Source organism: Podarcis erhardii (genome assembly GCF_964252035.2).
Source record: "Podarcis erhardii genome assembly, chromosome: 12".
In the NCBI taxonomy this organism is placed as follows: domain Eukaryota; kingdom Metazoa; phylum Chordata; class Lepidosauria; order Squamata; family Lacertidae; genus Podarcis; species Podarcis erhardii.
The window spans coordinates 49,035,941-49,301,615 of NC_138513.1; the positions used below are offsets into that span (position 1 = coordinate 49,035,941).

A 265,675-nucleotide genomic window follows, 5' to 3' on the forward strand; every position below is an offset into this window, starting at 1 on the left:
GTGGAAGCAGGAATTTAAAACAGAATTCCCCCCTCTTCAAGCTGGCGTAGTTTTCAGCATAGTGCCAAGCTGCATTCTGCCACTGTGGAACTGAGACGAGTAATATACAAGTCTGAGGTGACACAAATCATGGCTTTCCATCAGTATTTTTCCAGATCAAAAGCCACATCCTTTATTGAAGACTCAGACTGTACATTTAGTAGAGTGGCACAGTTATTTTAAACAACCGTCCCTCCCTCGTTGTATTTAATGTTGTGTAAGGAGATTTGCATGGTACAGATTATGTAAAACAGAGATTATGTAACAAAAGTGCTTCTGTAAATCTGTTCCCTGCAGAGGCTTGCAATGGGTGAGAATGTTTCCTTGAGCGCAGTGTGACAAACCCAGTATGTATACAGTTGGGAGGTCAGATTAATGAGCAATATAAACTGTGTCCAAATAAGGAAGATTTAACTTCAGTGCTTTGCTAAAGTGCCAAACATTCCAGGGTGTGGAAGATGCCAGTTTGGTTTGGCCTAGCTATATCTGCAAGACTGTGTTTAGCTGGTATAGCTGAAAAATGGCCCTACCCATTAGATACTGCTTGTTTTCTTAATTAGACCGAGTGCCAGCATTTACCTGACGGGTGTTAGCCACGTGGCCATTTGCAGGTGTAGCATGCCCAGTCTCCTAGCCAACAGGAGATCGGTAGCGCACTGTAACTTTCTCATTTTCCTTTTCCTCTCTCATAAGCAAATTTCCTCTGTCTCTTCAATGTTTTGCTTTAGCCCTAGTGTATAGTGTATTATTAGGGACGTGGGTGGCGTTGTGGTCTAAATCACTGAGCCTCTTGGGCTTGCCAGTCAGAAGGTCGGCGGTTCAAATCCCCGTGATGGGTTGAACTTCTGTTGCTGTGTCCCAGCTCCTGCCAACCTAGCAGTTCAAAAGCATACCAGTGCAAGTAATTAAATAGGTACTGCTGCAGCACTCTGGCTTCCATTACGGTGTTCTGTTGTGCCAGAAGCAGTTTAGTCATGCTGTCCACATGACCCGGAAAGCTGTCTGTGGACGAACGCCGGCTCCCATGGCCTGAATTGAGGTGAGTGCTGCATCCCATAGTCACCTTTAACTGGACTTAACCGTCCAGGGGGTTGTATAGTTTTTATTATTATTATTATTATTATTATTATTATTATTATTATTAATAATAATACTAAGTCTCTCTCAGGGCCACGTTTACGTGTTATTTCATGGCAGGACCACATTGCTACACTAACCCCATAGAAACATTTGTGTTACAATTTTATCTCTTGCCAGTTTTAATCAGTGTTTTCTCTTAAGCTGATTTGTGGTTGTGCTCATGTTCCTGCACCATACGTCTCTATTTCTTAGCCCACCCCCACCCCCCAAATTTTTTTTCTCTTCTGTACTACAATAGGTTTTGAGTGTACTCCTGGATGCTGCCCTGAACCTGGGTTTCCAGGTTTTGGTGGTGGCCAGGAGTGTGTTTGTACCATTATGTCTCGTGCACCAACAGCACCCTTGAGGTGTTGGATCTGGCCACAGAGATGCATGCCTTTGTTACATCCTGATTGGACTAGTGATACAAGCTCCACATGGGGCGGTCTTTGAAAAATGTTCAGAGGCTTCAGAGGTTCCAAAATGCTGCAGTCACACCCCTGACTGGCAGGGCTTGGCAATGTATCAATACATCATCCAAAACCAGTTTGTAGACCACATCGTGAGAACCGTTTCAAAATAATTGAGCTGGCAATGTCTTGCGAAGCACAGCCTTTAAAAAATCCAGGGGGCAGTGTAATTGTGAGCCTCTGGTGGCTAGCTGGCTGGCTGCCTTCCCTTTTGGCTCCCTTTCCCCTCTGATGGCAGAACAGTTCCACATCCAGCCTTGGTGCCTCCCAATAACTGTGGTATCTCTATCCAGTGCAGGAATCGTAGCTGGCTGCTTCTTCCATCTCCATCTCTCTGTCCAGGGAGGAGCGGAAGGAGTTCGCTCTCTAAATGCAAGGGCTTGCCTTCCTTTGAGAGGAGGAATCCACTGCGCAGATAGCACATACCTATTAAGCTCCTTGACTGCTCCTTCGCCCAATCTATATCCCCCCACCCTACATAGTTCCATGTTTCAGACATCATGATATATCACTAAATCACAATGTTTAGCTGGTGATATATCATGTTGTTGAAAACAGATATCACTCAACCCTGATTATGTCCTATAACACCCTATATGGCTTGGGCTCGCATATCCTGGGTGTTAAAATTTTTGGATGAGCACCTTCTTGGATGCGGTCCATCAAAATGGGAGGCATGGTTGGTGGTGACATGAGAGAGAGCCTTTTCTGTGGAATTTCCTCCCATGAGAGGTTAGACTGGCTCCCTTTTTGCTGTCCTTCTACCAGCAGGCTAAGGCTTTCCTATTCAAGTTACAGGTAGGTAGCCGTGTTAGTCTGCCGTAGTCAAAACAAAATAAAAAAATTCCAGATCTGAAGGAAGTGTGCATTCACACGAAAGCTCATACCAATAACAAACTTAGTTGGTCTCTAAGGTGCTACTGGAAGGAATTTTTTTATTTTGCTTTCCTATTCAGACAGGCCTTTGAAAACAATGCTGGCCACTGGGCTGCTGCCAGGGCAAACTGCACTTTAATGCTAGTTTTAAATGCATTTCGGTGTGTTTTAACTACTCCTTTTAACTAGTTTGTTTTTATTACTTTGTATTTTATAATTATGTGTTTGAATGTTGAATCCCAGTGTGGGAAAAATTTACCTCTACATCACCTGTTCTTGCCCAAGTGAGGGAACACTGTTAAATAAAGCATGGAACCAGGAGAAAAATAGCAAGCTTAGTGGTCCAGGGACCAAGTTTATTAACGAACCATCAATTAGGAAGGACTGTCCAGAAGAGATAGGTAAAAGGTAAAGGCAAAGGACCCCTGGACGGTTAATTCCAGTCAAAATCAACTATGGGGTTCAGCGTTCATCTCCGCTTTCAGGTTGAGGGAGCCAGCATTTGTCTGCAGACAGCTTTCTGGGTCATGTGGCCAGCATGACTAAACCGCTTCTGGTGCAACAGGACACCGTGACGGAAGCCAGAGTGCATGGAAATGCTGTTTACCTTCCCACTGCTGTGGTTCCTATTGATCTGCTCTCATTGGTATGCTTTCAGAATTCAACTGGAGCTAACCATCCAGGGGTCTTTTACTTTTTTTTAACCTTTATATATAACACTGCACATAAAGAGCCATAAAACATCTTAAACATCATCCTACATGCATCAATAAAGGTTACAATTCATGGGATGTATACATTCATGGCTCCATATTGCTATCAACTTCCCACATTTACATTGGGGTGCCCCAAGCCATTTGTTCTCAACTATCACACTTTAACCTAGTTGCCTTGGCAACTAGACCTTCATTGAGATTGGAAGAGGGTCTCCCATCTCCTCTTTCTAGGCCTCAGATAGCTTCAAGGAGAAATGCTGGTTGTCACCCAGATGCTAATCCAACAAATAACTTTTAGCAAAGCATCATTTGCCCCTCCAGGGTCAGATAAGGCAAGAAGGCTGGTATGCAATGTTTACACAGAAATACACAGTATAGGAGGAAGGCACGAAGGTTGCAAATGCAGGCACACAGGAATCATTCATTGATGCATTCTATCTAAAAGGTTAAATGCAATAAATATTGAAACCATTAAGCAATATCAAAATCTAGATCTAAGGCCGGATTGAATATATCATCACCAGTTTGGGAGAAAGGCATAATAACATATAAATGCATAATAACAAACGTGTTAAATGACTCAGGACTGCAGATTCATCAGGTATTTAAGCTGGACCATTTCACTCCTCCTGACCTTTGATATGTTCTATCTATAGAAAATGGTTCTATTTAAGCACATAAAGCTTATTAAGATAAACCAATCATAAAGATGTTTCTGTGTTAATGAAGGGATAACTAAGCAGTGTTGCACCTGGAGAAAATTATGCTAGCTAAACCTGCTTCTAGCCAAGGTGACAAACTCTGGTTTGGAGCTAACCAAGACCATTGTCAGAACCAAAAGTCACAGGTGCATTCACATAATGAGAATTAATAGAGCATGAACATGTAGGATGTTCCTGATATCTTGTCTATACCTGGTTTTACATCTGCACTGAGTCCACAGGCTTTCCCTAGCACTAAAATTTATTAAAACTGGTTCTTGATGCAATGCAAATAAAATAAAAGAGATGGTGGGTCTTATCCCCTTGCCTGTGAATCTTTGTAAATGCAGTACATAGTAATTAGAGTGATAGCTGTAATTATGTTGTCAAGTATGCATTTTTCCCTTAGCAGCAATGGAATTGATATAATAGAAGCTGTATTTTACAACATGAGGTGGGCACAGATTCTGTTTTGAGACACACCCAAGTGCATAGGGGTCATTCTGTTGCTCGTGTTGGGAAGCCTTTCCCATTGAAATGAGGGTCAGACGTGCATATTTCCCCACCCAACCCCCACTCCTGATTTTAGTTGAATGGAAATCTCACTATTTTTTCATTTTGTAATGTTTTTATGCATTACAGAGCCTTTCAGAAAAACTGTTACAATTCCTCCTAAGTTCCTGCACAATTCATGCTTCTATATATTTTGGAACGTGATTTTTCTGTCTGTCCTTTTTATCTTTTTTTCTTTTTTGTTCTCTATACGTTGGAATGCCTCTCAAGGTATTGGCACCAAACTTGACATAAAGTTGGGGGGGGGGGGCGTTCTTCATTGATGTTTGGACATCAGTCACCATTTTGAATCTTGCCTGTTAAAATATTGTCATGAAACTTGACATAAGGATTCCCAAGGTGGGCAACAATCTTCATTGCTTATTGAACACTTGGCGCCATTTTGAATCAAGATGATAGACCAAAACATAACTTTGTTGCTTGTGATTTTTTTTTTTTGCACAGGTTTGGCCACTTCATGAGATATTGTTGCCAAATTTCCTTCCTAAATTCACCATCTGCAAGTAGGGTGGCGAATATTTGGGTGGGCCTTTTTGCTCAAATCCTATAGAAAATGGGTTAAGACACTGATAAATGTTTGGTTAGAGATCTACCCCATCCTCTATCCCAAAATATAGTTAATATAGCTCAATTATGGAATGAATATTAAAACATGTTTATGTCTGTAATATAGATGTTCTCTTTGGTTTTAGTCTAGTCCTAGGCAACAAGATTGGTTCCCAACAAGCATGAGATCTCTAGATGTGGAAATATGGTTTGGTGTAATGTTCATAGCGTGTATGCATTTCTTAGTTAGTAATTTTAGTTTGTATTGTATGTAAACAGAACAGTGCTTTATGCTGGGTCCCAAAATATAGTCCAGCTAGTTGAGTATTGTATTCACTGATTACAATACTCTCTAGCACTTCCTAGTACTACCTGTGAATTCCAGGGATTGAGGCCAGTGTGTGCTCTACCACATCTTTGCAAACTGGGAGCTCTGCTGAAAGGCAGTACATCCATCATTTAAATTAACAAGTAAGATGCCACTGGGCTACAGTGCCCTTGAAAGTAGTTTGTAAACTAAAGTTAGTACAAAATATAGCAGCTAGATTACTAACTGAGCCAGGACGTATAGAATGCACCTCATCAATTTTAAAACTACACTGTCTCCTCATTTGTTTCTTAGTCCAAATTTTGGTCTTAACCTTAAAATTCCTAAATGTCTTGGGAATAGATTACCTTAAGAGTAGAACCCATGAGTGGCTCTACAATTTCTAGACTAATTCCAGGAAGCCTGGAAGTCATGCCCTCTGACCTGGAAGTATTGTCCTCTGTTCAAAGTGTGTATGGATGCCAAGCTATTGTACTCAAAGCAGGTTTTAGCTCCAAACGCTGTTCGAATTGTGGCTCCCATTACATTCTGAACTTTCTGTAGTATGTTTTCAGGAGTGAAGATTGAGACCTAATTCCAAAACCTGGCTGCGTTAACTACTTTAAAAATGTGGATTACTACATTGCTTTAAAAAAGAGGGTGGGTGGATTTGGCAATGTGGAATGATAAAGGCTGGTCACACACAAGCCTCTTTCACTGTCATATGAACATGGGATGCAGACTGTATTCAAGTCTTTAATGGAAAATGCATGACAGACTCATCAGCTGTGCTGATAAGAAGCATGCTTTGTTCACAAGATGCTGAATGTGGTCTAATCCCTGTCTCTCTGTTTCCTTTCTTTGCTCATTGCCCTGCATTTACAGTAACCTATTGAGAGCCTTGGAACTAGTTTAAAGGTCTCATGGGCAGTGCAGTGCTCCATGCTGTGGATGCTGCTGTGTTAGAACAAATCTTCCTTGGTCTTAGCGTTGTGGGTGGAATAATAAGCACATTAAACAACTGCAAGTGGAGGAACGGAGAGCATTTAGCCTAATGGCAAGAACATTGAAAGGGATAGGCTGAGAACTAGGAAGATGTATTGTTTGTGTTTTGCCTTCAGGACTTGACTGTTGCAATATGCACTCTTGCAGAACGAAACTTCCTGCCTCTTGATGAGGGGAACACAGAGCATCAGTGCTCCAGCATCTGTGTTGGCTCTCTGCAGCATTCAAGGCAGCATCATTCAAATCTCTGAAGCTCTAAGGAGTTGGCAGAACCACAAGCAACTGGGTTTGTGCCCTGGAAAGGCCCCAACTAGGGTGCCCAAGATATTTTAAACTTTAAATCCCTTCTTTTGAATTGATGCAAGGATCCTACCATAAACAATTATGTGGTTTGTATTTTGTCCCCCTGGGTGAGAGCCCATGCTAGCTAGCCCTAGAACAATTCTTCTGTACAGCTTCCTTGCCTGATAATCTGGATCACTAAGGCAGAGCTGGAGAGCATGGGCTATAGTGCAGGAAAATTGGTTTGGAATCCTCTTCTTCCAGCTTCCAGTTTAAGTAAAAAATAGCTACCGTATTTTTTGCTCTATAAGACTCACTTTTCCCCTCCTAAAAAGTAAGGGGAAATGTGTGTGCATCTTATTGAGCGAATGCAGGCTGCATAGCTCTCCCAGGAGCCAGAACAGCAAGAGGGATCACTGCTTTCCTTGCGCAGCAATCCCTCTTGCTGTTCTGGCTTCTGGGATTCAGAATATTTTTTTTCTTGTTTCCCTCCTCCAAAAACGAGGTGCGTCTTATGGTCTGGTGCGTCTTATAGAGCGAAAAATACGGCATTTCAATTAGAAATGTTTCCCAAAAACATGTTCTTTGAGCAAATACTCACTTTTTCTAAGCATTGTAGCTTAGATAGGAAGACCGTGTTGAGTGTCTTGGGAGATTATTCAGACAGGAGTGAACTGGAGAGCTTAGAAATCACAAGTGATCAGTGCTGAAGGATGCAGTTTTATTGCCCTGTATATATGCTTGTGCTTCTCTATGACTAAGCAAAAACAAAATACATTATATGCAAGAAGCGCATAATTGCATGATTTTTATAGGTACAGGATTGCCATCAGTTTGGATTGTCTTAGTGGAAATTTTTTTATTTATTATTATAATTCCTAGTAGTAGTAGTAGTACAGCATAAGGCACATGACCTTGCCTTAAATATATAGTTACGGGTAGGTAGCCATGTTGGTCTGCTGTAGTCGAAACAAAATAAAATAAATAAAATAAAATAAAATAATAAAAAATTCTTTCCAGTAACACCTTAAAGGTAAAGGTAAAGATACCCCTGCCCGTACGGGCCAGTCTTGACAGACTCTAGGGTTGTGCGCTCATCTCACTCTAGAGGCCGAGAGCCAGCGCTGTCCGGAGACACTTCCGGGTCACATGGCCAGCGTGACGAAGCTGCTCTGGCGAACGGCACCAGAGCAGCACACGGAAACGCCGTTTACCTTCCCACTATAAAGCGGTACCTATTTATCTACTTGCACTTTGACGTGCTTTCAAACTGCTAGGTGGGCAGGAGCTGGGACCGAACGATGGGAGCTCACCCCGCCACGGGGATTCGAACCGCCGACCATGCGATCGGCAAGTCCTAGGCGCTGAGGTTTTACCCACAGCGCCACCCGCGTCCTGCAGTTACACCTTAGAGACCAACTAAGTTAGTTATTGGTATGAACACACAAGCTCATACCAATAACTAACTAACTTAGTCTCTAAAGTGCTACTGCAAGGAATTTTTTAAAAAAAATTTTAAAAAATTATTTTGTTTTGACTTCAATATATGGTTGCACAGCACCCCAGTCTCCAAGCTGTGTGGGATTCCAAGGGTTCCAAGTACTTGCCCAGGGTCCGCGTTTGCTTTTGGAAATAAGGCACAGCAGAGACTGTGGTGTCTTTATGATATATGTTTTATTCACACATATATACAACTTGAGCGTACAGTGGAGGGGCTCACATTGCTGCAGCCTTGGATTCAAATAGTTGGCCCATATTGTGCTTGTCTGGCACCCAGGAATTAGAAAGGGTGTCCAGGAATTAGAAGCAGGGTCCAGGCTCCCCACAGACTTGTAACGATATCATTTGCCCTTCTACCTGTTATTTGTCAAGCTTTCTATGATTTTTATCTTTTTCCTGCAAGGGCAAAAGCATTGCCTGTCAGAACTTTGAAGCTGCAAAGGGGCTTGTGATTTCATAACTGGCGTTCCGGAATAAATACTCTAGAAAAACCTCTTGAGATGAGCATTTTCTCTTTGGCCCTGAAAGAAGTATTGAGCAAGTATGGCTAATGCTGGGGATAATATACAGTGCTAAGAGCAAGAGGGGGAAAACATACTATAGAACACACAATCACACCAGGGCTTTCCCCCTTTCTCTCATGGAAGGGGGGGGGGGGAGGAAACACAAATAGAACATGAATGGGACAAAGTCTTTGAAGTCCTCTACTCAGGCTTTTCTGATTCCTTAAGAAACATCAAAGAAATCTTTCCACTGCCACCCCACTTAACCTTTTGGGGATTGTGACCCCACAGCTAGTACTCATTGTCTTGTGGCTTTTCAGCTGATGCTTTCAGCTCCGTTGTTCTACTTCAAAAGGTCAGAGAATCAGAGAGAATATCAAGAGACATATCAGTGTATTTGAGGGCAGTTTTCTTTTTTCTTTTGGTTTCTCCTTTGTGTACTATAAAGGGTAATCCTTGAGGACTTAGATGAAAAGCTGAAGGACAGTCCATGCTTATTCTTGTGGTATTGTAGGGAAAAAATATCTGTGATATTTAGGCAAGCATATAAGCTAAATTGTGTGCATGTTTACATGAACTGAATTCTGACATTGTAAATTTAGTTACTTTACAAGTACAGGCAGTGACCATATTAGGCATGTCCAGTTGATCTCTGGTCACTGATGTGTGGGTCCTTTTGGATCTGGAAGAGGGTGGAATGGGGTTAGGCACACTTATACGCGGGGACTGGGAATGGAACCCGTCTATATTGTTTTTCTTTCGAAAAGGAACCTCCCAAGTCTACTTCAGAAATGATCCATAGTAATCAGATTAATTTGTTCTACATCTGCTGAATATCTGAAAATTGGTCTGAGCTGTAGGTTGGGCCTTGGCGTGTGTTGGTAACTTAATTGCCAGATGCCAGAACCCAGTGAGCTGTGTGGTGTTCCTCAAAGTTACATGCCAGTTTTAGTTGATAATCTGTTAATTGTGTTTGCAAACCTTAATTGGTTTAATTAAAACTAGTTGAGCTTTTTGAATGTCTGTGGTAACCTTGGGAAAGGAGCAGGGGAGAGAATATGTCAGTCCTGCTCCATATAAGGTAAAAGGTACCCCTGCTCATACGGGCCAGTCGTGTCTGACTCTGGGGTTGCGTGCCCATCTCGCTTAAGAGGCCGGGGGCCAGTGCTGTCCGGAGACACTTCCGGGTCATGTGGCCAGCATGACGAAGCTGCTCCGGCGAACTGGCACCAGTGCAGCACACGGAAACGCCGTTTACCTTCCCGCTATAAAGCGGTACCTATTTATCTACTTGCACTTAAGAGTGCTTTCGAACTGCTAGGTGGGCTGGAGCTGGGACCGAACGACGGGAGCTCACCCCGCCGCGGGGATTCAAACTGCCAACCATACGATTGGCAAGTCCTAGGTGCTGAGGTTTTACCCACAGCGCCACCCGCGTCCCTTGACTCCATATAAACTCATCCCTAAATTCTCATATTTTTCAGTAGTGGTTCTTTTGTGCCAGATTCAAAACTTGGAAGCTTTGATGGTTCTGCTATGGGTATGGAATGTATCACAACAGTGGTATGAATATGTAGTCCCTGCTCTCTGTGATCTTTTGTAGCTATCTGGTGTACCTGAACTATTCAGTTAAAGTATATTATTGGTAGTTCTTAAATATATATATTTTAGCTTTATTTTAGTAAATAAAGTGGAGGAATTTGCTGCACCATTGTCTATACTAGTGTTAGAAGCTCAGATATATAAGCTACATGCCAGATGACTCCTTCAACCAGGTTGCAGTCACCAAAACAGAATGTCTAGTACTCTTTACAATACCAAGTTCACATTTTATTAGAGCTATTTGATGTGATCAGAATTTGGGCTTATCTCATTTAATATTATTACTCTTCTTCTGTCTGTATTTAATATTCACATGGTAGATAGATTGCATGAGTTGACTGCCATAAGCACACCTCAGCAGCATTGTTGCAATGAACCAAGTGAGGGAATTCATGGGGCCAAATATCTGGACAGCTGGTTCACATGGTTAGTTCACCACAAGCATGAACAGGTGAAATGAATCTTCATAAATTGATCACGAAGCTTTATTTATGCATAAGTGAATTAGGCCTAATCCCTAACAAGTCACATAGTCAATGAGTATCAGATCTAGTGGTAGCCACTAGTGGTTGCAAAGTTAAGCAATTTGAACATCACCAGGATTGTCTATTTTAATATGTAAATAATAATACACAGCATTTATATGTGCTTTTGGTGCTTAACATATGCTAGATTAGTAATCCTAACAACATGCTGTGAGATGTCAGAATTCTTATCCCCTGTTGGAGATGGACAGTGAGACTGAGAGGATACTGATTTCTTGTAGGTTAGGGGTGGGAATCCTGTATATTTCCAGATGTTGTTGGACTACAACTCCCATCTCTCAGACCTTTCAAAACAAGCAATCAGCCAAGGCTGGCAATATTTCTTTGTGCTCTGTGCTGCTGTCCAGGGTCCTGATTGCTTCGCTATCTCATCATTTCAAAGCCCCTGTGCTGACCCAGAAGAAATAGACTTAATTGGGTGGGAAGCAGCCATTGACACAATTTTTGTGTGTGCAAGTCAGCTGTTGCATCAGTTGTGTGTGAAGGCACAGCATGGTGGTCCATTCTAGGAGAAACAACAATGCGAGTGCAACGGTCCCTTATAGGCCCTCTAGCCACTTAAAAGTGAATTGTGAGTTGTCTTTGTTTACAGCAGACATGTTTCCCTTAAACTGAAGCTGAAGCAAACTGTGTTTCGTTTCTTCCCACTTTTATTCATTTTTGCATGTCTGCTGATTGCCTTAGATATTACCTATTCACAATTTTTTTTTAGCTTAGCTTGGTAAATATGAATACCTTTTCTTTCTGGAAGAGTGAGAAATGCATTATGCTCAATCATAGCCCCATTGCTTTAGGTCAAAAATGTATTCACCATCTGCTATGTAATAACATAGAGCAGTACTTTTAATCTCTGTTATTTAAATAGGTCTAATAGAACAGGCTATTTTGACAGGAGCAGATTGTCACATAGGTAATCAAGATGCCTCTGCTGTAATTCCCTCTCCTCTGCAACAGTTAGAACCATGTTTTCCTCTTATTTATTGATTACACTTGTCAATACAGTGGTACCTCGCAAGACGAATGCCTCATAAGACGAAAAACTCGCAAAACGAAAGAGTTTTTCGTTTTTTGAGTTGCTTCGCAAGACGGATTTCCCTATGGGCTTGCTTCGCAAGACGAAAACGTATTGCAAGTTTGTTTCCTTTTTCTTAAAACCGTGCATTCACTTCGAGGAGCAACTCATAGCACGCGGTGTGGTAGCTTTTTTTTGAGGTTTTTGAAGACTTGGTGATTTTTGAAGCTTTTCCAAAGTCCGTGCTTTGCAAGACGAAAAAATCGCAAGACGAAAAAACTCGCGGAACGAATTAATTTCGTCTTGCGAGGCACCACTGTATCCTTCCAGGATACAACTCCTCCTAAGACTGCTTCTAACAAAAGGAGCAGGAAAGCACTTGCAGCCGAGAGTCAATGATGTGAGAGTTCAGAACTTAACTGGTTAAGTGTTCTGAGGTGTGCGTCACTTTCTGACGTCAGCCTTAGAAGTTAAGGAGGAGCTTGTTCCTGTACTTTCTGTTCTCTCTGTGTGTTTGAGAAGAGAGAGACATGTTTTACCATGGCTGCAAGCAGTGATGGACAGTTTTTCTGAGAAATGTTCCAATAAAGAGCTGTAAATAGACGAACCTGTCTGTGTATGCTTGCATGGAGAAAAGGAGAAAAAGACTGCTTTACACCGCTGTATGCTACTCTGCTAAGCCGTGGCTAAAGAGACAGCAGAATTTGTTGCGCAGCACGGAAGGAAGTGTGCTGGACGCTGTAAACTACTGATTGGGATCGTAAAGCTATCAGAGGCCACGGCTCAACGATTGAGCTCCAAAGATCGTTATCTCTCAGAGGTTATGGAGGTCAGTCAACGCTCGTAAAGCTGTTGGCTTTGAGCCACTGGAATGCTTTGAAGTCGGCACGGAAGCTAGCCGGAGGTTGGAAGCTGCATTCCGTGAGTCTAGCCTGATGCCGGAAAGCAGAGGGAGTTTTTGCCTGCTTCTGAGAGGCAAGAGAGCTGCTGAGAGACAGAGCTAAACGCTGAGAGCAGCTGAAATCGTTCCTCCACGGAAGGGAGAGCCGGAGCAGCTGGGCCGTTTCTCCACGGACAGGAGCCGGAATCAGCTGGTACTGAGTGAGTACAGCTTGTGGGGCACCTTGGGAGAACGGGAGAAGATGGCAGAGAGCCAGGACATTCCGGTGGAAAAGCTCACTTTAAAAAGTTGGGCAACTTGGAGCAAAAGAATAAGGGGTTGGTTCCTAGTTCCTGGGCTTTGGGAAGCAAGCCAGTGGGAGCCAAAAGCAACACCCCTTAGCTGGCAAGCAGCTGGAGCAGCTGGAGCAGGCGTTGCAGGCTGTGGGGCTGAAGATAGCCAGCAGAAAATGCGACAAGAGCTGGATATGCTCAGAGCATGCGTTCATGCATTGCTGAAACCCCACTTGGAGGGAGTAAAGTCAGCAAGGGCTGCCTGGGATGTGCTGAAGGGCTTGTGTGAAGCTTCAGCAGAAGGCCAGAGCCCTGGAGACGCTGGACTGGCAGGCCCATTTCCCGATGTATCGGCCTCTAGGAGCGCTGGTGAGCAGATCGGGGGGGCGAAGAGTTCCAAAGGCAAGTTTAAGAAACTTTCCACAGGAAGTGCTGGAGCGGAGAGGAGCTTCAGAGGGAGCTTCAGAAGGGGCGAGGCTGGTGGGAGGCGCCGTTCCAGGAGATGGAAGGCCAGGCCAGCTGGGAGGAGCCCCGGGCAGTGTTTTTCCACTGGAGTTCAACGTCTGCGTCGCAGTTGCCCCCACCGGAGCACACAGGCACGGCAGGATGTTGTCAAGGACACTTCACATGGGAGCCAGCCGGGTTTCCATGGCAACCAGCCTGCAAAGGCAGGCAGGTGTGGGATTGAGTCCGGCGGACGTGGTAAACAACAGGAAGAGTCTTATCAAGTCACTGCTAGCATGGCTTTGTTTGAGAACAGCTGTGTGGAAAATTCCGAGCTGAGTCTTGTCATTGACTCTGCAGCTAACCGCAACATGGTTCCAGAGACCCCTGCAGTCGAGATGTGGAATTGCACGGCAGTTCCAAAAGGACAGACTGTTAAGTTTGCAAATGGACAAAGAACTAAAATTTCTAAGTTTGCTAATGTTTATCTTTCTGTTTTGCAGGAACAGATGGATTTTTGTGTTGTCCCAGAGGTGCACCACTGTTTGTTATCTGTGCCTTATTTGTTGAAAAAAGGGTTTCAGGTTTGTTTCCAGGATGATGTCTGCACAATCTCCAAAGGGGAGAGGGTACTTGCCAAGGTTAAGAAGGGGCAGAATGATCTTTTCATTCTTAAAACGTCTCTTGGGGGTGAGGGGAAGGTTGAGAGAGCACAGGCGCAGCGTGCTACAGTTCCCACTCATGTTCAATGTGTTTGCGCATGGCATCAGAGGACCATTCATAGTCCTGTAGAGGATTTGCAGGTTTTACCCGAGGTTACCAAAGGATGTAAAATTAGAAATTGTAAAAGTGCCGTTAATTGCGCCACTTGCAAGCAGGCGAAGGTGAGAGGATGCAGTTACCCAAAGGTGGAACGGGTAACCACTAAACCTTTTGAGCTGGTACACATAGATCTGTTCAATCCTGTCAAGGAACAGAGTCTAGGGGGGCCCAGGTATCTGCTAACGATTCAGGATGATTTTTCGCAGAACACCTGGACTCATGGTCTCAAATCCAGGGAGGATGCAGCACAGCTGATCAGGAGCTGGGTTGAGGAGGTAGAACAGAGGTTCTCCACCAAGGTGAAGGCAATCGTCAGTGACAGAAATGCTAGGTACACTGGTTCTGCTTTGCAGCAGTTCTTTCACAAGAGAGAAATACGTTACATAGTTACTTCACCCAATAAGAGGGGGGTGGCAGAGCTGAGAAGTGAAGCTCTGGTTAAGGCTGCACAGGTGATGCTGACAGAAGCTAGGTTACCTCCAAAGTTTTGGCTGGAGGCAGTCCGATGTGTGTGTTTCACCTGGAATCGTGTCTACAACTCACTGGTAGGTGACACACCGTACTCTTTGTTGAATGGCAGAAAACCCCAGGTTCACTTTCTGCGCAAGTTTGGATCTCTTGCGGTTGTCCCTGTGCCTAAGGCTTTGCAAGGGCCAGATGGAGCCAAAGTCCAGAAAATGATCTTCTGTGGGTATGAGCCAGAAGCTCGTGCATGGAGGTTTGCTTACCCGTCAGGTGATCAGAGTAAGGTGCTGATCAGTAAACACGCTAAGTTCTTTGAGCAGGATGAAAGGCCAAAGATTTCTGCACAGCGTGATGTTCTTTCAGAATGTCTCTCTGATCCAGAGGACAGTTCTGTTGAGGAGGAAGGAGAGGCTGAGTCTGCTGATGACGATCAGGTCACTGACCAAGGTCAGGAGCAGGATGGGGCGTCTCCACGAGTTGTTAGAAAAGGACAGCCCAAGAGTGAGCCTAGTTCTCCTGTAAGTGTAATGGAGAGGATTCAAAGACGCTTTAAGTCAGAGGGGGAATCCCGTGATGCAGAGGACACATCTGCTGGTGACAGTGAGCCAGAGGAAACACCAGAGTTTGTGCCCAGGCGATCCAGTCGCACAACCAAGGGTATTCCACCTGAGAGGTACCAGGCCACAGGTGCGTGGGTAAGTTTCGCACAGTGCGATTCTGAGAGTTGTGAGGTGATTCCACAGATGCCTAACAGGTACTCCAAGGGAGGGCACAAGGCATTGGGGAAGGGATTGGTCTCACAGGGTGTTGCTGAAGATGTTACACAGGTCTTGTCAGAAAGCAACGCAAGAGGGGGTGTGAGAGTTCAGAACTTAACTGGTTAAGTGTTCTGAGGTGTGCGTCACTTTCTGACGTCAGCCTTAGAAGTTAAGGAGGAGCTTGTTCCTGTACTTTCTGTTCTCTCTGTGTGTTTGAGAAGAGAGAGACATGTTTTACCATGGCTGCAAGCAGTGATGGACAGTTTTTCTGAGAAATGTTCCAATAAAGAGCTGTAAATAGACGAACCTGTCTGTGTATGCTTGCATGGAGAAAAGGAGAAAAAGACTGCTTTACACCGCTGTATGCTACTCTGCTAAGCCGTGGCTAAAGAGACAGCAGAATTTGTTGCGCAGCACGGAAGGAAGTGTGCTGGACGCTGTAAACGACTGATTGGGATCGTAAAGCTATCAGAGGCCACGGCTCAACGATTGAGCTCCAAAGATCGTTATCTCTCAGAAATGAGCCTTTCCCAGCCGACATATTCTTCCTTGCAGAGATCCCCAAGTCATTTTGGACTCCCCCTTCCGGAGAACCAGCCTCTGCAACTGGAAGAACCTTGGGGGGGGGGGTGAGGATTTGCAAGGTTGAGTCAGCATGTCTAGGAGGGATGAAGCACCCAGCCCCTGCAAACCCCATTGTGCCATTTACCTTAGCTCTCACTTTGCTTCTAGTTATCCTAAATATATTCATTTGTGAACTGAAGCCATCTTTTCTGTTAAAACTTCTTGTAGATACAGTTGTTAAATGCTGTGTATAACTCGCAGGTTCTGCTTTAAATGATGAACAATGTCCTCTTTTCCCTTTCTTTTCAGTATTCAGAGGCCAAAAAGCAGTGCTGGTACTTTGAAGGGGTGTATCCTACATATTATATGTAAGTGGTCCGCCTTTTCTCTCTGTGTTCATCTGTGGATGTGTGTGTCTGTGTGTTTACAATGTTGGGAGATAGATTTAAGCCATGGGTAGGCAAACTAAGGCCTGGGGGCTGGATCTGGCCCAATCGCCTTCAAATCCAGCCCACGGATGGTCCGGGAATCAACATGTTTTTACATGAGTAAAATGTGTCCTTTTATTTAAAATGCGTCTCTGGGTTATTTGTGGGGCCTGCCTGGTGTTTTTACAAGAATTGAATGTGTGCTTTTATTTAAAATGCATCTCTTCGGGGCATAGGAAGTCGTTCAATTTCCCCCCCTCAAAATATAGTCTGGCCCCCCACAAGGTCTGAGGGACAGTGGACTAGCCCCCTGCTGAAAAAGTTTGCTGACCCCTGTTAAGCTCTTTATATCAGCACTTATTCTAGAGCAGTCATTCCCAATTAGCTAATTACTGAGGACCCCCTATTTTTCAAAAGCCAAACCACAGACCCCTTACTTTTGATATTTTTGATAACTGTATGGTAGTTACCTGTTCAAAGCAATTTTTTGAAGAAAATGTGGGGTGGCCCCTAAGAAGCAAAGGTGTACTAAAAAAACCCCAGCCAGACCATAAAATTTGTGATATTACCACAAATTGCCTATCCCCAGCCAGGAGGAAAACACTGTCTCCATTGCTCCATACAACTAAATAATAAAAAAGCAATTGCGTCCCTAACTTGCAAGTGTTCCATATGCAGAAGACTTTTTATATGAGAGTGTTCAAACATGCTATTTCTTACCTGTAATCTGAGATGGTACATAGACTGAGTAGAAAACAGCTGGGATTTCATCATGTTGATAGTAGTAGTAGTAGTGGTAATAGTAATAGTAGTAATTTTTTTTTTTTATTTAGTCCTCCTGTGCCCAAATTTCATCCCTGGCTTAAAGAGATTAATTAGTTTTTATTCTTGCTGATTACCCAATTGGAACAACCAATTTTTGAATTTATTAGGATTCTGCCATACATCTGTTTCCTCCCATCCCAAAATGTAGCCACAAAAAGCAAGAAAATAACATCTGCACAGGCTGCCCTTTGCACTAAATGGGCCTGGGCAATGTATTGTAAGTAAGTATGCCATCCATAAACTAGGTCAAATCCGTCAAGATCCAAAATAGTTGGATTTTTCAGCTCCACCCAGCACAAACACGCTGCCTCATAATACATTTTCAAATCTGGAAGAGCAAACCCTCTTCTACTCTTTGCATCAATTAGAATTTTACATTTAATCTGGTGCTTTTTCCCTTGCCAGATGAATCAGTTATAGCCTTTCTCCATTGCTGGAAGCAATCAGTACCACCTATCACAGGTAACGCTTAAAACAAAAATATCATCTTTGATAAAATATTCATTTTGATTGCCAATATTCTTCCAGGCAGCAAAAGCTTCATCCAGTTCCATAATTCAGTATTATTTTACTGTAATTATCGTGAAATAACTTCTCATTTCTAGGCACCAGCCAAAGTCCCAAATATTTGACTTTCTTTTCTGCTTTAAATCCAGAAATCTTTTCCAAATTTTATTTTGCCTACTTCCCCAGATTTTTAATTATCATTTTGGTATTTTCTTTATTGATGTACAAACCAGGCAGGCTGCCAAACACTTTTGGGCCTCCAGGACCTTGGGAACACTTTCAAGAGGAGACCTGGTCTTGTTCTGTTGTGTTAGCATCTAATCTATAAACATTGGGTGAATGAGCTGTCATAATGAAGATTTCCCTCTCGCTTTTGTGCTTCTGTTATGTCTAACCAGTGACATATTGAGATCTGATATTCTCCAACTCATTCACCACATTGTATGCTTGGTCATTGTTCAAAGCCTGTTACTGTATACAAAGAGAAATGAGGTGTTCTTAACATGTTTTTTTTCCTGCAAGTACATGTGGGAGAGGGAGACATCCCAAGCCTCTGTAGTCCTAATACATCTTTTCTTGGCTTTGTATTATTTGATTTATGTTCATGCTCGAATAGTATCTGCAGGTTTCTTTGTGTTGCTTTCTGAGAACTTTATGAGTATTCCATGAACAGATGCTTTTTAAACTAGCCTAGTGTCAGGGACTCTGGGGCTTGAACTGGCATCTTATGAACAGGCTGTTGGAGGGGGATTTCCAGCCGGTGGCAGAGGACAGAGTGACTCCAGGAGACATAGGTGTAATAACCCAAACTAAAACGAAGACTTTATTACTAAACAATAAACACAAACTCTGGTGGGTGTTGTTCCTGCAGGCAGGCTACAAAACTCAGCTTTTTTCCTTTATAGCAACGGGCAGCTGCAGCCAACTTCTTAAAGGTATACACACATGTTTCTGTGCCAAATGTCCTCTAACACAGGCTGGGATCCAGTCTAGTGTGGCACTGTATCCTAAGGCTTCAGAGTTCACATCAGGAACAGAAGGAGTTCCTGTGGTTGAAAGAAAATACTAAACTTCTGGATTGAACATAGCCTGATTGCATACAGAACCAGATCTTTGTGCGCATTTGTTTGTTTATTTTCTGGAATAATATCCCTGCAATGTTCACACAATAATATGGTTTAATCATTGCTGAAACATTCATTGTTCTCCATCTGTTCCAGTTATTTGTAGGACTAGAAAGTCTTAATGCCATTCCACAAATTGTGTGGCAGCGCACCAGCGTTCACAATGAAGAATTTGCTCATGGCAAGGAGCTGCAGCCAATGTTGGCTTTCAAATTTGTGTACCTGTATGATACATGTCTTTCTAAACGTGCTTCTTTTGTACCATATATGCTTAGACTGTGAAGCAGGCCTCTGCATCAGACTTTAAGTGATGTAAATTGGTCTTGCAAAACACTTCCTAACAACAGGTCAAACCTTAATTCTTAGCACTCTCTTCCCACAAATTAAAATACATTTGAACTCACTACTAAAGTTGCTCTTGAACATTGTAGTAGAAAGGTAGGATAGAAATGTGAAAAATAAAGTACTAATTCAAAGAAATATTTTATTTCAGATATAACTTTTGGATTTCATTTCCAGCTCAGCATTATTTTGTTTTTCTCCTGAGTCCTCAGGATGACACCACTTCAGTGCTGCACAGATTTCCTTTTCACTTACCTTGTTTTCTTTCCTGTTTCTTTGATTTCCCTCCAGAGAAAGTGTTGCTTATGTTAATCTCTTCTTTTACTGCATTTGATTCATGGACATTTCCTAGCTGCCTTCAATCCTGTTAAAAGGCAGGATATGTTAAACAACCAGCATTGAAGTTTCTTTTTACTTTGACTCCTGGTCAAGAGCTTTGTGAAAATGGGTCCAGTGATCTGCGAGCCATGACTGAGTTCAGCCATCTTTAAATTGTGTGGATTTCCAGTTTTATTTGCTGTTTGGCAGTATATCAAATTAAATAAGGTTTTTCATGCAGGCATTTTGTGACTAGCTGGTATAGTCATTTATAGTACAGTCCGTTAAAATACGTTGCAATATACAACTGAATTTTTGCATATTATTAACATTGATCTGATTTTGTAAATATTTCCATTAGTTGTTGTTTCTGGTGTTTTTAACCTTTCAGAGTCTATACCTTTTCATTTTTCTTTTGGTTGACCTGTATTTGCATACAAGTATCTGCTTGATGTTGCACTCGTGTGTGAGAACCACCCCAGAGTCACCTCCTGTTTTAGAAACTACGTATAGGAAATGAATTCAAAGCTGTGGGTGTATTTCTTTTTATCTCCTAGAGAATCCCAAGTGGAACACCATGAATATGATTGAAATAAAAATCAGTTGCATCCAGAGCTGAGGACTTCTCTGTATTAGTGACTACAATTGTAGGGCATTAGCAATGTTGGCTTCTTTACAGGCGCAAATTAGCATTGCTCTCGAGTCTCAAGGGAGCATCCCAGCCCAGCTGTGTCTTGTGCAACCATAGCAACACAGTACAGCTACGGTACAGCCTCCAGACGTATAATGTCACAAATGACATTCTTAGATCTCTCTGCATTGGAATTGTTGCATCTTCCACGTCTGTTCTTCAGCTAATGTGTTGACAGCTAAAACCATGAGGCTTGACAGAATCTTAGCCCACTGAGGTTTTCCTTTCCTGTCGGTGCCTTATTCTGCCAGGCTGCTTCTTTGCAATCTCCAAATGTCCTCTTCTTTTTATTCTTATGCAGATGCCGCTCCTATGAAGATTGCTGTGGTTCAAGATGCTGCATAAGGACTTTGTCTATCCAGCGACTATGGTATTTTTGGTAAGGCAGTGATAACTACTGATATGTTTAGGGTTGCATCTTCTAATTGGATTCTCTAAGGCATGGGTAGGCAACCTAAGGCCCGGGGTAGGCAGATCTGGCCCAATCGCCTTCTAAATCCAGCCCACAGACGGTCTGGGAATCAGCGTGTTTTTACATGAGTAGAATGTGTCCTTTTATTTAAAATGCATCTCTGGGTTATTTGTGGGCACAGGAATTCATTCCCCCCCCCCAAAAAAAAATATTGTTTGGCTCCCCACAAGGTTTGAGGGACAGTGGACCGGCCCCCAGCTGAAAAAGTTTGCTGACTCCTGCTCTAAGGCTATATCTACACTACAAATTTATATCAGTTTTAATTTGAATGTAACAATAATTGGGTTCCCCTTGAGAATCCTGGGAACTGAGGTTCAGGGCAATTGTGGTGGGTCTCTCTGCTGGAGATCCTCAGCAATTACTTTTATCTATAAGCTGCCTTGTGTCCCTGTCAGGGGGAAAGCAAGGTATAAACTAACTAACTAACTAATTAACTACTACTACCACTACTGCTAGTAATAATAATAACACTTGATGAGGGAAAGTATCATAGAATGAATAGACTGATTTATTATTTGAACATATCATGCACAGGGATGTTTTTGCCAGTAGGGAAGGCAGTTACAGCTAGACAGGAAATAATTAATCTTTTCCTCCCCAGCTGTGGCTCCACACCACCCATTACCTAAAGTAGGTGATCTAAGGTTTCTTTCAGACCCATGTGATCTAGGGGTGTTTTTGATGTCAATGATCATCATGGGTGGGGGGAGTTACCTTTCTCTCTCCCCAGGTGTGACCCCCCCCAAAAAAAACACTCCCTATTCTTCAGGTAGCCTTGAAAAAAAGGCTTCTGTTGGCCACAAAATATTTCTGGGCCCAATTCAGGGTGCTCACATCAGTGTTTAATAATAATAATAATAATAAATTTTATTTATATCCCGCCCTCCCCAGCCGAAGCCGGGCTCAGGGCGGCTAACAACACTAAAACAGTACAACATTATAAAAACATTATAAAAATTAATTAAAATCAAAATTGATGGCAACCATAAACTAAAGTTTTGTAAAGATTGCCAAAGGAGGGAGTCAGGCTGCGCCCTGGCCAAAGGCCAGGTGGAACAGCTCTGTCTTGCAGGCCCTGCGGAAAGATGTCAAGATGTTAAAGCCCTACATAGACTGCTTGCTTCCCTACAGACCCTATTGGGTGTCAAGCTTGGCAGAGAGGGACCTCTTTATAGTTCTGCCCCCCAAGAAGTTGCGGGAGGGCCTTCTCTGTGGTAGTCCCTAGGTGGTGGAAGACCCCTCACCACGGAGATGCATCTATCAACTCCACTATACCATTTTCAGTGAATGCCGAAGATGCCCCTCTTTACCCTGACCTTTGACACATGAGAGGTATATTTTTTAGGACCCACCTTCTTTCTGTGATTGTAAGTTGATTTAGTTTGTTTTTAATGCTGTGTTTTCATTGCCATAATCTACCCTGAGACTTTAGGATGAGGGGTGGGTAAATAATAATAATAAGTAATAATAAAAAATAATAAAAAATAATAAAAAACAAAAAACTTAGATCTGCAATTAACTACTGAGTAAACGTTTAGGGTTTTTACAAATTGTGCAAACTCTGGTTAAATTTGTTCCTTCTCTTCTTCCCCTTTGATCAGGTTCCTTCTGATGATGGGAGTTTTGTTCTGTTGTGGGGCGGGGTTTTTTATCCGAAGGCGGATGTATCCTCCTCCGCTGGTTGATGAAACAACATACAACGTGTCGTATACCCGGCCACCTAACCCCTCTGCGGCAGGTCAGAAATTGCATCCTGCTACTAGTTCTGCTATGTGAGACAAGCATTATTGGCCACAGACTACTGTTGTGATCTGAGGATAATATAACCAGACGCTTAGCATGCAAGCATTTATCTAGGCAGACCAGTGAGTAACTTATTCTATAGCCATTGCTGAATGCTGAAAACCAGGAAGCCGCCCGTATGTGTTTGGCCAAGTGATCACTTAAAACCGCATTATACTTTATAATTCTCTCCTGCTGGTTTTTCTCTTTCCCTGTGCCTGCTGCTTCCTGTGGCAGGAAATATGGGAGAGAACAGCAAGTACTGAACTGTTCCTATGTAACAATTAGAACGAATAGAAATTATTAAGTGGCCCCTTATTGCTGGATGACGTTAAATTTGGAAAATGATAGAAATGAATTGCATCAGGAGTAAAGATGTACAAGCTCCCCACCCCATCTTTGGCTTGAGTGATCCAGGTTGGGGGGTTTCAAGAATGCCCTCCAAGTATAGGGCTGGGAAGGTGAATAGCAAGCTTAGTATTTGCACTGGGATAGGGAGGGGGAAGCTCTGTGGGTTTACTGTGGGGGAATATCAAGGGGGTTAGAGAGTGGAGCAAGCAGGGGTGCACCCATTTTTTGTGTGTGTACATATAATACATATGTATTATAGATAAAGAAAGGGATTTATTTGAAGTGAACAAGTTGGTGCCTTGAAAATCATCTGTGACTCCTTTCAAATATTGACAACACAGACCAATGCCCGGCATTACTCTTTTGTGTCTCCCACTTTTAGGAGCCCAGCAGCCAGGGATGGCATACTACACAGACCCAGAAGGAGCTATGATGAACCCCATGGCTATGACTTACCATGTCCAACCTAAGTCCCCACAAGTGAACCCAGTTTACCCTCCTCTCCCTTCTTACTGTAATACCCCACCACCACCATACGAGCAGGCAGTGAAATCCTCCACTTAACCTCTCTTCTCTGCAGTGAACAGTGACTTGGGCAGAAGAGAGCAGGCTTGGGAGCAGCAGAAGACTTGCTAGTGCTCTGTTGACCTTTGCTCTCCTCCTAGTTAGCACTGTTTGGACATTGATGGGTGTGCAGCCCCAGGGGGATTTCTTTTCTGATGTCTTCAAAGCAAGAATGGAAGTTTTTATAGTGCTTTTTATTGGAAGCCTATATTTAAATCCCATACACTTTTAAAAAATGGTCTTTGTGATTTTAAGACATGTATTAACATATTGATGCAGCACAGTATGGTAATAAGCACAAAACAATGTATACCAGCCTAAAAACCTTGGAGTCACTTGTATTTTAAATATGGGAAACCAGGAGCACAGGACAGGAGGTAATAGCAGAAGCAAGTGGTCTTTGTGAGATGAGTGATGTTTATTAATAAAGGAAGCGACTGGATCATGCCGACTCCAAGGAACTATGGTAAGATAAAGTGTGGGAAATGGTTCCAAGGCGGAAAAAGATCCACCCCCCTGCTTCACTTGAACAAACACTGGGTGGAACAGGATTATAGCAGCTCTGCCTGTGGTCCAACCCTGGCATCTTAAATCTGGCTCCCTTTATTTTTTGCTGACAGTTGTTTTTGGGAGGAAAGGAGTGTCTTTCTGCCAAGAACTAAAATTGTGATGTACTGTTGATGGTGTGAATATCATAGCAATTGTGTGGAAGGTAAAAATGTTCAGCGCCAACAATGATAAGCAGAGGTCTAGCAACAAAAGAACTGATTGCCTAGAAAATATTTATTCTCTAAAGAGACTTCATAAAATAAAATGGGAAGTCTTTGAATCAGAGTTTTCCTATTGACTTTGGGCCCCTTTGCATGACATTATTTAGGCGTACACTGAAAATATTCATTGTATGCATCTGAAAATGTGTGACAGATGTGAATGGCACTCAGCAGAGCTCCAGGATTGGTTGCAGTAGCCTGCTGAGTATACACTTGGTGGTTTTGCCTTTCTTTGTGTGATGTGTCAGATGACCCATGGGTAATATTTGGATGTTTAGTATCCTTTATCCGCATTCCTCTGGGGCCTGAGTCTTTCATTTTTAACATGGTAAAGTTGCTTCAAGGTGACTTTTACTCGTTGTTTTTGATGTGGTGACTGATTTATTCAAAATGAACTTCATAGGAGATGTAAGAGTTACCAAATACTAGGGAATGATTGCAGTTTTCCAGGATATGATGAAGAAATGATGTAGAAATTAAGACCACTAGAAAACAACAGATTCATTCCATATCATGGTGAGCTTATTATTATTATTTAAAAAAGAATACTGGAATCTTCCATAGTTTCTGCTTGCGATAAATGTCCTTCATTTGTCTTCCATTGTTATGCCCTTCTGGGTTTGGATTACAAAGATTCCACCTGCACTTGCTTCTCAGTCTCTTGGTATGCTGTAATTGCAGAGCAGATGAGACCTTGCTTAAGGTGGCCAGGTTGCAGATTTCCCCATTGCTTTGTTTCCGCTCCTGAACTGGGAGGCCAGGCAGTGGCTGTTTCTCCCATATGTGTCACCCACTTTTGTTCACTCTCCTCCTTCACCTGCTGTATCAACCAGGCCCCTCAGGCGACACACCAAAGTATCGGGCAGAGACCCCAGGTGTAGGCACTCGCCACAAGAATGAACCCCAGTCTTCAGTTTAAGGGAAAGTGGGAATCAGTATGCAATTATGTTTAAGGGACTTGAGAGGTGGGCTTTTCTCTGTCTTAGAAAAATGTCTTACAGTTATTATTGAATGTGATCATAGAATCGTAGAGTTGGAAGGGACTCCAAGGGTCATCTAGTCCTACCTCCTGCAATGCAGGAACTTTTTGCCCAACATGGGACTCAAATCCACAACCCTGAGATTAAGAGTCTCATACTCTTCTGACTGAGCTATAATGGGCAATATTATGAAAGCAATATTTAAAACAAACTTTGGTTTAATATACTCAGAACCTTGAATGAGTTCTAGTGTTGTGCAGTAATCAAACAAATACATTTTGAAGAAATGTCTCACTGACAATTTCATTTCCCAGAAGGTGGAAGAAGCAACAAGGGGGTCATCTATCTTGGACCTGGTCCTCACCAACAGGGAGGAACTGATCAACAAAGTGGAAGCACTTGGAAACTTGGGAGGAAGTGATTATGTCCCCCTGTGTTTCATGATACAAAGGCAAGGGGAAACTGAGTGTAGTTGGACACACACTCTGGACTTTACGAAGGCCAATTTCGAAAAGCTGAAGGAGCTCCTGGGTTTGATCACATGGTCAGAAATGCTCAAAGAGTCCAAGCAGGATAGGAATTCTTGTCATCCTGAAAAAAAGTGACAAGTGGGGTGCTGCAGGGTTCTGTCCTGGGCCCGTTGTTCAATGTCTTCATAAATGACTTGGATGAAGGAACTGAGGGGATGCTCATCAAATTTCCAGATGACACCAAATTGGGAGGGGTGGCTAATGCCACAGAAGACAGAATTGGGATTCTGAATAACCTTAACAGCTTGGAGAACGGGACCCAAACTAACAAAATGAATTTCAATAGGTTCTGCACTTAGGCAGGAAGTACCAGATGCACAGATATAAGATGGGGACACCTGGCTTACTAGCAGTTCATGTGAAAAGGATCTAGGTGGACCACAAGCTTAACATGAGTCAACAGTGTGATGCAGCAGCAGCAGCCAACCCCCCCCCAACTAGTGCTATTTTCAGATGCATCAACAGAAATGTAGTGTCTAGATCAAGAGAAGTAATGGTACCACTCTATTCTTCTTGGTCAGATCACACCTGAAATACTGTGTCCAGTTCTGGGCACCACAATTTAAGGAGGATGTTGACAAACTGGAAGGTGTGCAGAGAAGGGCAGCCAAGATGATTAAGGGTCTGGAAACCAAGCCTTATGAGGAATGGTTGAAGGAGCTGGGTATGTGTAGGCTGGAAAAGAGAAGGCTGAGAGGAGATATGATAGCCATCTTCATATGTCTTAAGGGCTGTCACGTGGACGATGGAGCAAGCTTGTTTTCTCCTGCTCTGGAGGGTAGGACTCGAACCAATGGCCTCAAGTTACTAGAAATAAGATTCTGACAGTAAGAGCTGTTTGACTGTGGGATGGACTCCTCAGGAGGTTGTGACTCTCCTTCCATGGAGGTTTTTAAGCAGAGGTTGGATGGCCATCTGACATGGATGCTTGAGTTGAGATTCCTGCATTGCAGGGGGGTGGACTAGATGACCCTTTGGATCCATTCCAACTCTCTGGTTCTATGAAATTAAAGACTTTTAACAAATTAGATTCTTAGATGTATACCTAGGCTATTTAAGTGTGTACCTACAAATCTAGAAAGTGTGTGTACTGAACGTGTCATTGCAGACACTTCTACAGGAGCATTCACGAAAAAGGCAGAATTGTCTGACACATGTAATGTGAAATGGCCCTAAGGTTGTAATCTTAAAGACATAAACTAGGATATGGAGAGGTGTTATTGCTTAGTTTTTGTATCTGTTTTTATTATGTATTTTGTGTTCTCATTTTTATGTTCTGAACCGCCCTGTGATCTTTGGTTGAACAGCGGTATACAAATTTAATAAATAATAATAATAAATAACGTGAACTTTGGGTGATTTGCATCAAGGTAAATTTGTTTAGGTGTGTGCAGTAAATACTAAATTCTGGATTTAATCTCTGTTGTTTTGAAATCAGCTTTCAATGTTACTCAGACTGAACTGAAGTAATGTGTAAACTTCACCTTTCATTTGCACATGTGGCCCATGCAGATCACTTGAACACACAATGCACAGCTTCTCAGATCATACCTTTAATTGAAAATGGCTGCTTTATATTACTCCCAACATGTCTTTGATGGATCTAGTAACAGTGCCAATTTTTAAATAAAAGAAAAAGAAAATATGCTGTAAGCATTAAACTAAGTATAGCCAATATTGTGCTCATCAGATGTTGTTCAACAACTCTTCTTAAAAAAAAAAAAGTGCCCCTACTCACAGTGAAGTTGTTGCAGTGAGTGCCACACTTTTAACCAGTGCTTTTCTTCTAGAAAAAAATGGTGCTGGCACTGCGCACCCTTGTGTACCCCCAGAAAAAAGCACTGACTCTCGTAATCCCTTCCCATAACAATTCAGTGTGTCTTGAGAACTGACAATTTGTTTTTTAACCTTGGATAGAACCCACTTTGACCATCACCTCTGATGTTGTACATTGAAATCCAACTTAACACAAAGTAAAAAAAAAACTAAAATGTGGTTTTTCATGTTACTGATAGTGGATCATACTACCTCTTTGAATGAAGCCAGATTGCTGGTCTGGTAAAAGTGTTTGGTACTCAATTGCATAAAAAGAAGTGAAGTTGTGATTAAATGTATGAGTCACTTGTTGACTACTTGCATGTTTCCCCCAAATATTTTCAGTTTTTTAAAAAACAAAAAGCATGGTATTTTAAAAAATGCCCTATAGGTTTGAATATTATACTTCATGTGAACACAAGTCGAAACTGAGCTGGTTCTGAATATCATGTGGATTGCTAGTCATAGGCTGGGCTATGTGGGTGCATAAAAACTTGCTCTTGTGCACAGCCTGCTAATATAAGCAGAGGAACAAGGGAGCAGGGCTGGATTTATGTATAGGCTAAGTAGGCTGGAGCCTAGGGCCTCTAAATCTAGGACCCATCCCCCCAGCCCGCCTGCTCCCCTCTCCCAAAATTGCAAACCCAAGACTTCATGCGAGGGCAGGACAACTTGGGCCCTGCAACTATAAGACTCAGGGCTAACCAGTGGTGCCCAACTTGGAATCTTAGAGATATAAATACAATCCTTCTAGATTGCCCCGGTGCGGGGACCCCCTTTGCACTGTTAATGGAGAAAGCTCACAAATTGTATCCCATCTGGTTTCTGTTGGCAAAACGTGTTGCATTGTTGCAAGAAAGTGTCAAAATTGTATCCCCTTGTACTTGATCATGGTGATAGACCTTTGAAAATCACATAAAATCAATGCCATAACCAATTCTTCCATTTCAATGACATTTTGCTTCAAAAGGAAGGGCGGACTTGGACATCGCCTTCCTCCATAATCCTCTAAGTGAGGTCACTTACTCAACTTGGATACGCCCCCTCCATAATCCTTAGGATATACAGTCAATTACAGAGCACCCCTCCCTTGAGGGGAACAATGAACATCCGTTGATGGGTTTCCTGAGGCCAGGTGTTCCCACAGCCCATCCTTGGGAAGGCCAGAAGGCAAATATATGCATAGATAGTTTTATTGTTTTTTAGCTGGCAGGTACTTAAGGTGTTGGGATGCGGGTGGCGCTGTGGGTTAAACCACAGAGCCCAGGGCTTGCCGATCAGGAGGTTGGCAGTTCAAATCCCCGCAATGGGGTGAGCTCCTGTTGCTCGGTCCCTGCTCCTGCCCACCTAGCAGTTCAAAGGCGGGAAGGTAAACGGCATTTCCGTGCGCTGCTCTAGTTCGCCAAAAGGGGCTTAGTCATGCTGGCCACATGACCCAGAAGCTGTCTGCGGACAAATGTTGACTCCCTAGGCCAGTAAAGCGAGATGAGCGCTGCAACTCCAGAATTGTCCACGATTGGACCTAACGGTCAGGGGTCCCTTTACCTTTACTTAAGGTGTTAGGAACATGATCTGATAACCAGGGCAAGTTGATGAACTTGGGTAACCTCACAACTCCCCTCCATCCTTGTGAGATGATGATGATGTATCAGTGATGTATCATTTCCAGATGGTTCTGGAAATGTATTCTGGGTAGGGAGGGAAGGTCTTCAAAAAGCTTGTAACCCATGTTCGGGGTTCTTACTCTGTGTGGAGACCTGTTGTGCCACAATAAAGATTGTGGTCTACTGACCGCTGTTTTTCTCCTGTATTTGGCTAGAACTTCCTTCTTCTGCCAACCACAGAGACCTGCAGGGACTTTCGCCCTGACAAGCTGGGCTGCTGAGTATCCTCACACCCCAAAAATTTCCATCTCAGAATCTAGAGCCAGCAGGCCCAGAGTCAACAACCAGCTGCACAGCCTTCCTCAGCTCAAGGGTCAGGTCAGTAGTGGTATGTGCTACACATTAATCAGTGGGAGCATGTGAGTGGGAGGCCACATGGAGCAGATAAGAGTACGTAAGCAAGCTCTCCCAAGTCTCTTCCATTCCTTCCCTCCTTGGCTTGAACAGAGCAAGGCAAGCACATGTGACTGGCACTGGCCTCACCCCTCCCAGGCAGAGAAGTCTATCTTTCACACTTCACAGAGCCTGCAGCATGCATTGCAGATTCCCCACAGGCAGAGAGAGGCCTTGAGGATCAGGGAAGGGATCCTCGGAGGGATCCAGAACTACCTATAGATGGCAGGAGGCCAGGCTGCAGGTTGGTAACTGGACCTCATCCTGACTCTGATGTTAATGGGAAGGGGGAGACCAGGCTCCAAGCTAACAATCTTTTGCAGAAAATGGAAGAACTGGAATCTCTGTTTATGCTGCATTTTTGGACCCGTGTGCTAGGTCATTTTCACAAGGGCAGCAAAGCCTTTCAAAAATCACACCTGAGTTCTTGTACAAGTTTGTACAGTTCACTTCTGGATTTTTAAAGGAAAATTAGTGATGATTTTATGAGCTTGAGAAACAAGCAAAAGCCACCTTGCCAAATGTCAACTACAAAACAAGGAGACAAAGAGTGAGGGAACAGCAAAGAAATGACAGAAGCGCACCTGATGCCTCAGATGCTCTTTCTTCAAGAGATAAGTTTAAGATAAAATCCTTTATCCATTATTAAATGCACTTGAAGCCAATTTAAAAGAAGTACTGTGCACAGTGATGTTGCAGAATTGTTTGCCATTCTTGCTAATTTGACAGCATCTAAGCAAGAAATTCAGCAAGGTGTTGAACAGTTAATGGAAGCATACCCAGAAGATATTGACCTGAAACCTATTGATGAACTTTTGCACTTTCACCTGTACGTGACACAAAGCCATAGACCTACAGCAGAGCATTCTCTGTCTCATACAGAACTTTATCAAATTATATATAAGGACAAAATTCATATGGGCTTTCCTAATGTGGAAGCATTAGGAATCTTCCGGCTATTTCTTAGCCTTATGGCCACTAACTGCTCAGGAGAGAGGAGTTTTTCAAGACTCAAAAGAATTAAAAATGAATTAAGGGCCACAATGTCACATTGAAAGTGACAAACTTAGACAAACAAATTTTGATGAAGTTTTGGATGATTTTGCTATGAGGAAGGCTAGGAAAAAAAACATTTTAGCCTTCCTGTATTTGATGGTTGTAGTTTACTTCTTAATATGTATTTTAAAACTGACTTTTTAATGACAACATAAAGTAGATTCTAAAAGTGCCACACTGTCAGGTAATCATGGTCATATTATTTACACGTCCCAGGCAATATAATTTGTAAACTCAAGGTGTATGTTTTTTAAGAATAACATTACAACTTCATTTTCCTAAAAACTAATGCTTATTATACAAAAGGTTTACAAAGTTCAGGTATTGCAAAAGTTTTTCAGTGTTAATTTTATGCATTTTTAAAAATCACCATGGTATTTAACAATAACATCTTATGTCCTTTAGAGGAGAAATTGAGAATTGCAGAATATTAAATTCCCATCATCATCCTTGGCTTCACTGAATTTTGTTTATAACACTCTTCCATTTTCTTCTAGTCGTGAGGGTGGGGGGTTGGGAGGGGCCTCACAAGTGGAGTAGCCTAGGGCTGCTCTTCATCGAAATCCGGCCCTGGCTACAGCTGCAGCAAGAATGCTGATTGCTAAAAATCAGAAAGGGGATAGGACACCCATGAAGGAAGAATGGCAAATCAAATTGTGTGAATATTTGGAATTAGCAAAAATGACAGAAGTAATTAGAAATCAACCAAACCAAAAGTTTAAAAAGGAGTGGGCCTGTTTTAAAGAGTACCTGGAAGAACATTGTTCTCAAACAAAACCTTTAATGTGTTTTGACTAAAGTTTGCAAAGTAAATAACAGATAGATAGATAACATATATTATGCAAGAGAAGTGAAATAAGGAAACCAACACAGTTTAAAAGATAAGGAAGAAGTAAGAAGCCGCAATAAGGTGGAGGGACGTCACGTGTGAAGAAGTATTGATTTATTTTGGTTCACATTCGTGTATAAGTTAACATAATTTGAAGAACGAATGGAAAATGTATATAATTAATCAATGTAAAATCAATAAAGAATAAAAAGAGAGAAATTGTAGCACTGTGAGGGGAAGAGGGTGTCTCCTAACGACTCCCAATAGAGCCAGCTCAAGCGTGAGGCAAGATGAAGCAGCTGCCTCAGGCGGCGGAAATTAAAGAGTTGAGAGTGGAAATGTTCTACCACCCAGTTTTGCCGCCAGGCAGGAAGGAAGCTTCAGAAAGTGGTTCTCCTCCATGAGAAGTGCTTTCTGAAGCTTTCTCATCCATCCTGGCAGGATATCAAGGCTTTGCTAGAGCTTCATGCCTTCTATCATGATGTAGGCAGAGGGGGCGTTTTTGCCTTGGGCACCAAAATGTATTGGGCCACCCCTGACTGTCAGTACCCTTAATAGACTACAGCTCCCATAATTCTTTGGGGGAAGCCATGGCAGTTTAAAGTGCTATCATACTGCTTTAAATGTATGCTGTGGGCTATGACCACATGGGAAGAAGCCGCATGGAAACAGATCCTTAATGGTAATGATTCTGAGCACAATGGTTTTGATGCTAACTAGATTCCCTGGATTCACAGGCAGAACCAAGATCCAGGGGGACCTGAGAGTCCTGAAGGCAGAAAGGGGAGAGATTTATCACCAGTTCTCCATCCTACAGCACTTTAGGCTAACTCTCAAGTAGCCCAGGAGGAATCTATTATCCTCTGGACCAGATTTGAGGGGTAGCACAAGGAACTGTAGGTGGGTGGGGGTATCACTAATGATACCTCCTCTCTCCTGCTTGGCAGAAGCATCACTACGGGAGCAGGTTGAGGGTCCCGGCTATTATCAGCTTTTTTAAAAAAATGAGTGACACTAGTAGGGGTGGGAATCAAAACATCAAAAGGAAACAAAGATCACAGCTAAGGATGAATTACTCAAGCTTTGTGCATCTATTTGGTACAGTGTTCTAATATTTGGAGGCAATTTGGTTAATTATCAGGCTTCAACTGTACATGTTGGAATACTGAAAAGGGTTGGGGAAGTCTCCAAAGAGGGTTTCTGAGCAGGCATTTGAATAGCTTCTGCACATGTTGATACCTTGGTAATTTATCAGTAAAATTAGTTTTGTTACATAATTTAAGATGTGACAGTACGTGGCAAAGGGACTGGATTTCATCAAAAGCTTGCCTTCTGAACAAATGTACTGCATATATATATATATATATATATATATATTTGCTTTCGTAGATTTTCACGGGTACAGGAATGCAGGTTTTGGTGTCCTCGGGTGTCTTCCCGTGTAAAAGTTGGGGTGTCTAGGCGACGTTTCGACGAGGTCTCACTCGTCATCTTCAGGCTGGTGCTTTCGGCTTCTTGTTACTGGAACAGAGCTGGATCTCAGTGTTTGAGTTCCTATAAATACTGTAGAGGGGGTGTGGTGTATAGCCTCCAATGTTCTGGGCAGAGAGGAAGTTCCCAGGCTAGTGTGCCTTTTCTTCTTTTGTTCCTTAATTACTTACGCCCCTATACACGAAGCCAAGCCAGAGCACAACAAAGTACAGTACAGCCATCTTCTCAGGAAAACTCTTCACAAAGTTCAAGAGGTCAAGACACAAAGACTTTAACAACTAATCCACACCTAATGACCCACCTAAGTGGTACTCAGGATATCACTCAAGAAATCACTCAAGATATCTCTCAAGTAATTAAGGAACAAAAGAAGAAAAGGCACACTAGCCTGGGAACTTCCTCTCTGCCCAGAACATTGGAGGCTATACACCACACCCCCTCTACAGTATTTATAGGAACTCAAACACTGAGATCCAGCTCTGTTCCAGTAACAAGAAGCCGAAAGCACCAGCCTGAAGATGACGAGTGAGACCTCGTCGAAACGTCGCCTAGACACCCCAACTTTTACACGGGAAGACACCCGAGGACACCAAAACCTGCATATATATATATATATATATATATATATAATATTATATAATATATCTGTATATAATAATAATAATAATAATAATAATAATAATAATAATAATAATATCTTTATTGTCATTGCCCCCTCTCAGGGACAACGAAATTACTTGGCTGCTCCATCCACCCAGATAGGGCACTCCACTCAAAATCAGAACAACTATAAAAACACTAATTAAAACAATATAATATAATACAGCAAGGAAGATTAGATGACTTTCAAAGTCCAGGTTTCCCATTCAGGGCCGAGATCGCTCTGGAGAAGAAGCTGTTCTTGAGACGGCTCGTTCTTGTCATATAATTGCCATATATATATATATATATATATATATATATATATATATATATATGCTTTCGTAGATTTTCACGGGTACAGGAATGCAGGTTTTGGTGTCCTCGGGTGTCTTCCCGTGTAAAAGTTGGGGTGTCTAGGCGACGTTTCGACGAGGTCTCACTCGTCATCTTCAGGCTGGTGCTTTCGGCTTCTTGTTACTGGAACAGATCTGTGTCAGCCAGATCTGTGTAGGGATTGCAGGGGGGTGCTGGAAATTAGCCCTCCCCACAAAAACTGACACCAGATCCAGAGGCACACAGAACGCCAACACCAATCAACCACACCAGACCCAAACCCAGACCCTCTCCACAGATGAATTACAGACACCATCCAGTAGCCAATCCATGGTGGCACCTCCGGATGCTGCACCCCCCTGCAATCCCTACACAGATCTGGCTGACACAAGCCACAAAACCACAGCTCGCCCCTATACACGAAGCCAAGCCAGAGCACAACTAAGTACAGTACAGCCATCTTCTCAGGAAAACTCTTCACAAAGTTCAAGAGGTCAAGACACAAAGACTTTAACAACTAATCCACACCTAATGACCCACCTAAGTGGTACTCAGGATATCACTCAAGAAATCACTCAAGATATCTCTCAAGTAATTAAGGAACAAAAGAAGAAAAGGCACACTAGCCTGGGAACTTCCTCTCTGCCCAGAACATTGGAGGCTATACACCACACCCCCTCTACAGTATTTATAGGAACTCAAACACTGAGATCCTGCTCTGTTCCAGTAACAAGAAGCCGAAAGCACCAGCCTGAAGATGACGAGTGAGACCTCGTCGAAACGTCGCCTAGACACCCCAACTTTTACACGGGAAGACACCCGAGGACACCAAAACCTGCATATATATATATATATATATATATATATATATATATATATATATATAATTGCTATCTATCTATCTATCTATCTATCTATCTATCTATCTATCTATCTATCTATCTTCTTTCAGGATTGTAAAATGGCTCTTTCTTGCCAAAAACATATATCATATGATGATCTAATAAACAAAGAAAAAATAAGCGCTGTTGTTTTGTTTGGGAATTCATAACGTTCTCTCAGCTGAAATAATTCTGATTGGGTAGTTTCCAGCTGCTTGACATATTGCAGCTGCCTTCCACATTGCAGCTGCCTTCCACATTTTCTTAGTTAAAACAGGAACTAGTTAAGCCTAAATGAATAAACATGTCAGCCTTCTCATTAAACTGGGCTTTCCTGGAGTTACAGAACATTTCCCCTATGATTTCTGCATTGTTTGCAGCAAACACATAGGAACATAGCATGCTACCTTATACTGAGCCTGAGCCTGGGTCCTGCGGAAGAAAATAGATATAGATCACCCATGTGGTATTAATTAATCAAAGACTTGGCTGGATCATAGATCCAAAGAGTGGGGCTAAACATGCTCTCCCATAAGAGAGAGCCTCCAGCAGAGTTTTAAAGTCACACTAGGCTACCAGAGCTGCTCCATTTCTACCCCTCTTAGCATTAAACAACCACACACGTTAGTAAGTTTAAAATTCTTTACTTACAAAATTCCAAAAGGCAGGTTCATGCATGGACGTAGCCAGGATTTTTGTTAGGGGGAGCAGGCCTTTTGTTAGAGGTAGGGGCAGAACCTCAGTTCGCTATGTATTTTTATTGATTTTATTTATTTGGGGGGGCAGCTGTCCCTCCCTTGGTTAAGCCCATGGGCTCATGCATTTATCCATGCAGCAGCTAGTAAACAGGCAGAAATTTTGGGATACAAAAATTTGGTGAAATAGCTCTAAACATATGGTCTGAGCTTGCAGTTCACATGGTGAAAAACAGAATGAACAAAGGAGGAAACTTGACTTCCTTCCTTCCAGGTGAGGGGCGTGACCTAACTGAGTCTAGGAACACAGCTCTGTGGTCTTTTCCCCCTTCATGCATTACCTATGTTTGCTAGTTATATTTGACTGCAATTTCCCACAAGTCCATCCAGCGAAGGGGTCAGCCCCCACAGCCCTTCACTTCATCAAATCTGGCCCTCTTTGAAAAAAAGTGTGGACAGCACTGCTTTAAGGAGTCTCAAAGCAACTAACAATCTCCTTTCCCTTCCTCCCCCACAGCAAACACTCTGTGAGGTGAGTGAGGATGAGAGACTTTAGAGAAGTGTGACTGGCCCAAGGTCACCCAGCAGCTGCATGTAGAAGAGTGGGTATGTGAACCTGGTTCACCAGATTACGAGTCCACCACTCTTAACCACTACACTACACTGACTGGCCGTGGCTGTCCAAGTTTTCTGGCAGGAGTCTCTTACTAGCCCTACCTAGGGGATTGAGTCCAAGATCTTCTGCATGCAAAGCAGGTGATCTGTCCCGAGCCACAGCCTCACCTCCTTACATCAGGGCAAATGGTAGTGAGGGGGAAGATTTGCATTGGAAAAGAGGGGAAAGAGAAATGATTCAGCTCCCTCCTCGTCCTCCAGCGCCATGGACTCAAGTCCAAATCTCTCCTCTTCCTCAGTGACTGCTTGAAAGAAGCTAGGAAAGGGATCCAATCACAGACGGATCTCTAGCCTAGTTTACCTAGATTTTGCCTAGTTTGGCTTTGAGAGGCAAGGAACACTATGACTTCTCTCCCAGGAAGAGAACAAGGATGCTGGAATGGAGAGGCCATTGGCTCTTCCTATGTTCTTATCATCTCTTCTCCTTAGCAATGAAAACGTCTGCAAGTACAAAAATCACATTGAACAAGCGCAACCAAACAGCAGTTGGAATGCTGCTGGGCCCATGGCATTAGGGGTGAGGTCGGGGGGACGATGCCTGCATTCTCCAAACCTGAGGCTTATGGAGCCATAGAGGTTCTCTTAAGGTTTATGGGCAGTTGGCATCAGGGCTTTCAGCTCAATCACCTGCCGGAATGAAAGTGTCACAAAGCGCTGTTATACACTGAAATAAAATTATATGAAGATGATGTACCGTTGGTATTTAACTCCCAGTAAGTTGGCGAATCTGTATAAATTGTATAAATAAAAATAATAAATAACAGTGATCTTGCTTCTCTTCAGTTATCCCTTTATGCTGCATCAGTAACTGTTTACAGCAGCAATAGTGAGGGAGTTAATTTTTCCACTGGAATGGGAGATTCTGACTGCCGAGAGGCAAGCACAGATGGTATCCGAATGCAACCTCCGCACATACCTGGCACTGGTATGATGTGGGGAGGGGGAGTGTACACAACTTTGTCTTTCACAGAACACTTCATTCTAAGGAGCAGAGGCGGATGAAGAACTCCAGGTTCTCTTCTGTCTCTGATTTTTGTTGGTGGGTAGCCAGCACAAATTGCTACTGGCTTTGAGGAGACGGGAAGCCTGTGCTCTGTGCTCAGATCCAACTCTTGGATAGACTCCCCAACACCTGGCATGGAAGACCCCACCTGAGTGTCCCTGTTTTGAAAAATCACCCACGTCAGTATCCTGGTAGGTGGGGGTAGACTCCCACGACATCCTTTGATTCACAGCTATTAAAAAACCAAGAAGGCTTTCTTTGAGCAGAAGCTTTCATTGACATCAATCTACATTTTCCTGCATAATGGGCTGTAAGGTTGCCACCTCTCTAGAGAGGGGCTGTTCTGCTGCACTCTCCCATTATGTGCAAGCAGCTGGGGTAGCTCAGCCAGCAAAGCATGAGACTCTTAATCTCAGGGTTTAATGGTCCAACAAGGTTGTGGCTGGAAACTTCCATGGTTTCATTATTTTCACTAAAAAATCCTTTTGTCTGACATCCTGGGCCCTGTATGGTATTGCAGGCAGCTGACAACCTGCCTAATAACAAACAGTGGTTTGGGGGCCAAAAATTATAAAATGCTGATGGAGGTGAAATCTTCGGCTGTGATGGGAAATATCTCGGAACAAAATATCTTGGAATACTGATAACACCAAAAAATATAAATCTCTACCATGATAACTACGATAAGGCTTGGTCAGAAATTAAAAGAAATATGGAGATATGGAATAGACTGAAATTATCTTTTGGGGGACAGATATTGATAATTAAAATGAATATCCTCCCAAGAATGCTTTTCCTTTTTCAAAATATTCCAATCTTGGGGGGAACAGGCTGCTTAACAACCTGGCAGAAGGACATATCTAAATTCAGTTGGGAAGGTCGGAGACCTAGAATAAAGCACAAATTGCTGATTGACGTTAAAGAGAGGTGAGGATTTGGCCTCAGTAATCTGTGGCTTTACTGTGAGGCAGCCAGTCTTGTCTGGATAAGAGATCGGTGTCTACTTCAAAATACGAACTTGTTTGATCTGGAAGGGCATGACAACTGCTTCGGTTGGCATGCCTACCTCAATTATGACAAGACGAAGGCGTGTAAGGGATTGTTGAATCATATTATTAGAAAAGTGCTATACATGGTCTGGACAAAATATAAGGACTTGATTGTCCAGAGGAGGGCAACCAAAATGGTCAAAGGCCTGGAAACGATGCCTTATGAGGAACGGCTAAGGGAGCTGGGCATGTTTAGCCTGGAGAAGAGGAGGTTAAGGGGTGATATGATAGCCATGTTCAAATATATAAAAGGATGTCACATAGAGGAGGGAGAAAGGTTTTCTGCTGCTCCAGAGAAGCGGACACGGAGCAATGGTTCCAAACTACAAGAAAGAAGATTCCACCTAAACATTAGGAAGAACTTCCTGACAGTAAGAGCTGTTCGACAGTGGAATTTGCTGCCAAGGAGTGTGGTGGAGTCTCCTTCTTTGGAGGTCTTTAAGCAGAGGCTTGACAACCATATGTCAGGAGTGCTCTGATGGTGTTTCCTGCTTGGCAGGGGGTTGGACTCGATGGCCCTTGTGGTCTCTTCCAACTCTATGATTCTATGATTCTATGATTGAACCCCAAACACCATGGTGGATTTCCCCCTTGGAGGCCAACGCAGTAAAGAAAAGAATATGCAGGAGGGCTGGCTCACGTCTAAGTCATTACTAATGGAGGAAGCAACCAATTAAAGTTAAAACAGTATGATGATATGAAAGAACATTTTTCAGGATAGCTACAGTATTTCCAACTAAATGAGACTTTCAAACAAGATAAAAAGAAGGGCTTTGCCAAAGAGCCCTCCAAATTGGAGATTTGTTAAATAATAAAATCAAGATACTTTCAAAAATGTACCAATTCCTCCTTGACTGGGAAGTCAAGGAGGAGGAGGTTAAATCAGTAATGATTAGGTGGGCCCAGGATGTTGGTCACTCTATTCCAATGAGCGATTGGGAAAACCTGTGGAAAACAAATATAATATCAAGGAAAATCTCATGAAGATGCAGTTTAGGTGGTATTTAACACCGTCAAAGCTATCTAAGATGTATAAAAATATTCTGAGTACCTGCTGGCGGTGCGGAGAGTCGGAAGGTAATCTGTATCACATGTGGTGGCTCTGTAAAAAAATTAAAGAATTCTGGAATATCATTTATGATGAATTTTAAAAAATGTTGAAAGTATATTTCCCAAAGAAACCAGAGGCCTTCCTTCTTGGCATCTTAGATAACGAAATACCAAAAGGCCTAAAAAAAATATTTTTGTATGCCAGTGCGGCAGCAAGGACCCTAATTGCAATGAATTGGAAGCAGGACAGGGTTCCTTCTAAAACAGAGTGGTTAAATAAACTTCTAGAATATGTAGAGATGGTTCAGATGACAAACAGATTGAGAGGCAATGCAAATCAATACTTTATTCAGAAATGTGACACGTTTAAAAAATATTTACAGAATTATAACCATGGTGTTGCAACTATGGCAGCGTTTGAATTATCTCTGTATCCGGAGCCCCGTTTGCATACCGAGGCGAACGTAACCCATGTCCGCGCGCCTGCGGGTCATGTTTTGGCGCTTCTGCCCTCATTTTGACAGTCTGCGCATGCGCACATGGCGAAACCAGAAAGTAACAAGCTCCGTTACTTCCGGGTCGCCGCAGAGTGCAACCTGAAAATGCCTAGCCTGAAGCGTATTCATCCCAAGGTATGACTGTATTTTGGTTTTCATTTGGACGCCATTTGAGCTTAGGTCTGAGAGACCACAACAGGGCAGCCTCAAGACAGGGGACCTAAGCTCAAATGCTGTCCAAATGATTTTGCCAAGCAGCTCCGGATAACTGACAAATAAGCTCCTGAAATTCCCTCCAGCCCCCAACCTTGATGCTCGCCACTCACCTTCCTCCCTCCTCATCCACCTCCTTGCCTCCGGGGTCCACCCTTTGAGCCCATCTGGGGAGCCGCTGATGGCTGGCGAAGGGGACTGGCTGGGCGAGCTCAGGGGAGCTCCTTCAGACACCTTTCGAGCCCTTGCAGAGGCCGGCAGCTCCTGAGCAACAAATCCACTTTCTACAGACCAGCTCATTTTTTCTTTCACGCAAAAAGTTTCCAATCTTGACCATGACTTCTCTCTGATTAAACATGTCAGCTTGGACATGCCAATTTCTTATAAAACTGCAGGTTATTGAATTAATCCTGCCAATGTTTTTATCTGTTTACAATTTATCTGTAAATATCCAATAAACTATTTCCATTTTTTTATAAATAAAGTTTGTTATCTTGATTTTCTGGTAAGTTTCACCATTTCTGCATATTCCTGGAAAAGCACTTTTTTGGGATCACGATCTTGTTCGGCACCCCAAAACCAATGCTTTTGGGCTCCATGATCTCATGCAAGTCATGTGACTCATGGGGGAGCATGGACGGCAAGACACGTGTCCCGGTTTGGGGACTCAGCATGTTGGAGGCCATGCTGCCTTGAAAGCAGTATCATACCACTTTAAACAACCCTGGCTTCCTCCAAAGAATTATTAAACCTTTTCTACTGCATCTTTTCAAATAATCTATGTTTTATATAACCCCATTGTCTCCACAATACTTGCTACATTACAAGTCTTATTGAAATCCTGCTTTTTTCCCATCTGCTTACAGTGGTCTCCAAGATAAATTATGAATTTCCCCCATTCTTTGTTAAAGTTTTGGTCTTCTTGGTTCCTGAGCTTCCCAGTCAACTTTGCCATTTGGGCATAATCCAATAGTTTAATTTACCATTCTTCTCTGGTAGGGACTTTATCTTCTTTCCATCTCTGGGCTAATAGCATCCGAGCGGCTGTCATCACATAAATCAAAAGTCTTTTCTGCTCTCTTGGAATATCAGCACCTATAATTCCTAATAAAAAAGCCTCTATTGTTTTTTTAAACAAAAGTTAATTTAAACATTTTTTTTATCTCATTATATATCATTTCCCAGAATGCTTTTATTACCTTACAAGACCACCACATATGATAAAAGGTGCCTTCCTTTTCTTTACATTTCCAACAGATATTTGTAGATGACTTATACATTTTTGCTAACTTACTGGGAGTCAGATACCATCGGTACGTCACTTTCATATAGTTTTCTTTCAGTGTACAATACACTGAAATTGGTTTTTCATAACCTTTCCCAATCTGAAAGTTGGATATTGTGTCCACAAATTGGTGCAGGGATGTTCTAAGTTTACCCCAATATTACTCCCCCCCCAAGCAAACTTCGATTTTCTTTGACCATGTTGTTGTTTTTCATTTCATTCATGAATTGCTTCCCTTGAGGCACCCTGAAGCAATTTACACCATAATAAAAGCATGTATAAAACAGTTATATCTATATCTAGAACAGTTAAACAGCTGCATATATAAAACAGTTTGAAAAACCCATTATATATAGACATGAGCCATTTAAAACAACATCAGTAGGAGATACATGAGAACAATTCACATCCCCTCAGGTGTGCCAGCTTGAATAAAATATTAGGGATGGGGCAGGTAATCCCCGCCCCACATAACTGGTCACATGATGACCACACTGAATGGCAATGCCCATCAACTGGGGGGCAGCCCCCTCAAATATTTTAGTGGGGGTGCAAAGACCCCTCGGCCCCTGAGACCTGCAGTTATAGGGCGGTATATAAATCAACAACAACAGTTGGCTCCTATGCATCTGTTAGGCTTCAGGCAATTGGCTTCCTCTCTCCATGGCAGTAAATAAAAAAGATCAAACGAAAGGAACATCTTACCAGTTAGTCCTTTAATAATCACAGTGAGATAAAAAAGAACACGTCTCCTAGAAATGGCAGTGCTCCATCCCTGTTAATCTACGTCACTCCTACATTTTGTAATCAGAGTTTGTAGCCTCAGGGCTTTCTGTTCTGACACTTTCTGAGCTCTCCATGTCTTTGGGGAAGGGTGGGGTGAATGCTGTCCAGAGACTGTGAATCTGTTAACCCTCTCTCCCCCAGTGTTTCTTCTCCTAGCTGTTCCCCATTCAGTATTTCCCAGTTTCTGCCTTCTGAGCTACGCCCCTCTGCAAACTACTGTTCCAAATCTATACTGTCCTCCTTCTCCTAGGAAGATTCAGGATCAGGAGGAGGGGGTGGCTCCCACCATTCTTCCTCAGAGCAGCCCTTCTCAGCCCTGACAGCATCCAATACAGATACCAACTGTGATTTTAAAAATCTCCATTTGAATGTATTGTTGCTGCACTCAGGAAAAGGTGGTAGAAATTGTTGTGCATTCGCCTTACAGGTCAAAACAGAAGCACTTAGGCTCAAGCAATGTTGTAGCTTAGCAACCACGATGTGCTTAATTATATCCCTTCCCTGTGGCCTGACTATTTTGCAGGATGAGATGTGCAGTGATGGGTCACAAAAAGCAGCAAAGGGAAGCTTCTCAGCTAGTCAGCATTTCGCCTGTGTATAGTTTTTTAAAATATATATATATTTATTAAGTTTTACATAACAAATTCAAATTCAAATAAAACATCCATATCACCATTTAGGATTCATTGAATCCTTCAACTCCCCCCGCCCTTCCATGGTTACTTACCATTATCAATCTATTTTGCCCCAACTGCTTCTCTTATTTTCTTTAAGAAAAATAATCCATTTTTACCATAGTTTTTCATACATTACAAGCATTACTCAAATCCTGCCATAGTTTTTAGTTGTTTACAGTGTTCTCTTAAATACATTATAATTTTTTCCCATTCCTTCTTAAAATTCTTCTCTTCCTGGTTTCTGATTTTCCCAGTCAATTTTGCCATTTCGGCGTAGTCCACCATCATCAACCATATGTCTCTGGTTGGAACTTTATCTTCTTTCCATCTCTGGGCCAATAGTATCCATGCTGCTGTCGTCGCAAACATGAATAATTGTTTCTGCTCCTTTGGAATTTCTGTACCTAGAACACCTAGCAAAAAAGCCTCTGTAACAAACGTTATTTTTCAACTCATTGTACATCATTTCCCATAATGCTTTTGTTATCTTGCACATCCACCACATGTGGTAGAATGTGCCTTCTTTCTCCTTGCATTTCCAACAAACATTTGAGGCAGTTCTATACATCTTTGCTAATTTTCACCTGTGTATAGTAATGTTGTCTGAGGTAAGACAATGTTTCTGTGAAGCTTGACCCACAATTGACCAGAAGCTCCACCTACGGCCCATCATATACCTTGCTGTGCTACAGTGGTGCCTCGCAAGACGAAATTAATCCGTTCCGCGAGTCTCTTTGTCTTGCAGTTTTTTCGTCTGGCGAAGCACGGCTATTAGCGGCTTAGCGGCTATTAACGGCCTAGCGGCTATTAACAGCTTAGCGGCTTTAAGAAAAAGGAAACAAACTCGCAAGACGTTTCGTCTTGCGAAGCAAGCCCATGGGGAAATTTGTCTTGCGGAACAACTCAAAAAACGGAAAACTCTTTCGTCTTGCGCGTTTTTCGTCTTGCGAGGCATTCGTCTTGCGAGGCACCACTGTAATCTGAATGACCAGATGGGCATTAATGCCCTTGCCTTGAGCTATGCTCTTTCAATAATGGCTTCAGCCCTCGCAGAGCCCATCTCATGCCAGTTAACCACATTCTAATCAAGATATCTGGCAGTCCAGGTAACTACAGCCTGCTTGCCAGGTGCCAAAGGTTCATCACAAAGAGGCTTTGTTATTTTGTCTCCACCTCAGCTTCATAGACAGCAGTGCACCCCTTTGGATTTACTGTCAAGCGCATGATAATTAATGCACCTTTGCCAAAGAAGAGGAGAGCCCCTTTAGGGCAAGTATAGCGCTAATAGGAGCTTGCAAACCAGCTGCCAGGGATGTGGCTCTGATTGCTAATGAGACCTGCCACAGTGCAGGTCTCTTTGTCTTGGTTTCGTTCTCCCTTCAGAATTATGATATCCAGCTTCCATTATCAGAGAATCAGGAGAGTAGAGTGGGCCTCATGAGTCACTGTATTCACATATCCCTCCTGAGGCAATAGGCCTCATTAATATTAGCCAATGCCCTCCACGAGAATTAAAGCACGTAATCCATAATTCAGTTGTGGACTGAAAAATGATGTTATTTCCAATAATAAAGCAATGAGAGGAGCTGGCTGTGGGACTTCGATATGGCAAGGGCTGCTGCGGAAAAAAACAGGAAAAATTCCTCTTGGCCATACAGCCATTCATGTCATGCAGTTTCCCATTTTGCCAAGTGTTTAATTATATCTTACAAACTCACTGCCTGTCATTTGTTTTAATGGAGACTCTGGAATCCTGGTGTTTTTCACTCTCTGCCACCACAAATGAAATTGAAAGAGAATATATGCATCTCTCTTGCACACATCCTTAGATGTTAACTTAGCCTGCCTAATAATACACCACATTCTATTACTTTATAATGTAATTGTTTTCTCAGGGTCTAAATCTACAACAAGAAGTGGGGAACTTTTTTCAACTTGAGCTGCATTTTCTAGGGGGGCAGCCTTCTGTAGACCAGGTGCTGTTGGTTGGTTGGTTAGGGCAACAGATCCCTCTCTTACCTTTGCAGTCTTGCTACGTAAAACGCCAAGGGTTCTACGTGGACATCTCACCATGCAGGTACACAAGAGGCATTATTACAATTCAAAGACATATCCAGCCAGACAGAAAAATGGATGGCGGAGGGTGGGGAGGGCAGGACCAGTGAGAGGTGTGGCCTGAGTAGAGTCCCAAGAGCCTGCGGTTTCCCACCCACGATCTGGAAGACTAATATAAGTCCCTGTGTATAGTATCTTATGTGGCTGGAATTATCAAAATGTAGTGTGGCACAGATAAGCATGTAAGCTGTGTGCAACTTCTCAGCCACAACCCATTAACGGGGTGCCTAGCAATTCTCCTGTCTTCCTAACCATTTGTGGAAACATGTTGTCAGGGACGCAGCGAGAGCGCAGGGAGGGGAGGAGATGGAGAGCGAGGGGGAGCAATCCAAGGGCAGCGTAGGAGAAGATGACAGTAGCCCGAGAGATTCCATGAGCCTCTCCAGTGAATCGGAAGATTCACAGAAGGGGGCGCCGATGGCCAGGGCAAGGGGGGCCCCAAGGGGGACACCCCAGAAGCAAGGGGCCAGCGGGGACTCCCAGAGCAGCAGTTGGAAATCAGGACCAGCTTCCCCACCAGAGCGTAGTGGGGGGGAGGAGTCCCAGGTATCAGGGCCAGTGTATTCACCACCAGCGAGAGAAGATGAGTCAGGGTTGGCCACGCCTCCATCGGAGAGCGAGGGAACGGTCAAGAGGAAGGTTGCCGGCTGGGCGCGCGCGCCAAGTTCAAATGTACAGGCGAGCGGCACAGCAGGTAGCCCGGATAGGGAACCAGGTCCTAAAGCCCGCCGGAAGGAGGGGCAAGAATCAGGGGGGTCAGCGTCAGAAGAGTCCAGAAAGGATGAAACCCCAGCGGGCAGGAGGGCCCAGAGGAGGAAGGAGCTAAGGAAGAGGTGGAGCAAGGCTAGAGTCTTAAACTGGTGTGGAAGGGGAGGAGAGTCAGACGGAACTTCGCCAGTCTAGACTCTAAGACGTAGAGTTGCACGCTGCGGCTTTGAAATGGAAACTGAACTTCAATAAAGACTTTTGTACATAACTACAGCCAGGCGTTGGTCCTTTGTGAGCTGGGACATGGATATGCCTGATCTGCCAGCTGGGGCTGTGCATGCATACTAGACCTGGCTAGATATGCTGAATGCCACTGACCAGCTATCTATGGGGAAGCAGAGTGGAAGGCAACAAAATCCAGCTCCCTGTGCCAAACAGCTGGTTAGATTGCTTCAGGTTTGGTTTTCGGTTTCCGCTTGGTGGTGAAGCACATGCAAGAGAGTCCAGCATTCAATCTCCAGGCAGGGCTGAAAAAGGCTCCAGGTAGGGCTGAAGCAGGGGAGAATCACTGACAATCAGTGTCAATATTATTATTATTAATTAAATTTGTATACCAACCCTCATTGTTACATTATATGACCCAATTGGTTCCCTTGGTATAAGGCAATTTTGTATGTTCCTAAAATGATTTCTGAACCACCAAATATATTTTCAAGACCATTCTTTGTTGCAGAAAGTATCACTTAAGGGGAAATTAGGTACTATAACTCAATCAGTTCAAGCAAGACAGATCATGGACTCAATTTTAGTTGGAAAACCCACTGAAAATACAAAGATGTTATTTATTGGACTATGGCCCAATTACAATAGGAAATGAACTCAAATAATCTGGCAATCCTTTTCCTGAAAAACAACAACCCTGAAACTCTATATCTTAAGGGCCAGATTTCTAAATAGGTGTGCAAGGATTCAGCCTATTGCACTTCATTTATGGACAAACAATTTTGCAATCCTATGCACACCTAGGAATGTCCCATTGACCCAAGCGGGACTTATTTATGAGTTGACATATACAAAGATTTGATGCACATTCCTGTGCAAGTGCTTTAAACATATACCTAGAAGGCACCCTTAACTGTAAGCACATTTGTTTTCTATAGGTTACACCTACCTTTACCTTTTTTATGCTACAAAATGGTTTAGAAAACAGCTTAAGCATTTGGGTTTTCCATGAGAAGCCCTGGGAATCATAGTTTTGGGTGAAATCTCTAAGGACAGTCACCCCCCTCTCTCACACACAAAAGTCCCTTAAGTGGGAAGGAGGGCAAACTGAGTTATGACAGCAGGAGTTACATTGATTTATGGTGTAGGTGGTCACAATCCACAAATGTTGATTCAAGAGAATTATCCTGTGTGACTGAAGATTAGCAATTTTAAGATTTATGAACATGCCCTAGTGAATCCCTCCTTCATAGAGAATAAGAGAGTTGGATGGGACCACAAAGGTCCTCTAGTCCAATACGCTGGAATGGGGAGAATTTGCCCAACGTGGGGCTTGAACCCACAACCCTGTGAATAAGGGTCTCATGCTCTACTGACTGTGCTATAAATGAGTGACAAGTATGAAGAAGCTCTAAGGCAAATCATCTGAAGTGAGAGGCTTTTTGTCACAAAAATGAACTGTCTGAATAATTTTCTTATTGGGAACAAGAAAGCCTATTCAATTCAGGGGCCTTATTTCCAGTGCTGACTCGCTTAGGGCCCACTACAAAACACACCAAGTATTTTAAAACAAGTGAATAAATTAAAGTGACAAGCAAAATTGAGCAAAGACAACAGGCTGCAGGTAAAGCCTGGAGGCATTTCCAAAAGGGAGGCTCATCCATTTCAATCTCACCAATAGCAAATACCTTTCACACAAATCACTTAGTGGGAAAAGGCTGCAATTCTGTGCAGGGTTCCTTGGGAGCAAGCCTCACCCAACCCAGTGGGACTTAAAACATGGAGTGGATCAAGTTACACAGCTGTAGTTACAGAAGAATGAAACAAGGCTGCTGTCCCAAATGATAGTGCTGGGATCTCCCACAGTCAACCATAATATGCAACCATATTTTTCGCTCTATAGGACGCACCTGACCATAGGACGCACCTTGTTTTAGAGGGGGAGAACAAGAAAAAAATTTCTCCCCCTCTCTGTGCAGTGCCCCTTCAGTGAAGCGGCAGGAGAAACAGAGCCCCTTCCATTTCTCCTGTCGCTTTGCTGAAGGGGCGCTGCGCAGAGGGGGAGAATTTTTCTCTCTTGTTCTCCCCCTCTAAAACAAGGTGCGTTCAGTCACCTTCAGTGAAGGCAACCCAAAGCCTCTGGAGCGCAGCAGGATTTCCCGCTGTGCTCTGGAGGCTTCAGGCAGCTACCTTGGAAGCCTGGAGAGCGAGAGGGGTCAGTGCTCTCCAGGCTTCAGTGAAGGCAATCTGGGAGTTCCCGCTGCGCTGCAGAGGCTTCGGGTTCCTTTCGGGGAGCAGCGGGAAGGCTGCGCAGCCTTCCCGCTGCTCCCAGAGCTTGTGGGGCTGGTGGTGGGGGAATCCCGGCTTTCTGCCACCCCCAGCCCCGAAGAGCAGGTCGGGGAGCAGCGGAAAGGCTGTGCAGCCTTCCCGCTGCTCCCAGAGCTTGTCGGGGCTGGCAGGGGAAGCCTGGGTTGCCCCCCCAGCACCAGGGACCACACATTCGCTCCGTAAGACACACAGACATTTCCCCTTAGATTTTAAGTGGAAAAAGTGCATCTTATGGAGCGAAAAATACGGTAAATCTCATACGTTGCACTACAATAGCATCATGTTGGAAGTTTCCATGTCTTTGTCAGCCATGAAAGTGGTGATAAGCTCAGTGTGATGATGCCACATAACACTGTAAGAAATCCCAGTGGATGGAGGGGAGCTTGCGCAGTGCTGCCAGTTTTGGTGGCGCTAGTGGCAGATCTATGTCATGTGTAACATGTAGTTTCAACTAATGCTGTCTGTTGTCAGAGCACATAGGCAGGTACGTAAGAAAAAATTGTTCAGAACACATCTGTATTTTGCTAAATTTATTTTTTTTGAAAACAACTTTAACAGCAAAACATTGTGATAACTGACTTTCCCCCTAATCCACGACCCCTTCTTCCAAAACACTCTCATTTATGTTGAGAGGCTGTCCTTTTTCTGTTAGAATAAAGCAGTGCAACAAAACTCAGAACAATTTGATACAACAACCTTTAAACATCCTATCTAGGAAGTGGGGTTCACTTCTCAGCAACGGTGACTGGAAGCTATTCAAGAAGCCAAATTTCTCTCATATAAAAAGTACACCCAGCAATGCAAATTGTCAAAAATTTCTTTTAGAAGATGTGGAAGAGCAAAATGTAAACAAAACAAAGTTGTGACTCAGGGCCTGAGTGACACACTCACTATGTAGCTCTTCAAACAGAGGAACAACAACTAAGCAACCTTTCAGAGGGTGAAGCAACAAAAATGGGACTGTCTATGTCACCTAGCAGGGAGATTGACAGTCTTACTACTAATTAGAACTGGATACCTTGGCCCCTTCTCAGAAACTTCAATAGCAGTAGTAAGCCATTTCATTTCCCAGAGTCCTTCCCTAAACTGTGGGGCTGAACCCAATACTGCTTTTGTGTGGCTCTGCCTAGTTTTGTCAGAAAGCTTTCCATGATGCACAAGAACTGAAGGGATGATGTTCCTCTACAAAATTGGTGGAATTATGTGGGCTACTTAGGGCATGTCTATGGCCCCCTCCCTACATTGAAAGGATCTTGTGTTTCAGAATGCACTCAAGAGAGTTTTCAAATCTGAAAAATCCCATAGAAGTACTTTTGAAAATGTGCATTGTAGACTTATTTCAAGGGTGGGAGGCACAGAAGATGTAATGCTCACCTATTTAATTTGAAGTGAGCTTCACTCTTGGAGGCACAATCCAGCCCCACACATCTTGACAGTAGAGTGTAGTACTTGTTTAATTTTTTCCCATGGAAACCAGTGCAACATTCGTGATTCACTTTAGGTATATTGAAAACCTTAAAAAGTCCCCATGGTGGGCAGGGGGAGATAGATTTGGGGAATAATTTGGCCAGACGTCGGGTAACTGATTTCAACGGCAGAATTTTAATCATACGGTTAACCTCTTCAAGAAAATCAATAGATTTATTTTTTTAAAAGGTTCTTAACTCTGACTGGACCATGCTCTTGATGTCTTGGGGTGGGGTGGAAGGAATGTTCAATGACTTTGAAGAAAAGGGTCAACCAAGCTGTGCATTTGGCTGGGCTTGCCTCCCTCATTCATTCATGGTAGCTAATAGGCAGAGAGAGTGTTCCAAATGTGAGGTCCTGTTTCAGCGGTGGAGAGGTGTGTGCTGTCATTACAGCCATGCACAGAAAAACAAGCAGGACAAGATGTCACTGACCAGTTTTCAGCTTCACAATGAACGGAAAAAACTTTACAGTTACGGACAACACCAAGGAACATGCAAACACACCCAGAAAGACCTGGAAGGACAACTGTGAAAACTGAAAAAGCAAGAGTCCCAATGAACTTAAGCCTGATCACTGCCACAGCTCAAGGCATCTCTTAGAATGAAACATTGAAATGTGGAATTCTCTCGCTCATGCAGCAACGACAAGCGTGGTTCTTTGGAGAACAGGCGAGAAAGAGTTTTTCCTCCAGACTCCCAACGTTGGTTCAGTTTCACTTGAGGCACTAAGCAGTCATGTTGCTTTGGGCATTATCTCCAGTTTCCATTTAGCTGTTCTGCTCCTCTTTGCTTTCTTTCCTTTGAGGGCCGAGTTCAAATGCTGGGAAGCGGGAGTTCTGGGGGTCAATTATGTCGGAGAGGAAGTGGATAGCTCCTGCCATACCTGAAGCGGACAAATCCCAAGTTCAAAAAAGCACAAAGACAGAAAGCCTGGATTCTTTGGCCATGAGAGAGCTGCAAGGGATCCCCTGGAACAGCCTTGCATATTAAATACACATAAAACAGAAGTTACCAGTCCATAAGGGAAGGCAGGATCTGCCTGTTTATTACTTTCACAGTGCCTCCAAAGGGACTGCACCTGGCACGCTTTATGGTTGGCCTCTGAGCACAGCTACCAGGGTATCTGCTACAAGACACACTACTGGCATCTACTCTCAGAAGGCTGCCACAGGGGACGTGAGCTCCAGGAAATGGGGAGGAGACTGGCTTTTAGTGGTGGCAAGGAGAACATTCAGATGGCTGCAGGAGAAAGCCAGAGGATCACACACAGCCAAGCTGTTTCACCAGGACTGATTCAGAAGATACATCTTATATCCTGGAGAGAAAAGCTGTATTTGCATTTGTAAAGCACGTTTGGCTTTGGTGTGTTCCTGTAGCATTAGGGTAAAACCAAACTATCCTAATTTAGCCAAGTATGAAAAACAGGGCATTGAACATACCCCTCAAGTCCCCATTTTTCACAAATGACTGTTGGGTAAGAAAAGTTGGTCATCTTAATGAAATGCAGCACTCTGTATTATAATTTTGTGACATGAAGAACATTTCCATGGATGAAAATGCAGGTTTCTTATGTGTGAAATGCAGTGATAATGTCAGCACAACTTTGGATACTCTTGAATAATTCTGCAGTTCCATGCGTTAACAACAGATGGCAAATGAGTCATTTCTGAAAACAACCTTCAGTGCTGAGCATCAATGGTCTATTTTTGAGTTTCCATGGTAAGATGCCTATGAGAAAGTTAAACACCCAGAGACTATGCATTGCTGAGATCTATAATCCTATCTGCCAAATTCGACCCTCAAACAGATTACAGCATAGAACAAATCAGATCTTCCAGCAATAGTAATTCAGTTGCTCTGGCAACGTATTTCAACAGGAAAAGTGAACAGGGCTGTAGAACTCAAAGGGTGGCCATGAATATTAAGCAGGAACCATGCACATTTCATTAAGCAGGCTTGTTGTGCAGCCCTATACATATCTACTCATGAGTAAGTCCCACAGTGTTCACTGGGCTTTACTCCCATGTAAGCATGTTGAGGACTGCAGACCTGGACCTGGTTCACACATGGACATGTGAGCATGTGGACTCCAGAAGAAGAGATTTCAAACACTTTGCTCTTCCCAGTTCTGCTGCTACACTGAGCTAAACCACAGCTGGGTGTAGCATGTTGTCTGAACTTTGTGGTTCAGCTCATGTATGTGCTCCCTGCAGGGTTTGCCCTATGGATTACTGTTCATGGCTTGTCTGGGAGAGCTAAAGCACAAGCCCAGGTTCAGATGGCACACTAAGCCAAACCCTGACTTAACACAGCGGCAGAACCATTTCCTTTCCTGGAGTCCACAGGCTCATGCGCTCAGACATGGATTGGCTTGGCAAAACATGTGAACCAGGCCAATATCAGCTTAAGTGAATTTACAGTCCAACTAAACCATGTAGCTTTGAATTCAATCATATAACAATTTTATAATATACATGTTACTGAATACAGAATTCAACAATAAAAAATGTCTTGCCTTCAAACAGTGAGTAGGGTCGGTCAGGAATACGACAGCCGTGTGCACCATAATCCAGACACCACTCTGCAAACTGGGGGAAAGGCAGCAAATAGGGATGAAGAAATAATGACTAAAATATTGAAAACCAAAGTAAATAAAGATGTATATCTAATAGATATGAAATACTGTGGTGTGCAAGAAGTCAGCTCAAAGTCAGCTGATTAAGAAATCTAACTTCAGCCCTAATAAAGTTTCTGATGAAATTTCAGGAAATTGCATGTGCAGATTATCCAAAATCCAATCTGCAGTGATTAAGGTTTACAAAGAACTGACCTCTCTCTCTCTCTCATTGGACACAGTGAAATGAAGAGATAGTATCTACTAAGTGGCAATGTAAGCCATGTGCTTACATCAGAAGGGAGAATAGTGCACTCAGCAGCCCTGAGCACAGAATGAATCCCACCAGCAGCCCTTTCCTACGTGAAACTCTCAAGAGAGGGAGAAATAGCTGTTCAGAACCAGTTCAACAAAGACTGATAGCACCTTGAAAAGAAGTAGCTTGTCTTGTAAATAAATGACTGTGCTTAATGTTGAAGCAGCTTCTTGTTCCTTCTTGTCTTGGGAGAAGGAGGAGTGTATGTGGAGTCAAACCGATACAGGAGAGACATGTTTTGTTGCAGCTGGGGCAGGTGAAGGGGTCTGGTTGTGCTGCTGCTGATGCACCAGGGTGCTTTGGATAAAGATGGTAAACAAATCCCTTAGCAACTAATGTATTCACCATCTTTGTTCAAGAGGCTGTGTCACATTGGTAGCAACAACATTTTCACGGTTTTCTACAGAAGTGCTGTCACTGCTCCAACAAAACCCACCTCACTGATGGCTCCTCCACTTAACAGCCACTAGGTCTTGGTCCAGGGATGGGCTCTTTCCATGAATGCCAGCTCAGCAGAGGCCGCCTCAACCCTGGAAGTCAGCTTCACTACCCTATCTCATAACTCTCCCGTAACAGCAAACTCAAGCCTGAATACTTATGTAGCCTGAAGACTTATGTAGGGAGGTATCAGCAAACCAGAGAGTGTGTGTGTGTGTGTGTGTGTGTGTGTGTGTGTGTGTGTGTCAGAATTTTCAGAAATGCAGAACGTCCTTAGAAAATAAAACCCCCCATCTACAATCATAGGTCACTGAGAAGCAAACTCGTTCAGTGGGCATAAAATGCCAAAGTAACTGGGGAAAAGCACGGCTGGAACCCTAAATCGGATGCTCCTGAACTAAGTCATACTCTGGAGCAGGTCCAGTGAAATCAATGGGTTTTTTCTAAGTATAACTAGCGTTGAGTATCACCCAGTATGTGCATCAGAAAATAAAATTAAGGAGTACCTTGCAAGCTCGATAGAGGTACTTTTTATCCTGAGTGAGATGATAGAGGGATAAGAAGGAGTAGCCATTGCCAGCTGTCCCGTGGCAGATGCCATAGCCTTTCCTCAACAATCCTCTCTGCCAAATGACATCACTACATTCTATTGCGTCCTTCAAATATTTATCCTCTTTGAAAACCTGCAGAAATGTGAACACAAGTTTAGCCACAGCAGTGAACTAAAAATACTCACTATTTTTAATGATGGCCTTCTTGGTGGCTGCTCCCAAACTTTGAACCTCCCTCCCTAGAGAAGCTAGACTGGCTCCCTCCTTGTCCTTCAGCCAGCAAATAAAGACCTTTTTGTTTCAGCAGGCTGTTGAGAACTGACTATTTTTAATAAAAGGGCTGGTGCCTGCCATGTTGTTTCTGGGCAAGCAAAAGGATCCTAAGAGCTGCTTAGGGTCAAGCAACACATACTTTTAAATCTGAACAGGTGACACACCACATACTACCATATTTTTCCATGTATTAGACGAGGTTTTTTGACTCAAAAATCATGTCAAAAAACTGAGGTCATCCAGTACACGGATAGTGGCATGGCGGGGGGAGAAGTGGCGTGCCCACCTGCCCACTGGTTGCACAACTTCCCCCGATGCCGCTGTGCATGGGAAATGATATAGGGAGTTTTTCCTGCCCACAGTTGCATGGGGGGAGAAGCTCAACAACTTTGGGCCATCTCCGCTCATTTTCTTAAAATTGAGTCGCTACAAATGGGAGGGGGTGTCCTTATACATCTTATAGACAGAAAAATACGGTAATTTTGAAAGTTCCACAACTTCAAAAGCAGTTTGCCATATGGCATCAGGAAAGTACCTTGTGTTGCTATTAATTTTTTTTTCTCCTTAGAAATCCCCTTGGACTTACAGAACTAAGAATTTTCTTAATGCACGCAGTACAGAAATTCTGTCTTAAGAAGCAGTGTAGACAACATGCAACTCATACTATGTGTTCCTGTTGGAAACCTAACTTTCAATTTTGAAGTAGAGTAGTACCTTGGTTCGCAAACGCCGAAACCCCAGAAGCAAGCATTCCGGTTTTCAGATGTTTTTCGGAATCCAAACATCTGATGTGGCTGTCAGCTATTGTTTCCAGGGCGCCTGCACCAATCAGAAGCTGTGCCTTGGTTTTCGAACTTTTCGGAAGTCAGACTTCCAGAAAGGATTAAGTTTGGCGCTTTTGTATTTGCGATTTATTTTGCGTTTTTGAGGCTTTTTCAGTTAATTTGTTTTTGTGACTGTGTGGAACCCAGTTCAGATACTGAATGATTGTGTGATTGTGGAAATGGATAAAAGGCCCCCATCCAAACAATGACTATAATCAGTGCAGGTAAGAAAATAAATAAATTATTTTTTATCATCTACGATACGGTCTTATTTATTTTATAGTACAGTACATTGATTATTGCTTTCATTTTATGGATCAATGGTCTCATTAGATAGTGAAATTCATGTTAAATTGCTGTTTTAGGGGTTGTTTTTAAAAGTCTGGAACGGATTACAGTGGTACCTCAGGTTAAGAACTTAATTCGTTCCGGAGGTACGTTCTTAATCTGAAACTGTTCTTAACCTGAAGCACCACTTTAGTTAATGGGGCCTCCCGCTGCTGCCGTGTTGCCACCGCGTGATTTCTGTTCTCATCCTGAAGCAAAGTTCTTAACCCGAGGTACTATTTCTGAGTTAATGGAGTCTGTAACCTGAAGCGTATGTAACCTGAGGTACCACTGTTTTGGATTACTTTCTATAGGAAAGCGCACCTTGGCTTTGGAAGAATTTGGTTTTGGAACGGACTTCCGGAACGGATTAAGTTTGAGAACCAAGGTCCCACTGTATGCATTCTTCCATGCCTCATGATTGAGCCAAACAAGGACATACCTTATATGCTTGCATGAGCATATGGATGACTCCTGGGGAACCATGGCACCAATGCACCAGCCTGTCAGTTTCATTACTTAAAGATGATGGATAATTCCCAGATCGAAATTTTTTATGGCGCACATAGTCAATGCTTGGTTTCACCAGTTCTCTCAAAGTCTCTTGATCCACATTGCACACTGGCTAAAATATACAACAAACACACAGTATTTTTTTCAAAATAAAAAGCAGCAATTTTTTTCATATTACTACAAATCCATGCTGATGTGCATTCACATTGATGTATCTGGAAAATAATTTTACCCTTGTTTAACTGGATGCAGTGAAGGTGGGAGACAACTGTGGCTGTTTTATATTTAGAAGTTGGCATCACATGTTACAAGGAGTTGCCAATAGAGAGTAACACTCACTCAGGCATCCTCTTTTTACCCTGCCACTAAGTCTTCTGAAGTGCCCATTTGTGCATGTCCCATACCAAGAGATACATGAGCTTTCCCACTGACAGGGAACTTGTACATCTCACAATGGGAAATGGTTGTTAAAGTTATCGGAGAGAAAGTTGATATGTTGATTAGAGAAAAACTATTGCTGACATTTATTCAAACAATAGTTAGAGAATGCCTTTTGGACTTTTGTGTAAAAAGGAAAATAGATTAATATGAGACATCTGGGTCAAGAAGACTGGGGAAATATCGCCTAACAGAAAGTAGATCAGTTGCATGAAAATATTCTATAGTGAATATTTTGATTAATTTCTTTTATGAAACTGACAAAAAAATGGAAATTCTATTCATTTTTCTTCTCTTATTCTCTCTTCTTTTCTTCTACTTTTTTGTTTTCCTTTGGTGTTTTCTCTTTCTCTGTTTTTGTTTTTATTTAGTTTCTTTTATCTTATTGTATTATGAAAAAACTTCAACACCTTATTTTATTTTTTATTTTAAAAAGATCAACACTGAGACCTCTGCTATTTAACTTGTTCAAAAACAATTGAGAATTAGGGGTGAGCAGTGAAGTTTGCCGATGATGCTAAATTGTTCAGGGTCATTCAAACAAGAAGAGATTGTGAAAACAAGCTCTCCAACCTGAGTGAATGGGTAATAAAATGGCAAGTGCAATTCAACATAAACAATGTAAATAAGTGTAAATTGATGCCTGTTGGCCACTGTGAGAACAGGATCCAGGACTAGATGGGCCACTGGCCTGATCCAGCAGCCGCTTCTTATCTTCTTAAGACAAGTTCCCTTCTCTCACTGTTGCCCTCAGGAGAGTCTCCTTCTCACCCCCACCCCCCTTTTCCAAGCTGGCTCCTATCATTACCTGCATAAGCATATAGTAGATCCCAGACATGCCATGGGCTGCACCAACATATTGTTTTCTGTGCCACTGATACAATAATGGGCACCGTTCTGTCTTTCGTTCCTCTCTGGAAAAGTTTTTACCTGATTCAATGATGGAATCCACGACCTGATGCAGACAGATAGAATAACAGGCATTCCATTATTCTGAGAGAACATCTCACATCTGGCCAGTACACTCTGTAGCCAAAGCCATAAGAGTGGAGTTATGCAAGCCTAAAAATTTCACAAATTTCTTTATGTGACCAGTGGGAGTTGGTCTTGCAATAACCTTTTCAGAGACTACTCTGAACTTCTTGTTCCAGCCAGAAAAATGAAAGAGTGTGGAGAAAGAAATCAGGTGTGGAGAACCTTTGGTCCTCCAAATATTCCTAAACTACAACTCCCATCCTCCCTGGCCACTGGAGGTCCAAAAGTCACCCAAACCTGCAATAAATGCATAGGTTGCAAAGGGTATTCAAGACTTCCTCCAGGTAGAATTTCTGTTACTACATTTCAAAAAGCAATGCTTTGTTGCTAGTGAAAGGGACCCCAGCATGTGGAGCAACTGCATTAGTGGGAGCTGCTTGCAAAAGTGTCAGAGGTGTGTTTTTTCTACTGCTTAAATACTATTACTTCATTAGAGACCAAGCATGCCTTCTCTGCTGTACAACTGAAATGCAGGAGCACTCAGTTATCTTTCAAGAGGGCTTCTGCAATAATGGCTTCCATTAAGTGTGGATATAGGACCACTAGTCATGGATAAGTACAGGCACAAGTACAGACAGCAACCGTTTTAGGTGTGTCCGATATGTTTGTGACTGCAACCATGCACATTGTGCCAAACCCAGAAGTGACCCAAAAATGTCACAAAAAGGTGCGGAATGGAGTGGCCTTATGCGGACCCTGCTGATACACACGTGGGTCCAGAATGTAACCTCCATGCAAATCGAGCACCGCCTGTATAGCACTAAGAAGAAAATGTAGGCTTTTAGAAAAGCATTATGTGGAAAGCCCCAAAGAAGGCAGGAGACAGTTCTGCAAGATTGAAACAACAAATGGGACGTGTATGGAGATAGCTAAATGCAGGCAAAAGGTGGGAACCATTACAAAAGGCACCAAACAAGCAACTCTGTACAAAGCCAATGGCTGGAAAAGAGCGCTTCTCTCTTACCTCCTTGATAGCAGACTGTGGCACGGCCTCGGGTCCAATTTCAGTATTCAGATAAAGCAAGGCATACAAGTAACCAGCTCTTCCATAAAGCAACTCATCTGGAAGGTCAGAATCTGTGGCAAGGACCATTCTCTGGAGCTGCAAAAGTCTGGAATGAGAAAGAATTGGAGGGGAAACTGAAGGGTTCCCAAGTATGGGGAGCTTGTAAATAGGTTGCCACAGTGAATAGGAACTGCCTCCGGGTGATCAGGCAAGTAAGCTTTCTGTACACAGAAAAGACTCTGCTCTCCCTTTTTGCAACTAACATAGCAGGTTGATGTAGGCAGGTGAGCTGGCAAAAACCACTGTGAGCTTGCAAAGCTAACTAAAGCTGAGGTAATTTAGGCTTTTCTAGGTCAAATAATTTGAGAAAGAGGCCAAAATAATTCCACCAGAACACAAGAAGCCATTGGTTCATCTAGTTCAGTAGTGTCTCTCCAATATTTGAAACAGATTTTTTTGTCCAGTCTTATCTGGACTGGTGAAATAAAAAATCAACTGTCTAAGATTCAACGAGGCGTATCAACCTTTAGCCACTCAACATCACACATGCTCCCGACTATTATACTCTCATTCTTTATATACAGTAGTAGCAGCATTTGAAACTCCCTAAGGACTAGGCAAGTTTTGCAACTTGCCATGGTCCAATTGCAACCAGTTTTAGATGTATGGGCATGATGTCTTGCACCTAGGGCCCGTCCCCACTCAGCACGAGTGCTCTCCTCCAATCCCCATCCGCACTCAGGGCGCAAGTGCTCTCCTATCCATTGGCGGTGAGGGCAGTGAGGGCTGCAAGCCCCGCCCCCACTCAGCGCTCCCCACCCGCAGAGGCAAGCCCCATCCTGGCGAGGGCTGGGGAGAGTGAGGCTCGCCCCCATCCAGCAGTCAATACCCTATAGCAGATAAAGACCCCATCACTTTTAACCCACTGTGAAGCTCAAGAAACATCTGAAGTGGTAAGATGATTTAACATGAGCTAAACATACTCGTGTGCGATTCCTGCTGCTTATCCTGAGACAACTCTGTGAACAGCCGCCCCCCCCCCCCGGGAAGTGGCATATTTCCTAATTTTTGCCTTCTCAAATGCTTCACACACATCAGTCAGAGAGCACAACCATATCCTTACAGCCTGCCTTGTCCTCTAACCAGCCAATCTGTGAAATTCTACCTTCATCATAGCTTTTAAGGCTGTTGGGGGGAGGGATGCCATGGTGGAAACCAGTACTACAAACATTATAGAAAGTGTTTTAATGGAGGAGAGGACAGAACCCAGTGGCACCCCATAAGTGAGAGCCCATGGGCCTGAACACCACTTTCTGGACATGGCCCAGAAGGAAGGAGTGGAACCACTGTATAACAGTGCCCCCAGCTCCCTCTAGACGGTCCAGAAGGATGTTATGGTTGATGGTATCAAAGGCCGCTGAGAGACCCAGCAGAACTAGGAAACAGCTCTCACCTTTGTCCCTAGCCCACCGGAGATCATCAACCAGCACGACCAAGGCAGTTTCAGTCCCATGGTGAGGACTGAATCCTGACTGGAAGGGATCTAAATGATCCGCATCTTCCAGGCGTGCCTGGAGTTGTTCCGCAGCCACCCGCTCAATCACTTTGCCCAAGAATGCAAGATTTGAGACTGGGCAATAAAAGGAATTTTAAAAAGAACAAAAGGGGTGGGGGGAGCCAGGAAAGCAAACCCCCGTCATGTAAGTGAAAGGGAATATGCAGAGCTCTGATAAGCACGTCTTACCTTGGCGCTATCTTGCCCCACATGATGGCACTGAAGTAAGATATTTAAGTGCGAACTGTACACTCAAAGTGTGTGTCTCTTCCATCACTTGTGTAGGCCTGTAATATGTGTTAGTTGTTGTGCTAGAAAGTTATATAGGGGGTGTAGGGAGAATCCAGAGCTTGTTTGCAGCGTGGAAAGAAAGGAGAACCTTTTTCTGCCTCCCCACTTCCAGCCACTCTCTGAAGACTGAAGAAGGGGCCCACAAAAGAATATTGATGAGGACGAGACCATATGAAAAATGAAGATAAGGTTTTAGCTGGAGTTCATTCATTTCCAGCTTTGTAATCTTGTAATACAAAAAACAGCAGCGCCTAGGCATCCTAGGCATTCTGTTATTGCACCCATAACCTAGTTTTCAGGCCTCATGTGGCACCTAGATTGTCATCCTGAGCTAACGCTGAGCACTGGAAACAGGTTATTTCCAGGCCGTCAAATGGAATTAATGAACTCCGCCCACCCCCATGCTGTTAAGCAAATTTCAGCCTTCAGTCATCAAGGTAAGAGTAAACCAAGTTAGGAATATGTAGAAATGAAGCCATCTATCTGTCTTTCAAATTAGCAGCACCTATCCCTTAGGCACAGTGTAAACTGCTCCAAATCACTTCCATTTCAAAAGTGGCTTAAGATACACCAACCTAGAAGGGGGAAGGGAGCTGCTCAGAAAAAGGAGAGAGAGATCTCCCCCCCCCCCCCCGCTTTCTGGATGGCAGCCCCTTCCTAGGAAGTAAGCCCAACTGTTTCCAATGACATTTATTTTCAATTAAGCAAACGAGAATCTTAGTCTTAATCTCATTTTTATTCTCTGCTTCCCACTCCACAAAGCAGCCTGGTTGAAACAAAATGTGAAAAAAGAAGCCCTGCCTTTTATTCTCAGCAGGGAAAGAAAGTTCCATTTAAAATGCAAACAGTCATATCAAAAAGCCCTGACGGAGATTAATCTTTCAGAGACTGTGGATTAGGAGGAGAGTGATGCAACTTCTAAATATAAACTGCAGTGCAATGGCTGTAGGCAGGGCAGAGCCCCCAAGAGCTCTGGGTATAGCAAGGGATGCTGGGGAAAAGCGAACAGGTAGGGCCAGGGCAAAGAATGCTAAAAGAAACCACTTGTGTGTTTATAACCTGCCAAAGGTCACTAGAGCCTTGTCCAAAACGGGAGGAGAAAGGCAGAGAAGTATCCCAGAAGCCTCTGGATCAAATGTTATTCTTTCTAGGGATGGAAGTATCAGAGGAAACCAAACCAAAATAAGCAAGACGGATCCTTTCTCATGCTATGGGGGGTGGGGGGTGGGTGGGGTGGAGATGGCATCTTCTTTTTGTAAAGATCCTCCACCTGCTTGCCCAGTAGTAAGTTCTCCTAGCTGCAGGGAACTGACTGAGTCCCTATATATAACCCTAGCATGGCAACTTGCTACTTTGCAGGTGCTTTGCCTTCTGCGAACAAAAGTGACCCTTCTCTCTCCTATACAGCTGCAACTGAAAGTGCAAAAAGATACTTGCCATGAAGGGGTTGAACAATAGTGAGACTGGAGAAACCAGTATAACTTGCATTTCACAGCTGAATTTGGGGAAATCACTTGAAGCATTCGTTTTACCGAGCTATTTCAATTGTTTTTGTTTGATTTGCTCATTGCAAACAGCTAAAAGTCCGTAAATTTCGATAATAAACCCGATTTGCAATGGGGGTGGAATAATTTCAATTGCAACTGTAGATGTATCAGGGGTAGGGATAAACACTATTGGCTGATTCCTCATTTTCACACCAATTCCTGATTTCAGAGACTTCTACTATAGCTAAGACGGGATGCGGGTGGCGCTGTGGGTTAAACCACAGAGCCTAGGACTTGCCAATCAGAAGGTCGGCAGTTTGAATCCCCGTGATGGGGTGAGCTCCCGTTGCTTGGTCCCAGCTCCTCCCAACCAACAGTTCGAAAGCACGTCAAAGTGCAAGTAGATAAATAGGTACTGCTCCAGCGGGAAGGTAAATGGCGTTTCCGTGCGCTGATCTGGTTTGCCACATGACCCAGAAGCTGTAAATAAAGCGAGATAAGCGCCGCAACCCCAGAGTTGGCTACGACTGGACCTAATGGTCAGCAGTCCCTTTACCTTTTACTGCTACTGCTACTAATAATAATAACACTTGATGAGGAAAAGTATCATAGAATGAATAGACTGATTTATTATTTCAGCACCAGGCAAATACCTTTTATTTCCTTTGGCTTTTAAACTTTTAACACCTGGAATGCTTTTATGCTGGTTTGATAGCTACTATGTTAATTCTCTGATTTTACTATATTGCTAGGGTGGCTAACTGGCAGCAGCACATTAAGAGTCTTTCTTTGGAGGCTGAGATATCCATAAGAAAAACCAACTTAATCCTCTCCAGCTCCTTCGTCTGGTCTCCCAAGGAGGGTTTTTGCTCTGCTGTTACTGACCCATTGAAGAATGCTTAGCCTATCTCTAAGCGTTTGTCCCCAGCCCATCGCAGGTACTCACTTGGTCACACATTCCTTGGACTCAGTGTCATTCTTCAGCTTGTGGTACACCACTGCTCCCACTGCCAAGGGTCCAGCATCACCACAGAGGAAAGTAACCCTTCTTCCATTCAGATTGCGTAGGATCCTCTTCACATAATCCAGGGATCGCTGTAGATGACTTTGTTCTTGCGTCACACGGTACAGCTGAAGGTACAAAAGGGCTATCCCTGGAATCACCAGAAAGAAGAAAAATTAAATGGACTTATTCCCTCTCCTTTGCTGACCCATAGAGTCACAATAGTCCTTTAAAAATAAATAAATGATGACAGGACTTTTTATACCTTTTTGAAACCAGGACTCACTTAGCCACCAAGTACAAGATGGGTCTCACTCTCCTTTTTTGCCTTTTCTTTTTTCTTCCCACCCTTCTCTTCTTAAATCAAAGCCCAGAAAAATAAAAAATGATGCTTCTACAGCTCACCTTGAGCACAGCCTGCTACTTGTGGTCTTGATTCACCAGGGAAAGACTAACCTGATTCGACTTATGCTGGCCACTAAACAAACCTTAATTATGGGATGAAATAATACTGCCTAACTCCCATTAAAGACACATGGGATCATCCTGAGCAGTGAGATGCAAGTGCCACTGAATTCAGATAAGTAACTTAAATGAGGTGGGTGTCAGGAGGGAGGGTGCCAACCAGGTCTGACCATTTATTTATTTCTACGTTTTGTATTCTGCCCCTAATCACAGAGTGATATCAGCAAGAGTCACAATTGTTAAAATACTACATGAAAACCATCAGTACAATATATTAGAGAATCAAATAGTGTTCAACTAATACACTTGATCAAATCACAATTCTGTCAATCCCAACTACAAAGGCCGACAACCCCTCAAACCCAGACACAGTGCAGACTGGTCTCCTGGCAAGGGAGATGGATGGCAACCAACCACCACCTGCTCCTCTGACCTGAATTGGTGCTGCACCTGGGCAGACACAGCTGGGTTAGCACAGACCACTGCGCTCATCTGCTCAGGTCTCAGTTTTACACCCAAAGTTGCCTCCCTCATCTACAATCAAATCATGGAAAATATTTTTTTCTGGCCAGACCTGGCATTTCAACCCCCCCCCCCCAATGGTTGGCTGACCATCAACCCCAGATTCTGGAATATAGCAGGTGGAGCAGAAGGAACAAGGGCTTTGATTTAGCTCTTCGCCTCCCCTCCTTGCCTCTCCTCTTCCTCCTCTTCCTTGGTTGAGATACATCATTCCCTTTTTTAGTCAGAGAGTCATTTTTCCTTCCGGTCTACCTTCCAAGAGCCATTTGCCAGTAGTTGGTGGAGCCAGAGGCAAAAGTGGGTAGAGCAACAATGTAAATTTTACAATTATACAGTAGGCTAGCTTCTAGAAATAAGCCCTGCCCCTCCATCCTCCATCTAGAGTCTAGACAAGCAAGAGGCATTATCAGAGTTCAAGCAAGACAGATTCCAGCCAGGCAAAAACACTTTGGATGTGAAGGAGAGCCAGTGAGGGATGTAACCTGGAAAAAGTTCAGGGGGCCAGACACAGATACAGTGAGGGATTTCTGCCCCTGCCCACATGTTTCGCCCCCAGCCTGGTAAGACAGAGTCTAATAGGCAAAATATATTGTATGACATTGTGAACTTTGAATGATTTATATAACAATCTCAATGTCCATCCCTCTTTCTCACCCTTTAAAGATTACAGTGGTACCCTGCTTCTCAAACGCCTTGGTACTCAAACAACTGCAAACCTGGAAGTGTTCTGGTTTGCGAACATTTTTTGGAAGCCGAACGTACTCCATTTTGAGTGCCACACTTCTGTTTTGAGTGTTACGCTGAGGTCTGTCTGTTTTTGCTATTTATTTTGGGTTTTTGTGACTCTTTTTTTGTTTTTTGTTTTTTGTTTTTTGTAACTGTGTGGAACCCAGTTCAGCTACTGATTGATTGTATGACTGAAGTACATTGTTTATTGATTTCATTTTATGGATCAATGGTCTCATTAGTAAAATTCCTGTTAAATTACTGTTTTAGGGCTTGTTTTTAAAAGTCTGGAATGGATTAATCCATTTTGCATTACTTTTTATGGGAAAGCACACCTCGGTTTTGGAATGCTTTGGTTTTGGAATGGACTTCCGGGATGGATTAAGTTTGGGAACCAAGGTACCACTGTACTTCAATAATAATTGTTTTGCATCTTGTATAATAGAAGAAATGCAGCAGAGGTGAATACTGAATCTCGCTGAATTACATTATCTCTGTTGGGGGAAAATGAAAACTTTTTTCTTAGGATTAAATTAGAGGGTTGCATGATATGAGCCTGAGTGTTGGATCTTGACCAGAGGAACGGGTTCAAATCCTCCTCCTGCTATGAAGCTCACTAGAGTAGTCTCCCTCTTATCTTATACAATCTTATAAGATGGTTGTGACTATACATTGGATAAGCATATATGTCACTATGAGCTTCTTCAAGGAAAGGCAGGAAAGAAATGTGTGGAAAAAATAAAACATATACAACTGTTTTTATATTTAACAAACACAAAAACAGTTCTAAAGCTTATTTTTCTGTCGTATTTGAGCATTCCTGAATAAAGCCCAAGCCATTCTCCATGGAACTGATATTACTCATCCATCTGTATTGCTATTTTAAGTGGAAGGTTGATTTGTTTTAATTGCCCTAGTGTGAATTAGCAATTAATTCTGTCAATCCCAGTGTCAGAATTCTGTTCTGCTTCTAAAGAAACAGCAAGTGAGAGGCGGCATTAAAAAAAAACAACCTTTAGTGCCACACAGCTGCCCCCATTTTTAGGTTTTTAAAACAAACCAATCACAAATGTCACCTTTTTGTCATTTCTCCTCCTACAGAACCATCTGCCCAGAACATTCTGAATCCTTCCAAGAGCCATTAAGAAGAAAAGAGGAAAAATACTGAACTCCCATTTCCAGAACTGAATGTGGGCCAATAATCCTCTTTCATATTTAATTCTTCTTAGCAACAAAGCTGGAAGGAACCTGGGGAGCATGTGGTGCAAACATCTATTATAGAATAGGATAATGCATCTATCAGTTGAAGTCCACCTTGATTGCAATATGCCATAAGCACAGAATTGGAATGAAGAAGTATCCACATCTATGTACACTTAGTGCAAATTAACAAATTTTGCACACAGCCAGTACAAATTCACTGACCCCCCCCCAAAAAAGCTGTGTTCTGCAACCTGAATAACTATACAAATTAAGCAAATCTGCATCATCTACTTTACATATTTCATGATGGCTATTTTTACAATTCTGAGTTATTTATTCCAGTTTGTACATCATGGGGAGGAATAATGAGCTATGCAGAGCACCAAAATCCTGGACCACTGTACATCTTATTCAACCACCATCTGGCTCCTGAGATTTTAGTAGCCACATACTCTACCCAGAGAGGGTTTACCTGGCAGGCAAAAACTTTCCTCTATAACCAGGTCTTTGGTCTTTAGCTTTGTGTGTCCTTTTACAAGTGGGAAGCATGTTTGTTTAACATATTTCTTTCTCCTCTTGGTTTTAATGTATCTATATGTGATTTTTTGCCTGTTTGTATGGTTGGCTGTAAGTCACATTGGGTTGCTCTGGGCAAGATAAAGCGACTAGCACATTCAATAAATAAAAAAAATTGTTGCTGCCATATGGACTACAAACTTGCATTTTCAAAAAATAAAAATACGAAAGCAAGAATTAATAGGAGATTGAATTCTATGCCCAATATAGCATTCTGTTCTTTAGATAACAAAATGGTGACATACACACTGCCTAATTAAAAGGCTCAATCCACCAATCATCTCATCCAAATGGGTCAATCCACCAGTTAACCTTTTCAACCCGCCCCCATAAGCATACAAATAATGGTAGAAAGTGTTGGGTAAATTGAAAACTACAAGTGGCACCAGACCAGACCACACACTTCACAGAAGCAGGCCAGGCTATGCTCAAAACGGTAGTAATTGGTGGTGGTGCGTTTTTTTATTTTAAGAATTTGGAAAACAGGATTAATAGTTTTCTTAGGTGACCAAGGAAGCGCTTTCCTGGCCAACTAATTGTTAATGGCTCTAAGTGGGAAAGTAAGCAGGAAGAAACCTGCAGCAAGATGGTCTTCACTTTCTAGCTCCAGAGAGCAACTGGGTGGAAAGTGGGAGTACATGCCAGCCCTATAATGCTGTCAAACATTCTGAATGTGGTTTCATGGAAAAGCAGACTAAAATGATGTGAATATACTTATCAATGGAATATCAATGGAAACGAAGCCTGAACCTAGAACCCAGCACTAGATCACAAAGTAAGCTGTTGTATCTGCGAGGATCTTAACAATTCAACTCCAAAAGTAATTCCATGAACTTTGTCAAGAAGTTTGGGTACCTTACCTGTCCAGCCAGTATATGCAGAGCAGTCATGAGGATCTGCAGTCTTCAGCCCTTCTTCCATTTGCTGCAGCAGATCCTTAATTTTAGTTGTGATCCTTTTACTGAAATAAGGGCAGATCTGTAGGGGGGGGGGGGAGAGATAATTTAAAAACCAACAAAACTCCTAAACAGCTAATTAAGGCTGTTCAACACACGTTTGTGCATAAACAGGGCCACCTCAAGCTATTTTGCTCACCTACAGGAAAATACAACTCTTCCTAGATGCTGAGCATGGTGTGCATGTGTTTCCTCTTTAAGAGTTATCCTGACTGGTGCCTATTTCCCTTCTTCCATTGGGAAAGGACTAACTCCATTCACTTCTCTAGAGCAGTGGGGGCAACCATTTTTGGCCTGAGAGCCTCATTTGCCCTGGCCAACCCTCTGGTAGTTACAGGCCACGCATGGGTGTGGCCACCACCATCTCCATCTCCCACCTCGGATCTGCCTCTACTCCCCACCCATGAAATGATTTGATTGTGGAAGGGCAATTTAATAATTTAAATCCCCATCAGGGTACCAGGCTGGACAGAGGTTTAAGCCTTTCCACCCATCCTAGTGCTGGGTCTACTTTGGTTATGGGGAGGTGAAGAGAGAATGCAGGTCCCCTGAACCAATTGTTTACCTCTCTCCTGCAAAATGAGGAGGCAACGGGGCTGCAGTTGGGAAGACAGAGGAAGGCACAGTTGCCTCCACACAATCATAGGCCATGCTGTCCCAAAGCTGTTAACCATTGCTCTCCCTAAATGTAAGCCAGGTGCCTGTAAAATGCTACTGATGTAGGCAAGTGAGTTGGGTCAGCTGCAGATTAATTAAAATCAAGCAGAAATATTCTGGTTTGTGTGGAGTCAAGTTCTAAAATTTCACCAAATACTAGCTTCATTTGGTTATATATCAGGTTTTAATAGAAGATCATTCAATCAGCAAGAAGAGTAAAGAGTGACTGAAATGAAATTCCATCACAAGACTGGGGAAGCTCACAAAGAACCCATTTTCATTCATACAGAACTAATCATAACTTCACTTGCATAATTATGTCATTAGGGTGGACATTGGCAAGATGTCTAATAAGGAAGTTAGGTATGGAATGATGCAGGAAAATTAAAAGCCTTCTTTTTAACAAAACACAATTAACCAGGTTAATTCACATTGTACAGTTGTCTCAGTCATGAATATGGGCCCACAGATGTTCTAGCCATGAGAAGTTTTACTAGCCAGACTACTGCTATATATTTGTTAAGTCATCTATGGACTCAAGAGACAAAGAACAAACTATGTTCCATTTTGGAAGAGCTTCCCTGATCAAGAAGCCCATTATCAGAAAATGGACTATTCTATGAGCTACACCTAACTTGTTGTTACAGCACATAAAAACAAGCAAATCAACAAACAACAACCCCACCCATAACCCCAAAACCAGTAATTCCATATAACACATTACTGAGAGGACACAAAAAATGAATGCATCAGTTTTAAAAGCCCAGGTTCAAGAGGCATGTGTTCCGCAACCAATAGAATTATTGTCATCATCACAAGCACAACTGATTTATTATTCACCGTCTAAATTTACACTTAAGATAATCAAAACACACACATACATACAAACACACACACAAATAAGACAAGGATAAAACCCCAACAAGTGGACATTTTTGGGAAAGACCCGTTTCTCCAGCTGGGAATGCCTATCAGAACAAATTTATCTTCAACTGTTTCCGGAAACTGCAAGGAAATGGTTCTAGATGCAGTTCTGCAGGGATATTACTGGGGCCATCACCAATGAGTTGCAGGATTCATCCATTTTGACCATCAACAGATAGCCCTGATGACCCCAGAGTGGAGAGTCAGTGTGTCACTGTTGCATGAGGAATCCATGCATAGCCGTGAAGCACCACGGATGCTTTTCAGCCAGTTACTGTTTCTCAGTTCAATCTACCCCACTGGCTTGTATGGATAGGATGGGGTAACCCTAAATAACACCGCCTGAACTTCATAGCGCAAGGATAGTACTGTACACAGACACAATACATAAATAAATACTGCTGGAAACAATACACAAAATTATTGATCTGATCTGCCAATCAATGGCATAAAGATGTTCCACAAGACAGTGAAGAGTTCCTGTTGTGAAAGTTTATAAACTGTTATGCATAAAGTATGATGCCATTTAAACCACACCATGTGATTTACCAAAAAGGTAACTCTAAATATGTTTCCCGTAAATGTGAATTACAAGCAAGTCTCAAGTGGCCACAAAGCAGCCAAACATCACTAAATCATCTGAAGATGCCCTCATTAACTATTCCCACTAACTGGCAGTGCTTGCCATTAAATATCATTAGGCTTCAGTTGGCTCCAGGGAATCAAAGTCTAAAATAAACCTTAATTACATGGAGTGTGCAATGCAACCCACAAACATGACACATACAAACAATTAGTTAGGGTTCATTAATTAATTAGACCTAAGTCTGCGAAGTCCATTCTGTTGCTTGTTTCGGGTTTTTTTTGGGGGGGGGCGGAATCATCAGGGTTTGAAGGCAGCTCTTGATTATGCTCTTCAGTCACCCATCATAACATTGTGACTCAATTTGAGGCTGTCAAAACATTATGATCCTGTGCTGCTCTAGTGATGTGATTAAGTCAAGCAATGGCTTCAGATACAGGGAAGAGCAGCATTTCTCATGCTTATCCAACTATGGGCAGCTGGAGTAAGGCAATGACAGACTGAGTGCCAAGCCAACAACATCTGGGGACCCAAGGTTGAGAAAGGCTGTCATAGGCAATGGCCTCACAGCTGAGCCAAAATGTATGGCACTGTGACAAATGCATTGTGTTCTTTGTGTCTCCTAAGCTCACCAGTAGCATTCAAAATGGAGCATTGATATCTCCTTCAACAAAAACCTGCACACCTCCATGTGGGTGAAAATGCTTGTCATATCCCTTCCAAAACCACTCCAAGCACTGACCTTGAACAGTAACTTCAAGAACCTAGGCAAGGGTGGCTGCAAGTTTCAAGGGAGCCTTTTCCCAAATGACCTCCACTGAGTCCCAGTTGCCTCAACTGGTGCAGTGACAGGTGGCAGCAGCTGCACTGTTTCTTTGCTCCACTATAGTAACACCACATGCAAGAGACAATTTAAATGGCTCAGGAAAGGTGTCAGCACAGTGGTGGGTCCTGCCAAGAGGCCGAGAAGCTGTTAGGGGGGGTTAGTTGTTATTCAAGTATTTAGTTTTCTTTTCTTTTCTTCTGCCACCCCAAAGTTAGTTTCAGATTAAGACCTGCAGAATTTGTCATCCAACCAGGGAGTCCAAGCAGGTACTGCGGTCTGCTTAAAAATCCCAAGGTGGCAGCCATAATCTGGAGGTTTAGAGGCCTTGGTGGCTGGTGTGGCCAGAGGGCTGTGTTTGGGCTGGCAGGATACAGGTTCTGAAAGCCCAGAGTTCTGCCTTCCAGAACTAGAAACAGTTGGCAAGAGTCTTTCTTCTAAAACATTCTTCCTTACTGTAAATGAGGACTAAGGCCCTGTACACACCAGCGTATAAATGGGCACATACACAGCACAGAATTTAATTTGCCCTGTACACTTTTTTGCACACACAAGCACTTTCAGACAAACTGCCTCTCTCTCTCAAGTGTTTCCCAACCACAACGTGGGCAGTGCTTGATGGGATGTATTTGCAGTGTGTTGCTGTCCCTTCCAATTCTATTACTACTTCAAGAACTCAGAGGTTCACTGCAGTGATCTGCACAGGTATTTGTTTACCTGTGCGTGAGACCAGTATTTTTTTAAAAAAAAATATTCTGATACATACCAGACTTGCACAGAACAGCAGGTTTTTAAAATATGTGTGCTGCACCCACTAAGGAGCACTTCACCAATGAAACATGCAATGATGCTTACACAAAGCATAAAGTTAAAGGTTCATCCTTCTCATTATGATCTCATTATGATTATTTTTAATGTTATTCTTAATTTTTATTCTAATATCCTTCTTTATCTTAATTTTCTGTGTGTAATGCAAATGTTACCACTGTTGATTTTAATAAATAATGTTGTAATTTCAAGTTTCAAGGTGTCTTATTTCCAGGGGGACACAGAGTACTTTTTTATTTGGTAGGCCAAATACGGTACGTTTGGGAGCCTCTGTTCTAGAGCACCGCCATGCGGCACTTTTAGCTATTGTTTGGGGAAAAGAATATAGCACCATTGAAAAATTTAGCTGGCTTTGAGCAACTTACACCACCTGAGGTCACTTTCATAACTATTTGGCTATAACCCCATGCTCCAGGGGTTGCTTGCATGGGTGTAGCTGGGGGGGGGGGGGTATCGAAAGTACTCAATTATCTGAAGCTTTCCCCCTCAGCAGAAACGTCCCCCCCCCCATGTCCTATTCAAGGGACAGGTATTTTTACCTATGATTTCCCAAGAAAAGCTGAACTTTGATTTCCTTAAAAAAAGCTCCCCCTCCCCCTTAACAAAAATCCTGGCTCTGCCCATGGTTGCTAAAGCTTTCACCAGTAACCCTGGGGAGGTGCTCCAGACTGAGCTTTCTTTTTAAAAAAAGAAGTCCATCTCAGCCTTCCTAGAAAGGAAGTTATGGGGCAAAATGTGCTGGTAACTTTTTTCTTTGTATAGCGTTTATTTGAATAGTAATTTAGCAACCCTTGTTGCCGTTCACATCACCACCATCTGATTTTGCCTCAAATTGAACGATATTTGTAGAGACCACCACAATTTCATCTTGGTATTAAGACACTGAATTAGAACTAAAAAGACTTTTAAACACTACAGCCAACCAGGCCACGTTTGCCTATGATTTCGCAGATGTAAAACCACATTACCACTTCAGTAGCCACCAAACTATTCCTTACAGCTTCCTTGATGGTTAGCGGCCAGACTGCCGGGTCGTCAGCAATCCTTTCATGCCATCCATGGCCTTAGGAATTTCAGCAGGAATTGGGGGAACCAATTCAACTTTAGCATAGTACCAAAATGTGGCCAGGTGAAGCTTTGAGTAAGTGGTAGCAGCAAAAATGAGCTTGGGCCCTTTGGTGGTGACAGCACCACCAGCTTCTGTGCAGCCTGTGCCATCCTGAGAGTGAATGGCAGCTGGAGGAAGACTGGAAATGAGGAGGAGCGGAAGACTGGAGACAAGGAACAGTGGACAAGCCATGCTGTTAACTTCTAAGTGATTTCTGTGAAATGAGAGTGTGTGCTATCTTGTACATTTTCCTTTCTATTGAGGAATGCTCCCTCTTAGAATCATAGAATTGTAGAGTTGGAAGGACCCTGAGGATCACCTAGTCAAATGCCCTGCAATGCAGGAATCTTTTGCCCAACGTGCGGCTCAAACCCACAACCCTGAGGTTTAAGAGTCTCATGTTCCAGATGCAACTGCATCACTGCATGTGTGTATGTAATATCAATATTGTGTGATCATAGTTTCAGTGATATATACCAGTATTTATAAATACTTATGGTTGCCCACTATTGTTGAGGTTGAGGTTTGTGGTGTCCAGTTAAGAATTGCTATTAAAAATGTGATATTAACAATGTGTCACTGATATGAATTGTGTATTAGTTCATGAGTTTCGAAAAAATGAGTAGAAAGTGCTGCTGCATTGGCCCCCCCCATGGCAATTAGCCATTCTGTTTTAGCACCTGCAGCCCAGGTTCCAGGAGCCATGTGGTGAATAGATTTTCTATCTCAGTCTCTTAGCACTGGTAATCATAGTAGAAAAACCCAACACGTAACACACATTGGGTGCATATATGCTACCTCTCACCATCATACCATGTGTTGAAACGCAACCTAAAACCCAGCACTGTGGGGGAACAGCCTCACTGCCAAACTCTGTCAAGCCAGCAGGAATTGCTTCTGAGCAGACATGTGGAGGGAATCCCACAGCGAGGGAGCAGTTATATTTGCACCCAGCTCCTGAAATACTACAGAATGAATACTATCGCCTTATTACCATATTGTTGCAACCTTTCCCAATTCTACATGTCACCATATTCTTCCTTCCAGTCTCAAATTTAACAAGCCTGTGACAGGGTGGAAACAATTCAGGCTGCGGGCAAGAGCCTCACTTGATAGGATGCTCCTCCATACAAATTTATTATTTTCTATGCATTAAATCAAAGATCTCAATGCTATTCACAGTATACAAATACGGAATAAAAACCACAAAATACAAACAAGAACGAAGCAGAGCAAATCAATAACACCCCCAAGCACATTTAAAAGAAAAACGCAGAAAACCAGCTTCTATTCAGAGACACGGTGGGGCTAGTTTTCTGCGTGAGGCCCCTGCTTTTTCTCAGCCCCGCGAGGCCGGCGGAGGCCCAGCCGAGGCAGCGAGGGCGGAGCAGCCCCCCAAGTCCGCCGCACCGAGCCGGCCTGCTTCTTCACGAGGCCCGAAAGACCCACAAGCTCGGCAGCCTTTCGTAAAACTCCTCCGGACGGAGCGCAGCCACCCCGAAAGCTCCGCCACTTTCCTCAGGGCGACTCTTCGCAACTTCCGTGAGGGAAAAAGGCTTCGAGGCCCAGAGGAGCCGGGGGGGGGGAGGGGGAAGGGAAGCGGGAAGGCGGGAAACAAAGAAATATGCAATAATAATAATAATAATAATAATAATAATAATAATAATAATAATAATAATAATAATAATAATAATAATAATAATAATAGGTTAGGCGGGCCATTATTTTGCTTTCACTCTGGACCCGTCCCTTTATTTACAGGTGGCCCTTTCCCTCGCGTAGCATTCCGGGAAGACGACGTGGCCCCCCGCCCGCCCGCCCCCTCACCTTGCCGTCGGCCTCGAAGAGCGGGGGGTCTCCGTCGCCGGGCGAGGGCGGGCGGGCGCGCTTCCCCTCGGAGCCGCTGGGCGAGGAGGCGGCGGCGGCGGCCCCGTGGGGCTGGAAGTCCGGGAAAGGGTTGGCGAAGGCGCGCTCCTCCATCTCCGCCTCGCCGCCCAGCTGCACCTTCAGCCTCTTGGACATGCCCTCGCCCATGGCGGGCGGGGAGGAGGCGCCAGAGAGGCCGGGGCCGGGGCGGGGGCTCAGCAGGCGGGGCCGAGGCCAGCCGGGCCCGGGGGCTCAGGGCAGGGGCGCCGCCCCATGGCTGCTCCGAGCCGCCGCCGCCGCCTCCTCCTCCTCCTCCCGGCGCGGCTTCCGAAGAGTCCCGTGGAAGGAGGGCGAGGGCCCACGCTCCCCCCCCCCCCGGGATCAGTCCTTCAGGGAAAGGCCGGAGGGCAGCCCCCAAGCCCGCCTTCGCATCTTGCCTCTCTCCCCCCCCCCCGGCGAGAGAGAGAGAGAGGGAGAGAGCGCGATCAGGCCGCCGCCGCCCTTGTCAGGCAGCCCCGAGGCGGCCGAGCCGAGCCTTTTCCGCCGCCGAGGGGCTGGGGGGCTCCAGCGGCATCCTCCTCCTCCTCAGAGCAGGAGCATCAGGACCATCAAGGGGAAGGAGAAGCCGAAGACCAGGCAGGAGACCAGCAGCTCCTTGGGGAGGGGGCGGCGGACCCTCCGGCCCCTCGGAGTCATCGGGAGAGAGGGGCGAGGAGAGGGGGCGCCGGGGGGGCCGCCCCACGCTGAGCACCGCCGCGGCTCCCGGCTGCTCCTCATCCAGATGCCAGCCCCAGCCGCCGCCGCTGCTTTTCAGCTGCCCATCGCACAGCAGCGCGCCTCTCTCCGGCCGGTCCCCCGAACAGGTGCAAGGAAGAGCTGGCGGGAGGAGAAGCGGCCCCCGCTGGCAATGGCCGGCCCTCGCCTGCCCCGCGCTCCCTTTGGGGGCTGTGAGACGGGTTGGCCGCCCCGTGCCGGCGAATGAACGCTCCACTCCGGAGTGACACAGGCTCCGGAGCCTGGCCAGCTGGCTGCATAGACGCCCACATCCCCCCCCCCCCCCCATGTAGCGTGCCAGGCCCACAGCCATCAAACAGGTTCAGTCCAACAACTCGTCCTCCTTAGAAGTTACCTGGCTGCTTTTATCTTTTATTTTCAAGATATAATAATCAATCTCTTGGTTCTTTCTGGATTGAACAACTGCCCTTCAGGTGGCTTTGCTGGTCTGCACCAGAGGCTTGTGGCTTTCACTTGTGCAGTGAATTGATACAAAAGGCTTTTTTCACATTATGTATGAAAAATGTCCAAGGCCAAAATGTATTTTTAATAACTACTTTTGTTTTCTAAAATGTCCATTGTTAAGGTAAATATCACCCTGTGCTTTTCTGAAGTCACTGTTTGCAATCCCCTTCCCCATAAAACCCCACACATAGAAACGTACAACATATAAACTCCGTGTGTCCCTTGTTTTCCTCCTGACTTGTTGCAGGTTATGGGACCTCTGCTGGGCTTTTGATGTCAGAATATTGTTATGAATTTGGGGGGTCAGTTTGGATTATATCCTGTACCCCTTCCAAATCTGTGATCCTGTGGATGGGTCAGTGGCGTAGCGTGGGTTGTCAGCACCCAGGGCAAGGCAAGTAATTTGCGCCCCCTAACCCGTGGATTTGCGCCCCCTAACCCTAACCCCCAGATGTTGCGCCCGGTGCGGCCGGCCCCCCCTGCACCCCCCACGCTACGCCACTGGGATGGGTAGACTTTATAATGGCAAGCTTTCCAAACCAGTCTCTTTGGCTTTGGCTGACTAAGCACCACAATTAGCTTAACCAGAGAAGTCGCTCTGTGCTCTCCCCACTCCCCTAGCTGCTAGGTAGGAGAAGAATAGCCTGAGCTTTGGGTGTGAGCTGAGCTGGAAGTTGAATACACAGAGACATGCTTGCTTTGTGCTAAATTCAAAGCTGGGACTAATGGAGAAGTAATATCTTCTGGGGTGCTAATGCTATGAGCCTCTCCATCCTATGCTTGGCTTGTATATATGTGTAAATAAAACCATATATCCTAAAGCCTCCACTGACTCTCAGAAGGCACTGGCAGCCCTGGAGTATTTCTGCTCAAATTAGAGTTGTGTTTTACAATATGGTTACAAAAGTGTGGTGCCATCCCACTGTGCTCCTTTGGAGAATTGAAGTAGCTTTAAGAGCTATGATTTATTCACATATGTATTATCACCTTTATCCCAGGTGAAGCCCTGGCTTGGAAAGGAAGCTTAGCCTGTATTTTTCCACTGACTGCAGTCTTCCCTTCAATACTCCAAATAATCAAAATCCTACCATTTATTAATTTCTCAGGTTTAGGAGCCCCCCCCCCCAATCTATGACAATATTTTAGATTTTATTCCAGTAGTTTTGTGGTCACAGCAGAAAGCCAGAAAAGCAGAATCTTCAAGTGTGTTTTAGCAGGCTTCAGAAAATGCTGCAAGCATGGAAAGGAATTAATGCTAATGTCTTCCATAGAAGTACTTTTAGCAATGGTGTAATGAATTCACAATGCAATCTACTCAGGATTTAATTCCAAGTAAGTGTATGGCACCGCAACCTTCATTTCATTTTTTAAGAAATAACTTCAAGATGTACAGAGGCACATAGTCATGATCAAATATATTGCTTCATGTTGCCCATGGTGAGCTCCCTTGTGAAGGGGGAGCTCTGGAGATTTGTGGTAATATGTACAGAGCAGCAAAGAAACAGACCATGCTCCTCTGTAAAGCCGGGATGTCATAGAATCATAGAATAGAATCATAGAATCCTAGAGTTGGAAGAGACCACAAGGGCCATCGAGTCCAACCCCCTGCCAAGCAGGAAACACCATCAGAGCACTCCTGACATATGGTTGTCAAGCCTCTGCTTAAAGACCTCCAAAGAAGGAGACTCCACCACACTCCTTGGCAGCAAATTCCACTGTCAAACAGCTCTTACTGTCAGGAAGTTCTCCCTAATGTTTAGGTGGAATCTTTTTTCTTGTAGTTTGGAAATGTCAAATGCGAATGGCTTTGAGGGACAAACCCATCCAGCTGATTCCCAAGAGCCCAAACACTTTTGCTGAAAATAACCATCAGTTTTAAAATGTAGCAGAGATAGTGGCAGTTATTATGTTATAAAAAATAATTCTCCCTGTCCCGTTGCAGGGTGCCACCTTTCCCTATTCTGACTCTCCAGATCCTACGACCAGCTCCAGCACACCAGGTCAGAGTGCCTCCTTGCTGCTCCTGGTTCATGGGGCTCACCCCCTTTGTCCATCCCATGGCCCCAAAGGACTTCTACGTATTGGAAGAGATTGCTTCCCAATTCTGCCAGAATAAATATTCCTATCATTCAAATCTCCACCTTTATCAGGAATCCCCAGACTCACTTGACTACACTGCAAATCCATGTGTGCCTGTTTCTCTTATCTTTACACTGCCACCAGTTCTCAGGATGCTCCAAAATGTCCTAGTCTTGAAGGACAAGAAGGACTCCACCACCAATAAACACAATTCCACAATTCCAGTCATTGAGGCCATGATTGTCATGATGGCCATCTGTCATGTATGAGCCAGTTAAGATTACTGAATTGCAGGGGTTGGACTAGATGGCTTTCAGGGTCCCTTCCAATTCTATGATTTCCCTGTGTCTTATGAGCATAATATATATTTTTATAGGTTTCTGTCTTTCTTTCCAAGACCCTGACTTGGCTTTGTAAAGTCCAGAGAAATTCTTGTGCTATAATTGCCTGTCATAATCAAGAATGATCATTCTGTCAAGAAGCCTGCTGATGTCCGGGAAGTTAATTGCTTTTTTCTGGCATTCCTCTAGACTTGGGAGAGAAGGAGCAGCTGCTGGCCTTATCTCGGCATGCTAATAGGAAATGATAAGCCTGAGTTGCGCTTGCTGAACTTCATGACAGCTTTCTGCCCTTGCTATTTCAGTCAACTTGGGTTTCAAGTTCACCATAATGAGGAATAGCACAAATAATAACAACATCCAATGAGGCTTTTAAATTTTATCATTTTTGCATTTTGTACAACGTTGGAAAAGCTGGCAAGCTGAGGGCAATGAAGCAGCTGGGAAAGATGGCTGGAACTCACTCTGAGTCTGAACATTAGTAAGAAGATATTGGGCTTGCTTAATGACAGCAGTGATAGCAAAGAAGGTTTTTGGCTGGGAGTGGGAAGACTTAAAATGATAAATCATTCTCTGGCACTATCACATCCTCTAAGTCAGTGTTTCCCAACCTTGGGTCTCTAGCTGTTTTCGGACTACAATTCCCATCATTCCTGACACTGGTATTGCTAGTTAGGGATGATGGGAGTTGTATTCCAAAAGCAACTGGAGACCCAAGGTTGGGAAACACTGCTCTAAGTGACATCCCGTAGAGCTTTTCCAGGTGGTTTGGGGTCTTTTGCAATCTTGCCCATCTGCAGATGTTAAGTTACTCTCGGAGAGGCACATTGTTACAGGATGGATGGTGGTTAATGGATTGAGGTTGAATCCTGACAAGACAGTAGTACTTTTCTGGGGGACAGTGGGTCCTGAATGGGGTAACTGTGCCCCTAAAGGGGGTCATTTTGGACTCACAGCTGTCTATGGAGGCACAGGTCAATTCTGTGTCCAGGGCAGCTGTCTATCAGCTCCATCTGGTACATTGGCTGAGACCCTACTTCCCACAGTCTGTCTCACCAGAGTGGTGATCTGCCACTTGGATTACTGCAATATGCTCTATGTGGGGCCACCTTTGAAGGTTACTCAGAAACTACAGCTAATACAGAATGCAGCAGCTAGATTGATGGCTGAGAGCAGCTGTCAGGTCCATATACCACCAGTCCTAAAGTATCTACATTGGATTCCAGTATGTTTCCAAGCATAATTCAAAGTGATCTGAGGACCTTCTGGTTGTGTCCTCACTGCGAGAAGTGACATTACAGGGGACCAGGCAGAGGGCCTTCTTTGAATGCCCTCCTGTCAGATTTCTAACAAACAACTATTTTGACTTTTAGAAGGCATCTCAAGGGAATTTTTTTCATGGTTGATGTTTTATTGTGTTTTATATTTTGTTGTGAGCCACCCAGAGTGGCTGGGGCAACTCAGTCAAATGGGCAGCATATAACTAATAAAATTTTTGTTGTTTATTAAACATTTTGAGGCTCACATTGCTCACATCCATTGCAACACACACATCACACCACCATTCAGCTGTTGCTTCTGATGAGTCTATGGAAGTGTCCTGATCACTCACAGATCCAGAAGTGGTGAATGACTTCCAGTTGTTGCAGCCTGATAATGTGGACAAGATGCTTGGACGAGGAAGGCCTACCACATGTGCACTTGTTCCTCATGGAGTACTTGGTAAATGCTAATAATAATAATAATAATAATAATAATAATAATAATTTATTATTTGTACCCCGCCCATCTGGCTAGGTTTCCCCACTCTGGGCGGCTTCCATAAAAACCAAAAATACACTAAAATATCACAGATTAAAAACTTCCCTGAACAGGGCTGCCTTGAGATGTCTTCTGAATGTCAGGTAGTTATTTATCGCTTTGACATCTGATGGGAGGGCGTTCCACAGGGCAGGCGCCACTACCGAGAAGGCCCTCTGTCTGGTTCCCTGTAGCTTTGCTTCTCGCAATGAGGGAACCACCAGAAGGCCCTCAGAGCTGCACCTCAGCCTCCGGGCAGAACGATGGGGGTGGAGACGCTCCTTCAGGTATACTGGGCTGAGGCCATTTAGGGCTTTAAAGGTCAACACCAGCACTTTGAATTGTGCTCGGAAACGTACTGGGAGCCAATGTAGGTCTTTCAAGACCGGTGTTATGTGGTCTCGGCGGCCGCCCCCAGTCACCAGTCTAGCTGCCGCATTCTGGATTAGTTGTAGTTTCCGAGTCACCTTCAAAGGTAGCCCCACGTAGAGCGCATTGCAGTAGTCCAAGCGGGAGATAACTAGAGCATGCACCACTCTGGCGAGACAGTCCGCGGGCAGGTAGGGTCTCAGCCTGCGTACCAGGTGGAGTTGGTAAACAGCTGCCCTGGATACAGAATTGACCTGTGCCTCCATGGACAGCTGTGAGTCCAAAATGACTCCCAGGCTGCGCACCTGGTCCTTCAGGGGCACAGTTACCCTATTCAGGACCAGGGAGTCCTCCACACCAGCCCGCCCCCTGTCCCCCCAAAACAGTACTTCTGTCTTGTCAGGATTCAACCTCAATCCATTAGCCGCCATCCATCCTCCAACCGCCTCCAGGCACTCACACAGGACCTTCACCGCCTTCACTGGTTCTGATTTGAAAGAGAGGTAGAGCTGGGTATCATCTGCATATTGATGGACACCCAGTCCAAACCCCCTGATGATCTCTCCCAGCGACTTCATATAGATGTTAAAAAGCATGGGGGAGAGGACGGAATCCTGAGGCACCCCACAAGTGAGGGCCCAGGGGTCTGAACACTCATCCCCCACCACCACTCTCTGAACACGGCCCAGGAGGAAGGAGCGAAACCACTGTATAACAGTGCCCCCAGCTCCCAGCCCCTCTAGACGGTCCAGAAGGATGTTATGGTCGATTGTATCAAAGGCCGCTGAGAGATCCAGCAAAACTAGGAGACAACTCTCACCTTTGTCCCCAGCCGCCGGAGATCATCGACCAGAGCGACCAAGGCAGTTTCAGTCCCATGATGAGGCCTGAATCCCAATTGCCCTTTGCTGGATGGATGAAAAGGTGCCGTTAGGGCATGGCGGATGCCCAGTCCCAAAAGATACCGCTCAAACGTGCCTGACGTGAACTGCGGTCCGTTGTCGGAGACAAGGACATCAGGACACCCATGCATTGCAAACAGGCCTCGCAGCACCCGGATGACGGCCTCCGTAGTGGTGGAGGGCATCAGGGCCACCTCCAGCCATTTGGAATAGGCATCCACCACTACCATAAAGGTCCGGCTGTGAAAGGGGCCAGCCAGATCGATGTGCACCCTCGACCAGGGTGTCTTTGGCGTCTCCCAGGTGTGTCCCTTACTTGCCGGTGGTGCAGGCCTCGACTCTTGGCACGCTTGACAGGCGGACACCCAGGCAGTGATGGCATCGTCCATATTAGGCCACCAGACGTAACACCGAGCCAACGCCTTCATTTTGACAATTCCCGGGTGGCCAACGTGCAGAGCCTCCAGGACGCGCTGACGGAGTCCCTGGGGAATCACGACGTGGTCTCCCCACAGCAGACAGCTGCGATGAGCCGAGAGTTCATGTTGTCTGGTTGCGAAGGGCTGGAACTCCGATGCAAAAGGCCCTTGTGGCCACCTCCTCCACACCCAGTTGAGCACCCGGCTGATGGTGCGATCCTGGGCAGACGCGGAGGCCACAGTGGCAGCCAATACAGGCGCTGCCAGAAGATCCTCAATCAGGAGGAGCGATGAAGCTGGAGCCGGGTCTTCCACAAATGCTGGAAGAGGGCAACGGCTGAGGGCGTCGGCATGGCCCATCGATTTCCCCGGGCGATGGACGAGCCGGTAGTGGTAGGCAGCCAGGAAAACAGTCCATCACAGCATGCGTGGCGAGAGGACCGGTGGAGTTGGACGATCACCGGCAAGGAGGCCCAGGAGTGGCTTGTGGTCAGTGATGAGGTCAAAAGTCCTGCCATAGAGGTATTCATGGAACCTCTTCACTCCAGCCACAAGTGCCAGTGCCTCCTTGTCGAGCTGGCTGCAATTCCGTTCCGTCGGAGATAGCGTCCTGGAAAAGTAGGCGAGCGGTGCTTCTCTTCCGTCTGGAAAACGGTGACTAAGGACAGCGCCGATGCCAAAAGGTGAGGCGTCACAGGCAAGGACCAGCGGCCTGGATTCACTGTACTGTACCAGCACACGGTCCGATGAAAGGAGAGCCTTGACCGCGTTGAAGGCCGCCGTCTCCCGATGACCCCAGGCCCAAGGCGTCTTTGTGCTAAGGAGTCGGTGAAGAGGCTCAGCCACTGTGGCTTTGTGGGGCAGGAACATGTTATAAAAGTTCAGCAGCTCCAGGAACGCCTGCAACTCCGTCTTGTTCTTTGGGATGGGGGCCTGCTGGATAGCGCGGATCTTGGATGTGGTCGGGTGGAGGCCGGAGGCGTCGATAAGATAGCCCAGGAAGTCTACCTGTGGAACGGCGATCTGGCACTTCTCCCTCTTTACCTTGAGCCCGGCCTCTTGGAACCTGGTCAGCACGGCACGGAGGCGCTCGAACAGCTGCTGGTGTGAGTCTGCGGACACCAAGACGTCATCAAAATATGGTACCACGCCCGGAAGCCCTTGCAGGAGACGCTCCATAAGGCTTTGGAAGATGCCAGGAACCACACTCACCCTGAACTGCAACCGGCGGCAACGGAATGCCCCTCGGTGGGTGACAATCGTCTGGGCTTCAGCAGTGGCATCATCGACGGGCAGTTGTTGATAGGCTTGGGCAAGGTCCAGCTTAGCGAAGACCTTACCCTCACCCAGGGAATGCAGCAGGTGTTGGACAACAGGAACCGGATAAGCGTGCTGCTGAAGTGCCTTGTTGATCGTGCACTTGTAGTCAGCGCAGATTCGCACCGACCCGTCTGGCTTGACAGGCGTGACGATGGGGGTTTCCCACTTGGCGTGGTCAACCGGCTCCAAAACTCCTTGGGCGATCAGTTTGTCCAGTTGTTCGTCCACCTTAGCCTTGAGAGCAAAGGGAACCCGGCGTGGCTTTAGCTTGATGGGGGCGACTTGTGGATCAAGGCTAAAGGAGATGGGCGTACCTGTATATTGCCCCAAGGTGCCGTCAAAAACCTCTGCAAAGTCTTTGACCAGACCCTCAGTCTCTGCATTAGAGATGCAGTTGATGCCGGTGACTTCCAGGCCGAGGGCATCAAACCAGTCTAGCCCTAGGAGGCTTGGCCGCTGACCTTCGATCACCACCAGTCGGAGCAGGCCCGAAAAATCCTTGAAGGTGATCCGGAACCGGCCAACGCCTACCACGGGAATGTCGTTTCCCTGGTAGTCTCTCAGGTGTACGCGGTGAGAGTCGAGTTGCCTTTTGGACACTCTGGGTAACCAGTCTTTTGATGGTGCTCCAAGACACGATGGACAGGGCAGACCCGGTGTCGATCTCCATGTCACATGGAGCTCATTCAATGAGCACCGTGACGTTCAGCTTGCGTCGCGTAGGCGAGTCGGTTTGGCCAATCGTGGTTCCAGACGGGCAGCGGCAGTTGGTGAGAGCGAAACAACTTTCCTTGGCAGACTGGAGTGAAGACTTGGATTTGCGAGTCGGTGAGGGGGGGGGGTTGTCAGACGGAGCCGATCGGCAGACCTTAGCGATGTGGCCCCTTCTGGAACACTTCCTACAGATGGCGTCTCTGAATCGACACTTGGCACGGGAATGGTTGCCTCCGCAGCCGGCACATTCTGATTGGCCCTTGGACTTCTGTTGGAACTTCCTGCGCTCCCGCTTTGTCTGGTGCACGTCATCGTCTTCACTGGAGGATGCCTCATCACTGCTGGCCTCTTCATGATGCACCGGAACTGGCTCCCTAGCAAGACGCGGGCTGCTGGACTTGCGGATCTCCTGGGCGGAGCGTTCAGCAGCTTCTGAGGCCACAGCCTCCTCAATGGCTTTCTGCAGCGTGAGGTCTGGCTTGGTGAGGAGACACCGTTGCAGATGGATGTCCCGGACCCCGCAGACGATTCGATCCATCAGGGCATCGTCTAAGTCTCGGAACTCGCAGTGCATTGCAGCCTGTCGCAGGGCGGTGGTGTAGTTGTTGATTGACTCCCCCTCTGCCTGGTTCTGGTGGTAGAACGCATGGCGGGCAGCAATCTTAGACGGCTTTGGTGCGTAGTGGTTGCGGAGCTTCTCTTGGATTGTGTCCCACGGTGTTGCCTGGACTGCTTCAGGCGCAACCAATGCTCGGGCCGTCTCAAACACCTCAGGCCTACAGAGGCTGAGGAATAGGCCCCGCTTCCGCTCCTTTGATACTTCTGTCAGCTCGTTGGCTTGGAGGTAGCAGTCGAACCGAGCGAGGTAGGAGTCCCATGATTCAGAGGCTGGCGCAAACGGCGGTAGAGGCACAAGTGAAGCCATGATTCCGATACCGGCGTGAAGGGCGATGGATGGAACACAGTCCTCTAGCCAGAACAGTCAGCTCTGAATTGGTTCTGTCCAGTGATTTCGCTCAGTGATTTCGCTCTGTGATTCAGCTCAGTGATTCAGCTCGGTTCAGAGGCTGGCCGCATCTGGCTGTGCTCTGATGTCCATCCATCCCACCTTCGTAGCCAGTGTTAAGTTGTGGGTTGACATAGCAGACGACACAGCGATTTCTCCAAAGCAGCTCTTTATTTTGTAAGCTGGAATAGAACTGACTAGCAAACAGCTCAGCCGGCCTGCTTTTATAGGCAGCCGGCTGTCAACATTGTAGCAACAACAACCCAGAGTTTCCCGCCTAAAATAACTGACGTGGACTTGAGTGAAAACTATCTACAGACCTGAGTGAAAACTATCTACAGTATCCCCCTGCTGGCCCAGGGTGAAACTTCACTACATAACAGAACTTGTCCCAGCCATTGTGTTGGCTGGGGCCCCACTCCCAGGCAGCCCTGATCCCGCCCCTTAAAAACAAAACACAAACTATACAGAACCAATAAAACAACAACAACAACAAAAAGGAACAGAACAATTATACTAAAATTAATCCCCAACCAAATATCCATCCCACCCACCCCCGACAATGGAAAAAAGGAAAAAAAGAAATAAAAATTTAAATTGCCACTGACTGCTTGAGGACATCTTAAAGCACATTAACCACCTGGAACAGGGAAGCAATGGCAGAACACTTCCCACCCTTCCCAAAAAGTTTGTTCCAAATAAGGGCCTGGGCCACGCTCCCTGGGCCAGCTGGAAAAGGCCCTGGAAGGGAGCAGGCCCTGCAGTCCTCACCCAGCTGATGGTCCGAGGCCTCACTGCAGCAGGAGTCCCTTTGTAGCTGGGAGAGAGGGCCTGGGCCAGTTGGAAAAGGCCCTGGAAGGGAGCAGGCCCTGCAGTCCTCACCCAGCCGATGGTCCCCCTTGAGCGATACCCCCTTGAGCGAGAAGGATGCTCTCAGCTCCATTAAAAGAGGCAGTGACACTAATGCCCATGACAATCTCAATAATAATCAGCTGGTTGCCAACGTTTCCTTCTGGGCAAGACCCGTTGCTATATAAATTCAGACATTTTGGATGAGAAGGTTTCAAGGCGCCTTTCAGTCGGATTTAAAGATTTGGATTTGGTTCTGAAACCTCATTGGTCACCTTAATGCATTACCTACACTGGGAGAGAGTGCAATGCTGTTGATTCTCATGGACTTCTTGGCAGCTTTTGATACTACAGACATTTTATGCTTCTGAATAGGGTGAATAGACTGACAACTGGGGGCTGCTAAGGAAGCCCAGCTTGACCCAAGACCTAGGTCAGCACTGGTTTCTGTTGGATTCAGAAGTTAAACCCAGGGTTAAACCAATCCTCAAGGGTAGTAGCTGCCACCACTTCAGTTTCTGTCCAAGCAGCCTAAGCCAGGAGATTCAGGTTGCATGCCAGACACCTACAAGATGCAAAGCTAAAAGTACCCCTCTCTGCTATTTGAAGCCTCAGGCAAAATAAGCCAAATTACACAGCAGCCAATGTGAACAGAGAAAGACGAGACACTGGTTTATAGAATTGAGGCTTTACTCAAAAGTAAATACACCAACTTGAAGAATATAACTAATAATTAATATAGCAACACAGCATGACAACTTGCTACAAAACATGAATAAAGGAATAAGGAAAATACTGGTTAAGAATTTAAGAACATTTATAAAATAAAAAACAACCCCACAGAAAATATTAAAGCTAACTGTTTAAGTAGCCTAATACATTACCAATACTTGTCCAACTTTCAAGGAGATGTTGCTCAGGTGTCTCATCAGGAAAGCAATACAAACAATGGGGCTGAAAGTGGGATGAAGAAGTGACTTACACCCTTTTGCACAGCAGCTGCCTTGATTCTTTCCTGCCGATCAGAAGATGTTTCATAGAGTTAGAGAGTTGGAAGGGACCCCAAGGGTCATCTAGTCCAACCCCCTGCAATACAGGAATTTATGCTATAACTTTCCAAAACTCTGAGTCTGGAGATGAACCTGTGACTTCCTGGCTGAGAAATGTTTGGCCAATTAGCAGACTAGGCACTAGATCATGCAGGTGCAATGAATTGGCAAAAGCTAGCCGCTAGCAGAAAGAAAGAGAAGCTGCTCTCTCCTGATTTTGGCACTTTAGCTAGAAGTGTAAGCTCCTTACTAAACCAAAGTTTTGAGAACAGGCCTGGTATATACAAGATCTTGACAGAGGCAGTGCATTTAGGTGGTTCTATTCCTACTTGGATAACTGAATTCAGAAGCTGGGGCTGTGGGTCTATTTCTTTGTTTAATTTATTATTTGCTTCCCGTAAAATACCTTTAAGCAATTTAAAAGTAGAAACAGTAAAAATATATTTAAAAATGGAAACACACATATAAATACAATTTAAACCCAGTGTGGGTAAAAACAGGAATAAAAATCTCCACTTAAGAAGTTTTTTGGAAGAGAAAGGGCACCAACAGGCATGGAAAAGATGCTAAAGGCAAAGTGCCTGTGATATGTAATGGCAACAAGCTCATTGGAACTGGGGTTCCAATTCCTGTACTGTACAGAGCAGACCTCTTGATGAGATGATATCTGCAGAGGAAAGTGCTCAGTTACACATATAAGGGATACGACAGTCTTTTCAATCCATGCAATGGCGTCTTTGTCCCCTGTACTTTTATGTAAAGTCCAAGTTTACATGAAGCTGTTCCATTAGGTCGTCCAGAGGTTTGGGGGTCCAGAGTAGTTTAAGATCTGAGAGGCCTTTATTTTAGCTAGTTTGAAGCTGTGTGAGACTTTTGTGAAAATGATACAAAACGGAAGAAAAAACTTAAATAGATCATGCGTTTTCTGGGGGAAACTGCAGCAGACAAAGAGAGAGCCTGTATTCTTCATGCAGTTGAAGTAAAACACAAACCTTTCACATCTTCATTGATTATTGCTAATTACAACAACTGCTCCCCCAGGAGCACCCCTGTGGGCAGAGGTGCATGCCAGCAACCCAGTAATTCTCTCTCTTAAAAACCAATTTATCATAGGCTTGTCCTCTCCAGTGCTTTTCTAAATGGAAAATTTCAGTTTGCCTATACTTCAGAAAGGAACATTCTGGTAACAAGGCCTATTGCTTACTAGAGAAGAAAATACAAATAGATATATTTTTAAAAGATTGAAGTCTTAAAGCACATTCAGCTGCCTAGCCAAATAGTCATGAAGATGCAAATCAGATTTGTTTAGATGATGATGATGATGATGATGATGATGATGATGATTTCTGTCTTACAGTAACTATTTATCAGAATAAGCAATCAGTTCAATACTAAGTTTTGGTTTAATTATTATGGAGCAAAATAAGAGGCACCACTTCCTTCTCAAATCCCTCCTTTTTTCCAATGCAGTTTTTCTGTGCACACTTAGTAAGCAAAGCCCATTGAGATGCTCCCCGGTCATCGTCAACCTTAACCAGGTCTTTACTCTACACAAGGCACTGAATGACCACTCTATGGTACAAGTGGTGCCTGGCTGAGCAAGAGAGATGAGCAAAATGAGTCACAACATCATCCAAAGTGACCTCAGCAAGCATATCAATTTCAAATATTCTGATTATTTTACTGCCCCCACCCCCCACCCTCTGCCCACGCCCATGAACTGTCTGCAAACATAACATTATATAAACATGACTGGCTGGTGGGAAGGACACCCTTTCCTGGAGCCCTATACGTAAGCCCTTCCCTGGCACAGCGCTTTTATTACCTTGGATAGTTTTTTTTAAAAAATAGCATTCAGCTAAAAAATGCACTAGACTAAGGAGATTTATGTTTGAAGCAAAAACTCTCTCTCTCGGTTCTTCATTTGCACACACACTCACACAGCCTGCTGACAGCTTTCTGAAATGCTTTATTCTTACTCTGCAGGTTATTTGGCTTGTATAAATGCTTCAGTCATCCTCAGCTCAGCTCCCAGGCTTGAACAAAGGATTTTAAAACAAACAGCAGAAAATGTGCTGGAAGCTGTTTTGAGTCATCTTCTCATGAAACTGCAGAACTGGAAGGAATCTTGAGGTTGCCTAAGGTCACAAACACTTGGGCTGCAATCCCGTGTACACTTTTTTGAGAGTAATTCTCATTGAAGTCAAGGCGATTGACTTCTTAATAGGTATGTATAGGATTGCACTGTTAAAGCTAAATGCATACAGTGGTACCTCGGGTTAAGTACTTACCGGTAATTCATTCTGGAGGTCCATTCTTAACCTGAAACTATTCTTAACCTGAAGCCCCACTTTAGCTACTGGGGCCTCCTGCTGCCACCGTGCCACCACTGTGCAATATCTGTTCTCATCCTGAAGCAAAGTTCTTAACCCGAGGTACTATTTCTGGGTTAGCGGAGTCTGTAACCTGAAGCGTATGTAACCCGAGGTACCACTGTATTCAGAAAGATTACATAGTACAGCCCATAGTATAGAATGCAGGTACAGGAGTGCCAACTTGAATAAGATATTGGTGGGTCAAGTAAACCCCGCCCTGCATAATTGATCACAAAACATGGCATACACATACCATTTGAATGCTATGCCCATCAACTGGGGGGGGGGGGTTGGTTTCAAATATATTACTGGTGGCTTGAAAGGACCCTGACCCCTAGGAAGTGGCTCCTATGTGCAGATGGGGGAATGACAAGTTTGATCTTTTCCCAAGTAAATGCTCTGCATCTAGAAAGCTAGCATATCACAGGGAAATATGCTAGCTAAGCCTTCTCCCTAATATGGTAAGCACGAGAGATAATTGCAAATGCTGAAACTACATTTTGAAGTGTTACAGTCCTATAATGGCTATACCATATGACATTTCTGAGCATGTACCTGGGCAGTAAGGTCATTAAACATATATGCCCAAGTAATGACAACAGGAAAATAGAAGCCTTTGATCAGGATTATATGGTTTGCACATGCCAAACCCAGAGGGTACCAACCTGTAGAGCCAGGAACATACATGCAGTTTGATCCCGTTCATATCAACTGAGACGTGTACCTTGCTGAGTTTAATACGCCTTCATTCACAGGATGGTAGAAGTGCAGTCTGATCCCACAAATGTTTGCATCTTCCTATGTTCAACAGGGTTTACTTCCAGATTAGTGTAGTTAGGATTGTAGTCTTAATAAGATCAATTCAGATTATATCTGTAAGCAATGGTGCTTATGGGAGGGGGGGGGGGAGAATCTGGCCTGGAGTCATCTTAATGGGCAGTATGTCCGCCATCTCCGCTGGCTTGGTCATGTGCACAGAATGGAAGATGGCAGGATCCCCAAGGATGTGCTCCACAGGAAGCTGGCTTCAGGCACGAGGCCCACTGGCAGACCAACTCTCTGTGTTACAAAGATGTCTGCAAACATGACACGAAGGCTGGTAGCATCAGCCCTTGCCTGGGGACAGTCAGTCAGTCAGGTCATGCATTAATAGCAGTGACCAGAGAAGGAATGACGGCTGGGAGGAGCACAGAGAGAAGAAACACTCATCTTAAGCAGCACAACTGTCTTCATTTGCCCCCGCTGCAATAAAACATCTCTCTTCTGTATTGGTCTTTACAGCAATGGTTTGACTTCATCCTCAAAGGAGCGTTCCTCCACTGATTCCTGAGACAGACTGACGGATGCCAACAACTAATGGGCAGAAATCAGCTGGGGAAGCTTTTCACAGCACTGAGACAAACCTGATCTCATGTTAATGTGTGCGCATTAACGGTACTTCTATTAAAAGTACAGGCTGGTTGAAAATCTGCGCTTCTAAAAAAAGCTTTATTTTGGATAAATGAGATATTAAGTTCTCAGGGATTTATAGTATGCTGCCTCTTGTTTTGCTACATAATAATGAAATCAAAGATTTAGTATTGAACTGGTTGCTTATTCTGATAAATAGCAGTTACTGTAAGACAGAAATGATGTAGTTGGTCAAGGGAGCTGTGGACCCAAAACGGTTAAACATCTTTGGGATAAGCGATACTTTAGAAGAGGGCGATATCCCCAGATCCTGGGGGAGAGAACAGCGTCTCTTTGACTCCAGTGCAATTAGCTCCCCTTCAGAGTAAGCAGGGGGGCATCTCAAGGGCAGGGATACAAGGCTCCAGGGACGTGAATCATCTTAAGGCAAGTGGATCCTTGAGTCTCCCTGCACTTCTGTGGAGCGTACCTTCCTCCACTGCGTGCAACTGGGTGCAAGCCTCCCCTCACCCTCCTCCCCCCCCTCCCAGGGATTGCAGGGCTTTTGAGTAAACCAAACCAGAAGGGCTTGTTTGTTTTTGATATGGATTACATATGATTATCTCTGTGACACCTGATTTGAAAACATTGTGCTAATATTAATTTCTGCACCTTGGTTCAAATTCCAGAAAGCTTTCATAGTATCTGCTTACATCTTTTGACTCTCACCGATAACAAATTTGTGCTTGCTAGACAGGCCTTTAGCCACCAATGTATATCTGATGAGAACCAACTTTCAGAAGACTTAATGACTGATTATGTGGTCTTTGTAGTCTAGAGATGTACCACAGAGATCTACCAAAATCCTTGTAGCACAGCCAGAGTCACACAGTGTCTTCTATATGCCTTCTGAGGCTGCCAGTTCACATGACAGATCTGTTGTAATCTACTTGATCATCAAGAAACATTTATTTTGGAAACCTGCTGGCTTAATAGGGTATTTGTTTTTATGGGCTTTGAACTTAACCTTGCTTGTCAGGATTTTTTTGCTGGAAGCCTCAGGGTAGAGGGATCATAGAAACATCCACTGGAAATAGATTTTGTGTTCAAGACCAGACTGAACTAAATTGCTTGAGTTTATAGGAAGCTAGATTTCTGTGCACAAGCTCTCTTTCTTGCACCTCTACGAATTTGGACTTGGGATAGAGCTTTGAGCAGTTTAACATTTGTAAAAGTCAGATAAAACAGGCAATAGGAAGCACTGACTTTTTTGTTTCCTGGTTCCCATGCCCTTTGTGTGACAACACAGGTTCAGCAAATAGCAAACACACAGGTGCATGTCATTGGCAGCTTAATGAGCCACTCTGACCATTGTTGGAAATCAAGCTGCACAAAACCTTGTGACAGAATACTAACCTAAGGGACGAACTACAGGCCTGGGGGGGGGGGAGGCAGGAGGACAGGGGGGCAGACACTATCAGAATTAGGAATGTGGCAAATGGGAAAGACTTTTAACCCTTGTTCCAATACATTTGCCCCCTTAAAGCTGCTATTTGCTGCAGGTAAAAAGTTGCTATTAGCAAATAGAAACCTCAAGATGGGATTTTGGTGTGGGGTGGGGAAAGGGTTAAATCCCACTTCCCACATGTCTTAGTTCCAATCCTGGATCACTCATACAAGCTGCTTTTAAAAACAACAACCAACAACCCTAGACACATTAAATACAGTTACCCATTTTATTTCACCTGAAGAGTAGCTCTAATAAGATAGTATTGCTAAAGCAATATTCTTTTTTAATATTTTGTTTTCCAGTTTTTAATTTTTATAAGACATTCAATACAAATATCTCATTTGACTTCCCTCCCCCCTTTAATGATTCCTTCAGTTATAATTTTCTTCCTGCTTCTCCTCAACAGACCAGTTTCATTTACTCTATCACTTTTTCCAGTGCTTTTTTTCTGGGGGGATGCAGGGCTACACATACCCCTAAATATTTTGTGAATCTAAGTTTGGCCTCATTGAGGGGCAGTATTTCAATATGAGTAGGAAAATGAGAGTACCCTTAAAATTTTTTAGGGAAAAAAAGCACTGACTCTTTCTTAGTCAATAGTTTTAACTACGAGTTTTAAGATAATCTTGCTAATGAATTTAATTGTTTACAATAACTTTTCAAATAATTTGCATATTTCCCCCATTCTTTGTTAAAAGTTGTTTCTTCTTGGTTTCTGATTCTCCCAGTGAGTTTTGCTATTTCAGCATGGTCCACCAGTTTTATCAGCCACTCTTCCCTGGTTGGAACTGTATCTTCCTTCCATTTCTGGAACAATATTCTATTTTTTTAAAAAATATAATTTTTATTAACCGACCAATCAAATCAAATCAAATCACATCACATCACATAAATTCCGAATTACAAAGCCGAATTTTAAATTTTTGTTGAGGGGACCCATATTTCAAGTTTCAAAGGGGGATTCCGATCATCTTCTTGCTACTGCGTTCATATCCAAATCAGTCCAGATAAAGTTCATAATTCTATCCAGTCTTATCTTGCTGTTTCCACATCTCATCTTGTTCGTACATTTTTTCTTTTTCCTTTATGCTCTCTTCTGATAATCTCCTTAAGCAGATAAACACCAATTATATCCTGTGTGGATTTTTCCGTTCGACCAATCCTCATATCGAGATGGTTTCCATATATCATCACTTTCATAAATAACATCGCTCTTTCCATCATTAATCTCAGGGTCTGTCGTTCTTAAGTCCCACTGAGGAGTCTCACCCACAGTATAAAAACAGCTCTTTCCTCCTCCCAGACTCAAGTCCTCCGACAGAGCTTACCAATATGGTGACGGTATTTTTAACTGCGTCATTCAAGAGCTCTTAAACTTTCCACACTTTTCTTAAAACATGCTTTGGTTAGAAACTTTATCTCCACACAGTCGTAAATCCACAGCTTAAGCCATTAAAGCGGCATTTCTGACTTGTGGGGGGGGGGTTTCTTGTTTAATCACATAGAGGAAAGAAAGGTTTTTTTCCCCTCCCCCATCCAGTCCCTTTGCCATACTGAGTCTTGGCTGTCTTATCAAGATTGATTCTTGTTCTTCCGACTCGTCTTGTTTATCAGAGAACTCTTCAGTTAGCAGTCTTTACTCCCCCTCCTTCCTTGAAATATGTGCATTCGCTTCTTCCTAATTGTTCCTTTTGAAGTTCTTGCAGCTAGCGGCGCGGATCAGAGACGGCGTCCAGGAGTGCCGAAATCCACAGGAGGGCATTATGCCTAGTGCCCCCATCCCCTCAAATTCGGGGGTGGTATAGGGCACAGCAGGCAAGGGCAGCCCCCCCCAATCCTGGGGAGGTAGGGAGGCTATTTACTCCCATCACAGCCTCCTAATTACCCCGTGGGTCGGAGAGATGTTATTGTCAGCCATCTTCCGATGCGCCCCTAGTGGCCCCTTTCTGGAACAATATTCTAAACCAGCATCCTGCAACCTGGTCTCCATCTGAACTACACCTCCCATCAGCTCTGGGTGTTCTGGCTGTGGCTGTTGGGAGTTGTGGTCCGAAACATCTGGAAGCCACCAGGTTGGGGAAGGCTGTTATAAAACCTTGTGGCCTCTTTAAAAATTCAGTCCTTTCCAGGCCACCTTCTAGAAGCCAAAGCCCAGTGGTGCAAAGTGGTTGGAACAATAACACACATTTCATCTTTGTACTAGTTTTGGTACACACAGTCCTTGCCCAGGCAAACAAAATGATATGCAGTAATAAAAAGATACAAATTAAGTAACCGCAGAAAGGAAGTCGAAGGAAATGAAAATTGAAGTTGTAGAGACTTTGTTTTTCATGTTAAAATATTTGTAAATAAAATTCATTACAGAAAAGATCTAGTACTGTTAATAGCTAAAGCAGGAGTGACTGATACACTGCAGCTGAAGAAGGCCTCTGGCATCCCAAAGACTGAGATTCATCCCGGAGGCTCAGCAGGACGTAAGAGATTCTCTGGGGCTACTAGCTCTTTAAAAACTCTACTAACTCTAGGGAGTAGGATTGGCCATCTAGTCCAGAAGGCCAAAGGGTTGTTGAGTGAAAGAAGCCAGAGGAGAAAACATTATCCACTTGGTTGCTGCTGTGGCAACAAGGAGAAGTTAGTTTCATTTGTTCATCTCCCTTCCACCTCATGGTGCAGGCTGCTCCCTTGTCAGCACATATGTATACCATGCAAAAACTTAAAATAATAATAATAATAATAATAATAATAATAATAATAAATATCAACCAGAGCAACAGCGTGGTGATTACTCTGGGGGCATCAGTAGCATAAATGACTACTGGCCCAGTCTCCAACAGTGCTCTTCATTCATACATCTAAATATAAAATAAACAATACATAGGAGGTTTCAAGGCTTTATTTAAGTAAAATGGCCATGCTTCAAAAACACATTACAGTCATGTTTGAAAAGAAGGAATATGATTTAAGACTACATTGTGTATTACATAAAAACAATCATGATAGCTTATGCTGCCTCCATCTTGGAAAGGAGGGTCTAAAAGAAAACTTTATAAAGTGCCTATTTATCTTTGTACAAAGTTCACCTATCAAAGAATTTTCAAAAATAGACCAGTTCTACATAGCAGGGACTTACCCAGAGAGCACATTCACTTCATGAATGCATTTCTAGATTTAATTGGTTTAACAGTCACTCCCTCTTCCCAGAGAACCCTTGGGATTGCAGTTCTGTGCCAGGAAAGCTGGGAAATGCTGGACACCTCACCATTCTTTGGGCTGGGGAGACTCTGCTCCTAATTATTTAACTAAGAAAAAAATGTTACCATTTTTGATGGAATATGTTTTATAATTTGACCTAAGTCAATTTTTTCAAAATTTCTAGTTAGCTCCCATGCGGATCCATTTTCAAGAGTCACAAGGGAAATCAAAGACCAGTCCTTTTTTTCAGGGGGTTCTCAAGGGTACGCAGTCCTGGCACCTCTTTTTGCTGTTAAAAAGTGTGGCACATACTGTAACAACTTCATGGTGAGTACCAGCACTATTTTTCTAGGAAAAAAAGCACTGAGTAATTCCATAAAAGCTTCCGCTTACAAGCCAGTCAGAATATTCCTTTCCCGTTGAACACAATACAATATATTACAGTGAGTGATATCACCATACATCCTCAAAAACAAACAAACAAAAAACTATGGAAAATAATTATGTACATCTTATTTCACTGAATATACAAAGTTTTAAAATCAACACTAAAAACAATTTAGGAATACAAAATGTGGCATTTATTTTTACAACTGTGCTTTCATAAGTGAGTAACTTTACAATGTTCATGTAGACATGTGCCCCAGTAATCCTGCATTACCTCCATGTATTTCAGTGGAATAGTTATTGGTGGTTTGAACCCTATACCTAAAGATACACTACTGAATATAATCTATATTATTCCCTACATAAAGCTGATCGCAACTTCACTGAACTAATACAAATATGGGACTAGTTCCACAGGATCTTTGATACACCCACGCCCCAGTTCGCCTCTTTATCATGAGCAGACAGGACTGGCCCATCCATGAGGCAAGGTGAGGCGACCGGCTTGGGCAGCAGGATCCACCGGGGCAGCAGATTCAGCCTCCAAAAATGCCTCACCCGCTGCCTCTGCAGTGCACTCCTTTTCAACCATCAGGTAAGGTTGATTTGACCTCCCTCCCTCTGTACCCAAAGTAGAGCTTCACTCAGCCCTCATTCCCTGGTGTGTGGGGCACCATTTTGTGGTTCACCTCAGGTGCCAAAATGTTTTGGGCCAGCCCTGTAAGTAGAGACTCTGGATGAGGATGTGGCCCCTATTCTCATAGAGACATGTATGGGGCTTAGATGAGCATCACCATGCAGACACTCACCCAAATCTGCTTCTGTGCCAGGGCTGGCCCCATAAATTTTGCTGCCTGAGGTGAAGGACCAAGGTGTTGCTCCACCCATTCCATGTACAGAAGCTGGCCAGACAAGCAGCTGACCCTTACTTGAACACTGGGGTCAGGAGAGCACCCTCTGCTGCATGAGAGGCCAAAAGGCTAGTCAGTGGCCACATGACAAGCCATATGGCACTGATAGATCTGTCCTCTGAATAACTAACAAATGTTCCATTTTCTCGCCATCTGCTGCCTGAGGTGCCACCTCACTCTGCCTAATGGTAGACCCAGCTCTATTATGTATGCATGTCTCCCTTTTCTCAAAGTGGTGCACAGCTTTGACCTTGTATTGTTCACAGTAAATCAATTCAAGACTCAATGGATGCAGCAAGATGAAAATTAGGTATTTCCTGACTACTAAGATGCTATAAGTGATGATGCACAAAGCATTTCTCATGTGCTTCAAATGGGCCTTGAATGGAAGATATATTGGCCGTTTGTTTACTAGATGATATACTATAATTGCACAATTCTAGATCCAGGGACTGGGGATAGGTAGAAATCTGATTCTAGAAACTTTCAAGATTCATTGTTTGTAGCAAAAACAACACAAAATTAGCCAAACCATGTATCAAATAGGTGTTTGTTTGTTTTTTTAAAAATAGCTGTGTTTCATTCTTTTTTATAGAAACTACCTAGGTGTAAGACATGTATTCATTACATTTCCCTCTACTTTTCTGTGCATAAAGGAAACCGGCTCCGGCAAGGCATCAAAATCCATTTATAGTTTAACATCAGTGGAGACAAGCAATCTATGCATTTTAATGGAGTTTTGCCACCAGTTTTGGATCCCAGATACTGAAAAGACAGAAGGGTTCAGTCTGTCATGTCTTACTCCCGTACAATTCCAACTGAAACGGAACAGTGCTTATCAAACCCTTTATTTGTACTAACATTTAGTTTTGCAAGAGAGTCTTACACACGTTAGCAAATTATGCTGTGTCATAGAGAAATTCTTATTGCTCAAATGGGAAATCCCAAATAGAACTTGTGGGACACAAATTAACGACAAAAAAGTGAAAGTGTATGCGTGCATATATGTAGAATCCAAACTAGATGTGGTATATAATGCAGAAACAGGTATATGAGCAGTCATATTTCACTATGCCATGCATTATCAAAATATTTAAAAGTAAATCTAACAACAACAGCTGAAAGAAATGGGCCTTGTTACTTGAATATGCCTGCAATCCTATGCATGTCTACTCAAAAGTCAGTCCTCTATTGAATTCAATGGGATCTGTTCTCAGGAAAATGAATATAGCATTGAGGCCTATAGCATCCCCCTGGTTATCTGCAGACTGGTCATATTTTAATGCTAAAATATATATTCAGCCAGTCCTTAGATATTAAAAATACTCGTTTTAATGAGAGTTTGTTTTGTCCCAAGAACACCTGGATTCACTATTAAGTACGATCCTATGAAAACAGTGATGAATGTTATTTTATTTAAAACAAGAAAATTAGACATTATCTTTGGTCCTAAGAATTCTATATCCTAGAAAGTCAGGTGCTGGAACAACAACAACAACAAAACCCCCAAAAGCAAAGGAAGTGAAAAATATTGGGGAAATAAAATATGAAATCAGTTTTCAGTAGGAAAAAAAAAATCACAAATTCATGGTGATTTAAGATTATTATAAAACTTTTTAAGTGCTACCCCAACAGTGAAATTTTTATAAAGTTCACAAAAATTTTACTACACATTTTGACAAGAACGAGGAGGTGCAAAAAGAAAAGACAATGCTCACTTGTCCCACCTAAAATATTTTCTCACAGAGAAATGTAAATCATAGAAAAATTAGAGCAATGTTCACAACAGCTGACATTGAAGAGGCAGGTGGCCGTTTTTGTGCTTTTGCCTGCACGGAAGAACTTCTAGGTCTCAAAAATGAAATGCTTGTCAGGAAATGCAATGGGTCTGGCACTGCTGCCGTCACCATATGCGGTGTATCTAAAAACACCTTTGGTGCAGGAATTAATACGAGATTCCAGTGTAGGAATCACTGAACATGACCAGCATATATGTGGTTTTTTTATGCTGCATAATGTTCTGGTGCACACATGGAAGACATCTCAACTACCTGCAAAACTTAACTGCTTTCATTCAACTGGTACAGTTGGTGCATGTGTGCTATGGAAGTTGTGGCTACTTGAGAAAGAAATACTGCTACTAATAATCTTATTATTTATACCCCGTCCACCTGGAAACATGCATGTGGGGCAGTCTAATGTGCAATGTATAGAGTTATGGCAAGCAAGCTATGGTCTCCCGGCCCACCCCCTGGCAATAATTCACATAACATGCATGTGTTATTTATGTTTTAGTACCTGTGTGTTAACAACCCCTCTTGAAGAGGAACTGGTCTCCACACACAACAATTAGATCATTACCAATGTTGTGATTTTTGCCTCAGGCTTGTTGGTATTCCAACTCATTTTGGATGCGCTCACAAGACTGAGTTCTGTACCAACTTTATATAAGAGGTTTGTAATGTAAATCACAAGCGGGAGAAAGGCACTGTATCAATTCATCCTTATTGCAATAAGCAGAGCCTTACTCCCGTGGTGTGGGAGAAAGTGGGGAGTGGCTCCCTTAAATGCCACTGACATAGAAGCCCAAACTAACGTGGGAACAGATGCCAGTCAGCTATTTATACCATGGCACTGGCCCAGGTTCCCTGAAGAATAAATGCTGGTGCAGCTGGGAGGGGGGGTATGGAAGAGCCATTATAGCTCCGAAACCCCAATGAGAGTGGAAGGAGGGGGATGGCACATTGCAAATGAACTGTTGTGAACAATAACTTTGTCCAATAACCTGGACTTTAGTTTAGCATTGAAGAGTAATCTCAAGGCCCAGGGCCTAACCAACTGCTATGCAGAACAAATGTGATTTCTTCATGTATTTACTCATTTTAGGAAATAAATTGACAATTTGATAAAACAGAAGTAATAAGGAATTAAATTATATATCTGGGGTGTGTGTGTGTGTGTGTGTGTGTTTGTGTTCCAGTTCAACAGTGGAATGGTCTACCCTGGGAGGTTGTGGATTCTCCTTCCTTGGAGGTTTTTAAGGAGAGGTTGGGTGACCATCTGTCATGGATGCTTTAGCTGAGATTCCTGCATTGCAGGGGGTTGGACTAGATGACCCCTGGGGTCCCTTCCAACTCTAGAATTATATGATTCTATGATAAATGATTTTAAAGGCTGTGAGTTTAGGTGGATTTTTAAATAGAAAACATGAGATACCTCAGTGGATCTAATCAAATCAGAAGCCAAAGTCAATTTAATTGAAACGCGGCCTGAGGAATTGTATGATGGAATGAAGGCAGGTGGGTCAGAATCAGTACACATTTTTGAACAGCATTACAGTAACGTAAGTTCAAAGAAAATGGCTTGAGTCTGCTTGAGTTCTACTTTTAATAACAGAGAGACAAGTTTAAGCTACTGTACATGAAGTGTTCTCATTTATGGACCGTATTGCATCACAACATGAGCCACGCAAGTTATTTTGCATTGAATGGGTCCTACAAGGGCCAGGTGGCTCAAGAAAAACTATTAATTTCCCTCTCACTTTCAATGCAAACTTGTTGTCATCATATTATATGAGTTTGGGGCTTGATGAGGGATAGCAGAACAATGAAAGCGATCTGTTGAAACACCTTCCATGTGTAACAGGTAAAAGGTAATTTCAATTTCAAAATCAGCTTGGCTGCTGATTTGGGGCTGCACTGCAGAAGGTGGAAATGAATCCACAAGTTTACAAGACTAATAGTACTTTCACATATAATCACTGGATTGGTCTGAAATTCTTGCATTATCAGTGCATTTGTGAGTAGAATTTTAGTGATCAAGTACAGGTGATTAATCCTAAACCCCTGCTTTCCTAATATAACTGCTGTGCATTAACTGGTGTTTTATTCAAGAAAAAAATCATTGTAGGGCTGTAACTGATTCTCTCTCCACCACTCACGCCAGTAAATTAGAACTCAATAGGAACTTCTCCTGCACACACTTCATTTATTAAGGTAAATGGGAGCTTAGTGAAAGTATTAATTCCTACAGGGCTTGTGCAGGAGAATAGTGTGCCCATATTCAGACTACTTCAGCCATATTGCAACCTTTGCATTTCCTCACTGTTTAAATTTATACTAATTGTCTAAATGCCATCAAGGCAGTGAACTGGGAATGTGTTTTGTTTTTAAAAAGCACCCCTCCTCATTTAAAGCTTTTTAGTCAAACCTTTAAAACTCATTTTTTATAACTCTACAGAAAATATTGGAGCCAGAAGACAAGAACCCCCCTCCCAATGCCATCCACGCCTTTGGTGAGCATTTTAGAGACAGTCTAGTGAGTTCCCAACAGTAGTGTTCAGGTGGCAGTGTGTGCTGTAGGCATGTTCTTTTGCTAAGCTGACCGGGGCTGATCACATTCTCTGCAACCTGTTTTATTTTCTGAGAAATATCTTAAGCAGAATCTCCACGTTTTCCCCAAGTGCCTTTTTCTTCTCATTTGTATAAGAAAACCCGGACCAATCTTTAAATCTTATGACAGACAAGCTTAGGAGACAGCGAAATATCTTGTGTCACCTCTCTCCATCTCAAATGATCCATGTGACATGAAGTAGTTCAATATCTGGTCTTCTTGGTCTCACAAAAGCTCTTAAAAATATCACAAATGTTTACAAAATATAGGCTGTAATCCAATATAGTTTGTAAAGAAAATAAATGAATGCAACAACAATTTCTTGCTTGCTGGATGCTGCCTTTTCTTTCCATATCACGTCTTTGATAAAGACAGAAGAAGTCCTAAGCAAACTGGATGAAATCAACTCGCACATACAGAAGGAAAAATGCGCATGTTGGTATGTTGCAGCTGCTCTCATCTGTTTCTATAGCGGCCAGCAACGTCACCTGCATTTCTGGTGCCACAAGAGGTCTCTTTTGGTAGTCATGCCGAGGCTTGAATGTATTCAACTTTTGGTGCTGCTACCCTGAGATATTCTGGATTCTCATCTGCAGGAAGCTTAGAGATGCCATTGGCTTTGTTCTCCTTGGGCAAGAAGTCTTGCTGATAATCAGGATTGTCCAGATTTATTTGGTGGTTGGTTGTCTGATCCCAGTAGGGCAAGCTGTTGAAAACTGTGTTAGCAAACGGAGAGAGGCTTGTGTTGAGATATTCAGGGTTGTCCAGTCCCGTACTGCGGGAATTCTGATGGTTTGAATCAGCCACAGACTTAGGCTCAATAGTAAGAGAGAGATTGTTGTAGACTGGATTTTGCACAACAGAAGCAGGTGGTGTTTTGGTCACTAGCTGGTTCACGTATTCTGAAAATGGTTGCAAGAGAATTAAGATCGGCAAATGCATGACTTAACATTATCTTCAGTCAAATAAGGAAATAATTTCAAAGAACTAGATATGCCCTTCAGTAGGTGAAAGGCGGACAGAACATTCTGGAGCGTAACCAGAGCTAACCATGTTCATATAGGAGCATGAGGGGAAATTAATCCAGGGACAAGAAAACAAAATTTTCCTGTGGGTATTGCAGTTCTCATGACAAAGCATTTTAGGGAACAAAATGATTCTGTGGCCAAATTGTGATTCAACATATGGGACTGACAGGATTGACCTAAATCAGTTTGCATATAACTGAGCTGTGAGCCCTTTGGCTACTCCTAAAATCCTCTCACTTGGAACTTAATAAGATACTTTTAATATGCCTTTTGGGTTTTGTTTAATATGTACAATGTACTCTCATTGCAGCTTTTGGTTCCTTTATTTTATTCACATTAGTTTTTCCCCCTTCCATATAAGCTGTGCACATTTAATATGCCTTTTTAGCATACAACTGTGTGCACATCAAAATTCCCGTTAGGCACATGAACTTATGATGTCAAAGACCAATTCTAGGCATTGTTGGGCAATCAGAAGCAACATGCCTGTAATCGCAGATATATCTACCCCCTGCTTGCTTGCCAATAGGTTTGGTAGGTCTTGTGTTTTTTTGAGTTTTTTTGCCAAGGCTTCTGAGCCTTTATTTCTTTGTTTTTCTTATTTTAATGCAAGTGCCCAGAGAGTCTCCCTCTCGCATCTCAAAGGCAACCTGCTCAGATGCTGTGTGTTGGAACATAACATGTTGATCCAGTGACCAAGATATCTGTGTTACTACTCCTCATAACTGCCTATGCACTGATTTACAGTTCAAAGCAAGAAAATCACAGAACTATTTGGGGAATGGCAAAAAGAGACACAAGAAAAGTTGTGTGAATTTTGTCATGATTCTCCGCATATACAACAGGAAAACAGATGCCCTCTCTAAAGACTAAATCTGCTTGCCTGAGAATTAACACAAAGATTTGGCGATCTCTGTGTACTCACCAGGAGCAGGTAGGAAGCTGTCATCCAGGCTGTCATTCAGGCATGTCTCAGTTGGATCTGAACTATATCGCTGGATAAAGCTGTCTTCTCTCACTGGAAACCCCTGCTGGTTAGGGGAAAGCATTGATTAAAACAAGGTGTGTGGCACACTGCTTCTAATAGCACAACACAGCCATCCCAAATCTAAAGATAAACCTCGATGACCTGTGTTTGTTTTAAGCACTCAATGATATGGAAAAAGCTGTGGAACAGTTTCACAGTTTCTGCCTGTGGCCCTGAATTATTCAGACTTACCCCATTTCTATCAATACAGGTTACAGTTGTAGAATTATTGCTGGTAGCACTCTAAAATAGAAGAAGAGGAAAAAAGTTTCATTGTTTTTGATTTAACAGAAGAAACATACTAGATTACCCGAGTGCATTTCATACTTATAAAAACTGTTTTGAAAACATTAACGTTTATTTTGGCAAAAGAACTGAACCAGGAAAATTGATGCCATAATGCATTTAAAGTGTTACTGCATTTGTTGGTTTTGTTGCTGCTGCTGCTGCTGCAACAACAGACTAGCATGGCTACCATCCTGGACTTTTCTCAATATGGAAGCTTTTTGAAAATAATTCCATACCAATGAACTTAAGAGAGGTGTCCGTGAGTTTGATGGGCTGCTGAAAAATCCCTGGTGTGGAATGAGGTATTCATCTGCATCCACAATGTCCTCCATGTCTTCCTCCTCCATGAGGCTTCGGTAGAATTTTGAGTCTGTTGGGCTCGGTAAGTGCATTCTTTCATCACCCTGTCAGGAGGCAAACCACAATGAGAACTTGTGATTTTGGGTTGCACCATTAATCATAGGTAGACATTTATCATTTCTCCCAACAGCTCATGCAATAAAATACAAATTCAAACTGAGACCAAGAATGGCAAAGTTCTGTATTCATGGCAGCTGCTTCATTATAGCACTAGATCTAGCTAGTCCAGCATCCTATTTCCAAAGTGGAAGTCTTAATGATGATGCTTGTGGGCCTTTGCCCTTGTTCTTCCCCAGGCAGCTCATTGTCAGTGTGCCAACAACAGTCCAGGTGTCTGAAGTTGGGTTGTGTAGAACCCACCTGAGGAAGTTTCACTAGTCTTACTAGACTTCTTTATGCTTCCCTTGAAAGACTTCAGAAATTTTGCCGGAGCTGAAACCTCTAAATTTACACTGAAATTTGGGTTCATGCACAATTTGGTGCTGAGTGAGGACAGTCATAATTTTTGCTACACAACACAGCCCCCTTCAGAGGCAGGGTGCTGCTTAGCACGTCCTTCCATTATTGGAAGAGCTGCAAAAACTGCCTCCCGCCTTCCATTAGCAGAGATCACTGCTAATGGAAAATCACAAAAGCATTCTGTCTGGTTGATGAATAGTTCAAGAGCTAATATGGATTACAAATACATCAAAATCATGTTACCAGATTATATAACTTGTGTTTAATTTACCAACTGAGACACGGAAATTTTTGTTTTTAGCTTTATAGAAAACAGCAACAACTGTTTTGCACCACTTCAGCCACTTTAAAATAAAATAATTTTATTATGCTAAAATAATCTTAACATACATTTCTTTCTTATTGTTTTCCTTAAAAAAGTAGTCACCACATTACTGATGGTCAATACCTGTATAACCAGGTAGCGCTGGGGGTCCCGAGCCATTTTGGAGAATTCTGCTATCAGCTCCCGAAATCTGGGGCGACTCTCTGCATCAATCATCCAACCTTAAGATAGAAACGAGAGAGAGAGAGGGAGGGAGGGAGGAAGGGAGGGAGGAAGGGGACAGAGTTCAAAGTGACACTTGAAAAACCAGGAACATCTGCTAGTAAAAATGTAAACTATAAAAGGAACCAAAAACTTCTGATTCCCTTGCATAATACTGAACACTAAACGCTTGCTAGAATTGGGAAACCACCACTGCTCCTTTAGTCCAAAAAATCCTAGGTCTATAACCTGATATCTGTAACACTGGGGTGTGGGGGTTATTTTGTCTGCAATCTCCATCTGAAAACAGAATCCACAAGCACAATACTGTCATAATTTCTGTTTTTGTTTTTTGGTACGCCTACTTTGTTTATTATCTTGTCTGATTAAGAGTTCTGGAGAACTTAGAGGTCTGCCATACTTTTGTGAACACTTGGGTTGGTTTCAGTAAATGTACTTTCCTGATGTGAATTTAGCTTTAGCTTTGTAATTTACAGCAGATCTGTCATAAATTCAAAATGAAGTATTTAATGCCACCTAGTGGATGATTTTATGTACCTTTTCTGAAACTGAAAAATAACACTTCTACCAGGTTCCTTATATACCGTTTAAGGAGGGAGAAAAGATTCATACTTAAGTAGGATCAGGGGTGCCAACTTGAATAAAATATTGTGGGGGCCCAGGTAAGCCCCGCCCAGCATAATCCATCGCATTACACAGTGCACACACAGCATTTGAATGGAAATACCCATCAACTTTGTGGGGGCCGCTCAAATATTTTATTGTGGGAGCCAAAGCCCCCAAGGCCCCTAGGAGTTGTCTCCTATTAGTGAGATATAACCCCAGAACAATCATTCCTATAAAAACACTTATTTCAATCTCAGTGTGTTACAGAGTAGTGTAAAGGGACCCCTGACCATTAGGTCCAGTCGTGACCGACTCTGGGGTTGCGGCGCTCATCTCGCTTTATTGGCCGAGGGAGCCGGCCTACAGCTTCCGGGTCATGTGGCCACCATGACTAAGCCGCTTGCACTTTGACATGCTTTTGAACTGCTAGGTTGGCAGGAGCAGGGACCGAGCAACGGGAGCTCACCCCGTAATTGCAGGGATTCGAACCGCCGACCTTCTGATCGGCAAGTCCTAGGCTCTGTGGTTTAACCCACAGCGCCACCTGCGTCCCTACAGAGTAGTGTAGTTCTGCTTTATTCAACCTTTTTTTGTGGAGCATTTCGATGCATTTCACAACAGGTCTGGTCTCACAAGCTCCTCACTGATATACAGGTGAAACTCGAAAAATTAGAATATCGTGGAAAAGTTCATTTATTTCAGTAATTTTCTGAGATTGTTAATTTGGGGTTTTCATCAGCTCTATGCCATAATCATCACAATTATAACAAATAAAGGCTTGACATATCTCGCTTTGCATGTCATGAGTCTATCTCATATATTAGTTTCACCCTTTAAGCTGAATTACTGAAATAAATGAACTTTTCCACAATATTCTAATTTTTTGAGTTTCACCTGTATATGGGGCTATTCCACAACACTGCCTTGTGAATTGTAACTGGGGTCATATTTCCCAATGAATGGCAATCTTAAGCATATTGTTTTAAAAAGGTATACTGTAATCGCCTTTCTTACTCAATGAACCATACTATCCATACTAACACATACAAGGAATCAGAATCAGAAGAATCTTTATTTGCATCAGCCACTAGCCACAGCAATAAAATAAAATACGATGTACTGAGACAGAGGTAGAAACTTAACTATACAAAATATGTTTTGGAGGTTTACATCAATAATCAAATAATAGATCTTATTCTAATTGCCCCTGCTAATTTTTTTTTCTTGCGGTTTTTGCTGTCACCTGGGTATCTTGATCTGCTAGAACAATCATGTCCAGCCTCCAGTAGGCGGTGGCTACTATCCAATATAAAAAACTGGCATTGATCTACCACACTATCTCATTGTCGTTTTTCAACTTAAACATATTACATTTGGCTGGGGAAACCCAGTTGGATGGGCAGGGTATAAATAATAAATTATGATGGTGATAAAAATAACAAATTATTACCCCCACACCAGCCCCTTCCCAGGGCCCTTGGTGTGCACAGGAAGCCAACACACTCCAAAATGTCCAATTCTCCCTTTACCGGATGAAGAGCTCCTTGGGGAGGAGAGGCAGCAGCTTACTTTTGAGTAAACGCAGCTAGACTGGAGCTGGAAAGGTGGGGAAAGTTCAGCATCCACGCAGAACTAGGAGGGAGAGGGCATTTTCTTTCCATGGGAACTGGTGGGAGGAGCTTGCAGGGGGCAGAGGCAGCCGCTTTGCGCCTTTCTGGGCCGGCCAGCTGACTGGGTATCAGGCAAAGCCGGCGGCCAAAGAGGAGTGCTTGAGGCAGCATCAGCGCCAGTCAGAGCGCTTGCTGCGGCAGCCTGGTTAAGCGGAGCCTCGACCAGCCGCTGCTGAGTGCGCACTGAGGGCACCCACCAGCCATGAGAGAGGGCAGTGGGCGGAGGCGTGCTGAGGCCTTGGTCATGATCAACGAAAATCCATCATGTGATTGACGTGTTGGACATGCCTTTGCTAGAAGAAATGACACGGTAGCAATGGTTGGGCAATCTGGTATGGATAGAGGGGCAATAACCTTTTTATAAACAGGGCTTTAATTTTCTTTCTTTCTTTTTGTAATCTTTAAATTCTTAATAAATATTATTTAAAAAATAATAATAAACAGGGCAAGCTAGAAGCACATGAGCCACTGACTCAATACTGCCATCTCCACTTGGACATAACTGTTTTTCCAGCAGAATTTTTTGAAATCGACCCTCAGGTACAGATCTTGCATAAGTAGAAAATAATCATACCATGGACAAAATTTCCTTATCGTGGCCAAATCATTCTGTCGCTCAATATCATATAAAGGTAAAGGGACCCCTGACCGTTAGGTCCAGTCGCAGACGACTCTGGGGTTGCGGCGCTCATCTCACTTTACTGGTCGAGGGAGCCGGCATACAGCTTCCGGGTCATGTGGCCAGCAGGACTAAGCCGCTTCTGGCGAACCAGAGCAGCGCACGGAAATGCCGTTTAGCTTCCCGCCAGGGCAGTACCTATTTATCTTCTTGCACTTTGATGTGCTTTCGAACTGCTAGGTTGGCAGGAGCTGGGAGCACCACCCGCATCCCCAATATCCTATAGGCACTGTCTAATTAAATTATTTGCTTTACTGAAGCCCAGTGTTAATAACTGTTGTGCTGATAAAACAGAAAAATTAAACTTTTGGTTGACAATTTTACTCCAAGTGCTCTCATGACAATCTAAGGGTAATAGACCAGTGGGGTTTAAATTTAGCCTAAGCCAATAATTAAATGCCCTACACCAAATTAAATGCCCTACACCAAATCTAATTCAACAGAGAGGAGATTAGCCTCCTAGACCAATGAAGCATTTGGAACACAGGATGGAACAGGAAAAAAAAATGCCTTAGGAACTTAGATTGAACAGCTTCTGTAGATCCAAGGTGAGCGCCTGTCCAAATCTGAGCCCCATATAATAACCGTGCTGGGATTTAGCTTCAAACACTTCAAGTGCTGATGGTATGTGATTGCCACCTTTTGTATGGAAAAGCATGTCAGAATTTTGGTGCTTTGAGACACTTTTTCCTTTGCATATTTCTGATGTGCTCCCCATGACCCTGTTGACTGAAAAGTAAGGCTGAGGTATTTAATGACGTTTACTTGTTTGATCAACTGATTATCCATATACCATCTATGGGCCCTATAGATATGAAAACAGCATGACTTTGTTTTTCTTGTAATTCACAGCCAGCTGTTCTCTTTGTCAGTATCTTGAGAATGCCCTCATCAATCTTTTTAGGCCCACTTTCGTTTGAGACAGAAGTACCGCATCATCTGTGTATAATAATTTAGAGATGGCTTTTGTGGCCAATTTAGGGGCATATTCTGGGAATGTTAAATCTGGACAATATCATTTATATATAAACAGTGCAGGTGCTAGGATACAACCTTGCTTAACTCCCTTTGTGGCTGGTACGAATCCTGTGAGCTGCCCATTTGTAGAGCAACACACTTTCAGCACACTGTTTATATAGACATTTAATCAAGGAATTGACTTACATTTGACCATGATCATGTAGACATCTATTGTACAAATGGGAGGCTGAGGCAACCGCTCTCCTTTCTCCAAGACACAGGAAATTTCACTGGCTGGGATACAATCATATGGTTTTGATCCAAATGTCATCAATTCCCAAACTGTGACACCTGAAATGTCATAGCAAACCAGAATGTTAAAGACTCATCCTATAGGGAAGAATACTCCTAGTTCGCCTGCAGATGTGCAGTTGCTGTCTGGGGGCGTGAAAGGACTGCAGAGAGGACTGCAGGGACTATGACCCTGGGCAGGCAGGCAGCACCGAAAACATCTGCTGTCCCAGCTAGGCCTACACCAGCTGCTGGGGCAGCACTTCGGGGGCAGAATGAGGGCATGGTAAAATTGTTTTAATGGGAATGTGGTTTTTAACTTAGGTGTTTTAAAGGTTGGCGTTGTTTTATTTGAGAGTTGTTTTAATTTGTGCTGGCTGCTTAAATGAGTGAAGGGCGGATCCAAGGGAAGCCCACCCTCGACTCCATTGGTTCCGCCCCCTGCACAGCCCAAGTACCAGCCTGCATCCCCATTCGCCAAAGCAGGGGGCAGGCATAGGATCTGGTTCCTGATAGGCGGAGGGGGCTTATGCCAGGAAGGGCACAGCCAGGCTGAATTAATTTGTTTTCAGGGGAGAGGGAAAGGCCTGCCCTGGGAGTGGGCCCTAGCCAACAGAATTGCTGGGGCACATTCCACTAGGGAGGATGCTCTGAGACACCCAGTCTCAGTAATCACGGGTGGGAGGAGGAGTTGCATGAGGGATGGATCATGTCATTACTAAGCAGGCAAGTTTTGTTGCTCTCTGGTATCAATAAGGGTATCCCACATGACCTTAAAGTGACACTGTAATGCCAGGTCAAGACCACTGCCATTCATGACATGCTGGTGGATGGAGGTTGTGACCTGCCATGCATAACAGAAACTTGACAGGACATGGCAGCTGGGCTTGTTCTTGCTGCTGCTTGTCTGCCAGGTTTCTCTTACACACAGCAACCCAGATCCTATGGTTGGGGATGGGGGTTGCAGTGATTTTTAGGAAGTCACTGGTTTTCATCAGGCACAGGGGCGATAGGGGCAGTAAAGGATTCATATTGATGTACCGACTTCCCAGCTGCACCAAGGATTCCCTGCCAGAGCTGCTTCAGGCCATGGTGGATGTTCTCCTGGAGACACCTAGTTTGGTGATCCTATGTGATTTTAGCATCCATACCAACACAACCTTACAAGGGGTCATTTGGGACTTTGTAGAAAGCATGGCCTCTATAGGGCTGTCCCTGAATAACTCTGGCTGTACTCATAGCCGTGGACAAGCCTTAGATCTGGTGTTTACTTCTATGGATATTGGTTATGTGACATTAAGTTCCAGTGGAACAAAATAAGTGCCACGATTAGATCACTTCCTGATGCAACTAGACTTCTCCACAACCTTTACTCTCTGCATGGAGGTAGGACCAATTTGAATGTTCTGCCCCCAACACTTAGTGGATCCAAATAGCTTCCAGAGAATGGTAGGGGATGTATTATCCCAGGTTGATGCCCTTTTAGCTGATTCCCTGGTGGCCTGCTGGAAGGCGGAGTTAACCAGGGCTATCATATGTCTGGTTCCAAAGCACCCTCATCAATTGCATGGAGCTCAGATGGTTCTGTGGTTTTTCCTGGAGCTGAGGACAATGAAACAATCGCTGAGACAGCTACAGCACCAGGGGCGAAGAATTCATTCCAAATCAGACTGAACATGGGTTAGTGCTCAATGTCCAGTCTACCAAGTGATGGCGAAGAGAACCTTCTCCACTATTGCATCTGTGAAAAACAGTTCTAGAAGACTCTTTCAGGTGGTTCGTCATCTAACGCAACCACCTTCACCACTGGGGCCTGATAAGGACCTGCAATGATGTTGCAGATAAAATTTACAGTGGTACCTTGGGTTACATACACTTCAGGTTACATACGCTTCAGGTTACAGACTCCACTAACCCAGATATGGTACCTCGGGTTAAGAACTTTGCTTCAGGATGACAACAGAAATCGTGCTCCGGTGGCGCAGCGGCAGCAGGAGGCCCCATTAGCTAAAGTGGTGCTTCAGGTTAAGAACAGTTTCAGGTTAAGAACGGACCTCCGGAAAGAATTAAGTACTTAACCCAAGGTACCACTGTATTAAATTCGAAAAGAAGTAGACTCCACTGTGGTAGGAAGAGTGGGAGAGTGCCAGAGATCTGTCTAGTCAAGTTGCATGGGATCAATTTCAACCTGCTGCTTCCACATGGACAGGCTGCTTGGATGAGTGAAACCAACCACCTGTCTCCTTGATCCTTGCCCATCCTGGCTCATAAAAGTGAGCCAGGGAAGGGCTGGGCAATGGGCTCCATGGGGTGGCGAATAATTCTCTCTGTGAGGGAGCCTTTCCGGACTCTACCTGCCTGCCTGCTGTCTCCTCAGAATGGTGCATGTGCTAGTTATCTCCACATCAGAAGCTAGGTGTTTTCAAAGGGGTCCTATCCCTGCATTGTTGTCGATACATGTCAGGGAAGAGTTAGAAGTTTCCAGTTTCTCAGAGGGAGAAAGCATTCCCCCAGGGGGGAAGGAGAGCAGTGAATCTAATAGAAGGGAGCAAGAGGAACAATAGGGAGGGACTGGCTGTTCCCAGGAAAGGCAAGGGTTGAATTCTAGCTCAGAATGGGAGGAGGGGAGATACAGGCCAGCTCTAGCCAGGAGGGTAGGAAAAAGAGGGGGGAAAGCGAAGGGAAAGGCGCGTTCGCCATTTTGAGAGTGGCTGGTCATGGAGAAGCAGAGCTTAGAAGGTATCTGAAAGAAGTGACTCTGAGGAAGAATAGTTAAGAACCGTTTACAAGATTGTTTTGTTAATACGCAATAACAAGTTTTATAAAAGAACAAGAAGCGTTTGTGTGGTGATCTGAAGAGGACAACGACCAGTCCTGACAATACATTAGATACTGTCAGGGAACTGCCATCGGAGCCAGAGGTGGAGGAAAGGCTCCAGAGGGATGCCGGAGAGGGTCCCAGTAGGGAAAGAGGCAGCCCATCCGCTGGGGAAGGAAATCAGCGTAGCACCAGTGGAGAAGGGGGGCAGATGGGGGAATCGGCGAGGCGGTCCCATGACTCCTTGCCAGGGACCAGCGGGGAGAGCACGTGTCCTCCGCTGCCCACACCCTCCCTGCGCAGAAGACTTCCGCGCAGGGAGAGTAGGAGGAGACTGGGCGTCAAAGAGCTTCTTTGCTGGAAGAAGTTCAAGAAATGCCCACTGACGGATTCTGCCAGCGATTGAGTCAGCCACGGGCGAGTGGCTGTCCGGACAGAAAAGGTTCACTCAGGCAACCCAGCCAGGTGTGGCGCCGGTTTACGCACGAGCAACCCCTAGAACCATCACAGATACCCTATACAAGTGATTTGGAGGTTTTTTTGTATGGGAGGTGCAATCCATCATCTGTGCCCCCCCCCCCCGTAGTCTGAAGTGGTACAGCCCAGACACAGCTTTACTGCCTCAGAGGAACAAAGCCTTAACCTGCACTAATCTACACTTCTTTTAAGAAATTGTTTAGCAACTGAAGCGTAAAATTATGATAAACACCTGAGAAAAATCCCTTACTCCCTTTCCTCACATACATATTAGTGAAATGTTTTGTGTGTTCATAATCATAATGTTCAATAACTTTTCCTATTAAATATATTCTTATAAACATCATGGGGGGAAATGAGCTCTTTCAGAAGATCATAAAATCTGCTCAGCTGCCTATCAAGAATCAGCATAGCACTTTTTTCAGACTTACCATAACTCCAAACATCACTTTGGTGGGTGTAAATGCGATGCAGAATAGACTCCAGCGCCATCCATTTAATAGGAACCTAGGAAGATAGCAATGTAATTGCTAAATCTGAATACTAAATAGTAAGCACTGAGAAACAATTGGGATGAGTGTAAGGATGAGTTATATTGAAAAACTGGATGTAAGAAGACAGCCAATTAAACAGAAGAACAGAATGCAATTTGGGCCTGGTAATAATATTTATGTTGCATAAAACTCTTGTTCAGAATATGTAAACTAGAAGTTTGCTACCGATAAAACACTTTCCATTTATAACACATATTATTACCATGCATAGCTGCTTCTATTGAGAAGAGTTTAACAGATGGCTGCTAGCATAGATAGGTAACATAGTAATGCCAGGGCTTTGTTTATCAGTTTAAATTTCAATGCATTTTTGTCATCTAAGATATTGCATATTAGTAAAATGTTCAGAAAAGGGCAAACAACACGATCAAGGGGCTGGAGCAATTCCCCTTTGAGAAATGGTTGCAACATCTGAGACTTTTTAGTTTAGAGAACAGCTGAGTAAGAGGTGACATGCTGTAAGTTTATAAAGCTATGCTTGGCTTGAAGAAAGCGGAGAGGTTTTTGGGTTTTTTTGCTTTCTCCTCTAACACTAGAATTTATGGACATTCAATGGAGCTGATTGTTGGAAGAATCAGGACAGATAAAACAAAGTAATTACTAACTCAGCATGTAGTTCAGCTCAGGAGGCAGTGATAGCCACCCGCTTAGATGGCTCTGAAAGAAAACTGAACAAATTAATGGAGGATAAGGCTATCAATGGCTACTTGCCACAATGGGAGGAATGCTTCTGAATACCAGTTGCTGAAAAGGCAGGAGGGGAGAGGGCTCCTGTGTGTGCCCTTCTCACACGTATCAGGCTGGCCACTGTGAGAACAGAATGCTGGACTAGATGGGCCTGGTCGCTGGATCAGGCTCTTTTTGTTTTCTTATGTGGGCAAGAGATTTCTTCAGGGACTGTATGGGAGTGATTCAAAAACTCTTTTGAGGCAGAAATGCACCAGAATTCTATCAAACAAACCAAGAGGAATGAATTTTTTTAAAATTATCATCATCATCTTTCTTACTTTTCCTCCTTCTGCATGGTATTCCTTTTCTTCTGCACCAAGCAGTTTGGCCAATCCAAAGTCAGTGATCCTCACATGCTGAGGAGTCTTAACCAGGACATTCCGGGCAGCTAAATCACGGTGTACCAAACGACGTTCCTCCAGGTAATTCATTCCCTGCATCCAATAAATAGTTGTAAAAATCTTTTTTAGCGCCCCACACCAATAGCCATGCTATGTAGAATATTAAAGGACTATCGCTCCATACAATAAATGGCCAGTTCCAACGAGATTTCATCATTGTGGGAAATGGTTGCAAAGCTAGAGAAGTGATTAGATGTTTTTAGGCTTATACTGCCTAAGTATATATTGTCACAAAGATCCTTCCAATACCTAGAAAGGTAAGAGTCCACTGCCAGGTTTAGGTGCCAACTTTGAATCTTGTGTTTTACAGCAGTTCCTAACTCTGGATTCTCATGTTTTGGGACTACATAGCCTCCAACGCCTCCATGTCACTGGCCAAAGATGTGCAGTCCAATAACGCCTGGGCAAAGCTGCTCTATCTTCCCTGGTGACCAGACTCACTTGGAACCATTCCAACACTGATTGCGTACAAGTACTAGCTGACACACAATCAGATTGGTGTGCTGCTGACATGAATCAAGTGAATCCATGCAGAATTTGGGATGAGGGAGCATTCTTGTGTGATTCCTTCAGAAGTTTGCATCTCAAACCTTCAGAGTTGCCCCCAGACACTTTTGCTGTACAGTCAAACTGCGGTTCCCAAACGCCGAAAACCCGGAAGTAAGTGTTCCGGTTTCTGAATGTTTATTGGAAGCCGAATGTCCGATGCGTCTTCTGCTTGAGTGCAGGAAGCTCCTGCAGCCAATCAAAAGCCGTGCCTCAGTTGTCAAACATTTCAGAAGCTGAACAGGTTTATGGAACAGATTATGTTCGACTACTGAGGTTTGAGTGTAGATCAGTAAATATACATAGTATTAAATGTTGGATGTATGGGAAACAATCATAGGAATGTTTCTCCATGTGCTGAAATCTACGCAGATACATTCAAACCACTGCTTTCAACAAGTCAACTAAGATATCAACTCATCTTAAATGGTCATAACATCACAAATATGTGTCACCATATTAATCCAAAGGATCTCTATATACAGCCTCTTTCAATTCAGAACTTCACAGAGGAAACAGAGGGATTCAGAGCAGCAGCAGGAGCAAATTTATTTGTCATGTGGGTGGTGGAAAATGCTGCATCTTTGGGCTAAAAACTGTGAAGGCAGAAATCCTCTATTCTCTACAACATTAACAAATAGCAGAATTTATGTTTTCATGCTAAAGTAATAAACTATATTTGTGATATTCTATAGTACTAACAAATACTTCCCTTGTTTTGTAGTTGTCATTGTTGGAACATGACTGTTAATAACTGTAACCAGAACCTTTACACATTATGAAACACTGGCATTCTTATATGCTTGTGAAAATGGAGCCTTTGAAAGAACTACAATCAACTCATTTTTGAAAGAGGCCAACAGAGAAAAAGCCCATTAATGCTTGGGGGGGGGGTGTAACATCCCCCCAAACAGAAATGTGACGATGACACAGTAATAGGAAAATGTTTTTCTCCCAAGTGTCCACCCCCATCCTTTCTCCATTAACCTTGGACCAACATCATAGTATCTACTAAACATTTTCAGATGAACTCCCACAATGTGCTAAGGGCTCCCAATGTTGCCAAACGACTTACCCTAGCAAACTGGCAGAAGGCCACAAGAAAAGCTGTTTTCATGAAATAAATGTAGCTTTAATGAGCTGTTATTCTCAATCAAATCAAATCAACAACCCCAACAAAATCCTATCAAGAGTAACCTCAGTCAAGGACTTAAATAGTTCCAGTTTATTAAATCAGCTATTCCTTCCACAATTGAGTATATGCCTGTATTATGCTATAATATACCATATTTTTCGCCCTATAGGACGCACTCCCCCCCCCCAAATGAAGGGGAAATGCGTGTGCGTCCTATGGGGCGAATGCAGGCTTTTGCTGAAGCCTGGAGAGCAAGAGGGGTCGGTGCGCACTGACCCCTCTCGCTCTCCAGGCTTCAGGAGAGCCGCAGCGCCAGTCCCACAAGGTCGGGGGATAGCGGGGAGGCGGAACACCGCCATCCCGCTGTCTCTCGATGTGGTTTGGAGGCTGACGGCGGGGAGACGTGTGCTTCTCCCCGCTGCCAGCCCCGCAAGCTCCGGGGACAGCTGGGAGGTGCAGCGCGTCCTCCCGCTGTCCCCGGACCTGATCTGCAGGCGGGAGGCGGGGAGAAGAGCGCTTCTCCCCGCTGCCGGCCCCACAAGCGCCTGGGGGGGGGATAAATTCTTTTTCTTTATTTCCCCCCCCAAAAAATGGTGGGTCCTATGGGCCGGTGCGTCCTATGGGGCGAAAAATACGGTAACTGGAATGCCATGTATTAGGTAATATTCTATTTGATCTAATCCTAGAAAAAGAGGTGATTTACAGCATAATTTGATTATATACTAATTTCTAGATTTATAGATAGTAACTGCATCTCTCATAGTACTCTGATATTCTACTTCAAAATCCCCTCCCTTTTTTGTTAGGAAGGTTATGAACTGCCTCTTGAGACACTTTTGTGCTGAGAAAAATTCTATGCTTCAGATAATTAAAGATAACGTCCTTCAGAAAATGTTATTTCAAAGCCATAGGAAGAAATAAAGGAATGAACTCTGTGGAAGAGCACCTTTGGGATCTGGTTTCCTGCCCGTGTGATGGATTTGCTATGATTTCTAGACAAGCAGATTTGGCTTCAAGACTAAGACTACTTACCCAGTGTGTGTTTTAACTTTGGGAAAAAAAATAATAAAACAAATATGCAGCACCAATCCTCATTGTGTGCTAGATAGTTTAAAATTCAGCTGAGTTTTCAGAAAAAAAACTTCCCAAAAATCCAGAATTCCTGGTGGATGTAATCATTCCCTTCTGTCTGCTTCAGCTAGCTCTTTAAAATTTAAATTTAAATTTAAAATATCAGCTAGTTGAGCAGCTAAGGTAAAGGTAAAGGGACCCCTGACCATTAGTCATGGCCAACTCTGGGGTTGCGATGCTCATCTCGCTTTATTGGCCGAGGGAGCCGGCGTACAGCTTCCGGGTCATGTGGCCAGCATGACTAAGCCACTTCTGGCAAACCAGAGCAGCGCACAGAAACACCGTTTACCTTCCCGCCAGAGCAGTACCTATTTATCTACTTGCACTTGGACATGCTTTCAAACTGCTAGGTTGGCAGGAGCTGGGACCGAGCAACGGGAGCTCACCCCATCGCGGGGATTCAAACCGCCGACGTTCTGATCGGCAAGTCCTAGGCTCTGTGGTTTAACCCACAGCGCCACCTGCATCCCAGTTGAGCAGCTAGTTGAACTGAATTCCTTAATTTACCTTTGCAATCTGCACACACCAGTTGAGAAGGTGCTGGGATCCAATGTTATCCTTGTGCTCTCGAACATAGTCAAGAAGGCAGCCATACGGCATAAGCTGCGTGATGAGCTGAACGGTGGAGGTGAGGCAGATTCCCAGCAAACGGCAGACATGGGGGTTGTCAACACTCGCCATGACATAGGCTTCCTGATCAGGAAAAAGAGGAGGAAAAAGAAGCTCATGAAATGATATTGTTAAGTAATTAGGCTGTGTTCATCACGTTTTGTACATGACTCTACATTTTAATAAATATAAATATTGTTATAAAGAATGAGGCGGTAGAACTGCTGCATAAATACGAAGTGCAAGTGGAAAGCCCTACATTTCAGAGTTAAACGTTTCCTGCAGACAGAGGGCTGGAGAAGAACCTTTTTGAGCCTGAGGGTCACATTCTTTATTGGGGAACCTTCTGGGGGCCACATGCCAGTGGGGTCAGGGCCAGGAGAAAAGTGGTCAGAGCAACTGATCTAACTCAGTAGAATACATTCCAGTCATCCAAAAGTCAGAGGTTTCTAATGGCTTCCTGCTGCCCTGGGACTGAGGTTCCCCATCCATGGAACATGGTGAACTAGTCCAAGTCATATGCAGAGTAGAACCAATGAAACCAATGGATTTAAGCTCAATCAGTGCTTTTTTCTCGGGGGAAGCAGGAGTACACATACCCCTAAACATTTTGTGAATCTAAGTTTGGCCTCATTGAAGGGCAGTATTTCAATATGAGTAGGAAAATGGGAGTTTAGGGAAGTTTTTAATATCTGATGTTTTATTGTATTTTTAATATTTTGTTGGAAGCCGCCCAAAGTGGCTGGGGAAACCCAGGCCGATGGGCAGGGTATAAACAATAAATTATTATTATTATTATTAGTAGTAGTAGTAGTAGTTCCCCTAAACATTTTTTTAGAAAAAAAAAAGCACTGAGCTTAACTAACATTGGATAATCATTCTCTGCAGTGCTGGATTACCAAATAGGCAGAGTAGGCACCAGCATATGGGCCCTACACCTTTTAGGAGCCCCACAGCAATGAATCAAGCTTTCTTAGTTCAGTGTTATTCCACTACACAAGGCACCCCCCCCCCCCTGAGATTTTGACTGCCCGGGGGGTGGGGGCCTCCACAGGGTTTAATCCAGCACTCATCCTCTGCATGTGGCAGAGATTATTCACTATGTGGAGTCAGTTTTCAGAAGCTTCTCTTGGCAACTGTAGTATCTGTTGCAGCTCCAACTTTTCCTATGTGGTGGTTGTTGTGGTTGCTGTTATTTAATTCCTTTCTTCCTTGATGGTACACACTACACCCTGAGTTCTGGGGACTGGGAATATAAACATTGGTGTAGCTATGTGTGTAAAATGTACTGTGTGTGTGCGCACGTGTAACACATACTTCTATTAACAGAACTTTGTAAAAAGTTATTTCGAGGAAACTTTAAAGACTTGTGATACTGCCATTTACTGTAGCTGAATCAGAATGGTGAACCAAATTTGCTTCTTCCTCTGCTTCCTGTTATGTCAGATACATGCTGTATTAATTTTTTAGTTAAGTCAATATTCCCCAAACTGTGCTAAAGTCCAACTCACCCTCCTGCAAAAGTTGACCTGAAGTCTACTAAACTGGGAATTTAATTGTATGGGATGTGTGTATATGTTGGCCACACAGAATATGGAGCTGTTCCAGAATTTGACAGAGCCTATTAAATTTGATACCGCCAAGTGAAACAGACGCCAACCCTCAAAGAAAGAATAATGAAGCCATTGTGCAGTCATCTGTTCTTTAAAATGCTTTGAGAAATTACAGCAAAGCTCTTGTTTTTACACTTTATCTTGGAAATCTCTGAGGTACGCCATGACCTGCTGCAAGTATGTGTGGTATTTGATGGTAAATCTCCTGAATTAGCTCTTATCCTCATTACGAGCTGTGGCTGGAGAATGAACTGGATTTTAATACTTGCAGAAAAGTTCGGAAGCAGCAGAACTAATGGAAGATCCTGCTGCTTTATGTAACAGTGGAAAAGGAAAAATGCAAGGAAGGGTGTTATCCCCACTGCCCAACAGGATTGCTGCATGCTAGAACACAACACAGAAAGGGGACTTGTTAGTTGGATTAGAACGTTCCAGAAATGCTCCTACAGTGGCCCATGCAGGTGGGACTTCAGAAGCAACAGCAAAATAAGCACTGTGTGTTTTATCTATGTTTGTATTATTTATTGTATTTATTTGTGGATTACTACAATTGATTTGTCTCATGATGTTAGCCGCTCTGAGCCCACCTCCGGCAGGGGAGGGCGGGATACAAATAAAAATTATTATTATTATTATTATTATTATTATTATTATTATTATTATTATTATTACTAAAACCGACTTACATTTTTCAAAAAAGAACCCAACACCAAATATAAAATCTGGAGAGCACTGAGAAGGACACAGCTGCTCACGACGAGGCCTTGATGCACCCACCAAAAATGCACCCAAGGCGATGGCCCCCTCAGCCACCCCTGTGCCACATCACTGCCTACAAGCATCTATTTACAGATAGGTAGCCGTGTTGGTCTGTCATAGTCAAAACAAAAAAAATTCCTTCCAGTAGCACCTTAAAGACCAACTAAGTCAGTTCTTGGTATGAGCTTTCGTGTGCATGCACACTTCTTCAGATACCTGAAGAAGTGTGCATGCACACGAAAGCTCATCTGAAGAAGTATCTGAAGAAGTATCTGAAGTGTCAGAAGAAGTGTGCATGCACACGAAAGCTCATACCAAGAACTGACTTAGTTGGTCTTTAAGGTGCTACTGGAAGGAATTTGTTTTGTTTTGACTACAAGCATCTATGTATCTATGTCCAGAATTGTTTTGCTGAGCCTTATCTTCTGCAACAGTAGACTATCTGAACCTTTTTCTGCTTCCATGTAGTGATTGGTACCGGGAGCAACTTCCACTACGTGGGTAGCTCACCTGAGATTCCCAGCATCTTCAACTCCCCCAATTCTTCCCACCCCACAATCCTGTAGTCCCTCAGCCTTTCTCATTTTGGCCCCCACCATGGGCCAAATCTCTTCCCGTAGAACAATGGTGGAGCTCTTTGGACATCTCTAGCCATGAACCTCCTTCTCTGCCTGCAACAGTTCTCTTTAGAATAGGGTTGGCATATGTCCAGAATTTCCCGGACATAGTTGGAATATGGCGAACAGAAGCAGTGTCCGGGCAGAAATTGCTGAAATGTCCGGGGAAATCTAGACATAAGGCAAGCCATGTTGGAAGCTCAACAACTTTAGCCCAAAAACTTTTTGAAATATGGCAACCTTACTTTAGAATTACTTCCTAAAAACAGTTGATGGAAAATGTAAAGTGTCTTCCCTCCAAACCCAATTAAGGATGAACATAAATTTATATTTGTCTTCATGCTATAAAATCGCAGTAACCAATATTTCAATGCTTCAAAAGTGTGTGTGGGGGGGGGGGGACTCACGTCAAGAATTTCTTTGTTGGCTTTAGGTGATGTGGCCTCTCTCAATTCCTTAATTGCTACAGGAATTTTAACTCTCTCGCCTTCTGGAATCCAAAGCCCCTGTAAAATAAAAAGGTTAAATTTAGCATAGAGCTAAAGAGCAAAAGTTTGCATGAAAAGTATATGGAGACTTCAACAGGGATGTCAACGCAGAAGCCAACAATGAGCTAGGTAACCCCTCAGAGTTAAGTATATACCACAAAATTTCTAGAAATGATCATAGAATCATACAGCAGGAAGAAACCTCAACCCTCTCATGCTCTGACTGGGGTTTGAATAATGCACTAGTTTGAATTAGGGCCACCATATGTCTGGAATTCCATAGACATAGCTAGGATCCAGCCCTCGTAAACAGCATCTGGGCAGAAATCACTAATCGCTGAAATGTCTGGGAAAATCTGTCAGAAGTATAGATTTTGGTGAATTTCCTAAAAAAATTGCTCAAAACTTCCTCTTTTTGTAGAGATTTTTGCAAAGGCTTTAATTAACATCTTGTTCAAAAGTGGGAAGTGGCAGCAGCAATGACCCAGATCTGATGTAAAACGGCCCCATCTCCTGGCTAGGGAACGGGGAATGTAATATGGGCTTTCAGGCTCCTCCCCCTCTTTAATAATAATAATAATAATAATAATAATAATAATAATAATAATAATAATTTATTTATACCCCACCCATCTGGCTGGGCTTCCCCAGCCACTCTGGGTGGCTTCCAACAAAATATAAAAATACAGTAATGCATCAAACATTAAAAACTTCCCTAAACAGGGCTGCCTTCAGATGTCTTCTAAAAGTGGTAGTTGTTGTTCTCTTTGACATCTGGTGGAAGGGCATTCCACAGGGCAGGTGCCACTACCGAGAAGGCCTTTTTACTTAATGTTAACTAGGTGCAGAATTGAAATCTGTACCACTGTTCTAACCACAATTACAATTACAACCAAAATTAGCTTTTAAACCAAAGTTTAAAGATGGTTTCTAATCCTATTTTCAGTTTCTGGCTTAAAAACTATATTTATGCCAGTGAAAGTTTAATGCTATACTAAGGGAGGGGAAAGAGCAGTGAAGAAGCGTTACTCCTGAGCCAAAAAAGCAAATGTTTTACCAACATACAATGAGAGAACATTCTGATTAATTTGAACCATTCAATCCTTTTCTGACCTTACCTTAAAGACGGTACCAAACGCTCCAGAGCCAAGAACTTTGATTTTTTTAAATTCAGTTTCCTTTAGAATCCTTAGCAGTGCCTGGTTTGGTGCCTCCCCACTGGGAGTCAGGGGTTCAACAAGCTGTCAAATACCAAAAGAATATGGTTTAAAGTGACAGGCTTCCTACTTTTTATATTAAAAACAAAAATAAACCCCAGATAGGATTACCTCCCTTTTTTTTTGAGAAAAACAAAACAGGTGACAAACTTACATTTCACCTGATTTTCCTGAATAACAGAATGTAGTACAAGGCAAGGAACTCACAAGATTGCGAGCCTTGTTTTTAAAGCTCAAGGTAAATCCATCATTACAGTCTCAAGGTCAGGTATGAAATCTCAGTGTCATGGAGAAATGGAGGCTCCAATGTGTTTTGCTCGAATATGAGTGAGGTTCTGTCCAGAATTAACATGGACAACAGGGTCAGAGTATGGCATAATATCATGGCCATGACTGATTGCACAATGGCCTTGAGTAGCATGTGCAGAGTCATATTTACCTAGGAAGAATAGACTATTGTTTGAGTCCTGCTGAAAGAGTGTTATCTCCCCCCACCCCCAATGTGCTTCTTTGAGGGAAGACAGCTGGATTCCATGCAATGAACAGGAAAGAATTGCTTGTTTGCACTGATAATTTGCAAAAGACTCCAAGACCCTGGCATACATTGTTTGTGTCAGTTTTGGGCAGTACATTATAAAACAAGGTGCTGCACCAACCTCTCTTTCTTGCAGCAATCTGCGCAAAGTACGTTTTCTAACAATGCGACGCCTACGAAGGTAAAGGCCAATGCCCAGTGCGATAACGACAAAGCAGAGGATGCCTCCAACAACCCCAGCTGCAATGGAGGGGATCTTAGAACTAGAAGGCAAAAACAGAAGCAATTATCTTTAATCTCATATGAGGGTGAGGAAGGAAACTCACTATCTACTGAGTATCCAGAGCTGAGAACCTTGATTTTAAATGAAGGGGGACAAAATAAAACCAGATCATTCTTCTAGTTCTGCTCCAGGGCAGCTCACCTGCTGCCTTTATCATATATCTTTATGCGCCAGGTGAAAACGTTTCTCTTCAACCAAGCCTTGGGCAGATTAATATTCTACAGCCTTGTAATGTGGTGGGGGATTCTTTTTTGGGGGGGGTTTAATGATTTACTTGTGTTTTTGTTTTAATCTTGTTCTTATGTTGTAAACCACCCTGAGATTTTGTGATGAAGGGTAGTATATAAATTTAATAATAAATAAACATTAATGCAGAGCTGTGACAGCCAGCATGTATGCTTTGTCAGCCTAAATCAACATAAAAATCAATTATTACATATTAGCCTTGATTACCAAACAGAAATAGGAAGAGGAATAAGAAAAAAAATGCAAACTACAGAACAGTCAAAATTATATTAACTTGCTGTGCTTAAACCATACTTTTCCAGGGACTATAATATATACACATTGGAAATCCATGTTGTATATTCAGAGGGTTATTATATTTCTAGTGTTTCAATATTATATTTTAGCCATAAGCAAAACACATTATTACCATTAAATATGGGTGTGTGTATACAGGTTATATTCAGTATAGACATGTAATTAATTAGCAATAGTTAGCAATAGTTACCCATTAGGACAACCTTCAAGCCCTGGTCCTTTGCACCTGTAAAAAAAATCACACACACAAACACAGAGAGATGGAGAAGAGGCAGCAGAATTAATACCTTTACTGCTAGATTCTTCAATGGACATTTCAATTTTTTTGCCCTGCACACATTTTTTAAATATATAAAGACAACAAGCTTGCTAAGGAAATACAGGACCTGGGAAAATGTCAAGATCCTTGAACCAGATGCATTTGTTAAAAGAGTAGGGTACATTGTACTAAAGGAACAGCTTCTAACTCAGTGTTTTAAGCAGACTGGGAAGAGCGCCTGCCAGAACATCATTCAAGTCCATTATTCAAACGGTGCACAGAACCTCCAATTCCCGCCCCCCTCCCAAAGTACAAATTCAATCTCTTAAAAGGCAGTGCCTTATTCAGACTTCAAAAAGACCACACAAAGCATCCTATCACAAAGAAACAACTGTTTGCTGGACTACATGAAAGGAACCAGCAATTTTGCTGTGAGTGGACAAAATGCTCACTTTTAACATTCTTGCTGGTAGAAACGTATTGGTTTAAAATATCTGGGGATAGAACTAACACAAAGGGGTATCTCTCAATTCCAGACCTCAGGCTATTCGGTGCACCCTGTGTAACAGAATAATTTTTTGTTTAAGGGGAAATCTTTAATCTTAATGACCTGACTTATGACGTGCAAGGTGGTTTTATAATGGAGGAGCAAAAAACATGGATTTGCCCACAAAAGGCTAATGCAGTACTGTTTCATGGATAGCAGAGGTGTGGGTATACCAGAGTTTCTCAAGATTTAGAAGCTGTTTATATAAATTAGCTTCTCCTTTAGTCTATATATCACATGTGGGATTTTGTGACAACAGTCCACAGAAGTTGTGCATATTTTAAAGAACCAGAAATATCCCCTTTTAACATTCTTTATCAGTTTTATAGTGCTCATTCAGAAACTAAGATAAGAAATATTAAACTGAATCTTTGAAACTTTGAAATACATCTCTTTTGCTCTCCTCATTTGCTGTAAAAGTGAGGCCTGCATAAAAATCCTTGAAACTATGCAGTCCATCCACTGTCATCATGAACATGGGTTTTCATCTGCACATACAAACATTTTAATTCACTTGGTACAGGCACAGTAAGTTTGGGCCAATTTCCCAAAACAATTCGAACAATGTTTTTCCTGAGCCCACTATTTCCAAGTTAATCTACAGCCAGGTTGCTTAGATTTATGGCCTCTCACAGGATACTTAATGTAAAAACTTTGGGACAAGAATTTAACAAGAAAAAACAATTCTCTGGTAAACTACAGTTCCCAGGATTTGTTTGCGTGTGTTTTAAATGTATGTTGGGTATGCAACCTCAGTTAACAAGACCACACTCCTCACACCCTTGTGGGCAATCTGATCCCACTGTCTTCCTGATAATATAGATCCAGTACCCTACTATTACTGTTGTGCCAACTTTGATGTGCCTAGAAGAGCCAGAAGAAGCCAGCAATGGAACTGGAGGGAGTCTTGTGTCCTCACCACGAGGGAGAGGTGGAAGAAGCACCGGCACACACCCCAGCTACAGTGCCAACGAAGATGGCTATTCAGTTCACCTGTGGACATTTGATACTAGAAGACAACAGCCGCCACCACATTGTGGAAGAAGAAATTCATGAAAGAGAAGGCTGTCAGTGGCTCCCAGCCAGGATGGCTCTGCTCTGCCTCCACACTTGGAGGCAGCAAGGCTTCCGAATACCAGCTGCTGGAAACCACAGGAGGGAAGAGATGCCCTTGTGTCCATGTTTGACGAGAACCTGCTCGCCATCCGTAAATAATCAGTCTCACGCCAAGATGGGTTGCAGAAATCTGGCCGCAGCTCTCCCAGAAGCTGCTGCTGCCCCAACCTTTATTGTGAGTCCCAGAAAAGATACAAATTCAAGGAGAGAGCTTTGCCTCAGTCAGCAGATAAAAGACAATACAATACATTAGTCTCATGTTCTCACACCAGACCACGCACTTGATCATGTTATACTACGTGGACCAATCATTGGATGGCATGAGCTCTCCACGCGTTGATCATGCTCCAAGCAATGCTTTCTACTATGAAATCATCCTTGCACTAATAAACTTTTGCCCATGCTCTTATGGACAAATGACCATATTCCCACACATGTTTAGCTTGCAGGTTTCCCACAGGCAGGGACGCAGGTGGCGCTGTGGGTTAAACAACAGAGCCTAGGATTTGCCCATCAGAAGGTCGGCGGTTCGAATCCCTGCAACAGGGTGAGCTCCCGTTGCTCCATCCCAGCTCCTGCCAACCTAGCAGTTCAAAAGCACAAAGTGCAAGTAGATAAATAGGTATCGCTCCAGCCGGAAGGTAAACGGCGTTTCCGTGCGCTGCTCTGGTTCGCCAGAAGCGGCTTAGTCATGCTGGCCACATGACCCGGAAGCTGTCTGCGGACAAACACCGGCTCCCTTGGCCAATAAAGCGAGATGAGCGCCACAACCCCCGAGTTGGTCACGACTGGACCTAATGGTCAGGGGTCCCTTTACCTTCCCACAGGCATCTGGCTGGCCCGTGCAGGAACAGATGCTGGACTAGATGAACCATTGGCCTGATCCAGGAGGCTATTCTATGTTCCTATGTAGGTTTTAGAACCAAACAGAAGTATGGTAGGTTTGGATATTTCTGCAACCTACTAATCACACTTTCATCAGTAAGATGTAATCTGTTATTTTACTCTGGCCTTCCATGACCCAAAAGTTTTGAACACCTTCCTATTCCCATTCAACAAGGAGTCACTTTAGAATATAAACTCATTAAATCAGACTGCCTCTTGCTTAATCATGTGTGATAGACTCTGAACTTGTAAGGTAAAAGTGGGGCCCCTTTAAAATGTTATCTTTGCCATCTGAGAGAGTCATTTTTCTGTGAAAGGCTCTGAGAGCAGTAATAACCTCTACATGACCCACCCATGTGGGACCAAATCCATAGAACTTCCCCATGGAATCAGCATCCATTCCTAGTAGGCTACCCATTTTGTAGTCCTTGTGATCAGGCCCAATCAGTAGCTGGGTCACATGAGAGCTGCTTGCTCACCTAAAAGAGCTGCAATGTCACCTAAAAGTGACATTGTGTATTATTTTCACTGAAGAAAAATGTTGATTTTGGTAATGCCAGGGCACGCCATGGGGGTGAGGCATGGCCGGGGTAAGCCACAAGAGCAACCCCTACCCATGTCTGCAAAGCAGGACATGTTCATGGCGAGCCCAGCACCACTTTGCAAGACTTGCAGAAACAAAGTGGGGCTCACAGGGTGCCGTGAGCAGGCATGCAGCCTGGCCCAGCAAGCCCAGTACTGCTTTTGTGAGCAGTGCTGAGTTCCCTGGGAGGGCACTATGGGCTGCTGCATGGCACTCTACAATTGGGGGGCAGCTGAGATGGATGCAACAGGCCTGCTCCCTGGCCCCTGTGAACCCAGTGCTATGACGCTGCTTGCAGGTGCCAGGGTGCAGGCCTGTTCCCTCCTTCTCAGCTGCCCCAATGGGAGGCTGCTGTGAGAAGGAGGCCACAGCCCACGGCGCCCTCTCTGCAAGCAGCAGAAAAGCAGCTCTGGCTTGCAGGGGAAGGTGCATGCCGGCTGCGTCTTTCTCAGCTGCCCTCCAGTTCTTTAGTTGGAAGTCACAAGACCTAAACTGACAGAAGTTTTCTGCATATATATTCTCTAAAACAAAATAGAATATCCCTCACATGAGGCTGTGGCTTCAGTGCACTCAGGACTTTTTTGTGGCAGTACTCACAGGTACCGAGTATCAGCACCTCCTTTTTTTGTTGCCCATGGCAGCCATTTTGTGCTGGCACCCACAGCACTTCTATCATTACACGGGTACTGGCACCACATTTATTTTTCAACCAAAAAAGCACTGAGTGCACGTATCCCTTTTAAAGATCTGTTTAGGCCATGGGTAGGCAAACTAAGGCCTGGGGACCGGATCCAGCCCAATCGCCTTCTAAATTGGGCCCGCAGATGGTCCGGGAATCAGCGTGTTTTTACATGAGTAGAATGTGTCCTTTTATTTAAAATGCATCTCTGGGTTATTTCTGGGGCCTGCCTGGTGTTTTCACATGAGTAGAATGTGTGCTTCTATTTAAAATGCATTTCTGGGTTATTTGTGGGGCATAGGAATTCGTTCTCCCCCCCCCCCCATATAGTCTGGCCCCCCACAAGGTCTGAGGGACAGCTGAAAAAGTTTGCTGACCCCTGGTTTAGACAATCCTGTTGTACCATAAGGAAGTCCCTAAACACAATATATTAATTATCCACCAGGTGTCAGTACGGTTCTAATCCAAGAGGTTCTTAAAACTGGGCCTTCTTTGGGGCTGCCCACATAACACTAGGTGTGAACCATTATGATGTCTCAGTCTTTTAGAAGTGTTAACAAGCTGTAAGTTGTTGTTTAGTCATTTAGTCATGTCCGACTCTTCGTGACCCCATGGACCAGAGCACGCCAGGCACCCCTGTCTTCCATTGCCTCCTGCAGCTTGGTCAAACTCATGTTGGTAGCTTCAAGAACACTGTCCAACCATCTCGTCCTCTATCGTCCCCTTCTCCTTGTGCCCTCCATCTTTCCCAACATCAGGGTCTTTTCCAGGGAGTCTTCTTTTCTCATGAGGTGGCCAAAGTATTGGAGCCTCAGCTTCAGGATCTGTCCTTCCAAGGAGCACTCAGGGTGGGACCCAAATCAAACAAGGCTATGGCACTGGGAAACTTTTTTTTTTTTTTTAAAAAACACCTTTCCCTTCATATCTTGATTATAATCTCATCCCCCAAGCTGAAACTTGGCTCATGGGGGAAAATATGCAAGTTGAACCTTGATGACATCAGTTAAAATAATTGGATTTCAACATGACAACATTACATATTTTTCTGTATACCAGACACAACAGCTTCAGCAGTTCCACTTTCAACTACTAATCTTTTTAAAGATTTTATATGCCCTCATGTATTAAATCAATTTTTTAAAACCTAAAACACCAAAATCACTTCCAAATCTTTAGAATGTAGCAGTTCTGTTTAGTTTTGATTGTATCTTGCTTTCATGCTTGTTAAGTTAATTTTTTAGTATTTTTGTTTACACAGTTAAGATTCACAAATTAAAATGCTTATCACTTCAATTTGCTTTAAAATAAAGTGTTTCTACTCACCCGCGAACACAGTTTGGATGACACAGTTGACACACTGAATTTTCATCTGCATATTTCCAGACAATGGTATCATTTTCACCCAAAATACCAGCGGGGCATGACTTAACGCAATGAGGACCATCTTTTACATGGGCACACTTCAGACAACTGCCTGGACCCTGCGTAAGAAATAAGAAATTGGGATATAAAATACTTTTGTCCATGAGCTGAGAAGTGCACTAATGGAATGGCATAAAGGTTAGTGAATGTCAGGCGTCAGAGGATCCAACCCCCCACGGTAGGTTGCCAGGAATGGATAAGACAAGGAAAGTTCTTGCCAATGTTGTTTATTCAATATTCACAGAGAGAGGCTTAGAAACACAGCCTCTTGGAGTAATGGTGTTGCTCCGAATAAATCTCCACCCACCTTCTCTGCTCCTTCCTCCTTTGTCAACAGCACCACCCACCTGACGGTTACCACTTAGGGCCATGTGAATGTGAAGGGGCTCTCAAGAATGAGTCAGTTGGTCTTGCTGTTAAGATGCATGCACCAGCCCTAGCCAGCCAAAGCACATATGACGTCAGCCAGAAAGCAGGGGCATACAAACGTAGGGGTGTACTTTCATAGGGCTTCCTTCATGGGGACAGGAACCCCGAGTGATCAGGATTCCCATTCCTGTGGAAAGAGCCATGCACGAGTATGCTTCCTTTAGACTAATGCTGACTGTGCATTGAGTGGGGACACCAATGGCGCACATCAGTGCTGGAGATAGGGCAACCCAGCAGGTTGAGAAGCCCTTCATACAGCTGATACCCATGGCTACCAAACGCATGAATTGCCTCCTAGCTGGCAGGCTGGTCAACAGCTCCTCCTCAGAACCATTCCAATTTGCTTGCTACTGTGCCCTCTTAAATTCCATCCAGCCTCCTTGATTGCTCCGTGATTTGTTCCCAGCCTTTCCCCCAACTGTGTTATGCCACCGATATGATGGCCTTCTTTCTGGCAGTAACTGTGGTAAATAGTGTTGCAGGCAAGATGTTTAAATTTTCAAAAACTATTGGAGACAACCAAGCCCCACATCTCTAGACGTCTGCTGGCCCTAGAACATTCCCCTTAAGAGGCAAGTTGAGTGTCCTTCAGGAATGTTAGCTGTGGGGAATTATGTTGCTTGTACCTTTTTGGATATGCAGGAGCAGAGTTGGGATATTTTATGTAAAATGTAACGCTGATGTAACACTATGGTGCCAAAAACTGAATTCTCACTAAAAATTAAAATTGTGCCCCCCCTATTTTGCAGTGATTAATTGCCCATCATTATCACAGCTATTGTCCCCCCCCCCCAATACAAAACTTACATACTTCCCTTCACCCAAACTAGCAACTGCTTATGGATGTAGGAGATCCAACATGAAAATGATTCTGCTTTTATTTCAGTGGAGGGAACTGCTCTGCACATGGACAGGGGAGCCCTTATGTGCAAATGACTTATGCATCACTTAGGCAAATATACCCTGGGCTTGGCTAGGAATAGGTTTCTCCTACCTACATGAGCTCTCAGTCCCTCCACCCACCAAGCAGATTTACCTGCACCCTCTGTTGCATTGCACAGATCTGAGTCCACCATGGTTTAGGGATTGGGGCAACTGAACATTAAAGTATTGTTGGGAATAAGATTGCAAGATAATATGCACTTACAGGTCCTGTGCAAGTTGCGTTGAATTCAGTTGAATTTTGCACCAGGCATTCTGGATGGCACTGAAGACACTCAAGCTCTCTTACAAACTCCCGAGGATTCCTGAAATGGATAGAAAAGTGAATATAACTTTAACAGCAAATGGATAGATAAGTGCATATAACTTTAACAGCAAGATATGACTCCAAGTTTCCGAGTGCTGAAACATTAATGTAGTATTTTGACAGGGTTGATGCACATAAATAAAGGAGGGCAGAAGGACTATATTATAGCACTGGAAGAAGCAACACTAAAACAAGCCTGTTCTGTCACTTCCAAAATCTTGCTAAGACATTCCAACATTAACAACCCAGACCCAAACAGACAATCCCATTAGCTTCAAAGACCAGGAAGGTGACAGTGCTAAGGTAGTGGATTATTCAAGTTTAATACCTGGGAGGAAATTCCAGTCATGTCACCCTGTCAGACTGAGGAGTGGCTGTGGAATACCTATGATGCCCAAAAGCATGATCGTAGTAGTGAGCACTACAGACACGCTGACAAAGCCTCCTTCCAGTGATGTGCTAGCTACACATTTCTCCAGCACTCTGCAGTTTCTTTTCTGGCAATCCTGGAGTTCCAGCTATGTGTGATAGCAAGATACCAAGGTGTATCCCCCACCCTCATGTTAGGGGGAATTTAAGTTTAGTGGTCAATTTGCATAACAAATGGACATTGTGTACAGGCCTCATGGAGAATGTGCAAATTTCCTGGTTAATATGCATGATATCCCAATTGTGGACATTCTCTAACCATTATGTGTTGGGAATTCCATTCCTCCCTTGCTGCAGAAGTGCAGGATTGTTACATGTCATATGTCTGTTTGACAGACTGTTGGAGTTTCATGAGCAGAACATCCACTCTGTATTGCTTTTGTGTTCTCTCTCTCCGAGAAGAATGACAAGGAGAGAAGCCATGTTTTCTTTGTCCTGATTTATGTACAATAAACGTAGTCTAGTATCCACGCCTCAAGCCAGATCTGTTGTGCATTTACTCTGCTGAGTAATGTGTGCTCTTGCATTGCAGCATGAGTCGCGGACGCATGTCGGAGGAGGATGACTGAGGGATCTCCGCAGTGGCAAGGCTGAGAAGGGAGGTGCTCCGGCTGGGGCCTGTCCAGCTGGCTTTCCATCCCATGGTTCCAACATCATGCACAACAGGCCTTGGGGAATGTGAATATCTCAACGGCATTTTCTACATTGTTTGGGCACATTCTCCAGTTAGTGTGCATAGGATCCAAGAAACATGGCTTCTTCCTACATCTGTTTAGAAATGTGCCATATGCATGTGGCTAATCTCACAAGGTCCACAACACACAGGGATGAGCAGTGAGGTGATGAAGTTTGCTGATGATACTAAATTGTTCAGGGTTCTTAACATAAAAAGAGATTGTGAAGAGCTCCAAAAGGACCTCTTCTAACTGAGCGAATGTTTGGTAAAATGGCAAATGCATTTCAATGTAAACAAGTGTAAAGAGCTACATGTTGGTGCAAAAACCCCTTAATTTCATATATATGCTCAGGAGATCTGAAATGCTGGTGATTGACCAGGAATAGGACCTTGGGGTCATAGCAGACAGCTCAATCAAGATGTCAACCCAGTGTATGGCAGCAGGGGAAAAGGCAGATTCTATGCTAGAGATCATTAGAACAGAAAATAAAACTGCCAATATCTAGGGTGCAACTGCACTTGGAATGCTGGATACATTCCTGGGTACATTTAGGTTGCCACACCTGAAAAAAAGGATATTGTGGAGTTGGAAAAGGTTCAGAAAAGGGTAAACAAAAGGACCAAGAGGTTGCAGCATTTGGGACTTTTTAGTTAGAGAAAAGACAAGTAAGAAGTGACATGATAGAAGTTTATAAAATTATGCATGGCTTGGAGAACATAGACAAAGAAACCTAACACTAGACCAGGGGTAGTCAACCTTTTAATACCTACCACCCACTAATGCATCTTTCTTGATGGTAAAATTTCCTTACCACCCACCAGCGCTCGATGGAAGGAGGATTCAGCTTCTGCCGTAGAACCCCCTACCGCCCACCTAGAATCCTGAAACGCCCACTAGTGGGCGGCAGGGACCAGGCTGACAACCCCTGGGCTAGAGCATAGCACTTCTTCATGTAGTACATAGTTAAATGATGAAACTTGCTCCCGCAATGGAGGATATGGCACAATGTCTATGCTCTGCAGTCCAGCCTCCTTCTCAACACTCTCAAGTACTCCACACTCAGCCGAGCAGCATAAGCAGATCTGGGGGGGGGGGGGAGAGAAATGGCCCAGCATGCTGCTATTAAGCTTAGGGAAAAGATGAACAGCAGCATGGAGTCATTCATCCCCATTTATGTTACTTCTCTTGGGCTGGAGAAACAGGCACCTGGCAGGTCGCAAGAGAGGGCTGCTTAGTTGAGTTTGGCTTGGTGAGGCACAGGAAGATGCCTTCTGCTGCGGCAGGCCATTTGTCCACGCTGCCCAGTACTGTCAACTGCAGCTGACAGCAGCTCTCCAGAGGCAGAGGCCATTCCCACCACCTGCTATACCTTTAACTGGATGATGCCATGGGCTGAACCTGGACCCTGTTGCTCTACTATATGTTCTAGTTCGACTTCAGCCCCACAGGCGCTCTCAGCGTTGTCTCCCAACCAACCAAGCTCCACCACATAGCTATGCTTCTGTCGCTCAGGTCCTGCAGGCCAATTGTGTATGCAATGAGGTGCAGACGTGAGCTTCAGTCATGCTCTACACCTACAACATGTAAAGCTTTTCTGTCTTTCACACAAGTCCTTCATCTATTAAATGCCTGTGCAAGTATGGCTTGTTGTATCTGAGTGGACTCTAGTCACACAGTTATTTATAAGCATCATTTTCAGTTAACATTTGAAGATTTTACACATGGGGGCACATGAGTGTAACGTGCACCTCATACCTTGCCACAATTACATCCTGTGGGCTGGAGATGCAGGCAAACCCAGAGGAATCACAATGCAATTTTTAAACAAGGGACTGAATTATATTGGTTAATCAGCTGATACTTAAATTCAAAGCTTCTCTGAAATTTCCAGTGAATCATTAAAATATAAAAATTGAGAACAGATGGTTCAACTATTACATGCTAGGTAACTTTACCACTAATTAAACTGTGTCTGATCATAATTTGATGTGAAAAGACCAAATTTGCCATGTGGGTCAAAGCATTACCTGGAGGAATTTTACTTATAAAAAGTAACATCTGCTGAAAGATGAAGTATTTCAAAAAGTTTACATTATGTATATGCTGGGTTTTTGTTTCATTTTGTTTTAAACTAGCCAAAGAATTTCAGAAAGACATAGTAGAAGGAAAAGCAAGAAAAATATTTTCTATGGGAAGCATGTGGAGGAGTAAATATTGCATAGTTGACATCAGAGAAGAACAACATGTTCTTCTTGCCTCAGGATCACAATCATTAGCTGGGATTCAATTTCTATGCATCCATGGGACCTTTGCACCTGACAGACTAGATATAACTGATTTTCCTGTTTTTCTCCTCAGCCAGTGCCAGCAAAATAATTGGCACTAGTATATTTGATCCATAGTCCTTATAACTTCTCTTATTCTTAGTTACCTGTGTTGATTGCTAAGTTATATGCAACTCCTGCAGAATAACTCCCTGCCTCCATCCTTCTCTGTGGTTCAGCAAAATGCAGAGTCCAGGCACACATGAAAGCTAACATATACAGGATTAAGATTTGAGTATCTTATTTAAATAGAATGGAGGAAACGCTTAGCTTACCCTTGCACAATGTTGCACTCTTTGACACACTCCCGTTGGCGAATAAAGTAACGGCAAGAAAAGCACTGCAAGGGCCCCGGGCCCCAGCAGCCTTCATCTGAGCAGAGGGGATGGCAAATTTCTGTAGCAGCGGCTAACAGACAAAATAAATTAAACATTAAACATTAAATAAATCTCAAAAGATGGTGTCAAAGTCACAAGAGAGGATAAGCATCAAGGACATGATTCAGTTTCCACTGATACTCAGTTAAATGAATTGCTAGAATTCAGGTTAGGATCTATTTGTATTGCTCCCATCCTAGATTGTGGTACCCAGAAGCCTTCTCAGGCACCTGATCTCCACAACACCCTCCCCTTTTACATGTACAGTCATGGGAAAAAGAAAGTAAATCCTCTTTGAATTCCGTGGTTTGTTATGTTGTTATCTAGATAGAACAACAACAATCTGCTCTTTAGCAGGTCTTAAAATTAGGTAAATACCACTTCAACATATTACAACACCTGACATATTACACTACGTCATTATTTATTTACAACTTTTTAGCACCCCTCTTTTTGGAATTTTAAAGTTGAAAAAATTAACATGCCCTGCTGCTTTGGCCAGGGTGTCTGGGAAGAGGGACCCCCTCAACTGTTTCTCAGAGGAGAGCAGCAAGGAAATGGGCTTCTAGGCGACCACTGCAAATGGGAACAGAGTTTGGCTCCTAAGGAGTGCAGAAAGGGACCTTCTCAACCCTGGAACCCTCAGCCAGTGCCTGAGCTGCTGACTGCTGGCACTCTCCCCCCACCCCTGGTTGTAACCCTCCTAAAACTTTGAAAGTAGGAGCATCAAATGGGGCCTCTGAAGGATACAGGAAGGTTCACACAGGCAGTCCTTATGCGCAACTGTGCCTGATATGCAGCTTAGGGATTGAGGCCTCCAATAATGCATGCTTATGGGGATATAGACAAATGCAAAACCAACAATGTTTTAAAAATGTGATTAACTGCAAGCATGTGCAGAAGTCTCTCTGAAATTTACAGGCAGGGGCGCCGACTTATAAAAAATATTGGGGGGGCCCAAGACCTCCAAACCGCTGCTGCTGGGGGAACGAAAGGGGCGAGCCCCGGGCTGCCCCAACCTTAAGTGAACCTGTGAGGGCCTGCCCTTTGCGGCAGCCAATTGGCTGCCGCCGTGGGCGGTGAATATTAATGAGCTAGGGGGAATCCCCGCTTCTCGCGGGGCTGACGCCAGCCCCGCGAGATTGTTGATGGGTCGAGAGCCCGCAACCCCACCCCCTCTCTAGATCGGGAGTGGCTTTGTTTTAACTCATTACTGAATATATTTTAAAAGGTAACTATCGTCAAACAAGGAAAATAAAAAATAACAACATAATTTTGTGATTTTACAAAGCATAATATAACTAATAATTTTCTTAAATTATTGGGGGGGCGGAGCCCCCCCAAACGAATTTTTGAAGGGGCTCAGGCCCCCTCAGGCCCCATGGAGTCGGCGCCTATGTTTACAGGTAATTTGAACTGGATAAGTGGCCCCTAGTAACTTACCACATTCACTTTCATCTCTGTTTCTAATTATTTTTGTGCTCTGATCTTTTGTTACAAAAAGTTTATTCCAGTCCACTGTGTTACCGAAGCAGAGGTGGTTGTTTCTTAAAATGGCAACATCTCCATCGCTTACTTCCTTCAGACTGCGCAATCCCAGAGATGTTATGTTCAGGCCAGTGATAGCAAGAGCATATTGGCCCCTAAAATGGAAAAAAAAGTATGGTTTCAAAAAAAAGGAGGGGAGAAAAGATAAATGCAGCTTTTCTAAACTCATTATTCTTTTAATGTTCTGTTGCTAGAAACAAGCTTTGAAATAAATCAAATGAAATAAACAAAAATATGCTGTTTAATATGTTTTAATTTAAGTTCTCTAGTATAAAACATAATCTGAATAAGGAGGCTTTTCCAGCCTGAGATCCACATTCCCTTCTGGAGAGCCTTGGGTCGGGTGGGCAAGGCCAGAGGGAAAAGCGGACAGAACTACGAAGAGAAGCTTTAGCTTTCTACAGGAGGCTGGTTTCTACACACAAAGACATCACTCCATCCTCCATCCAGGGAAGTCAGAGTTCAAAGAAATATCATCATCAGAGTTCAAAGAAATATTCCAGTCAGGCAAAAACACTCAAGGAGCGTGCAAAGCAGGGCCAGCGAGGGGGGTGGCCTGGACAGGGGGGGGGGTGGCCTGGGAGACGGAGAAGTTTGGGAGGCCACATTAGGGAAACTTCTGAATCAGTATTACATGGCTAATTTAAGGTAACAGAGAAAATCTGAGACAGTTTGGTAACATTATTATTAACATGCAATCCATGCTTTTCAGATTTGGACACCATTCTTAGCTGCAACTTGCAGTGCGCTATCAGCTTCTAACACACATGCACATTAGGGCTGGGCAATGTCAGCGTTTCAACCCTGCGATGTATTGCTTGTTCCTCCCTCCTCATGTCAGGTACTGGTGGCAGAGGGAGTTAGTGGCAGGCAAGCCCCACCCAGGATATACCGCCAGGTGAAGGGGCCATTGCGCTCTGGCCCTCAAAGCAGTCCTGGGCAAGGTACTGTACATCGCCCAGACCTAATGCACACCCAATGTGTGCTCCTCTAGTTCTTCATCCAGTGCAGACATAATGAGTAATCACAGATATTACCAATTGTTTTGTTGCCTTAATCCTGGGCAAGATCCTAAATGAAGCATGAAACTATGGCTTAGCTTGCTACAAACTATAGCTTAGCTTCCTCAGAAGCTGTGAGCAGGAACCATGTGTCTGATAAATGTACAGCAGTCCACAATCAGTTAAATTAAATTTATCTATTGCTACTAGAAACAGCCTGGGGTTGTCAAATACTTGACAGTCCACAATGTGTGGATGGTAGGTTGTGGTCAGCTTGCAGGTTAGGCAGGTCACAACTACAGGGGAACATTAAGAAGACCTTTTTGTCACAGGCGCCGGGTTGCTCCAAGATTGAGGGTGGCCAGCATGCATGTGACACCAAACATGTGACATGACACACATCTCCAAATGCTGTGCAGGTTGGTGCAGCCTTCTGCTAGGCCATGCTGGTCCCTGCAGCATTGGGAGATGCTACACAGGTGGTGCGACCTCATGCCAGACACACTGATCCCTGTGGCATTTCCTGACACCATGCAAGCCAGTGCAGCCTTCCACCAGCTGGAGAAAGCCCCAAAAGGACCCAGTAGACTACGGAATATTGAGGGATCCCCTCCTTGATTTTTTCCGGAGGGGGCGGGGCTCAGCCCACCACCACCCCAGATGGTTCCCCTGCTTCTTATCATCTTGCAAGCAGAGTACTGGAGAAGCATGGAAAATAGTCTTTAAAATGGCTTGCTTAACATAAATAACCATAAACCCGCGTCAAACAATAGTTTCACAGCCTGGTTTATTGCAAATCTTCAATTCTGGTTTAGCTATTCTGATATAATGCTTAATAATGCTTAAGGAAAATTCATATGGCCTCCTTCCTCTGCTTCATTCTCTAAAAACAAACAAATAAACCAACAAACCAAAAATTAAAATGAGTCCAATTAATGGAATACTGTAGTAAAAATAGATACTGCAGAGCTGCTAAAGATCAGCAGATACTTACCTGATCAGTAATTTGGATGTAAGAATAATAGAAGAAACATAGATGTGTTAATTAAGCAAAGATAATGTCCCCCTCCCCAGTGGAACCTTAAGCAAATAGAAGAAAACAGTGGCAGTGTGGTTGGTCTCTATCCCACATTATTTGCAGCCTGCAATCTGGCTGTCGGTCATGACCAATCCTCTAGCCATTTTTTTTTACAAATAAGCCCAAGTACACAAGCATTTATGGCACATGGCTGTACTTACAATTGTTTTGTTCTGCCTCGTATAACCTCCAGATTTTCAAAAGCACTCAAATCTTTGAAATTTTGTGGCCAAACCTGGATCAACAAGAATCCTGAAAGAAGACCAATAGCATAAACACATTTACAAAGTATTTTTGTCAACCAAGAATGACTTTGCTCCTTTCATACTTTTATGTGGACATCAAAACAAAGAACATTTCAAGGAGCTTCGGCATGGAGCTATTTTTAACACTGCTTTGTAAACAGTTTACATGCAGGCCACCAAGGCAGCTAAATATCACAAAAGCTGGAGTCTATAAATCTGAGCTGTGTTAGACACCACAGAAATTTTACTTCCCTTAGCAAATCCAGTTGGAAACTTGTAACTTTTGCTGGTGGCACAAAGATAAACTATTTCACAGGCTAGTGAATGCCTTTTCAAAAATGCAGAAAGTGCACTACAGTAATGCTTAATGTGGCTAATACTCTATTAGGCTTCCCAGCTGCCCAGGCATTGTGTTCTGGAAAGAGCTCTCAAAACATCAAGCATTTTGAGCTGTCTTTCAGTCCACCTGACAAACGAGAAAGTGACAAATGAAGCAGGCCTGTAACACATTAATCTGGACAACTTGTAATATTGAGCTGTGCCCAGAAAGAATAGGGGTGCACACAGACCTAAAACATTGAAATGAAATGCATTAGTTACTCCCCCCATGCCATGAGCGAGATCAGGCCATCAAACATTTTGGCCAAATATGGACCATGCACTCCATAATAGATGTTGTGCACAGGGGTCATGACTTTCCTTCTCCATGCAAATGAGAACACTGTGAGTGTATGAACCAGGACCATATTACTGACAATTAGGCCTCCAATAACTAAGCTTGCTAGAGCAATGCAGCAAACTCTTGAGGGAACTTGTTAAACAGATTTCCTGATTTCCTTTGCTTTTAACTTGCATCCTAGGGCAAGTAGCGAAAGGGATGGAGTAAGAATCCTTTTCTGAATTTTCAAAAAAATGTCAGGTATGACCATAATACAGTAAGAGGGACTTGTGTTCTGAGTTGCTACGAGGCTGTTGTGTGAACGACTACCATTCTATAGATGTCAAAGAGATAAACAACTACACAGCTTTCTGGAGACATCTGAAAGCAGCCTTCTATTGAGATGTTTCATTGTATTCTGTTGGAAGCCACCCAGAGTGGCTGAGGGAACCCAGTCAGTTGGGTGGGGGTACAAATAAATCAACGTCAACGTCATCATTATCCAGAGAATATTTGTTTTAAATAATCGTTAACGTCACTGGGTAGAATCCAGTTGGTGTTCCTGAGCTTACAAAAGGGCTTTTGATCCAGCAGATGCATCCACTAATGGAAGAGGAGAAGGGTTTTTTTTTCTAACTCCCCCTCCCTTCTGCAGCCCCCAGTGTCCCCTACAAACAGCTCCAGAGAGTTGGGGGCCATTCACAACAGAGTAGAAACCAGAAGGGCTGCAGCAGGGAAATCCACTCCTCTTTTCCACCCAATCGAAAGCCCCTCCAAGGGTAACAAGTGTGCCAGATGTATTCTCCCCATCAGTCACAAAAGTGATTTGGCCTTTCTGTTTCTGTAATGAATGTTTTTATTTCATTTTGAAATGTACAATAAACAAGAACTGTGACAAACATCTTGGCTGTCTTTGCATTATTCACCCACAAAAGATTGAGGCTAACATGAAAGCAAGGAAAATATCTTTTCACACCATAGAAACAGCATACCATAACATGCCCTAATCATGAGACTGTTGGGGAGTCCTTGCCTGCTCTCTCTCCCACAATTCACGCTCAACCTCTATGATCAGAACAAGTGACTGGTAGCTTGATGTTTCTAAAACAGGGGGTTGGGCCCCATCAGTGAGCCTTGGGTCACTTTCAGGTGGGCTCAGTGCCACAGCCCACCCACAGCCTCCTCACTTGCCTCCCCCCCCCCCGCCTCAGCTGTGCTCTAAGCCTTTTGGCTGGGCCAGTGCTGGCACCAGCAACTCCTTGCACGCTGATTAAGGCTGGCTGAGAGACACAGGATTTCAAGGGGGAGAAGCGGGGAAGGAAAGAGAGGCCTTCCTCCTCCGAGGGGATGGAGCAGGCGAGGTATTGAAAGAAATATGAAAGCAGTGCTAGGCAGGGGGGTTTTTGTTACTGCAAGTACTGTGGCAGAGAACAGTCCAGAGTTAGAGGCAGAAGTGAAGGCTGGAGAGGAGCGGGGCCAAGAAGCAGAGATCAGGTAGGCTGCTGAAGAAGTCTCCCCTTCCTGCTGTGAGCATCTCCCCTCTCCTCTGGTCTCCCAGAACACAGAGATGAAGGAAGAGGGTGGAGCAAGAGAGATGAGACATGGAGCCTTAGATTGCTTGGGAAGGACCCAGGGAAGGAGGAGTCTTAGAAAGGCAAGGAACCTTCAGCCTTTGCAACTGCCTCACTGGGGCAAGACCTACAGGGAAGAGTTGCTGTGATCACTAGGCCGGAGCTGTTTTGGTTTCCATGAATAAAGAGTTAACTTCACTGACTTTTTGTGAGTTATTGCTGACTTGCTCCCGACTCCCATCTTGACATTGCATCTGCAGAAGTTCAAAATGTTTTCTGTTCACTTAGGGAGAAGCATTGCTACAAAGTGTGAGAACTCCAGGTGTAAAAATGTTTTGGTTCTATTGCTTCTGGTGTCAAACAGCATTAAATGGCTCCTTTGGGACCAAGTGCTATTCCAACTTATATGAATGTAAATGCAAAACATGGTCTGTAGCCTATGCACAATTAATTTTATTTGTATATGTTGGAATAAAAAAGTCTACTTCTTAACAGTAGATGCTGGTCTCCTACAATCTCAGTCGTTTTCTAATCTGAGAGATGAGGCTTTTAAACAACTTGATATCACTAACCTGTGATTTCTTTAACAGTTTTAAAGATATCCAGCTTCTTTGGGTCCAAGGGGGGTGTCCTTGTGTATGAATCACTAGAAGACAGAGAATAACAGAACCTTCAGTGACTGAGCTAATAGATAAGCCACATTTCTCTGCTCCACATTAGACTCAACAATAACTTAACTTACCCTGAAAATGATACTTTCAGAAATACAAGGTCTCCATTGATTGTAGTGCAATTTGTGAAATAGTCAATATTGGATGCATTAACGGCAATAACACCTTTAAAATCACCTGTTCCAATCCCATTGCAAACTGTTAAAAAGGAAAAATAAATGTTAGGGCTCAATGGGGGCTTCAGGTATCAGTAAGATGCTCGTATACACACCAGCAACAAGCTTCCGCACTTGTCAGTCCTGGAGGGCAAAGGGGAATAAATAGATATGTAACAAATGAACTTGGTCTCAAGTCATTTTGTTTTTGCTTTATTTGATACATCAATCATATCTGTACAACATAAAAGCATAAGAAGAACCAGACATATAGAAACAATATAGAACAGAAATATATTTAAGCCAAACCGTGGCTTAGCACAAATGTACAGGCTCCCAAAGAAGAGACAACAGTCTCTTTATTCCCCCTGGTCATTCTGCTGTTTGTGTTTCATTGTTGGGTTTCGCATGTGTCTGAACCCAGACTCATTGTTTTAACTCTCCAAGCCAAATTGTGAGCTTCAAATAAACAGAATAACAATTATCCTTTGGTTAAGCATTTCAGAACTCCATTCACCACTGCCTCTTTTTAAGGACTTACCTACCACTCTAAGCTCAAACCATGAATGAGCAAACAGGTGAGCTCCTGGAGATGAGACTGTGGCTGTTTTCCTCCTTCCCCGTCATTTTAGTGTGTGGCACTGAGCTAAGCCATGGTTTGACCTAGCATGTTGTTTGGGTTCATGATTTACCTTTCCCCGAAAAACCTTGTGCTGTGACCAGGGTTTGATAAATGGCACTTTTCAGTTTTGATAAGAATTTCTACTGCATTTGCTGAACTGTAATCTCATCCAAGACTTACTTCATCATTATTACTGTTTGAGATTATTACTGTAGTACTACAAAAGTCAGTCAACATTAGGGCTTTATATTCACCTGCATCACACCCAGTGATTCTCTAGTTTTCATACCTTTGCTACAGGGGCCATCACATTTTTTACACTTCCGAATGCCATTCTGTTCCACTTCTGTAGAGTCTGGAGGACACGACCGGACGCATGAACCATGGTCTGTTACAACATAGTTATCTAAAAAAGACAGGGAGTAAGAAGGGATGGATCAGTCTGTGTCAGTTTTGCATGCATTTGTTCCCAAGACCATTCCATCCTGTCTCTGCATTAATCTGTGAATTGTTAAAAAAAACAAAAAACCACACAAAACAATGTATTTAAGGATGTTTTATGTATTTTATCACAATGCATATTTTAATACATAATTTATCTCAATATATGTATTTCTAAATTCTTTTTACCCTAAAATGCACACTTTACATGCATTTATATAATTTCTTAAGCCAAGAACTGTATTGCAAAATAAGAGGGATAATTATGTTCTAATCCACATATTAGTTTTGGTGGTGTGGATCAGGTCACTTCATACTGCTACTCGCAGAAACAGAATTCCTGAAGAAGCATTAGTAGGAAGTCAAAAAACAGCACTTAGGCACTGGGAAAAGAGGAAAGGCAGAGTGGAATTTGACTGATCTAATTTGCCATTTCAATAAAAATGTACAAAAAAGTTATTCAAGTGCACAACAAAAATGTTAAAAATTAAAAATGAACCAAGATGAACTGTGTTTTAAAAAGAGGCTGAGAATGTCCCATCTGAAACCCTGAGCTTCCAGTCAGATGGACCAATAGTGGGTATAAGGCAGTTTCCTATGTTCCTATGTGTACATATAAAACCCAGAGTGGAGGAATGTTGAGATGAGCCTCACCAGCTGTCTTGAGCAAGTAGGGCTAGCAGAGATGCTCCCAAGTGTACACGTTTGAGGTACATTATGTGAGTACATTAAAATTCATCACACATTTTTTATGATGGGTGCATAATGTGAAAACAGTAGTGCTTCTTACAGTTTCCTCTAGATTCTAGAACTAAGCTTAGGGTAGCTGAATTAAAATTGGCAGCATACTGAAAGGAGGAAAGTCCAGGATTAGTGATTTGTACCCTGACTCCAGGCTTGCTAATGATGCTGCATCATGGCATCAGGAGTGATTTCATGTCCCAAGTTCACTAGCTGCAAATGGAGGTTGGCTGGAGGGAGATGAAGTTAGACTAGTAAATTAGTGGATTAAATTTAATCCATCAAATAATGGAGTCATTATTGAAGTTCTTTCTCACAGCCATTTGGAAATTATCGCTTCTCGGACTTTTGGCTAAGATCAAGTGGAAATTACCACTCTAGAATGAACAGCTGAGGGTTCGAGAACATGTGCATGAGATGCATACTAGAAATTAATTTGAAGCATCCTTGACAGAAGGCAGAAAGTGAACTTTCTTCTCCACAGACTGATTTATGTGGACAATTCTTTGCACAAGTTGCTCCAAAGCTAAAACTTACGTGGACAATTCTTTGCACAAGTTGCTCCAAAGCTAAAACTTACGTGGACAATTCTTTACACAAGTTGCTCCAAAGCTGTATTTTCCATCTGGGTTGTCTTCCAACTGATAGGTGATAATATTATACTTTTGCAAACTAGGGCAAGACTCCTTGCATGTGGCATCATCCCAAAACTTGCGACATGCCTGTTAATAAATAATGCAACAATAGTACAAGAGCAAATATTTTGTTTTAATACAGTAGAAAATGAGAAAATTTGCAATTTTTAAGGTTAGACTTTTATTATTTCTCAATCTGAAAGCTCATTATTATCTATGATTTATATAGCACTGTTGCTGTGCAAACTTTGTCAGCCTTGTAACATATCTGTAATATAGGTCATTTTAGATTCCATGTACATTAAGAAAGCGGACTAATGCTGAACTGGGACTGAGACCTAAACATATGGTTGGATTCCTAAGCACATTTGCTTGGAAACATGTTTCAGTGAAATCACATATTGGGGTAGAAAGGAGGTTTCAAGATTGTCTGACTTAGATATCAGGATTTCATTTTAAGATGTTTAATAAGGGCACATACACAATATATTCTATTTTGTAACATCTGCAGTTAAAACCCTTTTCTAACAAACAAATATTGACCAGCATAATAATAGGGTACTTGGGAATGCTTTTGAGCAGATTTTTTAAAAGGTCAAATTAAAGCTAACTAATACTTAGTTACGGTATTAAGATATTGATGGAATTAGGCAAGGAGGCAAAAAACCCTAAAATTAAGTGCATAATTTATATACAGCCATCTCTATTAAATATTGGTGTTATTTTGCAAGATAGCATATTATGTTTTGGTATGTGTTAAATTAAAATATAACACTGTAAAAATCATGCATTTTGATCCATCTAGTTGGCATGTATTATCATTCTTCAGATACTTGCTGAAGAGGTTCACTATTTAGTCTACATATCTAGTAAATATGCATTAAAATGCAGTGTTATTGAGTAAAGTGGTCAATACCATACGCTTCAACCTTCTTTTGCTTCTAGAATTAATTATGCAGCGTCAGTGAAACAATTATGCAAATAAGGAACAATATAGTTTATCATGGAATCGTCTGATAGTAGCTAGGATAATGGTGTCTAAAAAAATCAAGCTCAATACATCTTCTACATCAATTCAAATGGTTTATTAAAACAAGGGGCATCATGTACATGCATAATTTGATCTGAAAGGTATCAGAAAAACAGCAATATAAACTTTGATAGATGTTTGGCTACCGTTTTTCATTTTCTGGATAATGTGGAGACAAGCCACAAGCATATAAGGTTCAATTTTATTTTTTGTAAATCTAGCAAATGTTGCTGTGTTTCTCTTCATTGTTTTTCTATTGGTGAATTGCAATAAACACGTTGTAAAAACTAGGCATTTCAGCTTAATTGTTTGCAGATTGGGTTACATAATAGTGACATAAATTTATGTAGGTTTGTGTAGCCTTCTTACCAAGCAATCACTCTCTCTGGGACCTGTACATCCTGCGGCACATTGCGTATGACAGCAGTCACTTGGCAGCCTCCCCTTGCATCTGCCTGAACATTGTGCTGCACAGTCAACCTTTGTTACTGAAAGACAAAAATGCCAACATTTATTCATTTATCTGTTATTTTAGTCAAATAATTATATATACCACATACTCATCTCTAAGTAGCGTGCAAGAAATACAATACAGAAAAACTAAAAGCTATAATACCAGACTTCTATTGCCTGTTGCAATAAATAAAATATTCAAAAAGGGGGCCCGTCTGACTTCTACTGGAAGGGAGTTCTGTGAGAGTGGACCCCCAATACACATGGCTCCTGGTGGATATGAGCCATTGCGGACCATTAACACTGAATCCCCCAAAGACCTCAGTGACTGGGAAGGGAACCTAAGTGATCAGATGGTCTCTCAGGTAACTTGGAGTCAAGTTGTTAAGGGCCCTGCTAATTAATTCAAGAACTCTGAACCTGGCCCAGGAGCATATGGGCCACCACTGCAAGACTTTGAGCACCCAAATTATGCTCTGGCAATACTTTGTCCACACCAACAGTCTAGCTATAAGGTTTTGCATCAGGTGTGGCTATTGGACCAGCCTCAAGAGTAGCCCTACATAGAGTGCATTAAAATGACTGAGTCTTGAGGTTACCAATGTATGAATCACTTTATCCAGATCATTCCTGTCAAAGAACGGCTGTAGGGTACCAGCTGTAAGTTACTCCTAGCCTCAGAGGATAATTGAGTTCCGAGCAACAAAGATAGATTCAGAGTACCCTCAAACTCTGAGCCCGCTATTTCAGAGGGAGTTCAGCTGCATCCAGAACAGGCAAGTGGCTGATCTACAGTGCCTCAGTCTTTCCAGCGTTCAAGCTCAGTTTCCTGGCCCTCAACCACTCCACCCAGACAATGGTCTAAATAATGCACTCTCTCTCCTGATGTTATGGAGAAGTAGAGCTGTGTTTCATCAGCATCTTGATGACACTTTGCCCCCAAACTCTGAATGACCACATCTAGCAGCTTCATTAAGCAGCACGGGGAACAAGATAGTCCCCTGCAGTACACACCATAATGCAAAGACCATGCAGCTGAAACAGTCTCTTGCTGCTATTCCCTGGACACAACCCTGTAAGCAGGAGCAGAACCACTGTGCAACAGTGTCCCCAATGCCCATCTTACAAAGCCAGTCTAGAAGGCTACTACCATGGCTAATTATACTAAAAGCTGCCAAGAAGAAACTAATCCCACAAAGTTATGGGAAGGCAATTCATTGTACACAACAGGAGTTGCAAACAACGGTGGCATCAAGGGCTGCAAAAAATTGGTGGAGGGTTGCACCTGGTTAAGAAGGAGCCAGCATTACGTCTGCATCAGTCAGACCCAGTAATTGGAGTTGCGGTGGGTCTATACTATGTACCAGCTGCATGGAAGCTAATGCAGCCAAGATTTAAAACAAGCATCATTTCAGATGATATAGAGCAGAATGGCAAAAAGAAACTCTTGCTAATGGAAATATTCCTCATTAAAACATAAGTATATTTTAAAATTGAAAGAAAAATAAATGTTTATACTTACTTGTTTGGCAGTTCTCTAGCCCAGCAGCCCAGCAATGTGCTCTTGTACAATTGGGATGACACTGTTGGCCTAAGAAAGTGGGGAATATATATTAGAGAAAACATCAAGTGGACAAATTTTATTCCATGGGAATCTTTTTGTACTTTGGGGTAGACTGAAATGTAGTTTAGGCAAGGTTGTGGCAAGCTTTAATAGCAAGTACAGGGAGCTTGGTGCAGAGAATTGGTTGGGAAAGCAGTGAAGGACCTTGAGGAAAAGTGTTATTTTGCTTAATGGGAGAGGTGAATACTTTACCAGTAGAGTTTGGGACTAAGCTGTGAAAGATGCAGCGGTCAAGGCTGGAGATGGTCAGAGCAAAGATTATACCTAAGGGGGCTGGTAGGAATGGGCATCTGGCTTGAAGAACAACTTTAATGCAGGGAGCAACAGATAATGGAGAATCAAAGATAAAGCCATTCATTCCCATATGTTTGAAGACATTAATAGGCTTTAGGATGCTGAAAATATAGCCTCAGAAATGGCCCCAAAGGATGGGTGTCGCTTAACCATCATCCAAGCAAAATATAAGGGGGACAGTTGGATGCATGCATTCCTGCTGCTGAAGAGAAGAAATTGGTAAAAAGGTATTTTGAGGAATAATTTAAAAATGCAATTAATCAGTAGACCACAATCACTTCCAACATGTTTATTCTATCTGCTGGATAATTTGTATCCTCACTTAAACTTGTCAAAGTTTACCAGAAGCTTGGTTCTGTTGTTTGAGCTCCGACTTTTAACTATACACATGTGCAAGCATGAAGAAAGCAAAAGATATTTAAAAAGAGCTGATTCCACAGTCCCTTTTCCAAGTGAACTATGAAAACATATATAAAAGAGGGTTTTCCAACTGACTGGGAACTAGATTCTCTGTAGGTTTATGTAGCCATAGCATAGTAAATAAACCAACATCTGGATCTCCTGGGGTTGTAGACCTGTAAAGGAACAACTCTCTCCAGACTGATTTTTCTTGGGAAGGGCATTGGAGAATACACATAGCTCACCAGTTGGGCTAATTTTGGGTAAACTTACAATGTTTTTATTGGCAGTGGAACCCACATTTTTGAAGGCTTATTCTCAAGTTTGTGGGGGGGGGCACACATTGGATGGATGATTATCATTATTATTAGTCATGATTGGTGTTGTTACTTCACATACCTTTTCTCATCTATCTTTCTTTTTAGTTGCCTATGTTCTAGAGATCGTTTTTTTATATATTTGGTATTTATGTTGAACCATAGATGTATATACACATACATGCAGTTAGGACTAACTGAAGATAACTTGGAAGTCAAAAGGTGGTTTTGATAAAGTTTTATCTAAACGTGGTTTTAATAAGTTTTTTTATTTATTGAGTTACAGCATTGTTTAAAATTTATTTAGTATATGTTAATTACATATTTTTATTCACGTTTACTATATAAAATCATTTTCACTGATTCTTAGTCAAGTGTACATGACTCAAAATCTGATCCAAACTTGTTATTTCAACAACTGAGTTTTGGGCCTTGAGCCTCAAACGAAATGTCTGTAACGATGTCAGAATGTGGGACAAAGCTCAAAATAATGGGACAGTACCCATTATATATTAAATAGTAACTAGAAAGGTCACAGAGGGTTCCTACCACCAAAAGAGCACAAAGCAGGTCCCTAGTTATTATAATTGCGTGTAGTTGCTTTGGGAACTATCAGCAAGGCAGCCCTTCATTTCATAGAATCATAGAATTGGTAAGTTGAAAGGGACCACGAGGGACATCTAGTCCAACCCCCTGCAAGGCAGGAGTCCTTTGCCCAACGCAGGGCTCAAACCCACAACCCTGAGAGTAAGACTCTCATGCTGATTTGTATAGAAGGCAAATACAATGTGATATACACACACTGTAGTTTGAAACAAGGCAAATACCATTTGTAACTATGAATTTGTCATTTTATTTAACAATGCTGCTATTGTTGCAAACTCCTGCAGTTATTATATCTTCATTTTTAATTGGAGACTGCACTCGTTTAAGAAACAGATTCAACCATAGCTGTCAACGTTTTCCTTTTTTTAAAGGGGAATTCCCTTATTCCAAATAGGATTACTTGCGGGCTGAACTTCACTGCATGTAATGCTCTGAAGGAAAATGTAATGAAAATGATATATAGATGGTACATGACCCCAGTTAAACTTCCCAAAATATACCATTTGTCTGAAAATAAATGTTGGAAATGTAAAGAAAGTGAAGGAACATTCTTTCACCTCTGGTGGACTTGCCCTAAAGTGAAGGCCTTCTGGGAAATGATATATAATGAGTTGAAAAAGGTATTTAAGTATACCTTCACTAAGAAACCAGAGGCCTTCCTTCTGGGTATTGTCGGTCAGAAGGTGCTAAAGAAGGACCGAACATTTTTTATGTATGCAACAACGGCAGCAAGGATACTCATCGCTAAGAACTGGAAAACGCAAGATCTACCCACACTGGAAGAATGGCAGATGCAGCTGATAGACTATATGCAACTGGCCGAGATGACTGGCAGAATCCGAGACCTGGGAGAAGAGAGGGTTGAAGAAGACTGGAAGAAATTTAAGATTTATTTACAAAAATATTGTAATTTGGTTGAATGTTAAGAAGGATGCTAGATCATAAAAAATTGTCCACCACTAAATTAGATTTGAATTCGTTGATAAGTGAGACTAAGGAAAATATAAACCTTTTGGAGAATTGCTAGATTATACTTAAATGAGCGGATATAAGATTGTAAACAAGATGATAATTTGCTCGAAAAAACTTTTTAACGATGCAAGTGGGAGCGGGAGACGTGAGGGAGTCCAAAGAGGTGATGAAATTATGTTACGATATAAGTAATGTTGTTTATTATTTATGCATTTGTATTCAAAAATTTTAATAAATATTTATATAAAAAAAACACAAATAGGATTACTTGCAAGAAAAGGGAAAAGTTGACAGCTATGGATTCAACATCCAGTGGGCTGGCGCTACTTCAATAGGTTTGTATAATGTCAAGAATATATACATATATGGTTTTTCAGTTTATACTTACATGTTTTATTGTCAGTTCTTGGCAATATTTCTGTTCTTTCAGTAGGATCAAACTGTACGAAACCTTTGCTGCTTGTTTTATCGACAATGTCATCCCAAAGAACATTATCCATGTTGCAAAGATAAGGATTATTGCTGAATTTTATTCCTCCATTTAGAATTTCTGCCAAAAGAAATTACGGCAAAGACATAAAAAATGATATGGTTTCCTTTTCAATCTAAAAGGGGAAGAGGAGGAGGAGGAAATGTGTGTGTGTGTGTGTGTGTGTGTGTGTGTGTGTGTGTATAGACAGATAGTGGTGAGTCTCTATGAGCCTACTGACAGTACTGCATTTGGGTCTAGAAAGCAGGTTCAGACCCCATTATTATTTTCATATTCCTGTGTGGTTAAGGCACTGGACTTTCCAGCCCATTTTCCCCATCTGTAAAATGGGAGTAATATGTGTTTCCTCTTAGGGGTCCTGGGAAGGTTTCATTGATTAGCAATGAGAACACACAGGTACTGTAGCACAGTTAGCAAAAGGTGGATATGATTGAGAACTAGGTCACGGAGTGTCTTAAAATAAACTTCAGTTTTTCAGACAGAGTATTACTGTCTGTAATATGGGGACAATAATACTGGTTTCTCTTACAGAGCTGTTAAATGGTTGGCTGAGCTACTGCTGTGAGATGCTGAGGACTCTTATGTACTATATCAAAGCTACCAAAGCTGTTGTTGGGAAATGCATAATTCTTCAAAGATTCGTGCATCGTGACAGGGATTCTCCTCATTTTATATCTCACCAACAAATTAACAGAAAGTTGAGTTAATATACCAAGTGCTGAGTCAATTCCAAATTATTTAAATGACAGATTACAAACCCATGTTCTGCTAAAGATTGAAGGATTATTGGGGGGGGGGTTAATTTTTGTTTGCACCCTTCCATCCTGAATAACTCACCTGCTAAGCGTCTCATTGGCAGCTCTTCAAGCCCCCTGACATCGTTGTAATTTAGTAAAACTGCCAATGCAGCATTTTCATAAAGGGTGTTCCCTCGGATTATCTGGAGATTCTCCAAAGGAATGCTTTTCACTGTGTTTATTGCTATAAGCACATAACCAGCCACCTCTTGTATACTCTGGAGGAAAGACAACAGGAAGGCAGATAGTATTAGTCATTTTAGGCTATGTCTTAAAAGCTATTAATCTTGAGGTTTTTCCCATTACTCATTTAATGTTAGCTAATAATATTTAAGAAAACAAGCAAACGAAAAGAAATTAAATTCTGTACAGGTGGCGATCATTTTGCATGGATGTTCCATTCCTGACCCCTGCACACACTGATGGAGTGTGTATAAGCCCGCCCCCCTTTTTTGGCCACTTTCAGGTCAGCAGTGACAAGCATGTGTGTGATTGCACGTCAATCGGACACACAAAAAATGGTCACTGCCTGCACTTATTTCAAATGATACATGGTTACTTCTGAAGACAAATTAAGAAAGGTGGTGTCTTCTAGTAGAAACAAAAATATTTCAAAACCTCTTCAGTAAATTGATGGAGGCACAATATCCCTAGTATGCTTTTTTTCCTGTGGTGGATGTGTTCTGTGGCGGCAACATAGGGGCATATTATTTTTTAGTAATAGACTACTAGCCAGCATACTGGCCCTATACTTGAGATAGTGCTTCTAAACACTTTTCTAGATACTTACAGCACTTGATTCATAAAGATGTATTTATGTAATATATTTTGGATGCCTCTTTCCACTTTTTATCATTCCATAGGTACTTGCCCCAGGTACTTCCACAGGTAGTCTCCACCGGAAAAGGCAGCAACCTTGGATTGGCACCTGGTGTCCAGATTTCCTGGTTTATGAGGTGTGGAATGAGGTGGCAGGAATTCATGCCTACATCTAAGATCTTGCTACCCACCCCCAGATGCAACTGTCATCCAATGGGGGGAGAATGACTTGGGCCCTTGGAAGACCATAGGCGTCACTTGGTATGTAATTGAGGACTTAGAAAGATTCTTGACATCGTTCCCTATCTTTGGTCACACTGGTTGGAAAGGCAGTGTTGATGTGGTAGTCCCAAACCTGCTAGCTTCAATCGGGCCAGAAAGCAGGCCAATTTTGTGATCAGATGCAGGGTTGATCACTCTGGGGGTCGGGTGATCCATCAACCTAGCATCACAATCGATCAGGAGGATTAGCAGCAAGCCGGTAACGGCTCAATTGGCAGACAGGCATTGGGTAAGCTTAGATCTTGAATGGATGGTAGGCTGTAGCCTCCGCCTGACCCTCCACAGGTAAGGGTATCCTGTTAAAAGCATCTGGGAGGAATAGCTCCTGTCCAATACCCAGATGGGGGCCAGGGCCATTCCACTCCACCAACGGAAGCCACTTGGGGGGTGGCCAGATTTGATGTAGGTCATAAGGAGTTCCCTGTCGGCTGGCTTCACCCTTAGAGACACTGCCAGCAGACAGGCTGGAGTGATATTCACAGTGGCTTACCTCAATGCCTATGGCCAAAGCCTAGACATCTGTAACCAATAAAGTTGTAGCCTTATTTGATCCCATAAAACAAACATACTGTGTACTGTATAGTTTTTAACCCTCAGAGAACGGGGTGGTCACGAAGCCTTGACACACAATGAATGGTAGAACCAACAAAATGCTAACTGAAGTCAGTAAGCAATAAAGCAGTCACCAGAACAGGGATTAATGATTCTACAAACCCAGATATGGCCACAACTAATACAAACATCTGGTCACAGCTAATCATTACAACACCTTGGCATATCACTAAAAGAAGAGCCCTAACTTTGTGGCTAAGTTATGCTAATATAGGCTCTTCTTGGGAAGAACACTCTGTAAACTGTGTACCAGAAGTGAAAGAAATCTTTCATCCATCTTATCCAAATTTATATCTGATTTTTCTTGCCACTCACAGTGGTGAGTCAAATAATCATAATAAACATGATATAAATACATATATGAAAACTTTCTACGCTTCAAGCTTTCAGAGGGTAGATCCAGAAAGTAATAGATTATAATAATTAAGGAGGAGTCAGCTTTACATGTTCCTTTTTAATGCAGTTTTTATCGGGGGCTTTTACACATCTTACAATTTGTAGCTTTATTTCATTTGCGTTTGGTGGGTTGTCTATAAAAGTATTTTGATGTTATTCAACAGTACAAATGAAGACTATAAAATGTCTTCTGTACTCACATAGCATTGGAAAACAGATTACGGTTTAGTGCTAAATGCACGAACTTGAACAAGCCAAATTATTCCAGGGGAGCTTATTTTGCCAACAGCAAATAGAAAACATACATGTATGTACACATCAGCCCAGGAGTTTCTAGGTCTTCTGTGTAAAGTATTAGTTTGTTTGAAGTACAACAATTCCCAATAGCTGGAATCCTTGGCACACGCAGCAAAAATGTGTGTGTTTGGGGCTTACTCCTAGAAAGACCCTCCAACCTGCCCTTGCTCTATTACTCAGAGACTCCAGTTGCTTATTCCAAAAGCAAAAGAGTGGTGTGAACAAGCAGTTCGTATGACAACAAGATGTGGCAGGATGGTAATTTAGGAGGAGGAATTTGGTCTTTGACGAAGTGCCTCCTCAAAAAAACCAAACCAAACCTAGTTGCTGACTAAGGTGTACGTTGCTGCTTCCTTAGGTTACAACATGCATTTTTCTTCTCAACTTCATCTGAACCAGAGAAATACGACTCATTGCACTAACCCTCAAGAAAGTAAGGTTATAGGTGTGATTCACGTGAGTGATTTCTAGATTGCCAAGCACCACCTCGCAGCCTTCATACATTCTCTTCAGACTATTGTAGTGCTCATCCACACTTGAAAGCTGTGTTAGCTTGTTGCTGGTTCCTTGGCAAACTGTAGAGAAGAGAAGAAGAAAGAAGTCAGGACTTACTGCCAGCAGAATGGCAGAGCCCCCCAGAGTGGCTGGGGAAACCCAGCCAGATGGGTGGGGTATAAACATATTATTATTATTATTATTATTATTATTATTATTATTACATGCAAAGTTTATGGCTGCTGCCTTAGAAATCATTAAGTATCCAACAACATGTCAATACAATACCACACTTTGTGGTTTTGCGCGTTCTAATAGTATAAAGCATGTTTCCTTAAAGTAAAATTGTTAGTATTTTTGTAGTTGGGGAACTTTATCTGTTTCTCCTACTGGAGATGTGTCAATTATTGCCTACGTGTCACAAGAAGAGCCCTGAAGCTGCTGGATCAGACCAAAGGCCCACCGAGCTCTACGCTCTTGTTTTCACAGTGGCCAACCACTTGAGATAAACAGAATGGAATTGGGGGCATTTACAAACTGAAGCACCAACCTGAAGAAAAACGCCCAGTTGTAATGAAGTGGGATAACACATTTCAGTCAAGTGTACTGTATCTAGCTGCCTTTGCTTAAAATATTTTAAAGCTTGTTTTCTATGGAACAGTATTCAAAAGACTTACAAATCATACCCTAAAGCAATAAAAAGCAGCAGCAAAACAATATAATCATTAACATATTAAACGGGAGTGAAGTGATGAAACGTATATATAGGATCAATAGCAGTATCAATATAGCAACAAGGAAAGTAAAACCAGAAAACCCACCAAAAGCCTTTACTGCTTTGTGTTTCAGTCTTCAACATAAATTTCAAGGTGCCCAATGTGTAAGGTTTATTGCACTGACATGGTTTTGGCTGGGAAGCCAAATTTATTCCAAGAGATCTAATTACTCATTTTCAGTGTGGAATGACTAATAGCTCTACACGTTAACAATTAAGGTTATTATGGGTAACGGGGGGGGGGGGATTAGTGTGTGTCTCACATTCTATTATTACCTATACGGCAAAGGCAGAATGACACACACAGGCAGCTATTTTAAACTTATTTAAGAAGAATAGCACTTAAGTTCATCTATGTGAAATGCAAAATGTAATTTTGTATATGACCTGCTTAACTCATCAAAGCACTTACTTTGCCAGGGGTAGGGGACTCAATTCTCCAATCAGGTAGAAGGCTATTTTTATATATCTAAAATTAAAACAGTGCTCCACTTCATGTCAACCACAATGGTGGAAAGAGACCTGTGTATAATCACTGCCAGTGGTGCAAAGTCTATTTTTTCTTTACTTGGGAAGGGGCATATTATCTGCAATATTGCTGGCAAGAAGTCAGCCATGGCAGACAGAGACCCCATTTGCTTGCTTCAGCAGCCAGTCACCCAGACCAACTGAATGCAGAGCATCTCAGAGCCTTCTGGCAGACCTGGCTGGCTAGGATCACTTCTGTATCAACCAACAGATCTAGAGACCCACAGAGTGGTGGGTCATTGCCTGACACAAAGGTCCTGTTTCAAGCTCTTGATGCACATGTAACCAACTGCAGAGAAAGAGACCATTATCTAACAATGCATCAGAGGGGATTGTCTGAGTGGCTGATGGGGAGAGTTAAACAAGTTTTGGTGGTGGCCAACGTAATTTTAAAAGGGGCTAGATAAAATTCACAAAGTTTAAGGATGTCAGTGGCTATTATTCATGATGGCTATATGCTGCCTCAAGGAGCAGAGGCATCATGCTGGGAGAAAAGCTGTTGCCCTCATAGCACCCTTATGGGCTTGCCATTGTGGCCACTGTGGGAACAGGATGCTAGACTATTGGCTTCCTGTTTCGGTCTGCAAGATCTCTGGTCTGCAGCTCTCCCACTAGCGGGAGAGACTCAGGCGGGGGGAGGAGAGCTTCCTGGGGGTGGAATGCTCTCTGTAACTCCCGAGGGTATTCAGGAGGCTGGGGTACTCGCAGAGGCCTGGAGAACTCCTCTGCCAAGTGTCAGGTGGAAGGGGACGCTGGGTCTCCAACTCTTTGTCGAGATGAGGCAGTCTCCATGTCCATCTCCTATAATGGCCAGGCACCTTTACAATTCAGAATATTGGATTAAAACCTGAAGGAGTGGTCCATTCAAGATGTTACTAACAAGATGCCATTTTAATTCAACTATCAAATGGAAGGAATAAGGTCTGATTTAAAATTCCTGCCATAGCAGAGAATGGATAAAAAGAGAGGTAGTGTTATTATTATTTTTTACTACTACTATATATGAGGGTTAAAATCAACCTTCTCTGGCTTAAAAAACACACACTTTAAGTAAGGTTAATTAAAAGAGATTTATGAGGCTGGGTGTTTGTGAGCTAAAACTGGGTGTGTGAAGATTTGAGCTACTTTGGTAATTGCTTTGAGACGGTGAAGAAGGAGGTTGGTGTTGGAGTTGTGGGGAGAAGAACAACCCACCTCTAATTGACTTCATGGGACTTTGAAAGACTATAAGATCTAAAGATGCAATGTAAATGACAATGTTATAAATACCTAAAGGTGCAGATTACAATTTTCAATGCTGATGGAGGATTATCAGGTCTGTTGAGAGCAGGAGGAGCTCTCAGGAAAAACTGTAAATGGTCTAGTGGGGGAATCTCTGACTGTGATTCGGATTGTAAGGAGGAGAGGAAGAGAGTGGAATAGCTATCTGAGGAAATATGATCTCCTCCTTTGTGGAGTCAGATGTGTGACCTTGAGATTCCTGAGGCTCTGGTTGGCAGCAGATCTTCTGAGACAAGTTGGAGAAGGACTGTTTATGGCAAAAATCAAAACATGGAGTTATTGAAAGAGGCTTGTGAATGGAAGGAGTTTGACAAAGTGGACCGGATGATTAATAATTAAATTTGATATAATCATGGATTGAAAGCAATATGCATGCACACATAAAGAAAAAAATGTTTAACTAATATACATGCAGAAATTGAAAAATGGATAGTTGATGAATAAAGTTTTATAAATAATAAAAATTAAAAACCATTGTAAAAATAAGAGAATTATTGGGAATGTGGAGTTTTAAAGAGAGAATGGGATTCTGAAGCAGCAATAAGATGAATTTATGGACACATCAAAGAACGGACATGGGAGCCAGTTTTATGGGGGAAATGGTTTAAATTGTATTAATTTGGTATAATTCGTTAAAAATTGAAAATCAGTAAAAAGATTGTGTGTGGGTTTTTTAAAAAATGATGCTGGACTAGAACAGGACTTTGGTCTGATCCAGCAAAGCATTTTTTACACATTTTAAAGGAATGTCACTAATAGCAAAACTAATAAATTGTGTTTCTTCTCTGAAGTGAAGGCTTGGTGGTGTAGTAGTTATTTATCAACTCTTACCACATTTTCAACATTCAGAACTCTTTTCAACCTTTAACTAAGGTCAGAATACAGTGTTCATTCTTTCAAATGAATTTTCACACGTAACCTTGAATTGACTAGGGCAAAAGTAACAAAATGTTTTTGATGTTTCATTTTGTGTGATCACTTTAACATACAAGGTCACAAAGATGTTTTTGACGTTGGCTCACGGCACAAGAATGATCAGTCGGATTAAAAGAACTACTACAGCATAAACAACAACTTTAGGATTTGGACCTCCCCACAGACAGGATAAAGGATATAGGCTGTTGGAGATCTAATGCCAACAGAAGATACATCTGGAAGAAAACCTCAATAACCACACCCTGTCGCTCCTTCGTTTTCAGGCACCCCTGCGATCAATATCTGGTTAGTGGGACACAGCATAGCCCATAGGGCCCACATGTTTGCCATTGCTACTGGCAGGGGAAACAGCCTGGGGCTCCCAAAAAATGTTGATGTGATATGACATGATTTCATGCCCATTGTGATGGCCAGAGCTGCACTGCATGGGGCCCCTGATGCATTGGTTGTTCAGCTGGGGGAGAACGACTTGGTTCTAAGGAAGGGCATTGACCTAACCTGGAACTTCAAAAAGGACTTTGACAAGCTTGCTGCCCTATACCCAGACTTAGCCTTATTCTGGTCCCAGGTTTTGGAGAGGCGTTGTTGGTGTGACTGTCCTTACCTGGTAGCAATCAATAGTGCTAGAAAGAAAGCTAACCGTGCAGTCGCACAAAAGGTGCAACATTTGAATGGCCATGTGATACGACAACCTGCCACCACTTTCAACCAGGAAGCCTTGTTCCAATGGCAGTCATCTCTCTGATGTTGGAAATAATACCCAGGTGAATGATACTGGAGATGGCATCAGAGATTGGCTGCAGGCGTGAGGGTGTTGGCAGCAAGCCATTTGGGCTCGATTGGCAGTTAGGCATTGGGTAAGCCTTTGTTTAATGGTGGGGAGGTTGTAGCCTCCGCCTGCCCCTCCTCAATAAGGGCATCCTGTTAAAGGGATCTGGGGTGTGTGGGTGTGGATCCTGTCCAATGCCTGGATGTGGGCTAAGGCCATGCCACAACCCCAACAGGGACCCCTCATTTGATGTAAGTCATAGGACTCCTCCTACTGGTGGTTTATCCTTAGTTGGACTCCCTGCAGACAGGCGGGAGTTGAGATATAGTCTGGCTTCAACCAATGCCAAAGCCAAACTGCTCACATCTGTAACCGATAAAGTTGTGACCTATTTTGATAAGAACAGAGTGCACAAAGGTTTTGGAAATCATATTTTTAGAGGAACGTTAATTGAAGTGTGGAACAGGTACAAAAATCTATTAGAGCCTAAAACTCCAATGTGGCTATCGCCATTGGAAATAATGAGTACAAAAGGGATCAATATGACAGGGAATTGGGCCACATATGAAAATTTGATAATTAAAGAAGGGGAGAAGTGGAATCTGAAACCATACGAAGAGGTTAAAGATAAGGTGAATGTTTGGTTGCAATATTTTCAATTGAATGCAATGTTTAAAAAAGATATGCGAGAAAAAGGTTTTTTAGGGAAAAAATCGAGGTTCCAGCAAGAAATCTTGAATAGTGATGTAAAAATATTGTCAAAAATGTATAAATTATTACTTGAATGGCACACAAAAGATGAGGAAGTAAAAACGGTTATGATTCAATGGGCCAAAGATTTTGGTCACAATATACAATTAGAGGAGTGGATTAAACTTTGGAAAGAAGGAATGAAATTCACCGCATGTACTACGATAAAGGAAAATGTTATGAAAATGATATACAGATGGTATATAACCCCTGTGAAACTTGGAAAGATGTTTAAAGTCAGTAATAAATGTTGGAAGTGTCAAGAGAAAGAAGGGACATTTTATCACATGTGGTGGGAATGTAAGAAAGTGAAATGCTTTTGGGAAATGATTTATAATGTGATGAAAAAAATGTTGAGATACACCTTTGTAAAGAAACCAGAAGCATTTTTACTTGGTATAGTAGGGAATGATGTTGGAAAGAAAGATGTGAAGTTATTTAGATATGCAGTAACAGCAGCCAGAATTTTGTTGGCCCAAAGGTGGAAACAGGAAGAAATGCCAACGAGGGAAGAATGGAGAATGAAATTGATGGAGTACGCAGAAATGGGTAAATTAACTGGGAAAATTCGAAACCAACGCGATCAGAGATTCACCGAGGACTGGAATAAATTTACAGAGTATATGAAAACTGTGTGTGATCAGGAAATAACGCTTGTTGGATTTCAAGAAGCTTTGTGAAAAAATAAAATGTCGCTTAAAAGAGATGATAAAATAGGGAATGTCAAAGTGCAACATAAATGTAGGAAATGTGAGAAGTTGTGATAAATATGAAAATTGTCAGATAGGCTGATGGAAGTCAAAAAGAATGTATAAGTTAAATTGGATGTTAAATTATAAATGAATTGGTTTATTGGAAATTTGAATAAAAATTAATTTTTTTAAAAAAGTTGTGACCTATTTTATCCCATAAACCTTAAAATGTGAGTCTGTGTGTTTATTATCAAAGGGAACTGCAGGGCCTGGGGGCTTGACACGTGATTGAGCTGGTAACACAAGAATGACGATGAACCTGTGATTCATTTCCTTTTTATTCAGAATTGAGGTGTTCTGTACATTACAATTTCCTGTTCAAACATCACCTAAGCACACTCTTGTGCAAAGTTATGGGAGGCTCTCAATTCAAAATGCAAACACAGCAGGACATCAAACCACCCATATCTGCGTCAGAGCTTGCTCTGTGAGGAACATGTAGAGGCATAATCTTCCTTCTGGGTTTACTATCTCCAACTATTCAGAACTCTACTCATCTGGGTCCTGAGCCTCTGCTTTCTTTTCCATCACTCTTTGGCTAATAATTAATCACAGCTAACCTGACAGACTTAATATTATATTTATAAGCAAAAACAGTGTTTAGCAAGCCAAATGCAAACATTGGCTTGGCAAAAGTAGGGAGAAGGGGAAGAGGAAGTGCATCTTCTATGGCCAGTGATTTGCTATTCACATTTAATTACAAGTTTCATAAAGCTAAATGAAAAAGAACACAGCTTGCTTCTCTGACTTCTATAAGCAGCAAAATCCCTAAAGTGCCTTCATCCTTGTACATCTATAAAGTTCAATCTCCAGCCTCTCCCATCCCTAAGAAGCAGATAACATACTGAAAACAAAACCCCTCCACACAAGATGCCTAAAAAACTTAGTCAGTGCCAGCTTATTCCTTGTATAGTCATAGTTTTATGTTTCTTCCAGAAGACCTTGAGCACAGTTCAAATAAGATTGTCATGGAGCAAACCAACAGACACCAAAAACTGCTTGCATGTGAATCACAATTTGTAAGCAGTGAACCATGAGGTTTGCAGTTTTTGTCTGGAACATGTCTATGACAATAACAGCTGCTCTTTCACTTGAATTTGACTTTGGCAAGCCTTCACTGGGAATAGAATTCCTCTGCTGAGGAGGCTGGCATTTTCTATTGTTATTCACACAGGGGCTTGGAGGCTAATTTTGTGTGTACAACTTTCATTTTGTCTCCAGAGCCAGGATGGGATACATCATGGCTTCCTCTAGAAGTTTAGGCTTCATGTATGGATCCAGTAGCTAATGGTAGCAACTGGGAAATGTCAAGTGCTACTTCAAACACTGTAGGTGAGAACTCACAGAAAACTGTCTCTTCTGAGAGGAGGAAAAATCTTTTGAAATTGCACTGATTGTACAAGTTAAGCATTTGCATGAACTGTTATTTGTCCAGAAAAGCTTCGCTGGACAACACCTGCCTGCTTCAGATCACGTTATAATATAAAAACATACAGAAGATTCCTCCTCCCTTCCTCCTAACAGAACAAATCATTTGAACAGAATGGATACATGGACCTTGTATTTTCCACTACACCGATTGTTGGGGAAAGAGTTATGACTTTGAAGTACAGTCCATCACTTCACAGACTCAAAAAGCACAAACATGTCCCCTCACATTTTACTGTGGTTTGCTGATTATCTGCACACATGACAAGGAGAATGATGAGTCATCTTTGAAAGAGAATCCATTTGAAAAGTGGTCTGCAAGCACCTGGGCTCTTGGTTTTATAGTGGGACAACACTGGAATAAAGAATAGCACCTCTCTGCATACCTGGGGCAGGGCCACCCTCTCCCATAAATGTCAATACAAAAACAGGAGGGGTGACCAATAAGTGGAAACCTCAGTTACTCCACTTTTCAGTTAACAGCAGTATCAGGTGAAAACAAGTGCATGCTGATTTACACGCAAAAACCATTTGAAATAAATTAGTTTGAACACCTTTAAAACATTAGTCAGGCTACTACCACTAATGCTCACAGTTGTTTTAAGACATTGCACTGCCTGAAGTGGAGCTCAAGTGGTGCCCCCAAAACTCTTACAAAGAGTAAGCAGAACTCAATTCCCGCCTTCGTCTTAGAAATTACACTACGGCAGCCTTTCCCAACCTTGAATTGTTCAACTTTTAAATGTTTTATTTATGACTACTTTTGTTATGTTTGTGATTATGGAAAAGTTTTCATGTTATAAGTTGTCTTCAGCATGGTTTTAACTATGGAAAGGCAGCATATATATAAAAAAAATGATGATGATGATGATGGATAGTTTAATCCTGAGGCACAGCAACCTTCTCCCTCTCCCTTTCTCCTTATCAGTTATAGCAATAGCTCCTGTATACATTTCATTCTTTCTCTCATGGTTCACTTGCAAATACAACTTTCTCGCACACATTTCAACTTTTAATTTTACTATTTCTATATCCCCCCACAATATACACATCCCCAGTGCAGTACTGTTGTTTATATTTGGGCTAGCCCTTGATAGAGAAGGCTTATGTATGCTATGATATAATAATCAGAGGCAAAAATAAAGAGTCTGTAAGAAAATATTTTTTATAAACCCATCAAGTTTTCTTCTGCCTCTCTGTATCACAACATCATTGCACAGTGAGAAAATTGCACCTAAGCAAAGCATGATTACACCTGAAACAACAGTATTTTTAAATTGTCTTTAGTCCAAAAAGGTCATGACTTGCTTGCAAAAAACAACACACTTCAAACATTAAAAGATGCTGCTTTAGTCAAGCTGTGCAACCTTGCTGTTTTGCTTCCTTATATGCTGTCTCAGGGTGATTTCCTTATTAGCACTCCTTCAATAGGAGCTGCAGCTATCAAACCCCTTTGATTTTATGCCAGAAATATTATTTTCTCTCTTCCAGCTTTGATGGAGATTAAAAGGCAGAGTATTCCATAGTTCAACATGCCAGAGAGAGAACTGTTATTTTGAATTGTGCATGCCTTTTTACAAGCTGAACTTATTATTCAAACCTAATAAATCATTTCTCTCCTTGGGGGATGCACCTTGACTTCTTTGCAATGGGACTTACACACAGAGAAACTATAAATTCTAGTTTCTAGACCTCCTTCCTCTCCTTCACAGCCTAACCAAAGAGTAAACGTTGCTGAAGGGTTTTTATACATTTCTGCTACTCTAACTACAATCGGATCAATTACAAAATTAAACTTTTTATTCATTTAAAAACACCAGAAATGTTATGATTGGTTTACTAATACAGCTTGCTCTAGATCAAATGCAGAACAAGCTACAGCACAGCAAAAGAACACATTGCATAGCATTGCCACCAGCGATTTGGAGAAGGGGTGGGGCATTGTCCACATTATTACAAGCACACAAGAAGGTACTTCTTGCAATCTACAAGGTGCCAGAGAGTGTGCCAATGTAGAACCAGGGCTAGCATAATGGGGGGGGGGGGCGAGCATTCCTGGTTTTCTTCCAGAGTTGTCAGTAAACAGTCTCAGTTGACAACCGTAGGGTGACAGTTCAAATGAAATTCCAAATCACAGCCTATATAGTTCATATTTAATGGTAAACCATGTTTGGTATTAAATTAAGGATGAAATAAGGCAATTCTCATTTATTTCCCCCCATCCTCTGAGTCCTGGAATGCATTCTGCAGTATAGTCTGCAGTTTTAGTGTTCGTTTGAGACACATAACTAACGGCAGTTACAGGTAGGTGGCCGTGTTGGTCTGCCGTAGCAAAAAATAAATAAATAAATAATCCTTCCAGTAGCACCTTAGAGACCAACTAAGTTTGTTATTGATATGAGCTTTCGTGAAGAAGTGTGCATGCACACGAAAGCTCATACGAAGAACAAACTTAGCTGGTCTCTAAGGTGCTACTGAAAGGAATAACTAATGATAGTTCTGAAAAAAAATTAGATAACATTTAAAAAATGACCCTAATATTTTATTTATGCATGCAACCACTGCCACAAGAATGATATTTGCCCAAAAATGTAAAGAAGAAGAAAAAGTCCTGGTGAAAGAAGAATGGTTAGAGAAATTAATCCACTATGCAGAAATGGCGAAACTTACTGGAAGAATAAGAAATCAAGACAACAGGAATGGAAATCATTTACTGAATATTTACAAAATGCAAACAAATTAAGACATTAGCAGGATTATTGCAGTTTTTAAAACATATATGAACTAGATGAGGAAAAGAATAAATAGAGTTAACTGGGATATGCAGAAGGGGGGAAGAGGGTAAATTCATTGAACCGCTGAAAGAGGGGGAGGGAAGTCGAAGTTTGATATGTGAGAATTTTTTAATTTCTTTATTGAAATGTTTATTTGTTATAACTGAAAATTATAAATGAACATATTTAAAAAAATGACCCCCACCCCATGCTTTCCTTGCAGTATTAAAGGTGATGAGACATTTTCCATTCTCCCAATGCAGTTAGAAGATACTGGGCAAGTAGTTTGCCTACTACTATACTACCTGGTTTTGTTTTCTCCTTATCACATTTTTAAAAGATTATTAATCACCTTTACACTATTCAAAGCACCCAAGGAGACTGTTTGTTTGTTTGTTTGTTTGTTTGTTTGTTTGTATGCATGCTGCGCATGAGTGGGTGGCCCCAGCCACTCTGGGCAGCACAAAGCATAAGAACATACTTGTATAATGAAAACAAAGAGGAACACTTGGATAAAGCAAATGACATTTTCTTTCTCTGCATACTTGCCAACTTCAGTTATTATTTCTGCCACTAATCCCTTAATGAAAAACACAGAAGGCAAAAAACAAAACAAAACACAAAACAAAACTAATAATAACATTACCAGATAAACCTGCAATGAGCAAACAAATATTCCAGAGAAGTCACTGCCCTAATGTTGAGGCTATATTTTATTCTTAATCTACCTAAAGACCCTAACTTCCTAGAAAAGATACAGATTATGAATCATTATATGACTGATTACAATTGGGCAAGCAACACTATAGTATTTCAAAGTGCAGTGCAAATGTGGAAATACATACAGAGAGAAAGACGGATCACTCTACAGGTTTTTGTTGAAAAAATGAACCACTGAATAAGAATTTTGAAATGGTGCCTAGAAATATCTGTAGAAAGGATTCCATATATGAAAATAAATATGAGATATACTGAAGCTAAAATAATGGTATAACTAGTTCTGAGCGCCCAGGAGGACTTTGACTTGTTTTTTCTCAGAAGACTAGACACACACACACCCCGTACCACACTGCAAACTGATTTTGAAACTGAGGGGACTTTCAAAAGCTACAAGGCATCACCAGGTGGTGAAAGTTCAACTGGGCATGCCAAAACCACTGAACACACTTACAAGTAGGTTTTTCAACTACGACTATCAATTTGACCTTGCATTCTGATGAGATGGCTACTGACCTGCTCTAATGGGTTAAGAGTTATATATACAGAAAATTTAAAGTAACATAAATTGTCAGACCCAAAAACAGAAGACAGGGTTTGTGGATTGGTAAACAGAAACCTTCCTTTCTGTGACAGTTTTCACTACAAAGAGGTAAAGAAACTGCCTATTGTATTTCATGTGCCGCATACGGCGTTTCTGTGTGCTGCTCTGGTTTGCCAGAAGCGGCTTAGTCATGACCTGGAAGCTGTACGCCGGCTCCCTCGGCCAATAAAGCGAGATGAGCGCCGCAACCCCAGAGTTGGCCACGACTGGACCTAATGGTCAGGGGTCCCTTTACTTTTATCTTTATCATCATTACAGATGGTTCTCCATGCTGTGAAATGGAGGTCTATACAAAAGCATCACACTTTAAAACGAGGTCACTCATTAAAGTAATGGCTCAAAGGACTTGCGCAGTCACCCTCTGTGGCCAGAGCAGGAGCAGCTGAGTTTCCTCAAGATCCTGATCTCAAGATTCTGTCCACAGAAAGTTCTTGGAAGTGTTGAGGTCTGATTTATAGTTATAAAATCCAGGTGTTATTTATTTGCAAGTAGGCTAAAAAGTGTACTGTGTGAGATTCACTGCTTGGGAGACCTGCTGTTTCATGTAATGAAGATACTGTATAGGAAACAGGAAAGTAATAACTTTCTTTGATTCCCTGATTTTGGACTAGTTACAAAATGCATACAAGTATACAGAGTTTTGTGATGAAGGGACATAGACAGAAAATTGCAGCTCATGGTTCCTCCTGGCTTTGAAGTGGGAAGGCCTTTTTGCAGAACCCACTAGAATTGGTCTTCCTTCAGGCCATGAGGTTCCAGCTTAAATTCTAGAGTCTCTAGCAAAGAACTGGGAACTGGTTCAGTGCTTGTGTTATTATACATAAGCTTAAAAGCCGATATCTCAGCAGGCTGTATATAAGATATCTTGGGTCGTCAATACATGAAAAATAATCCACCAGCAGTTCACTGGAGTGAGTAGTAAGCAGACTGATTTTTTTCATTTAAAAGGTTAATCAGTGATCTTTAACTACATGGCTCCTTGAGCAGTGTAGTGTGTAAGTACGGTCACTAACAGTCACAGTGCTCTCTTCTGTGCTAGGCCTCTATATCACGCCCTTTTAAAACTATTGCCAAAGAAACTGCTTCAAAGCTTGTGTATTCATTAACCTTGATGAGAAAAAAACTAATTAAGTCAGGTGGTATTTTATTAGCTCATCAAGTTATTTTCCAGCTATAAGAGCGCTCCAACCAGAGTGTACTTCAGACAGGTATGAACAAACCTAGTTCTAGTAATATCAACTAAAGCTATCTGCACAGTGCTCAGAATGCCCCCAACACATATCAGAGTGCAGACTGATAGCTTTGCACATATATTTAGGGTTTACTCTATTAAGTTGCTATGTTGTTGCTATAAATCAAAAGATCAGTACTGATAACGGGGGGATGTATAAGCTATGCTGCATTTTTTAAAAAGTGCTTAAGAAATCCAAAAACTGCCCTAAGAAAGGCTGAATCCTGCACCTTGTAAGCTGGCTGTGTTTGCATGTCACAACAAGCTGCAGACAATAGCTAGCAATGCAGGAGTAAATTAAGCCCAGTTTGCTTCTCCCAGCTTCTCCCACTAGTCTGTGGAAGAAACAAACCACAAAACCTGGATGAACACTATGCTAGAACTCACTGTGACATGCCAAGTACAATTTCTTACTTAGCCAACAAACAAGATACTGTGATAACATTATAACAACGTCTACAGAACTCAGTGGGGCTTAGGCATGCGCAGAATTGCACTGCTCCTCCTTCAGTTAAGGTACACAGACAAACAGTTTCAACAATAAATGAGGCTTATCTTCTTTTGCAGGTTACCAGCCAGATTCTAGAAGAGTAATAGACTTAAAGTGAAAGGCATTTCATCAAAACTGTGCATAATAAGGATCTCTTAGGCAGCCTAGCACAATAAAAAAGGTGGCACACACACATGAATCCTCCTGCCATCCCTTTGGTGGCAGGGATCCAGAATGTCCTTCTATCCTATTGCCAGTTCCACTAACTAGCTTCAGCAGACCAAAGTCATTAATTACTACAATGAGCAAATCATTCCAGAATTCCTTAGCTAATTAATACTTTACCCTGATGAGCTTGAGGGCAAAGAGAGACAGAAGGTTTTGCAGCTGTGACAGCTTTTGCAGGGTTGTAGCATTTCATTGCAGATGGGAGATTGCATGTTTGAATACTGCTGTCTCATACACAGAAAAAATATGCACAGAAAACAAAAGCTCGTCAGGATGATGGGGAAGCTAGCGTATCATTTTCCCAACATGCTACTTTCCTATGTGCAAAGTTCTTATTTTTAAATAAGGACACATTTGCAACCTGAAGTGGTACTCTCTAAGAAGAGCTATACCACATGACTCTTCTGATTGTGTATCCTGGTTATAGTTTTGTTAGCTCATTTGTACCAAATTCTGCTGCCATATGGACAATTTTGAACATATTTTACAATTAAGCAACCAGGACCTCTCAGTATAAGTGTTGATGACTTGCGCTGTAGATCTGTGCAAATGTCAATGAACTGGACTCTTGTCTCCTCCAACGTCAGCACTGACCAAAATGCAGGTGTTCTGACTAAGCCTGATTGAATTCTATTTGTGTATCTGTCAAAAGAGAATAAACACTGGTTGTTCTTTTACCATCTCTTTGCAAATGTAAATACTGTATACTAAAAGGCTGCAGAAAATCAAAGTTAGTGGAAAGGGCTGTGTCTATTTGCTTATGGATTTTCTTGCTATATTGCCAATTCTAATATTTAAAAAATCGTGCCGTTTTGAAAGTACCCTTAAACAAAATGGCTGCCACTCCCGTTGGCAGGAGTGGTGCACCCTGTTTCGTCACTTGAGGTGAAAAAGTGCCACTTTGCCCTGCTGCTGCTCCCTCCACCACCAACCTGCTCCTGCCGCCATCTGCTCTGCTGCACGCTGCCCCATCCACTGCTGCTGGAGAAGCGGCTGCCATTGTTGCCAATTTTGGGCAAGATCATGCCGATTTGGGGTGAGATCTCTCACAAAATAATGTGGGATCTTGCCTAAAATGGCTGTGATCTTACCCAAAATCAGAGCTGGTGGTGCTTCACTGCCAATGGTGGAGTGGGGGGGGGGCATGCCACCTAGGCAGCTTCTCATCTGACTGGGCTGGCTCGGATTAAATATATAAACTTTTTTTTTTTTAGAAGCTTGAAAACCAAATAAATGCAACTGATGTGTAGTGGAAACAAAGACCATCTATACCACAGCGCTTCATGAACATGGAACTTTTCTAGGCAGTATAACGATTAATAGGTTTAATTCTTGGCATCTCTAAGAAAAACAGCCCCAAACAACAGAGCTTGTGAAAACCTAGGTGAAATGTTGCCAGTGAGAGTACTGGACTAGAGGAACCAATAGCATGGTGCAACGTCAAGCGTTCAAAACCTGTTGATCAGAAATAACACTAGGACAGAAAAAATGTGTTGCACAATTAAATGAGGACCATGAAGCAATAGCACCTCCAGATCTCTGTGTTCTACTAGTTGCTTGCCTCCAGTCTTTGAGCTTGGTTTCAAAATCTGGTCACTACAAGTAAAAATCTTACATGCTACCAGGAAGTAGACAAGGAAAAAATATTGCAGTATTTTACCAAAGATGACTACTTCTAACAGCTAAGTTGGAATGACACTGGCTGTCTGGCAGCTGGCCTCACAAGTAAAAAAATACTGGGTCTAACGCGACTGTTTCTAGGTGAAAGAATTTCCTGAGGAATTTAAAAAATGAGTTAGGATTCATTCAGATGTTACATATCCATGTCACTGGATATTTGTGAAAATTGCCCACAGCACTCTAAAAACATGTTTCTCTGCCAACTTGTCATGAATTCACACATTTCCATAGATATCAGTAACAGAAATTATGGGAGAGAGTCACTGACCAGAAGGTAACGAGATTTAGGCTTTATAGTGTTGTGAGACATAATATACTTCCAGAGAGCCATGGGTGAATTGGAAGGAAAGAAACACAAATGCTGGTTCGGTACTGAACCTAGAAGTGGTCAACTTGAAGACAACTTCCTACCTACGGCTATCTACAGATAGCTCAAAATGAGGGCCAATAAATAATGATGAAGAATATTGCTCCACCAATGGATATATACAGGATCCTCCGGAATCATGCCAATATGCACAGCAAATTCCACGGTTCACTGTTCTGCACTATTTAGAAGGCAAGAGGCTCTAAACACTAAATCTAGGAGTAGTGGATAAGTTTAGGAATAAGCTCCTTCAAGAGGAGAATTCAGCAGTAATGAGTGCTAAATCTGTATGTTTCACCTGCTTAAGTTGAAAATGCAAAAGAAGAAGAAGGAATGAGATAATTGTATCCCCTATTGTATTTCTACCGCAGAACTGCCAATAACACTTTTTGGGGCAATGAAAATGGTGGTTAAGAGGAGAGGAGAGGAGAAAGGGAAACGCCCTTTTCCCAGCACCATTGCCACAAAGTGGGAGTTCCCTGTGGCTAATTAAAAAATATACTGGGAGATTTGTGTCATAGAGAAACAGCAATGCAATAAAGCCATCTTAAAATGGCAATTCTACTTATCTTGAATATAGGTGTACCAAATAAATAGGTGTGCCAAATAAATGAAAGTTCAATGTTAAAAATAAGCTCTAACCCCACTCCAAAGCTTTGCTATCAGATATGGTTAAACTGTCACCACAAAACTACTCTAAGTGTGAATACAGAAATATGCACTGTTAAACCCATTGCTCTGTTAAATCACCCATCGCTGATTATAACCATTCCAGTGTGACCTACATGCCTAGTCAGGTACCACCCACATTAAATCGCAAATGAAAGGAAGTTGTTATTCAAACTAATTGCTCACAAAACAACAAATTAATCACATGCATCTGTAGTCACTCTTACGCCTAGTCTATGAAACCACAAACCAAGAATAGGATGGACTATTCTGCCAATTTCACTCATCTTGAATCAATTTCCTGAGAAACACATTACTTTTTCTAGACAATTCATGACTAGAAGAAATTCTTAAAGGATATCTTATAAACTACAGTCATTACCTCACACTTTTTCCAGGCAGAGAAGAAGAGAAATCATACAAATGTTTGAAACCTTATTCATATACACATTTCATCAGAACCATTTTATTTATTTGATTCCATTTATGAATAGCTTCAGCTAAAGTATCTTGAAGCAATTTCACAATAAAAACTTCAAGAATAAAAACAATTAGAACACAATCCCATATATATATATTTCTAAAAATGCATATGTAAAAAAAGTTAAATCCAATACAAATACAGATGACTGTAAATCCTGTTTTCCTCCGGATAAATATGTATTATATTATTTTGCTATTAGTCTGATTTCTTGTAATATTAAACGTGCTGGGAAAATAGGCCATCAACTACTCAGTTCCAGTGGTTTGTATAGTTCTTCTGATCTGAACCAATGGAATTTACACAGCACCTTCCTAGGCAAAGGATACTCCAGTCCTTATTCTCCCAAATGTATCTGTCCCATTCCCATATAGAGGAGCTAGGGGAGAGATTTGCAGTGTTGGTACAACTTTGGATAAAGATAGCCTAAGGCAGCATTGATCTATCAAGCTCTCCCACTGGATTCTCAACATGAATCTTGCAGCTGGCTCCATCTTGAACCCCACACAGCTTGCTACATCTAACAGTCCTCATTGCCACCTACCAGCTCACTAACCTTAGGCTCTTTATGAGAGGATGCCAAAATGATGCAGATAATTCATCATCAAAATTTAATCAACTGTTTTTGTAGCTCTGCTCTTTGAGAGAACATTTTCTGATCCAATACATTTTAAAAGGTCAGCATAAGGTTTATGGGAAATCAGTTCAAAAATGTGCTAAAAGGAAGTTACCACCATTTCTAATGAATTAGTTCAACTCTGCACAGGAACACCACACTAAAAGCTGCTTATCTGCATTTCATTCAAGCGTCAGGAATGAGGTCACTCACCAAAGTAATAATGTGGTTGTGCAAAAAGGTTTGTAGCTTCTGGATTACTTTCATACCAGGCTGGGTTCAGACTGATCATTCAAAATATCCTGGGACCAATAGCTCAGAGTCTTGGGAGTGAGTCAGCCCATTGTTTCCACAGTTGCCATCCTTCAGTGGGGTGGGGTGGGAAACCTCTGGCTTCTGGGTCAAATTTGGTGCAGCCCAAGTACCAATTTAGCCTGTGAGGTCATTCTTCCCAATCCATACCCACCTACCCAACATCTGACATCTTATGTGACATCTGGTGTGGGGCATGTAGATATGTGGCAAAGCCCCTTGTGCTGTGGTTTTTCAGTACTAGACAACCAGAAAACCATTGGGTGCTTGGAAAATGCTGCATAAGGAACTGGAAGATGGGTGGGGCAATCCACCTGTCAATCATTTGAAGGCAGAATAATGTCAGGTGACTAACAGTTGCATTGTCCCACCAACCTGTCAAAGTCACCCTGAGTGGGTGGAGACAGATAAGTATCTGGTCTGCTGGACTGAAGAGATTCCCCACCCTGCTTCACACTCTTGTGTTTAAATATAATCAGTGCAAATTCTAGCCTTGTAAACAACTGGGTTACATAAGTTCCATATTGATAAGAGGGTAATCAAGCCATTTTGCACTCTGGCTGATCTGGGTCAGTCATTTTCACGGACACCCTCCCTAGATCTGCAGACCAATAGTCACAAAAGGTCTGAACTCTGAGGCTCTACACAGCTAGCCTTAAACGCTGTTTTCTCTTCTACCTGTGTTAGTTTGATTGTATTTCTGGTGTACTTGATGGGATTACTAAACAAGCAACAATGACTTGATGTTGGAATAGTGATTTCATCAAGTGTTGCACAAGACAGAACCTTTTTTAGGAGGCTGAACTAACAGGGTGTGTCTTGGAGGTGGTCAAATAAATTGCTTCTGGCAACACAGCCTGTGGCTTCTTTAATTTTCATTTGCCTCAGATACAGTGGTGCCTCGCAAGACGAAATTAATTTGTTCTGCGAGTTGTTTCGTCTTGCAATTTTTTCGTCTTGCGGAGCGCGGATTCCCTGGGTATTAACGGTTGTAAGAAAAAGGAAACAAACTCACAAGACGTTTTCGTCTTGCAAAGCAAGCCCATAGGGAAAATCGTCTTGCGAAGCAACTCAAAAAACGAAAAACCCTTTCGTCTTGCGCGTTTTTCGTCTTACGAGGCATTCGTCTTGCGAGGTACTGCTGTGACTCCAACAAGAGAAGGAAGCTGAATAATATTTTTAAAGACACATGCAAAATCAAGGAGCAATCACTTTCCATGTGCTGAGAACATGTGCCTCCAATTTTCTGAAGTCCACAAAACATTTAAAATTTAAAATTAATCTTGGGCTAAAAATTATTTTCAAGGATATGTTAACTAATAGAATGAGGAAGAATATAAATCAAAATAAATAAGGATGGTTAATTTTGTGTATCTGCAGTTACTATGGCACTTGCTACATTATCTTGGTGAATTATTGTAATTTTTAATAGTAGTATAAAGGAACTGAACACCCCAATTTTAGATAATACTATATCTGCATATATTCAAATTATTCAACCTCCCTCCAAAATGGTTTTTATTTTTGTATGATTTTAAGATTTCTGGAAATTTCACAGTACTATTTTTAATTAAATTTGTATACCGCCCTTCATCCAAAGATCTCAGGGTGGTTCACAGCAGAAAAACACAAAATATATAATAAAAGCAAGAACAAAAACAAAACAATAGCATCCCTCCCACAAGCTATTAAAATTTGTGCATTATACAGTTATACAAATAACCTGATGGCCATTTTTACATGCCATATTCACAAATCTTTTAATTAAAGAAACAAGTAAACAGACCTTTTTCATGTGCAATGAAGAGATATGCAATAGGCAAACATTTGCCAAAGCTTTTTGTACTTAATCAACTGAAGTGAACTCAAAGGGAAAACACTGTAAAGGCAGGAACAAAGAATTTACACATCTCCTAAACGTTATGAGAAATGGCTTTTTAAAAACCAGCTCATGCTAGCACAGAACTGACTGGGCACTGGCCTTTTAAAACTAGATAGAAATGGCTGTATGTTGATACCTGCTACATTATAAAATTAAAAAAGAAGTTTTGCTTCATTTCAAAATTCACTCCTAACCTCTTTAAACAGCAAGTTTATAATTCATCTGTAAGAACGAACAGGAAACCCACCAGATTAGCAAGACTATTTACTAAAACAAGAGTATTTCACAGTTACTTGTTGTGGCATCTGTTTTAATTAAAATAACCAGAAGACTCGCTTGGTAGCAACCTGCCCCATTCAAGTAGAATATCGGATATAATATAAAAGTAAATGAAGGAGTGAGGTGGGTGTTTAGTTGATCCTATACCAAACTGTGTGGGTTTCCCCCCCTCTCTGTCAATGGAAATTGTAGTTCCAAATGAATAAATGTTATCACCAGATGTCATCCTTTGGGACACACATTAGGAATCAGGTTTTCCCTTGTAATGCGGAATGTTGTTCAAGTGCGTGGTAAACTCAGTGAACAGTATGTTCTCTCTTATTAATGTGAAAAACAAAACATTAAATGACAAGATTTAAACCCTCAAGTGATAAACATTTCCCACTTCTGATCTCCATTTACAAACACTTGCTTAGTTCTACTATATTGGTCAGGCAGGCAATATAAATATGAAAACAGAACTTGTAGGAATATGCTATGGAACTTGCCCGAAAATTATCACATGTTAAGAGCAATGCTTTTCAAACCTTACACCTCCTGTGTACACTTTCCACATTTACTTGCCTCCCATAGAAAGCCTGCAAAGGACTCTGAATCATGTCCTAAGGCAAACACTCAGTTCATGCTAGACACAACCAAAGCCAGTTCATACCATTCCACATGCACTGGGAATAAAACACAGCCAATAATTCTCTGTAACTAAAAACAACATATGGCTCTATTTGTTGGGTTTTGCCTGGATTCTGAGAATGCCACTCGGTACTTGTTTGAGATAGTCACATATTTATATGGTGTATGGTGCCTTAGTTTAATTTAGCCTTAGAGGGTTCAGCTCCACTATATGCAAAACATGCCTGCTTTCTTCCTGCAAAACAGTATTGGGAGAGGACAGTTTGAAGCGAGAAGGTGGTGTCTGTGCTTAATGCTGAGCCCATCCACAGAGTGGCTGGTCCTGGTTTTTAGCTTCCACCAATGCCTTTTACTCTTTTATTGGGATGCCCTTGTGCTCATGGAAGAGCTTGCAAATAGGCCTGGGCGATATCTCAATATATCACCCAGGACTGGTATGAGGAACAGGCTGCAAGGTCAGCTTCACTCAACACTATATCGCTGGTGAAACGGCCCCCGCTCCCGAGACCCTTTGCTACCAACTTCCTCTAGCAAGTGTTGCTAGCAGAGGGACTCAGCAGCAGGGGCAGAATCACCAGCGATCTATCTCTGAATGAAACCACCATCCCACTCTGCCCTGTCCTGCGCAGAGAGAGAAAAAAGCCGCACTGGCGAGGCGCCAATACAGCTTGTTCCTCCCTCCGCATCTTTCAACTGCTTGGCTGAGGAGTGTGTGGCTGCCGCTCCCCTCAGCCTGGCGCTGGCTCCCAAGCAAGTGGGGTGGCTCTGCTGGGGATGGGGAGGGCTCCTGACCCCCAGCAGAGCAAGGCAAAGGAGCCCCAGTGTGGGATCGGGAGCCCTCCTACCCCCCAGCTGAGCCATACAAACAAGCGAGGTTGCCTATTATGTACTGAGTTGAATAGGATCCAAAATGCAGCAGTCTGCTGGGTCCTAGAACAATAGGATTCAGAATGCAGCAGTCTGACTGGTCCACAGGAGCCACCCAATCCAGCTCCAGGTGGAAGTCAATCCGCAACCTGATTGGCCTACAGGAGAATCCTGGAATTAGCCAATCACGGGGGCCCATTATGTAAATAATGTATATAAAGCAGACATTCTGGGAGAACTTCCATTCCTCCTCACCACTATGAGCTGAATAGAGCATGAAATCCACTCTTGACTCCAAGTATATTTCATTGCCGCAGCCCGCTAGGCACTGGAGTGAAAGTACCTCAGCTTCCATGGTGAGGGCTGCGGCAATTACACCCGGTGCCTCACAGGATGAGGCCAATGCAGCTTGTTTTTTCAACATTGTGGTATACTACCAGACAAAGTTTGGCTGGTGATACACCACGAAGTTGAAAACCTGGTACTGCCCTGCCCTGCTTGTGAAGTGTTACAGAGTATTCTTGTTGATACACCTCCCCCCCCCAACCCTTCCCATACCTTCCATCCTGTTCTGAGGGGTCATCTTGTAGAGGGGGAAATGAGCAAAATCTGGCTTGCCTCATCTTCCATTAACAGAAGGAGCTACTTGATCAAAAGGGCAAAGGCGCCAGTATCCCTGCATAATGAACTTGATCCTTGGGTTTGTTACATCTGGATTGCACTCCCACCACAACATCCAATAATAACCTACCATGAGAAAATGTTTCAGGAAAGGTCATCCACAGAAGCATGACTGCATCCATATACTGTTATGGCAAGTCATAATTAAATGTAAGTCAGATGTTTCCCTAAAATCTGCGTTATGAATGCAAGAATCACTTTTCCTCCCTCAGATCTACTTTCCCAACATGAAACCAAAGCAATTAAAAAACAAAGAAAAAATGCATCTAGAGAAACTTCATCATCTAACAGCAGTGACACATCTCATCCATGATCAGATCCATGTAGTCCAGTGTTCATTTTCAAACATCTCTCCACAGGCAAGAACCTTTGTACATCACAGAATCAGGCATGTGGTAATTATCAGGCTCTAATAATTAGAGCATAATATCGGCATAAGGCCTTAAGACCAACAGTAATATGTAGCAAAACCTTCAGTGTGATGGAAGATTCTGAAAGCATATTTTAATGAATCCACTCAAATGTCTCAGTATTTTAGCTTAAATTTTGCATTGCAGATTTCTGTGAAAGTCAATGAACCCAACAGTCACCATCAATGATCATGACATGGATGATCTAACAATGATTGACAGAGTGCCTTTTATTTATCATATTTAACAAATATTGGATGTTCTTTCAGTTGTAGTGTGCCAAGGTAAGCACACAAAAAAGCTAAAGGAAATCAAAGTTGCTGAGTAAATATGAAAAAGAGCTATTTGTTTATGGATCTTCTTAATGTATTTCCAATTTAGCGTATTTCAAATCTTTTTCAAATGTTGGGTTGTCATTCACAGGCACAGAAACACAAAGGTTTTAGAATATCGCACCTGCAAATGACATAGCATCTGCATTGCATTGTTTTCTCTGCTGAGCATAACAAAGTGGTGGTTTGCTTCTTTCAAAACCCTGTCTTTTATCAGAAGACTATGCTTTCTAGCATTTTCAATATTGCTTGCAGAGATATCTAATGATGATGATAATGAGCTAAGCTTGCTTTTAACTGAATTTTCTTGAGATTGAAATTGTTTGGATGACTGCAAGTCTCCAACATAGGTAACTAGAAATTTTATAATCTCAGCTAATGAGAAACCCAAATAGCGAAGATTTTGAATATTTCGCACTTTACCTGAAGTCTCTATGCTCTCACCAAAACAAATCATTAGCCATAAAGTTAATTGCTGCACAATTCCCAAAAGTTTTTTGGTTTTTTTTTGCAAGATTCATACTGGTATTTTTCAAATGATAACTTTGGTTTGCCAACTCATCAAACTTTATCTCCCTCTTCCCAATTGATTAATGTATTTTAGGGATTACATCTTGATAAATTTGTTGCTAGGCATGTAGCCTGATATTTTAACACAGCAATGAAGACAGATCAAGCACATTATTCCCTTACATAGTCTAGACGTGCAAATATTATCTCCATTAATTTCAAATTAACAGCATGGGTATAAAAGGCACTGTATTTCTGGAATTATTATTAAGCCTTAGGATAAAATATTTCACTCTTTGTGTATTGCACAATAGTAATCCCAACATTTAGGAATACCTATACCAAGTTCTTGTGCTACTATTCCTATTGTTCCAAAATAAAAAGAAAAGCCTCTTAAGATGTAGCTTACAGTCTGAAATAATGACCCCACAGGGTTGGGGAGATGGAAAGAGGCACCTTTTCAATGCCAGAGAGTAATTTGAAGGGCTAAACCCCAAAAAGAACTTCCAATTGTCAAGAAAATGAGCTAGATTTTAGCATTATAAAGACCCTTATTTAGAAGAAATCCTGGATCTTTTATTTTGGCTGTCAAGAGACTACAGAGGATATATTTTAAGTGCCAGTTTGTTCAGTAACCACAGGGATACAACAGCCCTCGAGGATAGTGTGTGCTATTTATCCACATGTCAAAGTCCAAAGTGTTCCACTATATTGTAATTTGTACTGTAAAGATGTACTACTACTCTTAACAAAACAAAATGCACATGAGCCTTTTAATCTGAATTAACAGCAGTTTAGCTACTGAATTTAAAATGCCCCTGAAATGATCATGGAGTGCAGATGCCCACAATTTTCTTCTTTTTTTAATCATGTTTTTATTTATTTTCTTGGTACAGAAGATAAATTTTGGGAAAATAATTGTTACAACAGTAAAAACCCAATAACTTGTCCTGACAAAATTACAGACTTTTATCATGCCGTGTGTTAAAGTTTCATTTGATTAGTCTAAGAGATCACGCCACATTTTCCCATGAGTGCTGGGTGGATTCCTGCCAGTCTCAACAATTTATGTATTTCAATAAACATTTGCTGTAGGTTGTAAAAGGAATATGGATTGTGTTTGCACTTTGCTGCTCTTACCTGGCATGTTAGCTTCTGTTATACCAAGAATCAATGTTCAGCCCAACATCTGGCTATCTCCATACAGGTGGAAGTCAATAGAAAGGCTAAGAGGAAATCTTGGGGATAATCAGGAGTAGATGGGATCCTAAGCCCAAGCAGAGTTAGTGCAGGGGACATTTCAACTGTTTTGTTGTATATCAAACTTATTTCTTTAAAGACATCATTCCAGAAGGGTTTGATAATGTCACAACACACGACATGTGGAAATATGTACTCTGACTGTGCATCCCCTCCAACAATTGGGATTGGCTTCCTTACATATTCGGGATAGCCTCACCAGTGTATAATGCCACCTATGCAGAAGTTTTAATAAGGCTTTCTTTATTTTTGCAGAAACTGATTTCAACAATCTCTCAGATCACAAAGCCATCCATTTTTCATTTAGTATTTGCACATCTAGGTCCATTTCCCTTTGGCATTTTTGTGTAAAATAGATTGCCATACTCAAGTGTTATTAGAGCTTTGTAAATTGAGGAAGTTATACCCTTAGAAAGTGGAGAGAAATTAAGAAATATGTGCTCCATTGCTGTTAGTTTCCTGTTTGCTTGAGTGGAAATGTCTGGGTTTAACAGTCTTAACAGCTAGTTGAAGTTGTACCATGGCCATTTAAGGTTTGGTATGGCAGCTATGATCGTTCCTTTTTGTAGAAATCTTTTTAATCTATAAAAGCTCACTGCTCCCAATCATTCCAATGTAAGTATGGTCCCGCTTCTTTAAAAGAGGGATGAAAGTGAAGAGGGATATGAGGAGATATTGGGGAAACCAGTTTTTTAATCTTCGCTTTCCACACATTTAGAGTGGTGCAGAGGAAAGGGCTCACAAACCTCCTTAATCCAAGCATCCACTGAATTCACTGACTGGTTTAGCATATTGCAGCAAACACACAGGTGACAATCCTATTAAGAATTCTCAAAATTTTGTGGTTGTAAAGGAAAAGGAAGCTAAGAGAGGAGGCTAACCAATTCAGTCCAAGGCAGAAATGAAGCATGGGCAACAGTCTCCGAAGATCCATGGTCAATTCTCTATCCACTATCATCCCAATGTCCTGTTTACATTATTTTATTTTTACAGCAATTTAAAATTTCCACACAAAATCAACAATACAAATGGAAGAATGTGTGTGCATACACACATGTATATATTATGTACAGAGACACAGAAAACACCATTGTAAATAAACTGCAAACAAGCTAAAAACTAGGTTCAAGCGTGCAAGGCATAAGGAAGTGATACTGTCAAAGCAACTAAGAGAAAGAAAACAAACTGTTATTATTTTACAAAGGTGGGACTGGGACTGATCAAGTAAGGTTGGAAAACAAACATGTATAAAACTGGGTAGGGTACTGTGAAGGAAACAAACATAAGCTGAACAAATGCCAATAAATTCTTTCTAAGAATCAGAACTTACATTTTAGGACTTCATCATTCCTCACCCCAAGCACTCTGACTGGCAAGTGAGGGCTAAGATTCTAGCCCTGGGCTGAAAGCTAGAACTCTCAATGGAAGAAGTCTAACTCTCCTCTTCCCCCTTCCCTGGTGTTCTTTTTATATGGTGCTGCAATGGACGATTTCAACACTTTAGAGACAGGCTTTTTTAGTTTAAGATCTGCAAACATTGCTAGAAAAGGATTTGGGTCAAACCCATCCATTCTGCAGCAACCTGTAGCTACCTTGACCCAATCCAGATTTGGCACAAATTGGCCTGATGGGGTGTGTGATTCAGACAAATTGGTTGCACAGCCCTACTAATTAGTAGGGACTTGTCTCCAACTTTTTCCAATCCTTTAGCGGCTGGAAGGAGCTATACTATAAACAATATGGGCCATAACAATAGAAACTACTGAATAGCTTTGCATAAAGGTAAAGGTAAAGGCCCCCCTGACCATTAGGTCCAGTTGTGGCCGACTCTGGGGTTGCGGTGCTCGTCTCGCTTTATTGGCCGAGGGACCCAGCGTACAGCTTCTGGGTCATGTGGCCAACATGGCTAAGCCGCTTCTGGTAAACCAGAGCAGCGAATGGAAACGCCGATTACCTTCCCGCCGGAGCGGTACCTATTTATCTACTTGCACTCCACATGCTTTTGAACTGCTAGGTGGTCAGGAGCTGGGACCGAACAATGGGAGCTCAACTGCCAACCTTCTGATCAGCTAGCCCTAGGCTCTGTGGTTTAGACCACAGCGCCACCCGCATCCTAAAAACAATATGGGCCATAACAATAGAAACTACTGAACAGCTTTGCATAAGTGGGTGCAAATAAAAAAAAAACAGCCTCTCAGGTTTCCAATTCTACTATACTTGCTGAATCTCTTTGCTGTGTCAAACAGCTGTTAATAGCATCTCTCAAGATGCTATTGTCATTGTTCACTGTAGCTTCTAGAAATGCCTGTGGGACCCACTCCAATGCAATGGGTATCCATCCTTAGAAAAGCACCATCAATTTCTGCTCTGGGAATTCAAAGTCTGCAGGATAATCTAAACAAGCAACATGAAATAAAACATGGCAATGAAATATATATTTCCTCATTGTTTGATTACCCTTCTCCTCCCTGCAGCAACTTTAGCCAAAATATGCATTTAATTTTTGCTCTTCTAAAATAAACCATGGTGACTGATTTTGAATTGGTTGGATAAAGAATTGCATGCAAGCATAAAGAATTCTACTGTTGCTGTGGGAACATCCAAAGTAGTGAAACTGGGTGGGATTGGTTAGATTCCTATTTATAAAATCTGCCTTCTCTCTTTATCCTGTTGCTTTCATCTGCTTATATAGGATTTGCAAGCCTTTATAGTCAAGGAACTGTGCCTTTTCATATTTAATTTAAATAAAGAAAATGTAACATCACCTCCAAATGAATTTTTAAAATTCTCATTCATATGATACCATAGTATAGCTGCTGCTTATCCAGTGCTAAATCCATGAACTTCCAGTAATATTTAGAAGAACCTGTGCAGAAATTTAAGTTTTAAAGTTTGAAGAAATTTTTAAAATTGTATTTTAAAGCTGTATTTCGTAAGACCACAAAGCGGTGGCAGCACAGCTGCTCTCTGGGTGACCCTGCCCACAATGCCTCCCTCCTGAGGAAGGTCAAGACAGCCCACACTGAGACAGCCAGCGCAAGCGTGTGGATGGGTTTGGAGGAGGGAGATGTAGCCGCAGTGGGTGGGCAGGAGGAAGAGTGGTGGGCAGCTGTATCAGCTGACTGACTAACTGCAGATCGTAGCTGACCTATTAATTGCCGCAGGAGTGGCCAGCCCTATGGGCAGTGGAGGGGAAGGAGATGGAATCCACTCTCATTCTACTGCATGGAACAACCAGCCTTGGCAGTTGCTTATTTGTTAGTTTTTGTGAGGGATATTAGCGTCAGTTCAGTAAAAGCTGAAGATGAATGTTTCGGCTTTCTCCACCAGTTTGCCATCAATTCCAGGTGGTCTCCAGCAGTAACGGGTGGGGGTGGTCCTTATTGTTTCTTTTGGACAGTGGAAGTGGTAGAAGGCTAAGTAAACTATGACCATTAGATAACAGGATTATTGCACTGTACAACTTCCTGAACAGCAAAGGAAAACAGAGACAGTCTTGTTCCAGCCTGCAGAAAAGGAAGCATAAGCCAAAGACGATGTATGTAGGCAGCTGAGAGACCTTTGACTGTGTTGTTTCAATAGGCTTTTAGAAAGAGATGCATTTTGTGCAGCTGAAGGGAAGGGAGAAGATGCAAGTGTCCTATGGTGCTGATGAGACCCACATTTTTCACACACCACTTAGTCACTGCACCAGCTGCTTTCAAAGTTCCTAAGCTGCACTGCACTGCACTGCACTAATGACGCTGGCAGCGAAAGATAGGGATGCTGTCAAGGCAAGAGGAAAGGAACCAGTCAGGGGTGGGTTGAAGATGGAGGAAGCAGCAGCAGAAAAGTTCCATGAAAATGTATCTGTTTATAAAATAAACTGGCAAGAGAAAGTGGCTGTATGTGAAGATAATTACTCAAGCACATCTGCAATACATCACACCAAGAACTAAGTAAAGACCCCAAAAAGCTTGTCGCTCATGGTTTAAAGCTAAAGGCCTTTATTAAAAAAAACTGGCAGATAATTTGAGACACTTTGCCAGTACCTCTACTATTTTTTCTGGTACTAAATGAAATTTACACTAGTAATTCCAAAATGCTAAACCAGGTCACACCAGTATGCTGTGAGGGGGCTGCTAAGGGACTGTGTGAGAAATAAATTAGAAGCTGCTGTGAGCCCAATGGACCATCCATAGATGAGGCATCGATGAGAGGAAAAAACAATTTGCCCTGTTCCGGCATCAGGTCTGAGTGTGCAGCAGGAGGCCCTTTGAGGAGATGGCTATTGTGTCTCTATGCAAGAGTGCAGGAGGGAGTCGTGCCTCCATCTGGCTAAGATATCACAAGTTTGGGAAACGCTATTCTATGCCACATGCTTTTGTTCGATTTGCTCATTGCAAACGGGGGCTGAATAATTTCAAATGCAACTGTACTTTATTTAATGCAAGATTCATTAGCATTTATGTGTTCAGTTTCTGAATTCAGTCATTTTAACCTTATACTAATTTTTCTAAGGTTGTGCTTTTCTCCACAGCGCCACCCGCGTCCCTATTATCTCATTATATCCCTTACCTAATCCCCTTCTATGTACTTGTTTCACAGGAAATGGGAGGATTAAATCATTTTAAAATGTAAATTATGTTAAAATGCAATAAAGATTCTTTAGGATGATTTTGTGTAAGGAAGTATGTGCAAATTACTTCCAAATCTGGAAATGGTAGATCACTCCCAAAGATGAAATTCCACTGACGATTCTGCTCACTAAGAAGACCCTGCAGTACAATTTCTGTCCATGTCATGATACATGCTCTTGCATAGCAGGCTGTTTTAGTTCAGGGTATCGGTCCATCCACCCACTATGGTCTACTCTGCCTGGCCCAGTGAGAGATCTGTCTCATTGCCTGATATGGCATCACTGAATTTTGATATATTCTCAGCATACAAGTGCCAGTCCTTATGTAGCCAAAAGGGAACCATTCACAAACAAAAATAGGTATCAGCAGACTCAGGGGAGCCCCAAGGTTTGCACAAGTACAAAGCATTTTTTAGGAAACAAATTTAAAGCTGGGTGGGGTGGGGACCACCAAAAACAGCACAACACTGACTGAACATAGTGATCACAGAATGATGACTTCTAGGGATGGGTGAATTTGTCATTTTCAGTTTCCCGTAGTTCCTTCTTTTTCCAATCTTCAGTTATCCATGTTTCCACATCAGTTTGTGATTTTTTTTAAAGCCCCCATGAAAATTCACTAGAATTTTAGTGTGAATTCTTCCTACTATACACATTTTTACACAGCAATTTCCCTTAACATCTTGTATATGATTTTCACTAATGTATGAGCTTTTAAGCATTCATGGCCTTGTATATACATTTTGTGTGGATGGAGAACGACAATGCAAAATGCAGAGGAGTGCAAATTTCAAAGGATGGCAAGCGCTGGTTAGAAAGGTTCTCCTTTAAATGTGAACTGAATCAATTTTCCCCCTGCTATCTACTAAAACTACTGTGGGGGAAGGGAAAGTGGAAAACAGTGGGAGGGAAAATGGAATATTCCTAAACAGGAGCAACATTGCAGCACACTGCAACATTTTGTTGCAAGCCTCACTTCTCTACTTGCTTAATTGTGCTTATCCTTTCCTCTTTCCAAGGTCCCCATTTGTGTCTTAGCACACTATTGGACAGCGATGGGGAACCTTTGGCCCATCAGTCTTGCTTCACAGCCTCCTAGAGTGCTTTTGCCTGGCTGGAGTGTGGCTTAGAAATCTGATAATGCCTTTTGCTTGTCTAGACGGATAACAGAGAGAGGAGTGTGTGAATGTGTGCAGAAACTATCCTGCTGTACAAAAGATAAAGTTCACATTCATTGTTTTGCCCACTAAAAAGGCCCCCAACCCCTGCTATGGGGCATGGAGAAAGCAAACCCTGTGAAATACGAGTTTATGACAAGCTGTGCCAATTTTAAAGTGAATTTGTCTCAACAACATTTTTGGGCCCCTCAGCTGAAAAGAGATAAATCTTCCCCACTATTTTTACATAAGTCAGGGCATAGTACCTTAAGAGCCTACAACATTCATCTCATATATGGCAACACCGTCAGAGATGCTAAAGCGCCCATTTGTGTCTCATAGTTCAACTTCATATGAAATAAATGAAAGGAGAGTGGATTCAAGGTCAGGCACTCTTTCTAGATGTCTGTTCACATCACAAAATTGGCAGTAGATCTATACAGGTTTCTGCCCATACATACAGCTCAAAACCTCAAGGGATGCCCTGCAGAACTCCTTCTCAACCCATTTTAACCTCTCTTTCAGAAATGTCCAAAAGAGTATTGTCTCTACAGGATAAAAAAGGCATGAACTGCTGCACAAAACAGTTATGCTAAAGCCAACATGCCATGAAGACAATCTGATGGAATGAGCGCAAATCCAATTCTTTTGAGCAATTAAAGGGGGGTGGGGAATATAAACATTTTAATCTAAACTTCCACTACATTTTTATACTCTTCAAAAAAAGGTAATGTTTTGTTTTTCTGAGCCGCTTGCAAAATGAAATAGCCCCATGTTCCCTACCCTGAGCACCATGAAGGAAAAGTGGGATACTAACACTGTAAATAAAAATTGCTTTGACCACTGCTTACTCATGAATGGCCTAGAATTTAGCACACTTTTTTGCTGAAGGCATATGCTAACATCATACACAACAAACATGTGAGTCTGTGAATATTTGTATATGAGTACAGTATTTGGGAGTTCATTCCACACAATTAAATATCATGTGGAATGAAGAGCACTCCATGCCTCACCACTGCCACCACAGCATCTTCTCATCAGCATATTTGGGGATAATGCCTGTGAAGAGGAATTTGCTATACACACATAGGATCCCCTGTGATTTGGAACACTGGACGGTCAGGTTTCCAAATCACAGGGCTATGCACATACAGCTGGTTGTTGTTTAGTCGTTTAGTCGTGTCCACCTCTTCGTGACCCCCTGGACCAGAGCACGCCAGGCACTCCTGTCTTCCACTGCCTTCTGCAGTTTGGTCAAACTCATGCTGGTAGCTTCAAGAACACTGTCCAACCATCTTGTCCTCTGTCGTCCCCTTCTACTTGTGCCCTCCATCTTTCCCAACATCAGGGTCTTTTCCAGGGAGTCTTCTCTTCTCATGAGGTGGCCAAAGTCTTGGAGCCTCAGCTTCAGGATCTGTCCTTCCAGTGAGCACTCAGGGCTGATTTCCTTCAGAATGGATAGGTTTGATCTTCTTGCAGTCCATGGGACACTTATCCTCAAATGCATGGCAGTTGGGGACAGAGCCAATGTGGCTCTATGTGACCGTTAATCAGAAGGGAGTGAATGCCTAAATATAGCTCGAGTAGAGAAGGTATGCACATTCTAGCTTGTGTGCCTGTTTTTCTCTCTCCTTAGAATCTAAAGAATCTCACAATATATTCAGAAGAGTAAGTTAGATTTGCTTATTATTAACTTTTAATAGTTTTTTTTATAGTATTTATGACTTTTGCAAGTTATTCTCTTGTCTAAAAACTGGTAATGTTGGAAGAATATAGGCATGTGTGCATTTCAGGAGAAGGAGAAGGGTACCCTATACAACCAAAGCCATATATGGAGTTGGGCACGACTGGTGCCATTCACAGACATAAGCCTGATTTAAGCATGGCACCAGATAGGCACCATTACAGCTCAGTCAGATTAGCTTGCCTACATTTGAAGCATTACCATCCCATGCGTTCAAGGCCATATTGGAATGCTCATGCTGACATGCTCAGGAGCTAGTGTCTCAATTTACCTGCAAGTAAGATGCAGCATAATTTTCTTTCTGCACACAGATCATCACATTTAAATTTTGGTTGTAGCTATGCTTATTAATCTAGTCCATGCTGCATTTATTGGAATCCTTGTCCATGAAGACAACTGAAGACATACCCAGTTTTGTGGAGAAACCGACACAACATATTATGTTTTCATCAACTGAATTCAGACACAAGGAAGAATTCCCCTCCTCTCTGTTATATTAAGCAACAGTTTGTACAAATAATACTTAGAAATTATAATGCAATATAAATAACTCTTCCTATGAAGAGAAAACTGTTGTGCTACAATCCTACACCCAAGTCCACATACATTAAAGCAGTACCAAATTGGCCTAATAATTAACAAACCATAAATTCTTCTGAAAACAGCACTGCTCTTCCCAGGGAGTGCTTTGTTCTCCAAATCAGCCATGGTATAATAGATGATATCATACAAATGCTCTGTTGAATTTTACTAGCACAAAAAGGAGTTTAAAACATTAATACTCTGTAATATTGCTTAGCCTAATATGCGGACATGCTTTTCAAAACTGATTTTATAAAGCTGCATTGCATCTGTTTTCCCACACTCTCTTCAACATACATAACAAAGTTAGCAGATTACTTGCACTGGGGTTATGTTTTGCTCGGGACTTTCTGCTTGCATTCCACAACAGCAGTGCTTGTTCAGACACTTTTGTGTTTTTTCTAATATCACAGAGCTAGAATGGAGTGAGGGAGCAGAGAAACTATTTTATCCCAAATAATATCCACATATGTGCAACTGCATAGGGAGAACAATATTTGTAGGCTGCCTCTACAGCTTCGTTGGCCAATAACAAAATAATAGAAAGCGATATCAACCATGATTCCCCCTTGCAACAATACCTGCTCATTTCTGCTAGCAAGATATTCACCTACATTTTATTTTGTCTCTTCTATACCACATATCTATTTTGAAAAAAGACAGACTCCACTAAAGGGGCTGTATCGAAAGAAAACAAATCCCCGGTGGCAGGAGGAACACAACTTAAAACAAAAATACATGTGTGAGACAAAATACCGAGGCATCTCGCCTCACTATTTGATAATGCATTTCGTCTAAAATATTTATTACTTTTTCAGTGTATTCCAGCTATTTTGCAGACCAACATGTAACTCATAGCGACAAGCAGCTACATAGATTCCATGAGTGCACTTTATGTTTCCCTTGATCCAATGGGGGAAGGATAGACAAATTCTCTCTCTCTCTCTCTCTCTCTCTCTCTCTCTCACACACACACACACACACACACACACACACACACAGTGCCTTCAATATTCCATCGAAGCTACCCAATCAAGAAGCTGCTGCAACTGCTGCAAGAGCAATAAATTGCTTCATTTGCATGCAGGAAAGGTCAAAAGTTTAACTGACAAGTAAAATCTAAACCTAGATAAAATATTTTCCATTTCTAACAATAGTTATAATAATTTTATTATTTGTACCCCACCCATATGACTGAGATGCCTTTAACATTAGGAGTCAAAAAGCTTCCGAACCCCAGAATATCTCATTATGCTGACCCATGGTTATTAGCAGTCAATTTCATCAGTTAGTTAATATTCAATATGCATCAACTTCACTTTGATGAAGTTATTTAGGGAACCCTAAAATTAAAAACTAAAATATTCTGACAGCAACAGAAGATTATTGACCACTATTTTATTGTGAAATTATGAATTAACATTATTTGCGCCCAGAGTAATGCCACAAGTTAACACAACAAGCCACCAAATTAAGGGTCCTGTACTTTCAGAGATGTTTTAAGTTCCTTCCATACATTTTTAGCTGTCATTGATTAAATAAAGACAGTCTCGGTCATGGTTTTCTTCCAAAGCAGACCTCAACACATAGTTTAGCAGCGTAAACATGATGCAGCTTTCCATAAAATAGACCAGAGGCAATCAGCTTCATCCAGGAATTATTTACTGAAGGCAAATGAGCATAACAGTTCAAATCTCACGCTTCAGGATTGGCACAGTCCATAGGAAATCCAGTTGCAGCAAAACCTTAACTTAAACTTACAATAAGACAAAAAACTTAAAAATATTATATACATATTACCACTATACAGCTGCAAATATACAGTTTTAAGTGTGTTCTAAGTGCAATATATGGGATGCAAGTGGTGCTGTGGGTTAAACCACAGAGCCTAGGACTTGCCGATCAGAAAGTCGGTGGTTCGAATCTCCGCGACGGGGTGAGCTCCCATTGCCCTGTCCCAGCTCCTGCCAACCTAGCAGTTCAAAAGCACGCTAAAAAGTGCAAGTAGATAAATAGGTCCCGCTCCGGTGGGAAGGTAAATGGCGCTTCCGTGCACTGCTCTGGTTCGTCAGAAGCGGCTTAGTCCTGCTGGCCACATGACCCGGAAGCTGTACGCCGGCTCCCTCGGCCAATAAAGCGAGATGAGCGCCGCAACCCCAGAGTCATCTGTGACTAGTCCTAATGGTCAGGGTTCCCTTTACCTTTAAGTGCAATATACAATGTGACACTAGATGGCGATGGTGAGCCTTATGGAAAATTCAATATATTTTTAAAAACGCTTTTAAAAAAAGCATTTTCAGAATGGTTTTTATATGTGTGTAGATTCCACCTAAGTAGAGAGAACCAAGAAGAAAAGAGAGACAGAAAGTGAAACTAGGCTCCTTCTGGCCTGTTCTTAAAAGCTGCATGGCCTTGAGAGAAAGATAACAGGACCAGTTCGAACCAGCTTAAACCAAAACAACACCTGCTCTCAGCACAAAGGAAATTTCCTTGTCAGCTAGAAACTTCCAGCTTGCACCAACTTGTATCACTCAGAGAAGTTTCCAAAAGCTTCTTGAATAGAATAGGAAAGATCTCTACACTTTAAACCAATACTTTCTGTACCAAAAAAAATGAAAACCATGCCAGTTTCCAACACATTACTGTACAAAGTTATGGGGAAATATGGAGACTGTATTCAGCACACTAAATCAAACATTAAAACCACACCAACAAGTGCAAAAGGTACTAACATGATTGACAAATACTTGATTTTGTTTAAAATTGTTTTTTGATTGAAGTCATTTCATGCAAGACTACTTGTATTTCTGCTGTTGCTGTTTCAATGTCCTGCCAGGATATCCCGACTTTTGGAATGAAAGTAAAGGTCTTACGACAGCATTTTTGAATTGCCGGTGGGGTATCACGCCTTTCTTAGCTAATTGTTCTTTCTCATTATTAATGTTGGTATTCTTTGGGAATTGAAAGTTAGAAGAAATCTCATAGGCTGGCTTTTACTAGATAGATTCAAAATGAATTAAGAGGCTATCTTTAAGTCTGCATTGCCTGCAGAAGAACATAACAGCCACCTCAGGTGTTGTTTTTCCCAGAATACAGAACCCCAGTAAGGCACATTACAAGGCTTGTACTTTTCAAATCGTTTGTTGATCTGCAACTCTCTCCTTGCATTTTCCAGTGACCATTTTCCATGGTCCGCAAGGGGGGGTAAGTGCCTGCCGATCAAGCAGTCCAGTTTCTTATCAATGCTATGCAACTGTATGCGGATCAGCTGTACTGTCCATCCAACTGACAAACCTTGATCCCGCGGCAGAAGCGCTTTGCCAGCTTCTCAGCCAGCATTTTCTCATCAGAGCCCGGGGAAAAGGGCAGAGCGCCATCCGTCTGGCCCACGCTCTCCTCACGTTCCTCCTGTTCTGGGTCACTCACCTCTGTAACCAGAGGGTCAAAATAATTCTGAAGAGGTATAGAAAATCCTTTAAACCAAGCCGCAGCTTTTTTGGAGCAAAGTATACCTCAAGTTTGCTTTGTTTAGTCCTTGGTAGTGTTTCGTCCTTATCTGAGTTTCCAGGAGCCAGGGTAGCCTTAGGCGTTCAGTTCCAAGTTAATGGCTATGGGTTTGGGTATCGATTTTTGATTTTTCTTAACATTTTCATAATGTTCACTGTAGCATTTCTCTACAAAATAAAATTGGGGCACGTGGCCAGGTTAGTGTGTACATGTGCAGAAGTTAGTGGGGTTCCAGCATTTTCAGTGCAGCTGCAGTAGGAAGATGTTGAGAGAGGAAAAGCTGCTGACAGAACACCGACCATCCCCCTAACAAATGTTCGCTTTAAAAATGCATGACCAATCATTAGGCCCAATGAAACATGTGTGTATTCAGTAGAAAAAGGAGTGCTAACTTAAGTGCCTGGGTTTATATGGTGTTCCTGTGACTTTAGCTCCATTAATTTTTATGCATTACAAGGCACTACCATGAAGAAAACACTCTGTGTAGGCTCATAAATGGTTGAGGAAGTGCTGCGTGCATGTAAAGTCTCTGAATAAAACTTTGTGTAGCTGGTCTTTACCGTTTCCATTCTGCTTCAAGCGTGGACATTTCACCATTGGGGCTCACGCATCAGCAACATTAAAAGTCACCAAATGCTACACCAAAATGGCAGAATTTCTGTAAGAAAAATAGAACTTACATTTCTTTTTTAAAAAAAGTGATTTCATTGTTTTCAGGCTTACAAGGTTTCCTTTTTATCAATGCACGACACATTTCTGCTAAGGATCTGTCACTTGTGGTAAATGCCCAATACTTACCAGACATTTGAAGACAATGTGATTTGTTCCCACAGGTTGCCTATCCGATCTCTTAATTTCTGGCTACAAAATTCCAGTTGGGCTGCTACTTTCGCCTGTACTACCTTTGTAGTGACTATGCTGCACAAAGCAGTAAAATTTAGTATCAAAAGCTGTGCAAACCACCAAGACTCTAGTAGAAACAGACAGAACTCCACGATATGAGAAGCGTGAATGAGAAGCACAGAGAAGTGGAGTGGGGAAGGAATCTCTTGCATCATTCTAACTATCTGTCCTTCCCTTCCCCCTACTCCTTCTTGCTTTTTTTTTTAAACACACTGGAAAGTATTTTAACGGTGAATCCTGAAATGATCCTCAAAAGATGCACTAGAAGAGGATGCACTTTACTTCACAAAAGGTGGCACATGCTAACAAACATATCTGATACTGCTTGGAACTGCATGGAAACAGACTGTCATTTGCTGCATTCTAAGGAATTTATCTCCATGCCAGTTAATGTGTGTTCAGGGTACTTTAACTGAACTGCAGAATGTTTGTGTCTCTATCCTAAATCTAAATGTTTTCAGAGCAACTGTTGTGTTTAGGAAATTGTGGCTAACATGCTGCTCTCCAGACGTTGCGGGATTAAGGGTCCTACTGGCCCCACCAGCATGGTCAATGGTCAGGTATGGTGGAAGGCAGAGCTGTCAGTCACAAAACTAGGTCCCCCCCCCAAATTCCTCACATTTTCCTTCATGTGGAAAGCTTGGGAGAAAATATTTCTCTCTCCCCCCCCCCCCCGATTTCCCCGATCCAGATAGGTCCTGAATGCTTGGAAAGAGCCCCATTTGGTTCAGGCTGCTTTGAGGGCATCCCACTTCAACTAAGACAAACACTGAATCTCTCTGAAGCGGACTGAACTGAAAGCATATCCCTAAAAAGCGGTTCTACCTAATTCAGAGAGCATTCAATTTGGATGGTGTCTAAGTTCTATAACTAGTGGAATGAATCTCTCCAGAAGTCCTTTAAGAGTCAGCTCTTAAATCATATGTAGGACTCTTCTTCAGAAGAAATGAGAAATTTAAGAAGGTCTTGTCCTTTCGTTTCTTCTTGAATTTTTTTAGACTTCTTTAGATTTGAAGAGAGATACGTGTGTTCAAGGTTAAATGTAGATCCAAAATTACAAGGATATGTTAAAGGCATATTGTTGCTACAGAAAATCAAACTTCAGCATTCACTATCAAATTTGGTCACGCGGTAGTGCAGGCAGAACCATCTGCTATTTCATAATTCCACTGCTGCAATCATTACTCTATAGTATGTTATCATTGGGGAAGGTTAAATCTCTTTATAAAATGACTGGCAATATTATAAAACCATTTCTTCCCCCCTAAGTAGGTCACGGAATACCAGGAATTTCAAATCTCCCCATCTAGGCAGGCGTGTAAGTACAGCCATTTTGCCAAAGAAAGCACTGAGGGAGAAAAAGAAAATAATTCCTTACATCCTGCTACACTTGTTTCATTGGTTTGTTCAGCTTTGTAAGCCGACAATCAAGTGTATGCACACATATGGGGTAAATAGAAGAGATATAGGTTGACAGACCAAAATTTCCACATACACAACACTAAAAGACATTTGGGATCAGTGATATTCTATAAGGATGCGATTTATGAGCAGAATTTTATGGAATATTGATGTTTCCAAATTAGCGATGTTCTCTTAAAATAAGAACACCTAACAAACCCTGGTTGAGCAACGAGATCCAAAAATTAGCAGTGGAAAAGGGGAGGAACCCAGTTCTTGCCTACTTTGTTCACATTTTTAACAGGCCCTTCTCCTGTACCTTACTTTTCTGCTTGTCAGGCTGCTATTAAACCAGCAATTTTTTTCCTTGGCATGGAGACAAGTAATGGGAAAAACTTTGCCTGCTTTATTTCTGTGTGTCAGACTGCCGTTAAAGGCCCAGTGCCGAGCCAAGGAAAACAAATGCCTAATCTTTTCTTTATTCTGCTCAGTCACAGATCACTCCAACTTTAGGAGTATAGTTGTACCATTTCTTTAGTTGTACCTGCTTTATCCCCTTCTAAATAAGCAGCAAGCTTGAGAATGGAAATAGTGGGAGTTAAAAGGGGTGAAATGTCTTAAGGGTACCCATAACAGACCACTAAGCTCAGGTCACTGAACCCAGGCAAATTTTGGGGAGGTTAGAAGGGAGATTTTTGAATAGATCTGCCCATGCAGCACCTATTGCTTGGTCATTATTTTTCCTAGAAAGAAGGAATCAGGGATCAGGGATCGTGACACTTCAGTCTCCCACCTGCTTATAAGATCACTTATTATCTATAAAACCTATTATGTTACCCCAGTAACTATGTTGGTAAGAGTAGCATGATGTTTTCATTGGTTGGAAGCCGCACAGGGTAGCTGGGGCAACCCAGTCAGATGACTGGCATATAAAATAATGAATTATTATTATTATTCCAGAATTGATTCCACACGCTTCAGCAATGTCATCTGGAACCTTGGGTGCAATAAAATGTACTAGCCCATTGAAGTTTAGCATGGAGGTTTAGCTATGTTGCTAATCTGCAAAAACTACTGAACTAGGTGCTGCTACTTTCAAATAGCAGTACTTTTAATAAGCCTCTGCATAGTCTTCCTTCAGAAATTTGGCAAGCATATTACAATACAAACTAGTCCCAATTAAAATGTATATATCTGGGTGTGCAGAGTCTTTTGCTCTTGTTAAAGAATCACTGCTGTTCGTTAACTACAGAACATTGCTCTGGATACCTTCTTCTCTTGAAAAATAAGTATCTGCTTATCTGTGGTTTGTCCAAGAAAGGATTTCTTTAACCCATCAAGAAAGAGTGAAGCACAGCTTGTTTCACTGTTTTCTCAGGATAGTAATAAAATACAAAAAAGTAGTCCATTAATACGTGTGATTTGTTCATCTCTCGGCACAATGCAGCTGCTTACTCACAACTTTGCAAAGAACAAGTAAACTTGCAAAACACTGGAAGTGTTTTCCTATCCATATTTGATGTCTTTCTTCATATCTGCTTTGGGTCATTGTTTGTTCTAATTTGACCCTTGTTGGTGTGTGGATGCAGCCATTGCAAACAGAACATTGATACCGAGATACAGTTTGCATCCAACTAAAAGCTAATAAACTGAGGAAGGCCAGGTTTAGTAGGTCCTAACATTAGCAGACAGCTTCTAGGCTAATTTTTTTTAAAAAAATTTTTTTTTTACTTCAGATACTGATTTAAATCTACCACATTATCTATGATACAAAGAGGATTTAAACACCCTCACACACAATATAAAACAGAAGAACATAGTGAAAGCCTTGCTTGATCAGAGTGACCTATTTCAGACCATCATGCAACCATCATTTAGGTGATCATCTTAACCATCTTAATCTCTATCCATTCTCTCAATGACACATCAAGAAAAAAATTTATATGCTTGTGGCTAAGCATGTTTATGTCTAAATAATTTAGAATCATTAACACTTCATCTCATATGGCAAAACTACCAGCTACCGAAACCACAAACTTTTCAAAGCTTTACACATCAAAGAGTTGAGAACCATTTTGTGCCAAAGGATCAGGGTTGTTCATGGGACCACACGGCAGTGGCGGGCAACAGTGGTTGGATGAGGCGGGTGTGACTCTCACTTTTCTATGGTAGGCTACATTCTGGCCATGCAAAAACCAGGTGCACACAGGGACCTCACCTCCGTCCAGGCAAGCAAAAGGCGTTATCACAGTTCGACAAATTCAAGCAAGGCAAAAGATACTCAAAGAGGGCATGCCACTGTATAGGAAAGTATTTAATGTATGTTTTACTGTGTTTGATATTTTAATTGGAAGCCATCCAGAGTGGCTGGGGCAACCCAGTCACCATATCATGACTGGATATGTGTGTATGTGTATATATATATATATATAGAGAGAGAGAGAGAGAGAGAGAGAGAGATCTCTATATAGCTATATAGGTGCTGGGCTGGTTAGCGTGGCCTGAGGAGGGAAAGTGGCTTGATGAGAGTCCCAGATAAAGCAGTCTGGATAAAGGCCATATTGACATGGTGTACAGTTACTTAACACATGGGTTGGTAAACTAAGGCCCTCGGGCCAGATCAGGCTCGATTGCCTTCCAGATGGTCCAGGAATTGCCCACGGATGGTCCAGGAATTGAGGCAGCCGGCATAGCGCATGCAATGGTTTTTGCAACTCAGCCAGGCTTGAGGGTCAAAAGTGAGGTGGGCGGCTGCTTGAGACAAGCCCCTTCTCCGTCCCTCTCGCGCAGCAATCTTTTCGTCCGGGGTGGGGAAGAGGGAAAAGGAGCCACAGTTCGGATTTCCACCATGGAGTTGCCGGCGACTGACCTCAGGAAGGGCAGTTGCAGCGGCAGGGGCTCGGAGGTGCCTTGGGAGTGATGCCCACCGGTGTCGGTGGTGCTCCCCATCAGAGGAAGCAGGGAGTGCCTGGGCAGCTGCACTCTGAAGCAGTTCTGCGCTCTGCTGGGGAGGCCACTCATTAGCTACACAGTGCGAGTCATGGAAAGGTAAATAGCCGCCGCCTCATCTTCCCTCACGCAGGGAAAAGAATGTTTTTGCTTGAGCGACGCTGGCCTGACTTAGCGTGGCCAACGGCTTTTCCCTTCACCCACGCATGCGCACACGCTCTCCAGGGCTGACAGGAATGGCGCACTTTCCTCAGCCCCCCACCCCCCCACCCCCCCCTTACAAGAGAAATAATAACTGTAAATGTGTAAAATGCAAAGGAAGCAGCGTGGGTGTATGAATGAAACCCCCCCCCAAATCATATTTGGGCAACGTTGGGGTTGTTCCCAATAATGGGTTTTGCCAAAAATGTGGGTCATAATCATAGCAACATAAGGTCCGGCCCCCCACAAGGTCTGAGAGGCAGTGGACCGGCTCCCTGCTGAAAAGGTTTACTGACCCCTGACTTAACACCATTTCCTCATTACTCAGACAGTCTAGTTTAATTGGTTCCATTGAAATAGTGTATTTCTTATAACCACGAAAACTATTCAGACACATTATTATACACGCATAACTCATTTATTCAGTAATCTTTGAAAAACAATTCCCATGTTCACATGGGAATGTATACACAGAAGAAGGAGGAATTCAAGAGTTTCAGCATCAGCTTAAACACCAACATGGTTTTTTTTTAAAGACTGAACTTTAAACTGATATCTGGAGAGACCTTATGAGGAAAAGATGAGACCATTTACTGTTTCCAGAAAGCTAGATTCCAGATTCATCATTTAGCTATGATGAAACACAACCCTGTGTGTGCGACACAGAAATCAAGTAGGACAGCCAGCCAAAAATGAGGACGGAACTGGACAAAAAGTAAAAGAAAAAATGCAGGCACAAGGGTATCACAGCCGAAAGAGATGAAAAAAAGTAAAGAGTTGCAGAGACATAAGGAGACAAACACTGAAGAGAGCAGGAACAGGAATAGCGGAAATTGGTGTGTTTGTGTGTAGGATTGCAGCTTGGCAACTTCAAAGGAGAGAGGCCAGGCAGCTGTGCCAAGAGCCAGAAAGATGAGAAACTGGGAGCAAGCTGAATAATGGAAGAGAGGTACACATGCCAGCTGTAGTCAAGAGCTGCAGGAAAATGGCATGGAAGTGGCAAGGATGTGAAGAGGGAAAGCTGAGGGGGGAAACAGCTGGGACAAACCGAAGAAGACTAATATTATCCCTTGCTCAAGATATTGCAACACTTTAATGCCATTTGAACTAGTGAATTCTAATAACCAAAGTAAATATTACTGGGGTTGCACTGTCTTCAGAAGAAGAATTTGACTTTGCTAATTGATTTGGAGACTGTTAAAAAAAGAGATTAAACATTATAAATGGTGAGTGTCTCTTTGTGTAACTCTCTGCCTCTATCTGTTTTATATTATGTTATAATTATGTAGGCAGCTCTATAAAGAATCATCTATTTAGTTTACACACTGCAGGGATTCCACAAAGCAAACATAAAGAGAAAAGCATGCTTCATAAGAAAACTGAAATCAGAGTTTCATCAACCTGGAAATCATTTAGTGGTTCCCACACTGCATGAGATTGTATGACGTTACCAGCTAGGCTGTTCTCAATTTGTACACATAAGCTGTAGAAGGAAAGTCACTTGTGGTGGGAAACACAGATCTGAAAGCAGTAAAAAAACAAAAGGGTTTTAAAGGCTGACTTTGTAACCAGAGGCATAGCGTGGGCGGAGCTGGGGGGGGGCTGTAGGCCCAGGTGCAGGGTTTTTTGGGTGCATGCCTCACGACAATGTGGGACTGGCAGGCCATCATGAGCTATTGCATCCTTCTCAAGCCCCCCACCAGCTGCCCTGCTATGTCCTTCTCAAGCTTCCCTCTAGCTGGAGGGCGGTTTGAGAGACGCAACAAGCATGCACCCTGCCAGCCCTGCAACACTTTTGCAATTCTCACAAAACGGTGCTATGGTTGCAGGGCACGTGAAGGGTGCATTCACACTGCAGCTGCTGCCCTGCTTCACGCCGATTTGCAAGGCTGCAGGCTGGCATTGGTCAGGTTGGCCAGCCAGCCTCTGCACTGTGCCTGGCCCCGCTTGGTTTCAGTGGGTGGGGGTCACACTGGCAGCATGCCCTGCCCCCACAGCACACCCCTGCGCCCTGGCGCATACATGCCTGCCCCCAGCACCAGCTAGGAACACTCCACCATTGTTTGTAACTGGCAACACACAAGAACACAGACTATGGTTCATCAGCCCTAGTTAAACAGTCAAACTCTCCTGGGGTGGCTCAGTTGCTTAATTCACACAATTCTCCACTGACGTTCTACATTACTCCCCAAAGTTGAGGTGCACTGGGATATGAACGTATTCCAGCAATGTTGCTGCAACTCCAGTACACATGAGAATTAGAAACATTAAAAAGAAAATCAGATTAGCCACAAAGGCATAAAAGAAGGGCATTTGTTCCCACTGTGCCTAAATGAATTTACAGCATGCTATCATGTGCAAACAACCACATTCCTTTGAAAGCTCACCATGTGGCCTAGTGCCAATCACTATTTATCAGTCTAACCTGTAACACAGGATTGTTGGGAAGATAAAATGGATAGCAATGGAACCCTAAGCTCCGGGCAGGAAAGGTGAGAGAAAAATCTACGTTTACAATGAAGATTAGTTGCTTAAAGCGAACAATTACTGCTCAAATATAATTCCCAACCCTATCTGGAGATACGGAGAATTTAACCCGGAATCTTCTGCATACAGTGTAGATGCTCCACTAAGCTTTTAGAAATCTTTGCTCTATTATCACTCACAGTATCTGTTCTTATCTATAATACAGTTAAATGAACTGTAGCTTAAATTTTAAAGATATTTAAAGATATTCCAAAAACATTCACTAGCCTCATGCATCAAATGAACATTTACAGTATTTGACTAACAATGCCAATATGCTAGAGTGGCTTTCTTTTTAAAAAAGTTTTTATAACCAGAGGCATAGCGTGGGCGGAGCTGGTTATAAAATTCTTTTTTCACATCACACAAAATAACTCACAATACATCAACTACTTTGATTAGACATATCAAATCAAATTGTTACAGTTCATTCCAAAAAATCTTTCCACCTATTATAATGTTCTTGACACATATAATCCGAAACTGGATGCCCCACATTATTGAAAAGATAGGATTAGAATTCCTTTTGGTCACACAAATCACCTTTCAGGGCTGCTGTCCATGCTCTGGTATACCATGTTTCAATGTTCAAGTCCAAGGAGGTGTGCTATTGCACGGCTATTTCCTTACATGCAAGAAATGCAAGGAGGAGGAATGTAATGCAAAAAGGAATGTTAAAAGTTCTTTATGAGCAATTGGTGGAGTAGACATGTCCTTTATTCCAAGTAAAACAAGTTGAGGAGAAAGTTGCAAGTCCATTTTGTATGTTAAACTCAATACTTTAAATACCACAACCTAAAATGGGTAAACAGATGTGCAAAACCACCACATAAGTATATAAGATCCAGTCTCCCCACATTCCCTCTAACAGGCTGATGCCCCCGGTATCGTGGGAAACTCTTATCTTCTATGTAAGAGTTTCAGAGAGAATTCCCTTAAAAGCATTTTGAAAGATTCCCCCTACCCATCCAAGCATATTCCATTTCTCATTAGAGCTTATTACTTGAAGGTTCATTTTTGTGGCCACAAGATAGACAAATTCTACCTCAATTAATATTTTGTATATAGTTGGTACTATACCCTATTATATAGGGACGTGGATGGCGCTATGGTTTAAACCACTGTACTGCTTGGGCTTGCTGATCGGAAGGTTGGTGGTTCAAATCCCCGTGACGGGGTGAGCTCCCATTGTTCGGTCCCAGCTCCTGCCAACCTAGCAGTTCAACAGCACATCAAAGTGCAAGTACATAAATATTGTAGGTACCGCCCCAGCAGGAAAGTAAACGGTGTTTCCGTGCGCTACTCTGGTTTTGCCAGAAGCAGCTTAGTCATGGTGGCCACATGACCCAGAAAAACTGTCTGCAGAAGCGGACAAATGCCGGCTCCCTCGGCCTGTAAAGAGAGATGAGTGCCACAACCCCAGAGTCGTTTGCGACTGGATGTGAACATTGACTATAAGGTGGTCAAAAGTGGTCAACTCTTGGTATGGCTTGCATAAATGGTTTTAACAGAAAGAAAAACAATTGAGCAGCTTTCAAAATTCCTTCTGTTCAATTTGTGATCAATGACACACGCATTTCCTTGCATCTCTCATAATCAGGAGTTCTTGAATGGTAAATCAGACATCAGATTCAATTACATCATCTTCTCTAATAACAAACACAGAAATAACTGTTGGAAGCTGCCCAGAGTGGCTGCGGAAACCCAACCAGATGGGTGGGGTATAAATAATAATAATCAGTAGTAGTAGTAGTAGTAGTAGTAGTAGTAGTATCAACTCTATCTGTTGATGGATGGCCATCCTGACTCGGCCCCGGACACACTGGCGAGATGCTTGGAAGCTGTGGCTGGATGGTTATGTGGGAGCCGTTTGAAGTTAAATCCTTCGAAGACAGAGGTCCTCTGGCTGGGGCGGGACGATATGGGATTGAGGGGGCAACTCCCATCTCTTGCGGGGGTGCAATTAGTGCCAGTACCGTCTGTTAAGAGTTTGGGTGTAATCTTCGATACCTCCCTCTCTATGGAGGCGCAGATTGCAGCTATAACAAAGGCGGCATTTTTTCATCTCCGCCAAGCTAAGCATTTGGCCCCTTATCTCTCTCGCCCTGACCTAGCCACCGTGATCCATGCGACGGTCACCTCCAGACTGGATTATTGTAACTCGCTCTACGTGGGGCTGCCCTTGAGACTGACCCAGAAACTCCAGCGGGTGCAGAATGCCGCGGCGAGACTCCTTATGGGGTCTTCGCTGCGAGATCACATTCACCCAGTACTATACCAGCTGCACTGGCTCCCGGTGGAGTACAGGATCAGGTTTAAGGTGCTGGTTTTAACCTTTAAAGCCCTATACGGCCTAGGACCCTCGTACCTACGGGACCGCCTCTCCTGGTATGCCCCACAGAGAAACCTACGGTCTGCAAATAATAACATCCTCAAGGTCCCAGGCCTCAGAGAGGTTAGGCTGGCCTCAACTAGAGCCAGGGCCTTCTCGGCTGCGGCTCCAATCTGGTGGAACGCTCTGTCACAAGAGACTAGGGCCCTGCGGGACCTGACATCTTTCCGCAGGGCCTGCAAGACAGAGTTGTTCCACCAGGCCTTTGGTCAGGGCGCAGCCTGACTCCCTCCTCTGGCAACCTGCACAGAATATTGCTTAATCGGTTGCCACTAATTTGATTTTAATGAATATTTTGAATGTGTGATTATTTGATTATTTGATTATTGTTAGCCGCCCTGAGCCCGGCTTCGGCTGGGGAGGGCGGGATATAAATAAAATTTATTATTATTTATTATAGTATTTATGTGCACAATGTGTTGTTGCAAATCAAACTCTTAAAATGACTGCAATGTTTTCTTAGGTGGACCTGAGCCCTATACTGCCCATGAGATATGCTGCATGATTATTATTATTTTTTAAAAGTTTGCTATCAAATAATAAAACAAAGTAGAACAAACAACTCCTTACAGAAATTCTGATTACATCTTTCACTTCAATCTCATACAATATCGCAATATCAGAGATGAAACATTACAAATGGCATATATGTTACTTTGGCTACTCCCCCAACTAAAGCTTAAATGTAGTGACCAAGCCAGCATTAATACTCACAGCTCTAGCCCAGAATCTGACTGACTGCCATTTTTCTATTTCCTGTTCCTCATTTGTGGTCAAAGGGAATGCACTTGTTTTGACCACAATAAGTTAGCATGTACACAATGGAAATTTCAAGAAATTTCAGCAATTGCCTTCTCCCTTTCCCTGATTTCTTCTTAATCCTAGGGCAGTGTCTGCGCTAAGATTTCAAAATGGCTGGAATGCATTTCAAATGAACATTTGATCTCAACATTACACATTTTATAGTGCTCAAAGTGCATTGAGCCCCCACAATGAACATCATATAAGAGATCAAGTTTGTGATGTTCAATATGATTTTTGGTATGTGGAACCTTCTGATCACTGGTACCCAGCTTTGTCATGTACCTGTGCCCACTGTCCCCCAAAGCTGGCTGAGGAACATCACATACAGACAATCCTTAAGTTAAAGAAACAGCGTTATGGTGGATTACATTATGTTTTCTGGATATCAGCTGGAACCACCTGTCTTTCCTGGAAAAAATGTTGAATAATGTACAATAGTCCAAACAAACACATTTTCTAAAAGTTGTAAATGGTGAGGAAACATCACAATGCCTTGCTTACAATTTGAATCTTTCAGCTGTTTGAAGTGACCATGTGAAATTTCAGCACTCTGAACACACAGTGTTACTATGAGTTCAAAGATTTCATCAGTCATGAAGGCTACAAGCAACTTACTTTAAAAAATAATCAGCTGCCCAGATAAATTTGTGAACATCCTTCAGCTCCTCCATGATAACATGACAGCAACAATCACAGATAGCAATGGCTCTCAAAGTGAACCAGTGGGATCAGGTGTTAAACAGGGTTGTGTTATCACCCCAACTCTATTATTTTCATTGCCATGATTCTACACATTGTCGAAGGGAAACTCCCTACCGGGGCAGAAATCATATATCAAACAAATAGAAAGCTCTTTAAGTAGGCTGAAAGCAAAGAGTAAGGTTACCATTATAGAGCTTCAATATGCTGATTATGAAAACATCAAAATACAGAAGCACCTTGGCTTATGTAACCCTCTGGTTACGTAAACTTCATGTTACGAAAGCAGCAAACCCGGAAGTATCGGACCGGGTTTCGCCGCATGTGCATGCACAGAAGCAGTCTACCGCCCTTCGCACATGTGCAGAGGCAGTCTACTGCCACGCGCATGCACAGAACAGTGATCCTTGGGTTTCGGAAACCTCGGGATCTGGCCGGACCTCTGGAACAGATCCCATTCGCAACTGGAGGTACCACTTTATCCAAATTTCAGGCTTCACTGTACAGTTGTCAGTTTTAGTCTGACCTTTTATAAAGGGACACTGCTGTAGTGTGTGCACACTCAGAGGATGACCTCCAAACCATCCTAAATATCTTCGCAGAAGCCTATGAAAGCTCAGCATCCAAAAAACCAGAGTGCTACACCAACAAGCACAAAACAACCCCTCTGAAGCATCACAAATCCAACTCAAATTGTAACATTGAAAAGCGTCCATCACTTCTCCTACCTGGGCAGTTATCTTTCCACAAGGGCTGACAATGATGCCGAAATCCAGCATCGCCTGAGCTCAGTGAGTGCAGCTTTCTCCTGACTGAAGCTCAGAGTGTTTGAGGACCAGGAAATTTGCAGGGAAACAAAAATGCTTGTTTACAAAGCTATTGTACTACCAACCTTACTGTATGCTTGTGAAACATGGACCACTTATAAATGTCATCTCCAACTCCTCGAAAGATTCCGTAAATGATGTCTCTAAAAAAATTCACATATAACTTGGGAAGACAGGCAAACTAATGTTAGTGTACTGGAAGAAGCAAAGATCACCAGTGTTGAAGCAATGATTCTTCAACGTCAACTTTGTTGGACTGGTCAAGTTGTATCATCTTCCAAAGCAACTACTCTATTCTGAACTTAAAAATGGAAAACATGATGCTGGTGGTCAACTGAAGAGGTTTAAAGACTCTCTCAAGGCAAATCTAAAAAAAATGTAGTATAGACACCGACGATTGGGAAACATTGGTCTGCAAGCATTCCAACTGAAGAACAACCTTTACCAAAGGTGTCATGGACTTTGAAGACACTCGAACTCAGGACGAAAGGGAGCAATGTGCGAAGACACGTTTGGTAAACCCTCACCATGATAAACTCCTACCCGGAAACCTATATCCCCACTGTGGAAGGACGTGTGGATCCAGAACTGGCCTCCATAGTCACTTATAAACTCACTGTTAAGACCGTGCTAATGGAAGACAATCTTACTCGGCTACGAGTGATCACCAAAGAAAGAAGATAACAAACTTATGTTCAAGAATTTCATCAATCATGAGGGCTACAAGGAACTTACTTTAAAAAAGAATAATCTGTGAGCAGCAGCTCATAGGCTAAATTTTACCTATACCTCCAGTAAGAAATTCTGTGCATGTGATCAGTACAGATCTTTCATTGTTTGACGTTTTAGGATGTACAGTGGTGCCTCGCAAGACGAAAATAATTCGTTCCATGAGTCTCTTCGTCTTGCGGTTTTTTCGTCTTGCGATTAGCGCTATTAGCGGCTTAGCGGCTATTAGCGGCTTAGCGGCTTAGAAAAAGGGGGGGAAAGGGAAAAAACTCGCAAGAACTCGCAAGACGTTTTCGTCTTGCGAAGCAAGCCTATAGGGAAATTCGTCTTGTGAAGCACCTCAAAAATGGAAAACTCTTTCGTCTAGCGAGTTTTTCGTCTTGTGAGGCATTCGTCTTGCGGGGCACCACTGTACAAGCAACTACTTGAACATTAGTCCCCATTCTGACTAACAACAGATTCATGCAGTAACAACAGATAGTAAAAATTTCAAATGCATCCTCCTAATTTAAGATACTTAAATTTGTCATGCTAAATTATCTTCCTATGTCTTTCCAAAGCCAACCAACAGTAGTATTTGAGGAACATTAAAATACTCTCTTTTTGCACACATGTGGCCTTTCTATCAACCTATTTTGAAGAGAAAATGGCAGTTAATTTACTTATTTTTTGTTCCCACACTAACTTAACCACAAAACTGAACAAATAACAGGCAATCTGTCATTAATCTAATGTAAATGGATTCACTGGGCTATGATGATAGCATTTACTCATAAGTGGTACAGGCAGTACAATTATGCTGAGAAACGAATTAACTGAACTGCCATGAGAAAAAGAGAAGTCTCCTGGTGAGATTCTCATGCTGTAACATGTTTAGAGAAAAGCCTGTCCCATCACAAAGTATTTTAAATTCTTGAGATCTGTGTTGCAGCTTGTAAAATAATCTTTATTAAATATAAAATAAACATAACCAATGCAATTTATCTTTTCCCCACTACACTTATAATTGCACTTCTTTCTATTTTAGGATCCTTGTCTATAAAGTCCCTTCCTCACTGGATCTCACAAGGGACACTTTCAATGTTCCAAACCCCTATAATTTAAGAATTTAAGATTAAGATTAGTAGAATTTAAGGCTCTAATTATAGGAAAGAGACAAGTGTTGTGGGAGGAAGGGTGGGGCCTATATTTAATCACAAATTTGTTTATTGTTTCAGAGTTGTTATACTCTGTCCTTCCTCCAGATCAGGGCAGCTTACAAGACAGCATACAATAGTCATAAAATATAAAATAAAATAAAGGTAAATGGCCTCTAAAGACTAACAAAGTGTACAATACAATTAGAGTAAACTCTGTCAGTACTGTCGTGGAATGAAACCACTTCCTGCAGGTTCAGGTTGACACGCCTAACTAAAAGACAAGGTAAAAATTGATAGCTACAAAAGCAGGCAGAGTCTGTTCCCAAGAAGCAGTTTGCACACGAAAGGCAGGTGTGGACAGAGGAATGGGAAATGGAACTGGAGGGGTCACAGAACCAGGAAAAAGCTTTTCGAGTCAAGGAAGCATAGAGGAAGTGGGCAGAGGCAGGCCAAGGAACAGGGATGAAGGGCTGCTCAGGGAAAGGATTGCTGCACAAAGATCAACAGCTACAGCAATTAGGTTTTTAAAGGAAATGAGAACCTTTGGCTCTCCAGATGTCACTGAACTACAACTCCCATCAGCGCAAGTTACTCAGCCATGGGGACAGGGTCACAGAAGTGAAGAAGCTGGTGAATGAAGGGGACGAAGAGCATCAAATGAATGAAAGTACCAGATGAGGTATGTTAGGCTGAAAGAGCTACTGAGCCAAGGTCACTCAGTAAGCTTTATGGCTGAATAGGGAAGTGAATGTGAGTGCATGAGATCCTAGTCTGATGCTTTAACCCAGAAGTGGCTGACCTGTGGTCCTGCAACTCCTTGACAATTGGGAGCTGCAGTCCTCAACCAGGCCTTTAGCTGCTTAAACAATCCGTCGTGGCCTTTTAAATGTGTATGTGGGGTGTGTGGGTGTTGTTTTTCACTATTATGTTTTTATGTTGTAAACTGCCCTACAATCTTCAGATGAAGGGTGGTATATAAAATTAATAAACTACAGCAACATCATCACCAACATCTGAAGGACCAGAAGTTAGACACCTCTGCTTTAACCACTATACCATACAGGCTCTCAAAAGCTCACTAAACCAAGTTGTGACTACATGATGCATAGCTATATGCCTACCTCACATCAGACATGACATAGCAGGCAGCTAACCTACACAGCCTGTATGGTTCTCCAGGTCTTTTTCACACCAGCTATGCGCAAATGTGCAACTGACACATCTGATTGCTCCTGCAGTCACTGTGTTGATGTCTGCTTGAAGTCAAAGCCAAGGTCTCCAGCACAAGGTATATACCCTGATGATTCATGGAGCTTCACACATGCAGCTGTAGATGTTGCTTGAGACTCCAATATACTAAACTAACAAGCAGCAGAATACAGCAAGCTTCTAACTGCATATAGATGCCATGCAGAAAATGGTGAAATGTCTGTGGCTTAATCCATCAGCGTAAGCCCTTTATAAATGTGCTTTTGGCTTTGGGAAGTAAAGGCAGGAAAAAGGAGAGAGAAATAAGTGCTCTCCAAAACATAGTGAATGGAAAATCAACAACCCGGCCAAATTCCCAGTTTGCTCAACAGCTATGCCTGCTGCTAATCCTCCTTCTGGTTTGCTAAACTCCTTTCTGCCTTGTTTCCCGCTCTCTCCCTCTTGTGTTTTTGGCACAGAATTTACCTGCCCTGTGCAACTTGAATGGCATGTTTAATTTGTGCACTCAGGTTGCCATGAAACAGAAAAACTTTGCAATTCATGAGAATAAAACAGAGATGTTCTCAAGATGTGTCATTTCAGTACATTTTAGTTCCTCCGTCTCTTAAATCCTTCCCCCTCCTTCAAAAATAGTACAATATAAGGAGTGTGAAGTAAAAAATGTAGCAGCTGCTCACTTGATGGAATATTTATATTTGCCATATAAGCATTACAGAAGTGGCCTGTTAAGCACTGCAAGCCAATACACTTTAGCTCTATGTTTTATTTAGCCTAAACAAAGCAGCCAGCTACATTTTGAAGACAAAAAACATGAGTGACAATGGAAGGGTTAAAAGGGGAAGAATCGGTCAACTACATTTTTTACATACCTTAGCTTTTCTTGGAAATAGTTGACTTTTTATTTTAGCAACTGAGAACAACTCCTTAAAAACGTAACTATTCAAGAAAGCACAATTCCCTGTTGTTTTAAATGTAAGTAACTACTATATTGTTTTCAATGGTGGCCCTAGGGTTTTGGGGGCCCCGGGCAAAAGTCATTTGGGGCCCTTTAAAGGTATGAAAGCAAGTCAGGCATGAAATTTAACTTGGTTCTATATATGAATCTGCAATGGGAGGATAGATAAATGTATTGTAATACATTAATTGTGGTCAATTCTGATTACAGCTGGAGTAGAGAACATTACTTAATGCATGATATTAATGCTACGCTGTAAATAAATGAATGAATGCAAGCAACAAAGAAAAAGAAATAAGCCATTACTTCCATATCTGGTGCTCTTACATAAACAGAAGCAGCAACCTATCAAAAATCCCTTTAAAAGCATACTGTATGATATTGTGGTTGAAAGAACATGTAATGAATTGGTAAAAGCCAGTTCATCACTAAGTAACAATGAATAGTTTAAAGTGTCAATTCTCTACAAGCTTATTTAATGAAATAGACCTCTTCTGAGCCTTCTTAGGAAAGTCCTCAATAAAATAACTACAGTAATCCAAACCTAACCCAATTTTATGTTCAAGTGAAAACGGTGCATAATCCTACTAGGACAGTGGTCTCCAACCAGTGTGCCATAGCTCCCTGGGGTGCCTTGAATGATAATCAGGGGGCCGCAGGCAACTCTGACCTCTGCCCCTCTTTCCTTTCCTCCCTCCTCTGATGCCCTATCACATCTCAGTCCCCCAAATACTCATGTGGCTGTTTATTGCAGCAGCCCTGGTTACAAGCTCTGTGGGCAAATGGCACCTCTGGGGCTGGCCAGGGGGTGCTGGTTGCCAGGAGCTGAGGTGGCCTCGGAGTAAGCAAGCAAGTGGGTGAGGGAGCCCAGCCAGCCAGTCCACCAGCCCTTGCTGTTGGGAATGGGCAGACAAGTGGGAGGCCAGGCAGGCAGGCAGGCTGGCCCTGTGCTGGCCTTTCTTGTGCTTGCTGTGTGCAATGCCTGCCTGGGAGCTGAGTGCCCAACACCAAAGGGGAGCCTTTCCACCATGCAGGCCCAGCAGCACCCACTGCTGCCTCCCAAGGTGAGTAAGGTGCTGACCTCGTGTTCACCTTTGGCCAGTCTCCACTGGACTGCTAAGGCTGGGGGCACCCTCTTATCAGGCTCCTGGGGGCCAGTGTAAGGAGGCACCTCTCTTTGCAGCAGCTTAGAGATGACAGAGGACTCCCAAGGAGAGAGGAGAGGAAAGGAAACTGGGGGGGGGGACATGCCACAAGGGGGGGGGGTTCAAAAAGGGGTGAGGGGCTGCCGGCTCTGCAAGCAAGGGGTGACGTAACTGGGCTTCTGAAACTTGGAGTGCATTTCCCCACATGGCAGCCACAAAAAGAATGTAGCTGGTCAAGGGAGCCGTGGCCTCAAAAAGGTTGAAAACCTCTGTACTAGGATGTTCTTGCAAACAGTAGAGCACAGTAAATGTTTTATCAATTTCAACTTTGAAAATGAAGTCTCACCAGATACAACAGTAGCCGGAACAATAGGAATAATGTGAAGCAGAAAGGAACTATATGCCAGTATATTGCCCCAAATTTTGTCACTCTACTCCCATGATTTTCTGAGTAAAGGAGAATGCAAATGGATTTCCCCCCTGAAATCATATAACACCCAAAAGAGAGCTAATTTTCCAGAAGTGGCTTTTATGTCACGTGAAAACTCAAATGTAATGTGGAAATTAGCAGTTAGGGAAACATCAGAGAAATGGAATAAACCACTGTGGGAATGCAGCCTGGCAAAGGAGGCAGGCAGGGTTCTGGAGGTACAAGATTCTGGAGGTCTCTAAAGTTTGGGGCCCTGGGAGGTGGCCTGGTATGCTGCCCCAAGCCAACACTGTCCTTTGATGATTATCATTATCATTATTAATGTTAGTGATGTAACAGATAAAAGGACAGTACAGAAGTAATTTGTCCTTAGGTTTTAACAGAAGGGAAGTAGGCTATGGGATTCCCCCTTCACAGCAAACAAGTCCTGCAATTCTTCTGGCTCCCTTTATCAAGGCAGATGTTGAGCACAGTCAATGCAAACTCGGAAGTACTCTGCCTCTACCCACTGAAATCAAAACAGAAATGCACATTTCTTAACAGAAGGAAGCAATTCTTCAGCCATTCTATGTCTGGCAACAGAAGTCTGACATAGGGCAGTGGACTTGAAAAAGCTGGAGCAGCGGACAATTAAAGGGCATTTATGCCCTAACAATGCCTTGAACGGATGTGAAACTGGTGCTAAGCTCCTAGAAACAACAAAGAATAAAGTGAAGATGGTGGGCTGTATTAATGCTGCACCAAAAAAAAAATCTGCTTTTTAAAAAAAGTAGCAGGCATTCAGAAGCATATTGCCTCTTCACTTATTTCCTCTGCCAATTTCTTCTGGGGAAGGTAACAAAGTCTCACTTCAGCTGCACAAGATCAACTGATGTTATCAGATTACAGACCAGAAATGGGAAACCTATAGTAGTCCAGCAACATCTGGAGGGAAACCCATCCCCCTGACATTGGCCATTCTGGATGGGATTTATGGGAGTCAGGGGTCCAACAACATCTGGCAGATGACAGGTTCCCCACCCCCTTACAGAGACAGTATAAGCTTCTTAAATTCAGCTTTTTTTTTAAACAAACAAACTTTAAAATACTGAGGAAGTAGCTTGCACATACCCAGTGTGTGTATGTGTAGATTTACGAAAGTACAGCATTTAGCATTACATTGGGATAACTCCAAAAGCAAGTTTAAAACATTTCAAGACATTATAATTATTTTTACAGAACTATTAGAACATTCTGCATTACTGAAAAGCTGCATTTTGCCTGCCATTTTTCTACTACATTTATACGGTATAATTTATTTTACAGCTTCACTTCCAACCACCAGTTGGTAGAAGAGACACCGCACTCGACTCAAGAGGTACTCACATTTCAGTTGTGGGAACCCCATCTTGATAGCAAATGCCAATAAAGTGTTCTGGCATTTGAGTTGTCTCACACACCCTTCTTCCCCTTCCAAATTATTTTACAATTTGGACTTCAAAAAGTCACTATTGTATTTGCATACAATAATTTTTTAAGTACTGTTCAGTGGCAAAAGCACACATACACAGACACACTTTCAAGAAGAAGAACACAAGGTATGTGGGAGTGAAAAGCAGAGGGAGGGGGCGGAAATGAGAATAGCAAAAATCTCAGATATATTGAACTCTCTGGTTGTTTCCTGTTGATATATTTCTTAATTTTTTTACTCATGTGAAACTCAACGCCATCTGTTTTTAACATCTACTCCTTGGCTGGAGCCTCTATGCTACAGTTTTAAACAGCAACATTCCCATAAGAATTAAGCACAGAGAGAAGTTAAAACTTTGCACAGTGCGGAGGAAGAAAGTACAACACATAATTGGAGTACCATTACAACACTGTCATGAGACAAACTACAGCTGTTTCAGAAAAGAATTAGGGGAAAAGTTAACTTGACTATTCAAAGTGAAGACAGACCAGATGCAACTGCAACTGCAAAGGTTGGCTTAGTTGGGTAGAGAGGAAAGTCTCTGGATGCCACCGGCTAAGTTACAATGTGCCCAAGGTTGCTACCTGCCGTTGTCTGGCTCAGGTGGCTGATCAGGAATGGGAGCACAGCACAGGAAGGAGAACTACATCTTCCAAAGCCACCGTGACAGGGAGGAGGAAAAAACTCCCTTCAACTCCTCCCCTGATAACTTGACCACTGGAAGGGAAACATGTTTGGAGCGTGGCATGCAGATGCTGGCATGGAACAAGATGCGCTTAAACTCTCAGTTTGGTTGGAGGCTATAGCTATGGTGCTTACTATTTTGAAACCTAGCCAAACCAAGAAGAGCTTCCTAGAGGCAGCCTGTTTTGAAGACAGACCCAGAGTTGGAGAAGATGAGTTTGGGAGGATAAAGAAGGGCAACAGAGAAGTATAGAGTGGTGTCCTCATATTACATATGCAGGGGGAAATATGCAAGGCCTTTGGGTTTCCCTAAAGCAACTTCCCAGATTTTGCACTAACTGAAATGAAAATTATGAGCCATGTAACAACATAACAGAAACAGAGAGAGATAGAATATATTCTATCAAGGAAGACAAGTAAAGCAAGATCGATTAAAATGTATTTGTTTTGTCACAGCTGTCATTTCCTTCAAATCCTCATGACCTTTTCATTATGGTTTTGATCTATATTGCCTGTTACAGGCAATTTATTGACAGGAAAAATGCACAATGATCATCCATGCCATAACTGTATGTATAGATTTAAGGAAACATTAGTGAATGGCCTATTAAGTGTGGGTACATGTTATCGATTCTCCCCTTAAGCAATTATAGTTTTGACAGCACCATTTGCTGTATATTGACAAAACAAAACAAAAAGACTATTATTTATTGTTTTAGTGAAACACTGTAACCTTGCTTGAATAGTTCAAGTAACTTGCCCTAAATAGACCTCAGCAAAACACTTTGCATACTGGTTTAGAGGTGCTTTAAAACACACCTAATGATGTTAAGAACCAACTTTCAAAAGGCAAAATTAAAGTGCCCAGTATTCTAAATGGACTACCCTTTAACCTCTGGATTTAATAATACAGTCATACCTTGGTACTCGGATGTTTTGGCTACCGAACGCTGCAAACCCAGAAATGAGTGTTCTGGTTTGCGAACGTTCTTTGGAACCCGAACGTCCAATGGGGCTTCCACAGCTCCTGACTGGCTGCAGGACCTTCCTGCAGCCAATCAGAAACCAAAACGTGGTTTCGAACAGACTTCCAGAACCAATTCACTTCGACTTCCAAGGTACAACTGTATTAATAGGAGAATATTCTCATTCTTACCTTCTCATCCCAACAGATTAGCTTCAGAGAGATTAAATGAGAATTTACTGCAATAAGTACTCTCAATGGTTTTTCTAAGATACTTCAGTGGCAAAGGAGTATCGATTTCCAACCCTAGCTGGTCTGCCAGCTACGATCATTCATGAAATGGGATAGACTTGCCACGATAATACATGCTCCAGTAACATTGTATTACATAGATTACTGTAATGCACTCTGTGCAAGGCTACCCTTGAATATAATGCATAGGAGAACATACATAGATTACTACCCTTGAAGGTAAAGTGCTCAAGACTCCATTTAGTCCAGAAATCTGTGCCAGACTATTGTGACTCAGCAGCTGGAGCAAGGAAGGCAGAGGTAACTCCAAGGCAATTGTGGCAAGACGTTGTTTTTCATTTTAAATTTTTACAAATTCAAACAGATAGTTTTAATTCCAAATACAAAACATACATTTGCCATTGACCTCCCCCCCATCCATAATTCGTTTTATGAACTCTTTTCTACTACATATTCTGTCCCCCCCCCCCAATTCTCATTCTCCCAGTTTTCTATCAAAATATTTCTTACTGGTGAATTTATTCTAATGCTGTCAACATTTTAATGTGTTTACAATGATTCTTCAAATATTCTACGTATTTTTTTTCAATCTTTCTTATACATTTTTTCATTCTGACTTCATCAAATTAGCCAATTCTATATACTCAAGTCAATTTCATCTACCATTCTTCCTTTGTTTGTATTGTGTCCTCCTTACCTTTTTGTGCATGCACCATATGTGCTGCAGTAGTTGCAGACATGAAGAGATTTTTCTTCTGCATTGATTATGCCCAAATCAAAAGCTTCTGTGCTTTTGACAAATTTTTTAAACATTTTTTTTCAATTCATTATATACCATTTTCCAGAAGTTTTTACCCATTTTGCATGTCCACCACATACGGTAAAGGTACCTACCTTCTCTTTATATTCCTAGCAGATATCTGATTTAGATTTATACATCTTTGCTAATTTACAAAGTGTCAGGTATCATCTATAAACCATTTTCATAAAATTCTCTTTTAGTGTTTAACATGCTGTAAACTTTAAATTTTATACCAGTTTTTCCCATGTATTCAGTTCCATATTATGCCCTATATCTCTCAGGCAATTAGCACTATGTAATTAATATGTCTTACATGGACAGCCCTGGTCCTTTACATGGTGAGTGTGCAAGTAATGGGGATGGTGACACTTTATTCCAAGTTAGAGGTTTTGCTACTTATTCCTCTAATTAGATCTCTTACAGTAGCTCTGGAATCACCACCAAGTGATTTGGCTTTTACATGTACTGTATCCTGCAAATGCAGAATTTAGTAAATAATCAGATATGTATACTGCATGTACATTGCCCCAAGGTGCACAGTGTTTGGAATGCATGGTTCTCCTTCCATGCACATCTAATGAAAACAAGGTCATCCGCAGATGCCTACCCATGCAATTAAGTCTTAAAGTTGTTTGCCAACCTACAAGCGAAGAAGCACATTACATGGATGACAGGGACACTACATCATGTGCTTACATTCTACTCTGGATTAGGAATCTGTCCCACATTTTGGAAGCTTACTCTCTTTTAGTTATTAATACCACCTCCTCCTCCCCATCTAATTATCAGAGGCAACCAAGTAGACATTTTGAGATAGATAATGCTGCCAAAACCCAAACCAGATGTATTTGGTTACTGTATCTACATGGGGAGCCAGCTGCCTTATTATGTTATCAACTGCTTTTTCCACAAAACCTTAAACTTACCACCAAAAAAGGGTTGTGGTGGTACAGGTGTTTGTGTGTGTGTGTGGGGGGGTGTTCTTCACCATGTGGTTTCAATGGATACACCAGCTCCAACCAATCTGAAGCCTCAGGCTGTTGTCCAGAAATATTACACTTCCATAATGTGGCACAAGTCAAACAGAGAAAGCAGATGGCACTCTGGATCCAGGTGTTTATTTTTCATGAAATTAATTGGTCTCGCAGTAATATGTCAAACCTGAACCATCTTGCTTTCAGTTGGCTACCCACAGCTAAATCAATGTGCTTGTTTTCAGCATAAACTAAACATTTTTTAAAGAGTTGAAGCAAGTTGTTCTTAAATAAATAAAAAATCATGCAAGTTCAAAAAGAATTAAGAATCCAGTATTTATATTATACACTTGTTTCAGTCATTTGGTGCCTATTTGGTGCTCCACGAGGACAGAGCATGAGCTAGGAATGCAGTTGATTAGAGAACGTGGCTGACCTGCATTTGAGACTGCAATTATGATATGATTTAGGACAGCAGTAGCATTTTTTGTCTTCAGGATTTATATGAGTTCAGACTCTGCAAGCTTGATAGTAATAAAGCATTTGCTATAGCAATCAAAGCAGCTGTCTGCAATGGTGGTAATAGATATGTATGATTTTATCAGCTTCATGGAGACTCAGACTCTCTTTAGCAATTTTGCACAGCTACTCTAAGCATCACTACATCTGATATGTTGCTTTATATAACTGACAATGCAATCTTATGCATATCTACTCAGAAGTTCTATTCAATTAGACTTCAGTATATTTGGGATTGCAGCCTTACTTTAATGGGTTGTTTTTATTTTGATTACAGTGGTACCTCGGGTTAAGTACTTAATTCGTTCTGGAGTTCTGTTCTTAACCTGAAACTGTTCTTAAGCTGAAGCACCACTTTAGCTAATGGGGCCTCCTGCTGCTGGCGTGCCGCCGGAGCACGATTTCTGTTTTCATGCTGAAGCAAAGTTCTTAACCCAAGGTACTATTTCTGGGTTAGCAGAGTCTGTAACCTGAAGCGTATGTAACCTGAAGCGTCTGTAACCCGAGGTACCACTGTATGTATTTTGTGGTTTTATTTTGATTTTATTCTGTGAACCACACTGAGACCTCCAGGTATAGGGCGATATATAAATTCAATTCAATTCAATAAATAAATAATAAACAATGTTATCTGATTCTATTATTTTTAAAGAGTAGTAATAGTAGTGCATATTAATTTACAAACCCACGAGATAAAGCACAGGTATAAATCATCATCTCTCACTTCTGCACACATTTCAAACCAAGATTTTAAAAATATTTTCTCTCTCTCTTGCCAGTTTACCATTTTTGGAATTTCATTCTGTGTAACTGACATGCTATCCTTCTCACAAAAAGACAAATTTCATTTTCACTGTGAGGTGTGGTCTGCTAATCACACAGTGTATGTAACATAGTTTGAATTAGTTTCTTGAAAATCTAGGCCTAGCTCATGAGTGTTAATGAAACTGAACAGAGAATCTCTCTGTCTCACAACTGTATAACAAATAGAAATGAATTCTCAAAGTTTCAACAAAATACATATGCATCAGTACAGCAAGAATGGGTGGAGCTGAGAGCAGATATGGCCACCCAGGCAATTTTATCACGTCCTTGACCGTCCACCATTTTTTATTACAACAATAACAATAGTTTGCCGCATATCTACACAAATGAGACAAAATGTAAAGCTGTAAAACAAAATAAGCTTCTATCCCCAGATGAAAAACTGAGTGGTGCTTGATAATATTGGCTCTCTCTCCCCAAACAGTATGATTTTAGACTGAGAGCCATTATGAAATGAAAGAAGTAGAATGACTGCAGAGACAAAATAGAAGCTTTAGTTTAACCACCAACTTGATCTCACACGTCACATTCAGGGTTTTGCATTCCCCTTGCTTTAAGGCATGCAATATCATTCTTTCCCAGACACACTCAGATACACATCTCATACAGAGGTAAGTATCTGGTGCTCCTGCTCAACAAGAAACTTGAGTTCAGTACTTGCGCAACCTCAAGCTTGAGAAGCTCCACTGAGGTGAAATGAGTCCCAACATGTGCTTATTACCTAGCTAAACTAGGTTGCCAATGCATTCCTGAAGATGAATCTCTTCAGGGGCAAGGTGATGTTTCCATGGAAATTCTGGCCTTTGCAACACAGGAAAATTCTGGTCTATAATTAAAGAGGCCAGGGGAGATGAAAGCAGGCTCAGCCCTTATGCTGCTAGTGCTTCTGGATTCAGGTTCATAATGCCTCTCCCAAGCCACATGCTTGAAGAGAAACCTGGATTTGGGTCAATGCCTTCCACGTATTACTTAGTTACATAATTCTTACTTTCCAGGTTACCAGAGTGCCATAGAATCAACTATTTTGTTTTTTAAATGAAACTCTGCAAAGTCCAAAAAGGGTGCCCAAAAGTTGGTGGCCCCTGCACTAAGACAGCACAGCTCCCCTTGAAGCAACTTGGCTCCTCCAAGGAACTTTTTGCTGCTGTGCCACACAAAGCAAAGTGAAGGTTTTGGTTTAGTGTGACATCCAAACCTGGACACATCATTAAACTCATTCCAGACTAAGTATGAGCTGTAACCAAGTGCTCGGGACCAGAAAGGTCCTCTCCAGGAGCCCACACACTTTGAGCAGGTTTGTGCTAAGTCAAAGTTTGGGTCAGCATGGCATGCAAACCAGGTCAGCCTCTATAGCTGCAATTGGCTCCAACTGCTGGAAACATCAAAAAGCTATGTTGTTAACTGCTGGTTATTAAAAAGTGTCCTGTATAGCGACCCCTGGTAATTCACCTGGGAGCATACATGCTACCAAAATGTTTATATCCTCTCCAACTTCTCCCAACTGTTCTGCAGTTCTGCATATATATGTAACTCTGAGGACACCCAAGATGGCTCTGAAAGCAAAGTAGGCAAAACTGTTGCAAGATTTGTATATTCCCTGTTATCAATCATCCTTCTTGACTTTTCCAAGCATGTTGACTGGACTAGCAGACTGCTAACTCCCCCTTCACTCATTCCTAAATGGCACTGGTTGGGAGGAATACAATACATATTCCACTGGATGACTCAGTTGACTAGAGCGTGGTGCTGATAACACCAAGGCTGCAGGCATGGTTCCTATATGGGACAGCTGCATGTTCCTGCATTGCAGGGTGTTGAACTAGATCAGGCATCCTCAAACTCAGCCCTCCAGGTGTTTTGAGACTACAATTCCCATCATCTCTGACCACTGGTCCTGCTAGCTAGGGATCATGGGAGTTGTAGGCCAAAACATCTGGAGGGCCAAGGTTGAGGAAGCCCAGACTAGATGATCCTCAGGGTTCCTTCCAACTCTATGATTCTATGATTTACTTTCATTATCATTTCAGTGGGCAGAACTCAAATTTTTGCTATTACTTCCCATGTCTAAAATAATGTTTTAGAGTGAAATTCTGTGCATAATAGTTGTTTAATTTTTAAAATATGTTTTTAGCTGTTTCTATTTTAGCTGCCTTGAGTCCTGTCAGGGGAAAGGGTGCTATATAAATAAATATAACAACAACAACAACAACAACAACAACAACAACAACAACAACAATTGCTTCCTGGAGGTTTTTCCCTTTGGGAACATTCAAGTAATTACATACTTCCAAAAAACCAAACTCTTCCCCTCAGATTGACAATGCAAGTGAGCAGTGCCAGGCCTTCTGTTTGAGCAGCCTTTTCAAATAATTACAGTGGTGCCTCGCAAGACGAAATTAATCCGTTCCGTGAGGCTCTTCGTCTAGCGGTTTCTTCGTCTTGCAAAGCAAGCCCATTGACAGCTTAGCGGGTTAGCGCTATTAGCGGTTTAGCGGCTTTTAGCGGATCAACTGATAAGCGGCTTAGGGCTTAGGAAAAGGGGGGGGAGGGAAAAAACCCCGCAGGAACTCGCAAGACATTTTCGTCTTGCGAAGCAAGCCCATAGGGAAATTCGTTTTGCGAAGCGCCTCCAAAACGGAAAACCCTTTCGTCTAGCGGGTTTTCCGTCTTGCGAGGCGTTCGTCTTGCGGGGCACCACTGTAACTTGGAGAAAGGTTCACTATCCCAATGGAATAGAATGCCTGAGAGAACAGTTTCTCTCTCCTATAGCTCTGGAATTCCCTTTTCTTCCACTCATTCAAAACAAAAGTTTTACTAGATTGAGAGGGGTTTTCAACTTCAGAGCTGATGCTTCAGGTTAAGAACAGACCTCCAGAACGAATTAAGTACTTAACCTGAGGTACCACTGTATTTGGGGAGATCCAACACACCACCTTTACTCGACATCAAAAGCAGTAAAAGCAGTCTCTTCCAACTCTACAATTTTATGGTTCTAAAATAGAAGGCAAGGGATGCAACAGACAAGTATGTTCACCAATATGCTCTTCAATGGCACTTGCAGCAGCTTGTCCAACATACCAGCAAGCAATTATCAATGCAAAAATAAGTCTCTGGGACAATTTAGAAAGAATGGAATGGAATTAAGGAAAAAAAATCACCAAGGGTTTGGAGACATCTCAACATCTGGCTAGGGCAGCCTTTCAACTGCATTATCTGATACTTCAGCAAGTGCCATCTGCCTCTGGGGGGAAAGCATGCCAACATACACAGCTGCAAACATCCAGCTCTCGTAAGGGAGTGCAGCTGGAGTGGCAGCTCATCATAAATGTTATTAATTGAAAGAGAGAGAGATTTAGAGCTCCTTTTTTCTAATCATCTTTTCAGTCTTTCACCTCTTTAGTCTATACTGGAAATTATGCAATCTAGGAAGGTTTTGGATTGTAGAATTAAAAAACCCCCACCATAACCCAATGAAAGGCCACACACTTTGAATATGCCACTTCCAATTATGGTTGTTCCCCAGACAGTGGAATGTCCTCCCCAGTGTGGCTTGCCTGGCACTTAGTCAACCTTTTAGCCTCAGGCAAAGACATTTTTATTCTCCCAGACATTTGGACAGAGCTAACGGCCTGGCTTTTGGTTGCTTATATTTTGGTGTTCATTCTTATGTAAGTGGGGTGGGTATTTTATGTTACTGGGCAATTTTTGTGGGTGAATACTTTTAGTATATCGGGACGCGGGTGGCGCTGTGGTCTATACGACAGAGCCTAGGGCTTGCTGATCAGAAGGTTGGCAGTTCGAATCCCCGCGATGGAGTGAGCTCCCGTTGCTCGGTCCCTGCTCCTGCCCACCTAGCAGTTCAAAAGCACGACAAAGTGCAGGTAGATAAATAGGTACCGCTCCGGCGGGAAGGTAAACAGCGTTTCCGTGCGCTGCTCTGGTTTGCCAGAAGCGGCTTAGCCATGTTGGCCACATGACCCGGAAGCTCCCTCGGCCAGTAAAGTGAGGTGAGCGCCGCAACCCCAGAGTCGTCCGTGATTGGACCTAATGGTCAGGGGTCCCTTTACCTTTACTTTTAGTCTATGTGTTTCCTTTTAATAGATTTTATTGCACATCAAAATTTGTAAGCTATTGTCCCTGTGAAGTGCTTTTGGAAATGTGAAGTGATACATAAGAATCCAGGTTTAATCCCTGAAACCTACAACTAAAATTATAACAGGTAGCAGGGTTGGGAAGGATCTCTTCCAAGACCTTAGACATCTGCTGCTAGACAGGAGTACACACTACTGGGTCAGACCAAGCAATGATCCGATTCCATTTAGGTCACATTTATTTACTTGAACGACAAACCAACCTCAGCTAAACCCACATACCATAGACTAACAACCACAGCCAAATAAAGCATCTGGAAATCACTTCGAATTGACGGACTGGTGACCCCCCCTCCCTATGCCATTAATATTGCCAGCACCACCACTATCCCCCCTACTCTGCCCCTCCATAGAGATCCTCCAATCCCATCCCCACCCAAACCACAATTCACCCTCTCCACTCCCCAATGAGCCCAACAACACACAATGCACATTCTCAGCCCCCCGCCCCAAGGACTCTACCCATAGCACAAAAGAACCGCCACACAAAGAAAGAGAGATCCACCCCCATCTCTCCATCTCTTCCTTCACCACACAAAAGCAACAAACAAAATCAGTAGATAAAATAAAAGGAATAGAAAGAAAGAAACCCATATCAACTAAAACAATATCCCCAGCCTCAATAAAACAATCAACAGGCTAAAATCTGACACAAAACCAAGCACAATAGTGGCGCTAGAGCATGCCAATACCCGTAACACTACACAACACCCTAGCAAACCAATAATATTGTTAACAACACTGACAACATTGCTTATAAACCTTGCATGTATTTTTGAAATGCATGTATTTTTGTAAACTAAGAAATCATATATATATATATATATATATATATATATATATATATATATCAGTTTACTTCTATGCAATCTAAAAACCACCACCAACAACAACAACAATTATTTTTATTTATTTATACCCCGCCCATCTGGCTGGGTTTCCCCAGCCACTCTGGGCGGCTCCCAACCAGTGGCGTAGCGTGGGCGGTGCAGGGGGGGCCGGCTGCACCGGGCCCAACATCTGGGGGTTAGGGTTAGGGGGCGCAAATCCACGGGTTAGGGGGCGCAAATTACTTGCCTTGCCCCGGGTGCTGACAACCCACGCTACACCACTGCTCCCAACAGAATATTAAAAACGCAACACAGCACTAAACATTGAAAACTTCTCTAAACAGGGCTGCCTTCAGATATCTTTTAAAAGTAAGATAGTTGCTTATTGCCTTGGCATCTTAAGGGAAGGCATTCCACAGGGCAGGCACCACTACCAAGAAGGCCCTCTGTCTGGTTCCCTGCAACCTCACTTCTCGCAGTGAGGGAACCATCAGAAGGCCCTCGGAGATGGATCTCAGTGTCCAGGCTGAACGTTGGGGGTGGAGGCAACATAACTAGATCCTCAACAGTTATTCCCTTTTGAAAAAAAAAAAAGTATTCCAAATTCACCTTCATTAATACCCCCAAAACTAATACACAAAGTCAGGGGAAATTATCTGTAACTTCCATTATCAGATAAGAACCTAAGATTCTGTGGTAAGAAGTCAACTCAATGACTTGTAAAAAAAAAATCAGACCACTTTCAAGGAACAAAGTTTTCACAGACCCAAACAAAATGTACACTTCTTCACATATTAGCTAATGCTCTGGTCACTGGTGTTAAGTGTTATTTGGGTATTCACGTATAAAATTTGCTGCTCCTAAGAATCTCTTCGGCTCCTGGTTAGCAACAAGCAACAATATGCTGTAAGCCTCCCAGAATGATGGCTGGGTATAAATATAATAATAACTCCTAACATAACTAAGAACCAATTCAAATCTCTTCACACAAAAGTTAAAGTGATACAATTTTGGAACAAAAACCCTTAATAATCATTATTTAAATTTTTGAACTTCAGGAGTAATCAGGACTTAGTCTCTGTTCTAATCTGATGCAGCTGTAGTGAAAATATGACTTCAGATGTCATATGAAGTCAATTTGATGTAACAATTTACATAGATTGTAACCTTTTACACTGGATTCTAGACCAGTGTTTTTCAACCACTGTTCCGTGGCACACTAGTGTGCCGCGAGATGTTGCCTGGTGTGCCGTGGGAAAAATTGAAAAATTCAAAAGATTTAAAAATAAAGTATTTTATAATTTTTCATATTTCTGTTTACTTACTATTTCATAATAAAGTAATTATAAAATACTTTCTTTGTGTTTATTTGATTCCTATTCAAGAGAATTACTAAAAGGCGAAAGATTTATACGATCTGAGGTGAAACCAGAGTATTACTATATATTTAGTCAATATAGACACAGAGTTACATTTTTTAACATTTTCTAATGGTGGTGTGCCTCGTGATTTTTTTCATGAAACAAGTGTGCCTTTGCCCAAAAAAGGTTGAAAAACACTGTTCTAGACATCAAAAAATTACTAGCCTTTGTCTTGAGTCAACTTTTGTAACATTTTAGAACAATAAATTTCAAGATTATATACATCTATATGTCTTATTTATAATACCTTTATTATATCTTTATATTTGGATATGAGGATAATTATTTTATATTCAATGTTTCTTCTTTCCATGCTTTTATCTCTGTCTTCCTTTAGCATGCATTTTTACTAGCCTATCTGCCTAAATTTGTGGCACACGGACATGGGGGTGTTAACCCTCCCTCCCTTCATACTGTGCTGATCCTGACTGGATCTGCCCCCTGCAGCTGCTTTAAAAAAAAAGTCATGTGTTACCAAACCACAAGGTTAACGTAACCTGTAATTTGGTCTCAAAGCATTCCTTATTTGCCACCTTTATAAAATACTCTAGAATACAAGTAACAAAAATGAAAGTTACAAAGCCTTTGGCAAATCTGTATGGAAAAAAGTGCCCTGTTAAAATTAATAGCATCATCATTGAAATTCATTATGCTTCTGACGTTTATACAGTAAGGCCACAATTTATGCTAGGGTTACATTCCAGGGACTGTGCCCAAAGCCCAAATCATGTATAGTCAAAACACATTGAGTTCAATGGTGGGTGGGATTGCCAAAGTAATTTTCACAAGAACCCCACCCCCTTTTTAATTTTTTGCTTTTTTGCCGTGTGTGTAAAGCTTGTAAGTTCTAGGCTTTTGGTTCCACTGTAGTTCATAGACAATGTATACATTTGAGATCTCAGATCAACAAATGACTATTCAGGAAGGTCGCTTACCCAATTTATGTAAATCTAATCTCAATTGTGCAAACAAACCTAAAATGTTTGTGACAATCTAAGAAAAACAATGTTTACTCTTTGGGACTTTCATGTTCTCTTCAAATGCAGATGAACAAGCAAGCTGACAATGAAAACCATTGCACAGTGTATTCCATCTAGGTACCTTTTGAGAGTTTTGAACAAAAGGGGGGGCACTTTGATAAAGTAGAATATTTTTTCCATTTGAAAGAAAAGTATTTGTTCAACTGTTACTAAATCTTTCCAAGTATAGTTGAACTGCTATTGCATAGTAAAAAAAGAATTTGCCTTCTGGTAAATTCATGACGTTTCTAATGATGCAAAGGAGCCAACTTGGAAGCCCTTAATAAACAAAGGTTTCGTGGGATGGTATAATTTAGAATTTTTAAACACTACTTACTTTTTCTTGGAAGGCTTTCAGATTATATGAGGTCCTGTCTGTAGATATGTGGAATACTAGGGAGAATGAGGCAGTGCTGTAGATAAGCCTGTAGATCTACTGCCCTGTTCAGGCACACTAATTGGCCCCTGAAAGCTGTAAGAAAACTAGCTATCCTGTTTAAGTCTTAACATGCTACAACTGTGAATCAATAAACACAAACTGCAAACACATACTGATTATAAATGCTGTGAACTCCTAAACAATAATGAGAAGGAAAGAGAAGTAACTCAACTACTGTCCAAAGCCTAGGAGGAATTCTATAATTGGTAATGTACATGCTGCACATCAATGTACAAAGCAAGACAGCGGACTTAAATTCAAAAAAGCAATATGCATACTCTGGAGACAGCGAAGTTAAAACAATCTTCTATTTCAGCTATTAAACTAAATGTAGCTAATTCATATACACTTGAAACTGTTACCCAGCAGATTTGGCTCATTGAACTACCCATTATTTTATTTTACTAATATATAAAGGCCATGTGGGGGCAGGGGGGAGAATAGATGCTGAATTTTTTTATTGTTTTAAAGAAACTGAAGTAGTTTATGTGATCATTATAACTCCTGTTTGAAGTTAGACAAAAACTGAGTGTCAACAGATCACAAAAGCATTTTTGCGGATCTCATGTTTTATTTTATCAATAAAATAAACAAACTTTAAATGTACTAAACACAACAAATCCATTTTAATAACACCAGGCCACATTCCCTTAAGTGTGAGACTTTGTAGAGGTTAGTAATCCAATGTGTCACATTGCATTCCCATCTACAATGAATAATAAAAGTGTTGATTAATTACATTTATATTCTGCCTCTCTTTCACAGAACTAAAAAAGGGGCGCAAAGGATGCCCAAATGGTCTTCCATCTAGACACTCTCCAGATCCAGACTTGTTTAGTTTTATTAAAGTTGCTGTTAACAACCGCCTTCAGGCCAAGCATGGGAGTGCAACTTTGCTGCCTTTGCTATTTAGAACTACCGTATTTTTCGCACCATAGGGCGCACCGGACCATAGGGCGCACCCAGTTTTTTTGTGGGGGGGGGGGAAATCAAGGAAAAAAATATTTTTCCCCCCCCAGCCCCAAAGAGCAGCGTACAGGCTGCACACAACCTCTCCTTGCGGAGAGGTTGCGCGCAGCTATGGAAGAAGGCAAGGCAGCAAGTGGGATGGATCCCGCTCGCTGCTTTGGCTTTCCTTTTAGCCCCGTGCAGCCTCTCCTTGCCGGGAGACGCTGCGCAGGGCTAAAGAAGCCATAGCCCCGTGCAGCTTCTCCCTGCCGGAGGGGTTGCGTGCGGCTATGGCAGAAGCCTGCATTCGCTCCATAGGACGCACAAACATTTCCCCTCAATTTTTGGAGGGGAAAAACTGTGTCCAATAGAGCGAAAAATACAGTATATCTTGTTGCATATTATATACCTGAAGGTTGAATACCCTCCCATCAGAAGACAAACAAGTATACAACTTCCAGAAGACATCTGAAGGCAGCCCTGTATTGGGAAGCTTTTGTTGTTTTGCTGTGTTTTATATCATGTTGGAAGCTGCCCAGAGTGGCTGAGGCAAGGGTGGTGGTGGTGATGGGCAGGGTGGTGGTGGTGGTGATGATGATGATGATGATGATGATGATGATATGCACAACAAACCCAGGGCTATTGTTTAAGTTTCTGCTACATAAAACAGGAGCATATGGGAGAAGCCACTGAAACACCCCCACCACCCATTTGCAGAAGTTGTTCCAGACACTTCACTTCACTTCTGGCTCCCACAATAGAAGTTAGCAGGCAACAGAGAGAAGTGGTTGGAGCAACATACTGCAAGGGAGGTTGAGGCATCAGAAAGGCTACGCAGTGCTCACTCCCATGATCTTCTTTTATTGCTCAATTCTGTCCCCCACCCACCCACCCACTTTTTTCTGAACAAAGCATTGTCATCATCACATCTAGTTTGGCTCTTAGCCGAAAGAAAGTTTCACAGAACACAAGAAGACTTACAAGTCAATTTATAATAAGGCTGGACTGCTCAAGCCATGAATTGTGTCATTTTGGAGCCCAGCAGAGTTTTCTGCAGATATCACATAGGAGTGAACAAACAGAAGGAGTAAGATTAGGCAGGAGAGGCCTGCTTATAAATGGGCTTATTTGCCTCTTGAAATACACACTGAACTCCCATTTGTGCATACCAATTGCTAAACGACAACAGTCACAAATCCATGAAAAAGTAAACCAACTTCTGTTTAAACAACAGCCTTTCAGGTTACTGAACACACACAGGCTGGCTTTTAAAAAGGCTTCATCTGAAATACAAAATAGATCCTGCAAATAAAACTGGAGCAGTCAGTTCTCATGGGGGCAGTTAGCAAGGACGTGAGGCTCTGTAATGTGTGTGTATCATACAGCCAGTGAAAAGATGCATGCACCTCTGGCTTCCTCAAGTAGGGAAAATATTGCAATTATTGGAATCTGTTAGGAGTGCTGACCAGAACTGTAGACTCCTCAAAAAAGACTGCAAGTCACCTTCTCACAAGACTTTAAACTCGTGCTTAAGTTCTTTTTTGTTTTGCCATGTTCCACCTTTATCATCATCATTAAGATTGGGACAACCAGAGCCCGCCCCATCTATAAGGCCAGGTGAGGTGACTGCCTCGGGTGGCAGGGCCCCCATGGGCAGCAGAAGCTAATGTTAAGCTCTCTCTCTCTCTCTTCCCTCTGCCCTGCAAATCTTGTTCCTGGTGTTGATCTTCACTCACCCCTTCTTCTCTGACAAGGAGGCTGGTATCCCATTCTGAGGTTCACCTCGGGTGCCAAAAGGACAACAGGCCCTGAGGACAACACTGGGTTGAAATCAGAACTAAGCAGCTGGCCACTGCAGGTAGCAGAGTCCACCATGAGTTCAGGATTCTAGCAAGGGACCAGTTCCTTCTTCCAGTATACCATGCTCCATTTCCACCCCAACAGTCAGTCAGCGTTTGCTAGCTACTGAGATGATCTGAGGTTTGGGCTGAACGAATGAACGAACAAACGAACGAACATTCATTCATTCATTTGGAAAGGGCTATATGCCGTTATGATTTTTCCCTTAAGGGGAAAAATCTTCTGCAAATCCAGGGCTTTTCCCTCAGCATACCGCTGAGTGAGCATGTCATCATGGTCTGCCCTTCATACCGGTAAACTGAGGTTTAAAATGTTTGCCGTGGTTATTTGAGTCATTGAGAACTAAGCTTGCTTTGATATGCTCAGCTCTACACTTTTATCTGCACAGTAAGAACTCATATTTTGTTTTCCTGTTTTTTATCACACTGAAATGTGATGGAACATGAATATGGTAAAATGTCTTGCTATAAAATGTTTAGTAGAAATACAAGTCAATCAGATCTGTTTTATCACTTGCTATTGCTCTTTCCCACACAGCTCGCCTCAGTTTTTACACCTTACAGCTATCAAACAGCCACAATATGATACAAAGAGCTGGAACACACTGTAAATCTGCAGGCGATATGAAGGAATACAGTAAAAGCCAAGGACCTTTTCAAATTATATGCATCATGTCAGCTATGGAAACAGTTTACAAAAACAAAACGCTGCATCTGTGCACAGATCCAGCCATAACAATTATTTCAATATAATTTGTTTTAGCCAGAAGGAAAAAACAAATACAAACACACATCACATGCACATATTTAGTTAATGTCTTTCTAACCAAGCAGGCAACTCCTTAAGGACACAGCAGTGCCAGGGGATGAATATCCTTAAGTACGTCAACTAAAGCGCAAGCTGCTCAGCGGCTTCCTGAGATGGGCTCCAGTTCTTCAATGATCTGCACGGTGCCAGAGGCCCAAAGTCTCAACAAGCAGGTCAGCTTTGTGATGTAGAATTGTTACATTCTATTTCCAATACTGAGACCAATTTAACCTGAAGTTATGTATGCTGCTACTCCTTTGCTGCTAGTTTGGCTTTAAGAATCCAATAAAAGTTTGGTTTTTCTCCTTGCACCAGTGGTGGATGTGGCCAGAGCCAAAAGTCAGCCGGGCAACGGATATGCCCTTACCTTGGTACAGGAAGCTGCATTCCAGCCAGGCATTCTCTCCCCTTCCCCCCACCTTCTCTCCATCCTCCATCAAGGCAGACAAGAGGCATCCCCACAGTTCAATGGCACATTCCAGCCAAGCGATTAGCCTTGTGGAGCAGGACCAGAGGGTGGGGATGTGCGGAGAGACACGCAAATATACCTTAATGTTCTAGTGCAAGAACACTAGACTGGACACTTAGAAAAATGCTAAGATGCAGAATTCTAGAGCATATACATTACAAACAAAATAAGAATAAGGATCATCAAGAATAATTTTCAGTGAATTTACATTTAAGAAGGAAAAACAACATAATTTCTACTAGGATACAATATATAAAGAAGCGTAGCTTTTTAACACTACATTAAAACTAAGCTTTTTTTCCTATGAAAGTCATCTGATCACATGGCCTCCTTCAAATTTCCAACTTGAATGACTTAATGTGCTTTTAATTCTTAAGTGGAATTTCTAAAGCTATAGTTTAATTTCTTTCAATTGCTCTCTCTTTCTACTTTTACTTGGAAGATACTTACGTAATCCAGTGTCAAGATATTTACCATTATGGCATTCATGAAGTGACCAAGAAGGAGTACCCTAAGGGGGGTGTGGGGCTGAGAAGGTGAACAAGGAAGTTGACAGAAAAACTATTATCCACTTACCTTGGATTTCCAATGTAGAATGAAGACAATGAAAGTACCCATTACTGAACAAATGTGTTATCATGGTGTAGACACACAAGCCAACAGGGCATCCACCTTTACATGCCCCAGTGGTGTAGCTAGGGCTTTTGCCCTCCAGGGCGGTCACTGAGTTCTCTGCCCCTCTTGCTGTTCCTCATGCAGAAGCCCCGCTGGCTTGCCACAGTCCTCCCCTCTCCTCCGACTGTCCTTCCCTTCCCCTCCCATGAACTTGGTTCCCAGACTCCCCCTCTTCTTCGCTTTAGCTGTAATGCCTCATCATGTTCTTTGTTTCTCTTGCTTCAACCACAGTCAGAGCTCAAGCACCGATTCCTGCCTGGCAAACACACCCAAGAATAGTACAAAGCAGGAGCAATAAGGGAGGATGTAATCTCTCATACCTGCATGCTGCTTCTGTGAATACCCATAATACTGCTCAAGTACGGTGGATTTTGATGGTGTCATAGGCGGCACCACTGCCACCCTGCGATGAGCCCCGTTGGGCCTTCTCCTGGCAGGAAGGCCTGATGGGGCTTGTCACAGGCGTGGAAAGGTATGGCAAGGCTTACTGCTGCAAGACCTGGCCTCTCAAGGTTGGGAGGGGGCTCAGCCCCAACCCAATTGTTTTTGTGGGGGGGAGCCGAGGTCCCCTCAGGCATAAGGAGATGGTGCTTATGGGTGGTGTGGTCAGATGAGGGCTCCTATCTTAAGCCTTCCTGAGTCTAGGTAAGTGCTTCACAAAATTCCTTGTCTTAAGAAATTGTTGAATTGCAGCAAGAGATGCCGGAGCCCATGAGAAGGAATTTTTCTTTCTGTTCTTCTAAGTCCCACTAGTCCCTTTCAGCCTGAAAGGTTCTACACTTAAAGAAGAATAACCAGCTGCTCCAATATACGATGGGTGACACATGACTTACCAGCAGTACATGTTAAAAGGATCTAGAAGTGTGTGTTCAAGATAGAGATGAGCTCTTATGCAAATTCTGCCAAAAATCAATGGAAGTGGGAAGAGAAAAAATTCTCTTTCTGGACTTTTCCAAGGATGTGATTCAAGCGTGCTCTAAATTTCTTAAACCAAAAGCCCTTGCTAGGGCAAAGAATGTGAAATACTACATTCAGTTCATGGCAAATAATAATAATAATAATTCATTATTTATACCCCGCCCATCCGGCTGAGTTTCCCCAGCCACTCTGGGCGGCTTCCAATCAAGTGTTAAAAACAATACAGCATTAAATATTAAAAACTTCCCTAAACAGGGCTGCATTCAGATGTCTTTTAAAGAGAAGATAGCTGCTTATTTCCTTGACATCTGATGGGAGGGTGTTCCACAGGGCGGGTGCCACCACCGAGAAGGCCCTCTGCCTGATTCCCTGTAACCTCACTTCTCGCAATGAGGGAACCGCCAGAAGGCGCTCGGTGCAGGACCTCAGTGTCAGGGGCTGAACGATGGGGGTGGAGACGCTCCTTCAGGTCTACTGGGCCATTTAGGGCTTTAAAGTTCAGCACCAAAACTTTGAATTGTGCTCGCAAACGTACTGGGAGCCAATGCAGATCTCTCAGGACCGGTGTTATGGCAAAGTTTTGTATTCAATATTCAGGTCAAACTCACAAATTTGACCAGCCAGATTTTGCAGAGGCATTCCTCACTAAAATCGGTGAGTACCCTGGAATTGAAGCTTTGAATGATTTCCTTAACGAACAAATAAGAGGATACACTGTTGAAGATATTGTTCTGCCAGTCTGGGCATTGCGCCAATAGATTGGAGTGCAAACAGTCAGCAGTGAAAATCAACAAGAGAACGTATCACCTGCTTATCGACCAGTGAAGCAGCAAAAGTTACCACTGCTTTTTGAATAAAAATATGAGCAAGTCAGAGGCAACCTTATCGGAAAGGAGGAGGAGGAAGCTGCGAGCTCCGCCCATTTGGATTATTTTTTCTGTTTTTATTTTTCTTATACAGTGGTACCTCGGGTTAAGAACTTAATTCATTCTGGAGGTCTGCTCTTAACCTGAAACTGTGCTTAACCTGAAGCACCACTTTAGCTAATGGGGCCTCCTGCTGCTGCCACGCAATTTCTGTTCTCATCCTGAAGCAAAGTTCTTAACCCGAGGTAATATTTCTGGGTTAGCGGAGTCTGTTTTTGTTATGTAACACTAATGTGGTAGGGGATTTTTCTCTGTCTCTTCTTATTTTTTTTTTTTCTGTTTTTTGTCTTCATTTTTTATTCTCCCCCCCACTTCAACATTAATAATAAGGAATTGCTTGGTTATGGCTATTATTATGTAAACAAAGCCAATTTATACAGAGACATGTGTAATATATTTGAGGTGTATCAATGGCAGTACGTGTGTGTGTGTGTGTGTATGCATATACAATAAACCTTGTAACAATGAATTTTGGATTTATGACCAAGATAACACGGGCCAAAAGGAAATTAATAATACAATATGAAGTTAGTTGGTTTTATTGTAAAACGGCTGAGAGATTCCAAAAAAACAGCAAGTAATTTGGAAATACTTAAAATCTTTGAAAACTGGTATCGCTTATTTACAAGATACACATTTTAGAGTAGACCGCTACCTCAGTAGAGCGAAGCCGCAAGCCATGGCCGGAGAGCGCTGACTTTCTTCCCAAAATTTGGACTGGATAACAAAGGACCCGTGAGTAGTGGAATTTGGACTTTAAAAATTTTATCCTGTGAATTCGGCACGATCGGGGGATGTGTTAAAGGGAAGTCCGCACCCCCTCTACTTATAGACGTTTTAAAGCAAGGAACGGAGAATTAAGGCGGAATGAATACTGTTTTGAGGATTTAAAAGTTTCTCACAAATTTGATAGAACAAGATTTTTGTGCTGGAGAGAAAGGGAATTTGGAACTTTGTGTGTATCCCCCCCAAAAAAACCCGGGAGTGTCCTATTTGGGTCCCGGAGGAAGAAGTGAAAGGAGTTTGACAGCTGTCAAAGAAGCTGTCAAACGGGCGGACAAAGTAAAGAATTTTGCTATTTAATAACTCGTGGAATTAAAGCTGATACATTTGGACTGAGGCGATTGGAAATAAAGTATTGATAACAACAAAGTAACAGATTATTGGAAAAGGACTACTAAATAACTGAAAGCCCCCTAGGGGGAATTAGTGACATTACAATGGCTGCAGAGGGAAAATTACTGGCGGAGATAGAAAAAATGTTTTTTCTCGTGGGAATCCTGCAGGAGCAGAGTATGGCTCTGAGTAAAGTTTTTATGACCTTGAATCCTGAAACAAACAACTCTGCTGAATGCACAAAGGAGATGTACGATAAAAATTCTGCAGCTGAGCAGGAAGAGATGCCTTTGGAATTGACAGAGAAAAAAGAAGGAGTTCAGATACTACAAGTGGAAAATATCAACCAGAAATCTGCAGCGTTAGAGTATGAGCAAGAAGACCTCTGGATTACAGATCCGCGAAAGATGAGAAAGAAGAAGAGAGAAGCCCCTGGAGTACTTGGAATATTAAAACTAGAAAGAACAAAGCAATATGATTGGGACTTTTCTCTTGAGTATGGAAAACTAGATGGTCTTTCGCAGCAAACACTCTTCAACATTCTGAATGAAAGAAAATATGATCTGACTCTGACTGAACTTCTTCGGGGTCTTAGGACCATCAAAGAGGACTACCAATATAGCTGGCAGAGAGGGACTGACAGAGAATCAGACGCCTCGGACGTGAGGAATCCGGGCTAGAAATATTTTTTTGTTTGTTTTCTGGACATTTGTCTAGGAAGGGACAGAAACCGGGGCAGGGGGGGGAGAGAATAGAATTATAAAATGTTATGTTTTGTTTTACTTGGTCAATGTGACCTATAATTAATATAATAAAGGGAAAATTTGTGAAGGGGAAGTTAGATCGACCTTAAAAAAAAAAGAAATTAATGATTATAAGAGAATTGGATAGTTGAATACAGATAAACAAAAGATTTTAATTTTTAAAAGCAATGTGAATATCTTTAAGAGGTTAGGTAAGAACTTGCTGAATTAATTTTGGAATTGGGATGTAAGAGGAGGGGGTGGGGGGAAGTCAATGAAAGTGGGTAAAGAAACTTAGGGTATGTAATTGTATTTGTGTGTTTGTTTGTCTTTGTCTTTGTGTGTGTGTCTGTTGTTATAAAATGTAAAAACCCAATAAAAATTATTTAAAAAAAAAAAAAATATTTACAAGATACACATTTGTTGGAACAAGACAAAAATGTCTTGATGAAGGATTGGATAGGAAAGGTATATACTACAAATTATACTTCTAATGCTAGAGGTCTCACTATCTTAATACGAAAAGGATTGAGGGTAGATATACAACAAGTTATTATGGAGAAAATGGACACTATTTAATTTTGTGTGTGAAAATTGCCGAAATGGTAATAACGTTGATTAATATATATTGACCAAATGTAGATTCCCCAGATATGTTTTATCAATGTTTTAGTCATCTGAGTCAAAGTACATATGCTAAACTTATAATAGGAGGTAATTTCAATGAAATAATTGATCCTAACCTTGATAGAAACACGTCTTCATGAAAAAAAGATTCATTAGTTAGAGAAAAAGTACTCAGAAAGTACATGCAAGAGTTGAATCTGGTTGACCCATGGTGCTTAAGGCACCCAACCAAAAGGAAGCTTACGTTCTATAGTCAAGTACATAAAAATTGTTTTAGGTTGGATTTTTTTCTTAATAACAGCGTCCTTGTACCATTAAATTCAAGAATGTGATATTGATGTATGTTGCGCATCTAATCACAGTGCAATTAGTTTGGATTAGAAGTATTATAACACAGCTAAAATACCAAGAAACTGGTATTTTAACATCCATCGTTTAGCCCGGACACTGACATTCAGCGCCGAGGGCCTTCTGGCGGTTCCCTCATTGCGAGAAGTGAGGTTATAGGGAACCAGACAGAGGGCCTTCTCGGTGGTGGCGCCCGCCCTGTAGAACGCCCTCCCATCAGATATCAAGGAAATAAGCAGCTATCTTATCTTTAAAAGACACCTGAAGGCAGCCCTGTTTAGGGAAGTTTTAAATATTTAATGCTGTATTGTTTTTAACACTTGATTGGAAGCCGCCTAGAGTGGCTGGGGAAACTCAGCCAGATGGGCAGGGTATATTATTATTATTATTATTATTATTATTATTATTATTATCTCACTACTTAACGATGACCAATTTATAAAACAAATGAAGACTGCGGCTAAACAATTCTTTGATATAAATACTGAGATTTTGACTACTTGGATATATGAATGAAAAGCATATAAAGCATATAAAGCTTTTATATACCCCACACATGGAACCTTACAAAAGTACAATATGAGTAGTTTATCCGTGGCCTTACCACAGCAAAAAGACTGATACTTAAGAATTGGAAAAATAAATATCCCTTCTACAATTGGATTGAAGACTTATACAAACTCGCAACATATGAACAACTTGCATATAAACGCAGACGTGCCATGGACAAATTCAATGATATTTGGAATCCATTTTTACAAATACTGTAATAGGTAAAGATATGGTGAAGTAAAATAACAATTTTGTAAAGGTGAAAAACATAATTATTAGGAGAACTAATCACAGATCTCCTGTCTCTTGTCTGTTTTGGCCCTGTGTACATTCTCGGTCACAAAATCTCTCTCAATCCCTCTAGTTTTAAATCAATAGCTTTTAAACACAGAGTATGTGTTCAAAATGTCTTAGCTGCATGTCCATTTATTGCAAAAAGTCCCCTTCTCACAAAGCTGGTTTTGAAAGACACCAGATTTTTATTTATTATACAGAGCAATTCAGAGAATCTCAGGGAGGAGCTCAAATGTCAATTAGAGCAACACTCTGCATCGCAACATTTTTCTCTATAAGCATAGGTTCCAAACAGATAAACCCACATAACAGAAAACCACAACCTGTGATAATTCAGATTATGGTGTGCTACACATAGAACACAAGAGTAATGCAGGTGCAACCCATTCCATAAGTATTAGAAGGCACGGAAAGAGTTCATGAGGCGATTTCTGATGCCTCAAGCAAGCCAGCAGTGTTTTAGTGAAGCAAGAGACTATGGCAATTGGGAAAGTAAGGCCATGTTTTGCTCCTTCTGCTCATTTAAAATTGGAAATTGACAGGTGGCAATGGAAACAGGAAATGGAAGAGGTGAGCTGATGGATGGAGTGCATCAAGTTTCTTGAAAGTACAGTACAAATCATTCATAACAGTATTAGTTAGTGTGAAGAATATATACTACAGTGGTACCTCTGGTTAAGTACTTGATTCATTCCGGAGGTCCGTTCTTAACCTGAAACTATTCTTAACCTGAAGCACCACTTTAGCTAATGGGGCCTCTCACTGCTGCCGCGCTGCCGGAGCACGATTTCTGTTCTCATCCTGATGCAAAGTTCTTAACCTGAAGCACTATTTCTGGGTTAGCGGAGTCTGTAACCTGAAGCATATGTAACTTGAAGCGTATGTAATCCGAGGTACCACTGTACTACTATGATGCATCATCACTTGTTTAATGTGCCAGAGAGCAGAGCCAGAGCAGAGTCCGGTGAAGCAGTCCTTCCGAAATTCCACCAGAGGACTGGAGCCTCTCTCCGATTAAAAGAGCAGTTTCTGAGGGAGAGCGTTAGAGAGGGCCTGATTTGAGTTGAGAGATAGGCTTCAGGTTGAAGGATAGGGCTTGATCTGATTGGAAGATAGGGATTCCTAGTTGGGAGACAGGGATTATGGATTCCTGGGAGATAGGGAGAACTGGTTCTGATTTGAGTAGAAGATCCGCACTGAGGAGACTCTCTCTATAACAAGAGGCCAGAGCCTTGCAGCTTGGATAGGAAGAGGGGCTTGAGGGTCTGAGGAAGGTCTACAGACAGGAGTTGCCCGAGTCTGAGGCGGGAGAGGGAGAAGCTGTGGGACCCCCTGGGCCTCATCCTAGCCCGGAGGGGAGGGTTCTTCTAGGTAAAGGAGACCCCCTGGGTCTGTTATACTGGCTAGAATACCTCAGAAGGGGGACTGCTAAGAGAGAGGCTAAATGATAAAAAAAGTGCCCCTCACTCATTAAGCTGTGAAGGAAGTGGTGCTGTGTCAAAAGTATTTAACACCCGTCATAACTAGGTAAAGAAACAAGAGTGAAGTTACAGAAACTTGAGTTAAGCATTTTATCACCTATTCTAGAAACCTGAACATCTATTTGAAGTGTAACAACAGATTACTGAGTAACTGAATTTTAAGAAACGTTGTGCATATACTACTGTGTTTAAGCCTGTGACATCCTTGTATTTAGTTTAACTTCTACCTGAAAGAACACATCCCCTGACTCAACTTTGTTTCACAATTCTTTTTGTAAATAAAACTTTTCTTGTTTGTCCAGCTCCTGCCAAGTTTTCCCTCACACAAGACCCCCCACTAGCCTGTAGTATATTGTAGACATTCATTTAATTGGCGTACCATGAGGTGGGTCCGATATATTTAATTGGGGCAATTAGCTGGGGGAATCCGCTACTTTAGTAATTGGTGCTTAGCGGTGGGATTCGCTACATCAAACAATTCTGGCTACTGATCTAGTGAGTGTGGAATAAGGCTTTGTCCCATGCACATTCATCACTTGGCAATCATATCAAGTGAAGGTGTAAATCTATGGTGGTCTATTTGCTTATGCAACAACATAGAGATAGATAACTTTGTATTTTATGTCCCTATGTGAACTACAGCATTTTAAAAATACAATTATCAGCTCAGACTCAAATGGATTCAAGTCACACATGGAGCAGATAAATCAAGTGAACATGCATGTGTGAACCAACACATAATTTGGAACCAATTAACACCATGATTTACACACTTGTTCGCAAAGACAACTAATACTGTGTGTGGGCTTCAGTTCCTAGGCTTCCACCTCACTGCAACAAAGATTTCATAATAAATCTTATATAGTGCTCAAAAATTCTGGGAATTGTACTTTTGCTGTTCTTCCTTGCAGAAGAGACTGAGGAAACTAAACAACACAACTCCCTGAATAGGCAGTGTAGAATTTAACTATCCTCAGATTTCTTTGTTACAGTGTGAAGAACTAGTTAAAAACAGTCTTTGGCTTAACTCTGGGAACTATAGATTTCTTTTCTGGTCAATGAAGAAGAATAAAAAATATCTCCCAGAGTCCTAACAGTTTTAATAGCAACCCTTGACTTATATTCTCAGTTAGTGTTTTCCTTCTTTCCAAGTTTCTGAAAGAGTGAGACAAAGGAAAATGCAGATGAGAGCGCTGATGCAGAGCTATTATGAGCAAGGGTGAAATTTGTGGTGTGTGGGGGCCACTCACAATGGCTTAAGGATTTCTAAATTGCTGGATTAAGTTTATGAAGCCCCTTTCCATTTCTGAATTGTTACTCAAACCAGGGGCCGCCCAGCCATGAGGCAAGGTGGAGCGAATGCCTTAGGCAGCAGGATTCACAGGGACAGCAGATCCTGATGTAGATCTTTATTTTTATGGCCTTGTGCCTGATGTAGATCTTCACTCACCCCGTCTTCCCTTGTGGGGAGGAAGGCGCCATTTTGCAGTTTGCCTTAGGTGCCAAAATGTCTTGGGCCAGCCTTGACTCGAACCCAGTATGCAACACTGTTTTCCTGCTATTCTTAATATTATCTGAAATGCAATCTTTGTCTGGCATTATCCAAGTTAAAAATGCCAGACAATGTTTCAGTCAAAAAGACACGCCTAAGCACACAAAGGTCGCAGAACACAAAATGTTGTGCAGTTTGTCACATTAAATTTCTAGATGTTCTTTATCACTAGTCATTATTTCATTTAAAATGAACTGGAATATGCCTCGGCTTGACTGCAAGAAAGTAGTTACTAACTTAGGCAATCCCTTATTTCTTTCCTGAAGGCAATGTTGAAATATCTGGCCAAACTGCTAGAACAAGTCATTTACCATTACTCTGCCTCCACCCTTTTATTTTAGTACACTTTTTACATTTGCATTTACTTAGGGGGTGGGGTGGAGAATGAGTACCTAACACTTATAATACATACATTGGGACACGGTATATGAAGGCCAGCACAGGATTAGGAGACATTAAAAGCACATATGGGTTTAAATTTGCTTAACTCTGTCCTCAGAGGCAGTGGATGGAAATCCAAAGCTTGGTGCAGCTCATTCTCACAATCACAAACCATACATCTGATTTGAGCCACTTTGTGTTACCACACTCAAGAGATAAGAATGAAAGATATTGCTTAAGGTGTTATGAAGGTAAATCATTCATCAACACAATGCCTGCTACCAAGATGCATTGCAACCTCGTTCCTTTAATATCTGTGTTATGGCACGAGAAAATTCCATACAAGCAGTTCTACCACAGGCTCTGAGCAGAGCACATTAACAAGAGAGCCCACAGAGGTTTTTATTCAACTACCTCCTCCAAGTGCTGCTGACATGTAAATATGGAGCACTATACTTTGGCCAAAAGTACATGCATATTTTAAAGCATTTTAATGAACCCTAGAGAATCCTCTACTTCACTGCAGAATTCCTCCATTGTGCTTTTCCTGCTTTAAACCTCATTAGCCCAACCTGAATGTCCAAGCCTTTATTAGCCTATATTACCCTGGAATTAAGACTTGACTAGATAGCTTTAAAATGTCTTGTTAAAATTACTAGGTCTTGAAAAAATGTATTACAAGTAATGTAATAAATGCAACTTTATTTAAAACACTTTCTTAACTGACCATCGAAAACTTCTGTACGATATTCAAGCCAGTTTGACCAAAAGGAGAACAAATGTAAATTTTGAAGCAGATTAACTTGAATAAGAGTGGTGTACTCTTGACTAAAGGGACGCGGGTGGCGCTGTGGGTAAAAGCCTCAGCGCCTAGGGCTTGCCGATCGAAAGGTCGGCGGTTCGAATCCCCGCGGCGGGGTGCGCTCCCGCTGCTCGGTCCCAGCGCCTGCCAACCTAGCACTTCGAAAGCACCCCCGGGTGCAAGTAGATAAATAGGGACCGCTTACTGGCGGGAAGGTAAACGGCGTTTCCGTGTGCTGCGCTGGCTCGCCAGATGCAGCTTTGTCACGCTGGCCACGTGACCCGGAAGTGTCTCCAGACAGCGCTGGGCCCCGGCCTCTTGAGTGAGATGGGCGCACCAACCCCAGAGTCTGTCAAGACTGGCCCGTACGGGCAGGGGTACCTTTACCTTTACCTTTACCTTTACTCTTGACTAAACTGGCACAGATTTCAGGACATCACAGGTATATGCAAGGCACTACTCCTTAAAGGACTCTCCCTGAACCAAACAAGTTCTCTCATATGGCAAAGTCTCCAGGGCAGGCGGGGATCCTGTTTTCTGATGTTTCTAAAGCTCTAAACACTCTAAACAGATTAGTAAATACCTGGATTATTCAGGATTCCTCTATGTCCTCTCTTTAGAGCTCAACTATACATATAAATAATTGGCACCCCAAGATCTATAGAGAGGAGCTACGACAAAGTAGCTTATGCCAATGTAACATAACAATATTCTCAGCTTCGTAAACAGTACAAAGCCTTCTCTACCATGTTGCCCGCTTGTAGTAATCTCAATTTATGAGGTTATGGCTTCCTACCAAATATAAAAAGCACTTAATTGTACAAGTACCAATGTAGCTAGTGGCTAAAGGGCTCTGGAAGAGACATCAGCAGTTTGCCTCTGATGCCCATCTGCACAATACATCTCAGCACAATTTTTGTGTTGTGCGACAGTTCTGCACCAGGTAATTGTGGCTGCCAATTCTCAGACTGCCAGATTGTGGAGTGTTGCCTCAGCCTCCTCTCCTCTCCCCTCTACTTGGGAGTCCCCCAGGCAGCCACTGCTGCTGCCCCCGGTCTCTGAGCTCCCCCAAAGAGAGGTGCCTCCTCACACTTCCCCCCACAGGGGCCTGGGAAGAGGATACCCGCAGCCTTAGTGGCCCAATGGAGAATGGCCAGCACCTTACCTTGGGAGGCAGCAGTGGGCCCTCAGCTCCCAGGCAGGCCTTGCACAGAGCAAGCACAAGAAAGGCCAGAGCAGTGCCTGCCTGCCTGCCCAGGCTCCCACTAGTCTGTCCATTCCCAATAGCAAGGGCTGGTGGACTGGCTGGGCACCCTCACCCGCTTGCTTGCTTGCTTGCTTGCTTGCTCCGAGGCCACCTCAGCTCCTGGCAACCAGAGACACCATTCGCCTGCGGAGCTGCTGCAACAAACAGCTGTGGAAGCCTTTGGGAGGCAGAGGCGCAAGAGGGCATCAGAGGAGGGAGGAAAGGAAAGAGGGACAGAGGCACCCCAGGATACCACGGCACACTGGCTGAAAACCACTGGGAGGCTCATTTTGATTGTAACACTTGAATGGAACAGTAAAAAGAACTGAAGGAAATCATAAAATCCTGTGCAATGCTTCTCATTCCAGTGCTACTTCTCCTTCTCATGCCTGAGAAATAAGTCTTAAAAGGCAATGAAAGTTTTGAAACCCAAACTTTAATTAACATCACCCGTACTGTTGAATAAAACTTTTTATATATAGCATTTATAAGCTAATTACTGCTAATTTGCAAATTTAATAGTAAATGGAATACCTACAGAGAAATGTACAGTTATGAAAGGTACAAGTTATGAAAGGTACAAGGCAAAGTTTCCCCCTTTCGCTATTACTGTTTATTTTGATTCTAGAAATTTTATATATTGAGATAAGAGAAAATTCTGCCATACAAGGACGACAACTAGGCTTTCAAAGTTATAAGTTGAGGGCATTTGCGGATTATATGGTTTTGGTTTTTTTTAGAAGATGCAACCAAAAATGTGATAACAATACTGGAGATGATTTTAAAAATTGGGGATTTGGCAGGGTCTATATGAACAAAATTAAAACTAAAATATTGACCAAACAAATAGTTGAACAAATAAGTAAAATATTGCAAGAAATAACACATATCAAAGTATTTTTTAAAAGTTAAATATCTGGGAATTTGGATTACAAATAATAATAATATGAAACTGTTTCAAAATAATTATGGGATGGTCTAAAATGAGATATGGAAAGCTGGAATAGAATGAATCTAACCCTACTGGGAACAGATCTCAGCGGTTAAAATGAACATTTTGCTTCTCATCCAGAGTGGCGTGCAACCTTGAAGGGTTGGTGCACCAGAACGACAAGTTCTCTTCAGAGACTGGGCAGCAGCGCCCAGTTGCAGCCAGCTCCCTGAAGACCAGGACTGAAGTGCAACGGCAGCCACCAGAGTGCGCGTGGCTCTCTGGGATGGGAGCCACAGTAGCAGCGAGGCTGCGATTCTGGCACTGGAATATTTGCAGCCAGGAATAATTGTCCACCCGAAGGCAGCTCCGGGTTCAAGGGAGGCTCTTGCAGGAGAAAAGCAGGGCAGGAAGGATCTCTCAGGGTGGGAGACCAGGAGAAGAGGTGAAAGCTGACAGAATCTGCCTTTCTATGTGTGTATAAATGATGAGATATGCACGTTATAAATGTGATAAAGGGTCTTTTTAGTTGTTCTTTCTCTATTCTTTTCCCCCTTTCTCTTTTCTATACAATTGTGTTTTGTATTTTCTTATAAATGAATCTGAATTTTACTGTTATGTTTAAAATGGTGTTTTATATTAAATATATAGAGAGAGAGCCAAAGTTCTCATTCTTATTGCAGACACTACCAATTCTTAGCAATAGGGGCTGCTTCAAACAATGGAAAATAGAAATTTCCAAATTTATCTGGCGGGGGGAAAACCTAGGATAAAATTTAAAATATTAACAGATATGAAGGCAAGAGTGGTTTTTGCCCTGCTGGACTTAAAACTATACTATGAAGCAACCTGTTTGACTTAGTTAAAAGATTGTTTATTATGGAAAAATGTTAGACTGTTATAAGGCTTTGGTAACAGTTTTAGCTGGCATGCTTACTTGTGGTATGAAAAGGTGAAGGTAAATATATATTTTCTGAACCACCCAATAAGAAGTCGTCTGTATGTGGTATGGAATAAATATAAAGACCTATTAGAAAAGGGGAAAACATGTTACTGTCCTCAATTGAAGCTAGTTCTTGGGGAAAAAATAATATGAGGGAGAAATGGGGCACATATAGAGATTTATTATGTTTTAAGGTAAAATGAAATGTAAAATGGAATGTATTATTTAAGGTAAAATAGAATGTAAAATGAAAAGTCAAGAAGAGACGAAAGAATAGATATCATATTGGATTCAATATTGTCAAATGTATGAATATTTTAAAAAAGACTCATTAAAAGGTTTTGGAGGTGGAGGGTCGGACTTTGAAAAGGAATTACTGAGTGGCAACGAGAAATTGATCCACAAGATGTATAAAGTGTTGCCTGAATGGGAAACAAGATGAGTTGGTAAAATCAACAATGATTCACTGGGCTCTTGCCCAGGGCATAATATGGAAATGGTTAAGTGTGAAAAGTTGTGGAAAACTGATCTTAATTTTACTGCCTGTAGTGGGCTGAAAGAAAACTATATGAAAATGACATATAGATTGTATATAACACCCGTGAAAATGGCTAAAATATGTAAGAATGCTAATAAACAATATTAGAAATGTAAACAAGCTGATGGTACTTTTATTCATATGTTGTGGTTTTGTAAGAAAGCAAAAGCCTAATGCGAAATGATAAATAATGAATTAAGTAAGATGTTTAAAACGACAATAGGGGGAAAACCAGAAGCTTTTTTGCTAGGTTTGCTCAGGCCAGAGATCCCAAAAATAATGATAAAACTGCTTATATATGCAACAATTGCTGCAAGGATTATATATGTGCAGAAGTGGAAAAGAAACTGCAATACCCACAAGAGAAGAATGGATTAACAAGTTATGCCAAAATGGCAAAACTAACCACTAGGCTAAGAGACTCTAATGATGAGGTGTTTGTAGAAGAATGGAAACCCTTTTCACATTACTTAAGAAAATACTTTAATTCTTTTTCAGTATGAGACGGATTTATATCTTGAGCAACAGAGGAAGATGATGATGTTATTTTTAGGTTTGTATTTTACAGTTTGTGTGATATTAGAAACAAATGGGCAGTTCAGAGAGTGGACATATAATGTCTTATCAAGTGATATGGGAAGTCAGAGAAAAATAAGAATGATAACATATGATTTTTAGAAGATGTACTATGTAAAAACTTTATATATATATATATATATATATATATATATATATATATATATATATGCAGGTTTTGGTGACACCCGAGGACACCAAAACCTGCATTCCTGTACCCGTGAAAATCTACGAAAGCAAATATATATATATATATATATATATAATATTAAAAAGACATACATTTACTTCTGACTTTTACAAGAGTTTGACCTAGTGTTCTTTAAAATATTGATACTGGGAACCAGTGACTTCAAACAGAACAATACAAACAAACACCTGAATAACGGGAGAGATAACAGAATCCAGTATAGCATGCATTCTTGCTATATGGGACATTGTCAGTTAATGTGCCTTTTCCCAGCATATAAGAAAATTTGCCATTCATAAATAATTCACTGGATCAGACCAAAGACTCCTGGTTTTATGGTATTTTGATAGGTTTTGGTGATGTGCTCTATATAGTGGAAACCACCAATAGTGGAGGAGTGGGGTGGTGGAAGGGGCACGGTACACCAGGCAGCACCTACCTTGGGGACGGCACACTGGACCCCAAAGGGCAGCACCCTCCAGCCCCATGCCTGCTACCTCCCCCTCAGCCACCCTGAAAAGAAAGGGCAGGGCTGGCGTCCGCCAGTCACCTCTCCCTCAGCCACCCTTCAGCAGGGACAAGTGGCTCAGCCCCGGACTGCTTTTGCTGCCAGCACACATGTATGCCATGTCCCCCTCAGCTCTGGCAGTGCGCCCCGCCCCACATGCCCCACCCTATAGAACAATGTGCACATGCTGGTCCCCACCTGCCCTGGGTGTCACCAGGGCTTCATACGCCACTGGAAGCCACACATCTTTGATACTCTTATTAAACTCCACTATGTTTTCTAATCTAAAAGACACAAGCACTTAACAGCCTTTCCTCGTAGAACTGATGCTTCCAACTCTTATAGCAGAATAATAATAATAATAATAATAATAATAATAATAATAATTGCACCCCAGCCACTCTGGGCAGTCCAGCACATACAGAAACATAATAAAACATCAGACATTAAAAACCTCCCTATTCAGGTGTCTTCTAAAGGTTGTATAGTTACTTAACTCCTTGACATCTGATGGAATGGTGGTGGGCAGAGGGTGGGCACCACTACCAAGAAGGCCCTCTGCCTGGTTCCCTATAACATCCTTTCTCGCAGTGAGGGAGCTGGCAGAAGCCCTCAGAGCTGGTCCATAGTGTCTGGGCTGAATGACGGGGGCTGAGGTATTCAGGACCGAAGCCGTTTAGGGGTTTAAAGGTCAGCACCAACACTTTGAATTGTGCCCGGAAATGTACTGGGAGCCAATAAACTTATAGAAGCAGACTTATTGTTATCTACAGCAAATGAATATTAGATCATGCCCCCCTTATTAGTATTTGCCAATAGAAAGCAGGCACCGTGCTCAGTGGAATGTATTTGGAACCATGATAGCAACATAACACTATTAAGCCAGTTTATCACTTAATCCCCCAGAACTGAACATGTAACTGCACCAGATTCCTTCACTGTTGACATTTAGATTGTAAGCTCCTAAGGGCGGGGATTTGTCTTTTCCCCTTATGATACCCTGGAAAAATACAATGTGAAATACCGGTACCTCTAACGATTGCTTTATAAATCTTCAGACAAACTATGGGAACAAGATAAAGTCAAAACAGATATATCCGCTCTTGTCCTTGACAGTATACAACACTGAGGGCGAAACAAACACAATTTGCATCCCCACCATAACATTAAAAACTGAAGCTGCAGCCGAAATTCAGTTACACTGGTGACCCAAGAAAGTTATTCCTGCCACCAGTTGTTTTTTTAATTAAAATATGTGTTAGTCCATAGACCGTAGCAGAACCTGTCTGCAGTTATCCCTTAATAGCATTATATCAAATATGTACATAATGTTAAATGCTTTGTTTTCAGTATACATTTTTTGCAGTTTTATTCTACAAGGACCCAACTCAGGCTAGCCACAACTACACAAAGGCAGATGGGAGTTTACTGAAAAGAAAAAGGCAGCCCTGCCCCAATTACATCACCACCAACAGGTATGAACTTGCTGTTTGGAGCAGAGAGAAAAACTTCTTGATGTTAAGATTGTGCAAGAAGCTCCTCTGAGAGGCGTTCCTCCTTTTCAAAGTTAGTTTTATTGTCCAGTGTCATGAAATGCTTAAACTACTTTTGCTCAGCTCATGTATCAGATTTTTTTAGCTGCTGGTTTTTCCCTCGGGAAAGAGGCAGTAAAAGGGGAAAGAAAGAAGAAAATCTTCATTTCCTCCCTTTTGACAGATTTCCAAAATAAGTAAATTTGCCTGGAAATAAAGCTGGCTCCTTGCTCTAAAAACTTCACAAAAGTGAAGGGAAGAAGAAGAAAGGGGAAACCACTTACAGATCAAAATAACCACCACAAAATTCTCTCCCACCAACCCTGCTGCAGCTTTCAAACTGGTTTTTCAGCAACAACAGAACACTTTCTTTACAGCTCTTAAACTTAAGCCAAGTGAAGGGAGACAGAGAGAGTGGATGAAACTCCAGGCAAGTTCCTCTGAGGTTGACAAGGCTTTCCATCATAGATTGGGAACCACTTACACTAGTAACGTCTAACCCTTTTTCTTTTTAGAAAAAGCAGAGTTGAAAAGGCACTGGTCTCAACTATTCCTTCCAGATAGTTAAGAGGTCATTTTAAAAGGTTGGGACAGGGAACCAAGCATACAAACACACTGAACTTGCAAACCTCAAGTCTGGCTGGAATGCTAGTTGCTAGGCTTGGGCATTCCTATGAATCACTGGTGGTTTTCCCCACGTTACAGGAAAAGGATAATGAACTCTGGGCAGGAACCACGTCGCAGGGTATTTGGGTCCTTGTGAAACTGACAAAGTCCACACATAAACAACAGACTTCTCTCCACTATCAATTTGTTCGTCTTGGCCAAGTCTCTTCCTGTAAAACCCGAGAGAATCATGTGGTACCTTAAAAGCAAATAACTTTATTACGACATAACCTTTCAGAAGCTAGGCAGCACTTTAGAATATGAACAAAATAAGAAAAATAACTAGGAAATATTCTGGGACAAGTTCTGTATTGGGGTGGATGTCACCTCAATGGCAGACAAAGTTGGCTCTCATTCTTAGAAGGTCATTCCAAAGAGGTCACTGGGTATAGTGGGAATGTGTGTCTAACTTGTCCTGTTGCCTCTGTCCTGTTATTTAAGAAAAGTCTGAAGTCGCCAGCAAGTTACCCAGGAAGTCAGGAAGAAATTGTGGCACTTGAACCACCTCTAGTTTTCACTATATTGAGCTTTCCCTCCAAGACCTAACAACTCAACGCCATCACACTCTCAGCTCCCCACAAAAGGACTACTATTAGCAAATATTATTACTACTATCAAACAATTATGGCAAATGTTCTGTGATAACCTGGGAGGCATCTGATGCAAAGCCCCCACCACATAGAGCCAGTCTGGAGTAGGGAGTCCACCCCAGGGGCTTCCCTGGCGCCCAGGGAAAACCCCAGAAGGCAATTCCACAACCCAAAAAGTCCGTATTTTAGCACAGGTGAAAACAGTGGAATTATCCAAGTCTGGGCCAGCACTGCGGGAAAATAAAGACTAACTCAGCGGGCCGGCCCACTCAGGGGCGCTGAGTGCCCAGGAGCATGTGCAGAGCGCCCTCCCGAGCGCCGACCCTTCCCGGCCAGCCTCGCCTCGCCCTCGCCGCGCTCACCTTTCTTCTCGTCGGCGGCGGCGGCGCCGCACAAGCTGCCGGCCAGCAGCCCCACCAGGAGGAGGGCGGCGGCGGCGGCGGCCGCGCGCCTCGCCCCGAAGTTTCCTCCTCCGGCGGCGGCGGCGAGCGAAGCCGAGCGAGCCCCGCGCAGCCCCATCTCCCGCCGGGTGGCTCCTCAGCGAAGCCTCTCGCGCCGGGCTGCCTCTCCGGCGCCGCCGCCCAGGACCACGCCAGGGGCGCGCAGCCCGGAGGAGCAGGAGGAGGAGCAGCAGCAGCGAGAAGAGACTCTGGGGCGCTGCTCCCGGCCGGCCGGCGGCCCCTCGGCGGCCCCCCCGCTCCAGGTGCGCGGCAGGCGCCGGGCCAGCGGAGCCGCTTTGCGCGCGGCCAAGACGACGCCGAGGAAGACGCGCCTGCTTGGCTCCCTGCTCTGCGCGGAGCTGGCCGGCAAAACTTTTCCCCCGCTCCGTCGACGCCGCGTTTCCAGGCGCTCCAGCGGCTCCCTCGGAGGCTTCCGGCCAAGCAGGGCAGGAGGCGGCGGGGAGACTCGGGGGAGACCACGAAGCGGGAGGACTCGCTCCGCGCTGCCTTCAGGTGGAGCTTCGTACCTGCCCAGCGCAGCCGCCGGTGGGAAGGGCGAGAAATTCCAGTCGGGCGGGCTGAGCCGGGCTGCGCGTCGCGCACGCGCACTCCCCCCCCCCCGCCGCCGCCGCCGCCGCCTGTGGTCCTGCTGATCTGCGGCTGCTGCAAGTGCTGCCCCGCCTCGCGGACCTGCAACTTCCCAAGCCCGGGAGATGGTGGAGAGGAGGAAGGCGGGTCGGAAGCCTCGCCGGGAAGGCGAAGGCAGCGAGGGCTCCCGCAGTCAGAGAGCGGGGGGACGAGGGGCGCCTCGAAGGCCATCCTACTTGGCGCATTTCGGCCGCTTCTTTTCAGGCCACCCTAACTGAGTTGGGCCTAACCATCCTGTCCCCTCCCTCCCTCAACATGCTGGGCATGGTCATCCAGGAAAGCAGAATTTATGCTTTTATTATCATTATTATTAAATTTATGTACCACCATCCAAAGGTCACAGGGCAGTTGTAATCATAATTAATAATATTTATTACTTACTTACTTACTCACTTATCTGGCCAAGCCTGCCCAGCCACTCTGGGCGGCTTCCAACAAAACATTGAAAACACAATAAAACATGAAACATTGAAAACTTCCCTAAACAGGGCTGCCTTCAGATGTCTTCCAAAAGTCTGGTAGTTGTTTTTCTCTTTGACACCTGGTGGGAGGGCGTTCCACAGGGCAGGTGCCACCACCAAGAAGGCCCTCTGCCTGGTTCCCTGTAACTTGGCTTCTCGCAGTGGAGGAACTGCCAGAAGGCCCTCGGAGCTGGACCTCAGTGTCCAGGCAGAACAATAGGGGTGGAGACACTCCTTCAGGTATACTGGACCGAGACTGTTTTGATTTAAAAGAGAAGTAGAGCTGGGTATCATCTGCATACTGATGAACACCCAGCCCAAACCCCTGAAGATCTCTCCCAGCAGCTGCATGTAGATGTTAAAAAACATGGGGGAGAGGACAGAACCCTGAGGCACCCCACCAGTGAGGTCTGAACACTCATCCCCCAACATCACTTTCTGGACACGGCCCAGGAGGAAGGAGCGGAAGCACTGTATAATGGTCTCCCAGCTCCTCTAGATGGTGCAGAAAGATGTCGTGGCTGATGGTATCAAAGGCCACTGAGAGATCAATTAGAACTTGGAAACAGCTTTCACCCTTGTCTCTAGCCCACCGGAGATCATCAACCAGCGCGATCAAGGCAGTTTTACTCCCATGATGAGACCTGAATCCCGATTGGAAGGGATCTAAATGGTCCGCATCCTCCAGGCGTGCCTGGAGTTGCTCAGCAACCACCCACTCAATTACCAAGCCCAATAATGGAAGATTTGAGACTGGGTGATAGTTGGCCATATCGTCCGGGTCCCAAGATATTTTTTTAAGAAGTGGTTTAATAACCGCCTCTTTCAGTGGGTCTGGGAAGGTTCCCTCACAAAGGGAAGCATTCACCACCCCATGGAGCCCATCTCCCAGCCCTTCCCAGCTTGCTTTTATGAGCCAGGATGGGCAAGGATCGTCCAAGCAGCCTGTCTACATCGTCGGAGGTAACAGATTGGAATTGATCCCATGCAACTTGACTAGACAGGACTCTAGCACTCTTCTGCCCTGTCCCTGCCCGCACAGTGGAGTCTTCCTCTTTCCGAATCTCAGCGACTTTATCTGCAAAAAACTTTGCAAAATAATTGCAGGAGATCTTGGAGTCCTTGCCAGGCCCCAATGGTGAAGGTTGTTCTGTTAGATTGCAAACCACCTGAAAGCGCCTCCTGCTGCTGGTTTCTGCAGATGCAATAGAGGCGGTAAAGAAGGTCCTCTTCACTGTCACTGTCACCACTTGGTAGGCTTGACACTGAGCTCTAACCCATGTCCAGTCCATGCAGTCAGAGATGGCGCTTAAGAGCCAGACAGTTGATAGCCCTGGTTAACTCCGCATTCCAGCAGGCCAACAAGGAATCTGCTGATATGCCACCAGCATGGGATAAAACATCCCCCACCACTCTCTGGAACCATTAAGTGGCGGATGCGGACCATCCGAATCGGTCCCACCTCCCTTCAGAGGGGAAGGGTTGTGGAGAAGTCCAGTTGCACCAGGAAGTGATCCAACCATGGCACTTCTTTTGTTTCACTTTTACTTAATGTCAGTAGAGGTGAACACCAGGTCCAAGGCATGTCCGCAGCTATGAGTTGGGCCAGACTTATTCAGGGACAGCCCCATGGAGGCCATGCTTTCCACAAAATCCCGAGCAGCCTCTTGTAAGTTGTGTCGGCATGGATGTTAAAATCCCCAAGGACAACCAAACTAGGTGTCTCCAGGAGAACATCCGCCACACCTGAAGCAGCTCGGGCAGGGATCCTTGGTGTAGCGGGGAGGTCGGTACACCAAAAGGAATCCTGTACTGCCCCTATTGCCCAACTTCCATAACATGCACTCAGAAAAAGGGGGCTTCACCAGGCATCCTATTGGATGCCTGGTGCAAGCTAATGACTTTCTAAAAATCACTGTAAACCCCCTCCCCGCCCATGTGACCTGGGTTGCTGTGCGTAAGAGAAACCTGGTGAGCAAGCAGCGGCAAGGACAGGCCCATCTGCTTCATCCAACCAAGTCTCTGTTACACATGCCAGGTCAAGTCCTCCATCCACAATCAAGTCATGGATGGCAGTGGTCTTATCAGTCATTGACCTGGCATTGCACAGCAGCACCTTCAGGTCAAACTACAGTAATTTGCCATCTCTTTAAAGAAAATTTCTGAATAAAATTCTGGAATAGGAAACAATCTGATTAAAAAGCAAGGCAGTGGTGGAGTGAGCATTGCTGCCCAGCTGTGGTAGTGCTTTTAAATATCCCTATATCATATTAACAATCAGTCTGATTTAGGGAGGAAAGCCTTTTTGTTGCAGCTGCTGCTATTACACAATTGGAAGTTAAAAACTCAGAGATCTTTCAGTAGATCATGTTATGCCTTCTGATCATCCTTTGTGTAGAGTAACACAGTCACTTAAAGGTAATATTTCTCACCCTTCCTGTGCCACTCTGTATCTGTATCTCTCTCTCTCTCTTTGTAGCATCCCAATCTCCTCCCCACTGTCTTCCTCCCTCTCTCTTACACACACATACTCAACACAAACCCAAGATGCATTTGTAGAAAAGGAAGCAATTCACAGAGGAGTGGTCCAGAGCAAGAGTGGGCTAGAGTGTCTGACAGATTGCATGAAATTAGACCAAAATTTATGTGCAGCACATAGGCCAAAACCTCCTCACTACTGGTATAAAGGAATGTATTTTTCCCCAGGGGAATCCATCACAATTTTAGAAACATCTATCAAGTCATACCACAACTCCCCCCCCCCAACTAAAAACCCAGCAAAGGAAAGAAGCTGTAACAACCACAGACAGCAAACACATGCACTTATACTTCCTGAGTTAAATTCAGTGTTAATTCAACATTTGATTCTAGATGCTGAAAGAAACAAAACAGGTTTATGCTGCCTGGTCTCAAGAACTTGCTCTGAATAAAAAGGCCTATGTGCTGCTGGTATTACATTTCATATTATGAGTATTTCCGCAAATGTGCACCTTTGGTGCATAGTCACTCATAGAAGTTGGAACAGGAACAGAGAGGAGTTGCTTTCAGGTGCCCAGTCCTCTTGGAAATCCATCAGGAAGAGGATTAGGTCCAACTGAGCTTCACGCCTGCTCTCTCCATGAGAAGGGGAACATGTTGCGGGGGTCTGTCTCCTTCCCAGTGCCTCATTTGGAAATGGGATGGGGGTGGAGGCTACAACTATAGCTTTATCAGTGCCTCAGATATTGGAGAAGCTCCATTCTGTTTGCTTTGTGACAAGCTGTGGGAGACAATTCTAGGCAGAGAATTCTTGTATCTCTTGTGTTGTCTACCACAATCTTAATGTTCACAAATATCATGCAATTTCCCTCAGTGCAAAGATTGTGTCAGGAAGCAGGCAAAAGGGTATTTTCTTTTTAAAAGGAAAATTTATTAGAAAACAACAGACAGGGAGCAGCCTAGTTTTGCCAGTTTAGCAATAGCTGTAGTTCCTGTTCTTGTATCTACACAGCGGCTGCAAAGTGTGTTCTGGAAGCTCTTCTTCAATCACAATGCATTTTCCTGCTCCTCATCTGCTCAAATGGGGGAAAGGACTGTTTGCAAAGAGAAGCCATGCTCTTTCTTAAACAGAAGGGGCAGGGAGTGGCTGCTAATTCGAGGGTAAATTTCCCCCATTCCTCAATTTTTTAATCAATAGTTTTATTGCAAACTTTGAAGAAGTGTAGAAATGAAAGCATGACACTCTTTTCATCCATGTATTTGACCTGGAAGTGTTGTGTTAGTTTGCTTTAAATGTGGACCCTACAAAATCTACCATCACTATGATTCTATGATTGCTCTTCAAATACTGTGTACAATTCTGGCTATCACATCTGAAAAATGACTTTGCAGATGTGGAAAAGATGCAGTAATGATCAGGGGACTGGAGCAAGGAGTCTACAAGGAATCAATGCTTGATGCTTTTTGTTAAGGAAAGTGATGAGTAGAGAGGGATGGGGGCACATGATAGAGGTGTATACAATTATACATATGTGGGGGTGGGGGAGTGGAGAGAGAGAGAATGAATTTTCCACTTGTCTTACCGGAACCTGGAGTCATCCAGGGGGTTGGACTGGATGACCCTTGGTGTCCCTTCTAAATCTACAATTCTATAATTCTGTGACGCTGGATGGTGGAAGACTCAGGAAAGGCAAAAGGAAGTACTTCCTCATACAGCACCAAGGTAAACAGGGGGATTTACTACCACAACTTTCATGGCTTTAAAAGGGGATTAAATTCATGGAAGATAATGCTATCAATAGCATCTGTTTGCTCATTTGGTTAGAGCATGGTGCTGATAAAATGCCAAGGTTGTGGGTTTGGTTCCCATATGAGCCACCTGCATATTCCTGCATCGAAGGGGGTTCAAGGCTTTTATTCAGCCAGGAACTTGCCAGAACTCATTTCCAGCATCTCTCAGCTCAGCACCATTGCAATTTTAAGAGAATAAGGAAGGTGTTCATTCCAGCACCTCTTTTTCTAGAAAAATAGCATTCGTTGGAGTAGATTCATTCCAACTCTGTTTGATAATAATGAGTCATAATAGCTCTATGCTGTTTCCAAGATCACAGGCAGTGTCCCTGAATACAAGTTGCAGGGAAACAATAGCAGGCATCTGATTGGCTATTGTGGAAAGCAATTTGCAGGGTGAGAAAGGCCTTTGGTCTGATCCAGCAGGGCTCGTATACAGTGGATATGCACACTATGTAAATCCTGCATGGAACAGATTGCTGCTGAAAATCTATTCAAAGCCAGAAAAACTGCAACAACTTGGGTGTTTTTTTAAAAAAGGACAGGATGACACTGTAGAAAACACTGGAATGCAGTAGTTTGTCTCCCAGATAAATGAGTGAATTGCTCTTCTCAATTCCAGACTAAACAGCTGGCGTGGAAACAACTCTTAAAGGGGAATTCTTATGCCTGTTCATGGAAATGGTACAAACAAGTTATTAACATTATCCACAGGGCCTTGATGCTTCTTGCTCAGTGTCTTCTGAGAAGGCATGGAGCACCCCCACCTCAGTTGCAGCAGTGTGGCAGACACACTGCTGTTGATGCTGTTAATGATTACCTAGCTTTGCAATCATTACATCATTGTAGATTGTTAGTTTTACTGGTTTTTAGTTCAATGAAACTTGAGGAATCACAAGTAAAGTTTCACCCAGGTCTTTACCTGCAGTTGCATTCTACAGATGCATTCCTCGTGCATCAAAAGGCTGTTGTTTACTGTACTTTTAACTGGCTGAATGAATGTATTTGTCAAGTATAAAAGTCATAACAAACCATCATAAACTAAATACATAGCAATCAGTGCATCATAAAAGGCAGACGAGAACATGTTTCAATCCACATTTATTGATGCGCACTTGCTTGGCACAGGTAAAAGAAGCAGCAAAATCAAAAACATTCTTATCCTTATTGTAGAGGCAAAAATCCAGCCTTTTGGAGTTCCCTTGTTAATTATGCTGCTTGAAAAGGGAGAGAACTCCTTGGTTATATATTCTTCCAAAGCAGTAGCCATGTTGCAGCAAAACCAATAGAGTCCTGTGCAGCAACTTAAAGTCTAACAACTTTATAGATGCATAATTTGGGGATGCAAATTCAAATGCAATTATATCTCTCCACTGAGAAAATTGGAGCTGGTATAAGAAGGTCTTGATTTTGGTTATTAAAGAAAGGAGTCCATGTTTCTTGGAAAGTGTCACAATTTGTTATGCCTTTAATTGCCCTCCTGCGTCTGGTGAGATGCTCAGACATTGCTATATCCCATATATTATTTTCTCATATGTTCGGGGGGGGGGGAGGTTATGTTCTGGTTCTTCCATTGCTGAGCTATTGCTAATCATGCTGCAGTCAGTAAGAGCTCTACTAGTTGGCTGTGGTGCAGGGTGGAGCCTAAGTCTAAGTCCAAAGATAGTAGAACTAAGACAGGATTTGGAGAAAAGGGATTGGTCTGTAATTGCAGATATAATGGAGAATACACTATTCCAAAAGTTGTTAATATGAGGACATTCCCACCAAACATCAATAAATTAGCCAAGCTTTCCACAGCCCTTCCAGCATAAAGGGGAAAGGGAGAGATTAATTTTTGCCATCCTAACTGGCATCCAGTGCCATCAGAGAATGACCTTGAGCAAGGCCTCCTGTAAGCGAGCAGAGATGGTTTTGAGCAGGATAGTGGTCTTGATACCCTCCCATTTGTGATCTTCAACTGGGTGTCCTAAGTCTGATTCCCATACAATTTGAAGGCCTCTAGCATCCCCTACTTCGTGATCTAATATTTGGGAAACAGCACCCTTCAGGTTATCCTGATTCAAACAAAGCAAGTATGCTAGGCTGTCTCCCCTGCACTCTCAAAAGAATGAGCCTGGGCTACCTGAAACCAGGTACTGTAATATGAGTGCCTTTTAATTTTCTTTTCAGTTCCTCTTTGGAAATTGTTTTCCCTCTGGGAAGCAGGTCACGGATTGTAGAAATGCTTATCTCCTTCAAATCCTTGAACTGTTAATATTTATCTGTGTGTCTGAAAGCTGAATGATCCAGGATCAGTGGTTCAGGGTCTGGGGCCAGTGTTCTGCTCCATGTTCTCCACACATAAGTACTGATCTACAGTACTAAATGGATTGTCTATTTTCCTTTACCACCTTCAAGGACAAAGGTAAGAAAGGGCAGGCTCCCATTAAGGTGTGGAAGAGACCATCTTGAGTTGGACCCTAGGGCTCCCCCTGAGCAATGGGATCAATAATTTAATTTGAAAAGCAGCATAGTTTATTTTTTAATATAATTTTTATTATTTTCATTAATAAAATATAAAATATAACAACATTACAATAATCAATCAAATGCATTTGCTCCCCTGAGCTCGTGACTTCCCTCCCTCCCTTCAACTGGTTTCCTGCTTCCTCATAAATTGTACACGCCTTTCTATTGTCAGTTTCTGTCCTTTGATACGTATCAAATCCTTCTATGGTCAGATATTATTATTACACTGTGCTGCAGGATTTACGTCAGTCCTGCTAGTGTCTTCAACTTTTTACAACAGCCTCTTAAATACTCAGTAAATTTACTCCAAACTCTCTGGAATTTCTGGTCACCTTGGTTCTGGATCCTCAGTCAATTTGGCCAACTCCGCATATTCAATCATCTTCATCTGCCACTCCTCAGCCATTGGTAATTCTTGTAATTTCCATCTTTGGGCTAACAAAATTTTGCCGCAGTGGTGGCATACATAAATAATATTTGGTTTACTTTAGTAATCTCTTCTCCCATCAACCTGAGCAAGAATGCTATATTTTAACATCTTTTTTAATGTTAGGTTAGGCATTCCCATTCCTACTTTTGTTCTATGTAGAGAGTTTTGTTGCTTCTCCTAGATTTGTTGCCTCCTGACACAAATGCATTGAGTTTGTTTTGCCATCTCTTTAGCTGAAAGGATAGGCAAAACTTGAAGGAGAAAAAAAGAACTTAGGTAACACTGACATTTTGACCACAGCTATTCGCTCAAGCCAGCTAAGACTGAGATGCTTCTGTTTCCTAAGTTCTTGTTGAATGCCTTTATACAGCCCCTATATGTTGTCTTGTGTCTGTGGTGTTGAGGTTAATACCTAAGTACTTAAATCCTCCATGCACTATGAGATACGCATATAGTGTACATGAACAATGGAGAGGAAATCAATGAAGAAACAGCTATAAGTAATATTGTATGTCTACTAATTGCCTTCTAAAGTGACAGATCATTTTATGACAGAGCATTTGCTTTTCCTCCTATCAAAGCTAATGTTTTATCACTTTTAAAATGGCATTGTTTCCATTTCTTATGCATGGTACCCACAGACAATTTAACATATTTTGTTTACATTTGGGTGCCTTAAATTTTTTTTTATAGGAATAAAAATAAATGCATCTGCTTTGCTGCATCATGGACTTTCTCTGTAAACTTAAAATTCCTTCATTGTTGGTTTGGGACTGTTTTGGAATATTTAATTGCTATCCTATGCTTTTCAGTATATTTTCTCATCAGTTTTCTTATCACAAAAGGTCGGGAGGGGGGAGCAAGTTTGTTGCACAAGAGCACTGAATCAGCATTAATTGTGTGACCTGCATTTGCCAGCACGTGATTGAATCTCACCCCAAAATAGTGACTGTCTGGAAGTATTCTCAGTTTCTCACACAGAATTTTTTAAGGCAGTTTAAAAGGATTTGCTACTCACAGTCTGGCCATTTGTTCCATATACTGTACCTAAACAGGCTTTACATGTTTTTATTCTTTTTCAAAAACTTTTTTGACTTGACTAACAAAAGAACAATGGATGAGAAGCAAAACCTTTCTGAAACCAATTTCAATTCTCTTTAAACCTGTTTTCTCTCTTTTTATTCCACTCCTATAAGGAGTCAATTAAAACGACTGATTTAGAGTTTGCATTATGTGTGCCAACAGTGGCTACAACGAGCAAAGCCTGGAAAAGATAAATCATCCCAAAGATTTATGACTGACAAGTTCCTTAGAATTTGAGTTAACGTTAAATGTTAACTTGCTATGTTCATTTAAGGGAGTGTGGACAATGTCAGCTCCATGTGTGCTTCTGCATAGATCTCCTGAGCCAGTCACATTCTCTTTGTTTCCTTTTTCCTACACAGGGGAGAGAGACACACGGCTGCATGAAGCACTCAGAAAGATCACAGGGGGAATCAGAAAAGTTTCCTTCTGATCATCCAGTTTGAGGGTACACAATGAGGAGCCAGCACTGTTCTTACCCACTTCGTTTACAGCCTCTCAGACCTCCTGAACTTTTAACTTTGCTTCCAGTGAAGAGGCTCTAAATGTTTAGGACTCTGCCTGGGATGGGGAGATACAGGAGGACCGCCACCCTGTTCAAAACAGCACACTCAGTGAAGGGGTAGGATGTTTGTTTTTCAGTCATTAGGTGGGAATAGGAATTATTGCAACACAGCCTCCTAGAGTGATATTGGCCAGAATGACAACTATTCAGAATGGTTCTGGCAGTTTAAGTATTGGGCAATAGTTGAGACAGCAGATGGCTGGAGCCTGATAAGGCAAAAGAAAATGATCCTACCCCCCCCCCCAACACCAGTTGGATGCTAATATGCTTGGGACAATCTTGTTCAATTGGAGTGATGAGATGTGGGCATCTTCTGTGTTCCACAGAAGTCACACAGTGATATGTAGCATTTATAGAGTGCTTCTGAGCACTTTATTCTGCCCAACCACCTTGTCAAGGGGAGGGGTCATGTATTATTTCCCCTCTTTTGTGGGCTGGGTCTGAGGTTCAGAGAGAACTGTGTGTCTACACCAGATGTGTTCACAGCTGAGGTGACATTGGATCCAGGACTTCCCTGCTCACATCTCACACCATTAACTGCTGTTCTGTTCAGCTCTATTCAAACCAATAGTCTGCCCCATTGCTCATGGTATATCCAGCTATTTGTCTGTCTGAGATTCTCACTTTGTGTGCTTGAACAGCTAGAACGGGGGCCAAATTATGGTACATTAGGAGGATGTTTAAACACTTGCTTAGGATTGGGCATGTCTCCTTAGTAAGAAAAAGTAGTTGCAGGGTACCTTAATCTGGACCAGGACTGCTTTATGATGAGAGAAGAGTTAACTCCTTCTTTTTGTGCCATTTTCCTGCTGAAAAATCTTCCAGTTAAGAAAGCAACGTGCCCAGTCCTAAGCATGTGATTTAAAGCTCTTGAGCAATGTAATGAACAGTTTGGTCCTGACTGGAAGAATATGTTCTTTGCTAGCGTTTGAGTTCCTGTGTGTACTGACTGAAATGGCCTGAGCAGGGTGGACCTCTGTTTGGAAACTGCTGATCAAATGAATTTTCCCAAATAGGCAAATAAGACTAAGACCCAGAGGCCATTATGGTGGGATCACTTACTTTTCTTTTTTTATTGTTATTTCAAAGCAGTTTCAGAGTCCCCAAATAAAACAGAAAATTGTGCCAGTGTGTGTGCATTTATATTTTGAATCTGCACCATGTCCCCAATTTAAATATCCTCCTCCCAAAAAGGTGATATTTAACCTTTAAGGGGATGCATATGGCCACCTTATAAGTTCAAAAACTGAATTTTATATTTTTAAACTAGATATATTTTAAATTAGTTATGCCTTATGCTGAACCTACTCTGTGCCTGCTCAAAGAAGTCAGATAATGTTGAAAATGATTTATGAGTGTGAGCTGTTGTTTTGTTGATTGTACATAGTTGAAATGATACCAGAACAAAAATTAACAAAACAAACATAAATGAAAACCAGATCATTTCTGTGTTTCAATAAAATTAGTGTATATTGAATGACTAATATATAACAGCTGCACAATCCTGAAATCTGTGAATTAAAATCCCCACTGTAATCTACAGAAATGGAAAAGACCTCTTTTGAGAGAATCAATATTTAATTTTCTTCAGGAATGCAACTAAATATGTTGTGACTGAATCCAGTTGAAAACCATGGGTCCTGGGTTAATCATAACTACATTTATTTTGGTTGGGGCTATAATGGCAAGCTGTTGCATTTGTAAGGGCACAATTAGTTCTTCTTAAAGTATATATAGCAACTATATAGCAACTGGAAATAATGATATTTCCAAATGTCAGATATGGGAAGACTAAGAGTAGATCCAGGTAATGATTTTATCACACCTTACTGCTGGGCAGAATAAATAGAGATATCCTGGTCTACCAAGTGGCTATTTGCACATCACAGTAAGCTGCCATTTGGTAAATGGCAATCTGAATCCATTCTAAAGAGTGACTAACCATGTACAGTAATCTCCAAGCTATAAATTCTGTCCAAGAGATGCTTCCAATCATGGAATAGATTTCATGTCCTTGTTACACCTAAATATGCTGGTTTAAAGTGATTTTATTTGCAATATTCATTATTATTCCAAGGGGAAGCATTTCATTTCAACAGCAGTCTTCTTTCTAGGATAGATATATAACTAGACTGGACGACATTCTTAATTTTTCTCTGTTGCAAGTCTAAGACAATTATCCATAGAAATTGTTGTCCTTCCATAAGGAAAATGCAATTTGTCTTCCACAATAAAACACCTCCAAAATGTACAGTGAAAGGGAGCAGCACTGCATGGACATAACTCTTTCTTTCTTTAGCCTGCTCAGGCCAATCATAACAGATTTATTAGGGTCTTCAGCAGCACAGGTCAAGGATTCATGGAATTGTTGCAAAACTAGGGCCATGGGGTCTCTAGAGTGACGCACACAAGGCTATCGTGCAGTTCATCAAGGCTTTTGAAGCCTCTTGTTAGCAAACAATATTTGTTCTTTGGTGGACTTACACAGCACACACACTGAAATATGAAGCCAGCAGAACCTCATCTGTTTCAACCTGGTGCCACAAGATTGATCCAACCTGAGAAAAAGAACAACCCATCTGTGTCTCAAGCTGGCAATGTGCACCCAGCCAGCTTTAGCTAGATAGTTTTAATTTAAATGGATTTTAAAGGTAGACAAATTATATAAAAGTAATTATTATTATATAGTTACACACACAGAGTTGAAATTGAAATTATTTTTGGAAGCGAAACGTCCAACAGGGCTTCCAGGGCTTCCGATTGGCTGCAGGAGCTTCCTGCAGCCAATCAGAAGCCGCACTTTTGTTTTCGAACATTTTGGAAGTCAAACAGACTTCCAGAACGTATTCCATTTGACTTCCAAGGTACGACTGTATTATCAATGGCCACTGTAGAACCTTCCAGAACTACAGTACTTCAATCAAGTCTTGGTGGAATTTGAGGTATGCTTGGGATCATTGTCCTGTTGGAAGGTCCAATGACTCCAGTCTTCAGCTTTCTCACAGATGGTGTGATGTTTCCTCCTAGGCTTTTCCGATTCTTCAATGAATCCTGCCTGCCTTCCACACGCTGCAAGTTTCCAGTACCAGAGGATGCAAAGCAGCCCCAGAGCATCACCAAGCCACCCCCCTGCTTCACTGTAGGTGGAGTGTTCTCTTCAGCATATGCTTCATTCTTCTTCCTGCAGACATAGCGCTGATCCATGGGACCAAAAAATTCCAATTTTGTTTCACTGCTCCACAGAACAGAATCCCAAACTTCTGTGGCTTATTTATTTGAGCATATTGGAGCCAACTGTTCTTGTACTTTGGGGTCAGTACATCTTGGAGTTCTTGCATGGAAACCTTCTGCGTTTAGTATGCACCTTACTGTGTTCACTGAAACCTCAGTGTCTGCTACCACCAAGTCTTGCTGCAGCTCTTTTGGAGCCACTTGAGGGCTATTCCTAGCCTGTCTTCTCCGAAATCAGGTTTCTGCCTCAAGTGTCAGGCTGCTGCCAGCAACTCCCCTGGCCGGTTGCCCTGGAACGTACAAAGACAAGGAATGTTCTTACCATCCACTTTTTATTCAGTATTTACAGAGAGAGGCTTCTTGGATAATGGCATTGTCCCAAGTGAATCTCCACCCCCGTTTCTCCCACTTCCTCATTCGTCATCCTTTCTACGAGTGCTGACAAGTGCCCTCTGTCTTTGAGATCTTTGCTCTCCCACTTTCAAGGCTTGCCTGGATTGGGGGGGGGGGTGGATTGCTTTCTAAAACACTGTGTCCATCAGCTGTCACCACCCTGGTGCTTCCTCTTCCTCCTCCTCTCCCATTATTTCCCAACTTTTCCCTTCATCTGCCTCTGAGCTGTGACGTCCCTCAACCCAAACCGCTGTTGTAATTCTAAACTGCCTGCCTCTTCTCTGGAAGGGTCAGGCTGCGGAGGTGGTCTCCACCATTCCTCCTCTGCCCATTCCCTGACATGCAGATAGTTTCCTTTTTCTGCCCCATTCAGGTAGTGTAATCACTGTTCCTTTAACTTTGTACTTGTGAACTATGCTTCCAACAGTGTCTCTAGGAACATCCAGTGCCTTCACTATCTTCTTGTATCTTGCACCAGGTATTCTTGAGACAACACCTGTTGTATTTGTGCTGTTGTGAGGGATTCTATTCAGGGGGTTGGATAATACTGAGACTGGAGAAGCCAGTATAAGTTGCATTGTCAGCTGAATTTGGGGGAAAGCACTTGAAATATTGAGGTATTTCAATGGATTTTGCTTGATTTGCTCATTGTAAACAGCTGAGGCCTGTGTGTATATGGTGGTATATAAATTCAATAAATAATAATAAAAAATAACATGTCTGTAAATATTGATAATAAACATTTGCAGTGGGGATTGAATAATTTTGATTTCAACTGCAGATAGGTAGCTGTGTTGGTCTGCCATAGTCAAAACAAAATAAAAAAATTCCTTCCAGTAGCACCTTAAAGACCAACTAAGTTAGTTCTAGGTATGAGCTTTCGTGTGCATGCACACTTCTTCAGATACAGATGTGTATCTGAAGAAGTGTGCATGCACACGAAAGCTCATACCTAGAACTAACTTAGTTGGTCTTTAAGGTGCTACAGGAAGGAATTTTTTTATTTTGTTTTGATTTCAACTGTATACGGAGAGTCTTACTGACAGTATCAGCAAGGAGTCAATCAAATGTATATTAAAGTAAATACAAAAGGGAAAAAAGACTATTTTTTCCCTTTTCTGCTTCAAAGGGATCTGTATCAGTCCTCAAAACAAACCTGCCTTCAGCACAAGAAAAAACTGAAAGTCTGCAGTCAGCAATCTGTTTCCACAAAGAATGTGATTTACAGCAAGACCACCAACAGTGAACATGAGCCACAGACCAAGCCACAGGCTCCTAGAGGAAACCAAGTAATTGGGATTGAATCTCTAATACAACTCAACATAGACTAAAGTCCCATGTTGCAAGAATCATAGCAATGGCTTTTCCTGACTATTTAGCCAATATTAAAGAATGTAATTGAGCAAGCTAAGTTGAATGTATTTCCAAATTAGGACTTCCAAAGAAGTTATAATGTTATTGAATTCATGCTTATTAGTATATCAGTGTTCAGTCTCCAGTAAAATAAAATCTATATATCATTCCTTTTGCAAAGTCTTCACTCAAAAAGAATTTAAAGCATTCATTCACTACATCATCATCAAATGAACACATGTGATAGGAAATAAATAACTGAAAACAGGACATATTTCAGGGCTGTTAGTCTGACATTCAGGGCTAGTGTAACAAGCTAAATATCCTACAAAATAAAACACTCAACTAGGCTGGGGCTCCAGCTTTAGATATAAGCATTCCTTGATGCTATTGCAGCACTGGCCGCAAATCAGTAAGAGTGGCCTAATAATTGTAGGTGCTTCAATACTAGTATTTATTCTAGGATGGGCACTCCTCATACATGCCCCCCCTTTTTGTTGCAAAGTCCACATGGCATCAATTGTATGAAAATACCAGCCAGTATCTTTTCTCATTTGAAGACAGATTTTGCCTTTCCATGAAAAATTACGCAAATATTTAAAAAAACCTGTTACCAATCCATTTGCAACATTAAGCCTCAGACCAGCCCCTGACAGGCATGAGAGATTTGCAGCGCTAGAATAACCTAAAGAGTTAATAACCCCACAAACAGTGAGGATTGGGCCTGTTACATCTACCTCCCTGAAGCTCAGCACTGGCACCCCACAGGGAGGTGTGTTGAGTCCCTACCTGTACTCAGTTGTATACATCCGACTGCATTTCATCTGATCCATCTACTGCAATTATTCAGTTTGCAGATGATACTACCATAATGGGTCTAATTACAGGTGGAGATGAATCAGCGTACAGGGGGGAGGTTGAAAAAGTATCTACATGGAGAATAACTTGCACCTAAATATTAGCAAGACAAAGGAGACGGTGTTGGATTTTCGGAGGAAGTGAGGGGAACTAGCCCTGTTGTATATGGGGGGGGGGCGTGTTGTGTGGAGAGAGTCTCTTCCTTTAAATTCCTTGGGAGTTTACCTTAGTGAAGACCTCACTTGGAAAAACAATATAACTCAGGTGGTTAGGAAGGCCCAACAGAGACTCCATTTCTTCAGGGTCTTGCGAAAGAACAATGTTAAACAACAGTTGATAACCTCCTTCTCATATTATATCCTCTCATATTATATCACAGTGGGGTGCATTGGCTTGACAGCCACAGACAGAAAGTCTTTACAGAGGGTGGTGAACACAGCACATGATGTCATGGGCTGTCCCCTGAGCCCGCTAGATGACACCGCAAGGGATCGATGCCTTAGGAGAGCGAGAAAAATTCTCAGGGACGATTCACACCTCGGCCAGCACCTCTTTAATCTTCTACCCTCGGGCAGGAGATATAGAAGGAGAATCAGTCGTACCAACAGGCTAAAAACAGTTTCTATCCGTGGGCTGTTAGGCTGCTGAACGGAAAATAATATAGTGCAACTGACTTTCGGGGTTGGTGTGTTGTGCGACAAGCACACAAAGTGCAATGAGACTGAATGTTTGTCCGAGGGGAGGGGGAGGCTCAGTTAATTTCATTGTACACAGGTTATACATTGACAATAAAGGTATTATTATTATTTTAACGAGCCTGCAACATTTAAGGTCCTGCACCCTTTCTTTGTATATTTGAATGGCTACATAGCCAATTTCAGAAAAGGTTGTCAAAAAACAAATGTACAAAGAGAAGTGCTACAGTTTATATAGAGAAAAAGTGTGTGGGGGGGTCAAAGTAAATATTATATTAGCAAAAAATTGAAATCTTAAAAACAAGATACTTAATAAATATATATAGTTTTATAGTACTAAATAAACAATAGGAACTTCAGCAAAATACATAGAATATCTACCCCCCCCCCAAATTTCTTTACAGAATTGCTTATTGCAATAGGGTTAAAAAAAAAACACCTTCCAAATTAAAGCATGCTAGTCGTCTTGAACTTCCAGTATTGCTGTCAACATTTTTGCAGACTCTATTATGTTTTAAACAAGGAATTGTAATCACAGGGCGGTTTACAATAAAAAAGACAAAAATATATAACATAGTAAAGTTAAAGGACCCCAGGGCAGTTAAATCCAGTCAAAGGTAACTATGAGGTGCCGAGGGAGGCAGTGTTCGTCCGCAGACAGCTTTCAAGGTCATGTGGACAGCAGGACTAAACTGTTTTTCGTCATGGGACACCATGACGAGTGCCAGAGCTCATGGAAACGCCATTTGCCTTCCTACGGTATTTATCTACTTGCACTGGTATGCTTTCAAACAGCTAGGAGTTAGGACAGAGCAATGGGAGCTCACCCCTTTGCAGGGATTCGAACCACTGACCTTCCGATCAGCAACAACACAGGGTTGTCTGCGCCCTATAACATGTAACAAACAAAAACAATACTGCCCGCCTCCCTGCCCCAGTTTAAAAGGCCATAGACTGTTTAATCAGCCAAAGGCCTGTGAGAAGAGGAAAGTTTTTAAGATAATGTGATGAAGTTGCCAGGTGTGTATCGCTGGAGATACACAAATAGGGAGCCACTGTAGAAAAGGCCTGTTCTTTCTTTCTTTATTTATTTTTGCCAATTATTTTGATTGGTAATTATTTGTAATAATTTGAAAAATCAAACTAATTTTATTTAATACAATTTTCCATAACCAGCTTCCCACTCTCCTTATATGTCCAGGATAATCCCCTATTGCTGCTTTTTGTCCTCAGTTAATCTATAGTTAACATCCTTCAGTATTTACCAAAATTATTATCTATCCACTGCCCCTTTACATCCCTGCATACAGCAAAAAATCGAGTGTTTTGGAGATAATCTCCAATAACAGCAAGTATGGTTATTATTCCATCTTCACTTTAAACATTTGCTTGATTTTTAATAAGTTCTGTTTTTCAGAGTTTGGTGTTGCTTTCCAGCTTGTGCCTCCTCTGCTTTATATAGTGTTGATTATTATTAAACATTTTATTTTTATAACTTTTATGTTTTGAGTTTTCATGCTAACTGCCTTGGACAATTCATGAGTTGAATAAATAATTTTATGCATGCTATAGAAGGAAATGAAAAGTGGTATGTGATTCATTACAATGTTTCTCCTGTAAAATATATGTTAATAATAATAAAAAAATTAACTAAGGAGTTGATCTTTGTTCCATGCCCTTTGATTCATGTAAGGAGAGGCAGCTGGTGCAATATAATTTTGTAGCATAGAATAGTATTACAGTTCCCAGCTAGACAGTATGAGCTTATATGTTCAAGATTGCGTTAACTCATAAGACGGACAGAAGGTATTATCTGGATCAGACAAAAGGTGTTATCTAGTCCAGGATCCTATTTCCCACAGTGGTGAGCCAACTGTCTCTGGGACACCAAATCCAAGAAAAAGCCCAACAACTTTGGGGTTAAGAGCTCAAACCCCTGGGGTAAACTCCACTTCATCAAATCTGGCCCTCTTTGAAAAGGTTTGGGCACCTCTGGCCTACAGCGAAGAATGGTGGTGGCTCGGTGATGTGGGAGGCAGGCTGGATTCATTGAAGTATCGGGAAAGCCTAGGAGGAAATGTCACGCCATCTGTGAGGAAGCTGAAGACGGGGGTCATTGGACCTTCCAACAGCACAATGTTCCCAAGCATACCTCAAATTCCAGCAAGACTTGATTAGTAGTTCTGGAAGGTTCTACAGTGGCCATCAGGGTCACCTGACTTGAACCCCATGAAAAATCTCTGGTGGGATTTGAAAAAGGCAGTTGCAGCATGCAAACCCAATAATATTACTGAACTGGAGGCCATTGCTCATGAGGAATGGGTTAAGAGTTTTCAGGAACACGCTGCCAGAAGCTGCTGTCCGGCTATGCATCTCGTTTGCAGCAGGTCATAGCAGCAAAAGGCTGCTCTACTAAGTACTAAATATGCTTGCCATGAAGGGGTCAGATAATAGTGAGACTGGAGAAGCCAGTATAAGTTGCAATTTCAGCTCAATTTGAGTAGACCACTTGAAGCATCCATGGTGTTGAGCTATTTGATTTGCTTTTCTTTGATTTGCTCATTGCAAACAGCTGAAGGCTGTAAATTTTGATAATAAACCTGGTTTGCAATGGGGGTTGAATAATTTCAATTGCAACTGTATACACACAGACAGTATACGGTATATGCTACATACTGGAGAGAGAGAGATTCATAGCACTTTGTGTATTGGGGATAGTTTATATTCAGAGCAAAGAAATAACAAGGGATCAGAAACTTAGAAAATGTCAGCTCCACATATATATGTTTGCCAGTTCCACAGATATTTTTTTGCCCAATATGTATGCAGTGCCTCCAAAGACTCAACTGGGAAGAACTATGTAGATTGTTGTAGATGTTATTTACAGCAGGAATAGCCAACATTTGAAGACCAAAAAAGAGGACACATTTGCCGACTTCTACATTTACCTATGGATTGCTATGATGACTCTACCCATGAAAAAGAGGACACATGGCAACCCTAAACATGATGCCTTGCAGGCACTGTAGGACTACAACTCCTATCATCCTCTCTTCAAGTAACTCTTCCCACACATTTTTTTCTGTCAAGTTCACCTGCATCTGATTAAGAATCCATTGCAGGCATAGGCAAACTCAGCCCTCCAAATGTTTTGGGACTACAACTCCCATCATCCCTGACAACTGGTCCTGTTAGCTAGGGATGATGGGAGTTGTAGTCCCAAAACATCTGGAGGGCCGAGTTTGCCTATGTCTGATCCATTGTGTTGCAGGGGGGAAATTAAAACTCCAGGGCTCATTCTAGGGTTGATCTTAGGTTATGCAGAGTACTAGTTAGGTTTGTTTCGCTATGCTGTCATCTTGTGAGAATTGGGTCCTGTTAAAATATGTACAGTGCTACCCACTGGCTGTGCTTTTCAGGGGAGTACTAGCTTGTAGGCTATTAGAAAACATCTCACTGATGAAACTATTATAAGGCTCCAAGGAATCCCAGGATTCATAGACACACAGGTTGAAACCATGGGGAATATCCATTTACACACACACACACATCTGTAACCTTGACACTCTGCGTGCGTGATTTCAGTTTTCATCACAGTCATGCAAACACAAAATGCTTTTGCCCTTTGACATTGCATTGTTCACAATGTCTCCATTAAGTTATTCTCTCTAGCCTCTGGTAAAATAAAGTCAGTAGCTTACATGAACTTGAATAGTCATCAATATATCTGTCAGAGATAAGCAAATGTTTGCAATTACTAGCTCCACTGACTTCATGATGTGAGCACAATTTCCCACTTATCTACAATGCTTCCTCATGTGTTCAATCCAGAACTCTAAATATAATACAGGTCTTACCTAGTAACATTAAAACGAAGGTTGATCTCTGTCCTTCCTATTCTTGTTGCTATTTCTTCTGCCTCCATTCTTTATCTTTTAAAAATATGATTTTATTGTTTTCAATTACTAAAAACCCTGTAACAGTGAAATGACAAGTAGTGCACAATAAAGTAAAAACAAGGCTTAACTGCCTCTGTTGGCTTTGTCAGCAAAGTTCTTTTGAAGCATTTGAACGGTATAACCAGGAGAAGGTCTCTCCCAAAAGTCAAATGAGACACAAGAGGGCTGAGACTCCAGTGACTCTCTTATGAATATGCAAAGAATGTAAGCCAAATATCAGAAAAATGAAGATACTTTGACAGCGCCCTCCAATTTTGAGTTTATTAATTTCTCTGGTATAGAACTTTCCCAGACATACAAGCTTTGACCTGGAATTAATGGCTTCTACCTTGTTTACGCAAAGTCACACCATAATAGTTTTTGTATTCTAGCTTCAGATTGTGGTCTAGTTTGGCCTCAACATGCTTTATTCTTGGGCTTGGGCTCACCTAATTTTCCTTTCTTGCTTTTCACAATGGGCAGCCCACTTACCCTATAAGGGGAAAATCAGGGTTCTAATATGCGTGAGGAGAATCCATGAACACGGGAAGTCCTCCCCACTTCAGACCTTTGCGCTCCAATTCATCATGGAATAAAAGCAACAGGAAGACAGAGCTGGTACATTTGCCCCTGTGGGGGCCCTTCTCTGTTGAGACAGAACCATAACATCTGGAGATACTGCACAAAACAAAGGAGATTCCAGCAGTTATGGGGAATCCAGCTCATGTTGTCATCAAGATGACAAGCCATGGGCCTCAGAAAAGGCAAGCTAAAGATGTAGTCATTTAGCAACAAAAGTTTGATAGCACAATGGAAACTGTTTCCCAGCCCACCAGCAGGAATGCCCCCCCTTCCTATACCTTACTGATGCACTTTATTCAGCAGGTGGTGAATAGCAGGCATTTTATAAGAGGCATGCCTGTAGGACAAGTGGGAACAACTTTCCCCCTTTTAAACATTTATTCATATAGAAATAGTTTTGCTTTACAGCTGTGCAAGACTTCTTAAAAGTTCCACCTAAAGTTGAACCAACTACCAGTCAAATAATAGAATACATATATAAGATTAAATGGCATCTTATTTGACCCAGAAATTATATGCTAGGGACTGGCAATTTCCCAGAAACTGCAATGAACACAGGCTCCCTGGTACACTGTTTTCTTGGCCTAAGGGGCCAACCATCCTCTTGACTTTCCACAGAAGCACTCTGCATGTGCTTGCCTGTACTTTGGTACAAACATAGGTGTTGGTGTACAAAGGGGAACAGCCTTTTGATATGCCTACTCAGGAGAAAAGGAACTACTGCCTGTTATGACTTATACATTCCCAGCAGGGGAATGTCTTATACCTTTATCATTTACACCTCATTTGCTTGATGTACATAGGAGGTTGCCTTACACTGAATCAGATCACTAGTTAATATAGCCCAGCACTGTCTACTCTGCCTGCCAGCAACTCTCCAAGGTGGTGGTGGATGTTATTGTAAAATGTAAAAAACAAAAAGGTAAAAGGACCCCTGGATGGTTCAGTCCAGTCAAAGACGACTATGGGGTTGCGGCGCTCATCTCGCTTTCAGGCCAAGAGAGCCGTCGTTTGTCCACGAACAGCTTTCCACGTCATGTGGCCAGCATGACTAAGCCGCTTCTGGTGCAACAGGACACCGTGAAGAGTGGCAGAACGCACAGAGTCTCAAGGTGGCTTAGAGACAAAAACAAAAACAGCTAAAAATGTAGGAGGAAAAAAATTAAAAAGCAATTAAACACTGAA

At 42.4% G+C, this 265,675-nt stretch overlaps 3 protein-coding genes and 1 long non-coding RNA gene across 5 annotated transcripts in view; 2 read left to right on the top strand and 2 right to left on the bottom strand.

Annotated features, from left to right (window-relative positions):
- Positions 1–27,060, top strand: part of VOPP1 (VOPP1 WW domain binding protein) — a 48,980-nt gene extending 21,920 nt beyond the window's left edge. The window contains exons 2-5 of the mRNA XM_081834869.1: positions 16,332–16,390; positions 20,559–20,636; positions 22,331–22,467; positions 23,245–27,060. Coding sequence (XP_081690995.1) covers positions 16,332–16,390; positions 20,559–20,636; positions 22,331–22,467; positions 23,245–23,426 — 456 coding nt within the window. The 3' untranslated portion in view covers positions 23,427–27,060. The remainder of the gene's footprint in view (positions 1–16,331; positions 16,391–20,558; positions 20,637–22,330; positions 22,468–23,244) is intronic.
- Positions 27,061–48,630: 21,570 nt separating this feature from the next.
- On the bottom strand, positions 48,631–73,662 carry LANCL2 (LanC like glutathione S-transferase 2). The gene is made up of 9 exons (XM_081834814.1): positions 73,452–73,662; positions 66,606–66,723; positions 62,197–62,404; positions 57,876–58,023; positions 56,685–56,831; positions 55,368–55,550; positions 53,457–53,633; positions 52,098–52,170; positions 48,631–50,465 (listed from the first exon to the last, which is right to left on the bottom strand). Exons 1-9 carry the CDS (start codon positions 73,656–73,658, stop codon positions 50,350–50,352), a joined length of 1,377 nt encoding a protein of 458 aa, XP_081690940.1. The 5' UTR covers positions 73,659–73,662; the 3' UTR covers positions 48,631–50,349.
- A 1,049-nt stretch (positions 73,663–74,711) lies between these two features.
- LOC309326209 lies at positions 74,712–76,867 on the top strand. The gene is made up of 3 exons (XR_014150228.1): positions 74,712–75,088; positions 75,244–76,061; positions 76,672–76,867. It is a non-coding gene; the product is annotated as an uncharacterized lncRNA (long non-coding RNA).
- A 16,863-nt stretch (positions 76,868–93,730) lies between these two features.
- On the bottom strand, positions 93,731–243,585 carry EGFR (epidermal growth factor receptor). 2 transcript variants are annotated; one of them, XM_081834752.1, is made up of 28 exons: positions 243,396–243,585; positions 152,254–152,405; positions 149,465–149,642; positions 148,526–148,687; positions 145,448–145,516; positions 143,842–143,960; positions 142,388–142,529; positions 140,915–141,031; positions 139,920–140,046; positions 139,750–139,823; positions 136,865–136,955; positions 134,520–134,719; positions 132,975–133,107; positions 129,168–129,267; positions 127,493–127,650; positions 122,291–122,326; positions 121,396–121,537; positions 120,641–120,763; positions 119,442–119,540; positions 115,944–116,129; positions 112,502–112,657; positions 111,372–111,447; positions 107,559–107,705; positions 103,341–103,438; positions 102,310–102,477; positions 101,978–102,028; positions 101,684–101,786; positions 93,731–100,632 (listed from the first exon to the last, which is right to left on the bottom strand). In XM_081834752.1, the coding sequence occupies exons 1-28, from the start codon at positions 243,550–243,552 to the stop codon at positions 100,256–100,258; spliced, it is 3,741 nt and encodes a 1,246-aa protein (XP_081690878.1). In that variant the 5' UTR covers positions 243,553–243,585; the 3' UTR covers positions 93,731–100,255. The 2 variants fall into 2 exon arrangements, with proteins under 2 accessions (XP_081690878.1, XP_081690877.1); XM_081834751.1 differs by having other exon boundaries at positions 101,684–101,789.
- Positions 243,586–265,675: the final 22,090 nt, after the last annotated feature.

Excerpts from the sequence above, each read along its gene's own strand:
- EGFR (XM_081834751.1), bottom strand. The coding sequence starts at position 243,552 with ATGGGGCTGCGCGGGGCTCGCTCGGCTTCGCTCGCCGCCGCCGCCGGA. Across the intron at positions 122,327-127,492 it reads CATCCAAACTGTGTTCGCGG|GTGCAAAGGACCAGGGCTTG; the intron begins GTGAGTAGAAAC and ends TTTTTTTTACAG. Across the intron at positions 120,764-121,395 it reads GATTGCTGCAAGAAAGAGAG|CTTGTTGAACCCCTGACTCC; the intron begins GTTGGTGCAGCA and ends GGTATTTGACAG.
- LANCL2 (XM_081834814.1), bottom strand. The coding sequence starts at position 73,658 with ATGGGCGAGGGCATGTCCAAGAGGCTGAAGGTGCAGCTGGGCGGCGAG. Across the intron at positions 56,832-57,875 it reads CACAGTCTGCTATCAAGGAG|GTCGTGGATTCCATCATTGA; the intron begins GTAAGAGAGAAG and ends TGTCTGCATCAG. Across the intron at positions 52,171-53,456 it reads ACCTCTATCGAGCTTGCAAG|TTTGCAGAGTGGTGTCTGGA; the intron begins GTACTCCTTAAT and ends CCTTTCCCCCAG.